General features: G+C 34.4%; 25 protein-coding genes, 4 long non-coding RNA genes, 1 other non-coding gene and 5 pseudogenes across 80 annotated transcripts; 20 read left to right on the top strand and 15 right to left on the bottom strand.

The window, feature by feature from the left end:
- The first annotated feature begins 13,350 nt into the window (after positions 1 to 13,350).
- On the top strand, positions 13,351 to 14,256 carry LOC106437471 (histone H2B.3). The gene has a single exon (XM_013878365.3). It carries the CDS (start codon positions 13,665 to 13,667, stop codon positions 14,118 to 14,120), a length of 456 nt encoding a protein of 151 aa, XP_013733819.1. The 5' UTR covers positions 13,351 to 13,664; the 3' UTR covers positions 14,121 to 14,256.
- Positions 14,257 to 14,482: 226 nt separating this feature from the next.
- On the top strand, positions 14,483 to 15,560 carry BNAC03G26420D. Its single transcript, XM_013878313.3, has one exon. The coding sequence runs from the start codon at positions 15,083 to 15,085 to the stop codon at positions 15,419 to 15,421; it is 339 nt and encodes a 112-aa protein (XP_013733767.1). The 5' UTR covers positions 14,483 to 15,082; the 3' UTR covers positions 15,422 to 15,560.
- Positions 15,561 to 15,703: 143 nt separating this feature from the next.
- On the top strand, positions 15,704 to 15,775 carry TRNAC-GCA. The gene has a single exon. It is a non-coding gene; the product is annotated as a tRNA-Cys (tRNA).
- Positions 15,776 to 16,349: 574 nt separating this feature from the next.
- LOC106437381 (histone H4) lies at positions 16,350 to 16,837 on the bottom strand. The gene has a single exon (XM_013878275.3). It carries the CDS (start codon positions 16,767 to 16,769, stop codon positions 16,458 to 16,460), a length of 312 nt encoding a protein of 103 aa, XP_013733729.1. The 5' UTR covers positions 16,770 to 16,837; the 3' UTR covers positions 16,350 to 16,457.
- Positions 16,838 to 30,510: 13,673 nt separating this feature from the next.
- LOC106437458 lies at positions 30,511 to 32,851 on the top strand (annotated as a pseudogene).
- A 19,687-nt stretch (positions 32,852 to 52,538) lies between these two features.
- Positions 52,539 to 53,048, top strand: LOC106448863. Its single transcript, XM_013890692.1, has one exon. The coding sequence runs from the start codon at positions 52,539 to 52,541 to the stop codon at positions 53,046 to 53,048; it is 510 nt and encodes a 169-aa protein (XP_013746146.1).
- A 1,273-nt stretch (positions 53,049 to 54,321) lies between these two features.
- Positions 54,322 to 59,196, top strand: LOC111204447. Its single transcript, XR_002656895.2, has 2 exons — positions 54,322 to 56,979; positions 58,286 to 59,196. It is a non-coding gene; the product is annotated as an uncharacterized LOC111204447 (long non-coding RNA).
- LOC106447286 lies at positions 58,910 to 61,246 on the bottom strand. 10 transcript variants are annotated; one of them, XR_007321328.1, is made up of 10 exons: positions 61,057 to 61,245; positions 60,804 to 60,965; positions 60,495 to 60,591; positions 60,322 to 60,384; positions 60,129 to 60,246; positions 59,871 to 60,009; positions 59,681 to 59,786; positions 59,379 to 59,471; positions 59,210 to 59,264; positions 58,910 to 59,113 (listed from the first exon to the last, which is right to left on the bottom strand). It is a non-coding gene; the product is annotated as an uncharacterized LOC106447286 (long non-coding RNA). The 10 variants fall into 10 exon arrangements; XR_007321324.1 differs by having other exon boundaries at positions 60,495 to 60,965; positions 61,057 to 61,246; XR_001288959.3 differs by adding an exon at positions 59,565 to 59,588 and having other exon boundaries at positions 59,379 to 59,468; positions 60,495 to 61,167.
- Positions 61,247 to 61,925: 679 nt separating this feature from the next.
- On the bottom strand, positions 61,926 to 65,133 carry LOC106447284. Of its 34 annotated transcripts, XM_022699188.2 has the most exons (8): positions 63,741 to 65,110; positions 63,471 to 63,563; positions 63,288 to 63,388; positions 62,756 to 62,859; positions 62,514 to 62,582; positions 62,415 to 62,427; positions 62,217 to 62,285; positions 61,926 to 62,122 (listed from the first exon to the last, which is right to left on the bottom strand). In XM_022699188.2, exons 1-7 carry the CDS (start codon positions 63,895 to 63,897, stop codon positions 62,250 to 62,252), a joined length of 573 nt encoding a protein of 190 aa, XP_022554909.1. In that variant the 5' UTR covers positions 63,898 to 65,110; the 3' UTR covers positions 61,926 to 62,122; positions 62,217 to 62,249. The 34 variants fall into 34 exon arrangements, 13 of the variants coding, with proteins under 13 accessions (XP_022554909.1, XP_013744634.1, XP_048608704.1 ...); XR_002656885.2 differs by lacking the exon at positions 62,217 to 62,285 and having other exon boundaries at positions 61,926 to 62,216; positions 62,290 to 62,427; positions 63,741 to 65,099; XR_007321310.1 differs by having other exon boundaries at positions 62,217 to 62,427; positions 63,471 to 63,560; positions 63,741 to 65,070.
- Positions 65,134 to 65,463: 330 nt separating this feature from the next.
- Positions 65,464 to 66,117, bottom strand: LOC106450186 (cyclin-dependent protein kinase inhibitor SMR10). The gene has a single exon (XM_013891838.3). The coding sequence runs from the start codon at positions 66,007 to 66,009 to the stop codon at positions 65,587 to 65,589; it is 423 nt and encodes a 140-aa protein (XP_013747292.1). The 5' UTR covers positions 66,010 to 66,117; the 3' UTR covers positions 65,464 to 65,586.
- An 11,874-nt stretch (positions 66,118 to 77,991) lies between these two features.
- LOC106448862 lies at positions 77,992 to 79,041 on the top strand. The gene has a single exon (XM_013890691.1). The coding sequence runs from the start codon at positions 77,992 to 77,994 to the stop codon at positions 79,039 to 79,041; it is 1,050 nt and encodes a 349-aa protein (XP_013746145.1).
- Positions 79,042 to 80,128: 1,087 nt separating this feature from the next.
- Positions 80,129 to 85,787, top strand: LOC106438346 (probable serine/threonine-protein kinase PBL10). Of its 2 annotated transcripts, XM_048752745.1 has the most exons (6): positions 80,129 to 83,561; positions 84,062 to 84,387; positions 84,495 to 84,630; positions 84,706 to 84,848; positions 84,933 to 85,056; positions 85,135 to 85,787. In XM_048752745.1, the coding sequence occupies exons 1-6, from the start codon at positions 83,510 to 83,512 to the stop codon at positions 85,566 to 85,568; spliced, it is 1,215 nt and encodes a 404-aa protein (XP_048608702.1). In that variant the 5' UTR covers positions 80,129 to 83,509; the 3' UTR covers positions 85,569 to 85,787. The 2 variants fall into 2 exon arrangements, with proteins under 2 accessions (XP_048608702.1, XP_013734920.2); XM_013879466.3 differs by lacking the exon at positions 80,129 to 83,561 and having other exon boundaries at positions 83,596 to 84,387.
- A 6,677-nt stretch (positions 85,788 to 92,464) lies between these two features.
- LOC106445166 (tropinone reductase homolog At2g29310-like) lies at positions 92,465 to 93,920 on the bottom strand. Of its 2 annotated transcripts, none has more exons than XM_013886683.3 (5): positions 93,691 to 93,920; positions 93,393 to 93,600; positions 93,106 to 93,322; positions 92,915 to 93,021; positions 92,465 to 92,813 (listed from the first exon to the last, which is right to left on the bottom strand). In XM_013886683.3, the coding sequence occupies exons 1-5, from the start codon at positions 93,753 to 93,755 to the stop codon at positions 92,622 to 92,624; spliced, it is 789 nt and encodes a 262-aa protein (XP_013742137.2). In that variant the 5' UTR covers positions 93,756 to 93,920; the 3' UTR covers positions 92,465 to 92,621. The 2 variants fall into 2 exon arrangements, with proteins under 2 accessions (XP_013742137.2, XP_013742138.2); XM_013886684.3 differs by having other exon boundaries at positions 93,393 to 93,635; positions 93,691 to 93,744.
- A 678-nt stretch (positions 93,921 to 94,598) lies between these two features.
- LOC106447282 (tropinone reductase homolog At2g29320-like) lies at positions 94,599 to 98,262 on the top strand. Of its 2 annotated transcripts, none has more exons than XM_013889172.3 (10): positions 94,599 to 94,841; positions 94,920 to 95,127; positions 95,192 to 95,238; positions 95,321 to 95,411; positions 95,499 to 95,605; positions 95,711 to 96,926; positions 97,031 to 97,238; positions 97,331 to 97,547; positions 97,641 to 97,747; positions 97,835 to 98,262. In XM_013889172.3, the coding sequence occupies exons 6-10, from the start codon at positions 96,862 to 96,864 to the stop codon at positions 98,024 to 98,026; spliced, it is 789 nt and encodes a 262-aa protein (XP_013744626.2). In that variant the 5' UTR covers positions 94,599 to 94,841; positions 94,920 to 95,127; positions 95,192 to 95,238; positions 95,321 to 95,411; positions 95,499 to 95,605; positions 95,711 to 96,861; the 3' UTR covers positions 98,027 to 98,262. The 2 variants fall into 2 exon arrangements, with proteins under 2 accessions (XP_013744626.2, XP_048608701.1); XM_048752744.1 differs by having other exon boundaries at positions 95,192 to 95,411; positions 95,711 to 95,840; positions 96,861 to 96,926.
- Positions 98,263 to 107,275: 9,013 nt separating this feature from the next.
- On the top strand, positions 107,276 to 108,979 carry LOC106447279 (tropinone reductase homolog At2g29370). The gene is made up of 5 exons (XM_013889169.3): positions 107,276 to 107,495; positions 107,641 to 107,848; positions 108,195 to 108,411; positions 108,483 to 108,589; positions 108,688 to 108,979. The coding sequence occupies exons 1-5, from the start codon at positions 107,404 to 107,406 to the stop codon at positions 108,865 to 108,867; spliced, it is 804 nt and encodes a 267-aa protein (XP_013744623.1). The 5' UTR covers positions 107,276 to 107,403; the 3' UTR covers positions 108,868 to 108,979.
- Positions 108,980 to 110,340: 1,361 nt separating this feature from the next.
- On the bottom strand, positions 110,341 to 112,846 carry LOC106447278 (serine/threonine-protein phosphatase PP1 isozyme 1). Its single transcript, XM_013889168.3, has 4 exons — positions 112,444 to 112,846; positions 111,158 to 111,717; positions 110,855 to 111,081; positions 110,341 to 110,610 (listed from the first exon to the last, which is right to left on the bottom strand). The coding sequence occupies exons 1-3, from the start codon at positions 112,667 to 112,669 to the stop codon at positions 110,905 to 110,907; spliced, it is 963 nt and encodes a 320-aa protein (XP_013744622.1). The 5' UTR covers positions 112,670 to 112,846; the 3' UTR covers positions 110,341 to 110,610; positions 110,855 to 110,904.
- A 5,280-nt stretch (positions 112,847 to 118,126) lies between these two features.
- Positions 118,127 to 119,145, bottom strand: LOC106447277 (glutathione S-transferase U5). Its single transcript, XM_013889167.3, has 2 exons — positions 118,682 to 119,145; positions 118,127 to 118,610 (listed from the first exon to the last, which is right to left on the bottom strand). Exons 1-2 carry the CDS (start codon positions 118,997 to 118,999, stop codon positions 118,254 to 118,256), a joined length of 675 nt encoding a protein of 224 aa, XP_013744621.1. The 5' UTR covers positions 119,000 to 119,145; the 3' UTR covers positions 118,127 to 118,253.
- A 1,039-nt stretch (positions 119,146 to 120,184) lies between these two features.
- LOC125584377 lies at positions 120,185 to 134,653 on the top strand (annotated as a pseudogene).
- A 23,400-nt stretch (positions 134,654 to 158,053) lies between these two features.
- On the top strand, positions 158,054 to 161,860 carry LOC106409146 (cell division control protein 6 homolog). Its single transcript, XM_013849824.3, has 16 exons — positions 158,054 to 158,459; positions 158,589 to 158,682; positions 158,746 to 158,966; positions 159,036 to 159,110; positions 159,186 to 159,295; positions 159,386 to 159,492; positions 159,597 to 159,656; positions 159,761 to 159,834; positions 160,152 to 160,202; positions 160,301 to 160,350; positions 160,496 to 160,577; positions 160,687 to 160,776; positions 161,053 to 161,115; positions 161,226 to 161,321; positions 161,456 to 161,545; positions 161,673 to 161,860. Exons 1-16 carry the CDS (start codon positions 158,154 to 158,156, stop codon positions 161,703 to 161,705), a joined length of 1,602 nt encoding a protein of 533 aa, XP_013705278.1. The 5' UTR covers positions 158,054 to 158,153; the 3' UTR covers positions 161,706 to 161,860.
- A 233-nt stretch (positions 161,861 to 162,093) lies between these two features.
- LOC106411289 (anthranilate synthase alpha subunit 2, chloroplastic) lies at positions 162,094 to 165,016 on the top strand. Of its 6 annotated transcripts, none has more exons than XM_013852029.2 (11): positions 162,096 to 162,413; positions 162,485 to 162,678; positions 162,764 to 162,953; positions 163,036 to 163,187; positions 163,281 to 163,396; positions 163,476 to 163,722; positions 163,810 to 163,866; positions 163,935 to 164,087; positions 164,171 to 164,251; positions 164,329 to 164,415; positions 164,481 to 165,016. In XM_013852029.2, the coding sequence occupies exons 1-11, from the start codon at positions 162,182 to 162,184 to the stop codon at positions 164,841 to 164,843; spliced, it is 1,872 nt and encodes a 623-aa protein (XP_013707483.1). In that variant the 5' UTR covers positions 162,096 to 162,181; the 3' UTR covers positions 164,844 to 165,016. The 6 variants fall into 6 exon arrangements, with proteins under 6 accessions (XP_013707481.1, XP_013707480.1, XP_013707479.1 ...); XM_048752743.1 differs by having other exon boundaries at positions 162,482 to 162,678; XM_013852028.2 differs by having other exon boundaries at positions 162,479 to 162,678.
- Positions 165,017 to 165,768: 752 nt separating this feature from the next.
- On the top strand, positions 165,769 to 166,428 carry LOC106410894 (pleckstrin homology domain-containing protein 1-like). The gene has a single exon (XM_013851522.3). The coding sequence runs from the start codon at positions 165,769 to 165,771 to the stop codon at positions 166,204 to 166,206; it is 438 nt and encodes a 145-aa protein (XP_013706976.1). The 3' UTR covers positions 166,207 to 166,428.
- A 611-nt stretch (positions 166,429 to 167,039) lies between these two features.
- Positions 167,040 to 168,610, top strand: LOC106410892 (UDP-glycosyltransferase 71D1). Its single transcript, XM_013851521.3, has one exon. It carries the CDS (start codon positions 167,040 to 167,042, stop codon positions 168,438 to 168,440), a length of 1,401 nt encoding a protein of 466 aa, XP_013706975.1. The 3' UTR covers positions 168,441 to 168,610.
- A 2,523-nt stretch (positions 168,611 to 171,133) lies between these two features.
- Positions 171,134 to 173,292, bottom strand: LOC106407627 (F-box/LRR-repeat protein At2g29930). The gene is made up of 3 exons (XM_013848501.3): positions 171,952 to 173,292; positions 171,716 to 171,856; positions 171,134 to 171,626 (listed from the first exon to the last, which is right to left on the bottom strand). The coding sequence occupies exons 1-3, from the start codon at positions 173,017 to 173,019 to the stop codon at positions 171,291 to 171,293; spliced, it is 1,545 nt and encodes a 514-aa protein (XP_013703955.1). The 5' UTR covers positions 173,020 to 173,292; the 3' UTR covers positions 171,134 to 171,290.
- Positions 173,293 to 181,828: 8,536 nt separating this feature from the next.
- LOC111207520 lies at positions 181,829 to 184,705 on the bottom strand (annotated as a pseudogene).
- A 2,747-nt stretch (positions 184,706 to 187,452) lies between these two features.
- On the bottom strand, positions 187,453 to 188,344 carry LOC125584376. Its single transcript, XR_007321309.1, has 2 exons — positions 188,218 to 188,344; positions 187,453 to 188,124 (listed from the first exon to the last, which is right to left on the bottom strand). It is a non-coding gene; the product is annotated as an uncharacterized LOC125584376 (long non-coding RNA).
- Positions 188,345 to 188,728: 384 nt separating this feature from the next.
- On the top strand, positions 188,729 to 195,592 carry LOC111197746 (ABC transporter G family member 31). The gene is made up of 20 exons (XM_022707186.2): positions 188,729 to 189,637; positions 189,711 to 189,831; positions 189,919 to 190,007; positions 190,100 to 190,184; positions 190,364 to 190,526; positions 190,617 to 190,693; positions 190,795 to 190,939; positions 191,025 to 191,326; positions 191,483 to 191,764; positions 191,851 to 192,167; positions 192,240 to 192,400; positions 192,473 to 192,576; positions 192,663 to 192,819; positions 192,900 to 193,060; positions 193,145 to 193,477; positions 193,552 to 193,842; positions 193,929 to 194,012; positions 194,119 to 194,252; positions 194,334 to 194,988; positions 195,078 to 195,592. The coding sequence occupies exons 1-20, from the start codon at positions 189,300 to 189,302 to the stop codon at positions 195,342 to 195,344; spliced, it is 4,266 nt and encodes a 1,421-aa protein (XP_022562907.1). The 5' UTR covers positions 188,729 to 189,299; the 3' UTR covers positions 195,345 to 195,592.
- A 211-nt stretch (positions 195,593 to 195,803) lies between these two features.
- On the top strand, positions 195,804 to 196,646 carry LOC111207604 (protein ELF4-LIKE 1). Its single transcript, XM_022705803.2, has one exon. It carries the CDS (start codon positions 195,964 to 195,966, stop codon positions 196,387 to 196,389), a length of 426 nt encoding a protein of 141 aa, XP_022561524.1. The 5' UTR covers positions 195,804 to 195,963; the 3' UTR covers positions 196,390 to 196,646.
- Positions 196,647 to 199,456: 2,810 nt separating this feature from the next.
- LOC111208248 lies at positions 199,457 to 200,224 on the bottom strand. The gene has a single exon (XM_022707184.2). The coding sequence runs from the start codon at positions 200,179 to 200,181 to the stop codon at positions 199,651 to 199,653; it is 531 nt and encodes a 176-aa protein (XP_022562905.1). The 5' UTR covers positions 200,182 to 200,224; the 3' UTR covers positions 199,457 to 199,650.
- A 1,005-nt stretch (positions 200,225 to 201,229) lies between these two features.
- LOC106443510 lies at positions 201,230 to 204,435 on the bottom strand (annotated as a pseudogene).
- A 4,626-nt stretch (positions 204,436 to 209,061) lies between these two features.
- On the bottom strand, positions 209,062 to 210,474 carry LOC125584375. The gene is made up of 3 exons (XR_007321308.1): positions 210,134 to 210,474; positions 209,948 to 210,045; positions 209,062 to 209,832 (listed from the first exon to the last, which is right to left on the bottom strand). It is a non-coding gene; the product is annotated as an uncharacterized LOC125584375 (long non-coding RNA).
- A 2,512-nt stretch (positions 210,475 to 212,986) lies between these two features.
- Positions 212,987 to 215,524, bottom strand: LOC106438365 (zinc finger CCCH domain-containing protein 32). The gene is made up of 8 exons (XM_013879494.3): positions 215,418 to 215,524; positions 215,187 to 215,329; positions 214,946 to 215,085; positions 214,658 to 214,720; positions 214,453 to 214,572; positions 214,070 to 214,372; positions 213,727 to 213,999; positions 212,987 to 213,635 (listed from the first exon to the last, which is right to left on the bottom strand). Exons 2-8 carry the CDS (start codon positions 215,251 to 215,253, stop codon positions 213,312 to 213,314), a joined length of 1,290 nt encoding a protein of 429 aa, XP_013734948.2. The 5' UTR covers positions 215,254 to 215,329; positions 215,418 to 215,524; the 3' UTR covers positions 212,987 to 213,311.
- Positions 215,525 to 226,633: 11,109 nt separating this feature from the next.
- LOC111207773 lies at positions 226,634 to 227,938 on the top strand (annotated as a pseudogene).
- Positions 226,710 to 231,058, top strand: LOC106438364 (metal tolerance protein C1). The gene is made up of 12 exons (XM_013879492.3): positions 226,710 to 228,610; positions 228,695 to 228,764; positions 228,837 to 228,934; positions 229,007 to 229,128; positions 229,214 to 229,329; positions 229,472 to 229,568; positions 229,689 to 229,773; positions 229,941 to 230,003; positions 230,096 to 230,201; positions 230,290 to 230,420; positions 230,518 to 230,609; positions 230,692 to 231,058. Exons 1-12 carry the CDS (start codon positions 228,308 to 228,310, stop codon positions 230,798 to 230,800), a joined length of 1,392 nt encoding a protein of 463 aa, XP_013734946.2. The 5' UTR covers positions 226,710 to 228,307; the 3' UTR covers positions 230,801 to 231,058.
- Positions 230,896 to 233,861, bottom strand: LOC106438363. The gene is made up of 2 exons (XM_013879491.3): positions 233,696 to 233,861; positions 230,896 to 233,204 (listed from the first exon to the last, which is right to left on the bottom strand). Exon 2 carries the CDS (start codon positions 233,202 to 233,204, stop codon positions 231,081 to 231,083), a length of 2,124 nt encoding a protein of 707 aa, XP_013734945.2. The 5' UTR covers positions 233,696 to 233,861; the 3' UTR covers positions 230,896 to 231,080.
- Positions 233,862 to 252,108: 18,247 nt separating this feature from the next.
- On the top strand, positions 252,109 to 257,421 carry LOC106443689 (nuclear transcription factor Y subunit B-5). The gene has a single exon (XM_048752741.1). It carries the CDS (start codon positions 252,390 to 252,392, stop codon positions 252,861 to 252,863), a length of 474 nt encoding a protein of 157 aa, XP_048608698.1. The 5' UTR covers positions 252,109 to 252,389; the 3' UTR covers positions 252,864 to 257,421.
- Positions 257,422 to 260,582: the final 3,161 nt, after the last annotated feature.

Genomic DNA, 260,582 nt, shown 5'->3' with positions numbered 1-260,582 from the left:
TCTATTGATTTGGTATCTTTTTTTTTATCAATTTTTTCTAACTATTAGACTCTACAGAGTTCTTATATACAATTTACAAGATGTGGTGTTATGTACTTTGCCGTATCACGACACACATGCATTAGTCTATATAGTTCAGTTGATTTCCACTCTGTGAGCAATAATTATTTCATTCTTTCGTTTTTGAATGCCCCTTGGTTTATTATCTAATGGTAAACTTTGCTCTCATTTGTTTTCCAGCAACACCAAATGGAGGTTTATGGATGGTGTCCTCCTAGATCGGTTGTCGTTCAGGAGGGTATACGTAATCTGCAGGTTTTGGAGCAACTAATGGCGTATCTTTATGGTGACCTCGCCATTACAAGAGCTCTTGGAGACTTTTCAGTGAGAAGGTACTCACCAGTTGGAGGATTTTGTCGCCTCTGATCTCAGATCCGGATATTTTGCAGCTGGTTCTAACTGAGGAAGATGAGTAATTGATTATGCAATGGGACGTGATGACAAGCCAGTATGCTGCTACATACACCATGCCAATGCTCAGGAGACACGGTGACCCAAGAAGATGTGTGATGGTACTTGGAAGGGAAGCATTAAGGCTTGAGTCGTCGAACAATGTTATAGTGGTGGTCATTCTGCTTTACGCTGTCATTACCAACTCCTCATAGGAGAAGAATTACAATTCCGTTTGTTATTAATATCGATCCTGGTTGGTTACAAGCGATTAGTTTTGTGTATGTGTTTGGTTGAGGTTCCATTGTTTATTTTGGTGGAGAGCTTTTCGTAAAGTTTGTACGATCTTATTTATAGTTGAATACAGACACTATTGGTTTCTGTCTTTTTGGTAAAACAGCTTCTCAGACGTGAGATCAATGTAGTTTTACTATATCCATGTTGTATTTTGGAGATTTCTTTTAGATAATTCACTATGGTTTTAAACTATATTTATATGTTATTTTTGAATCAGAAATAAGTAGCTGAAAGGTTTGAGGGAGCAAGGTATCTGGATCTGCATCCTACAAAACAATGGTTATTTTAAGCATTTCGTAGTTCTCTCATGCAGCTTAGTTGCAGTGACTGAAAGAAAAACTTTGACCACTTGGTATCCTTAATTGTGTGGAGTAGCACCATGTTCGTTGTTATATAGCTTTACCTTTATTTTCTGCTACTCAGGACTGGGAACTGATATCACATTATTTTGCAGGTTTCTAGCAAGTTTCTATTTTGGAATTTTGTGTATTTGGAACTACGGGACACCTGTGGATGAATAATTTTATTTTGTTTATCTGTTTTCATATGAACATGGTAACCAAACGTGCAATTGAAAGATTATTTTTTTGAGGTTTCACGGACTTCTCATAGGTTTGTAGGATGCTTTATGATTCATGGACCTTATTCTAATTTGAATCTAGCTTGATAATCCTCAGGTGATTGCTAAGTCTTTCGAGGTGACCGAATTATCAAGTATCTCATCTTTCTTTCTTTTGGTTTAGTAAAAATGTTTTAGTTTTATTTCTTTTCTGCTGTATGTTTTATTTTTTCATTGATATCACATGCCAAATAGAGTTTAATATGCAGAAGTAATGGCCACATTTTCAATTTTTGTAGGATTCTGATAAATAGTAAATTAATAAGGATAAGAGCTTTTGTTTTTTTTTTTTTTTTTTTTTTTCTTACAACAAAAGGCTATAACGAAACTAAGTAGATTCCTGATCCAAGAGCCACCTTGGAGGAATCGAATCAACATAAACCATAGCAGTAGGCTGATTTCTAGCACCTCGTGCCAGCTTGTCCGCCAATGTATTTTGTGCCCTCGGAATATGCTGAATAGTGAAGGGATGAAAAAATTCCTTACATCGTAGAAACTCTTCCATGTGTGTAGTGAACGCTGGCCATTCTGTTGGTGTAGACACCATCTTCACCAGTTGAGAGCAGTCAGTTGCAAACACCACTTCTGAGATTCGTAGGGTCTTCATGCACTCCATCGCCCATATCAAAGCTTCACATTCTGCATGTAAAGGTGATAGACTTTTGCGAATAGACATGGCACCCATCATAGTATCAGTAGATCCACCTGCTTCATAAAACCATCCTTGTCCTGTGCACAAATCTTGTGCCCTCCAAGCTCCATCGATATAACATCTACTTTTATCACCTATGATAAGATGATCCACATTTTGTAATGATCATGTATTTGGAGGATCTTTGGTTTGTGATTCTGCCCACATAACACTTTCAATTTGTGCGGTCCGGAGTAGATCGAAAAGATCCCATGTTTGATTTTTGAAAATTTTTCCATTCATATTTTTCCAAATAAACCATAGAATCCAGGGAAAATATCCCAAATCTGGTTCTTTTGGTAATCGCCAAAACAGATAGTCCATGTTTGTAAAAATAGATGAGGTCGGGAAAATTCCTGGAGAAGACGGTACATTAGATAGTGCCCAAATTTGAAGTGCGAAAGGACTTTCAAATAACACATGATTAATGGATTCTTCCTCAGCCCCACACATCTGACATTGCGTATCACATTTAATTCCACGTGAGTGGAGATTCTTATATACCGGTAAGCAACCAGAAATTATTTACCACACAAAATGTTTCAATTTTGGTGAACACTGCAATTTCCAAGAATGTGCCAGTAAAGGTTTAGTATTTGGCCCCATGTCCAAATTAGTTTGTCCCATATCAGGATATAATTTCTCAGTACGATATCCAGATTTAACTGTATATCTACCGTGATCCGTAAAATGCCAGCCATAAGTATCCGCCTTAGGGTTTCGACTAATTGCTAGACTCAATATGGTACTCACATCGTCCTGATGAACATATGCGTTGAGTAAATCCAGATTCCAAGACAGAGTTACTGGATTAATAAGATCCTCCACCTTAAGTAATGGATTCAAAAATTGATTCGAAAATTTTGGGGTTGCTGACCTCGGGCGAGGAGCGGGGATCCAAGGATCATTCCAGACTGAAATGCTTGAACCTGTTCCCACTCTTTTGATTAGCCCTTTATTAACCAGAGGTCTAGCGGATGTAATACTTCTCCATCCATAAGAGGGAGAGTATGATCTGATGGGATCCAAAGGATCTGATTTCCGATAATAGCGTCCTTTGAAGACTCTTGCAAACAGCGAATCCGGTTTATCGATTAAACGCCATAGCTGTTTTGCTAATAAAGCCGTGTTAAAATTCTGAATATCTCTAAAACTGATGCCCCCTTCAGCTTTATCCTTACATAACTTATCCCACGAAAATCAATGCATACCTTTTGAGTTTCCGCTACCACCCCACCAAAAATGAGCAACTGTACTCGTAAGTTTCTTAGTCACCGTTTTTGGTAGACGAAAACAAGACATCACATGAGTTGGCATGGGAGATGCCACTGATTTAATTAAAACCTCTTTGCCACCCTTCGTAATAAATCTAAGAGTCCAATGATTGACCTTGTTATTAACCCTTTCATTAAGAAAACCAAAAATCTGTGTTTTAGAGCCTCCTAGACTCTCTGGAATCCCCAGATAAGTTCTCATACCACCTAGTATAGTTATACCTAATATCTGCTGTACCTCCAATCGTGTTGACTCAGGTACCTTATGTCCAAATTGTATGGACGATTTCGAAAAATTAATCTGTTGTCCTGAGGCACCTTCATAATCTTTCAAAATCTGTAGAATGACCTCGCATTCTTGTTTATTAGCTTTGCAGAAAAAAAGGCTATCATCCGCAAATAATAGATGAGAAATTGCCGGACTTCCACGTGCAATTTTTTGTCCAGTTAATAATTTTTCCTCTTCTTTCTTCCTAATATTTGCTATTAATGCTTCAGTGCACATAATAAATAAATATGGTGACAAAGGGTCACCTTGTCGCAAGCCTCTATGCGGTATAATATGTCCCTTTGGGTGACCATTAATTAAAATCTTATATTGTACCGAAGAAATGCAGGACATTATCCGAGCAACCCATTGGTGTGCAAAACCCAGTTTTAATAAGATAGCCTCAACAAAAGGCCATTCAACTCTATCATATGCCTTGCTCATATCCGTTTTTATAGCCATAAATTTCTCTTTACATGAGTTATTTGTCCGTAAACCATGGAACATCTCCTGCGCTATTAAAATATTATCCGAAATCAGCCTCCCAGAAACAAAAGCAGATTGTGTTTCTGAAATCAGGTGAGGCAAAAACTTCTTTAACCGTTGACATAACACCTTCGAAATAATTTTATATCCAACATTACATAAACTGATGGGACGCAGCTCCGTCATTCTGCTTGGCCTCAATGTCTTTGGAATAAGACAAATATTGGTCATGTTTATTCTTTCATCCAAAGATCCCGTTCTGAAAAACTCGTTAACCATATCAGTAATATCTGTTTTAATAATCGACCAAGCTTGCTGGAAGAATAATGCCGTCATTCCGTCCGGCCCCGGTGCCTTCTCCGGATGCATCATAAATAAAGCCGATCTCACTTCCTCTTCTGATGCCCAAGAGGTTAAAGTCCTATTTTGATCCTCTGTTATCAAAGTAGGTACCGCATTTAAAAATTCATCATAATCTGTCGGTGATGTTGTGGAGAAGAGGTCATTAAAATAATCAACCGCAACTCCTTCAATCTCTGCTTCTGATGTAACCCAGTCACCCCCACTGTTATGTAAACCCACAATTTTATTCTGTATTCTCCTCTGTTTAGTCAGCGCATGATAAAACTTGGTGTTACGATCCCCTTTGGCATGCCAAGTTGCTCTACACTTCTGTTCCCAATAAAGTTCTTCATCTCTATAAGCCTCTTTTAATTTCCTGGACACCTCTAATACCTCCTCATATGTTTTAGTATTGTCACTCTGAATTTCTTCTAAAGCCTTCTGCAGCGAATTTATTTTTCCTTACCATATGGAGGATTGTTTTTCCTCCAAACCGATATTTCATGCCGACAGTTAACAATTTTATCAACAACACCCGAATTAAACCGTGTGTTTCCGTTAGACCACCCATGTGCAATGGAATCCATAAGCCCTTCCATACCAATCCAACGCTTATCAAACCGAAATTGATCCCTAGTTTTGATTAATTTCTCATCCAAACTTGTAACGATGGGCCTATGATCCGAACCTATCATACCTAGATATTCCACAAAAGATGACGGGAATAGATTATGCCATTCGACATTCCCTAAAGCTCGATCTAATCTACACCGGACCGTTTGTCCTTGTCTCTTCCCGCTCCATGACAAAGTATTTCCCTTAGAAGGAAATTCTAAGAGACCACAATTTTCAATCATATTATTAAATTGTAAAAAAGTTGATGCATGCCGAAGTGCTCCCCCATCTTTCTCATGGTTACCCGTTATCTCATTAAGATCGCCAATAACAAACCATGGTTCCACTCTACTTATACCAATTCGGGTAAGACGTTCCCAGACCTGATGACGAAGATCCTGAACCGGCTCCCCATATACAAAAGATATAAAAATCTTTTTCCCTTTATAACTTGTTTCGACATCTATAATTCGATTGCTCGAGTAAAGTATTGTAACCGGAGACTCATGACTATGGTACAAAGCCAATCCTCCACTTCTCCCAATAGGATCTACTGTGTGCAAATATTGGTATCCAAAATGAAATTGAAAATTTTGAACAAAGTTAAAACATTGTTTCGTTTCAGACAAAAAGAGAAACGCCGGTCTATGTTTGTGCCATATTTCTCTCAAGTAACTGATTGTATACTTACTTCCCATTCCCCGACAATTCCAACTTAGAATTTTCATATCAAAACTTTCTTTTTAGTTATATAAACTTCCTTTACTAAATCCGTGTGATATTTGACTCCCAACCAAATTATCACCTTAAATCCCGTCCGAAAAAAATTTGTCTTGGGAAAACCCCTTATCCACCATAACAAACCATCTCTTATAACAAGTCCCCACCTATTGTCTTGTCGGTCCTTACCATGATATTGAAAAACACATGTCGTTCGTATAGTTGTCTTTCCACAGAACACATCACCTCGATCCCCATATGGAAACATAAAGATTATAGCCACAAAAACATCAAAAATCAATGCAAAATGAATAGGACCTGATGTATATAAGACAAAAAACATGCAGTTACGTACATCTAATAAAACCATCCATACATACAAGCTGTCTGTGAGCACAATCTGATTACCCATTCCACACGCTCCCCATACCATAACAATAATGAACATAATACTCTCAACTAGACAGTCGTAAGACCACATCGTATTATCATGGCCGAAAACCATTCCCCATAATCTGAAAACTAGTTCAACAAAACTTGGAATATCTTTAATAACCACATGAACAAAAATAATACCACAACTATATGAACTATAAATACCGCAATATAGTCAGCCCCACTCCCAATCATAACACTCCAAAGAGCTGCAACCATAGCATATATCACAACTACATTCCAAAGAGCCCCAGTCCCAACCACAGCATATACCACAAGAGCCGCATAGACCACTCCACCTATTACACTTCGTACACCTCTTGTCATAAATCATGACTGCTCCATAAAATATACTTGTTGGACTAAAGTCTTCACAACCACACACCACAAGAGGAACCAGAGACATACCAGTAAACTCCAAAAACCTAGCCCGAACAAAAGACCAAGTTCTTTTCCTAAACATATACAAGAAGCATCTAATATTCCTACCATCCACTATACATTCCTCAATCCACTTAAAGCCTAGAGTCAAGGAGAACCTATATCCTCGCGATTCCAACAAAACACCACCGACATGACCATCCATCGTCAATACAATCAAACCACTAAAATCAACACAATAAACACTAGAACCAACTCTTTTATTCCATACCTCTGACATCCTCAGAGACAACATAAACCAAGGAAATAAAATAGGAGTAGAGATAGACTTTATATCAAAAGCCATACACTTATTCTTAATAATATTAAATTAAAGGAACCAGAGCAAATTCAAATGATCAGTCCTGGGCTGGTTTCGCCTTGACCAAAGCCTTCTTAGTAGGCAGCGGTCCCCTGTCCCCCGCCTTATGACCTTGCTTTGCCATAGCCTTCTTCCTTGGAGAGACCAAGCTCTGAACCAACCTCTTCTTCGCATTCCCTCCCATCGCAGCAGCCATGAGCTTTCCAGCCTTCTTCTTTGCAGCCTGATTGTCTTTCTCACCTGCCACCTCCATCATTTCATCAGTTGAGAAAGCCTCCTCAATCTCCATAGATTTCACCTCTGCTGAGACATCTTGAGCAAGCCCTGCCTCCTCCTCCCCATCCTCCATCATTTCCAACTCGAAGAGGCCATCTTCCTCATCTAGACCCGCCACCATCTCCCCGATCACCTCATCTTCCTTGCTCTCTATCTCCAATGTCTGCTTCCCACCATTCTCCACAGTTGAAAGCACCATCCCATTCTCTTCCTTCAGATCCTTATTTTCCACAGTGGCGGCAACTTCAGTTGTAGCCTGATCATCTCCTAACAGTTCCCGAGGACCTTCCTCTCCAATCTCATTGTCAAACAAAAGGGCCTTGCACGCCTTTGACCCTGAAGCCTCTCCACTTTCACCACTCTTGAAGGCCTCTAGCATCAGTTTCTGTTGCGGGTCCAGATGAGCTCCAAAATCCTGATTGCGCAGGCCATTAAGACCACCAGTGGCCATAGCATAGCTATCCCTTAGTTCTTGAGGTGGCAGATAACACGCATTCCTAATATATTTTGCCGTCGGTCTCCCTTGCTCCTTACTCCTCCTCCCTGGACCAAATTTACCACTGGTAACTTGTTTACCACCCTCATACACAACGCCTTTCCCTTTGACATCTTGCTTTCCAGAGACATGTTGGCTGTTCCTCCTAACATCCCCACTAGAGTTAGTCTCCAATGCTTTAGACTCCACTGCCCCTTTATAGGTCAAAGCTTTCCCTCCTTGATCCGGCTTTTCATCAGATGGGCCATCACCTTTTTCTTCCTTCACCTTTTCATCAGATGGGCCCCTTTGTGAGACTTCTTTTGTCTGAACCGACGACATGAAAATGGTTTCAAGAACAAAAAGAACCAATCAATCAAATACTCATAAAACAAAAGAAAACAGAGAAAGTGGATATTTGTTGCTACATTTTAGGAGATTTCCCAATCCCAAGTACACACCACAAAAGAATCATCCCCAAAAAAATTAGATGGAGACGGGATTTAGTCATCGGTGGTTCTAAGCGGTTGGGTAAGAAGAATTTGTATTGAGGTTAAGCTAAAGTGTTATTCGGCGCAAAATGATTTAAAATATCTAATATTCTTAAGAATTGTAGGTTCATATAAATCTAAATCACTTTCTTTTTATCCTCAGTTTCTATCTACAGATCATATCATTTTTATTTCTGCTATATTTGAAAATAAAAGTAAGAAGAAAGGTTACATACACTATAATCCCTACAAAGAATAATTTTTTTCTGTATGCTTCATTATGGTCTTTTAGAAAAAGCTATTTTCTTCAGTTTTGAATATGGTTCGCAATAATGTAATTAATTATCCTTTACATATATATATTGTCAGTTAAAATGTTGTATTCAAAATTTCAAATTCATTTTATATAATAATATGCGTGTAGTAATGGGGACCAGCCTCTTGGTTTACTTAAAAGAAACATATAAATGCACAAGGCTCAAGAAACACAACAAATGAGCGTAATGAAAAAGATAGATAATTGTAGTGATACCATTAACCAAAATGAGAATTCGTGAAATTACCAAATTTGAAAAATAAATTAAGTGTAGAATATTGATTTTGATATCATATATTATCTAACAATTGTACTTCACCTACATCGGTTTTACCTCTGGCTCTTACAAATTGCCGGTAACTTAAAGAAGCAGAGATGATGTCGACAAAATCAAATATGACCCATAATTACCGCAAACTGTTACCAGCTGAAGGAAGATAACACATTCACGTCACATACATAATAACCACAAATATTTCACTAGTTCTATTTCATATCGCCAAAATACTATAATATTAATTCTAACTCAACTCCTAAATTTAGATACTAAACTTTATCCCAACCTCACACTGACCCTTAAACACGAAACCCTAAACTCTAATCAATAAATCCTATACCCATGAACCATAAATCCAAATATAACTCAAATATAATGGATCAAAATAAATAACATAATATATACTGGTGAACATTTCACTGGTTCTATTCCATATCACCAAAATTGTATAAGATACCAATTATATCTCAACCTATAAATATTGATACTAAACCTTTGCCTAACCCCACTGTAACCTCTAAATACTAAATCCTAAACCCTAATCAGTAAACCCTAAACTCAAATATAAACCATAAACCTAAATATAAACCAAAACTTGAATGGAACAAAATAAATAGCTTAGTATATATTGGTGAAATTATGAAATGTCTATGATTACATGGAAGTAATTAATGCTGATCTCAATCATACTCCTCACCTTCTAAATACTAAACCCTAATCACTAAGCTTTAAATCCAAATATCAAAATCTTAGAAAATACATAACATTTACCACATAGTTACTCATATAGTATGCAACTTATGTTAGTGTAAAAAAGAATGTAAATTGTTTCATTTATCTCGCCACATCTATTGAAACTCTATTATTCACCGTAACCCTTAGCAATATTCACTAATAAAATGCAGCCTTTACATACATGTGTGAATATCAAGGGGTGTGACTAACGAAGAGACACATATAACTTTGCCACAATAATTATTATTAAAAACAAAAATTTGCTTGCAAGTTTTCCCGGTTATTCACGAGGACAATATGGCTATTTTTTTATTAAAAAAAACGGTATATCGGTGAATTAGGGCATTTAGATAGGCAGTGAATTATTAATTGTTTGAAGATTATAGAGTGCTATTTCCCTTAACCAAAAACTCTCTAGCTGTTCATATAGATAGAAAATTATTGGAAAAAATGTCAACTTTCAAATTTGGTAAAAATATCTACATTTTCGTAGTCGTCCCCCTTTAATCTGCTTTAGGTCTTCTTTTTCAAGGAAATATGCTTTGATTTTATGATATCAAATCCACAGAAGCAATGCTTTGAATTAAGATATCGGATCTAAAATTATATTATTCGTTTGTTATGTATGAGTTTTGAGCTTTCGTTGTGAAGAGTAAAAGTTTTATTGGGTAAGGAAGATGTCTAAGTTACAATAAGAAACCATGCATGTAAGATCAATCACTTGATCATTTTGTGATTCAATGATCAGAGAATACACCATCATCCACTAATATCCAAAATATGTAATACTGATCTAAAACAGAGTAATTGATACGCATGGGTTGGCTTAAAAATCAAGTGTGATATAGTCAAATAAATTGTTACTAGAGTTTGACAGCGCGGATATTGAATTTTTTTTATATAAATTATTTAAAGACATTTCTAAACGCACAAATTATTTGGATATTTGTAGGTTTTTACACATCAGAACCGAATTCATCAAGATTCGGAGAACCCGACTCAAACTCCGCTCAGAAATTTATAATATCCAAATTGAGCCGATTTCAAAACCTAAAAAAAAAAACTGATATCTGAGAGAACCGATATGTACCCGAATTGATACTTTAATATCCATGCATGACTAATTTGTAAAAAAAAAAAAAATTGTTAACCGGTTTGAATTATTTTCACGAATAAATCAATTTCATTTAAATCTGTGAAATTATTATGGCTAACACATAATAAATAATGTTAAATTACTATGGTAAAAATAATTAATGAAGTGGTTAGGAAGAGTAAAAAAAATGAAAAAGTAAAAAAACATTTTAAATAGGTAAGTTATGTTTTATATTCTTGTAATAAGTGTTATCAAATTATTTATAAAATATAATAAATAAAGTAGTTAAAATTAGTTTTAAAAGAAACGAAAATATGTAAAAAATAATTAAAAACTAGATTTTGACATGTGCTCGGAATTGATTTTTGGATAAAAAAATTTTTAGTTGGCATTAAATACTATTTGAATTTTTATTTATATTTATGTTATTAAAATAATTATATTTGTGTCTTTAGTTTTATTCAGTTTTTCATACTCGATCCAGATCTGCACTTAAACTGGTAAATTTAAAGATATGTACGAGAAAAAGAAGGTAGATCAGTCAAATATGAATGAGTGCTAATTTTTGGAAAAATATAATATATAATCAATACTATTAAAACAGAAGCAAAACTTTTGGAAATAACTTGTGTCTAGGTGAAACATTTTTAAAAACTATATAATATAATTAATATTCCTACAAAATTATCTTTAAGCCTAATGTATTTATATCTATAACAATACTACCATAAATTATCGCCTTATTTACGGTAAGAATTGATGTTAAAAATTTATGGGAAGATTTTAAATGAGATGATTATTAATATTTTTTTAATAAAATGATACTATTTATAGAAATAAACATTAATGTCGGCTGATCCTAACTTATTTGACCAAAAAATATTTTTAAAAATTAATTTGTTAAGATATCTTAATTCCCCTAAAAAATTTAAATTTATATATTCACAATAGTAATACTAAAAAATAGAAATATTTCTTATACGATCCAACATCTTTAAAACCATTCCTCAAACAACATAAATAACAAAAACAAAAAAATATTATCATATAAATAAATTTTGGTTTTCTCTTATATTTTTTTATATTTTTTTGAATAGTCAAAAATTCATCAAAGTACAAAAAGTTAAAAATTTAAAAGTTTTTTCAATTTTATGTACGATTTAAAATTATATAGAAATTTAATTTTAGAAATATTAATAGTTTTCTATGGGTTTTTAAATTGATCAACGAGGATTAGGTCACGGGTTAATGATTTTTTTATAGATTTTTAACAGGTTTTATCATATTTTTAATCAACAAAACTTTCATTAAATTTGAACCAGATTATATAAAGATCACCAAATTTACATCCGGGCGTGATATGAAAACAATGAATATTTGTTTTAACATAAATACATAGATCAATATTTTAAAAATAGTAGTAAATAGTAATATCAACTAACATTTTGCTCCAAAATCAAATCCGCTATTTGAAAACGTGGATCAAAATCTAGTCCAATATTGAAACAGTTGTATTGAAACGATATACATTTTTGGACTGGATATTTACCAAATGATGGATAGTATAAAGGATGGAATATTAATGTTTTATGAGGGAGGAGTATAATGCTGTATAAGGAAGGGTGTAGTTACTAAATAATCCATAGTATAAGGGCAGAAATATTAATTATTTCTGATGAGTTTTAATTTAGGGTCCCTTTAATTTATAATAGAATGATATATTTAATAAAGAAATAAATATTTAACGTTTTGTACTTCAACTTTAATAAAGTAAATGGTATTGGATCATATGGTTCACGACAAACGATCATATATGTCAAACCAACTAGAACAATTCGGTGATATGCTCGATTTGGTTTCAGTTTGGCAGAAACTGGAACAATTTGGATTTCGAAAGTCTTAAACGAAGATCAAATCTTAGTATGATAATCATGATTTAGAGTGTTAGTACACTTTGATCATCAACTCATCTCATTAGAGTGTTAATACACTTCTAACAGTTTGATTTTTTTTTTGTGAATAAAATTCCATTCAATCTTCAAAGTCAAAGGACTTGAACCAAAACCAGAGAGAAAGAAACAAAGCTGGGAAGCCAACTCCATAAAGAAACCGCGACAACAAGGATTTGAGATCCAGCATTGCTTGGTTCGTGATAGCAGGAGCTAACATTTATACTCGTCTCTTTCTTTCTTTTCTCAACCAACTTTCTTAATCTCTTTTCAATACTAAACTTGATGTTAATGTTATGTTTTTTTTTAAGAGCTCGATAATTATGCTATTACAACTATGAAAAATATTACAGACGATTCTACAGCCGACAATTCTACCTGCCGTATGAGAATTCACGTATGACTGCATCACATGAGCCGCCCTATCGGATCCACGCTTGACAGTATTCCTTGCGCCATGTTGTAGATCTCTTGTAAGCTTTTTCTCCTTTAATTCATATAATTCTGTCTTCTCCGGGAATTGAAACTCAGATCTCATGGTGTAAAACCATTAATGAACCCTTGGTTAAACCACTGGACCAAGGGGTTTCCACAAAATAAAAAAGGGTGCAACACGAAGACTTGCCGGGAGGTAACCCAACTTAGTACTACTCTAGTCCAAACACGCTTAAGCGCTGAGTTCTGATGGGATCCCATTAATGTTATGTTTTGTACGCTTAAGCGCTGAGTTCTGATGGGATCCCATTAATGTTATGTTTTGTTAGTGTTTTTCAATCAATTGGAAATATCTCAATAAATGTTTACTCGCGTTTATTTATTTTTCTTTATAATTACATCACACCTTACCAAAGACAAAAAGCGATGGTCCACGTCAGCGATCCGAAAAGAAAAAACACATATCTAACAACCGTTGATTTAGATATATAATCTCATCCATCCAACGGACATAGTCGTCTTACGTCAGCGATCCTCGTGAATAAATCTTATCCAATAGAATGTGTTTGTTCTTCCTTCTTAATATCTCCACACGCTTCAGAGTTCCTTCATCCCAAAACCTAAATCTCGTCTTCGTTTCCGAGAAAATCAAAGAAAAAGAGAGAGAGACTCACGATGGCACCAAAGGCAGGAAAGAAACCAGCAGAGAAGAAACCCGCCGCCGCAGAGAAGCCAGTGGAGGAAGAGAAGGTAGCGGAGAAAGCACCAGCTGAGAAGAAGCCCAAGGCCGGAAAGAAGCTACCTAAGGAAGCCATCGGCGCGACCGACAAGAAGAAGAAGCGCAGCAAGAAGAACATCGAGACGTACAAGATATACATCTTCAAGGTTCTTAAGCAAGTCCACCCAGACATCGGAATCTCGAGTAAGGCCATGGGGATCATGAACAGCTTCATCAACGACATCTTCGAGAAGCTTGCTCAGGAAGCGTCGAAACTCGCAAGGTACAACAAGAAGCCGACCATTACTTCTCGCGAGATCCAGACAGCTGTTAGACTTGTTCTTCCTGGTGAGCTTGCTAAGCACGCCGTGTCTGAAGGAACCAAGGCTGTGACTAAGTTTACTAGCTCTTGAATGAAATCACTTGTTAGGATTCTAGATCTGAGCGCTTTTGGGTTTGTCTTTTGGTATGGATTATGCTCATCTTAGCTTTATGATTTGGTGACTGTGTAAGAACATATGGAATGATTAATCGTCTCTTTCTGTTTAACTCTCATTCTTCGAATTAGTTTAACCTGAAATTAATCTCATTTAGCCTATTTTTAAACTAGATGTGATCTTCTAGGGAGAGACAGTTGCTAAACTTGTACTAAAATATCATTCAACCATAATCCAAACGCAAAAGCTAACGAGAGAGAGTTTGAATTGGATGTTCTTTATTGGTTCACTTGTAAGACTCATATTAGTATTTAATTAAACCTCACCTGACAACAAGAATATAAATAGTTAATGCATCACTAACTTGAGAGGTTAATCACCGACTTTTGTTAAATTATTGCCACATACTTGCGTTTTGATTAAGTCAAAGCCACAAACTTTACTGGAATTGAAAACTACCACCTGTTTGCTACACTCATCATCATTGTAAAATCTAATGACTCGACAATTCCCAACCATTCAGTGTCCTCTACACTATCATTACACAACACCTTCAAACTGAAACTAGTTTTGAGGTGGACATTTCTCGGTCGTTGGTTAGTTAGGTGATGATCATCAATAAAACCCACTCCCTACCATTTTATAATTTTAATTAAGCAACACCACAACCTTATAATAATTTCTGATTGTATTGATAAATTTCGTTACATATATTATTTTTGGACGAAGAGATGGCAAAACTGTAATTCAAAGAGGAGTTCACTAAACGTGCAAGCGTCCTCTCTCCCACTCTTCTTTGTCACACACGCAGAAATCGCATCCTTCTTTTGCTCCTCTTCCTTAAGGCAAATCTCATTCAGATCGTCTCATCTGCAAAGAAAAATAAATATTTAATTTGGTTAGTTTCTCGTCGAAATTTGGATGTGCTGTCGTTTCCAATGGAGCCAATTCTTAGGAAAATCTCAGCGTCGCCTTGGCCGGTTCTTGTACAAGCCGCCACGTGGACATTGCTCCTAATGCTGACGGTGGGTTTTGCGTCTTTCGCACCAGAGATGGCGTTTGTGTCTACATTGTCATCTTCCTCAAATCTCTGCGACGGAGGAAATGGGTTGGTGAGGATTCCAATTGATTTACCGGGAGAGATGGTGTGCGTGCCGTCTGAAACAGTTAAGCGATCAGCTTTCGACCTTTTCGTGCCGACGATATTCGCAGGAGTTATGGTCGTTGCATCAGTCTCTCTAATCCGATCGTGTTTTGGGATGGAAACCCACATATAACGTGACTCTTTTGAAAAAAAAAAAAAAAAAAAAAAAAAGTGACTCTTTTGAAAGCTCGTTTAAATTATTGCGTTTCTAGCTTAATCCAATGTAGAAACTAGTGTCTCGAGTCACTACCTTAATACACTTTTTTTTTTTTGACAACCTCTACCTAAATATTTTTTTCAACATACAATCTATAAATGTATGTTTTGGAATCGAAATACGTATGATTCTTGGATCATAATTTGTGCATCTTGCATATCTAGTAATATATTTCTATATCCAATCTACGAACAGCAAGGGTCCTTAGCTCAGTGGTAGAGCAATTGACTGCAGATCAATAGGTCACCGGTTCGAATCCGGTAGGGCCCTTCCTTTTTCCTTATTTTTCAAAGTTATATTGCCATTTGATTATCTGATTATGATCTAACGGTTTATGCATCGTTTGGAAGGTTTTATCCTGGATTGATGATGTGGCGTGCGGTCCTTAATTTGTGGTTTTTCTTAAAACATCTGAAATTTCAGACTCTCTAGAAGTTTGCCGCCGAACAAAACAACTTAAAATTTTAGCTTCGCGGTTCAATTTCACAGTACTGTAAAACGAAATTTTTGGATTTTTCTTTCTGTTAGAAGTTAGAAGAACTATGTTGCTGATAAACAAACTTCGACAATGCAATTCAATTCAAACACAACATCACAGTGATAATAATGCTAAGTAACTTGGGACAGGGAAGAGCGAAAATTAGTTTTATTTTACTAATTTTCACAAACCCTAGACAGTAAATTCCATATTTTCTCTTTATAAACTCAACAAAATTGATAAATTTAAGCAAAATAAATTTCTGGGCATCAGCAACAATTCCAATTCATGAAGATAGCCGTATCATCGTAATCAGGTTTATAAAGATTTAATAAAAACTTGAATTCTATCAGCGAAATAAAGAGATCTGATTAATCATATTTCCATTAACCGATAAAGAGAAGAACTTCGTTACAACACTTCTTGACCGCAAGACTTAATAGTAGCAACACAACACAACAAATCGAAAACGATTCAACCACCGAATCCGTAGAGAGTACGTCCTTGTCTCTTCAAAGCATAAACCACATCCATTGCCGTCACCGTCTTCCTCCTCGCGTGCTCGGTGTAAGTGACGGCGTCTCTGATCACATTCTCGAGAAAGATCTTCAGGACTCCTCTCGTTTCTTCGTAGATCAAACCGCTGATTCGCTTAACGCCTCCTCTGCGAGCAAGACGCCTGATCGCAGGCTTCGTAATTCCTTGGATGTTGTCTCTCAGAACCTTCCTGTGTCTCTTCGCTCCTCCTTTTCCCAATCCCTTTCCTCCCTTTCCTCTTCCTGACATTTTTCTTTGGAAACTTTCTCTAGAATATATAACTAAGTATTAGATTCAGATTGTGAATCGGAGGAAGCAGAGATGTAGATATTTATAAAAAGAGACTACTAAATCGTAGCCGTTCGATTATGTTTTCATTGTACGGCTGAGGATGGCGATCCGGGACTAATGAATCGACGGTTGGAAATTGCTTCTTAAGGTAAGACATGGATTGTGCTTTTCATTTGCTGGATTGTTCTGGTTTGGAGCATTTTATTGGACCAGTAAGTTAACCGGACCGGTTCTGAATGTGTTTATTGGGTTTGTTCGAACCGAAAACAAAACCTAGTCGTGAGCTCAGAGCAAAAAAAAACTTGTTTCTTTTATTTCTTTTTCCAACTTAAAAGACTCCATTGATTGATTATTTGACCAGAAAAAAATAATAAAAAATTTAGCAAAATTTCTTCTTGGTTATCCAATTCAATACCAACCTTGACAGTTTCAAAATATTAAAAATTTGCTAGCAAATGAATCTGTTTCCGCTCTCTACAATTTCATTGATACCTTGAAATGTATTACACCTTCACTTGACAAGTCGACGAACAACATACTGCTTCCCCTCCCATCTTTTTCTTCTCTTTAGGAATGGAAATGCATGCATCCCCGCATCTAGTTATATTTTTCACAATTCCCTATGAGCGAGCACAATGATATATTCATGTACAAAATATTATGGCAAAATAAAAAGTGCCAGTTGTTAATCGAATGAATCAATAAATTTTACTTTTTTGACTATAATGTTTCTAGGTTTGGAGAGCTGTTGAGATGAAATTGCACCACATGCCAGCCTTTTTCTTTATCACTCTCAAATTATATAGTAACGACAAAGATCAGCACAGGTTTACAGTAAAAGTGAAAAAAGTCCCGGAGACTATGATTTATATAGTTTATGTAATTAGAGTATTTTCGAGTAAACTTAGGTAGTTTTAATTTTAAAAAGCCCAACCAAATTATATATCTCTTCTGTTAAAAGAGAATTCATGACTTGGTTCATGTGTGATTTTTTAATTTGGACCATCCCTTAGAAAATTATTAAAATCAACTTTTATATAAATATTTAAATTATTTGAATTATTCTAAGACAAACAAATCAAATAGATATTCCTATATTTACTCTAAAATTATTTTTTAATAAAATCTTTTCATATTTTTTTATTTACAATATAAATATAAATAAATATATATATATATATTTAATTTTTTTATTAAAATAATTTTTTTAAATAATTAAATAATCTCGTGTTTATTTAACATAAATGTATATTCATTTTTCACTTAAACAAAACTTTTAAATATTTAGTTAATATCGTGTTTATTTTAAAATTAAATTTATATTTCATTTTAACTAAAACAAACTTTTAAAATATCGAATTAATTTTCTAACTATAACTAAATACATGTACAGTTTTGTATTAATCTGCGATATTAATTTAATATAATATTTTTCAATAAATCTTTGATCTTCACCAGTAAAAAATTTCAATTTGGAATTTTGTATCAAATGATTTAAAATATGAAAATTTAAAACAAATAAATTTAATTATTGTAAGTGAACTATAAAATTATTGTGTTTTAAAATGTTATATTAAACAATTAATAATATGGTAAATATTACAATTAATCATGTAAAACAAATAATTATGTGTGTAGAAATAAAATAATTACCCGCACGATTGTGCGGATCAAAATCTAATACCGTATATGATTATTTTCGATAAGTACCTAGTGCATACCATATCTAATGGGTGTTCGGGTAATTCTTGGTTTTTAAGAGACATGTCCAAACCGGTGTAAACCTAGTCAGAACTGAACGAAATCCAATAAAAAAAATACTGAATGAAGTATATAACATTAATACCAAAAATTTTAAAATCCAAAAAAATGTTTCGAATCTAAAAGAATGTCCAAATGCATATGCACATAGTCATGTGCCTCTATTTCCTCCAAACTTCGCCAAGTTTATTTTTTTGTTTCCTATCAACAACGAAAGATAAAGTAAACCACAGTTTTTTTAAAAGATACCCAAAAAAATTTGAATTCATAATTTTTAAACCAAGCATAAACAAACATTTAATAAATACGGTAACCTAATAAAATTTAGATTAAACTATATCTGTTTTCGTTCAGACTTAGGTTATGATTTTTTGCTTACTTCTGGTTTTCTTGATAAGAGTTGATAAAAAATATTTGATGTAGGAAACAGCCTACGCCATATGGTGGGCTTAAATATTTAGCTGGATTATATAGTGATGCACATAAGTATTTAGAATATTTCTAAATATTTTATTGTTTATTTTATTAATTAAATTAAATTTAGATAATTATTTTTATTATTTTAGAGTGTTATAGCTTTCTTATATATAGTTTTTTAATCTTAAGTTTGTGTTGAGTTTTTTAATTTGATTAAATTTTATTTTGTTCTTTGTTTTCGGTAGATCTATAGAGATCTCAGTAGATTTGAGAAAACATTAATCTTAAACCATGATTAATCCGGGGTTCTTAGGATAAGATTCTTACGGAAGTTAAGAAACTGTTTCTTAACTTCCGCTAAGAACCTTATCCTAAGGACTCCGGATTAATCATGCTCTTAGGTACTTAAATACTAAATAAGATTTTTGTATTGTCGTACCTTCCGTTACATCGATTAATATCAGAACTGGCACTTTGGTTTCTTAATCAAAGTTTGATTTTGTTTCTCTGATTACTATGTTGCTCAGACGTTATTATCCTACAGATGAATATCCGTGGAAGAAAGATTTGTACAAAAAGTACAAAAAAATTATTGGTCCTCCACTATATGATCAAATATGGTGAAGACATGATAATTATGAAACCAGACATTACATATTCGGCAAAGATCCGTTCAAAACAACAAAAACGCACAATGTCCCAATAAATTTAATATTTTGATTAGTTATATTAAATTTAGATAATTATCTTTATTGTTTTAATGTTTTATGTTTTTTATATATATTCTTTTACTCTTAAGTTTGTACTGATTTTTATCATTTGATCAATAAAAGTTAAAAATTTTCTATTTGTTTTTTGTTTTGGTAGATCTATAAGGATCTCAACGAATTTGAGAAAACATTGATTTTATGCATTCAGAGATTAAATAAGATTTTTATATTACTGTACTTTCCGCTGCATCATATAGTCTGCTTGATTTGTTCGCCGCTATTCTCACAACACATAGTACTTTTAACGCCTAATTACGTAACCTAATTAGTAGTCAGAAATGTCAGTTGATTGTCTACTCTTCTCATCTCCACCTAAAGACTATTTTCAGCCACCTAATCGCGTTTAAGCAAAACCCCATGAAAGCTACTTACCAATTAAAAATCTAATTAACTATCTTAAATTCTTAATCACATCTTAAATCTCTCTTTTTATTGGACAAACATTACGCATATCTACTTCTGACCACCATTTATTCATCTTAGGTTGAGACTATCTATATATTTTAGAATTGCATTTTCGGGAAGTCTTATTTAAAAATTCATCATAAGTGTTCAATTCCGACATTTCTTAAATAAAGTATTTGGATATTTGAAAAGTTATATGTGGCAGATTTCAAAATTTATTTATTTTCATGTAGATGCCCCTGCCTACGTACATAGAAAATATTCCTGATATAATCAAATGGATTCTTAATTTAAAGTATTTAGAAGAATCTTTCGGAATCTTATGTCACTTTTTAACATTTATGATATGTCATCTGTTATTAAGCCGTACAAGTTATAAAATCTAAGTGATATGATTCTCTGATACGCTCTTGGTTGTGCTAACAAGACAAGTATTTCTCTGCTACTCAACGAACAGGATGAGTTGTATACGTTTATAAAATTGCATGTTGTGTGAAAAGAAACATATACTTTATGAGCTTAGAACAAAATCATCGGACGAATATCATTTTCTTAAAATTCAAGTTATACAATATTAGTTTGCTGTGTTAATTTATTTCTGTGTATATTAAAGTTGAACACTATTTATTATCATCCTTTATACAAATTATCTAATAATTTTCAGATAAATACAATTATATAATGCTACTTCTCGGAAACTCATATATGTTGTAAGCTGAACTGTCGATTCTCCATGTATAATTGTCTAACATGTAAGTTTTCTGTTGAACGATGATGTATACAACAACAAAAAAGTCTACTCTTAGTTTGTAGTATTTAACGTATCCGATCAAATAGATTGTTTTATTATGAGACTTTTTGATTTGGTTTTACTAATTTGCGAATTTCAAAAACTGCAATATATATATGTGAGTCTGTTTTTTTTGTTGTTTTAAACATTAAACTCACCTCATATGACATCAAGATCCATCAAACAATTTTTTGGCAAAGAGACTTGATGTTTGTTTCCATATACTTAACTTCAGATCCCAGCAAATCTAAAACTGTTATATATTAACGTTTTATTTTCACAGTTTTTTTTCCACTGTTTTTAAAGTAAAGAATATCACTTACTTGATAAGTAAATAACTCGTTAATACCTTTCAGAATTTGTATGTGTTAATATAATGGAAGCGCCAAAAAGTAGTATTACTTCGCACAGACGTTATGAATCCACTTGTCTTAGTTTACTAATTTTGTTTATGAGATACGATATACTCTTTTGTACTATAAATTAACTTCTTGCAGCAGCTTAAAAATCTGACTTTATAATTACTACAGTGCCTTTTCTGGTTGTAACCTACGTTACGTTATAATCACTACAGTACATTCAGTCTAGTAGGTTTTTTTGTTATTCTAAACAAAACCCATTTCATACTTTGATTTCTTCAGTGTTGGAATATTAAAAGATATCTAAGGTTTATCAGAAGAGCGACTATTCGTAGGCTTTGCGAATTACCTTTGAGTTGATACTAATTAATAAACACTCGGTAAGAGAATATTATTATTTTTGGTAAAAAAAGTGTTAAATTGGCCATTGTAGAGATAGTCTAAGGTCCTTAAGAGAATATTATTATTTGTGACTTCTTGCAGTACCATGATCATGATATTTTAATTATGATTTTTCAGAGGAAATTAGGTTATTTTGCATGTTTTAGGAAATACAACTCTATAAATGTGTATATATTTGTAAGAAAAGAGTGATTATGTATCATTTTCGGATCGTCTCCAATCTAACAGTAAAACACCGTTTTAGTTTAGTTTCACGCTAATTTTTTCTAGTAAAGTTATAGTACTACATCAAAGTGCGATACATATTTACACCATTAAACATTATTCAGTTATTATATTAATAAAATATAAAATTAAATAAATATCTAAGATAAATACAATAAAAAAAAGTAAAATAAAATATATCTTATTATGATATACTTACATAATAATTATTTATTGAACATATTAAATTTTAATAGTAAATTTTAATTTTAAAATATAATGATAAAACTATTTTTAGTGTAAAAACTAGTGTCGTCTTTGTCAGAAAAAAAATCTAAGGCCATGGTTGAAAATGAAAATAATTTAACAGTTTGAATTATAATCAATAATCTGTTTTTACATATAGAATATGACTGGTTAGCATTGTAAGAGTAAATAAAAGAGGTGGAAATTATTACTTTTATTTGCTAATCAAGTAGAATTGTTTTCTCTCTAAATTACTCTAGTTACTATCTAGCAAAACTAATTTTTTTCTTTTTTCCTCTCTTTACCATTTTATGTTTCTCCCTCATTTTCACTTTTACTATACTTTTCTTTTACACTATAAATTACTGATCACAACCTTAGTGCTATGGATAGGAGATATCCAAATGAGTTAAAACGAAATCATCAAAGTGCCAACAAAATAGTTAAAAAAAAAAGTGCCACCAAATAGAAAAGAAAAAAAAAATCGTAGGAAAAATAAATAGACGAGACATGAAAGTAAAAATAATTGTCGGTGGAAATAAAAAGAAGAGCAAAAAACAAATTGTCGAGTCTGACAAAGCTTGCATGCCGATCAATTATTTATTATTCATATTTTGTAATATATAAACTTCTCCATCTATCGTACACTCTATTTATTTAGTTTCTTTTTCTAATTATATTAATATTTTCCCCAAACCATACATCACCGTTTTATATTTTATTTTTGAATGATTATTTGTTGGCTTATTTGTGTAATAAACATAAAAAGGAAATTAGTTTTGTAGATAAAAGGTAAAGATAGGACTTATTATTTGGATGAACCAATAGGATTGTGTTATTTCATATTCGATATCTTTTAAAAAAGAAAACAAAATATTGTCAAATTATATTATCTTTTTAAAATTAAAAGGTAAAAAGAAATAAATAAAAAATAGTAGTAATTACAAAAAAAAATATTTTTAACGTCGTCAGCAAAACATTAAACCCTATATCCTAATCCCTAAACCCTAAATCCTAAACCTTAAACCCTTGGGTAAACCTTAGACTCTAGGATAAATCTTAAACTCTAGGATAAATCTTAAACTTTAAATCAAAATCACTAAACACTAAAACACTCAGGGTTTAGGGTCTAAAACACTCAGGGTTTAGGGTTTAGGGTTTAGGGTTTAGGATTTAGGGTTTAGAGTTTTAAGGTTTAGTGTTTTTATTTAGAGTTTAGGATTTATCCAAGGGTTTAGGGTTTATCCAAGGGTTTAGAGTTTACCCAAGAGTTTAAGGTTTACCCAAGGGTTTAGGTTTATCCAAGGGTTTAGGGTTTAGGATTTAGGGTTTAGGGATTAGGATTTAGGGTTTAGTGTTTTGCTGACGACGTTAAAAAGATTTTTTTAATTCTTTTTTCTGTAGGTGCTATTTTTTTTAACTTTTTTAATTTTAAAAACATAATATAACTTGATAATATTTTGTTTCTTTTTTTAAAAGATATCGAAATTGAAATAATGAAATCTTATTGGCTGGTGAATCTAAAAGTTCACCCTGGGGGTGAATCCAAGAATAACTCTAAAATACTAAGAAAAAAAAGGAAATTTGACTTTTTTGGATATAATGCAACTTATGTTATCTGTTAACCCAAAATAATAACAGATGACCAAAAAAATAAATAGATAAACCACGTCACGATAGTCTAATGGTCTCCACTAGAGAAAAAATCGTCTCGTTGATCTAGACCAGGGATCGATTTTCTTCCAGTGCGAAATTATTAACTCCGCGTCTGGCTACAGTCAATTAATATGGGGTGAAATCGGCGATCTTTCGGGATATCTTTCGCGGATCAGGTGCTACTCAGATTCCATAAAATATCTCGATATCCGGATCATAAAAAAAGAATAATAATAATAATAATAATATTAATAATAATAATAATAAAAATAAATGTCACGATTCTTTTATTTGAGATACTTAACTACTAACATAGTGTTTCTATAGGGGTATCATCAGAATTTTTCAAGAGCAATATTTTTTTTGCAAAATAAGATCCTAACTAGATGATAATCCGCGCGCATGCGCAGAGTAAGTTCATATAATAATGTTTGCTAATTAAATAGTTTTAACATTTTGCAACACTACGGTCTTTAACGATTGTAAAATGCGAATACAAATGTGGGTCTCTTAAATTTATCATCATTGTTGAAGAGTTAATGTATTACAACTCATTTTAATTATTTTTAAGGCTTCATATGTACAAAAAGAAATTAAGTTTTTCGGTTGACATAAATCACCAAAACTAAATAGACAACATCGATTGTATAATGACGAAAGGGGATTAGGTTGTCTGCTCTCGATTACATTCCTAAACCATTGAGGTCACCTAAAGTGAAACTCGACAAATAAGACCAGAGCCGTTGGTGCCGTAAGCTTAGAATTCAGTGCATGACCAACTGCAACCTCACCGAGTGGTGTATATTCCACCTTAGGAAACACCAAATAGTCTGGAACTAAGGCATTGTAATCTTGCAAGGGAGCCGTAGAGCAGCTCAAAAGGACATGTGACCATAGGCTCCAGCGATCCGTTGAACTACCAAACATCCCTCTGAAAGTCGGGTTGAGGTTTTGGCATGAACACACGATTCAGCTCGCTCTCCAGGAGAAAACAAAGTGAAGCTACTTGATAACACTGTAATTTGGTACTGCAAATGCTTCACCATGAAACGTGACCACCACTGAGACTCAAATCCCCTCCTTAACCAAGCGAAAGAGCTTGAACCTCCTCACGACTGTCTATGAGAACCATAGAGCATTTTCTCCTAAGTGAAGCCTTCATGCAGTTACGAAGCTCCGTTTATCCAGAATGAAGCGCCATTGTTCCAATCTCCCGCAAGGCCATAGACGATCCTTTACAGCTATAGAAACCGCAGCAGCACGCGACTCGTGAGCCCATCCAGCTTACATACGTCCGCCTTTTGGATCTCCGGTTACTTCGTTGAGACAATGAGGCCTCAACGTTCACTTCGCGAGGTTAGGGATGTCAGAGCCTTCCAAAAGCGGTAAGCAAGCTCCACACGCCCAATCACGCGCCCCTCTCCTTTCAAATCCGAGACACCAAGGTCCATATCTACATAAAAGGGTGACACCAACGGAACCACCCACCTCCATCTCGTTGTTGAGAACCGACGAGTCAAGCTTGAAAACTACTGTTGGAGCCTACCAACAAACCCTAAAAGCCTACCTTTTCCAATGGTTCTTCTTCACACAGCTTGCCTAAGTTCCAGAGGTTCGCCTTCCTTCAACCAGTCTCGTCTCCGCTGCGGTCAGATTCAAGACAAGGGCCTCCGTCGAATTCCAGAAACACTGTGCATATCACCAGGAAGAGAGAGAACTACCATGAGAGCAAAAGAAAACATAGGAGTAGGGGAAAGGAAGCCTCCGGCTCCGGGAGTGGTCATCAGACACCGGGGGACGCCGCCAATCTAAGGTTTTCCATGCTTTTTTGTTGAGAGAGTTCTCGAGTTTTTTTTTTCTTTTTTGATTTTTAATTATATGGTTTCTACGGGGAGAAGTTAATTCTCTAAACTTCGTCTTTATTTTCTCTTCAACATATTTTTGATAATATCATAAATTACAATTTTATAATATTACGGCTAAAAAAATTAAAAAATGAAGATTTTTAAAAGATATATTGAGTTCTATAAAAATTACAATATATGCACGACTAATTTTTATATTGCCAACTAGATCTGATCTGGTTATTTAATTTGCATGTTTTGTAAATAAAGAAAAAATGCAAAATGTATCTCATCAATAAAAGAGCTTTTTTTTTTCATTCGAGAAAACTCTTTTTGTTAGTAGTGTAACTCTTTTTGTTAGTAGTGTGCATCAAATTGATTACTCTTTATGTCACCAAATTAATAGACAAAAGATTTTGCTCTTTTTTTCACCCGAAAACATTAATTGAACAAAAAAAGAAGTGAAAAAGCATTTGATATAGGAGTATGGTCAAGTCTACATCGGGAAACAAAAGTCATCTAGCGCCACTTGGACTCCGACGAGAAAAAAACTTTCAAAGTGGGGGGCCCTGTTGGCTTTTAGTATCATACTGACCACCCATTTATAAGCTTTTCGTTCGAAATAATTATGTGCCCAATCACCTAAGATCATTTCCAACTAGTCTCCCTATTATTAAAAGAGAACTACTCATTTAAAAATGTTCTTACTTCATTAATTTTTTTTTTTCGATTGTCTTTTTCAATTGCACTTAAATATCCTAAAATTAATAAAATTGTCTAATTTATTATTTGTCATTTCAGTTACATTAATAAAATATACTTAAATGAATTTAAACTTCCTATTTTATTGTTTGTCTTTTTCAGTTATCTTAACGAAATATCCTTAAAATAAATTTAGACATAATTTCATTTAATCAACCAAAAAAACTCATGAGTTATCCTTACGTGCATAATTTTAATAATGAAGATTTTTAAAAACGTGCATCATTAAAATGTTACCTAAAACATGCAACACTAATATATAACATGCATCAATAAAATTAGAATTTGACTCACACAATTGTACGGATATTATTTTTAGTTGATTAAATTTAAAAATAATTATTTATTCAAAAAATATTTAAGAATGATTATGTTTTTAAAAATTATATGGTATTATTTGCTCATAACTCATTTGTCATTTGATAAATTGTTAGAAAGAAAATTTTAGCATAATATAACTCAGTTGTCATTTGCTAAATTTATGGTTTTTATTTATATTTTTTATTATTTAATTATAATATTTTCATTTTATATTTGAAAGATAAATGAATTTTCTTTCAAACAATATTTTTGTAAATGTATTTTTTAAGAAATAATCAGTTAAAATTGTTATTATCATTGAATATAATTATTTTTGACATAATTTGAGTTTTCGTTTACATCAAAACTTATCATATTTTAGGATAATTTTAATTTAAAATGTAATTTTCATATTTTTCAAACAAATTCTAAAAATATTTTTTAAATATCTTGTTATAATTGTTAAAAAAATATTGAGTTGCATTTCAAATAAAAAGGTGAAGATATTAAAAATATTCTAATTAAAATATGTAAAATTTAATATAGTTTTAAGGAAATTGTCAAAATAAAAAAAATTACACATAAAATAATCATGATTTTTGTTAACTGGGCGGATCATTATTTATATGATATCACGAAAGAAAAATTTCTGTTTTTAAAATTATCTAATTAACTCTATACTCATTTTTTAAATATTTTTATATGATATCACACATTCGTAAAAAAATAGATAGTTTAAAATGCAAAAAAAAATATTTACTTAATGAATATAATATAAACGAATATTACAAATACATAATTTAATAAAATAAATAATTAAAAACTGAAAATTTATATTGGCGCGCGGATCAGAGTCTAGTTTTTTTCTAAGACACACTCTTAAATAAAGAAAGAAACTCAAAAAAGAAGAAGATAGTTCTCCAATCATGATCTTTAAATATTTCTTAAATTTTATAATATATTATATTTTTGTCCTCAATATTATCAGTAATTACTAAACTTTCAAAATCAATAAACATACTATTTGACAGATATTAAAATAAAATACTTTTAAAAAATATAATAATATGTAATCAAATATAACTATAAATAGTATAAAAATGTTAATAATATATTTTTAATCGAAATAGTTTTAAAAAAACATAACGATAAGTACTAAAATATAATATATAAAAAGTTATTCATGCAGTTTCAAGGCATATATAATTATATATACTAAAATAAAAGGTGGATAGTGTTTTAAAGGGATAGACAATGCTTTTTTAAATTTGATAGTATACTATTCACTCTTTAATATTTAAGAGGATAATAAACTGTTGGAAATGAAAATCCCTTAAAAAAATAAAGATATTGACTGTTAGAAATGCTCTAACTATGCAGACGTGTGTATGTGTGAAAGGAGGATTCACGAGTTTGTTTGTTAAAATATCTAAGGATTAACGTAAGGCCGGGCATAGGAGCGTAAAACATGGTCTCGGCCTCCAAATTTTTTATAGATATTTATATAGAGATAAACCCTTAAATTAAAAAAAGTTATATTAATTTTTTTTTTAAATGTTTATAGTCTTCAAAATTTCAGATCTAGGTTGATATATAAACATTTCATCATTTTGTCGTTTATATTCATGAATTTTAAACTTATTAATTTAGTGTTATTATTTACAGTATTTATAGATGTTTATTTAGCAAAGGTTTCAGGCAGGTTTCAGGCTGTTTTAGTGATTTGTAAATATGTTTTATTCTACTTTTTATCATTGTTAAATATTATCCATGTATTTTTTTTTATTATTGTATGATCTCATCTAAGGAAGTGTATTCAACCGAGAGTTTTAGGTGATATGTGTTAAAATGACAAATTCAACATGAATTTTAAAAACTCATTTAAAATCCAGTGTTATTGAACTTGACATTTTATAAAGAACTCTGAAATCCACTGTTATTGAAAATATTTTAAATTGTGGAATTTTAAAGTTTTCAGGTGATTTTAGAGTGTTTAGGTGGAGTTTCTTAGTTAAAAAAAATTAAAACTCAAATCCCATAGTTTTAGGTGATATTCTAGAGTGGTTTAACAAAAATCATTTTATTCTATGTAATTCGTTAAAATCATCTAAAACTTCATTAAAAATCAAATCACCTCAAATTTTTGATTGAATACACGCCCCCCTAAGATTATTCAGATTTACATGGTTCATGTTCAAAAAGATATCGAGTTTGATTTTAAAATTATTAAATCATTAATTTCTTTTTGTTTTGATAACCGTGGGGTTCAGGCGACCGAAGTCAAACGACTAGTTCCACGAGGTCCACGGTACTCCACGTATTCTTGCCATTTAAGATAGTTCCGATGGCCATCAAAAATAAAACCATGGTATCACCGTATTAGGTTTATTTTCTCTTAAACGCCACTGAGCTACCCCGCTCTTTATCATCATTAAAACTGAAACTCAATATCTTTGTATGTTTAGATTAGAGGTAACACAGAAAACATGAAAAACTTAAAATTTTACATAAAATAATAAACAGCTATAGAAGATATTTTTAAAAAAAAATGTTTTGCATTGTTGACAATCGTTTTGTCACAATAGTTTTGAAGTAGAAGAAAATTACTAGAAGAAAAAATTGGCCACTGCAAATTTTTTATTACTGAACTCTGTCTAAACTCTAAACCTGCAATTAGAATTAGAAAAGGAGATGAAGTGGTGTCTACCTATATGGCTATATGGAGATAAAAGAAAAAAATCGGAGAAATAATAGAAATAGTGTCTCATATTCGAAGAACGTAATACCATCGGTTCGGAATGTTCTGTTATCACCAAAGAAATTAGCAAAGAAATTAGTAAAGTAAATTTCTTTTTAATTTATTTGTTGTTTTTTGCTAAACATTTATTTCATAAATTATTATAACTTTATATTATACATTTTAATTTTTTTGGTCTTTACATTTTTGTGCCATACGTGCATTTCTTGTTTGTCTTCCCTAGTTTATCTTTATTAAAAATAAATAAAACTTACAATAAAAAATATTGGCAACACACGAAAAATTGTTTTGTAGATTAAAAATAGATAAATACCACATGATAACAATAAAAAAGCCGTTAAAAAAATAAAATATATTTTTTGTTTGTTTCAAAATAGCATATAAAGAAAAATATACAAAATATTATTCATTAAAAAAATATAAACACACATTACTCCTAAAATTAATTTTTTATGAATTAGGTTTAAATTCTAGGAGTGGGAGTTTATGGGCTATGGTTAAAAATTTAGGGTGTAAATTGGAATTTTTTATTTTTAATATTTATGTATTTCAAATTTATTATTTTTACTAGTATTATTTTTTTTATTTTTAATGAATGTTATTCTATGGTTGTTTTTTTTCATTTTGTGCTATTTTTATGATAATTATTTTGTGCTTTTTAGAAAAATTATCTTTAAAATTATTTAAAAAAATAAGCCGGTAGAAGCATGATTTTTCAGTATATGATATGTGCATTAACGTGTCTAATTTTCTTAATAACAAATCATTTGTGATTTGAACAGAATGCATTAAAAAATATTTGTCACTAAAAAAAGAGGATAGAAAATATATGACAAGCTGCCCGAGTAACTATAATCAAACTGACACGGGCAAACAAAAAATGCTGCCCGTTGGGCGATCCTCAAAGTTCCAACACCAATAGAGTCGTCGTCTCCGTCTCTCTCTCTCTTTTAATTTTTTTTTACAAAAAGGAATCACTTTCCAAAAGGAAAAAAAGATTTAAAAAATTAATATCTCAATGCCTATCAACTTGTACATAAATGGGAAACTTCCCTCTTCTTCTCCATTGCAATCCCAAGAAGCCCCAACCACCGTGGCGCTTTATTCTCTCGCCTGAGCGCTTCACCGGTGGCAGACGGTGTCGTGATTCCTATCCTCCTAACCTTCACATCATCTCTCTAGAGAAGCTGAGATGGGGCAGAGCATGAGCTGTGGAACGAGACCGGAGCACGGTATATTCGCCTCCGTGCAGTGCGGCGACATCGTCACTGTGCGTCGAGTGATGACTTCGGATCCGAGTCTGTTGCATCAGACCACTCCTTATGATCGTCACTCCGTTCTTCACGTCGCCGCTGCTAGTGGCCAGATCGAGGTTAGTTTTCTCCGAGATCTCACCGGAATATCGCATTTCTGATGTTTTCTGTTTTGCAGATTTTGACCTTGCTTTTGGAACGATTTGAGAATCCAGATGTGTTGAATCGTCACAAGCAGGTTTGAAATAACATCTGATTCGCATTTATGTTGCTGAAAACTTTTGACCTGATTGCGATTCTTGTAGACTCCGTTAATGTTGGCTGCTATGTATGGAAGGATCTCTTGCGTGAAGAAGCTCGCTGAAGTTGGAGCTAATGTAAGCTCACAACACGTCTCCTTTAATCTTCCACCTTCTTGAAAATTTGTTGTTGAGAGATCTTTCTTGGGAATCAATCTGCAGGTTTTGATGTTTGATTCTGTCAATAGAAGAACATGCTTGCACTACGCAGCTTACTATGGACACGCTGATTGTGTTCAAGCCATTCTCTCCGCTGCTCAATCCAGTCCCGTTGCTGTTCATTGGTGGGTCTCTTTCCAAATCTTGATCACTTTTCTTGATTCAAAAAGGTCACACTTGAGATTTGCATTTATTCAGGGGATATGCTTTTTTTTTTTTTTTTTTTGGTCAAACATTCAGGGGATATGCTAGATTTGTGAATATTAGAGATGACAAAGGAGCAACACCGTTGCATCTAGCTGCCAGGCAAAGACGGCCTGGATGTGTGAATGTTCTGTTGGATAGTGGTTCTCTTGTTTGTGCTAATACTAGCCTATATGGGTAATACAATCATTTCATTTGAAATCAAACATTTGTTAGAAGTTTCAGTGTTTTGGGACTAATCCTCCAAGCTTTGTTTAAACAGGTCTCCAGGGAGCACACCTCTTCATTTGGCAGCAAGAAGCGGATCTATCGATTGCGTCAGAAAATTGCTTGCTTGGGGTGCTGACCGTCTTCAAAGAGACACTTCTGGGTATATAAACATTCTCTTTTGCCACTTTCCTAAGCTTTATTTAAAGTCTTGTGGTATGATCATGCGAGCAGCCATTGAATCTTGAAATCATGTTTTCAGGCGGATACCCTATGTTGTTGCCATGAAACACAAGCACGGGGCATGTGGAGCGTTGCTTAACCCGTCTTCTGCAGAGCCACTGGTCTGGCCATCTCCTTTAAAGTTCATCAGCGAGCTTAATGACGAGGCAAAACTGCTCTTAGAACAGGCACTGATGGATGCTAACAGAGAGAGAGAGGAAACCATTCTCAAAGGAACTGCTTACTCACCATCTTTCTCTGACACCGCCTCAGGTGATAACATGTCTGAGGTACTGTCACACCCGCTTAGTTGACATAAGGCTTCTTCAATTGTCTGTTTGATAATATGTAAAATGTTCTAATAACGCGGTATAATACGTTGTTAACAGATGAGTGACTCGGAACTCTGTTGCATTTGCTTTGAGCAAGTATGCACTATTGAAGTCAAAGACTGTGGTCACCAAATGTGTGCGCAATGCACACTTGCACTGTGCTGTCACAACAAACCTAACCCAACGACCTCAACCGTGACACCACCGGTGTGCCCGTTCTGTAGAAGTGTCATCGTACGGTTAGTCGTCGCCCAGAACAACAACAACGACAAGAGCAAGAGCCAATATGAAGTTGTTGATCATGAGGCAGGTGATGTAAACTCCTCAAAACTCAGAAAGCATAGAAGATCGATAAACCTTGGCGAAGAAAGTAGCAGTTTCATGGGTCTTTCAAGCATTGGATCGTTCGGAAGGATAACCGGCCGTAGCTCGGGAAGGATCGCAGCCGACAACGAGCTGATGAACCCATTTTGTGAGGATCGGGTCCACATATCAGTAAGGGGTGAATGTTTAAAAGATAGATGAAATTTATTATGTAGATTGAAATAAGGAAAAATGACGTTGAATTATGTAATGCAATGATTTGTTGTTTCTTTGATAAGTTTGTCAAAAAAGGAATTTGTTTGTTGTTATTATTTGGTCACTTTTATTGTATGAAAGGTAATTTGATAAATCTTCTCTTTTGTCTCACTTGATTTTCTTTATAAAAATTTATATTTTACCAATTTTTATATATGGTAATGAACTAATGACTAATAATTTAATATTATAACTGAAGTAAAATTTCTGTTCAATATTTATTTTTGTCAAAGATTTTGAAATATGGTAAATGGTAATCTCTTATATACTAAAGCGCAAGTCGTCTGACGAATAAAAATCTGACTTGTGGCATATCATTTAAAATTTAAAGAAAAAATGTAATTTTTTTGTTAAGAGAAAACAGTTTCGTTTATTAAAATAACTGATATATATATATATATATATATATATATTTTTTTTTTTTTTTCAGTACAAAATTAAAATCTAGATAAAATAAAAATTTCTATTATTTCTCCCACTAACATCATGATCCCACAATCTTTAAAACCGTTAATTTTTTTCTATCTCACGATATTATGAATTCTTTTCTACCTGTAATTGCTCCATTGTCTCTCTCTCTCTCTATATATATATATATATGAGAGTTATATCAAATTTCAATTTCTAACAAGACAGATCGATGACTTCTAATGATCGTGTCAACATTGTCAAGTCAACAATTCTATATCTAGATCGGCATGGTTTTTGTGCCAAGGCACACCAATACTCTTTTTGCGCCAAAGAACATCTTTTCAAAGTTAGAAGATGAAGGTTAAAATTCAGTTTAGTGAGACTAAATACGTTAAACTCTTATTCAATACTCAAATCCTAATTTATGACATGTTGATTGTTTCATGAAACTTTTTTTCTTCTAACCTACTTTTTTTTCTTTTGCTCTGTAGATTTTGGCAAAGCGACATTCTTATATGCAGTCTGTGACTAAAAAAGGTAAACGTCATAAATTAGATTAATACCAATTTGGAAATTAACTAAACTAATTTTCGATTTGCTTGAAAATGTTTATTGGTTGTGGTGGTGATAATACGGGAAAGGAAAGTACGAAGCTCACCTTAAAAATTTACAAGACCTCCTAATAAACGAGAAGGACTCCCATCTCAGGTTGGTTTTCCTTAATTTTAGTATATGATTTTATAATTGTATAGAGATATTGTTCTTTGTTTATTTAGAGTAACATACACTATTTTATTTTTCTTATATAATGTCACCAAATTTCGTAGAGTAAATATAAACCTGAAAATGAAGAAAATAAATAACATGGCGAGGAACTAAAAACTATAGATATATTGACGTTAATTTATCTACAAAAATAATGTTAATGTTTTAATTGATTTTGTTCAAGTGATATGTTTTCCCTGAATTTCATATTGAATAATTTTTATTGGTTTTGGAAAAGAGAAATCAATTAAGTTATCACTAATAACCTTTAAGTAATATTTATTTAATTGTAAATTATATATATTCAAAAATATCTATGGACATAAAACAATGCCCGTGCTAAAAGCACAGGAGAGAATACTAGTAACTAATAACTCAAATGTCATTAATTTAAATATATGAGAAATTGTTTAAAATACACTAACTAGATGTTATTGGTTTATGTATTTATTGGCAGTTTTTTGTTTTTAACGGTTCTACATACAATACTCTCGAACTTCCGATAAGCTTGCCTCTTATAATCTGCAGGAAATTTCATAGTTTGAGATTCGAACCCAAACCTTGGTGTAGAAGTCTTTAAAATCCAAACTAAATCTAGTTTTATTGGTTATTTATTTTAAAATCCATATCAAAATCATCTGTTATTGGTTTCATAATTTATAAATTCTAAACCTAATTTAAATTAGGTGTTATTCAATCATAAAAATTTATTGATGAACTGAATTTCCTAATAGATTTGAATGGATTTGTATAAATTTCTTTATTAAAAATATAAAGATCCAAATCCAATGGAAAACCTCTAAATTTGTAAACTAAATAAATTTTGTAGGTTAGATTTGAAAATATGTATATTTTACTTGGATTTGCAAATACTAAATAGATTTCTAAATCATTTAAACTACATAAACCAATAACACCTCTTAAGTGATTTAGAAATCCATATAGTATTTACAAATAATTTTTTGTATAAATATATATATATATATATATATATATATATATATATATATATATGTATGATCAAAATTAAATTATAAATGCGCATTACATAACTAAAATAATATTAATCAAATAAAAAAGTGTCGGTAGTTAAATGACTAAATTGTTTAAAGTTTATCAGTTCATTAGGTTAATTAACAAACTAGATTTTAACATTTTAACGTATTATAAATAAAATAAAATAAAAAATGTATTAAATTTATATTAATATATATATATATATATATAAACATATTTAAAACTAGGGGATAAGAGAAATAGAAAAAAAACTTAGGTTCATCCCCTAGGTTAAATTTTTAAATTCATCCCTTTTTATAGGACCAATCAAAGTATCACGTAGGTCATTAAATAAAAAATATTAAATCAGAAAAAAATAGTTGAAAAAGAATGATGCCAATTTTACCGATGCTAACGCCGACAGCTAAACCCTAAGCCTTAAATTTTAAATCATAAACTCTAGATCCTAAGTTCAAGACCCAGACTCTAGATCCTAAAATCAAACCCTATACCCTAAACCCAAATCATATACCCTAAACCCAAACCATATACCCTAAACCCAAATCCTAGACCTAATCCCAAACCGTATACTCTAAATCCAAATTTTAAACCCTTAACCTAAATCCTAGACCCTAAACCCTATACTCTAAATCCAAATCCTAAACCCTAAACCCAAAGCGTAAACCTTAAACCCAAACCTTATAGCGTCTAGGTTTGGGTAATGTTTAGGGCTTACGGTTTGAGTTTAGGGTCTAGGGTTTAGGATATACGGGTTTGATTTAGGGTTTACGTTTTGGGTTTATGGTCTAGGATTTTGGTTTAAAATATACAATTTGGTTTCGAGGAACAAAGTTACTCGACTAATAGGTCTTCAAGCCTCTGGTGGCCTTACTTTGCTTTCAAAACATGGGTTTTGGATATGGGGTTTGAGTTTAGGGTCTATAGTTTGGGTTTAGGATTTAAGATCTAAATTTAGGATTTAAGATTTAGGGTTTAGCTGGTGGCGTTAGCGTCGTTAAATCATTTTTTTCAGTTATTTTTTTATTTAATAATTTATGTGGTATTTTGATTGGCATACAAGGTGACATGAATTTAAAGATTTATCCTAGAGGGAAACTTAAGTTTTGTTTAGAGAAATATATTCCCTAGAGAAGTCTATGCCTATTTTCACTTTATAATTAAAGTCGTCGAAATTAGATGGGAACAAATCACATGTGAATGGCTGGTAAGTTGCCAACGGAGAAAGAGATGGAAAGAGTCTTTGGGTGGTGTTTTGAGGATCGTTGACCCTACATGATCCATTCACTTTCTTTATCTCTCAACTTGTGTGTCTCCAACAAAAATATAATAATTTTGAAATATTTGGCTCTTATTAATTAAAATATCACTATTTTTTTAAGATTAGTCATATTGTTACAACTAGTACAAACTACATGATCACTTGTTGTTTTCTCGTTCGTGGACTGATTATTTTATACGTCAAGACTCGTTATAGAGTCGTAGTAGGCAAAGACTGATGTTGTCGGTAGGATATTTTTTGTTAGTCGACTTTAAGGAAAAGTAAACTAGTGATTATCATGATAGTATAAAATTAGACAAACGAAGAAAATTAGTGCTAGATTTCTTACTTTTCACTTTTATACCAAAAACGTGTTTGAGAAGGAAGCAAAAAAAAGTGAAAGATATATGGATAAAAATTGTAATTTAGACAAAACATAGTCAAAATAAAACAAAACATAAAATCAAATTTAGACAAAACATAGTCAAAATGAAATACTAAATAAGCACATGAAAGAGATATATTACCGTCCAATAAAATAGCTTGAAAAATATTATCTCTTCGTCCATCTAGATAACTTATCCTCATCTACTTCCACTTTTCCCTTTTCCTCTTCCTCTGATTCACTGGATATACCCTGACTATCAGATCCTAAAACAGCATAGACCATCATTTTTCTCTTACTTCCGGAATGTTTAACATTGCCAAAGTCATTCTTGAAATTTCTGAGGTTTTGAGAAATTTCAAGGCCGGATAAAATTCTTCCCCTTCTCCCTTGCTCAGCTTTTCCATCGAACCACTTATTCTTTCCGTGAAAACTATGAGTTGGTGGCAGATCTTTTATGTGGCACATGTACACATGTTTTCTGCTGTACTTTAGCCACATACTATCTATATTTTTCCCACATAAAGGACATCCCATTTTTCCCTTTACTTTGCATTCAACAAGATTTCCATAAGCTGGGAAATCACTGATCGTCCAAAAAAATATTGCCTTCAGTGTAAAAGTAGATCGAGTAAAAGCGTCGTAGACTAAACTCTCCACTGCTCCACAAATGGTTTAGATCCTCAATGAGAGGCTCTAAGTGGACCAGGAATCAACAATGAAAGAATGATGTTCTCATTCTTCATACATAAATCAGGTGGCAAGTTGTAGTTGACTAACAATACCGGCCAGCAACTGTACATAGTATTCTTCATATTGAATGGATTAATTGAAAGTCCATGCCTCATGTTCCTTTCACTACAAGAAAACAGGGGGATTCTGATGGCCGAAATCGTCGGTAATTCGTCGGAATCGGTCTATTCCGACGAATTTCCGACGAACCCGTCCGTCGGTATCGTTTCGTCGGAAAAAAAAAGTTCGTCGGAATTTCGTCAGAAATTCCGACGACTTTCTGACGAATACCAAGAAACGTCATTCTGACGAACTTCCGACGATATTACGATGCGGCTACACGAGACCGGAGTTCATCGGAAAACTACAATTCCGACGAACGTGGTTCCTCGGTTTATTCCGACGAACTGTAGGCGTCGGAATTTACCGACGGACATCGGTCGTCGGAATATACCGACGAACCACGTTCGTCGGTATATTCCGACGGAAAATTCCGACGGATATATGTCCGTCGGTATATTCCGACGACCGTTGTCCGTCGGTATATACCCTTTTTTTTTTACAAATTAATTTTGCATTTTTATATATTTTTTGATATTAATAAATTTAAAAAATTGGAAATTTAAAACTAATAATATTATAAAATTTAAATTCATAAAAACCGAAATAGGAAAAAAACATTCATAAAGTTTAAAATTCATACAAACCGAAATAGAAAAAAAAAACATTCCGAAAGTTTTATAAAGCCGAAATAAACTAAGAAGAACTCGAAGACATCAAACGATCTAGCTTCTGCATAATCTCGGTGTTGAACTTCTTCTGGGATGCCAACTCAGCAAGGATAGTGGCATTCTCCGAACGGATAGTGGCATTCTCCGAAAGGATAGTGGTGTTCTGCTCCTCCAATGCCCCAATCCGTTCATCTTTGTCATGTAGCTCCTCGAGAATCATGGGATCGGCATACGGAGCTTGCGAAGAAGATGCCGGATACGAAGAAGCACGACGGGCCAACCCAACTAAACGGCCTCCTTTCCTTTTAGGAACCGCCTACAAAAATATTTAAAGTAAGTAAATATGGACAAGTAAGTAATCGACATTATAAAAAAATATATTAATAAAAAAAATTACCTTTTCAACCATCTCATTTATTTGCAATAGAGACAGGTTGGTTGAAGCTCCCGTGGAGTCGCCGTCATCAGAGAGAGGCTGAGATTGAGAAACTATCTCAGCTTCCACCAAATCAACTACACCTCTGATCACGGGGTCCTGAATTTGACCCGTCGTCTTGTTAGTGTGAGCCACCTTAATGAGTTGGAGACGATCAACGGGATTACCGTCATTTGCTTCGATCTAAAAAAACCGCCATTATTAGCCAAAAAATATATAAAATATTTATTTAAAAAATATAAAGATAAATAATAATAAAAAACTTACAAGTTCATCCTCCTTAGTAGACATGGAGCAAGCGCCGAGGTTGTGCACATACATACCTTTCCCGCCACGATCGCTCTTCCGGTTCCTGGAGTTCCTAGAAGACGTCTCTGCAGTGTCTTCCCTCTCCCAATGAGCTATCAACTGCTCCCACACCCCCCCGTTGATGAACCGTGGCTTCTTGTTCTTCTGCCAAACTGTCTTCCACGCGTTTATCTGCTTTGTGTAAGAGTCCATGGCCTTTTCGTTGAATTTCTTACGGACTGTTTCCGTAAGATCGGAGTGCCAGTTGAACTCTTGCTACAAAACAAACACAATTTAATAAGTAAATATATGTAAAAAAATGTAAAAACTTAAAAAAAATGAAGGGTTACTATACCGCAAACTGACGAAACCACAACTCTCGTTCGTCGGAAGGGATCACACTCCACTTTGGATATCCAAAACGGAGCATGGAGTACATCATCTGGTTGATGCTCCGGCTAATGCCATTTTTCGACTTGGTGAACCTTTAAAAAAAAATACAAGTTAGCAAGTTAATTAAAGCAAAAAATATAACGGTACAAATAAAAAAAAATACTAACCAAGTGCTATGGCCTCGTCGTGGGTTGGGTTGGAGAAACGGGAGATGCTCTCGACCTGGTTGTTGAACCAATAGATGAACCGGCATGACCCCCGGATCCTGTTGAGCAGCAGCGTGAGGGGCAGCGTGAGGGGCAGAGGGAGCTGGAGCGGGAATATATGCGGGAACCGAGTCATGAGACGATACCGATGCACGGGAACCGCTCACCGAACTACGTCGAAGACGGGCTGCGGGGCGGGCTTCATCCTCGGCCCTAAAAAAAAAAAATTAACCCATCAAACATATTTTCATTTATATATTTACAAAAGGTTTTATAAACGTTTTAAAAAAAACTATTAAACCTTTATATATATATATATATATATATGTATACAAAATTATAAAAAATTTATAAATATAGAAAAATGTTGTTAAAAATTTATAAATGAAGAAAAATGTTGTTAAATATTTATATTTTAAAAAAAAAATGTTGTTAAATATTTATTAGTGGAAACTTAAAAAAAAATATAAAAAATTTTAAAATTTTAAAATTTTTACTATACATGATTTACATATATATATATATGTATACAAAATTATAAAAAATTTATAAATATAGAAAAATGTTGTTAAAATTTATAAATGAAGAAAAATGGTGTTAAATATTTATATTTTTTTCAAAAAAACGTTTTTAAAAATCAAAAAACGTTTTTAAAAATCAAAAAACGTTTTTAAAAATCAAAAAACGTTTTTAAAAATAAAAAAAAACGTTTTAAAAAATCAAAAAACGTTTTTAAAAATCAAAAAATGTTCCAAAAAACTAAAACAACAATCCTAACTTATAATCCTAAACTATCCATTCAATCCTAAAATGTTCAATCAAACAACCTAAAATCCGAGATCAACTTCCAAAACCCTAAACAATTGAAAAAAAAAGGTTTGGGATGATTCTTACATGATTTGGGGTTTGGGGAAGAGATAGGAGGGTGAGGAGAGGATTCGCCGGTGAAGAGAGGCCGGAATCGCCGGAGAGTCGCCGAAATCGCCGAAATCGCCGGAGAGTTTGAGAGAGGAGAGAGGCCGCGGAGATAACGAAGAAGAAAGGAGAAGGTTTTTTATTTCCGTGGATTCCGACGGACACGGGTTCGTCGGTATTCCGTCGGTATATTTAAAATATACCAAATGCCGATTCGCGAAAATTTTCAAGCGGTTTGGTTCTCCCGGGCTAATTGAAATTCCGACGGAACGTGTCCGTCAGTATTTTCCGACGGACACATTCCGTCGGTATTTCCGACGGAATTCCGACGACTTAGTGTTTAGGGTGTTCTTTTCAAGTTTCTAAATGCAAAATCCAAACCTTTGATAATATATATAGTATTTGCATAAAGATTTAACAATAAAAATGTTTTATAACACGATTTTACACAACAATATTTTTTGTAGTGTAAGCTTATATAAATATGATTGTATAAGTACATAATGTTAAGATGAGATGTTATGAAAACAATGATATGCATACATAAATATTTTAATGAGTTGTTATATTTGAACGGTTGCGATCTAATACTATACTAAACACTTATTATGTGTTATTTTCATAGTTTTGGCATCTAAATTTATAGATTTTTATGATTGAAACTTTATAGAAAAACATGTCGTCGGTATTTTCCGACGAAATACCGACGACCTTTCCAATTTTCAATGAAACCCGTTGTCGTCGCTATGTCGTCGGTATATTGCGAGGGATTTCCGACGGACCATTAAAAAAAAAAAAAAAAAAAAACTAATCAGAATCTTCTGAATCTTCATCAAACTCCCCAACCTCGGCTTCCGGCTCTGAATGTACGACAGCATCATGTCCAAACACAGTCAAATTCTCAACGAGTTGAACATTTTCCAAATCTTCAACTGCCTGGGCGTTGCTGGTAGACTCTGGTTGCAATGGTTCATCATCATCAGAAGTTCCATCCACTCGTCCTCTTGGGTTGATTTGCGTTACAGTAACCCATGGATCGTCTCTGTACGTCACCCGAGGGTAACTGATGTAGCACACCTATACATATCAATTATACAAAGTATTAGTTCAATATATAACATTAATTAATTATATTGGTAAAAAATTATGAATATATTGACATACCTGATCAGCTTGCGAACCAAGAATGAAGGGATCATAATATTGAAGTTTCCGCCGCGAATGAACTGATGTAACACCAAACGCATCAATCTTCACTCCTCTATCTGGGGTGGTGTCATACCAATCACAATAGAATACTACACAACGCAATCCAACCATTCCAGGAAATTGGATTTCCAATATTTCTTTTATGTTGCCGTAGTAGACATCGTCACCAGAAGAAGATGAAACACCAGCATCATATGTTGTCTTAGAATGACCTTTCCTTGTGAATGCATATCCTCGCGTACAAAATTTAGGATATGATTTGACCACATAGTTTGGTCCCTGCACAAATTCGCGTATCCAATCATCGAACACAAGACCTCTGGCCAAACCATCATTCACCTATAAAAAAAAACATATATGATTGCAAAATTAATTAGTTTATATATATTAAATTTAAACTAATCATTTGCATAGGGTAATAGGATATATGACTCACATAACTACGAAGCCACGCAGCAAATCCGTTATCTCTAAGTTGTCGAAGCTCATCTTCTGTTGCATGCCTGTGAGTCATACGCAACTCCGCCATATATACACTATATACAAAAATATTATCAATATGAAATAAATTTATTGAATATTAATCTAACAATAAATGAATAAATATTTTTACCTCTCATATTGTAGAACATCTTCACAGTTGGTGAGCAAATATGTTTGCAAATGAGCGTTCTCAGTGTCCGTAAGTCTCCGCTTCGTGAATTTTCCACTAAGTCGTCCTATTTCCTTGAACATGCTTGGGACAGTAACATGATATGTTGCTCTCTCCCCTCTATCATCATGCCGAGCAGGTCTTCGGTGTTTTGTTTGCACTTCTGGTGGAAAATAATTTTCAGCAAAGATTGCAGTTTCTTCATTGATCACCTGTGCCACTATAGATCCTTCCACCCTGCTTTGATTTTTGACCATCTTCTTCAGATGATGCATATAACGCTCAAAAATATACATCCATCTGTACTGCACAGGACCACCAAGTTCCAATTCTCTTGCGAGATGAATAGCAAGATGTTCCATTACATCAAAGAATGATGGAGGAAATATCTTCTCAAGGTTGCACATGCTGACTGGTGCGTTTGTCTTCAAATTATTAATACCCTCTTCAGTCAATACTCTGCTGCATAAGTCACGGAAAAAAACACTAATCCCTGCAATTGCTTCATGAACATTACGTGGCAATAATGCTGAAAAGGCAAACGGAAGGAGGCGCTGCATAATTACATGACAATCATGACTCTTCAAGCCAGTAAACTTTCCTTCGCTTCTATCAACGCAGTTCCCCAAATTTGATGCATATCCGTCAGGAAATTTCACTTTCTCTGTAATCCAATCAAAGAACTCTTCTTTTCTAGCACCATCTAGCCGATAAATGGGAAAAGGGGCCGTACCGTTCTCATCAACGTGAAGTTCAGAACGATCACAAATATCGACTAAATCCAACCTTGACTTCAAATTATCCTTCGTTTTACCTTGGATGTTAAGGACTGTGTTCATCAGATTATCGAAGAAGTTCTTCTCAATATGCATGACATCTAAATTATGCCGCAATAGATGACTCTCCCAATATGGTAGATCCCAGAAAATACTCTTTTTGTGCCAGTTATGTAGCTCTCCAACCGCATTGACTCGAATGTTTTCATGTCCACCTACATCTGGCGTCCTTTCTGCATCAAAATACCTAAACTGCTTCAACAAATCTTTCCCACTAACTTCCTCAGGTGGACCATCAAACACCTGCTTGTTCTTCGTAAACGAAGTCTTACTCCTGCGGTATGGATGATCAGGTGGTAGAAATCGTCTGTGACAGTCAAACCAACACGTTTTCCTTCCGTTCTTTAGTTGGAAAGCATCTGTGTCATCTTGACAATATGGACATGATAGCTTCCCATGTGTTGTCCATCCAGATAACATACCATATGCTGGAAAGTCACTTATTGTCCACATAAGTACTGCCCGCATCTGAAAGTTTTCTTTGCGCGAAACATCGTATGTCTCAAAACCATGCGCCCATAGTTGTTGCAACTCATATATTAGTGGTTGAAGAAACACATCTAGTGATCTTTTAGGATGATCTGGCCCGGGGACTAGAATTGAGAGAAACAAAAACTCTCGTCGCATGCACAAGCTCGGCCGTAAGTTGTACGGTGTCACAATAACTGGCCATAGAGAATACTGCCTTCCATGCTTTCCAAATGGGCTGAAACCATCAGTAGATAATCCAAGATAAACATTTCTTCTCTCTTCCGCAAATTCTGGATATGTTGACTGGAAATGTTTCCAAGCCTTTGCATCTGAAGGATGTCTAATCTCACCATTTGTGGAATGCTCTGCATGCCATCTCATTGCTTTTGCTGTGCGCTCACACTGATACAACCTCTTCAATCTTTCCGTCAAAGGCAAATACCACATTCTTTTGAATGGGATCGGAACTCTTCCCCTCGTCTCCTGATAACGAGGTTTCCCACAAAATTTGCATACATTCCGTGTCTCATCCGCTCTCCAGTAGATCATGCAGTTGTCAATACATACATCTATCACTTCATACGGTAGTTGAAGACCTGCAACAAGTTTCTGAACCTCGTAGTATGAACCCGGTGCAAGGTTATCCTCAGGTAGAATACCTTTGACAAAATCAGTAATCGCATCCATACATTCTTCAGCCAAATTATAGTCTGTCTTAATACCCATTAATCTAGTTGCAGATGATAAGACTGAATGACCATCTCTACAATTTTGATACAAAGGTTGTTTTCCTGCATCCAACATGTCAAAAAATCTCCTAGACTCGGGGTTTGGTTCTTCCCCTCTATAATGATCATGTACCATCTGCTCAGTACCTACACCATAATCTATATCCGTTCTAGATTCTTCTAACCTAATATCAGGCTGAGGTTCACTAACAGGCTGAGGTTCGCTAGTACTACCATATTCATAACCAGTTTCCCCATGAAGGTACCAAACTTTATAATTACGTGAAAACCCTTTCATATACAAATGAGTCCAAACATCAAATTCTTTTATAACCTTATTATTATTGCAAGAAGAGCAGGGACATCTTAACATACCACTTTTTGCATCCGGTTGCTGTTGAACAAGCCTCATGAATTCTCCAATCCCTTGAACGTATTCTTCCGTAAGCAAATTGGTGTTCGGATCCAAATGAGGTTTATCCATCCACGAACGATAATAAACTTCTGAAGACATGATTTTCACGGAATTGTTATGACTAAAGAGAATGAAGAGAGAATGAAGTGTGAATGAGTTGAATGAGGAGGGGTTGTATTTATAGGAAATTGCTTACGGACCTCCGACGACTTTCCGACGAAATTCCGACGGATGTAAAGAAGTCCGTCGGAATTCCGTCGGAATTGTCCAATCCCAAACGGCTACACAACGGTCATATGTATTTGTCGGCAACGGTCACATGGTTCGTCGGAATTCCATCGGAAAATACCGATGGAATTCCGACGACTTTGCTGTTAATCGGAATGTCGTCGGAATTTCGTCGGAATATACCGACGAACTTCCGACGACTACAACGGTTACATTTTTTTATCGGAATGTCGTCGAAAAGTCGTCGGAAAATTCCGACGGACCATATTTCGTCGGAATTCCGTCGGAAATGGCCGACGGAATTCCGACGACTTATTTTTTTTGGATTTGGTCGGAAATTTGTCAGTATTCCGTCACAAATGTCCGACGACCTTGGTGTCCGTCGGAACCTCCGTCGGAATTCGATGTGTTTTCTTGTAGTGTTTCTTCAGCGGCCAAGGTAGGGTATTTCGCAGTCATCTGATCCCATGTGACTGAATCAGCATGGTGACGAAGTTTTCCATCAGTGCTTTTGTTGCTAAAGTGCCACCTTAAATCGTTGGCCATTTCCTCAGACCGATAAATTTTATTCAATCTTGGGATTATTGGAAAGTAGTGTAATACTTTTTGTGGGATCTCACCAGTATGGATATTAGTCTCTCGTAACCCATATTAAATGATTTCAAAAATTTCTTAATCTCATACAGTGAAGTGTGTAGCACATTCTCCTCTGGTAACATCTCCGGCAACATCTCTAGAAGATCATTGAAACTCTTGTCTGACCATCCATTATGAGTCTTCAATCTAAATAATGACACTATTGCAGATAACTTGCTATAGTTTGCACAGGTCAGATACAAAGGTGTTTCAGCATCAGCTAGCTTTGCCAAAACTTCATCTTCTTTCTTGTCCTCTCCCTCTGCCATCTCAGAGAAATCCACTGTACCAACTAAAGCTTCATCAAAACACTCATCAGCTCTGTATAACCCAATGATCTCATCATTCCATTGACTTTCCCTGCTTTCATCTGCAACCCCTGAGCTCAATTCTCCATGTAGGTACCAATCAGACCGCTTCTAATAAGTCTCATCCATTCCCCTAGTAACAAGGTGATCAACTACCACACTTCCGCAGTGACAATCTATATTACGGCAGTCAATGCAAGGACACACAATCATATCAATTCCTCCCAAAGCTGCAGCCACTTCCCATACAAACTTAGAATCCCCTCTCTCATAAGCAGGATCAACTCTTCAGTGACATGAAAACAAAAACAAAAAAATAACAAGTTCAGTGTCTAAACACATAGTGAAACCTAACATATATGATTAAATTCATTACCTGCTCAGATGTACCCATGCTTTGTCCACCATTCTATGTTCTAAGACCTAAATTGAAACCTTTAGTAACATAAAGAACTATTTCATAGTAATACATAATATAATCACTCAAACTCAAAACAAGAAACACAAAAGATATCAGATGATAACTCAATATATATATATATATACTCGCTATTCAAGCTGAGACAAAATCAAAATCGATGCATAATCAAAATTAAACACAATATTCTCGCTATTCAAGCTGAGACAACCATAAAATATACATTATCTTATCGCTTGACTCTAAATCGAAAACAATAAAATGATGAATCAAGTATAATGTTGTTAAGAATAGAATAAATGAATCAAAGCAAAGCAAACAGGAACGCAAAGCAAACATGAAAGAAAACAAACAGGAAAGCAAAGCAACAAAACAACACTTCGATGTGAGCTAACAATCGACATAGATGTCGCAATTTGGACCTCCGATACCTTCACAATCGACAACAATGGATGTGGCAACCTTAATTTTGGAACATGATTAGCGGATTAGAGTTTTTCGAGATGGAGATAGTGGTAGAATGTTTTTTTAGGGTTACTAAGGAAAGAGGGAGAGTGAGAATGGAGAAAGGTCTTTCGCGAGTTTCGTGGAAAAGTAATAAGATTAGTGTTTTTTTTAGGTTCCCGTTTAGTGAAACTCTACCATAGCATTTAATTAACGCTATTATATAGTACGAAAATTCCAGACTCATCTACAATAGTAGTTCAGTAAAAGTGAACTTTTTTTGTAGTGATATCATCCGTTTGTATTACCAGGTAATTGTGATCAAACATATTTTATTCTTTTTTCACCGGTCGTCAGATTTCAGGAGATGAATTGTGGGCTTTCACAGAATTCATCTCTCGAGTAGTCCGAGAAATCCCCAGAACTTGTATTAACCGCATGGCAATATGATAGGCGTGATCAAGTTGCGCAAAGTTCTATGTTAAGAGTTGAAAGAGTTGAAGCACATGCCGTTGATGATGTTTCAGATTATGATATTGACCATGTGAATCTTCGTAGTGATTAATATATATCATAAGATCATAATGATTCTATTCTATCAAAATTGATTTAGACTAACTCAAAGAACATAAATGGACGATTTATCCTTAGCTAACAAAACTTATCTGCTAAAGCTAATCATGAACCACGAACATAAACATATTCTTAGGTTTCAAGATAAATTTATCAATCCACGAGGGTGGATTGATTCTAAGTCTGAGTTTGAAACTGGTATTATAACATTTCCTGAATAATTATTTGGTTTACGATCTCTAGGTTTATTCTAATTATCTTAAACCAAACGTTTCATTTAAATTTTTGTTTATTATTTTTTATGCTATATCAATTTACAAAACCAACTAGCTGTTTTGGTTTACTTTTAATTGAAGGCTAGATTTGGACCCGCACAACCGTGCGGATATTAATTTTCATGTTTATATATATTTTACATAATTAGAATATATTTTTTAAGTTACTTACATATTTAAATGTTTATATATAATTATTTTAAATATAATAATTTGATAGTTTTCATACTGTAAGTTAATTGATTATTTCAAATCATCACATATATTTGGTATTTTTTATTATATATATTTTAAAATTATTTTTTATTCGATTATTAAAATCCTGATCCGTAATTCAAAGCGCTAGATTTCATTTATCAATATTTTTTATGTTTATTCGTTTAAGATAATAACTATATATATATATATATATATAATTTTAAGATAAGTTAATTTTATACATGAATTATCTAATTTACTAATGTTAACCTGTTCTACCAATATATTATATTTCTAGCATAAATTTTTAATGTTTGTGAAAATAAAATATATTAATTTATCAGTTTAAAATAATTTTATCATATTTAGTTAAATACAATGTTTTATTTTAAAATGATAGATATAACTATAAAATAGTAAAATTAGTTAAATATAATGTTTATAAAAGATAACTGATTATATATATATATATATATATTAATGTATAATAACATTAATATCATTACTAATTACAAAATTAGTGAAAATATTTATATACAATTTTTGATAATTAAGATATTGTTATATTGTTAAAAAAATTAAATATATATATTTATATTTTAAATTAAAAGATATCAAATTATATTATGATTTAAGTAGTTAAAAGATTATATATTACCATTAAAGAAATACATTTAATAAAAAATTTAAATGATGATCCAAATAAAAATATCACACATGAATCAAGTTGAGTTTGTTAACCAATCCGGATTTTTAGGAGTCGATGTTATATTAGGAATGATATATTATTAATCCATATTATTAGTAATAAGTTAATGATAACTGATTTCTAGTGAGAGTCCATTTTTTTAAACATGAATCAAAGTTGTGACTTCTGTTTTAATATATAAGATACTTCCTCCGCTTCACAAAAAACGTTTCTTTAATTTGTTGATATAAATTAAAATGATTGAAATATATTTATGTTCTTATTAGTTACACCTATTTAACCAATAGCATTTGAAATAAACAATATTATTATAAGATTAATGTATTTTGCAATTAATATTAAGTTGAAAGTAAATATAAGTTACACTGAAATTCTAAAATAACACTTTGTAGGTAACAAAAAGGTCAAAATAACACTTTTTGTGAAAAGAGGGAATATATAATTGTAATGTGAGTCTTAGATCTTTCTGGAACTCAAATCATCGATTACTACATCTAACGATATGTTTTTTTCGATTTTAGGTTAAAAAACTATGTATCAGTTTTGAAAGTCATAAGAATGTCTTTAATTTGTCTATGTTATTAATATGATTACCATTGAAAAATGTATCCTTTCCATTTCAAAATATACATGTTTTAGAAAAAATGTTTTTAAAATATATACTTTTTTACATTTTCATTACATTTTTATAAGGTAATAATGATAAATTATAAACTTCGAAGAAATCTATCGTACTTATTGAATTTTGATTGGCTAAATATTTTGAGAAATAGTTAATCACAAAAAATAATGCATTTATAATTTAAACTTAATATTTTTTCTAATTAGTGTAAACACTTTAAAACATGAATCATTTTGAAATGATGGAATATATGTTAATACAATTGTTTTTAGGATGTTTAATTGTATAAAGGTGGAAATTTTTCTAGACTCCATATAATACAACCTCATAGTATATGCAATAGAAGATGTTACATATAAAGGGACTCTCCGGTGTTTTAAACACCGAGCCCGTGGTCGAACTGGTAAACTCGTGATCCATATATAATCCGATTCAGATTTAATAAAAAAATTATTAATTAAAAAACCTGATAAAACCTGGTAAAACCCAAAATCCTGCCATTAACCGGTGATCCAACACTAGTTGACTCGGTAAAAATCCAGAAAATTGATAGTACTTCTAAAATTTCTGATAAAACTTCTCATATAATTTTTGGTATTACATAAAACTAAATAAACTATTTGATTTGTGATTCTTTATACTATCTCATTCGAGAAAAATAGTAATATAAAACACAAAAATGTATTGATATGACCATATAAGTTCATTTCATTATAGATAATCTATTATAAATTTGTATTTATATTAATTTAGTTTTAAAATTAATTTTATAATAATGTTAAATTAGTTTATTATTATATTAGCTTTTTGAAAAAAATTCTAATTTGGTATTAAAAATTAGCCAAATAAGTTTTATTTAATTGTGAATTAAAATTAAAATTATAATAACATTTTTAAGTATTGAAATATTTTTATGTAAATAAAATATTGATATTATATTATATTTTTAATGTTTAATAAGATTATATTTGTATAATATATATATTACTTTTATCAATAATATTGACCCGCAGTTCGACCACGGCCGGTCTAGTGACTTGGTGATTCAGAAAGTAATCCGGTACCATGTCCAGTCGGATTTAAAAAACATTGGTTCTCTCTTAACAATTTAACATTGCTCAAGTAGTTATTAAAATGCATCATTACTGCAAATCGACCAATGCAAATAACTCTGGTCTGGGGGGTTTATTGAATTGATGATTTGATGGAGTTTCAGTTTTTTTCCAAATCCCCCCCTTATTGGATCTAGTATTTGTAAAAGTTTCTCTAAATCCTAGGTTATTGGACTAGTCATTTATATAAGTCCTATTAAATCCCCCTTATTGGAAAATTGAGATTTCATTAATTAGATTTTCAAAAAATTATTATGGATTATCAAAGAACTGATTTGTAGCTAAAATCCAACAGAAATAAATACCACTTAAAGAGATGGTATTTCAAAAACCAAAAATTGTCATAAATCATATTGTGGATGACCCATAACCATAGCATCTTCCAAGACCATACTCGGCCCATACACATAGGCGGCTAAATCTTTGAGATGTTTTTCCTTTCTCTTGTCTTAGTAGTTTTCCTAATCCTAGTTGGTTTAGGTTTTGGATACTTTCCATATTTCTATATCTTGTAATCCTTATATAAATGAACCATATGTTTTATTAATAAATATACAAACTATTCCCCTTAGTTTTATAACACGTTATCAGTACGATAGCCTCTAAAACCCTAAAGCTAAAACCAAAAATTGATAAACCCTAATCCTACCCGGTGAACACCCTAATCCCGATTGCATCCCGATCCTACGCGTTCCCGATCAGCAACCCCACGTTCCCGTCTCAGCTTCAGACGATCTCAGCTCAGATGAACTCAGCCTCAGCTCTTGATCCAGGACAGCTCGTGTTCCAGACATCAAGCGTCCCGTTCGCATCAGAGCCGCTCGCGATCCGACAGCAACAGCTCCCGTTCAACGATCAGCCGCTCGCGATCTCAGCTTCAATCTGTTCCAGGCCAGCTCGCATGCAGGCCAGCTCGCGTCCCGTTCCTTTCCAGCTCGAGGTTCATTCTTTGGTGGTCCGGTTTCATCAATCAACTAAGCTAAAGGTAATTCGAATTCTAAGAACATATGAATCAAATTGGGTTGATTGATAAATAATGAAACCATAAAACCAAATCTTTATGATAAAAGCCATAGGATAATAGATCAAACCCTAATGAGTAAATCGAAGCTCTAAATTTCGATCCCCAAACCCTAAATCGAGATTAATCTATTGATCAATTAAACTCAAAACCCTAATCGGTTTTGAATCTCAAAACCCTATGATCCAATGATCATATCGTGTGCTTAAATCTCCCTTGATCTATGATTAAATCAAAACCCAGAAAACGTAAACCCTAAAATTGCTAGAAATCGAATCGAAACCCTAAACCCTAATGTGAATCCGTTTTGATGATTGTTCTTGTTTGATTAAATCTTTTAATGTTTTGAGGTTTAGGTTCCTAGAATATTTTACCTTCTGATCTGTTTCTGTTTTCTGAAAACCCTAAATTCGTTTTACCCTAAATAGCATGTTATAAATCCGAATTGAAGCATGTTTGATTCTTATTTGTTTTGATTGATCTTGTTGATTGAGTGTTAGGTTGATAGTTTGATTGATCTCATAACCTGTTTTCTAAAAACCCTAATATCGAATATGAAACCTTAAATGCTTTGAAACCTTAAAATCGCATACTGCTAAATTTAATTGCTAGATTTCTAAATTAATTTGAAGTTTAGGATCAGTGGCTAGATTAATTGTTTTTAAACCCTAATCTGAAAGCCTAAACCCTAAGTTTACCAGACTTGTTTCTGAAACCCTAAATCCGCATAAACCCTAATTCCGATTCATTGCCTTTGATTGAAAGCTAAATTGCTATATAACCCTTAGTGAATTCGTATGCTAGTAATTGCACTGTGGCCGTGTGGCCTTGTTTGTATCTTGATAGTATGGCCGTGTGGCCTTAGTGCATAATAATCTTGCTGCATATAGATCATCTAAATCCTAAGTTTGCTATGCATCATATATCACCTAGGCCGTGTGGCCTCATTGCATATCATCCCCATAGCCGTGTGATACTCTCATCGAGGGGAATAAAGAGAATGACAAAAATTTATACATGGCAATAAGTATTATCCGCCATCATCTCACTGAGGGTCTAAAAGATCAGTATCTCACTATTGAGAATCCTCTAGAACTTTGGACCACTTTACAGCGGAGATATGATCACCAGATATGTTACTACCAAAGGCTACATATGATTGGAAACATCTGAGAATCCAGGATTTCAAAACCGTGGATGAATATAACTCAGCTCTATTCAAAATTGTCTCCAAGATGAGACTTTGTGGTGAGACTGTAACATAGAAGGATTTGTTGGAAAAGACTTTCTCCACATTCCATTTTAGCAACGTGTTGCTGCAACAGCAATACAGAAAGAAAGGTTTCACCACCTATACTGATCTGATCTCATGCCTATTATTAGCTGAGACTAATAATGAGTTGCTCATGAGGAACAGTGAGATGAGACCTCCTGGATCAACTCCATTACCTGAAGCCAATAAGGCTGTAGAGGAAAAGAAACAACCCACCAAAGAAAGTAACCACGTCCATCATGATAAACCACACGACTATGGAAATGGCTATGGTAGAGGAGGCCGTGGTGGATGGAGAGGACGTGGTGGGCGTGGCAATTATAGCTCACACGGCCGTGGGAAAGGGAACCACTATAACCGTGGTAGTGGTCCCAATGGTCCCAGCTATGGCCGTGGTCGAGGCATAAGCAGTGGTATCTCTAAACCACCACACTCGTCCAAATCAGTATGCCACAGGTGTGGAATGGATAACCATTGGGCAAAGAATTGTAGGACTCCCAGACATCTTTGTGACCTCTATCAAGAGAGCCAGAAAGGGAAGAATCAAGAAGCCCATTTGGTCCACCATGATGGGGAAAACGATTTTGATCATGACCAGGATGACCTTATGGATTATGAGACTTCAGATTGCCTAAGAGAATGAGATGATTTTGACATTCTGTTTTTGTGCTTTTGCTTTGATTTATGTTTGCTTTGCTTTGCTACTTACGTTTTTAATAATATGATTTCTTTGAGTTTACTTTATTTCTATTATCTTATCTGATTTTATTTAATAAGATGGATGATTTTATTATTGAAAATGCCAATATGAGTTTATAAATTGTGGGTATGGTACACATTAAGGGCTACGACCAGATATGTATAAGGGCAAGCATTTAGATGCTTTATATTCACCCAGAGAAACCCATTAAGATTATATAGAGATATAAGAATAGTTTCCACAATGATACAATGGGCAAAAGGAAACAAAAGTTCCTTCAGAGATATGAAAATCGCCCAAGACCATAGAAAAGTAGTCTAGACTATACCTGCATTCTCTATTGATCTAGACTATGCCAAGATCAGTAAGATAGAGGCAAAAGTCATGGTAACCAGAATGGTTTACCCACAAAATTATACACTTTATGGCATGACCGGATTGGCCATCCTGGTCCAAAACATGATGCGAAATTGATATTGGAAAGGGCACAAAGAGTTATCCCATAGAATCTCACGTGTGTAGCATGAAAACAAGGGAAACTCATTAGGCCATGATGTCCCAAGCACTTAAAGATTATAGTATGTCCATGAGGGGGCAGTGAGGACAAATCCGCACATGTCCATACTATATATAGCTTGGCCATTACCCATAGGTCCAAACTCTCAGTCCAAGGCTTGGGGACACACGAATTTACATGCATCTTAACTAATAAGCATCAGACCATTTAAGTGAGCATAGATATTTCCATCTCAAATTTATTACGGGTCATGAGCCAGACATATACCATCTTGAGATATTTGGATAAGCCACCACAAATATATGTGCCGTCTAAGATGGATCCTTAGAAGAGGATGAGGATGGGGATATATGTTGGATATGAATCTTCCACAAATAATGAAGTACCTTGAACCAAATATGGGTGATCTATTTAGTGGCCAAGAACACGGATTGCAAGAGTTAATAAATCCGACTATCCAACATCAGGGGGAGAAAAGTAATAAGCTGGTAAGATAAAAGAGTAAAATGATGGTAAATAAATAGAATGGAATAAATAAATAGAATGGAATAAACCATCATTGTCTTGGCAAGATCCTCGGACTAAAGTGAAATAAGTCGTCCAAAGATAAATACAAAGATTATACATTTACAAAAGCTAGCTAAACAAATGCCAGACACATTTGACCCGAAAAGAAAAGAAAAGAAAAGAATGATTAAGTTATAAACAAGCTTGTAAAGCACCAATGAAATTGATGTCCAAGAGAGACAAAATCAAGTTGCTACAGAGTCTATACAAGATAGACCAATAAGTTCCAAAAGATAAGAATCCTCGGAAACAAAAGAGAAAGGTGCATAGAATGACAAAACATATCCAAAGTCGAGGAAACTATCCCAGACATAGACAATGGCCGGCCAATCTAAGGTACCACCCAATCGAGTTTGGGACGCCAAACTCCATAGAACTAATGGTCATGAAGGTAATAAGGTTGCAACCAATTATGTTATGTCTGGAATGTAATGGAACATATAAAGAATGTCGACATAAGATGATATAAGGAAGCACATAAAAGGTAGCACTTGAACATATGAATATAAGCGAGGATCATCAATATAAGAGTGTACACTCATAGATCAGATTAGACTGAAATGGAAATGTGGGGTTAAATAATTTAAAGAAGAGAGGCGTATTTGGCCAATAAATAAAGACGCCCTATGATTAAACCAGTGGAATATAGATGAGTCTTGTGAGAAGTAAAATCGTGAGATAAAGAACATAATCACGTGGTCTAAGTTGTCCATGTTTCTACTTACAGCATTCAAGTATGGCTTGTTACACAAGGAATCTCACATAGACCAGGAATAGAGACTGTGGCGGATGCTACTACATATTTCGAAATTGATAAAGTCTGGACAAAAGAAAGAAATTAGATTAATGTATAAAGGATGTAGTAAGCAGCATATGATACATTGGATAAAGAAATATATTGAGTTCAAAGATGAGATAAGAAGTTCTCAAGAAAACAACATTGTATAAAGCTGAACAAAACTGCTTATGGACTGAAACAAAGCACCTGCATATAGTATGATAGACTAAGTAAATACTTAGTAAAAGAAGTTCTATAAGAACAATTCAAATCAGTCCATGTATCCTTATAAAGAAATTCGAATTCCTTGTGTTTATTTTATACTAACCAGTCCAAAGAGGGTTTATTTGGTTTTGTTGATTTGTTTTCAAACAGGTTATGCAATATCTTGGCAATCCATATCATTGCAGCAACAAAAGCACGTGGGACTGCAATACCTTTTAGTATCACGCGGAAAGCATAGCCATACAAGAGGCAAGCCGTGGGTGTGTGTGTCTTGAGATCCATGACTCAACATACCAGCCCGTCATTATTACACGAAGACATACCAGCTCGACCTAATCACCTTTGGAGCTCCCGGTTGGATTATAAGCATACATTACCAAGCTCGGCATATGTGGACTATGAGAGTGTTTTGGTCGAGGTCCGGTCAGAACATGGGATGATCGACGGCAAAGAAGCGTATCCTGCCCAAAGTTTCCTTCACCCACCCATTGCAAAGGCAGGAAAGGTACAAGTAATTCAAGTTCATTCAAGTAACAATTCAGAAGATCTATTCATTAAGTGAGGTTCAAATCAGGGAGAGTAATACGTGTTGTACTTTTTTTCTTTCACCATGGTTTTGTCCCAATTGGGTTTTCTGGTAAGGTTTTAATGAGGCAACATCCAAAGCGTATTACAAGTTCTAATGGTTATAGCATCCAAGGGGGAGTGTTATAAATCATATTGTGGATGGTCCATAACCATAGCATCTTCCAAGACCATACTCGGCCCATACACATAGGCGGCTAAGTTTTTGGGATGTTTTTCCTTTCTCTTGTCTTAGTAGTTTTCCTAATCCTAGTTGGTTTAGGTTTTGGATACTTTCCATATTTATATATCTTGTAATCTTTATATAAATGAACCATATGTTTTATGAATAAATATACAAACTATTCCCCTTAGTTTTATAACAAAAATTAATATTTCGTTCTTTTTGTTATAATTTTCAGATTTTTTTAAAAGTGATTAACCCAGTTAAAAATCGAAGAAAAGGTTCAATGAAACACCATTTTATTCCATGAATCCGGTCCGGTAGGTTGCGATGGTTCAGGGTTTACGTTACGTGACAGAGTTTTCTAAATGGATTACGTGCTTCTCATGGATACGGTTTCTCTTGTTATCAGATTTGTGTATTTTGGTGAATGAAATTGATTTGTTTGTGCTAGCTGAGTCTTGCAACATCGGCCGATGATGATGTTGACAGGGCCGGCCCCAGATTTAGGGGGCTGTAGGCGGTTTCTAAAAAGTTTCAGCTAAATTTTTTTTTTGGTAAATTTGGGGGCCTAAAAAAAAATTTTAGGGGCTTTTTTCTATGTAATTTTTTCAAAAATTTTTGGGGAACTAAGGCCAATGTTTCGTTAGGCTTTGCCCAAGACCGGCCCTGGATGTTGATGACACCAAAGGGAATTCTCACAGAGGAGATAGGAGAAAAAGAGTGGTCAAGGGTATCATCAATGTAGAAGAATTTGGTGAAGGAGCAAGCTCTCGTTGAACTTAATCAGAAAAGGTGCATGAAGCATGGATTCGATTTACAATGTGCTTTGGGAGTAATATGCAAGTTCTGAGGAGAGAAGAGAGAAAGCTGAAGATATCCCATGTAGAGATTTTAAGTTCTTTCATGGAGAAAAAATGGGAGATGTTGAAGAATGACAGTGACCATGTAATTGGGGTTGTGAGATATATGTTGAGCTTGGTGATGTGTCTTTATGGATGCAAACACTGAGACCATAGAAGTTCTGACTAATAAAAAGGTAATGAAAGCACTCATATACACCAACTATGTTGTGTGCTATTCTCTTTTTTGTAAATTATATGGCTTTCTTTTGCAAAATCTAAAAAAGTTTAGTCCAAATAGGCAAACAAGAAGAAACATTGCAGGTTAATGAAACTATTTGAGAAGAAGGTTTGAAGAAGGAAGACAATGATAAGCACGCTAATGATTCTCAATGTTAAAAACAAGTCAATTACCTTTAGATAGAACAAGCAATCCATGAGAATTTAAGCCTGAGAAAATTAACGCTTTCAATAAAGAAATAATGGTCGACGACACTGATGGTGATTTTACACTGAACCAAAAGAAAATATAATTTAATTTTTATATATATTTGTTTTCAAAACTCCTAAATTCTTGCTAATCACCCTCTAAAGTTTTGCTAAAATCCTAGATTTTAAAACTCCTAGGAATTTGTATATACTGAAACTAGGGTCGGCCCGCCCTACGGGCGGGATGTGTTACATTTATGTTTTTCATTACAAATATATAACTGTTAATAAGCAAATCCATGGTAGGGGTTGGTTTGCAACTGATCTTGTAGTTGGTTTGTTTGTGTCAAGTTTAAATCGATGGATGGACGATCAAAAATGAAAATCATGTTCTTTGAATTATTTTTGAGTTTTTGTAGTTGAGCTTTATTATTTTAAAAAATGTGGTTGTCTGCTGCACATAATAGAGTGTGATTTGGTTGAGCGAGTACATTGGTGGAAATAACATGAATGTTAGTTGGCTATGCAGACTCCATGTTTGATTGGGACATGATCTTCGTATTTGTACACTTGTAGGTTTAGAATGTAGGGTTCTCGTGTTTGTGGAACTATATGAATATTTTTAATGTATTATGTTAGTTTAGTTTTTTTTTACATTTCCATAAACTGATTACAGTTTACGTTTTGTTAGTTTAGTTTGAAAACCTAACTTCATATTTACCGTAGAAAAGAATTTGGTTGAATTTTATTAATTATGCTACTTTAAATAGAAAATGGAAACCATTATCTGCAATTCAATAATTTTGATGGTAAATGATGAAGATCATCTTAATAGAGAGAGAAAATATAAGTTTCGGGCAGAAGATAAATACTTTTTCAAAAAAGGGAAGAAGATAAGTTGTATGTTTTATATATTTTTGTAAACAGGAAAACCGTTTCACAAAAAACAAACCAACTAAAAGAATACTGAAAATATCCAAAGAAAACATTAGATAAAGCCATCATGTTGAATGTTGATTCCATATCTGAACTATCGCTGATTGCTTTTCTTAGATCATTCCTTATATTATCCAGGTTGATGAATTATAACATGAGAGATGGTCTGAGGCAGTTCTGAAATATGATCGCTGCTGGAAGGTGTAAAGCTTTTTTTTGTTTGAAAGCATTCTCAACTGGATAACTTGGGTGATAAGAAGAAAACTCAAGAACAGAGACAAAGGAGAAGCTGTAGATTTGATACATTGCTCCAGTCATACTTGGACATCTTGCTATATGAAAGACATGATTTAGATTAGAGAGACCTAGCCTTAAAAGGTCACAGGACCTTTTAAGCGTAGATTCACTATTTCATTGTATAAGAGAATCTTTACTGATAATATTTAATTGGTCTCTGATGATAAAAACACCGAAAGCTTCTCTTAATAGTAAACGCTGAGATTTCTTTGTTGAAAAGTCAAACGGGAGAAGGATCCCAAAGTTATGTTTCTCCTGTTTCATCTGTAGCAAACATGTAAGTTGCACGCATTGGTAAAACCGTAAAAGTAATCCAGGGACCAGCCTTGAGCGATATCACCATCATGATCCCTTCATGAACCAGAGTTAAACTCGTAGAAGTCGTCACTTTAATAACAATAAAATTTTGCATAATCTTAGCAACATACATAGTAGCCAACCAGAATATTAAATAAGGAACAAAGATGAGAGAAAATTACAGAGAGTTGCATTATTGATAACGGAAAAAAACCGCTGGAGATTACAATTAGCTTTGGTAATAAAAACACCACTGTCTCTTTTACAAAAAACAAAGAGGATTCAAAGTACTTGGAGATGACATTGCCATGGGAGATTACATTTTCATTCACTAAAATGGGTACATTGCTATATTATTCTTCCTTTTTACAACTGAAAAGATTCAAAAGTAGAACACAAAGAATTTCATGGACCAACTGAAGAAACCAAAAAAAAAATTGAAGAAACCAAGGAGGCAAGGAATCACACCTTTAATCATGTTTCCGCAGCCTCAGGGGCGTCATAAGAGCCTGTGTTACTTCCTCTGCTAGCCACAATCCGGGAAAAAGAGTTAGCAACCAGGAATGAAAATGTTAAGCAACAAAGCAAGCTATAACATTAATGGTGTTATAGAGGGAAAGAGAGAAGAGAACATTACATTCATTTGCTTCTGAACAGTTCTTGGTCTCTTCTTTGGTCTTCAAGGAGGTTTTTTTTTTCCCAGCGAAGGGTGTGAAATCTTCTTCGACTACTTCCCTCAACAAAGAAACAGATCGTTAGAGAAATAATTAGACAGCTTGAGATCACTTGTATTGTACATAGCACAATCAGAGTTGAGAACAACCTGTGACAAACACATTACTCAGACCTGCATGATAAATGAAAAACTGGTTCCAAAAATTGGAATTTCTATTCTCTGTTGACACAATGGTTTTGAATAGGGTTTCTCTTATGATTTACCTTAATTCATTGGAAGTTTGACCCTATTTTCGCAGCTCCATTGTGGTGGAGAAGTAGAACCATCATTAGAAGCCTTGCTTTCTGCTCATTCAGTGGAGCATCGATCCTGTAACGAATAAAAAGAACTGAGATTACAATTCACAGCAACCAAAAATATTAAAACCAAGAAAGATTATTTTTGTTTCCTTACTTGTACCATATGCGTTTGATTGACCAAGAAAGCTTTTCCATGCCGTCCGTATAAAGACCATTCAAAGATGATGCCAGCTAAGTCCTATCCAATTGAGTGTCTTGATAGCTGAAACCCTTGCTTCCGCAATTCAATTTAACTGTAGCATCCATAGTACATAAAATATTCAACCGGAGGAGACGAAAATATTGATGTTGAACGCTTTTGATCCAGCTAAATAAGCCATAAGAAGAGAAGCTAAAAGATTGAGTCACTAACCAAAATTACCAAAATCCTTGTGCTTCCACTTACAATCCACGACTTGATCTGCCTCAAAGTTCTTATAGATCAATGTTGTTGCCTGACTTCTCACACTGCACTGCTTTCTTGAATTTTTCTGTATATGTGCAAGAGTGTGAAAATTAGTTTGTGGTCACTGTATGATGCAAAAGACCCATAAAATCTTGCAAACCTTGTCGTATGCAGTCTTCATGTTAGCAAATCATCTTCACGTTACTTAAGGTCTGTGCGTCACCTATTAAAAAAATTAGATGAGAGTAGTGTAAATGCAAAAATTAGTGTTTCCAGTTACAGCTAACACAGTTTGAATTTAAATACAATACAAAAAGTATAAGAAATTCTTACTAAATTCATGACATGTAGAAGTGTGCGTCCAGACTGCGATAAAGATTTACTCAGGTGGGAGCTTCTTTGTGCTAACCGAGGCGCGGCGAGGCTTACCCTGCAGAAAGGAAATTGAAAATATTACATCAACCTTCTAGGCATTATGTAGGTCAAATCGCAAACCTGGATTCCTTTGTAGAAACCACAAAAGCACATAACGCAAGATCCTCTTATGACATTAGAATCAACGAATGGTTTCAAAATTTCTCATTCAAAAGATGTCAAACAAAATTCTGAATAGGAAAGCTTGATAATGAGGATTTAACACACCTGATTTTTTTTTTTTTAAATTATGAACGCAAGCTTTATACATAAACAACATGTGAATCCAGTAAGAGCATATATACTCCTATGAGTTCGTAGCCACCGGACGTTCCTAGCTTCCCATAACCGGAGCAACCGCACTTGAACGGTGCAGGAGAAGCGCCGGATCTTCAAATCAGAAAGGAAGATTGATGTGTTGGCTATTTCTCATAAAATAAGATTACTAAGTTGTTTTGACGGATTGAGGAGTCGATTTAACCTCTTTAATGGTGGAGAACAAAAGTGAGATAACCCTAAAATCAGATCAATCGACGCGACGCGTACGGAGACGCTCAGGGGTGCTCCCTATCAGGCTGGGTCCCTTGAGCAAAACATAAAGCCCATAAAAATATTAAAGCCCGTATCAATTGCAGACTCAATTCAATGAAACGCATAATTTAATGGGCGGGACACGTGTCGCATGCAACGACTTTCCTACGTGGATTCTCATGTGGAGGGCCTAGGGTCGGTCCGCGCTACGCACGGAATGTAATTTACATGTGATTATAACTAAATTATTGAATATTTTTTAATTATGTGTATTTTATAAATTTTATTATAAACCAAATAAAAATAACATTTGAATTCAATATTTTAAATCATAAATTAAAATATTTATCATTGTGAGTTATGAATTTTTTTAAAACTTAAATATCAAAATGTAATATTTTATTTATAATAGTTATAATGATTTTAAAATAAAAAATCAACAAAAATTTTTTTTTGTCATAAACAAATTAAAAATAAACACAATTTTATCCATCCTATCCTAATATGGTCCGGTTCACTGTTAGACCCGTCCGACTGTCAATTGGGTTTGAGTTTAGAATATTGGCAAATACGTTACTCAGCGTGGAAGTCGCGACTAATATGCACCACCTCATCAGACAGTAACTGCATAGCCCATACTTTAATTGTTGTTTAGATTATAAGATTTGTGTTATATTATACAGTGTTTGTTGTGTGATAATGTTATTTCAAAAAATCAAAACAATGACCAAAGAAAAAGATCATTTTGATCAGTTTTCTAACGTGGAATAATTGCTATTATCAAAGAAATGATTAAAATTGATTAGAAGAGGCCATATATGGATCGTAAACTTAATATTTTGAAACCAAGTCATATCAAGAGTCTCTAACAAAGTTTCCAAAGCATACTTGAAACCAGCATATTCTTTTGCGTTTCACAATCTGATTAACATTTCCTGAGTTGCATTGAATTTCTTTGTCAGAATTCTATGGCTGCTTGTTCAAGAGATAAATGTTAACGCTGCCTTTCCTTGACTCTGAAGCAAACCAAAGGAAAAACTTGAAGCAAAGAAGATGATGCAGAATCCTCCTCCTTCCACCAATGCATGTCATGGCGAAAAGAATTATTACCTGATAACTTCGTCAAAGTCGTTAGCAGTCTTCCTAAGTGACAAACGTTAGATTCTTGACTTCATTAGCCTACCTCCATCCGTTACAAATTAAAATCATTCAGAAGTGTGCCAAAAGAAGGAAGATGTCAGCCATCCAAATTAACTTATTTCCAAAATCTATCAAGTCATATACGTTCATGATCATACTTCAACTCACGTCTTTTAACTGCCTGGTTTGGAGAAAACATATGATCATGAGACTCAAACACAAATACTTAAATGATATATGATGACAATAAACATAAAAACAGATGACCTTTGAGCTCGGCGCTGCTGATGGACCGGCGCCACCCAGTGGCTGTGGGTCAAAGCCTTACATGTGAACCTGTGCGTGCAGTAGTGGAGTATATTCTTAGCACAAAAGAAAAGAAAATTTATTAAAGAACAAAACTTTGAGATCATGTTTAGAGGAAAAATTGCAAAGATCCAGTTGCAATATTTATTCCAAACTACTCAGAGTAAGAAATGAAACCTTCATTGTTTCTTTCATGAACATACATGTCTCTTTGAGTCCTGTGCATGACCTCCTTCGCAGAAGACTGCTTATTCCATTCAGTCAATTGAAACCCAGACAAAGCCATCTGAATGAGAAACATCAATTTCTGGAAACGAAGATACCAAAGATATAAACAGGATATGAAGTTTGAAGACCTAATACTTTAAGCAAATGAAAGTTTCCATCTCAGTCTAAGCTGGCGTATGGCATAAAACCGATGTCGTGAAATCGTAGTTTAATCGCGACCGCGAGGTAGCAACCAGCATCACAACTTCAAGTGCAAAGTAAAACGAATGCTACAACAAAACAATATCTACAAAATTTGTGTGGTTGATTTGTTTGATCTGATTAAAGTCTCCATTCTAGAATGAAAAATGTGTAAACAAAATATGAAGAACAGATGGTTGAAATCACAATAACCAAAAAAGATCTATGCTTCAAAGTTCTACTTATACTGCTTAGAGAGCAAAGTAACCTGTCCCACAAAGAGACATAAAATCCCAGACGCATATTATTCATGAAGTTTAGACTAACCTGTGATCCAATTCTTTCTTCTAGAAAGCTTGACTTCAAACTTATCAATTTCTCCTCCAGAATCTTCTTCCCCTTCCGCAAACACGTATTTTTTAAAGACCCTTCATATCCAGCGCTCAAACTCCCTTATTTACAGTTTTAATGATAAAATTAAGAGACAAATTAATCGCTGCAAATAAATACCTTGATTGAAAGAAGTGGAAGTCGTAAGTCTGAAATCCATAAGCGAGATTGATATCAATTCCTTAAAAACTTGAAGCCGTAGGAAAGACTCTGCTATTGTAATACAGCATGATATGATCAATTACACAACGAACACTCACATAACCAAAAAAGAGATCAGGCAAGAAGAATTGAAAACAAAAAACTGGAATCGTTGAATGCTCCATTATTAGGATTGTGAGAATGATGTTCACATGATGAAAGCTAAACTTTTTATAGCTGTAGATTCACCTCCTTGTACAAAGGGAAGATGCAATGAATGAGGAAACGTGTTTTGAGTGGCCGAATGAGTTAAGACGGTCATTAATGAAGATGAATCAAAGCATCCCGTAACGGTTTGTAGAAAAGAATGTCTAGGTGATTGAAGAGAAACACGGAGATCCTCCATTGTTGGTGTGGTGAGCGCATATGAACATCGTCGTTGTTGGAGATCGAAGAGGATTGCGAACCCTAAAATTTGGTTTGGAGACGATAAGCCTAACTTGCTACCGGGATCGAAGACTTGGATAAAACATGAAGCCCAACGAAGCCAATAAAATGACCAAACCAAATATACGCTTAACGATATATAAGCCCATCCGATTTCCAAGTAAAGTAAATGAAACGATGAGTTTCATATTTCTCGGACACGTGTCAGCACAAGGAAACTTGAGTTTCTGACCTGGAATTTGATGTGGAGCCCTCAGGAGAGTAAACTTACTCCGGATCACAGATCCAATAAGCCCCTAACATTTTTCAAGTAGGTTATGACAAAGCATTTGGCTTGGGCTTTCTTCAGCCCATATTGATATATCATAATTATGTGTAGACAAAAATAGTTCTTCCATTATAGTACATATCAGAAGTAAATTAATTTTGAATCATTAATTAACTGCACGACCTTGGATTGGTCATTCAGATACTTGGTAGCAGCAAAATACGCTCGCCTAGATTTCAGTGATCAAAGCATTAAAATTCTTTTCCATCAACCCATTCACCTAGATTCCGTTTACACTTTACATAACCAAAGTACTATTTCACCAACTCTACTCTGCTTTCCAATACTCATACGTCCTATAATTACCGATTATTTCCAATGTACAAATCAATATAAGAAACTGACGAGAAAAAAAAACTTTGCGCCTCTAAGACTATCTCCAAAAAGACTCTCTATTTTAAAATTTGTAAAATTCTAAATTTGAAGTTTCAAAATGCTCTTGTCCGAAAGCAAAACTTTAAACTTAAGTTCATAATTATTTGTATTTTATATTATGATCCTTATATTTATTGTAATTAATATAAATCTATTAAACTTTTATAAATAACTAGTACATACCTAAAAATATTAAGGTAATATTAATGAATAAAATCTTACACTAAATATATAAAATTATAAATAGAAATACATAACTAAATATTTAACTACAAGTATAATACAACATTTTCATAAAATTTAATTTGTAATGCTCCATCTTCTATTTTACAAAAAACAAATTTGGACAATGCTTTAGAGATTTTGGAGGTTCGAGAGAAAATTTACTAGACTATTAATGTTGTTGTAATATTTAAATTTGTGTAATAATTATTTTTTCATGTATCTTTTAAATTTTTTAATTAACTTTCTTTTATAATATTCTTGTTGTCTAATTCAGGTTTTAAAATATTATAAATCTTATTTTAAAAATTTTATTTAATTTTATATGTAAAATTTGAATTTATAAAAATAAACTTGAAATATATATGACATATAAGAATTTTAAGGATTAAAACGATAAATGAGAAAATACTTAAAAATCATAAATGTGTTGTGTAATTAATTATAAAGATCAAAATGGAAAAAAAAAAGATAAAACCTCAAATTTGAAGTTTGAAATTTATTTTTGTAGAGCAAAAAAACTCTATATTTGAAGTTATACAATTTCTTTTGGAGATGCTCCAAATACTTCACGGGCAAAAAAAAATAGAACTACCAACAGAAAAACAAGATTTTTAACAAATAAATAAAACTGAAATAGCATCTCACAACATTACATAACACGTAGTTTATTACCATTTGGTTAATTATATGTAGCTACGTTATGCATATACGTATGTAACATCAAATATGTCTGGCTTTCTTAATTTTGTTACCGAGAGATGCTGAATGAAACATACAATCAATCTCTCTAGAAACATTCAGAATGATCATTCTCCTGCTTTTATAAGAATCTCGAACCTTCAAGCTTCTTGACTGGATTCCCTTAGGCTTCCTCGGCGCCGGCGGACAAATATTTGGAATATTTGGGAGAATCTGGTCCAGGCGTGTTGGAGTCTTACATAATTCTTCTTCTTCCTCATTCTTTACTCCTTCATGTGAGCAATTAGTTAGTTCTCGGACTTTGGTTTCAAGATCTTGATCTGGACGGAATACCTGAACGCTTCGGTCTGAAAACCCTATAGAGGGTACACGAAGGAGCCCTATTTCGGTTTCGCCGAGATTCTTTTGATCGGAGAGACAAATTCCAGCGTCCGAGAAACCCATCTATCAGGAGAAAAACGTAAAAAGGGAAAGGGAGTTAAATAGTTCTGATGAGAGAGAGAGGAAGATTTATGGCTTTAGTGAATTTTTTTTTTTTGATCACTGGCTTTAGTGACTTAATTTGCTTTATATAATGGTAATACCGTGTGCGTGTCGTTTTAAATTGTGTATTTGAAATAATAATTTTTTGTGAACATTCGGGGTATTAGTAAATGTTTTAGGTATCCGATGCAACAAATATACTTACTTTATGTAAGCTTTGCTTTTTAAAAATATGGTATGGTTTTTGTCAATTTAGTTAATCTCTATACCAATCACACGTTTCGCTTTTCAAGGTCACATTTAGGATTTAGCTTTAAGGGGCATAAGATTATTTACCCATACCAAAATATTTAGTAGGTAAATAAAAAATTCAGGTTTGAATAATATATGAATACAAAACGTCATTTGTTTTAAGTTTTCCAATTAAAAACAGACAATTAAGATACATACTCATGCTATTGCATCTAAAACTATAATGTATTGTGTATCATTCTCATATTAGCTTAATTAGATTGAGTTTTACTCCAATAAATAAATTAAAAAGCAAATCATGTATAATAATTGTGTAAAAATAAAGAAAGGTTCAAGCATATATATTGACATGGAAACGAGAAAAGGCCAATTTTGTTGGTTGAAAAGATAAAGGTCAATTTACTTTCCTTTATTCATAAGCTAAAATAAATTATTGAATTTAGTGTCCCAAGTAAGATAGCCTGTCTCTTTCATCTTATTCAAATTAGTTAAAATCATTTTTCTATATTAGTTACTCTCTTATCCTAACTTTGATGCATGTGAACGTCGATCTCACATGCCTTCTATGTTATCACACTCACCTATATATCTACTCTATTTTTTTTTTGAACGACCACCTATACTTCCACTCATATTTCCAAGTATTACCATTAAATATGATCATACACAATGTACCCTTTGTGTGTATATCTAGTAAAGATCGATCTAACTGATAAAATTTAACGAAACGTTATATACTAGATTCTGGCGATTAAATGACGATCCAATGACATTAAACTACCAACCTAACTGACAAAAATCTTAAATGTTTATGATACAAAATTTAGATTCTATTGACCTATCCCAACATTTGTCAATGAAAAGCAAGAAAGGTAATTAAAGAAAGCCAGCACTAATAATAGATATTGTACATGCTTTCTCTTTGTTATGCATAAACGAATAACAAACAAAAAAAAGATGGCTAGAGATAATTGAATTGTCAGGAAATTTATTATATCGATATGTGTAATATTATTTTAATCTTGGCTCTTAACAAAACCTCAACCAACGCATGTATTTCCTTTTCGAAAACAAAAAAAATCGGAGAAAAGCTCACTTACTTACGAGTAGTATTACTCCTAAATGTGACCTTGAAAGGTTTGGAGTAGTGGCGACTATTTGTTATACTTTGTACAAAAGGTTTGTTTTTCTTTTTCAAGTTATTAAAAGCCTCTACTTCCAAAAAAGTAAATAGATTGTAAAACAAAATCACTTTTACATAACTCTGTAGTAAACAACCCAATCGGCTTAGTGCAGTGGTAAACAACCCAAGGGGTTGACTGGTTTTGTAGTAAACAAAATCATTTTTACATAACTTTGTAGTAAACAACCCAAGGGGTTGACTGGTTTTGTCTTAGAATCCGCAAACACTGCATTTATTAGCATTTTATAACAGTTACAAAAAATACTGAAAACCTCTGAGAATTCAAAGGTGGTTACAATAACGAGAGGTTGTTGTAAGATAAATAAAAATAATTATTTTAAAACTATATAAATATAAAAATAAATATTTTATTATTTTTTAAAATTGAATAAAATACTAGTATATATATATTTATTATATTTTAGTTTTATATTAAAATTTAAAACAAAAATATATGCTATAGTGTTTAGACATTAATATATATATACACAAATATATACACACACATTTAGAAATCCCCATAATTTAAAAAATTTAATACTATGATTTTATAAATATATTTTTATATTTATTTATAATAATATGATTTTTAATATTTTATAATTATATAAAGTGTTAATATTGTTAATTTATTATTTAACCGTTGTTTTATTCGATAGTTAACCAGTCATAAGTATATGCAAATATACCAATATTAAACTGTTGTATCAGTTATAGAAATCGGTTAACAAGGTTTAAAACCGTAACCACCAGACTGCTGCGTTTATGCCGAACCCTAAGTCGTTTTGTTTGCAGCATTAAACTTCGCATCATTGTATGCGCTTTATTACGTGCCTTTGCAAACGTAATTAGAAAATAATGTGGATGACAATGGTAATTGCCTAATTAATTGTATATCACATTTTTATCACAGTACCACCCGTTAATTTTATACCATCTTTTTCGAGTTGTGTTTATATTGCAGATAAGCTTCTTTTTTTTTGTCAATAAAGATAGAAGATAAGCTTGTTTAACTAAGTATCCCATTCTGTTACAAAAAAAAAACTAGGTAATCCATTCAGCAACTGAAGTTAAGCAGATAATTTAACTTCTTGTTCAGATAAAAGCTAAATACCAAATAATTTATTCGCTTTTACTAGTAAAAATGGATAATTAATAAAAAGGTATGCACACACCCTCATGGAGCATAGTTGAATTATATCTCATGCTCAATCATATTGTCTCCCATCTGCTACTTTGTCATTCTACCCATCTAGTTTCATCTTCTTTGATTTTAGTTTCAATTTCAGTGTAATTACAATCACTGACTCTTAATAATGTAGTTTGGCATATTCTTTTGTTTAGCAAAAAAAATAATGTAGTCTGGCGCAACATATGTCTCTATTGGACAACCAAAGATCATTACAAAATATTGTCTTGTTCACACATGATTTGTCCAAGAATTTTTTTATAATAATGCATTTCATATAGCACCAAGGAATTAACATATTTCACATCACAATGAATACAAATATTTTGATTGTTTTTTTTTTTGAAGAAAGGGTTTTCAAATATTTTGATTGTTATTCCTTAACTTTATTCATTTCAAGTAGTTCAACCCATGTAGTCATTCTTTATCAACGTTTAACAAATACGATCTTACTAATGATCTTACTAATTTTCACAGCTCACAGATCATTCATATCTCGCGGACGCAAAATAAAAAGGCGGATAGCCTAGCACGGGGTGCCAGGAGACAGCTGTCTTTCGTTGTCCATATGGATGCGGAGCAACCTTTTTAGTTTTCAGAGCCTACATGAGTCTATTTGTTGTTGTAAAAAAAAAAAGATGATAACTCACGCGCATGCGCGGAGTGAATTTTTATACTAATGTTTATTCATTAACTAGTTTTTTATACTAATGTTTGTTTATTAAATAGTTTTAAAATTTTGAAACACTACAATCTTAACTATATCATGGTCTAGGAGTTTGGGGCCCCGTCGGTGTCGGTTCGATCGATTAAGATTTTCAGATTTTCTATATTATGCTCATATGTCCCATTCGGGTTTTACTAATTATCAAGCTGGGTTCGGTTCGGTTCCTTCCGGATTTAGTTCGGATCAGATTGTAACCCGTATATGAAATCGTCCCAAAATATATATTTTAAAACCTCAACAATGACAAAAAATTTCAAATATTTAAATTATTCATAAATCTAATTTAAAATTAGTTAAACTATCTATACTAACTAAAAGATATTCAAAATAAAAAATAAAACAAAATTCAAAAATCTTTCGAATACTATAAAATATCTAAATTACCTTAACATATATTAAAAAAACATATAATACTAATTTTGGATATCTTCGGATTTTGGTTCGGTTCGGATTATAACCAAACCCCAAAGTACTAAGCTCATAAGTTCCGTTTTGATATTTTTGTATAACGGTTCGAATCCGGTTTTGGTTTTTCTGGTTCGGGTTTAGGTAGGTACTTCGGTCCAGGCCTAATGTATCACTCATTTAAATGATTTTTAAGACTTCATATGCAAAAAAAGAAATTAAGTTTTGCGGCTGACACAAATCACAAAAACCATATATGCAACATCGATTGTAAAATAACGAAATGAGATTAGGTTTTGTTTTCTCGATTTGTTTACTATTGACTTTCCATAAGTGATTTCATTTTCTACCTCTATAAAATTGTGCTTTCGTTCTCATTTTTGTTTCATTGATATGAGCTTTGTTTCTTTTTTAACTTCTTCTATAAATTTGGTGAATTACACAAGCGTCAATTTTAAAAAGATGGACATCTATAAATATTAGTTCCACTCCAGATACATATCTAAGAATCAAATTTATGAAAAAAATCACCGGCAAACTCTATTCATAGGTGGTCAAATGTAAATATTAAGCTGTTATAGAATACAAGTGCAAAATCGAAATATAAATGTATATCTAGTATATATTCACTAGTTCGGTCTAAAAATCATCTAAATCTAGAAAAAGAAAACATATTACTTATTTTATTAACCTACGCTTTTGAGGTTTAGTTACTTAAGAGTATACTAATAAAAAAATATAATACTTTACCAATCTAGTATATGTAAACTATATATAAATTAAGAACTGTTTGATTTATTAAATGATAAACCAGAAAATTATAATAAATAGTTGAAATCTCTTACAATTATAATAGCTAGATAAAGTATTATGGAGAAAAAATATTATATGAAATGATCAAATCTCTCATTCTTCAAACAAACTCAAAAGGAGATGATTCGAATCTTGTCATGATATTTCATTAAAAAAATTTTAGGAATAAATAGCAAGACTAAATTATTAAATCTGAATGAAATAATATATATAGTGCTTTCAATATTAAATATCACTTCGATTTGAAGACGTATATCTCTGAGATTGTCAGGATCAAATAACATATTAGAAACTACCAATTTAAAAATTAATTTGTATACATAAAATTTACAATCATGTTTTTGGTAAATAAATCAAAACAATCATTTTATTTATTTTATTTGGTATATAATTAAAATTTAGTGATATTGGCATATATATAAAATATATTTTAATATAAATATTTATTATTGACACTTCATACTAATATAATTTTATTAACATTTGTATATTTGTTGTAACAAAAATTTAAACCGTTAATCATAAAAATTTTAATATGAAATTTTTAAATACAAATTTAAAAATTAAAATATTAAGATTTCAATAATTTTTCACTGGAAATTTCGAAATTATCATATTTAAATATTTTATATAGTACATAATTAATTTAAATGATATTAATATATATATATATATATATTTATATAATATCTATTAATGAGACTTCATATTCATACGATTTATGAATATTTGTATCTTGCTTGAACAAAAAAAAGTTAAACCATTGGTCACAAATTTTTTAAAGCGAAAATTTTAGAATTTTTAATAATTTATAGTGATTTAAAAAAAATTCAAAGTATAACATAGAATACAAGATCTAATTTTTTTGATTATATACACAATGTGATTGTTTTATTTCTTTTACTAATATGAAAATAAACAAGAAAGAGAGAAGATACCAAAATTGTTATCAAATATGTATTATTCTTTTATCATTAATTGTTATATATATGTTAATCATATTAGGTAACTCCGTAGCTTTTATTTAAAGAAATAAAGAATATTATTTTGTATACTATTAATCAATTTGTTAGTTAATTTAATAAAAAATATAATATATATTTATATGGACCAACTTATTTTCTAAAGATTCTAAGAATCATCTTAGTGATGACACATGAGAAAACATGTTGTAATGCATCATGATTAATATATAGGGGATTTTCAACAAAATTAATTATAGACAAATGTACTTTCCATATTATAATGACTAGGGATCGTTACCCGCGCCAAGGCGTAGAATTTTTGCACTTTAATCTATTTTTGTCTCTTGCTTACTAATCTAGCATTTGACTTTTCAATGCATTTTATCTTCACCATCTCCTCTTGTCTTGTTTACATTTGTTTTCACGTTCTGTCGTTTGATTTGTCTTAGTTTTGACTTGTGTAATAACTTAACCCTGCTTATTCTTCTTTCATTCTTTATTGATTGATATTTTTATCTCGCTTAGCTCTGTGTTGCCACTAATTTGCTCGAATCATTTTTCATCATCTGCTTTGTATTCTTTCATATTCACTAACTATTGTCTCCAATCTCTTTAAATCCTAAAAATCCTACATGTTCTTTTGTTTATTAAATCACATATTAAATATTGTTGAAACTGTTTATTTATTCTAATAAATCCTTACGATTATAACTAAGATGATATGGATAAAAGACTGATTATAATTTAGTTGAAATTAAAGTCTAAAGTAGAAGTTATTAAACTTGCAATCCTTCTTTTTGTCATCCAAGATAGCTTTAGTCAAATCAATTATATTGATTTAGAAAACCCATAAGCTATTTCAATCCCAAACAACCAAAAAACAGGCGCATTTGTTATTGACGCTGCGGCGGGTTTTCTTTATTATAAACATAATTGCTTGTCACAACTGTTAATAAACCCAAATGTGTTTACAAAAGCTACCCATATAAGAGTTTCATACTCATTTCTCTTTCTCTAGTCATCTCCTATGTTAGTAGCTATCATAATACAATCATCAAACAAAGGACATATCTCGTGGTTCCATATAGAATATGCAAAAGGATTGTTTTCTGCAGACTACATGATCACTGAGTATTATAAATATCAAATTCTGTCTATGGTCTATTTATATGTTGAGGAAATGCCTCGAAATGTAGCTTCCAAATAATGATTTTCAGGTCAACACATTGCATGTTAACCTCCACAATGGGATCATCGGATCTGCAGATACCGCTACATGTCGAGTCGAACGCAGCTACACATATGTTACCTGCTTGTGCCTTTCATTCACAATCTGCAATTCTCCCAAGAACCAGAATCAATGTTAAATGAGGTAAAAGTTTTAGAGTAACAACAGACTTTGTATAGCCAAGCCCAATAAACCAAGCACCCAACGTAACATCCCCACTTGCCTATTTGTGCAGAAAATGACTTGATCATTATATAGTAGCAACGAGAAGTTAGATGGAGAATGAAGTATGAATGCAAAGTAGACAAAACAGTTAAAATCTTACTGATTATGAGAAATATAAGAAATAAATTCTCTTGAAATGGCGTATAACTGTCCAATAACATGACAGAAGTACTTGTTCATGTTCTCACCAAACTTCCAATTCTAAATGTATATACAAATCTATTAGAGTTATTGTCAGCGCTCTGTTGCGATATTTGTTAGCTAAAATAATCCATCCAACATAATAGAAAAAAGAAACCAACGAAATTGTAAAGCTAACCATCAGCTGAGATGCTTTTGCTGTCCTGACACATTGCAAGCTTAGTGATTTCACTGTCAAAAGCAACAAACTAAGCAGTCGTATACATCCAAGACATTTATTTACAAACGGTTCCTAGCACAAGAAAAAGCATATTATTATGTTATGGATGATAAGTTTGATGCATAAATACAATTTAGAATTTTTTTCAACTGAACATTTGTGCCTACTGAATTACTTTACAACACCCACTGCATTGTGATTTTGGCATGTTAAAGCTGAGAATCAACATTGGAGCTTGCGTTAGCATTTGGAACATGAAATATAGCACCATCAATTTTCAGTGTTAATTCCATTGACAATAACTGTGCAAAAGAACTCTGCTAGTAAGGTAATCTTGATTAGTAATTCTTTACATCTTAGTGTCGTACAACTTCAAAACGATAGACACTTACAATAGACGGCTCTCAAAGATGGACCGCAAACCATCTAATGATATGCTTACCTCGTCATATAAGTAATCCATGTCACTTCCCTCCCACAGGTAACATTGCTGGTGCAGATCAATTCCCTCCACCTCTTCCTCATCATTAGGATGCTCTGCAATATACCCTCTCTAAGGTTCAAATTTATGTCGATAGAATTATCAGAGAAAGAAATATAAAGTACCCTCCAAATCTTCAGGAGCATCGACATTTTCTTTATTTAATGATCTTCATTCAACCTAACAACCATCAAAAGAAAAAGAATGTGAGGCACATAATCTTCAAAATCTAAGTTTAATGAATGGAAAAAAAAACTCAGGAAAACAGAAAATGTCAAACACTCACTGGCTTCTTCTTCTTTTACTTCTTGGCTCCCGTAATGAACTGTCAAAGCCATCATTATTTGCAGGAAAAAAGATTAAACAAAGCAATTGATGAAAAGAAATAAATATGTTTCACAGCACATAAACTCTTCTTGAACAATCAGACAACAACTGGTATGTCTCCCGTGTGACTTAGTTGAGTCCTCGATGGCATCCTGAACGACAAATGTCTTCTTCTTCTTCTTGGTTAGATCAAAGGGTGCAAGCTAAGGATGACCAAAAAAAATAAAAACCACACAATCATGATTTATCAGGCAAAATAAAATAACTGATGATGAATTTATTAAATATTGGAAGATGTAGAGACTAAAGAAGAAAAACTGATTCATGAAACTCAAAGAGTCAATCTGTGTTTTTTAGATGACTCATGAACCGATGATTAAAAATTGAAAGCCCTAAACTTCCATTGAAGAGAACGCTTACAGACCAAAGAGGTTTATTGAACTTTTTTTTAACGAATCTCATTTCAAAACGTGAGTTATAAATTATTTATTAAATCATTAGATAAAATAAATAAGTGTGGGTCCCACAGAGAAAACCGAAGAAGCAAAAGTTTGCGACCTTCATAAATATATATTTGTTTCAGCCATCAATGTACAAAGAATTCTTTAGTTCAGTAGTATAAATGTTGTTGTTTAGATCTCAATAACCCGGGTTCGAGTCACAGACTTGACATTTTTTTCATACTTTTTAAAAATGGAACCCACATATCGCTGATGTGTCGCATCAGGAGTGATGCAACTGCCCTATTATAATGTAGATTTAAGCAGTAACTGCTGTGGTAGCAAACGAAAATCGAATGGAAATATTTTTCCTTTCTTTTTTGTAAACCTCAATTTTCTTTTGAAATGGGAACATGGTCCCATGAAACCTCTTACGATGTCCGCTCATGACCGAATTCGAATCCATGTAATGAGTCCTAGAAAGTCGTCTTGTCATCACTAACTATATAATTTTGTGTAAACTGATAACTTTTTTTTTTTCATTTTTTGAAAAAGGGCTATGTAAACTGATAACTTAGATGAACTTAAACCTAACAACAATTGGGTGGCTTTGATACTACGTTAAAGTTAGTTTATTATGTACTTATAATTTAAAACTAACTAGAGCTTGATTCATGCGGATGTTGGTTTTTAATTTGTTTTTTCATGTTAAGTGTTATATATTTTTAAGCTTTTATTCAAAAAAAAAAAGTGTTATATATTTTATAGGTGTCACCATAAAACTAACTGTTTATTAATATATTTACAAAACTTATTATATAACGTTCATACAATAATTTATTGTGTGTTTAAAATGGGCCTTTGTATCATATATTCATTATATCATATTTATTTTATTAGTTTTGCGATGGAAATTAAATTGGAAAATATATTATTAAGAACTAAGAATCCCTTTATGGATATGTTATGGTATCAGTAATTTATATATTAAGAATTTTGTTAGATTCGGGTTTAATTACGTGCTTCAAACTTAAAACCAATTGGTGTTAATCACGACCTTTTATATCAGGTCGGAAGGGTTAACTTTTAGTTTTTTTAATTTTAATTAGGAGTTTAGGGTATTTAGGATCTGAGCTCTGATACCATGTTCGATTCAAGTTTAATTATCGGCTTCTAACTTAAAACCAATTGGTGATTAGTACATTGATCCTAACCCTTTATATATTATTTAATGTCTCTTAGAATTCTCGGAACTTTAGTGGGTATAAAGGTTGTGTTAAACTCGCTCGACCGAGTATAAATGTCCTAAAGTTTCGAGATTTCTGGCCGATAAGAGCCATCATCTCGAAGAGGGGTATTTGAGATATATATCCCACATCGGGAATTCTAAGAGACATTAAGTAATATATAAAAAGTTAGAGCCAATCCACTAATCACCAATTGGTTTTAAGTCGGAAGCCCATAATTAAACCCGAATCTAACAAATTTTAGGACTTACATGTATAAATAAATAAAAACAAAACGTGATTTTATTTAGTGTTTGCAGAATTAATGATTTACTTGGGTGAAAACAATGTGATATTTATTAATGGCGTGGTAGAATATGAACAATGATATTTAGAACGAATTAGTTGAGCATATCGTATGCTTTGGCGTGGCCTTCACATACTGGAAAGTGTGTTAATGTTTATTGTTTGATTTGGCCAAAAACTTTAAGATCGAATTAGACTTATATGGTTTAGAATGATTTTAATTTCCTTGCTGAGGTAAATGTATGCCGTTTAATATGGTTTTAAATAGTATTTTATGTGAAAGTGTGTTAATTTATATGATTTGCCTTGGCAAATAAAATTTATAGTTGGCTCGGTACTTAGTATCGAAATAGACTTATATGGTTTAGTATGATTTTAATTTACTTCGACTGAGGTTTGAATATGTGGTATAGTATATTTTATTAAGTTAGATGAACTTCTAATTTAAAATTAATTAGCAATAAATAGATTGGTCTTTTCATTATATATATTAATTAATTATTTCTTTCATTACCCATGTAAACCTCGTTAATTTAACGTATGTGGATTTGGACACGTTTATGCTAAGAAGATTATATAAATCAAAATACTTGCATCTAATATTCTACAAGTCTACTTACATACTTTCTTTTTTTTAGTTACATACTTTTTTTTTTGTTTTTTTATACGGAGATTTTAAACTCCTCTGTAAGTTGTTGAAACCAAAGTTGAACTACCGTATGAATGTATTTCTTTTTTTTTAATGGTCACCAGAAATTAATTTTCAACCAACTGTCCAAATTGATTTCATGAAATTTTACGACTGTATCATGAACTCAATAAATGAATTTATAAAAAAAAATCTCAAAAATGAAACCCAGTATTAAATTTTTGAAAGCAAAAGACTTTAAAATTTTATTTTCAGAGACATTAGTCAAGTTGATAAATTGTGAAAATGATGGACTATAATAAATATGGGCATGGGCTTACATATTTAGGCAAAGCGTAAAAACCTTATTTTTGGAAACAACAATCAAATTACTATTTAACTATCTTTGTTTATTTATTTATATTTCCTCTAGATAAATTGCAAAGAAATATTTGAAAAACTGTTTAAAAGCTACAACATATAATCATTCTTAATAGTTGGTATAGCGTCCGCATTCCGAAAAATGAACAGAATCAGTTGAAGGACAAATTTGACTAGGCTATTCAGACAAGCCGGCCAGGGTTGGAAAATGCTGAGAAGAACTATCCAATGAAGGATAAACCAACACCGACGTAAGTGGAAGATGATATGGATCAATATCTATTAGGATCAGTCACTTGTGATTTGATTGAGGGTAAGATATGACTGTTTTAGAACCTGTCAAAGCTCGGTCATATCATGCTGGACCAATCAAATAAGTGAATTTTGGAAGTGTACATATAGTTATTCAAACAACGCGGTATTTCGGACATCAATGGTCGGATTTGGACAAGCGTGGTCAGATACATGACATTTGAGCTTGTCGAGTTAGGAAAATGTTGGTCGGATTCAGACAAGATGGTTGGGTTTATCGTCTTGATCAATTAATTCCACTGCATGGACTGACTGATAGGTGTTTTGGCAGAAACGATTATGGAAGCAGTTATTATGGTGGTTTCCGGAGTGTTTACCAGAGAAGTTATGAAGGGGTTATTGGAGCGACTATTGGATGACTTAACTGTTACTATTGGAGAGACCTCGTAGTCTCTGACCTCTTCTTACGAGGAACAACAACATGGAATGCTCGGAAAGTACATGAGCTTTTCCCAGTGCAGGCAACTGACATCCTCTGCATGAGACCTAGCTCCATGGGCGCTGCGGATAAACTGATCTGGACTCCAACAAAGTCAGGAGACTACTCTACGAAGTCTGGATACTACTCAGCTGTGGAGATGGATAGGTCTTTGAACCCAATCAATCCGGCTCACGCTTTTAACTGGATTAAAAATGTTTGGGCTACCAAAACGGCTCCAAAGATCCAAGTGTTTCTGTGGAAAGTAATGCAGGGAGCCCTACCGCTCGGAGCTACCTTACAAAGACGTGGGCTACTAGCTAGCTCAGTGGTTTGTACGAGGTGCGGGGAGGAGGAAACAGCTGCACATCTCTTTCTGCACTGTCAGTTTACGAGGAGAGTCTGGGAGACACTCCCACTTTCAGAGCCTATAGACCCTTCAAGATTCGACTCGTTTAGTATGGAAATCTCCAGCACCCCAGGTATATCCTGTCTCCCACCATCTGGAGTCACTATTGATCTATTCCCCTGGCTCTGCTGGTGCTTATGGACAGCTAGAAACTCGCGCATCTTCGAGAATGTTAACCTCTCAGCGATTGAAATTGGAAGCAAGGCTGTGCGTCTAGCAAGAGAATGGCAAATCGCCCAACCACTGAAACCAGAGCACCGTGCACTTCAACCTATCTCCCGTAGAAGTGCCACTAACAATGTGGACATGGTGATATGTCATTCAGATGCATCATGGTCCTCACATACCAAAGCAGCGGGATGTGGGTGGTGGTTCTCCGATACAGCAGGAACTAAACTCGGGCAGGGCTCCTCGACAGAACAGCACGTGTCATCACCCCTCATGGCGGAAGCGATCGCGGTTAGGGAAGCTCTCCTCCACGCAAAGACACTCCAGTTCGCCAAAATCTGCTTGAAGTCAGATAATCAAGTGCTTATCAACGCACTTTCCTCGAAGATACATCCGGTGGAGATCTATGGACTCAATTTGGATATCGAGGCTCTATCAGCTACCTTTTCTTTTCTGCATTTTTCCTTTATCCCTCGCCGTCTAAACTCTGTTGCGGATCTTATTGCTAAGTTTGCAACTTGTAACACGTACTCTGTCTTGCCGCTTTAGGCTTTAGCTCTTAATGAAGTATTTGGTTGTTCAAAAAAAAAAACTGTTACTGACAGTTAGTGGAATTCTAGAACTGTTACTAAGCGGTTATGGACAGTTGGCCGAAGTAGGATAGATCATTATTCGACTGCTTCTGGATGGGAAAGGTTATGGGAAGTTGGGGATGAGAAGAAACTGTCTAACTGTCTTTTAATACATATTTTCGTGGATAAAAAAGGGGTATCAAGACACAAATAATACAGAACCGGGAATGAAAATAAATCAGAGAGAAAGGCCAACAATGACTGAGCGTGAGACAAAGTTAGATGGTGTTAGTCAAATGATGGGGATTCCAACAGTGTTGCGTCGTTATTGCAAGTTATATGCGACAGGATCGTGTTGAAGAACTGATCAACCGGTGGTTACACTGATGAACAATGAGTGAAAGACGTGTATGTGAAGTCTTGGTATGGTCTGTGGCAACCAGAGTGTGTATGATTGCTAAGAGATGTGACCTCGTTCGATGGACTGATTCTCCTCAGTCAAGGCAATGATGATGGGAAGGTCAAAGACGGGTAATGAAGAGAGAAATTGAACAAGAGGTATCAAGATCAACCTTTTGAGAGTCACATCAATGATGTTTGACCAAGGCAGTCATGGCTGGGTGAGAGAAATCAATGATTGACTGTGAGATGATTCATGACTGAAAGGATCAAGTTCTGACGGTTACAGCCTTCCTCGTACGAGTCTATAATCACTAGGAGCCGTAAGACCGATATAGTGATCTGAGTTCATGTACGTTTACAGGTTCATATACGTTTTGGAGCATATTGGAGCTTTTGGAGCTGTTTGGAGCAACAAAGGAACTGAAACTGAAAATATCATCTTGAAACTGCACTTTTGAACAGGGTTTCGGTCGAAATTACACTGGTGTCGGTAGACATTACACTGGTGTCGGTGGACACCCTCTTGGTGTTGGTTGATACCCAACTCTGCAGAAATGCACAGATGCATCAAAAGTTTAGCAACAGATATAGGTCTTTCCACCTATGTATAAAACACATACTTTGACACAAGATAGAAAATTGAGTTAGCTTTCCAATACCACCTATTTGATGTCAATCCATTGTTGAAATAAAAATTTATGGGCGTTTTACTGAAGAGTAGTCCGTCCGTCGCACGAGAGGAAGTTGTCGAGGTTGTGTCTAGTGTCGAATGACACCAATGTGGGTGTCGAATGACACTCCTCCCAGTAAATGTCCGATGATTTTTATCAACTTTAAATAATTCAAAACTGGTTCAGAAGTTTCCTTACTTACAAAAGGACATCTGAACGTGTTTTAACCTATTTAGTTTATTTTCTAGCCACTTTTTAAGCTACTTTTAAGCTTTTTTTTAGATTGGGAGAGAAGAGAAGAATTCCTTCGGGAGTGTTTTGGAACTCATGTGGATTTATTTATGTTATCTATTTATTTTTTTATTTCTTTTTCACTAATCTTGTCTGAACAATCGCTCTGTCAGATTTAGGAATTCATGAGTTTAATGTCAAACTGATAATCATTAAGTGATAGGATTATTTACAGATTTCTACACTAGGTTGTTTTGTAATACTATGATCTAGATTAGTTAACTAGAACCTAGAATCATAGGACAACCGAGAGACACAAGAGTGTAATCGAAACATGAATCTTGTTGGACTAAATACCTATTCATAGCGAGAGTTAGTCTAGGATTTAGTTGAACACATTAATTTTTTTATCTAATGCATGCTTGTTTGATTCATCATATCTGCATCTGATAGTTTATCGCAGCGAGAGTTGAATAACTTACTATTGAAATTCTAGTTCTAGAATTGAACCTAATAAAACACTTGACATCTATTGATTTAGTGCAATTCTCTCAAATAGTCATTTTTAAGTTTTAAAAAAATAGCTTTTGATAAAGAAAACGACCAAAATAACTTCTTTTATTTTGAAAATTTTAATTTTAAATTTTTTAAAATTTGAAACCCTATCCTCAAAACTCCATCCCTTAACTCTAAAACCGAAGTCTAGATTAGTTAACTCTAGGGTATAAATGTATATTGACCTTTTAATAAAAAAAAATTTGGTCATTTTTCTTATTGAAAGCTATTTTTGTGACAAAAACTTAAAAGGAATATCTTACAGAATTTCTCATTGATTTATGTTTTGAATCATCTGTTTGATTTCTCTAGATCTAGTGCTTATCTATTTGTTTCACAACCTATGTATTTACTGTTTTGTTTTATTCTTTTCATCTTTTTGATTTAGCTTAGCTTGAAACCATAAGTCTATTGCGCGATCCCCAATCCTTGTGGATTCTATCCTAAGTACTACGATGACATTCTTATTTGAGAGAATTGCTTAAGGTTAATATGAGAATATCATAGAGTAAAAAGAATCATCAAAGAATTCATTTGCTTTCGTTAATGAGATTGGCTTGACCAGTATATAGATTTGTATTAAAGTAGAAAGGACCGACTCAAGAACAAAAAAGATCGAGAAAACGATTTTCATCTATAATTAAAAACCCCATGAATTGTCTTCGCAAAAGGGACAAGAAATCAGTTAGGCTTGTTTCCTAAATTTGTTCATATGTTAAAATACATAATAACCAACTGCGAAAGTTTTGGAATTTAATTTTTATATAGTAAAACATGTTAAATACTCATATGATTTTATTTTTTCATATTTTTCTGAGTTATATACTATTTTTATTTTTTTTATTTTCTTTAATACAGGGGTAATTATGTCCAAAATTAACAAATTAATGCAAAAGTATAAATAGACAATTATATTCTCAATATAGACTATTTGACCAATTTCCCCAAATATAAAATAGACATTGAAGTTGACAAAAAAAAATAGATTTTGAATTTTTTAACGTATTGAAAATAAAAAGATAAATTAAAGGCGGGACCGGTCCATCATCATTGCCACTCCCCAACGCCTCTCTTTCTCGCAGCTACTCGCAGAAAAATTGCTAAGTGTTGATGAAAGTTCTTTCTCTCTAACTTTTTTCTAGTTTATGTTAAGATTTTATGTTTAAGTTTTAAAATATTAGATTTAGTGCTGTGATTATGATTTGGGTTAAAAACTAGATTTTCAAAATTTACATTTAAGGTTTAGGGGTTTAAATTTATTTAGGGGTTAGAGTTTAAATATCAACAAAAATTTTGTGGCAAATTCGTTGCTGTTTCATAAATAGTCACGAAAAATACATGACTAAATCGTGACAACATGACTAAATAATCACGAAAAATACATAACTAAATCGTGGCAAATCTCCTAGTTGCTGCTAGGAGATGCACATGGAGAAGCATGTATGTGGGGTTGGGGAGTTGGATTAGGTGGTTGGCAAACCTCAAGTATTGCGACTCCTTTAGCTTCACACAAAGCAGTGAGTTGTTGGAACATCAAGTTAACAATTCCAGTCTGATTTATCACATCCCTCTCCAAACGAGTTTGACGAGGAAAAACCACAGTCGGTGGATTAATATGATCGTAATTCTCAACAATTAGTATATGTGAAAAATCTTAAACCAACATATGTGTCTAACCATTAGTTTTATTACACTACTAGTGTTATTTTTTAATATATGTGTATTAAAAAATTATCTTAAAACATAAATGGTATTTACATTGAAAAATTAATCGATAATCTAACATTCTATATATATATATATACACAAAATATTCTAATTTTTATTATTTTGATGATTTATACATAGTATTGTGTCAAAGCAAGGACATTAATGATATTTAGTAATAAAAACGATTGTAGCTAGTCGTTGCTAAATGGAACATTTATAACAACCAATTATCTCTAGATAATGGGTAACTATTTAGCTGTAGACCACCAACGGAATCCGTATCTATATAGATACGGATTGCTATAGTTAACCACATATTTAGCTACAAAATTAAAACGATGTGTTTTGTCACTATATGTGTAGTTAAAAAACCTGGCTACGAAAATGTCTTTGCCAATCCGTAACTAATTTAATGAATTCTTGTAGTGTCTTGGTTGTGGCGCCGGCCCTTAAACAAAGCCGATGCACCCGCTTGCGGCCGTTGGTTTTATTAATTAAATTCGGCCACACCTTACAAATAATTTCTTTAGTCTAGTGGTTAACAGGTATATCCACTCTTTGTTCAGATCAAGGGTTCCATGCATGGTCACAATTTCAACTTCTTATTTTCTTTATGTTCTTCTTTTCTTCAAAGACTTAAAGAGTGGCCACATTTTTTTTTTGGTTGCATCCAGCCTTTCAAATTCTAGGACTGGTCTGCTTGGTTGACAACGAAGTTTGGTGAGCAAAGTTTCCTTCTTATTAATTTAATGTTCGGTTTCTTTAATATGTACTTTCATCCAGCTTGAAAACATTTCAAAATCTCTTTGTCCTCACATTATGATATGTTTCTTTTTGAGATAGAAAAAAGGGTTTTGTTTGATCCGTCTCAAAATCATGGGTATTTGCATGAGTGTTCAGATTAAAGCTGAGAGTCCAAGTAACACAGGTACTACAAGGCTCAAGCTTTCAATTTTCATATATAGAATAACGACTACTCCTGCAAATGTTTATTATTTAATTTTGAGGTTTTAAGAGTTTGAATTTATTTTGGTTGGCAATAGAGTAGGGTCTAAACTTTAGGGTTTGTTGTTCATTTATTTTTTACGTATTTTTTTCAATTCGAGGTTAGGCTTTCCGGGACTTAAGTCACTTAACTTAAAAGTTTGGTTTCTAACGCTAAAAATAATTAGTTTTTTTTTTTATATTTCAAAAAACAAATTAATGATTAGGTTTTCGTAAACTGTCTTTTTGGGTGTTTGGCTAATTCACGGCTCATTTTAGTTGCCAGAGGAAAAGACAAGCAAGAAAATTCAGAATCTTTACATTTGTCTGATCTCTTAATTACAACAAAACCATTTGTACTAAATTTCGGATAAATGGGTTTTGTGAAAAAAGTGCAATCAAAAGTTTTTTTATATGTAAACTATTTGTTTGGTGTTTGCATAGGTGCGAGTCCGAAGTATATGAGCTCAGAGGCAAATGATACACAAAGCATGGGAAGCAAATGCTCTTCTGTGTCTGTCAGAACAAGCCCTCGAACCGAAGGAGAGATCTTGCAATCTCCAAACCTAAAATGTTTCAGCTTTGCTGAGCTCAAAGCAGCAACTAGGAATTTCAGACTAGACAGTGTTCTTGGTGAAGGTGGATTCGGTTGCGTCTTTAAAGGATGGATTGATGAGGAATCTCTCACTGCATCTAAACCGGGAACCGGAATGGTTATTGCTGTCAAAAGACTCAACAAAGAGGGTTGGCAAGGTCATCAAGAATGGCTGGTAGATTCGAAAAGCTAACTTCAATCTTTTGATCACTTATATTGAAGAAAAAAAAATTATATTGAAGATTGTTTGTTTATGATTTTCGTTGATTAATGCTGCTGCAGGCGGAAGTGAATTACTTGGGGAGGCTTTCTCATCCTAATCTTGTGAAACTCATCGGTTACTGCTTAGAGGATGAACATCATCTTCTTGTGTATGAGTTCATGCCTTGTGGAAGTTTAGAGAATCATTTATTCAGAAGTATTGTCTTGTCTTCTCTTGTTCATTCATCTGGTAACTCGCAATGTTATTCAATCTTGTTTCTTGCTGTTACAGGAGGTTCCTACTTCGAACCGTTATCTTGGAATCTTCGGTTGAAAATTGCTCTTGGTTGTGCGAAAGGTCTAGCTTTTCTTCACAGTGCCGAGACGCAAGTCATATACCGTGACTTCAAAACCTCTAATATACTTCTTGATTCGGTACTTCCATCTTTTGATATAATGAAAAATAGCTGTGATAATAAGATTTTATGTTTGAGAAAAATCTCATTGACATGATCACAGAACTACAATGCTAAGCTATCTGACTTCGGTTTGGCTAAAGACGGTCCAACAGGTGATAATAGCCATGTCTCTACAAGGGTCATAGGTACCTATGGATACGTAGACCCTGGTTACCTTTTGAACGGTTAGCCTCTCAAAAGTCTTTTTTTCTTTATGTGATTTGATTTACTTCTTTATGATAACCACTAACTCTTTCACTTAGGTCATTTAACAACCAAGAGTGATGTCTATAGCTACGGTGTTGTGCTTTTGGAGATGTTGTCTGGACGTAAAGTTGTGGACAGTAATCGTCCCCCGAGAGAGCAAAAACTAGTGGATTGGGCAAAACCATTACTTGCAAACAAGAAGAAGGTTTCACGAGTTATCGATAACCGTATCCGAGATCAAATCTCAGTGAAAGAAGCACATAAAGTAGCTACTCAAGTGTTCAGATGTCTCGACGTTGACAAAAACCAGAGGCCAAACATGACCGAGATTGTTTTTCACCTCGAAAACATCCAAGCTTCGCGTGAAGCAGGAGGAAATAAGACCGAGAAAAGAATGCGTAGGAGAAGAGACAGTTTTGCTCAACAAACCGGTGTGGGCGGGATAGCAACTGCTTATCCACGTCCGTCTGCTTCGCCTCTGTTTGTCTGAGAAGGAAACGATGATGTTCTGCTCTGTTTAGTTCAGATGTACAGTTTTGGTTCGGCTTATGCACCCAAGGGATTCAAGTTCATTGCTCGTCAGAGATTTGACAATTGATCTTTGGTGTGAGAGTTGTTTAACATAAAGTATAAATGATCTCTCATGTCTTCAACTTCAAGCTTTGTCATATTATGCACGACAAGGGGAACAAAGAAATACTTTCATATATATATTTACAAAGCAAAATGCACAACCAAGCAATTTCGGTAGTAACAAACAAAAGAATTTTTTGCGTTTCCTACTTTCAGTTCTTTGACTAAGAAGATTGTGGACAGTGAAACAAAACTCTGTGGATGTTAAAATGGGCTTTAACTTGACAAAGTTAACCATAACCCTGTATCAAAATCTTTAATCTTAATGTTGATTTTTGAGACATGACTAACATAGGGTTCAACTTAGTCCACGAATTTATAGGGTTAAGTTTTTAACTAATTGATTTTTCTCCACACCATTTTTATACAATATTTAAATTAAAATTAAAATTTAAAATTTGTTACAAAACTATCATTACCATTATAAACGCTCGTATATATGTCAAAAGAGAAGAAAAATATAATTTCGTCTTTGCAAAGATACCGCGTGGCCGTCGACGTCCATGTTTTATCTGAAGACTATTATAAATTTTCGATTAACTAATTTGAACATTCTAGGGTTTAGAAATTGAATAGCATATCGATTTTTGTGATTTGAGTTCGGGTAGTGGATGTCAGCTAAAGCAAAATCATGGAATGTGATCAGTGGCGGAGGGAGAAAAATCTTTTACAGGGGTCAAATAGATATAAAACATGTATTTTACCATGGTCAATAGGCTAAATTCTTCATATTTTCTGTAAGAAATGCATGTAAAATTTCTTTTTACAAAAAATCATAAGGGTCATTTAACCCACCTGAGACCATGCTATAATTAGATTGAGCTATAATTAGTAACAAACTTGAGCAATTATATTATTAAGTATATTCTAACAACTTTGATCATATTATGTGTTTACAACTTTTTGTCAAACTTTATACACTATATCTTATATGAATAATGTGAAAAAATAAAATCTATTTATATATTTATAAGAATAATTATTATTTATAAGGTAAAAACTAAAACTATAAGAAAGAGTTTCATTATTCTAGATCAATATTTATGTTTATAAGATCATATTAATTTCTAAATGATAATTTTAGAAATAATATCTTATAATAAATTTAATATAGTTTTTTAAAATAAATGTACTCATGTATATATAAATTAATTTTTCATTTTATGCTTTACATATTGATGTGAATTAAAATGTAATGCATCTTCATCCAATTGGTATATATAAAAACTATTAAACTAATAATTTGCATGTATATATTGTACATTAGATAAATCTTTTTGTACATACAAATTAATTTTTTGAAAATATCTCTATATATTTAATTTCTGTTTTAATATGTATGAATTAAAATATGACATATTTTCTACTTTCAATTAATATATATACAAATATATTATTTATTTACATGCATACGTTTTTGGTGCTTAAATTTTATATGCATATATTATAGGTAAAAACTATAAATATACCATAGATATAAAGCTTTTTAATTAAATATACTATATTTTATAATTATTATATATATTATATAAATACAATAAAAATTAGAACAAAAATTGAACTTACCTATGCCCGGCAAGCCGGTACACAAATATAGATTATCTATTCTGGTGAAAGAACGATACTGAAGATCCAGAGTTGGATAATAATTCATACCCTTGGATTATATAGTACATTTGGAAAGCGAGAAATGATAAACTATTTAGAGAGATAGACATGGATCATTTGAAAACTGTCTCATGTGCTGAGTCAGAATGCCAAATTTGGTTTGAAGCTAATCTTAGAGAGTAGGAACCGACAAACCTTCAACACCCAGAACAGGCCCTGACTTTTGAGAGATGCATGACCAATATTTATATAACACTTGTGTCGACCCTTCTTTTGCTAAATAACATTGTGTCAACTAGAATAAGTTTTGGCCAAAGTGTGTGAATGGTGTAGCAGTATGATGGCAGATAGCAGCGGCCCTGGGTACAAGCCATAGAAACATGTGTTTCCCGCCATTTTTATAATATGTGTTATTTTGGCTTTTAATTTCAACATCTCCCGTAGCCAAATTGGTTTAGGCATAGATTAAGAGTGTTCTTGGTGTCCTGTTTGAATCTCCTGAGCTGCATTCTTATATTTTCTTCTTTATTATTTTTGATTACTAAATAATAGGTCCAAATTATTTAATTTTGTTTTTAGCCCTTAAATTTTCCGGACCGGGTCTGATGGCAGACATACTGTACATGAGATTTTTGTGTATTTTATTGCCTTTTTGATGTTTCAAAAGTGATAAGAAGGAGAACTGTCTATTTTTTCCTACATGAAAATCTCACATAAATCATCAATTCTTGTGATCTGTAGTATAAACAATTGTTTGAATGATGGGCCCCAAAATTATCATAATATACGGGGGCATAATACAATTTCCCTTTTATTCTAATGGTAAGTACAACTCTGGTTACAGAACCGGTCCTAGTTTTTTTGAGGCTGCAAGCTTAACATGTAAGAAGTGGCCAAAAATAATTTTAGCACCTGGGATAATTCGAACCCTGCTCTTTTCAAAGTGACAAGTGCTGTTTCAACCACTAGACTACGAAGTGATTTAGATAATTATATGGCCTGTTGGATTATTATAATCTGGCGGCTAGAAGCACATGTTTCATCCGCTTATAGCCAGGGCCGGCTCTGTCTGGTTAACATCTCAATATCTTGCATCGGAAGTGAAATGTATGATAGTAAGATGAAATATGTGAACTATTGTGAACCACAAATGTCTATATATTTATGCGATTTGGTACAGAGAAACTATAGTGATTTGGTACAGAGAAACTATAGTGAAAAGACAATGTTTGAATCCCTGTTCTAAAAATCGGCCGCCTAGCCGCTACGCGTCACTCTTCCGCTCCGATTTATGCCAAATCGGTTTAAAAAATCGGATATTTTTCCGCCTAGACCGCTTAAATGAACGTCTAGCCGCCTAAATGATCGCCTAGCCGCCTAGGCGGCCGCCTGCCTAGTCTATTTTTTATTTTTATTTTTATTTTTATTTATTTTTATTTTTTTTATTTTATTTTTAATAATATTTTTATTTTTTATTTGATCTAAAATTTTATAAATATCATTTATATTCATAATTTTGATGAAAAATATACTATATTAAGTTTATATATTCTATTTGTGTGTTTTATACAGTCTTAAATATGAAAATGTATTAATGTTATACACAATTAAATATTAATATGTTTTATAACAGTAAACCATCTAAAAATTCTGCCCCGCATAATTTCCGATTAATCCCCGATTTTCTCTTTAAGCGCTAGGTCCAACCCGATCGCCCGACTAGCGACTAGCGCGTTCCCGAACAGGGGTTTGAATGAAACGACAAACAATTTGAGAAAAAAAAAATTATGTAGCGTTCGAGTTATTTTTGTATAAATATTATTGTAGATTAAGGTGTGACCGGCAACCAATAAAGTGATTAAGAGTAATAAATATAGAGTAAGTCAGAGTAAAATTTTTGGAGTAAATAACATACTAAAAGAAAGAAAAAAATAAAAGAACAGAAGCTAGCGCAACTCATTTACTCTCCAAAAACCATGAATGAAAAATAAAGCGTTTATACCTTCAGTTAAACAGTAATAGGAGTAAAATAATTAAAAAATATTAAAAAAAAATCACTTGATTGGTTACTTTATGATACATAAGAAGTAGATGACAGGGGCAGACGTTTAGAGGAGGAGGAAGTCGTTGGAAGGTTGTACAACGAGCTCGTGAAATGGCAAGTGTCATTTTTGATTGGACAAGTTCATCTTTCTATGATAAACAAAATATAAAACAGAGTCCTTGTAATCTTTTACGATTCATTCTAAATCATTTGTAAGACTTTCTCAATCTTGTGGAATTATAATATTAGTTCTTCATTTGGTTCATTGAAGTTTTAAGATCTTTCTTCTCTTTAGATATTTTACTCTTGAGCTGCGATTCTGTGCGTTTACGAACATTGGAACCGCAAAAGGACCCCAAATATCAAGATGAACCAAGTCAAAAGGTGACTTTGATAAGTGAAAGAAGGAAAAGAAAGGCGTTTTTGTTTTGCCAAAGGACAAATTGTACAGAGTTTATTATGATCTAATTTTGCAGAGGACACGTGAAGAAGTTTGGAGAGAGCTTGAATCTTGTTAGGAGAGGGATGACCAAGCCGCTGATGCCACACATCTGAAGAAATTTGAAAGATAGTTTGCGTTGAAGAAGAAGAATCATCAACAGGAGAAGATGAATTAGAAAGAGATGAATGTAGATCTAAGACGTAGAGATTATTGCAGAGATAATCCTTCCCAATCAGGTAATCCGGAGTAAGCGCCTAGTGAAGAAAAAAATTATGAGGAAAGATGAGACAAGAACAAAAAGAGAACAGAACAGAGATAGAACTGCTCCGTGTAAGAGCACTAATGCTTAAGAGACTGAACTTGAAATGAGGAATGTACAGAACATCAAATAGAAGATCTTTTGAGAGTTGAATGGTGCCAGACAAGGTTACATGAATATGTGTTCAATCAGGAAGTGTCACCAAGGTGGTAGTGATGGACTTAGTTTGGTGAAACAATCCTAAGTTCGAACTAACGTGACAGCTAGCTCCAGTGTCAATTATCCAAGCATGAGCAGTAAAACTAAGGCCATTATTTATTCCCGCAGAAACGAAATGAGAATTAATTGAAGCGATTAGTACTTGATGGAGGATGTTCCGGTGGAGTTTGAAGAATGATTTGAGGTTGTGGTTTAGACGTGGAGGCTGTTCCATCTGAAAGACTAATCGTACTGCCCGATATCTGAGAAATATTGCCAATCAGATTATTGTGATTCGCTCTCAAGACACTTAGAAGCTTGTTGACTTGATCTGATGTCACTGTCCCCATATGAGTATCATGTCGATCCAAAAGAGATATACCATCAGTATCCTGAAGAAGAACATTTGCAACATTTTCTTTACGAGGCCAAGTATGTTGATTCTTCTGACTCGGAGAAGAGGTTGCTAATGGTGCTACTTTGTTGTAGTTGTTATGTTGCTTGTATCCTTGAGGATACCAATGAAGCTTGTAACACCGATGAACTGTATGGCCCGAAAATCCACAATGTGAACATAGCTGCCTGATCTTCTGCTTGTTATAACCAGCAGTATAAGCAGCAACCACTTGCTCTTAAGATGATGTTTGAGAAATCTGAAATGCTACCACACTAGTAATCTTCATAGATCGCTGTCTCTCTGCTTGTGAAACAAGGTTGAAAACCTTTGATATGTTTGGCTTAGGATCCATCATAAGAATCTGACCTCGAGTAGCAGTGTATGTATCATTCAGTCCAGTGAGGAATTTCAAGATATGATATTGTTCTTCTATGATTGCTATCCGCTTGAGACTTGCACAATCATGACGAGCACATCAGCATGTATATGGACTTTCATGATTCTTTAACTCTTCTCATAGCTGTTTCAAACGAGTGTAGTACTCACTAACACTGTGTGATCCCTGAGTCTCAGCAAAAATTTGCTGTTTAATCTCCACAGTGCGTGGACTATCACTCTGCTTAAACTGATCATGGATGTCCAACCACATCTGAAGAGCTGTATCAAGATACATAATGTTCTTGGCAATGGACTTTTCAACCGCATTCACAATCCAAGTACAGACGATGTTCTTACATCTCGACCAAGAAACATGATCAGGATGAGTCAAGTTCCGGATAAGATCCATCACCAAAAACAACTTTATTTCGAGCTCCTAACACCATTAACATAGAGCTACACCATGTGTTAAAGTTCCCTAATCCAGCGAGTTTCTTAGAGACGAGAGATATACCAGCATGATCGGCACTGTGAACGTAGAGCGGATTGGAGTTCGGAGCGAGAAGAGACGTCGACGGTTGACAATTTTCAGAAGTCTCGGTTTGCGGATTAGCCATCGGATAATCAAGAACTTGATCGCGGAAGAAGGAAAAACGCAAATAAAAGGCCAATGATGGAAAGAAAAAAGAAAACATTATTGCAATCACCACTGATAGAAGATGATAAATTGCAAAAATCTCAAGAAAACACAGTTCGAAGAACACAGCAAAAAAAAATCGCGAAGCGATACACTCATCGATTGAGAAAGATGAATAGAATCGACAAGAACGAACTGATTTCCGAGAAAATTGAAGTAAGGAAGCAAAGATTTAAGATCTCTGATACCATATTAGAATCTTGAGATCAACGAAGAAGAAAGAGTTTATTGAGAAAATGAAATCGTATATTGCTCAAGTTACCTTCCACAACTGTACAATAGAGTGTATTTATACATATGGTTTAGTAAAGGGAAGCTAAGCTAAACCAAGTTAGTTAGGCAAAAGGAAACCTTTACCGATATCAATAATTCTAATAGGTTTCTTATTCGTCCCGTTTTACACGTTTAATTTTTTACCCACTAATGTATGACTTCAAAATCTCATATCCTTGTTTCATGCTTTCTAGTGGTTGTCAGTGTCCCATTCATTACGTATGTTTTCTACAGCTACAGCCCTAACGAACGTCAAAACTCTATTCTGTTAAGAGAGTCATGACTTTCAAATTTCACATAACTAAAAAATGATATAAGTAATAACCTAATGTGTATAAAATGATAGTTCGAAACTTTGAATGGTGGCACATTTGGTCTCTTGATATGGTTTAGTCGCTCATTTCTTTCCTAACGCGGATCAGGAACTCCAATTGAGTGGAGATCAAGGCGTTGGATATGTTGTGAGGCAAGATTACTTATTACCAGTACCGGTAACCAGTCAAGATTACTTATTCGAAATAGTAGGATATGATTTTGAGGCATTTGTATACATTGATAACCTCAAAGATTAAAGGGAAAACAAATCAGCAAGTAGAAAACAGAGCAATTCTGATTCAAGCATTTGGTTGATAGGAGAAGCCATTAACAGTGAAACCTTCATCAACACAAATGGTTTGACCAGTGATATAAGAAGCTGCAGGTAGACACAAGAATACCACTAGTGATGCAACGTCATTGGGCTCTGCAGCGCGACCCAGTGGAGTTCTATTGAACAGTCCTTCTTTGTATCTAACGTTGTCAAGATACTTTAAGAAACACAAATTGACTGATGATTAGAGAAACTGAGATAATTAAATTCACAAAAAAAAAACAAATATGTAAAACCAATTGTCTTTCTTTTACTTACAGTTTGGGACAGAGGAGTCCTTATAACATTAGGCGAAACAGCGTTGGATCTTATACCATCTTTGGCCCATTCACACGCCAAATTTCTAGTTAGCTGATTCAAAGCTCCTGTAAAATAAATAACCAAAACATTCAAAAAACTCTTTGTTGATTAGCCAGTCTTGAACTGCATCTAGTAGTACCTCTAGTTACCTTTTGTTAGACCGTAAATGGATCCACAGTCAACCGATACAATTCCTGCAACCGAGGAAATGAAGATGATGCTTCCGTAGCCTGAAGCCTTTAAAAGAGGATGTGAAAGCTGAGAAAAATGGAAAGCAGGTTCTAAGTTTGTTGAGATGTGGAAAGTGAAATCCTCTGCAACATATTCTGTTGTTGGCTTCCCACGAAGTACGCCCACATTGTTCACCTACGTTGAAAAACAAGACGATTTTCTCCAAGTTTTCTTAGTTGTTTCTATTATAAGATCATTTACTTACAAGAATGTTGAGTTTGCCATCGAATAGCGCGGACACTTTTTGTATTAACGTTTCTCTCTGAGGACGAGAGGTTACATCACAGATTGAGCCACTCACTAGAAACCCTTTCTTTTCCCATTCGCTTAAACTTTGATTGAGAAATGTTTCAGAGATGTCGCATACGTGGATTCTAGCTCCAAAACTAGCTAACTCTTCTACTATGGCATACCTAAACTTTCCACAAACATATTGTTTTCTTGAAATCTTGACCATCCATGACGTTAAATAGAAGTACAAAATACAAAAATAAAAGACGAACCCGACTCCGCTGGCTCCACCGGTCACAAGAGCAGTCATACCTTGAAGACTCCATCTTTTATCCATTTTTGTTTGCCTGTGGGTAGCAAGAGATGGCCACAAGTGAATTAGACTGACTTTTTAAATCAATATTGACAAGAAGTACTCGAAAAACAAGAATAATGGTAAATTGGTAGTTGAGTATGGGCCAATGACTATCGCACGTGGATTTTGTGACGGAAACGTAGCGAATTATTGGTATTTTATACAAGTCATTTTTAAGTTTTTTTTTTTTTTTTTTTTTTTTTTTTTAACAGGAGGTTCAATCGGCGACCCGTAATCCGCAAGTGGTTTCCGATTGCCCGAAGGCCCGTAATCCGCACCTGGTTTCCGATTGCCAACCGTCTAATCCCCCTGGCCCGGAACCAGCCGGCACTAATACCCATTACCCAAGGACCTGGCACCAACGCCGCGATAACTTTAAACTTGGAGAGGGCGTAAAGCATTCTGTGGCCACAGGGGGTATTCAAACTCGGGTCAGTATCGGTGTTATAACTACCTCAAGACCACTAGCCCACCACCCCGTAGTCATTTTTAAGTTTACAAATCAGTATATCGTAACTCAAATGTTTAAGCAATTTCTCTTATTTTAACCTAAACAGACACTTGTACCCTAAAAATAATTATTAAACTTAAAACCAAAGCATTAAAATATTTTTGATTGAGTGTATTTTTGAAAATTGTATTTTAAGAAATTTTTCAATGTTATACACTAAACAATAATCACTAAATTTTATCTGCAAATGATAAAATATTTTTGATTGAATATATTTAAAAAATAATAATAGTTAACTTATGATATTTCAAGCATTTTCTCCAATTTTAGTATATGCTTATAGTATACGACTACATTGCATTTCCACCACACATACAAACTCCTTTTTCTTGTGTCGGCATACATACTCAATCATTCATTTCAGACTTATCTTATCTTTTTAATATAATTAATTCACACTTAGTGATCTTCATTTTATAATATATATATATATATATATATATATAATCTATGGCATTTCTAGTCATTGCAAATAACATGCAAAAGGTAAAGATGGATAAAAGGTGGAGTCTTCAAGGTATGACTGCTCTTGTAACCGGTGGAGCGGGAGGAATCGGGTTTGTTTTTCTTCCTATTGATATCGTCTTCAATGGTCAAGATTTTAAGTAATATTTTTTTGTGGAACGCCCGCTTAGGCATGCCATCGTAGATGAATTATCTGCTTTTGGAGCTAGAATCCATGTATGCGACATATCTGAAACACTGCTCAGTCAAAGCTTAAGTGAATGGGAAAAGAAAGGGTTTCAAGTGAGTGGCTCAGTCTGTGATGTAACCTCGCGTCCCGAGAGAGAAACATTAATACAAACTGTCTCCTCATTGTTCGATGGCAAACTCAACATTCTTGTAAGTAAAGCATACACGTTGAAACATTTTATTTTTAGAGAAATCATCTTTTGGTTCAACGTAGGTAAACAATGTGGGCGGACTTCGTGAAAAACCAACAACAGAATATGGGTCAGACGATTTCACTTTCCATATCTTAATAAATGTGGAAGCTGCTTTCCATTTTTGTCAGCTTTCACTTCCTCTCCTATAGGCTTATGGATTTGGAAGCATTGTCTTCACTTCATCTGTTGCTGGGGTTGTATCATTTTCTTGTGGATATCCCTTTATGGTCTAGCACAAAGGTAACCAAAGTACTACTAGAGGCAAGATTAACAAATCAACAAGGATGCTCTTTTCTTTTGTTGATTCATAATACAAGTCTTGTACAGGAGCTCGGAACCAGTTAGCAAGAAATTTGGCATGTGAATGGGCAAAAGACGGCATAAGAGCCAACGCTGTTGCCCCTAATTCTATCAGGACTCCTTTGTCTCAACAAGTAAACAATAAATCAACTTAAAAAAAATATCCTTAACAATTAACAACCTCAAGTCCTATAATCATTCTCTCAAATTTTGTTTCTTGAATTTCTTGATGACTTCAGTTTTAAGGAGGCATTTTTCAGTAGAACTCCACTTGGTCGCATTGGAGAACCAAATGAGGTTGCTTCACTAGTGGCATTCTTGTGTCTACCTGCAGCTTCCTATATTACTGGTCAACCCATTTGTGTTGAGGTTTCTCCTATCAACCATATGCTTGAGAATGGCCTTGCCGCTTGTTATAAAACCGTTTTAAGAAACGGAAAAAAAAAAAACTGTCTTTAAAAGTGTCCGTTATCTAATAAAAATTCTCACGCTGTGAGTTTATGCACAAAAATATAAACGAGTTTGCTTTGCCATTGTGGAGATGCTAATCTTGTGGTATAATAGTGAGAATCTTAGCGACCACGCACGGCTCTTTCAATTTTGTGGTAATAGTGGTAATACAATCGTAAAAATCTTTGAAACAATTAAATTTAAGCTCAGAACTAAGCCTTTACATGTTCAACTCATCACGTGCGAATGAAGTTAGTTTTGAAAGAGACAAATGCCTGTCTCTTTTGGTAGAAGATTTTGATTTAAAAGCCAATTTGGCCTTGGACACTAGCTTAGATATTTTAGTCATATTCTCTCTTACGCATGACATTTCCACCACACAAACAAACGTAATCATTAATTATGGTTTACTACTTATCTCAGCCAACATTTATCGTATGCAGAGCCGGACCTGAGATTTTCGGGACCCTATTCGAAAAAACAAATAAATTTTGATTTTATCTAAGAATCAAAAGAAAAATTCTCTGGTGTTCTTATGAACTTGCGTTTACAAAGAAGAAGCTTTTTTTCTGATGAGTTAAATTTTTTTTATTATAATATGTATAAATCATTTAAATGAAAAATAAAATAGAGAAAGTTGAATAGCTTACGTGCTATTGTTACAGACCCACATAATATTTTATTCTGTACACCACAAACCAAAACTTTGATTTTCAATTTGCCTTGCGCACATAAGATTATATATATTAATATTAATTAACATTATATAAGCAAAAATTAATTGGAAGTGGGGGACCCATTAGTTGGGGGCCCCATACGAATGTTTTGTGAGCCTTGGTACAAGCCCGGCTCTGATCGTATGTATATTATATAGACCTACAAGTAATGTATATTATCTTTGGCATTTCTGGTCATTCTAATCACAAAACAAAAACAAAGAATGGATAAAAGATGGAGTCTTCAAGGTATGTCTGCTCTTGTAACCGGTGGAGCCAGCGGAATCGGGTACCTTTTTCTTCTCTGTTTGATGTGTATCACCTCTTTTAACCTTTCTTCTAATTCTATTTAATATACAAACTTAAGGGACTTAAAGTTTGAGGAATGTCTAGGTATGCCATAGTAGAGGAATTAGCTAATTTTGGAGCGAAAATCCACGTACGTGACATATCTGAAACTCTGCTCAATCAAAGTTTAAATGAGTGGGAAAAGAAAGGGTTTCAAGTCAAAGGCTCTGTCTGTGATGTAACCTCACGTTCTGAGAGAGAAACATTGATACAAAATGTCTCCTCCCTGTTCGATGGTAAACTCAACATTCTTGTAAGTAAATGATCTTAATAAGCAAATAAGCAACTAAAGCATAGTCGTGAACGGAACTTTTCTAAAGAGAAATCTTCCTTTTGTTCAAATAGGTAAATAACGTGGGAGTACTTCGAGGAAAGCCAACAATAGAATATGTGGCAGAAGATTTTGCTTACCATAGCTCAACAAACTTGGAAGCTGCTTTCCATTTTTGCCAGCTTTCACATCCACTCTTAAAGGCTTCAGGTTATGGAAGCATCGTCTTCTTGTCTTCTGTTGCAGGAGTTGTATCATTTGAGTATGGATCCATTTATGGTGTAACCAAAGGTAATAATAGTTACTACTAGATGCAGTTTGCATGACTGACTAATCAACAACTTTTTCTTCATTTTTTATATTTTGTTGAACTTATTTTATTAGGATCTCTGAACCAGCTAGCGAGAAATTTGGCATGTGAATGGGCAAAAGACGGCATAAGAGCCAATGCCGTTGCACCTAATGTTGTCAAGACTCGACAGTCTCAATCTGTAATAACAATATATAATTTACAAATCTTGTTTTGTGAATTTAGCAACTGACTTCCTCTAATCCTAACTCAATTTTGTTTCTTAAAGTATCTTGAGGACGTCAGTTTCAAGGAAGAATTGTTCTGTAGAACTCCACTTGGTCGTGCTGGAGAGCCGAATGAAGTTGCATCGCTAGTGGTCTTCTTGTGTCTACCTGCAGCTTCCTACATCACTGGTCAAACCATTTGTGTTGATGGAGGCCTCACAGTTAACGGTTTCTCCTATCAGTCACGGGCTTGAGAATGGCCTTTTAAACTTGAATAAAAATCTCACGATGTGAGTGTGTATACGAAAACATAAACTTTTTCGCAGTTCCATTAGTTTATTTTCTTCAAAAAATAGAGAAGCATGCTTAATTACTGATCCTTTTAATGATTTTCAAATTTATTCAACCAAAAAACAGTTTTGTACAATAAATTCTTCTTAGTTTTCTTTAAGCTATGGCTTTATATAAGTAAATAAACATTCTTCTTGTATTAGGAACTTAATTTAGCTAAAGGTGTGGTTCTTCAAGTTTTCTTTATCTCCATCAAGTTGCTAGCCATTTTTGCATCGCATCATCATATTGAACTTTAGGGTACAAAATCCCAAATCTGAAGTTAAAAGGAATAAGGGATATTATTAGTCCCACATCATGTGAGATGATGGTCTTTGGGTAATATATATGTGATGATGGTTTTGGGTCATTACTAGTATGGTATCAGAGCCCATCATAAAAGCCAGCAGATGATTTCCCACATAAACAGTTTTCTAACTATATAGCCGGTAAAAGTAGCTTATTTTGTTGCGGTATGTCTGACATGTTGGGTTTTGGCTTTTTCCATTGAACTGTTTTCCATTCACATCCCGAGAGGGGCTATTAGAGTCTCACATCGTGTGGGATGATGGTCTTTTGGGCAATATATATGTGATGTGGCAATCCTTCACTCTTGAGATAGCTTTTGGGTATAAGTTAGGTCCATTACTAATAGATATCCCCATCATCGCATCACCATATTGAACTTTTAGTACACATTTTTTTCTAAAACAGAGAATCTATTTATTATACTTTGTCAATCATATTGGCGAGATATTGATGAGCTAGTGAACGCTCGCTGTGTCCATTTCTCTCTCTCCAGAGAATAAATCACAACGGAGAAGATACAGCCGAGTCTTGTCCATCCGCATTGTAAGTGACCAACTCAATGAGATGGTTCTAATTAGAAGTGTAAGTTGATTCGAGCATATGGTCACTAGTAGTTTCCATATCTCTTCTGGATAGGTACAGCTGAAGAATAAGTGATTTCTTGTTTTGATGGATCTCGACATAAGATACACGATATGTTGAAGAAAAACACACTTGCAGCGGAATATACTTATTGTGTTCCCCGTACACAGTGTGAACATGTGAGAAAAATAATTCGACAATAGTATGATATACAATAAATAATAACTAAATGAGACAAGTATTTTTTACGTAGAAAATATCTTCAATGTGCGAAGGAAAAATCTATTGGACCATATTCTACTCAAAATCCATTATATAAATGCGTATGATTACAACTACTACCTCCTTGTTCACACACGAAAACAGATCCAGAGACTCTAGCTACAAAGATGTATCTCCAAAACAAGATACCACAACAACAAGAGAGAAACACAAAAGCTTCGAAACAAGCAGCTATTAAATGACCTAGCTCACTAGGATTACTGCAACCAGAAACTAATTGCACCATGCAAATCCAAGATGAACAAGTCAACAACAATTCTGACAAGTTTCAGCTCAATCAGAAAAGATCTTATCTTGATTTACTAAAAACTCAAGACAACACTAAAAACATGTAGTTTTAATAATTTATGCTACGGTTAAATTGGTCAAATGAGATACATAATCAGTCATTTTCCGTGAGCGGCATTAGAGCATCAGCAACAATAGGAATTCTCAACAATCATCTCTTACTTTATTATATTGATATTTTAACAAAATGAATTAACAAAATGAATATCAAGTTTTATTTTTTCAAAATATTACACCACTAAAAACATGACACGTGTAGAAATTGTTTCTTTCACTATGTGAAAGTTTCTTCCATAAGAGACGTTGTTTCTTTCTTTTTTTATATTATATTTTCTATTTCTTTCTTAATTGTTGTGAAACAAGAGAATATAATCTGTATGTTTATGAATAAGTTTATGTATTATTCATAAACATAAGGAGCCCTTTATATATAGAGAATTACACCGTCATAAAATAATGGAAAGACTAAAGAAAAGAAATATAAATATGGAAAGAGTACAAATCATAATCTAATAAGGAAAATGCAAGATGTCGATTCTCTCTCTCTCTCTCCTCACGGTCGACTCTCTCTCTCTCTAGCATTGGGCCGGTTATGAACCGGACCGGTTATGGACATCCACAATATGATTTATAACATTCCCCCTTGGATGTCATAACCATACAGAGTTTGTAATACGCTTTAGATGTTGCTTCATTAAAACCTTATCAGGAAAACCCAGTGGGACAAAACCATGGTGAAGGAAAAAGAGTACAACACGTATTACTCCCCTTGTTCTGAACATCACTGAAGGTCTTTCAGTCTACGCATCCCAATCTTATGCGTGAGCTTCCTGAACGTGCATGTAGGAAGTGATTTGGTGAACAGGTCGGCTGAGTTGTCATTGGAATGCACTTGGACGACTTGAACCTCGCCGGCTTTCTGAAGCTCGTGAGTGAAGAAGAACTTAGGCAGTATTTGCTTCGTCCGGTCTCCTTTGATGTAGTCATCCTTAAGCTGAGCAATGCAAGCTGCATTGTCCTCATACATCACGGTTGGTGCATCCTTGCCTTCGGTCATCCCACAATCAACTCAGATATGGTTGGTCATGGACCGTAACCACACAGACTCGCGGCTGGCTTCGTGAATAGCCAAGATTTCCGAATGGTTTGATGAAGTGGCCGCGATTCTCTGCTTCATGGAACGCCATGAGATGGTCGTACCACCATGAGTAAAGACGTAGTTGGTCTGTGATCGAGCATTGTGAGGATCCGAGAGATAACTTGCATCAGCAAAGCCAACTAATCCTTCTTTGTTATGGTTAGTATAAAATAAACCCAAGTCTTTTGTTCCTTGCAGGTAACGAAGAATATGTTTAATCATGTCCCAGTGCCTTTGGGTTGGACAAGAGCTAAATCTAGACAATAGATTCACGGCAAAACATATATCTGGTCGTGTGTGACTAGCCAGATACATCAAAGCTCCTATGACACTGAGATATGGCACTTCGGGACCAAGGACATCTTCATCGTCCATCTTAGGACGGAATGGATCAGTGTCCAGGCCGAGAGACCTCACGACCATGTGGATAGATAAGGGGTGAGACTCGGCCATGTTAAATCTCTTGAGTACTTTTTTTGTATATGCCATTTGATGCACAAGGATTCCATCTCTTATGTACTCAAGTTGTAACCCCAAACATAATTTCATTTTTCCTAGATCTTTCATCTCGAATTCTTTCTTAAGATATTCAACTGTTTGGGAAATCTATCCAAAAGTTCCTAGGATATTCAAATCATCAACATACACTGCTATGATTACAAAGCCCTGGCCGAATTTCTTTATAAAGATACAAGGGCTGATCGGATCGTTCTTATATCCTTCTTTCACTAAGTACTCACTTAGTCTATTGTACCACTTTCGGCTTGATTGTTTCAATCCATAAAGTGATTTATTCAACTTTATACAGTGTTGTTCTCGAGTACTCGATTTGTTTTTCAACTTTATACCCTCTAGTACTTTCATATAAATCTCATTAACCAGTGGCCCATATAAGTATGCAGTTACAACATCCATTAACCGCAAGTCTAATTTTTCTCTTATAGCCAGACTTATCAGGAATCTAAAAGTAGTAACATCCACCACAGGGGAGTATGTCTCCTCATAATCTATTCCTGGTCTCTGTGAGAATCCTTGTGCAACAAGTCGTGCTTTGTATCTAACGACATTACCATGTTCGTTTCTCTTTCTCACAAAGACCCACTTATAGCCAACTGGTTTAATATCATATGGTGTCCGGACTATTGGTCCAAAGACATCTCTCTTCTTTAAAGAGTTTAACTCCACGTTGATGGTTTCTTTCCATTTGATCCAATCTGATCGTTGAGTGCACTCATAAATAGACGTGGGTTCATGAGCCTCATTATCATCCATGATTTCAAGTGCTACATTGCATGCAAATATATCATCAATGTCGACATTCTTTCTGTTCCATTGTATCCCAGATAAGACATAGTTTATTGAGATCTCATTATTATCAAGACCTTCAGTACCTTGAATCTTGGCGTCCCAAGAATCAGGATTAGATACATCAGGGCCAGCCGCATCTAAGCATTCATGATCGGCCGCGATCGCTATTAGGGTTTTGGGATCGGCCGCAGCTAAGTCCTGGGATTTAGGAACGGCCACGGTCGTGTCTAGGGTTTCAACAACCTCGGTTTCATTCTCTGCACCTTTCTTAGTTTTCTGAGGGTTCTTATCTTTGGAACCTATTGGTCTACCACGTTTCAAACGTTGTCTAGACTCTGTAGCAACTTGATTGTGTCCCTCTTGAACATCAATTCTTATTGGTGCATTAGCAGCTGGTATATATGACTTAGTCACTCTTTTCGGGTCAGCAAAGGAATCTAGCAATTGATTAGCTAGCTTTTTTAAATGTATTATCTTTTGGACTTCTAAATCACATTCCTGAGTCCGAGGATCTTGCCAAGATAAGGATGCTTGATTCTATATAATTTCTTTTACCAGCTTATTGCTATCTCCCCCTAATGTTGGATGTTCGGATTCATCAAAATGACAATCCGCATACCTGGCCTTAAATAAATCACCCGTAGTTGGCTCAAGGTATTTTATAATCGTGGGAGAATCATATCTAACGTATATCTCCATCCTCCTTTGAGGTCCCATCTTTGTTCTCTGTGGTGGTGCAATTGGCATATAGACGACACAACCAAATGTCTTAAGATGTGATATGTCTGGCTCATGACCCGTAATCAATTGTAATGGGGAATATCTATGTTCACTAGACGGTCTTATACGAATCAGTTCGGCCGCGTGCAAGACCGCGTGTCCCCAAGCTGTGGCTGGAAGCTTAGACCTCATAAGCAATGGTCTAGCTATTAGCTGAATTCGTTTTATGAATGATTCGGCCAAGCCGTTCTGTGTATGTACATGTGCCACAGAGTGTTCCACACTTACCCCCATGGAATTACAGTAATCATTAAACGCTTGGGACGTGAACTCACCAGCCCAACACTTTCTCTTCCAAAGTATGGCCGTTTGTATTTAAAATCAACTTTCACATCATGGTCGAACCGGGATGACCAAGCTGGTCATGCCCGAGAGTAAAATTCTTGGTGGCCACACGGTTTAATATGGCATTGGCTTCTATCATACCGACCTTAGCATAGTACATGCCAGTAGAGAGCGCATGTATAGTCTCTAAGACTTTTTTATGGCCTTGGCTGATCTCAATGATCTGAAGGAACTCTTTGTTTCCTTCGCCCTTAGTCTCAATATGAAAGTCATTCATTCGAATGTCTTTAAAGCTCAATAGGCTTCTCTTAGAATGATACTTTAGAGACTTCTTTTATAAAAACTTTCATCCATTAATATTTAAAACAAGTTCAAAGCAATCAAAACATAGAAAACACAAAGCAAAGAACACAAAGAACATAGATGGCCGAAATCAACTTTGATCTTTTAAACAATCAGACGTTTCATACTCCATGAGTTCGTCTTGTTCATGATTGAAATCATCTTCACCATCTTGATAAGTCATATGAGCTTCAGGATTCTTCCCTTTCAAACTCTCTTGGTAAAGGTCAACAAGATGTTTGAGAGTCCTACATGTCTTAGCCCAATGATTATCCATACCACATCTATGACACACGGATTTGGTCGAGTTTTGTGGCTTGAAAGATGTGCCACGGCCTCGGCCATGTCCACGGCCTCCATAGAAGTTTCCCTGGCCACGGCCATATGAGTTGCCTCGGCCTCGACCAAACGAGTTTCGGCCTCGACCAAACGAGTTTCGGCCTCGACCACCACGTCCATGCCATTTTCCACGACCACGACCGTGTTGGCTATCACTCAGGACATGGTTCGACTCTTTCTTAGCCTCTACGGTCGCATGTGCCTCAGGTAATGGGTTTTTTCCAGAAGGTCTCAATTCACTGTTCCTCATCAACAGCTCATTGTTTTGCTCAGCGAGCAAGAGACAAGAGATCAGATTAGCATAAGTAGTGAAACCCTTCTCACGGTACTATTGTTGTAACAACACATTGCTTGGTGTGGAAGGTGGAAAAGGTTTTCTCAAGCATATCCTTATCCGCTCACCACACAGTTTCAACTTTGAAACTATCTTAAACAGGGCCGAGTTATACTCGTCCATGAACTTAAAGTCCTGGATTCTGAGATTCCTCCAATCATATGTAGCCTTTGGTAATAACACCGTTCTCTGGTGATCATATCTCGATTTCAACTATGTCCAAAGGTCTAGAAGATTCTCAATAGTCAAGTACTGATCTTTGAGACTCTTAATAAGATGATGGCGTATAATTAATATCGCACTGTATCTATCTTTCTCACTTGCATTATTGCCCTTAGTGATACATTCACCGAGTCCCTTGGATTTTAAGATGATCTTAGCATCAAGTGTCCATTGCAAGTAATTATCTCCAGAGAGACTTAGGGCAACAAAATCCAAGTTGTTGATTTTCGACATCTGAAATCATATGTTTCATAATTTAGATTTAAAAGTGTTCAAGCGAATGCAATCAATATGCTCAAGCAATCCGGATTCTAGGTATGATGCAAATAGGTCATTTTTATATGATGCATACATGTTCAATCTTAGCATTCAGATTCTATATGCAATCAGTTCGTACTATTATGCATGCATGATGCAAACAAGCCGCATGGCTACAATCTTAGCAAACGGTTTCAATGCAATCAATACAATGGTTATTCATTTTCAATCTTAGCAAACGGTTTTCTAAGAGTTCAATGTGTAATTTCAATCAAACAGTCAAGCAATGCAACAATTAGGGTTCATTCGAGAATGTATAAAAACTATCAATACTTGCCGGATCATTATCAAGACGAGAATGTATAAATCATTTAACCTAGCAAGCGATTTCTATTTCAATTCAAGCATTCGGTTTTAATCAATCAAACAAAATAGTACTCGATTTTAATTTCAAGACATTAGGGTTTCGATCAAACAATCAATACGACTTCAATTTGAAAATCATTCAATTGGTTTTATCAATTCAAACAACCAAATTCAAGAATGAGATTATCAATCCTAGCAATCGATTTCTATGTGATCAAATTCAATACGGTTTTAATTAATCAAGGCTAGCATACTATATCCAAACATACAATCATTCAAACAATCAATTTCGATTCAAAGCATTAGATTAGGTTTCGATTGTAATTCATTCAATTAATCAATTTGATTTCGAATTAGGGTTTATAAAATCGAATGTGTTTTAGTATTAGGGTTTTAAAAAATCGATTTCATGCATTCATGCAATAAGCATGTATGCGGCTAGCATCATGGATATTAGGGTTTCGATTTTGATCTTAGATCATTGGGGTTTTGAGATTCAAAACCATAAAGGTTTCAATTTTAATTGATCAAACAATCAATCTCGATCAGGGTTTGGGGTATCGAACTTATGATTATGAGCTTCGATTTACTCATTGGGGTTTTGATCTATTACCCTATGGTTTTGATTTCAACATTAGATCATACTATTAGGGTTTGTAGTTTTTATGGTTTCGATTCTTATCAAACAATCAAATTCGATTATGGGTTCTCTTTAAGGTTTCAAATTACCTTAACCTCAAGTAGGGTTGAATGAACCACCAAAGAGATGAACCGCGAGCTGGAACTGATCGGAACGCGAACTGATGTTGTCGCGAGCTGTCTGATTGCTGAGATCGGGAACGCGAGCTGTCCAACGTGCTGATCGGGTCGCGAGCTGTCCGCGAGCTGTCTGAGATCGTCTTGTTTGCGAGCTGAGGTTGAACAAGCCGAGATCGTCTGAGCTAGGATCAGGAACGCCTTGAGCTGAAGCTGATCGGGAACAGATTGCAAACAAGGATCGGGATGTAAGGTTTCACGATCAGGATTAGGATGGTTCGCCGGTAAGGATGTTCGCCGATTAGGGTTAGGGTTTTAGGCGGTTTGTTTTAGCTTAGGGATTTAGATTTTATCGTGCTGATAACGTGTATTGAAACAAGGGAATATAATCTGTATGTTTCTGTATTATTCATAAACATAAGAAGCCCTTTATATATAGGGAATTACACCGTCATAGAATAATGGAAAGACTAAAGAAAAGAAATACAAATATGGAAATAGTACAAATCATAATCTAATAAGAAAAATGCAAGATGTCGATTCTCTCTCTCTCTCTTTCTCCTCACGGTCGACTCTCTCTCTCTCTCTAGCATTGAGCCGGTTATGGACATCCACAATATGATTTATAACATTAATTACATTTTTAATATTTTTTAGTGATAAAAAATGGTGTGAGTTACCTTCACTGCTGATGCTTTTATTTAATATAAAGTAAAAAAATAAAAGTTAGCATCCTAAGATTTTGGTTTCCTCTGTATCTATTCTAATTTTCTTGTAGATCTAAGCGATTCGGAAAAAGTTTGCAAAATAATATCTATTTTTAAACCATAATAAATTTTGATTTTAGATACAAATATGTTGATCAAAAATGCTATGTATAATATATATTACAGTTATTTAGACAACCATGCTAATTTAGAAGATTTTGCAACAAATATAATATATAAATGATCCAATTGAAGAATATTAAATTATCTATCTTATTAATATATCAAACAACAATAAAACATGAACAAAATCAAACATATACAAACCGAAAACAATTATAAATGTTATATATTACTAATTAAAATAATATCCTAACGAAATTTTTTATGTTAAATGATTCAGATTATTAGGCGACTTTTGAATGAACTGAAAGGTTACAAGGTTACGTTGTTGGGATTGTGAAATCCCGTGTTCAACTCTATATTGTCTGATTAGTACGATATTGTCCATTTTGGGCCTTAGGCAAGCCCGCATGGATTTACTTTTGGTTTCCTTACCAAAAGGCCTCGTACAAATCAGAGTTGGACATCTCTTTATATATTAAACATTCTTTATTTAATTTTCCAATATGAGACTTAGTTTGTTATATCACATTTTCCCCCTCAAACTAAGGATCACATTCATCTCGTGTCCCACAACTGACTTGCAGAATCTTTTGACTTGATCTCTGCCACACACACCTCCCAATCCTAACTCGATGGATCTCGTTCCTACTCGAAGGGTATTTTGGTCTTCTTGCAGATTTCTCGTCAACCGCTCTGATACCAATTGTTGGGATTGTGAAATCTCGTGTCCAACTCTATATTGTCGGATCTCGGATCGAATCCGGATCTCGGATAAAAGTTTGAGGCCTAATAGGTACATCACTACAAAGATATATTATTATGACTTTTCTAGACTGAGTGTTTTCAATCTCCACGAAAGAATCCGACTGATAATCAGAAATGGCTAAGACAATGGAAAGCCTGGGAGACAAACCTAGATGGAACCTTGGAGGAAGGACCGCTCTTGTCACTGGTGGTACCAAAGGCCTCGGGTCAGTTCCAATCCTTAGTAGTTCAGTTTTGAATCTGGGGGCTTATTTCGATGTATACTAGTTCAATTTAGTCAAGAAAATAAAACCACTCGTGAAAAAAAGGCTCTATGATATATAACTCAAATTTCCTGAGTGATATGAACAGGGAAGCTGTGGTGAAGGAACTAGCCATGTTGGGGGCCAGAATCCATACGTGTGCCAGAGACGAAACTCAGCTTCAAGAAAGCTTACATGAATGGCAAGCAAAGGGGTTTCAGGTCACCACTTCTGTTTGCGACGTTTCTTCTCCTGACCAACGAGAAAAACTCATGGAAACCGTTTCATCTGTCTTCCAAGGAAAACTCAACATCTTTGTAAGTTTATGTATAAGCTCCTTCCCGTCCAGCTTGGATCCATAAGGGCAGAGCTGGCACTGAGTTTTACCATCATTTTTTTGGGTCCTTTTACACAATTGAAAAAAATTATGTGAAAAAAATTTTCAACCCCGGGTCAGCTTTTACCAGAAAATGATATATTCATAGAGAAAAAATATGTGCCAGCAAACTATGACAGTTGATCTAACAACAAACAAGAAATTTTGGCCCTAAAATAACTTACAAATTTACAGACCCCAAGCTAATGCTTTATCAGCTTGTAGTGAGAACCGATTCTCAATAAGTGCCAAATCATGTTGTGTTTGGTTTGTTTGGGTGTATATAGGTAAGCAATGTGGGAACGGGTGTTGTAAAGCCGACCATAGAGTGTACATCAGAAGAATTCTCGTTTATCATGGCTACAAATCTGGAGTCAGCATTTCATCTAGCACAGCTCGCGCACCCGTTGTTGAAAGCCTCTGGTTCAGGGAACATTGTGCTCATGTCCTCCATTGCTGGGGTTGTAAATTTGAGTCGTACATCCATCTATGGAGCAACCAAAGGCATACATATGCGCATACTCAAAAGTTAATGATCATATGCTTCTATAATAACATTAATTTTTGCATTCCAGGAGCCCTGAATCAGCTAGGGAGAAACTTGGCGTGCGAGTGGGCGAGTGATAACATAAGGGTTAACTCTGTTTGTCCATGGTTCATCACAACTCCTGCAACTAAAGATGTATATGACATAGAACAAAACAAAAACCTCACCAAAACTAGGGAAAATAATGATTATAACTATTTTGATGAATTTTAATTTATGTGAAAATGTTTCAGTTTCTCTGTGGTGAAGTAAAAGAAAAGGTGGAAAGTGTGACACCAATGGGGCGTGTTGGAGAGGCAAATGAAGTTTCATCGCTTGTGGCATTTCTATGTCTTCCTGCTGCTTCTTATATTACTGGTCAAACCATCTGCGTTGATGGAGGTTTCACTATCAACGGCTTCTCATTCCCTTAAATACATATATGTATAATTGCCAAGTTGTAGGATAATGTTTACATATATGATTCTCCTCTGTTGCTCGTGTTTACATTCAAATATTCAATATATGTTTCAAATTTTAGCGGAATGATGTGGAGTTTAATAGTATAATTCAAAGGGTTGTTGATAGTTTATAGGAGGTGTGCTTTGTTTGTGCTGCAAGGCAAAGACATGCGATTGGATCCTATGTGCCAAAGGCAATTAGGAGCAGTAGCTGTGACAAAAAAAATTGAGACAACCGGTAAGCTAGATTCAAACATCAGTTGGCTAAGATGATCAGACCAGCAGATTTAACTGTGCAAGCCAAAGTGCTGCAAATATTGATGTTCTTATGAATAAAGTTCTAAGTGTTTATGAGAGGCAAAACAGAAGAAAAGGAGAGTTTTTGAGAGTGAGACATCTCTCTTGAATAAACCAAGTCTCACATTTTGCTTATTAATTGTCAGGTTTCTTTAAGGGCCTTGAGTTTTCTGTAACCCTCCAAATATCCTGAAGCAACACAAATAAACCAATGATGGTAGCAAAACCAAGAAACAGAATCTCAGCTGGATGAGCATATTCTGATGTCAGTCAAAAACAAAAAGGTGTGGGCATATCATGAGATCATTTATGGGGCCGGGCTTGTATTGTTGAGTACATAAAAAAAAAAAAAGATGGATAGTATTGAAACTTTACTCATGATGCATTGTACAGCCATTTTGTAGGCAAGATCGTGTGGCCCCAATAGAATACAAAATCTTCAATGATGAAGTAGAAAAAGATTTTCGCACACACCACTTTCCTGCAAGAGTAATCACCAAAGATGATTTCATACATCAGATCAAAACGTAACTCAGCAAAACCTGTCCTTTCGAGGAATATGCAAGGATAAAACTGCCGATGCAAGCCAGTTGAAAGTCGGTAAAATGTGTAACATCCCATCTAAGAGACAAAGATGACTGACAAAGCAAGAAAAAACCAAAATAATACAGATCAGAAAGAGAAAAATGTGATCAGTTCCACTAAATGATGGCAAAATGTATAATATTGACACACTTCTCATTCATTAACAGTCGCTCAATAATCAAGGAAGAAGTACTGACTGATCAGCACGCATCACAGCAACAAAGAACTCAGAAAAGAAACGTCGAAGGAAGAACTACTCTGATCTATCTGCAGGAGTTACAGTCACAAATAACTTAGTAATCATATGATTAGGCGGCTTGGCTTAACTCAATAAATAATGTGTTTTGATGTCGTTTCTGGTTCCAACTTTCTCTCAATCACACGTGCACACATTAATTTTCATTGTTAATGCTCAATTTACACATAATTTTTTTCCTTTAAGCACCGCATGTTCTTACATTTGACAATTCACACCACCTGATTAATTTTAATAGTCAAAACGGATATAATTTAATGTTATTGTAATCCCATAAGAATCTGCGAGCTGTGGTGAAGAGAACTAGGGACTCTAGAAAAGTTTTGGCCTTGGAGCTTCATAAACAAATAAGAGGGTACAAATGAGAGAATCTAAAGATTATTCAGAAAGAAGACAAAACATACACGTTTTAGACAAACATGGAGATAGAAGCTAAAATTACAGTAGAGACCTGAGTTCTTTACTCTGTTGGAGACCGTCTCTGTGTTTTTTGCTTAAATGTTCTATCATCAGGAGAACCACCAAGGTAACAGTTGAGTAGTTTCTGCCACTAGATCCTCTCTTTCTAGTGTACACAGCTGCACCAAAATGTCAAATACCAAAAAGATAATCAAAAGCTGAGCCACAAAGAAAACACTCCGCATGCATATAAAGCTCTCTGTCCTTGATGACTAATTATAAGCAACATGAGCTATTTTATGTGATAACACACATGTGATGATGAACTATCTACACCTCAAAGCAAGAAATGTAGAGACAAGTGTTACACTGACACACATGTGGTGTCAACTCAACTATAACAAGAACAAAAGTTTTTTTTACCTTTTGGAGTGTTGTTAATATGAAGCATGGAGGTAACTAGATGATTGCTGTCATAGAAATGGTGATGATCTCTTATCCGACGGCTTAAGTATTTGGAACGAGCACATTAAGCTCTCATCAATGCTCATCATTGCGCCAGCATTGTCAAACTCTCCACAATAGTTGGGAGCTGAAAACACAGTAACAAGCTGTCTGTCTGCAAAGAACTCATACCCATCTTCAACAACCTAAAATACACAAGAGTTATAAAACACTCAGATAGTTTTTCCAACAAACTTGAGTTGAAACAATAAAAGAATAAACCTGGTGGGCACGGCAGATAAGGTCCATGTCATTTTTTTGCAAGAACTCTGCAACTGTGTCAGCTCCAAAAGTGTATGAAACACCACGATCATTCACTCCCCATCCTTTGACGTCTCCACTAGGATCCGACCAAAGCAAATCACACACCAGACCTGATTCAGGAATATCCATCGGGCGTGAAATGTTCCTGATCTGGTCCAAGCTCGTCAACTCTGGGGAGATCCCACCATGCATACATAGTATCCTGTCATCGACCAAAGCCGCCACAGGAAGACAGTTAAAGCAATCGGTGAATATTTTCCAGAGCCTGACGTTGAACCTGCGTTTGCACTCGTCATAGAACCCGTAAATACGATTGATGGAAGCAGATTCATGGTTCCCTCTAAGCAAGAAGAAGTTCTCAGGGTACTTGATTTTGTAAGCTAAGAGAAGGCATATTGTTTCCAAGCTTTGCTTGCCACGGTCGACGTAATCACCTAAGAACAAATAATTGGCTTCCGGAGGGAAGCCTCCATACTCAAATAGCCTCAATAGATCTGAATACTGCCCATGAATATCACCTGTGAAAGTATAAAACGAGAAAAAAAAAAAAAAAAAAAACTAAGAAAAAATGAACCATTAAATCTAAGAAACAACCAGAAGAAAACATGGGATATCAAGGAGCAACCAATCAATCAAACCATAACTTAATGAGTCAACCAACTCAACTAACAATTCACGCCAGATAAATCTTAAAAATGACAATTTACTCTTTGTGTTGCATCATTCAACCTCCATAAAAGATTGGTGAATGAACAGCATTGAACTTGGTCAAAAAATTTGCAGGAAATGTTTCATGAGAACCAATCAATCAAACCATAACTTAATGAGTCATCATATTAAAGAATCAAACCTCAAGAACATGTCAAAACACTTAACACTACTCAAGTCTTGCACTATAAAAGAGTTCCAATAAACCCATAACTTATTAGTACTATTATAAACGAATCTGAAATTCATAAGAACCTCTCCAAACTCTTAATCATATTTAAGACTTGTAGTATAAAGATTCCACCTTTTACCACCGATTCACTTGATTTAATAGGTTACTAACTCAAAATATAATTTTTTTGAGCCACTCAAAGGTCCTAAAAACATTTATGCTCGAACCGACAGCCTAATTACTACCAACTGTTACCTACTTACAGCTTGCAAAGAGCTAACAGATTCTCTTTTTCAAGATAATAAGTGAAACGGAAGAAGAAAAAAAAGAAACACTATTTGAGCAGAGGGAGAAAGAATCTGACCGCAGATCTTGATGGGAGCTTCGAGTTCGAGGAGATTAGGTTGTTGAAGAAAGATTTCTTTGGAGACAGCACAGAGCTGACGGATTTCACCTTCGCTGAGGTGAACTTGCTTCCCGGATCCAGGCCTCGTGTTCCGAAACTCAACCAAACGGCGGATGATATCGTCAAGAACCGCCGGTTCCATTGCTGGCTTCTGCTCCTGCTCCTGCGCCGGCTTATCCGCCATCTCTGATTACTGAGGAGAGGCTCTGTAAAGGTATGGTAACGAACGGAGGAGATTAAGCTCCTTTGCCTTTGGCGTTCGAGCCGCCAGAAAGAGAGGAGACAAGAAGAGACGACCGGCGCTGTCAGATGATTCAGTTTGATTGGTTCACTTTTTTTTTAACTTCTTATTTATCACTCTTCGTTATTACCTAACCAGAACTGATTTGTGTTTTGAATCGACCTAATGGGCCTTCTATACGTTATATTGGGCTTAATATGTAAGCTTTTATCCCCAAGATTCTGATGAACCATAAACATCCCATAGGAAAATAAGACAGAACCAGAGTTGAAAAAGAAAGTTATGATGTGATGTCAGTGAAAACACATGCATTGACTAAATAGCTACACCACACGGTTTGTATTATGCATAAAAACCTCTGCATTGTTAAAGAATTTAAACAGAATGTTTTGTGTTAATGTTGTGGATTGATTTATGGTATTACTTTGTGATAAGAATTGGACGAAGTAGGTTATTAGATGAATATAATGAACCGTTTAATGAAAATTATGGTCGTTTAACATGAGACATGAGACTATGTGATGATTGTGATTCGTAAGGGTCCGGAGGGTAGTGGAGATGTGATGGCCCGTTTAGGTATAATTGACTGGGGAGACTGTGGACGGATTGGCTGGTTGAGCCAAAAGGGACGTATGCGGGTAATCACAGTAGAGCATCGACCGGTGCATTAATTTCACTGATTGGGGGTGTGGTTGCACACGTCGAGTCACATTTGTGATGATACGTGTTTGGTGATGTTGTGAACTGAATGTAGTAATGTAATTGTGTTAACTTTGTTGAATTGTTGTCTGCTGCTAGTCAGTATTCGTTTTGCATTGAATCATATAATAGTTTTTGTAGAAAGACTAGTTTAGAAGTTGTTTCATTGAGTAAGTCATTTACTCATTCTCGCTGGCATTGATTAACCCACTAATCCAGTAGTTATATTGTTGTTTTTAAGCTCAACTATTTAAGCTTTAGGAAAAAAGATTGGACAATTCTCTTAAATATCTATTTTTAAGTTTTTGTCACAAAATAGCCCTAAAATAAAATGACCAAAATAATCTTTCTTTTATTTTGAAAATTTTAATTATAATTTTTTATTTTTTAAAATTTGAAACCTTATCCCAAAATTTCACCCCTCAACTCTAAACCGTAAGTCTAAAATCATATGAAGTATTAGAATGCGTCTCCAACGACATCAACTCCGTCAAATATATCCAAGTCACAAGAAGGGGTCTAATTAGATCTAATGAAAACTACTTGGGGCCAATTCAAATTTCTGAAAAATTTAACCGGCACAAACAAAAATCTAAATCCAACTGTTAAGATCGAATCAAACCATTCTCCTACCAGATTAAATTGGGGAAGGCAGTGTTAGGGTTCAAATCCGCCAAAGATGAAATTCGATGATTTCATCGAACTGAAACCATAACGGGGAAATCAAAGAAAGAAGAAAGATTGTAAGAGTGTTTGAATGGATTAGAGTTCAAATCATGAGGTATGTACTTCGTGTTCCTCCCTTTCTTCTTTCCTTTCTTACTGTTGTTTAGTAAGAAACGAAAAATAATTTGAGAACTCTAAAAATCGGCTTAGAATTGTTTATATATGTCTTAATACACAGATTATCCTTCCTTTGGTTGCAATTTTTATAAGTTTGAGTTCCATTTAACAAATTGGGCAAAATGCCTCAATGAAGGTTTTTGCTCTATTTTTGTTGAGTTTCAGAGAGATTACAGTGACAATAAATTGTTACCATTTGGGCAAATTCAAAACCGAGGATTGAAGTTAATTTATGCATATGAAAAAGTTTAAGAATTAGAAGTATATGAATTGACAATCTTTGAAGATGTGGCGTTTCAAATGGTGCACAAAACAGAGTTGGGGAATATGTGGTATAAGTTAACATATATATTGAGGTTTATAACATTGACGAAAACATTTTGGATAGCTAATGAACACATGTTGCAAATTGGCAAAACACACACACACTGAAATTTGCAAAAATGTAAAGCCAAATTTTTTTGATAAAAAAAATGTAAAGCCAAATTTTAATCAAAATTAAACTCAAAATTTCTTTAGGCTAGAGACCACAAATAAAATTAACTAATTAATTTTGGTTAAACCTACTTGACTCTTCTGTCCTATAAAAGTGTGCTTTAAAATACTATTAAAATCAAATCAAATTCAACGGAACTTAAATAATTATATATATAGAGAAACAAATTATGTTATGCATTTACACATTTCACCCCTTGGATTTTAATGAAAATATATATTCTATATGTAAAAAGAATACATATTTTTGGAATTTGGAAAATGACTTTGTAATAATTAAAAATAATATACATTCATATCTTTTACTTTTGCTTTGCTAGTGTTTATATAAAAAAATATTGAAACAACATTTAAATATCAAGAATGTGTGTGATTGTAAGAATTATATCACTAAACTAAAATGTAAAATTTGAAGTTGACCCTAGGCCTGAGACTTATTTTTCGGGATCTGATTTGGTTCTGCTCTGAAAATAGGATATTCGAGATGCCCGGATCCAAATCCATATAGTATAATATTAGATCTGTCAAAACCAAATTCGGTTTCCGAGTATCTTAATTTTTAAGTCCAAATATTTGGAACCGGATCTGTATTTTTTAAAAAATATTATATTTAAAAAAAAATTATTAATATTTATACATAAATTAATCTTATAATATTATATTTTAACTTTTCTAATATTATACATATTTAATTATATATATATATTTAAATATCTTGTATAAATATTTAATTTATGTATTATTTTTTAGAATTTTAGTATTTTCTAAAAATAATTTTTAGTTTATTTTTACAGATCCGGATCCAAATATCTATGTGTATTATACTACATTGAAAGATATTCGGAAACCACAGATCCAAATCTGGATATTAAATTTACGGATCCGAATACCCTAAATTTTTATGATATGCGGAGCCGTTGTTGGCCTAGTTGACCCTAATCCAAAACATTTATAGCACAAATGAGTTTACTCCGAAAAATCTAATTTTATATTTATAAAGGGGATAAATATATTAATATAGTTCACATAGTCAAAGCTTCTACCACCAACCGAACACAGTCTCATACAAATTCATGAAAATTTATACCAATCTAAAAAGTTATGATCGGATTTTATAAATCAATGTACATATATTCCACGTAACTTTTAAAATCTTTCCACTCTTAAAATTCAAGTCTACGTAAATTCATTTCTCAGTGGCCCTCTAAGCAGGGACGGACCCAGCATTAATTTTCATTGGGTTCAATATATTGTTTAAGTAAAAATAATAATGTCAAAAGGGGTCAATAGAGATTCAAACCCGAGTATTTGGGGGTTCATTGGGCTAAACTTACCATCTGAACTATAGTACAGATATTATACATTTTATAAGCTAAAATATTTTTTTTATAAGATTTTTGTGGTGTCATGTGACACCCCTCTTCTCTTACTGGGTCCGCCCCTGCCTCTAAGCCAAGTCCAATAAATTATACAGCTGAGCTGGCTCTGACTCAATACTTTCACCCTAGTTAGGCCTGACCCTAGTTGCACGTCTAGATTTTTTACCCGATTTGGATCCTACCAGGAAATCTGAGAGCGATGAAGTTTCTCATCAGATATTCAAAAATAAAAAACAACGAAGAAGTTAGTTGATCTCGATCCTCGTTATGTCTCGGTCAATGCACAAGTACATTGCTTACATATTGATTTAGAGAATCAGCAGAAAATCTCTTATTTAATGTAAGCCATAAAATATATGCAGCTCCATTAAATAATTATCTTGTCCTACACCTTACGCATGACAGCACATACTTACAGCTCGTTGATCTTTTTTTTTCTACTTTTTTGTTGAAGTTAACGGTAATCCTCGAATGCTCCTAAATCTAATCGAGATTGGGCTATGGCAGATAATCTTGGTGAATCCGCAATTAGATTCCTGTTGGCCACCAAAAAATTTATAAATATCGATATTTCTTAAACACATAGATTAGTCGGTTGACTTCGATCGCCGCCGTGGACACTGTGGTTAATTCTAAAACAAATCTCTATTGCTCCATCAAAATATCCATTTTGTCTACACCTTACACATAAACTATGTAATTTGTTCATTTTTTTCTAATACCTTAACTTTCACTTTCATCATTGGCATTATCTTCTTTTTTTTCCATATACTACTTAATATACAATCATTATTTTATACTTTATAATGAAAAAAACAATACCTTATCAATATATTTTTATTTCATATTTTCTATTTTGATTTTATAACTAAATATTAAAATTTAAAAGATAAAAAATTTAAAAATACAATAATTATAAAATTAAATATATATTTAAAGTTGAAATATTATGATATATAAACAAAATCAGATTGAAAATACCTAAAACTCATGATAAAATATTTTTTTTTGTTTGAATCCAAATCATATAAAATAATAAAACTAATCTCTATTTGTAGATCATAAAAATTGATATAAATCAATAAAAAATAAATTATTGTGAAATAAATTATTTTAAATAATTAAGGTGAATATAAATCTAATAATATCAACAATCAATAAAAACAACAAAATTGTTGTTGATCCTAGTTTTTTTTTCAACTTGTTGAATAAATTCAACACCAACAATGCACGTTAGTTTTTTTTTCTTTTCAGCATGTCTATTATAAGCATTCAATAGTTTAATTTTATATTTTTGGCTGTAAAATTTAAGCTGCAAATTTAGTTGTTGTAAATTCTTTTGATGTAACTTTGTAAAGTATATTTTTGGTTCCAAAAATAAAATTCTTGACTTAATTTTTTAAAAAATATTTTGGCCGTAGAACTTTTAAAGAAACGAACGCTTTGATTGGATTTGATTTTATATTTTTGGCTGTAAAATTTAAGTTGCAAATTTAGTTGTTGTAAATTCTTTTGATGTAACTTTGTAAAGTATATTTTTGGTTCCAAAAATAAAATTCTTGACTTAATTTTTTTAAAAATATTTTGGCCGTAGAACTTTTAAAGAAACGAACGCTTTGATTGGATTTGTTTGTCTAGAACTACACCTACAATCACCCCCTTAAAGTCAGAGAGCAAGAGCTATTTTAGTCTTTCAAGTTTCACCTTCCAACAGAGCAGCTAAATACCAAAAGTTGTTTAGCTATATACCAAAAGTTGTTTAACTTTGTAAAGTATGTTTTTTGTTCCAAAAATAAAATTTTTGACTTAAATTTTTAAAAAATATTTTGGCTGTAAAACTTTTAAAGAAACGAACGCTTTGATTAGATTTGATTGTCTTAAAATATTTTAAGCTATTTTAGTCTTTCAAGTTTCACCTTCCGACAGAGCAGCTAAATACCAAAAGTTGTTTAGCTATATACAACTTAAATCACTCATATTTGTATAAGATAACTTTGTTTATTAGAAAGAAAAAAAAAAGACAAGCTTTTTTGAGAAACATAACAGATAACAAGGTTCAAACATTACAGCAACTTAAAACATTGAAACACCGAACCAAATATGACTTTCGTCTAAGCGGATCTGATTCTTTCCCCCATATAATTCATGTGTTCAACATGTTTCTCTCTTGGAGGAATACAATCTTTCACAGCCTCAACCTTCTCCAAGTTCTTCACCCATCTGCTGTATTCTGGAAACTTCTCCTCTGTAATCACTTTCAATCCAATTCCTTCCCAACCTCTCTCCAAACAAAACGGAATCATACTTCCGGCGACCAAATCCAAAAACCCGACACTCTTACCACCGAAGAAATCTTTTCCGACAAGTTCCTTCTCCAGATTCATAATCAGTTCTCTTGTCTGCTCGGCCAAAGCCTCTCTTCCTTTCTCGTCTGCTCTTGCCATTGATACAAAACCCGCAGTGATGATCTACAGTACAGATAAAGATCAAAAACAATTAGTAAGAATACATATACATAAATATATATATATATACGTACCTGTTCATCGACGAGTTTGCCTAAGAATCGAGCCTTGGATCTCTCGTAAGGATCCTGAGGGAGAATTGGATTCTGTTTCCAAGTCTCATCGATGTATTCAAGAATCACTTGAGACTCGAGAATGGTTTTGCCATTGTGGACAAGAACAGGGACCTTCTTGTGGATAGGGTTGAGTGCAAGAAGCAAAGGGCTTTTGTGCTCCAATATTTCTTCAACGTAATCGTACGGTATCCCTTTGAGTTTGAGAGCCATCTCGATCCGACGGCTGAAAGGGCTCGCCCATATCCCCAGAAGCTTCACTTCTTCTTTCTCCGCCATTGCTTAATTTTTCTTTTTTTGGTTTTTATCTGTCTCTTAGAAATGTGTGTGTTGCTGTGAGTGACTTTAAGTCTGATTTATAGCCTTAGGGTTTTGATTATCTTATGGCCCAAACGACGATGCACGTTGCCGTTTGCAGGCAATAATGTAAATGCTGAGAAAGATCTAGAAGGGCATCGATGTTGACTTTTGATAGGATTTTGCAGCTCATTTTGGATTTTGTTTGTATTTTTATTATTATTTGTTCCTAATTGGAAAGAGTACAATATTTTATTTCCGGAATCAGCAAGTGTTAATACTACATCTCTTAACAGAAATCAAATTATGAACACAATAGACCAACTTCTAAGAACTAAACAAAAAGAAAAATGTCAGTGAGAACACTTCTTTTACTTGATTACATATTTTTGTGGCTTTATAACTTTGGATACTTTTTAAGAAACCATAATCATTTTGTGGCAGAAATTATGTTGTTTTTCTAAAGAGCGAAATGATGTTGTTGAACACTTGAACTGCTGAGTTAAGCAAAAAAAAAAAGCACTTAAACTATACGTCAAACAAATCATCAGCTTGCTTTGTCCCTGAATAACTCGCATTTTTTTTATATGACTCAGATTAGTAGGGTGAGTTTAGGCCTGGGCATTTCGGGTATCGGTTCGGTTCGGTTCGGGTATTTCGGGTTTCGGGTAGTTCGGATAGGGGCTAGAGGATCCATTTAGTACTCGACCTATTTTCGGTTCGGTTCGGTTCGGATAGTTTCGGGTTCGGTTCGGTTCGGATAGTAAATGTAGGAACCGGAAAATATCCATAAAAAGTTCGGTTCTCATTTGGATCCGGTTCGGGTTCGGATAGTTCGGGTAGTTTGGATAATTTGGATAAATTATTGGTTATTTAAGGTAAAATATCAAATAATTAGGATGATTTAGATAAAAAATTTGGATATTTCGGATAAAAATATCCGGATAGTTTCGGATACTTTCGGGTAGTTTGGATACTTTATAATAATTTAGTTATCCTCAACTATTTTCAAATATTTTTAATAGAATTTTAAATTAAAAATATATATTTAGTGATGTTATATGTATATATAATTAATATTTTTATATATTCGGGTACCCGTTCGGTTCTCGGTTCGGTTCCGGTTCGGTTCGGTTATTTTGGATATAAAAATATAGGAACCGTTCGGGTATTTGAGGGTATTGGTCCGGTTCCGGTTTCGGGTATTTCGGTTCGGTTCCGGTTCGGTTCTTCGGTTCCGGTTATTTTGCCCAGGCCTAGGTGAGTTATCAGATTTGAAGTCGAACTAAACCGCTTAACTAGTCGGTGTGATCACTGAGAAAAGCCGTATCTAATATGTGAGAAGTACATTTGCACCAAAAACTCTGAAAATTAACAAAATCGATGTATTTTAAAGTCCAAAATATTTAAAACAAAATTTACATGATCCAAATTTTAAATATTACGTAGGGACCATAGTTTTTTTTGATCTTTTGAGCCGGTAAAACGAGATATTCATAATATGGTCTTTAGAAACAAAAAAACTATATTCATAATATGGTCATATGTTAGGCAATGGGTTTAAAAGATAAATATATAAGAAAAATTATAAATATATTTATATTAAATATTAAAAGAATGTAATTAGTTGATATACATTATGAAAATATTACATAAAATATCTATTTTATTTAACTGAATATTTATTTTTGGACATAATAGTTTCAACCTTATATAGAACATACAAAACTTAAGTAAAACAAATTATAAAATAAAAAGTAAACGATATTATAAAATAATTAGAAAATTATTTATGAAAAAAGGAGGAGCTCATTGTAAGAGCTAAAGAGCAAAGAAAAGCCACATAAACAATTATAAAATTTGGGAATACACTACAAGAAAACAAGTAAAAGTATTTATGGAAACCAGAAAAGAGAACTTGTTTTTTAAAGAAATTGCTGAGAGGCTTGTCTCAAATTAATAGAGACAAAACTAATTTTTCAAAAAGTTCAAAGCTAAACTATAGCTAATGTAGTTTATGGTATTGCTTTAGTATTTTTTATTTTTTTTTTGGTATTGCTTTAGCATGGTCCGTATGGAACACGTAACACTTACGTTGGTCCACTCCCCATATTGGCCGGTGAATATTTCTATGGTCACAAGACTCGCACCTCACACCACTTCTCAAGATATTTCATATATTATATAATTTGTAAAAAATATTGTGTCTGAGTTGGTTTTAATTTCTGAACAATTTTTTTGCGTGCCGAAATAAATGTTCACATTAGCTCTGCATCACGGGCGGCGTAAACCAAGGAAGCAAACTCTAATCAATTTGGTTGAAGATGCGGCAAGGCAAACGATGAAGCTTCCAATGTTGATTTGATCAATCATACATCAATTAAATGAAAACATACGATCAATCATCCACTAAAACCTAAATCAAATGGAAGATGCCACTGCCACATACATCTATTAGATAAGGTTTCCAAAACAAGTTCACACACCTCAGTTCAACATCTAATCATACATTTTTTAATAAACATAGCACAAGATTTTCCAACCCAAGATATTTTTAATAAGTAGTTTGTCCGGAATCAAGATCAAATATTATATGAAATCCAAAAATTCCATAAATTAAATCAATTCATATAATATTAAGTTTCACTTGTAACCAAAAGATACATATATATATATATATATATATATATATATTTAATTGGAAACTCAGCGCTCAAAACATTACTATACATACTAAACATCTACTTGTATTTCAAAAAGACACAACTCTACATCAGTTTAGCATAAGCTCACCCAGTTTGAGTGGACATCTAATGATTACCTACAAAACAAACAAAGTAATGAGCAACTAATTTTATTTGTAAGTTGGGTTTTCAATATCCACATAATCAATTCCCCGCAAACCTAAAATAACAATCATCATAAAAAGCGTCAATATCATATAACAATATACACTATAAAATATAAATTTAAAAATACAATATAATATAACATAAATTTAACTGATAATTTAATTTATAATTAATTTTTAATATATATATATATGATATAATTTTATATATATTGTGCCCTATGTTAAATTATTTTCTGGGTCGCCCGGACTTTGTTGTTCAAACTAAAAAAAGAACGCTAATCAAATTCTTGTTATTAAAGGTCCGATCTGATGTTTACGATTTGTTGTGGTTAATCTCCCCCCCCCCCCCAATTGACTCAGTGCAAGTTAGAACATGGTAGTTTCTGATTCACGGCCAATGAGACTCCACTTGCGAGCTGAACTCTTTTTGGCATCATTCGCTCATTCGCAGTGAGAGAAGAGAGCATACGCAGTGAAGAAGAGGGTGGAGCTTATATTTCAAAGTATATTAAAGGTATTCTAAAATCAAGATTATCCCGACGTGAACAGTCACATTGGAATATAATAGATGATATAACTTCTATGGCTTTTTTGAAGAATTTTCGTCTCTTAATCCAGTTTTTCATACTTTCTTATTTTACGGGAGGCTACACTCTCCTTTTAGTCGAGTAAGAAATACTTCTCCTCATCTCTCTATCCATAAAAAAACCATTCCTAGAGGAGAGCGAAAGCTTCAGGATGAGTATGCCTTGGATTTTCAGATTCATTCTTGTCCTGATACACTCTGGAATTTCTTTTTTATTTATTTTTAGTTGGCAAAATAGACAAATTAAAGTAAATCATATTTAATTATGTTAGATTCACTATATATATTTTTGTTATTTTATAAATATTTTATATTTTTGCTAGTTTATATATATATGCCGTATCCGTACCCATAATTTTAAAATTTTGCCGCTTCCGTCCTTGTATTGTCCTTGTATTTGTCCCCATATACGTCCTGGTGCAGCATAGGAATCGATTCTGGATTTTTGAAGCTTATCATCACTCTCTGACACTTGCCACTACAGTGAATGTTTTTGTCTGCGAAGAAACGTTTGTCTTGTCGTGTTTAATGTTAAATGAAACTCATCCATCTTGTGTGTATCACAGTACTCGGTAGTCACTCCTCAAGTTTCGGTTTCTTTTGGGTAAAGTGGGAAGCTTTAAGAGGAACATCGTGAAAAATGTGGTTGCATGTTTTGTATTACATACTTTTAGATTTTACTTGTAGAGATTCTTGTCAGATCTTAAATTTTGAAGATTTGCTATGGGACTTTATTACCTTCTGTGTGTGTGTGTGTCTGTGGATAATATTTACTTTTATTTCTGGTATCTACAGGAAACCCTCCATGTTATTTTCGACTGGGAGACTAAGTAATGGTCTGAGTGAAACGTCAGTGCTTCTCAAAACAGATGGAGTGTCGTCTAGAGCTGAAGAAAGGTTCAACTGATACACCTACTTTTGTGGCTGCTTAGAAGAAGGTGTTCAATAAGACCATCTCCAAAAGATACTCTATAACTTCAAATATGAAGTTTTTTGCTCTCCAAAAAGGAACTTCAAAATTTGAAGTTTTGAGGAGTGAAACTCTATATTTGAAGTTTCACTTATCAAAACTTCATATTTTTATTTGTATTTTGGTCCCTACAATTACACATCACATTTATAATTCATAAATATTTCCTTGTTTATTATTTTAATCCTTATAAAAATTATGTCTCATAAATATTTTAAGTTTTGTTTACAAAATTTTATTTAAGTTTACACATTAAATTAAATAAAATTTTAAAAGAAGATTTAAAATATTTAAAACTAGATTTAGATAACAAAAATATAAATGAAGACATATCTATTACACAAATTTAAATATTACAACAACACTAATAGTCAGGTAAGTTTGATCCGGAACCTTCAAAATTTCCAAATATTGTCCAATTTTTTGTGTGTAATTGAAGATGGTTGTTGTTGTTGTTGTTGATGATGTATTTTCGTACAATTCTTTCTTGTTCATATTGAATATATTCACGAGTATTAATATCATCGATAAAAATTAGTCTTTTAGCAATATTTTATGTTTCTCTTTTATTTTTTTGTTCTGATCTAATGTATTTACAAGTATTAATATTTTCCGATTTAATATTTTTTTTATCTCTAATCTACAAATTAAAAATGAGGAGAGCTACTTTTACTTCGAAATGCACTAGTAGATCATATATGCATTACGAAAATCACTTTATGGAATAATATGGTATTTTGCTTGAAGTTTAATATTAATTAAGTTATTTTGTTTAAAATTTTATTTTTTAATATAATATTTTATTAATTAATACTGTCGTAATATGTTTTTATATGTACTAGTTATTTACAAAAGTTGTATGAATTCAAATTAGTTATGACAAATATAAGAACTATATTATAAAATACAATTAGTTTTGAAGTTATGTTTGAAGTTTTGCTTTTGGAGAAGAAAACATTTAAACTTCAAATATAGAGTTTTTGAAACTTCAAAATAGAGTTCTTTTTTGGAGATGCTCTAAGGAAACCCAAAACTCATATATACTGGATAAGTTCAGAGACTTTAAACGCGGTTTGTCTTATTCCGATTTCCACAGCGAGATCACCAGAAATGTAGAAGACATGTGTCCCAAACGCTTGGAGAATCGACTCAAGTGAAGGATAGGCAGAAGTACCGCATCAGGAGAAAGAGACCACGTGAAGTACAAATCCTATATATGTGCCGAGTTATGTAAACAAGTGTGATAAGGTTGAAGTGAGAGACCTCAAAGCTGGTGGCATTGGTTCAGATGCTAAACAGATCGATGATAAGCATACATGGTCTTCATTATCCAACACAAGCACATCTTCATCAATCTGGACTGATGAATCACCCTCCACTGCAGTATTATCTTATGTCATCTAAGCCAGGAGATTGTCCTCAAGATAATGGTGATACATCCCAAAGAGATGTGCAGTTTGATCAAAGCCCTCATGGAACTGCATTCCTACGGAGGGAGAAGAGAGATTCTGAGTTTAGGATTGTCCCAAAGACTCGAACGTTCTTGAGTCCATCAAAGCCTGAGAGGATAATATCAAGGAAAACCTTGTGTTCATGATCTGTTCGGTAAAGAAAAGCCTGCTGCTGTGTTTGTAGCAGGGATTGTTTCCCAGAAACAGATGTCAAAGTTCTCTGAATCAAAAATGTTAGCTGAGCAAATGGCAGATAGTAACAGAAAAGGGTTCCCAGAGAGGTTAGCTTATGTGCAAGGCGCTGCTGATGGAAGTAAACCGTTCTTGAAGCGTATCAACTTCTTGAGTGCAGAGAAGAACAGATCATGTTCAGCTCCACGGTCTATAAAGCCGGAATCTAGTTCCTCCAAGAGCAAGATTCTAGACAGAAGGTCAACAGAAACTGTCATGTCCCCGATTCTGGATAGGATCGTCCGGACGGACTGCGGTGCGTGGAAATGCACTAGTATGGTCATATGGCCCAAAGACAAGCGTGTCATAGCCTTGAATTAAGGTTAAGGGCATCAGGAAGCTAAGGCATAGCTAATCCAAGAAGGAGACAAGCTCAAAGGAGCTGGACAAGCGAGCTGGTAGCTGGACAAGATCCAGGTGAAGCTCGATGAAGTGAGTGATCAGAATGGATCATGGGAAAACTAAGTCTAGGTCTGGAAATTGACCGAGGGACTTAGAAGGATTGAAGAAGATAAAGGAAACAAGCTGGACACAGTGTATAACAGCTGGGCGATGCAGTAAGCAAGCTCGACCAGCTAGGTGAAGTGTAGTGCAGCTCAGTGTAGCTCACTAAAGAGTGTGTCAGCTCCCTGAGCTAGATGGACTAGCTCACTCAGCTGGGACAGCTGGGGATCAGCTCAACTCAGCTGGACTGAGTGTTCAAGTCATGGGCAGTTGGGCCGGGTCTGGACAGTGGCCGGGCCATGTGGGTGACCCGTGTGTGCCGATGGGCTGGTGGGCTCTTGGGATTGAGCCAGGGGTGTGGGCAATCAGTCTGGGCCTTGTTTGGCCTTGTCCAGGAGTGGATTGGCAGTTCCAGGGTGTGTGGTAACTGCCAGAGGCGAAAGGGTGTGATCTGGACCATTGATTAAATCAATGGCCAGGATTGAAACCGAAGGGATGCAATGGTTAAAAAGTAACCACCAAAAAGTAACCACCCCTTCTTCTATAAAAGGCAGGCAAGTCCGTGCCTTTGCAGGCACACCAGAGCTTCCTTCTACACCCTGAAACACAAAGAAAACCAGAGAAAAAGAGAGAGAGAGTCGGATTATTCCATCCAAGATCAAGAGTGGTGTGAAGGCAGCAAAGAGGCAGTTTTGTGGGCAATCACAAGGGGAGTTGAGAACGACCCTTTGATGGTGATTGATCATGGATGATCATGTCCTAGGCTTCCTCTGTGCCCTGGGAACACACTCAAATGGTCAGGAGGGAAGGGAGAAGGCCGGACTCCACTCTCAATGGCATGAACAGCCTTAAGGGCAGATGTGTGTAGAAAGGCAGTTTCATGGGCACTGAAGGGGGAAGTGATGGTCGACCCTGTGATGATGTTTGATCATGGATGATCACATCATGGGCTTCCTCTGTGTCTTGGGAACACACACATTTAACCAGGAGAGAAGGGAGAAGGCCAGACTCCACTCTTACAGGCCAAGACAGCCTTGAAAGTAGATGCAGTGTAGAAAGTGGTTTCATGGAAGTTCCATGGAATGACTGATGGGTGCGACCCATGAATGGAACTTATCAATACTGGAAGTATATGATAAGGATTGATAGAGGCGTGCACTGGAGGAGCATGGCCGAACATAATAAGGAGTGACACATGATCTAATCAGATCATGTATAAGGTAACCGGTTTTATGATTACCTTTTGAATTCCAATTCTGTTGACTGAGGAATTGATCATGGCCAAGTATGGCACGTCCTTGAGGAATATATATATTATGAATGATTATGGTGTAGTCTGTTGGATCAGACTTGATGACACTAAACCATGGCCTTGGCCGGTTAGGAGAAATCCTCCATGGCCTTGGTTTGGAAGGTATGATCGGATCTCATAGTTCCTGAAGGACTTGAGGGGATCTGATGATTGATTCTTCTTAGTGGGTATTTATAATGAATTATCATGATTTTTATTGGGTTTTATCGAATTGATTTAGAGATGGTCAGTTTGGCCGGTTTGGCTGTTCGTGGCCGAGATCTCTAGGATCGAGACCAGTTCTGCAAATTCTGATTATGGCATTCTCTTAGTTGGGAATTATCATGAATTTACATGAATTTTATTTAGTTTTTGGCTCACATTTGAAATCGGCCAGATTTGGGTTTAATGAGAAAATGATCGATTAGTTATGGAACCAGCCATGCAATGATAGATCCTTGTGTTAGGTTATCGGATCATATGCTTGTGTATTGTGAAATGTTTGTCACTTATGATTATTGATCATAAGAAATGTTAGTTATCAACCTTGGGTTGGTAAGCTATGTGCAAAGCATTGGCTATGTTTTTGGAGCAGATTTGCTTGCGGTCGAAATTGCACCTGAGGGCATATTGGGGTCATATCCTTGTGTTAGGATATCTGATCATATGTTTGTGTGCTGGAACATATTGTCACTTATGATATTGATCATAAGGAATTGCTGGTTATCAACCTTGGTGTTGGTAAGGCAGGCCGTGTGTGATCTGATCATGGGCAAGGATGGACGACCTGATCCTTGGATGATGGATCAAGGTGTTTGATCTGATTGATCGAAGGATGCACCGGTGGTAAGAGCGACACTAATCAGGTTCAGTGGGACATGGTTCCATGACTGATTAGGAAGTATGAAGACTCATCAGTTCTGAGTCATGTGGGGTGGTTGGTTGATTGACTCAGGATCTGATGGGCATTGTTAGTGCATGAGCTGGACTTGGTATCATAAGTTGATAAGGTAAAAAGGATGTGGGACAGTGCATGAGCCGGTAAGGGCCAGATGCATGTCCTTAGTTGTTTGAAGACTTCTCAAGGGTTACTTATGTCTGTGGGGATGGTTGGCTGAACGACTAAGTACCCAAGGGAAGAGTTTATGCAGGTGTAAAGGAGCTGGACGCAGTATATGGCAGCTGGCCATAGCTCGGTCCTAGCTCAGTTCGAGTGTGACAGCTCGATCAGCTGGTTTATGAGTTCATTCAGCTAGAGTAGCTGGGCCGATGAGCTAACAAGCTCCGTGGATGTGACAAAGGTATGATCTAGCAATGTTGCATAAATCTAGATAGAATGGTTAGGGGAATGGAACCTCAGATTTGTATGCCTTGATTTGGGTTCGGGATCGACCTTGGAGCTAGCTGGCAGTTGTGTTTACTGACCAGTAGCTGAGGTGATCTGACCAGACAAGTGTTAGATTGGATTTAGTCCAATGGATGATAGATGTTATTCCGCTGTGCATAAGTTGAAAGGATCTAGCTAGGGAATGACTAAGGTAGTCTTGAGCTAGGATCTGAGTTAGCCCTCGCCAATGGGCGATATTTTAAATAAAGGGCAAAATTTTTAGAGGTTCGGTCCGGGTATGGACTGAGCGACGTGAGGCATCGACCGCGGCCTAGTCGGCCGGGATCGGGTCTTACAAGTTGGTATCAGAGCATGCTTGATCCTGTTACGGACAGTGCTCAAAGATGTTGAGTTCCAAACCGAAATTATTTCTGAAAACTGAGATGACTTGGAACCTTAGTTGTGGTGAGCCAAGTGAGAGTTGAGGTAAGTTTGGGTTTCATGCTTGTGAACGGGGAAGTTCCAAGATGAGCCGCCTTAGCCAAGATACACTCTTCCACGGCAAGACCCTGAAAACATAAAGGTTAGTTTATCTAGTTATTTGGGAATAATGGACGGATTGGATGATGGACGCAATGCAAGATCTTTGTATGGACGACCTGGACAAGGGAAGTAACATGGACCAGAGAGTGGCTTAGGTTGAAAGAAACGTGCAGCACTCTCTTGGAGGTAAATGTTATTCCTTTGTGGCCTTTCAAAACAAGTGAGCATATGCAATGTTCATGTTAGTCTAAGGGAGACGCTACATGGCTAGTACATGAGTGGGCTTGTGATCAGATGGATCAGCTTGGACTCAGTGTAAGTCAAGGTAGGATTCCTTAAGATTGAATGAATGGAATGGATCAATTCCAAGAGGAATTGGAAACACGATGTTAAGTATCTTAGTATGATGAGGATTGAGGTATACTATAAACACTTTTGTGAATGGTATGGGACGTTCACAAATGTGTGATGCTTTGGAGAATGGTATGGGACATTTTCCAAATGTGTGATCAAACCGAGATCCTACTCATCTAAGTACTTAATGATCGGTGGTGATCTTGGATAGGCCGATGCCTATAGATCTGATTGTGGTGATCTTGGATAGGCCGATGCCTATAGATCTGATTGTGGTGATCTTGGATAGGCCGATGCCTATAGATCTGATTGTGGTCCCCCTCAAGCATCATGAAGAGATCTTGGGCATGGACTGGTTGGGAAAGTATCGGGCAACTCTAGATTGTCACCTGGGAAGGGTGCAACTTGAGAACGAGTTTGGACCCCGATTAAGTACCAAGGAATCAAGCCAACCTCTTGTAGTTTGGTGGTTTCAGCAGTCCAATAGAACGGATGCTTGGAAATGGTTGTGAGGCCTTTTGGCTACCATTTACACTGATGAGGTTGTAGGGGCCTGTGACCCAGAGGGTATACCGTTGGTTCGGGAATTTCAGGATGTGTTTGGGGCACTACAGGGCATTCCCCCTGATAGGGCTGGCCCATTCATCATTGAATTGGAACCTGGAATGGCCCCATTATCTAAAAGTCCATATAAAATGGCACCAGCTCAGATGGCAGAGCTGAAGAAGCAACTTGAGGAGTTGCTTGAGAAGGGGTTCATATGCCCTAGTGTATTGCCTTGGGGAGCACCAGTTCTTTTTGTGAAACAGAAAGATGGTAGCTTCAGGCTGTGTATTGATTGAGACGGTTGAGTCCCTGAGTGGACCAGAACCGTAATATGATCAAGTCCGGTAAGGGACGAGGATCAGGACACGACCTACTCGGAGATGGACCTATGGTCGGAATGTACGGTCGAGTCCTTGAGTGGACCAGGACCGGAATATGATCACGTCCTAAATGGACCAGGATCGAAATATGACAAAGTCCGGTGATGGACAGAAGTAAAGTTAAGGCGGTTTAGTCTAGTAGGGACTAAGATCGCAATATGGCCAAGCTGGAAAAGGCTGTGGTCGGTTAAGGGATGATCCAGTACGATTAGGCTGGGATCATGAACCCTTGGTGTCTGTAACGACATAAGGAAACAAAAAAATCTGTTAGGACTTGTGGTACAACAAGCGGCCTAAAGATTGGAACGAGTTCATTAAGACTTGACTGATACATTGAGTGGCTTGGAGATTGGGTAAATCTACTAAGACTCGGGTATGCAGTAAGTTCTTAGGGACTGAAGATGATCTAGTCATGGACTAGGGTCAGAGAGTAAGAGACTTGGTGTCTACTAGGACCGCAACCCGGAGAGTTGGGTCTGAGACACAAGTCAGGTATTTGTATGGGTGCTTGATGGACCACTTGATAAGATTTTGGGTTAAATATCTATCAAGTGGGGGAGACTTGTTGTGTATATGATGACCAGGACGTGGTCAGTGAGAAGGAACAAGGTGGGAGATGCAACGAATTGGTTAGAAAGAACCAATCGAGCATGCTCCATGCTCCGGGTACAAAGGAGTTCGGATGGAACCTTTGTCATGAGACAAGAGGTTAACACCACTGGATTCGAGGACGAATCCTTCGTAAGTGGGGGAGACTTGTCATGTCCCCGATTCTGGATAGGATCGTCCGGACGGACTGCGGTGCGTGGAAATGCACCAGTATGGTCATATGGCCCAAAGACAAGCGTGTCATAGCCTTGAAGTAAGGTTAAGGGCATCAGGAAGCTAAGGCATAGCTAATCCAAGAAGGAGACAAGCTCAAAGGAGCTGGACAAGCGAGCTGGTAGCTGGACAAGATCCAGGTGAAGCTCGATGAAGTGAGTGATCAGAATGAATCATGGGAAAACTAAGTCTAGGTCTGGAAATTGACCAAGGGACTTAGAAGGATTGAAGAAGATAAAGGAAACAAGCTGGACACAGTGTATAACAGCTGGGCGATGCAGTAAGCAAGCTCGACCAGCTAGGTGAAGTGTAGTGTAGCTCAATGTAGCTCACTGAAGAGTGTGTCAGCTCCCTGAGCTAGATGGACTAGCTCACTCAGCTGGGACAGCTGGGGATCAGCTCAACTCAGCTGGACTGAGTGTTCAAGTCATGGGCAGTTGGGCCGGGTCTGGACAGTGGCCGGGCCATGTGGGTGACCCGTGTGTGCCGATGGGCTGGTGGGCTCTTGGGATTGAGCCAGGGGCATGGGCAATCAGTCTGGGCCTTATTTGGCCTTGTCCAGGAGTGGATTGGCAGTTCCAGGGTGTGTGGTAACTGCCAGAGGCGAAAGGGTGTGATCTGGACCATTGATTAAATCAATGGCCAGGATTGAAACCAAAGGGATGCAATGGTTAAAAAGTAACCACCAAAAAGTAACCACCCCTTCTTCTATAAAAGGCAGGCAAGTCCGTGCCTTTGCAGGCACACCAGGGCTTCCTTCTACACCCTGAAACACAAAGAAAACCAGAGAAAAAGAGAGAGAAAAGTCGGATTACTCCATCCAAGATCAAGAGTGGTGTGAAGGCAGGAAAGAGGCAGTTTTGTGGGCAATCACAAGGGGAGTTGAGAACGACCCTTTGATGGTGATTGATCATGGATGATCATGTCCTAGGCTTCCTTTGTGCCCTGGGAACACACTCAAATGGTCAGGAAGGAAGGGAAAAAGGCCGGACTCCACTCTCAATGGCATGAACAGCCTTAAGGGCAGATGTGTGTAGAAAGGCAGTTTCATGGGCACTGAAGGGGGAAGTGATGGTCGACCCTGTGATGATGTTTGATCATGGATTATCACATCTGGGTTTCCTCTGTGTCTTGGGAACACACGCATTTAACCAGGAGAGAAGGGAGAAGGTCAGACTCCACTCTTACAGGCCAAGACAGCCTTGAAGGTAGATGCAGTGTAGAAAGTTGTTTCATGGAAGTTCCATGGAATGACTGATGGGTGCGACCCATGAATGGAACTTATCAATACTGGAAGTATATGATAAGGATTGATAGAGGCGTGCACTGGAGGAGCATGGCCGAACATAATAAGGAGTGACACATGATCTAATCAGATCATGTATAAGGTAACCAGTTTTATGATTACCTTTTGAATTCCAATTCTGTTGACTGAGGAATTGATCATGGCCAAGTATGGCACATCCTTGAGGAATATATATATTATGAATGATTATGGTGTAGTCTGTTGGATCAGACTTGATGACACTAAACCATGGCCTTGGCCGGTTAGGAGAAATCCTCCATGGCCTTGGTTTGGAAGGTATGATCGGATCTCATAGTTCCTGAAGGACTTGAGGGGATCTGATGATTGATTCTTCTTAGTGGGTATTTATAATGAATTATCATGATTTTTATTGGGTTTTATCGAATTGATTTAGAGATGGTCAGTTTAGCCGGTTTGGCTGTTCGTGGCCGAGATCTCTAGGATCGAGGCCGGTTCTGCAAATTCTGATTATGGCATTCTCTTAGTTGGGAATTATCATGAATTTACATGAATTTTATTTAGTTTTTGGATCACATTTGAAATCGGCCAGATTTGGGTTTAATGAGAAAATGATCGATTAGTTATGGAACCAGCCATGCAATGATAGATCCTTGTGTTAGGTTATCGGATCATATGCTTGTGTATTGTGAAATGTTTGTCACTTATGATTATTGATCATAAGGAATGTTAGTTATCAATCTTGGGTTGGTAAGCTATGTGCAAAGCATTGGCTATGTTTTTGGAGCAGGTTTGCTTGCGGTCGAAATTGCACCTGAGGGCATATTGGGGTCAGATCCTTGTGTTAGGATATCTGATCATATGTTTGTGTGCTGGAACATATTGTCACTTATGATATTGATCATAAGGAATTGCTGGTTATCAACCTTGGTGTTGGTAAGGCAGGTCGTGTGTGATCTGATCATGGGCAAGGATGGACGACCTGATCCTTGGATGATGGATCAAGGTGTCTGATCTGATTGATCGAAGGATGCACCGGTGGTAAGAGCGACACTAATCAGGTTCAGTGGGACATGGTTCCATGACTGATTAGGAAGTATGAAGACTCATCAGTTCTGAATCATGTGGGGTGGTTGGTTGATTGACTCAGGATCTGATGGGCATTGTTAGTGCATGAGCTGGACTTGGTATCATAAGTTGATAAGGTAAAAAGGATGTGGGACAGTGCATGAGCCGGTAAGGGCCAGATGCATGTCCTTAGTTGTTTGAAGACTTCTCAAGGGTTACTTATGTCTGTGGGGATGGTTGGCTGAATGACTAAGTACCCAAGGGAAGAGTTTATGCAGGTGTAAAGGAGCTGGACGCAGTATATGGCAGCTGGCCATAGCTCGGTCCTAGCTTAGTTCGAGTGTGACAGCTCGATCAGCTGGTTTATGAGTTCATTCAGCTAGAGTAACTGGGCCGATGAGCTAACAAGCTCTGTGGATGTGGCAAAGGTATGATCTAGCAATGTTGCATAGATCTAGATAGAATGGTTAGGGGAATGGAACCTCAGATTTGTATGCCTTGATTTGGGTTCGGGATCGACCTTGGAGCTAGCTGGCAGTTGTGTTTACTGACCGGTAGATGAGGTGATCTGACCAGACAAGTGTTAGATTGGATTTAGTGCAATGGATGATAGATGTTATTCCGCTGTGCATAAGTTGAAAGGATCTAGCTAGGGAATGACTAAGGTAGTCTTGACCTAGGATCTGAGTTAGCCCTCGCCAATGGGCGATATTTTAAATAAAGGGCAAAATTTTTAGAGGTTCGGTCCGGGTATGGACTGAGCGACGTGAGGCATCGACCGCGGCCTAGTCGGCCGGGATCGGGTCTTACAGAAACACTGCCCAAGCAGTCAGTTCAGAGACCAGTTAAAGCTGTATCGGAAAGAGCAAGGAGCATTTCACCATTTCGCAGACTCAACTTCAGCATTGGGAAGTCAAACAAAAACTCCAGCGCCGAAGACGCTCAGACTCCTCCTCACTTGAGCACAACACTTGTCCCATTGCGAGCTGGTTTAGACAATCGATCTAGATCTTATTTCAGTGAAAGCTCTTCTTTAGATAATACCAGTACTACAGCAACCAGAGGCAGGTCTAGTCCGTTGAGGAGGTTACTCGACCCGCTGATTAGACCAAAATCAAGCCATGTATGTAGATCTCCTGAGCCATCACTAAAGGGTGCACACCAGAAACATATATTCTCTCTGATGGTCAACCATCTTCTTCAACCCTTCTATCAAGAAATGGTAAATCTTTACACGTTCAAGCTCTTTTCTGTGTGACGTGTAAGAATGACCAACCACTGTTTACTTTTGTTCATGTGACTGTGGAGGTTGGGAAATGGGCTGCTACCTTAGAATCCTCACCAATCAGTCTAACAAACCCAGGGACATCTCTGCCTCCACTTCAGGAGCCTTCAAGCTTTTCGTTCAGATTTATAGAAACATGTCTAGCTAGCTTTTCCTTTTGGCACCAATTATGAAACTCATTACAATTTCTTTGACAGGATAATAACAAGCAACAACCATTCTTGAGTTTCACTCCATACAGAGAAGGTGTATACACGGTTGAGTACAATACATCACTCTCACTCTTGCAAGCATTCTCCATTTGTATAGCGGTTAATGTTAGATTCGGGTTTAATTATGGGCTTCCAACTTAAAATCAATTGGTGATCAGTGGATTGACCCTAACCCTTTATATATTACTTAATGTCCATTAGAATTCCTGATGTGGGATATATATCCCTAATACCCCTCCTCGAGATGATGACTCTTATCGGCCATAAATCTCGGAACTTTACGACATTTATACTCGGTCGAGCGAGTTTAACACAACTTTTATACCCGGTCGGAAGGGTTAATTTTAATTTTAATTTAAATTAGGAGTTTAGGGTATTTAGGATCTGGGCTCTGATACCATGTTAGATTCGGGTTTAATTATGGGCTTCTAACTTAAAACCAATTGGTGATCAGTGGATTGACCCTAACCCTTTATATATTACTTAATGTCCCTTAGAATTCCTGATGTGGGATATATATCCCTAATAGTTAACTAGGGACGCACGGAACCAAACACTTGTCGTGTAGACAACAAAGCTTACATAGAGGTGTCGTCGATGGTTCAAAACGAGAGGTTGAAGTCATTTTCAGGTCTTATTGAAGCTGAGGCTACGGCTAAGTGTCTCTCACAGCCACCTTTGTCTCCTGTGGGGAGGATTTAATTAATTAGTTACTTCTTCAAATAATCTGATACTAGCTGATAACCCGCGCACATGTGTTAACGATTGTTGCATATTAACTTTGTTCTCTCTAAAACAATTACATCGTGTCATAAATTCAAAAAGTGTTACCTCTTGTACACATATACTATAATGATGATGCGTATCGGGCCAAGGCGTTGATATACTCGTTTCGTAAAGCCTAATTAATTAAACATTGGGGCTGAAAAAAACATAAGAAAAATTCATCTATGGTCCACTCTGTTACTAGATATAGAAAGGACAAACATTGAAAGTGCTGACTTGCAATCGAAAAAGGAATTAACTTTTTGGTTGATCTCAGACTTCTTTTGACTTTCCACAGGTGATTTCTTATTTAAATCTACAATATTTGTGCTTACGTTAGCGTTTCTGTTAACTCACATTTGTTTTGTCTTTGTTTTAATTTCACGCAAGCTTTCTCACAAAACATGAGGTTTAATCGATTGAGAGGAAATTCCTACGGTAATACATCAACCGAGATCCTCGCATTCCATAGAATGGACATTATGTATACCAAATATTTTTACATATTATTATATAAATTTATGTTCATTTACGTATTATCAAAAATAAACATATTGAATAATTGAGAAGCGAGTAAAATTTATATATATAATTAAACTAGAATAAACACATAAATTGTAGTAAATAAATCAAAGCAATCATTTTATTTATTTACAGGGTATATAATTAAATTTAAAGGATATTGACATAGATATATAATATATTTTAATATGAATATTTAATTCAAGCTTCTTAGTTCCTACTAATATGATTTTATTAACATTTTTATATTTTATGTAAAAAAAATTAAACCATTAATCACAAAATTTTCAGTGTGAGATTTTTATTGTCTTAGGAATTTATAATCGTTTTTAAAAATTTAATGCAAATTTCAAAAATAAAATATTCAGGTCGCAATACCTTTTCAGTGAAATTTTGAAATTAAACATATATGTATTTTTATATGTTATATGTTATATGTTATATAGTTTAATTTAAGTGATATTAAAGTATATATATTTAATTTGAATATCTATGAAATGATATTTCATATTTTATGAGCATTTGTATTTTTTTATAACAAAAATAAATAAAACCATTGTTTACAAAATTTTCATTGTAAGATTTTTAACAGTTTTAGTAATTTATAGTCGTTTTAAAAAATAAAAATATAATATACAAGAAAAAAATCTAGATTTTTTATTATATGGTTAATGTGATTGTTTAATTTTTTAATAATATAAATTAAACAAAATGATGAAGGATACAAAAACTATTATCAAATCTTTATTATTCAAATCATTAATTGTCATATATGTTAATCATATCAGGTAATTTCGAAGCTTTTATTTAAGGAAAAGATAGAAAATTTTCTTTTATGCACTAATCAATTTAATAATTAGTATAGTAAAAATATAATATATATTTAAATGGGCTAACATATTTTTCCAAGGATTCTCAGAATCATCATAGTGATGATACGTGGTTACACTTAAAAGGCGTAATGCTTCAAAATTAATATATAGAGGATATACCCCCTAGACATTATTTGCAAAGTGAGTTTGGCACATGTACACTCTACGATCATTTTCACTACAAAAATATGACATGACATACTAGAATTGATGACATAGTTTATGGCTAAATGTGACATGAACAATTACATTTAATGCTTATTTATGTTTTTGGTAAACTTTTTAGAATATGGTAGTAAATTATGCATCATGATAAAAGTAAGTATATTAAAAGATGACATTAAATAACATAATAATAAAATATAATAATATCTTACAAATTTTGAAGTATTATTTATTTGTATTTTTTTATAGTTATACAATTTTATAACTAAAAATATTTTTAATTTTTTGAAATTTTTTGAAAAAAAAAATTGTTAATCTTAATATTATTAGTTTTTTAATATATCTACAAATTTTGTAAATAATGTTTAGTTGTAATTTTTGATAATTATATAACTTCTATATCAAATTTTTTAATTAATTTTATAAAAGTTGATTTAATATATTTTATTCCAAAGAAATAGATAAAATCTATCTAAGATTATAATTTTAAATATATACATATCTATTTTTAAAATATAATTTTAAATAAACCAAATTTTTTTATTTTATCTTAATTTTATGTTTAATTAAATAAAAATTTATATTAAAAATTGAAAAAAATAAAAAAAAAATATAAAGAATAATAAAAAATTTTAAATTTAAATTAAAAAAATAAAAAAAAAAATTATTATTGCATGTGGTGCATAGTGTAGGAAAATACCTAGTAATATATTAATATTTTAGTCTATGATGGGTTCGTGTTTTCTATGTAATTAGGGTTTGTGAGTAGATAACGTTATACAGATATTTTGTGAAACTTATTTTAATCGAATATTCGAATATATCCAACCGATTTTGACATTTAATCAAATTTTGCGTAGGTATGTCTATCAAAACCCTAGATTTGGAGCTCTATTTATTCTAGCTTTTGTTTCATTTTCATTCCAGCAGTTTAGAGGTTTTATAAAATAGAGTTTTTCTCAAAAAAAGCTACCATGGAACCTCGAGAGGAGGAGGACTACGTCCATGTCCGGCCACAAGAAGAATCTGATAATGAAAAAAACGATAATCTGTTAGCATGGGAGAAAGGGTTCAAATTTGACATCCCGGAGTTTCATGGCAGACAAACGACCGTGGAACTCCTAGAGTGGATCGTCACGGTCGAGGAGACTCTTGAGTTCAAACGAGTCCCTTTGGACCGTTGTGTTCCCCTAATCGCAATGCGATTCCGCGGAAGAGCAGCAGCCTGGTGGACACGTCTAAAGACTTCGAGAGCACGTTTGGGCAGACCTAAGATCTCGTCGTGGGATAAGTTGAAGAAGAAGATGCTAAAGACGTACCTACCATTCAACTATAATCGAGTGATGTCGCAACGCTTGTACATGCTACGACAAGGAGAGGGATCAGTAGACGAATATGTTAACGAGTTTAATTCGCTCTTGACACTTGTTGATTACCGTTTCATTCGTGGTTTGAGGGAAAAGATCAGAGAGCCTGTTAAATTGTTGAAACCTCTCACTATTGCTGAAGCATATCAACAAGCCCTCAATGTTGAAGCTCAAACTAAGGATGATTTTTGGACGGATGTTGTAGACGGGTTTATTGGATGCAGTACCAACTTTACATTACAAATATGTTCGTTGGTATTCCTCGTATCGAGTTTGAGTCTTTTGCTAGTTTGACCTTGATTGTTCAAGTTGTTTTAGTTTTCGCTTTGGTTCTTCTAAAACTTAATTGTTGGTTTTTTTTTTTTTTTTGAGTAGCCTTTAAAATCTATCAAATAAAAACAAAACTTTTCTTCAAGAGCTTTAATTGAATTGTATAATCTCCTTAAACTCTTTGTTCAAAAAAAAACTCCATAAACTCAGATATATTATTCATAGCAGTTGTTAATCTCTTTCTTTTGTTTTCTCTATTCTATCAACATATATATACTCATCCTTGTTAGTCTGTGATATTCCGTGTTTTTAACGGTTTTAAACTCGTTTTGGAGCAATTAAATGGTCGGTTTTAATTAATGTTTTGGTCTATTTGATGCGTTTTGGTGTTCTTAAGTGTAATATGCAGGTTACTAGATAGCTTGAAAGAAAAGAACGCATTCGGGATTTATTCAGAAGCAAGATGGACCGAACAATGGACCGAATGAAGTATTGATCGCACAGAGCACGAGATCGACCGATCCGGGCTACCTGGATCGACCGATCCCAGGCTTTCATACACGAGATCGACCGATCCGAGCCATGTGGATCGACCGATCTCAGGCGCTACGGGCTCCACACGCACAAACGAGCTTTTCACTCCTTTTTACCCACTCCCCTCAATAAAAAGAGAAGAACTCGACCTTTGAGACTCAGAAAAGACCAGGGGCGACCAAGGAGGAGATTTACAAGTTCTAGAGAGAAGATTTGAGTGTTTTGTACTTGTTTTGGTGTGATTTGTGAAGATTTGTAAAGGAGTTCATCTCAAAACCATTTGGAGAAGATCTTCTGAACCTTTACTCTGTTTTAATACAATCTTATCATGTTTTCTTCATCAAAATCGTTTTGTTCTTGCTTAGTTATGTGTGAGTAGTCATCTAGTTGGGTTTAGGGGTTCTCATAGGGGATTTCTTGATGTTTTGATCCATAAAACGTGTGTAGACTAAGGGATTACGTTTTGGTTCTTCATCTAATGGATTTCTTACTGCTTGAACTGAATTGATCACTTAGTTCATGATTTCAGATTGTTTGATGCACCGAAAGTGATTGTTTGAACTTCCGAAAATACTTTAGATGAGCAAAGTGTCCTTAACCCTCGGAAGTTGATGTTATTGCGCTTTGTGAACATATTGAACCTGTTCTTAATGCTTGTTTAGAAATTGAAACTCAGCGGAAGTTAGTGTGGAGATTTCTATAACATAGAGAATTAGCGCTACGGAAGTAGGTTAATTCTAATATCGTGTTTGAGTTCTAGACGGTTCTTAATATATCCCTGTGTCTTCCATTAATTGTATCTTGATTAAAAAGAAATTCCTGAGAATTCCCAATGTCCAACGTTTGTTTTAAAATAGTTTTCAAATCGTTTAAATCATCTTTTTATATGCTTGTTTATGCTTTGTGACACTAGAGAAAATTAAATAAAAACCATCAAAAATATATTTTGATTCGCTGTAGCTATTAACTTGTCTGCAACTCTACGTGTGATCATCGGTCCCTGTGGATTCGATCCCGTATTACTACTGCGTACTTTACTGTGCACTTGCAGTTAGATAATCGGGTTAAAACTCGAGACATCAGTCTGTACTCCATAATTCTAAAGAATGGACGACAGAAATTGTTGTTGTAAAATGTCTGATTTCTTAGATAAATGTGTGCATAAGTGCATTGGATGATGTTGATCCCGGATCGTTGATCTCTCCTGCGCTGAACAAAATACCAAACACTGGAAAGAGGCCATCCTACCAGTTTCCTTTAGTTACAATACATACATAAAAGGGGTTTTTGCCAAAACTAACCCACAACTTGATTTTAATCCCAAACCTATACTCAAACTTGAATCAAATACAAAACTAACCTAAAAGCCTAGTGAAATTACAGCTCAACCCCTTGTGACCAAACAAAAAAACAGAAGCCATTTTTACGAATATAGCCCCAGTAAATCGTCTGAATCGTCTGAGATGTTGGAAGTCGTCTGGACGACTGAAGTGTAAGTCGTCTGGTACCAGTTTATTTTAAAAATAATTTATAAATCTTGTAAAAAAATATTTTGATGCGTGAAAAATAAAAATCAAGTAATTATAAACAGTTTTAAGTGATATAAATTAAGATATGATAAAATTGATTTATTTTGAAGATAGATGAGTGGAAGTAGTGAATCATGAAATACTTTAGTTTAGGAGTTTGACAAACATATGTTGTAGTATTGTATGTATTGTTAGGGTTAGATTTTGGAAAACTAAAATGTTTTTTTCAAAAATTAGTTTTCACCTATATGTGTTTATTTCTGTGTATAGTAAACACTTTTCAAGTTTGATTTGGTTTTATGAAGTGTTTAATTAGATAATTAAGTTTAGGGGTTATGTTTAAGGTGTGGACGACTTATATTTCAGTCGTCTGTTGAATAATTTACCCGGACGACGTATATTTCAGTCGTCCACATCGTACCGAACCTTTATATACAGACGACTTATAATTCAGTCGTCCACGAGACGACTGAAATGTAAGTCGTCCAGGATTTACGAGGTTTGACCAGAAAATCGGAAAAAAATCCTCGACGACTTACAAGTAAGTCGTCTGGTGGACGACTGAATTATAAGTCGTCTATGTATAATTAAATCTTGAAGTTTTTTTTTTCAATTGCAAAACTAACCTATGACTACTTAATTGTAAGTCGTTTACTTTTAAAAAAATATTATTATTTTAATTTTCGACAGACGACTGAAATGTAAGTCGTCTGGGGAAGTCAAACTTCTGTAATTATCCAGTCAAATGCAAAACTAACCTATGACGACTGAAATGTAAGTCGTCTAGGTTCTTTGGAATTTTTTTTGAAACCAAACAATAGTAGACGACTTAACTTTTAGTCGTCTCAGGTTACAGATTTCAAAGTCAATTGCAAAAATAACCTTTGCGTTGACCAGACGACTTCCAGGTAAGTCGTCTACAGCCAGACGACTTCCCAAGTAAGTCGTCTGACGAACAGATCTGGAAAAAAACTCGATGTCATACCTTAAATTGGTGAGATAAGTTCCTTAGCATACATAAGGCTTCTCCAAGCACACAGAATCACAAACGAAAGTCATCCACCCAGAATCGTTAGCTTCTATGACTCTATGAACCATAAAAATTTTAGAATCAAAATCTTGGGTTTTTTTAGCTCATTGTGGAGAGAAAGTGAGAGATATGTTGTGTTTAGTTCACAAGAATGGAAAAAGAAGAAGGGTAAATCGATTTTGGGAGCATTAAGAGCTTCAAATTGGTTGTTCATGGTGGTTGTGGTATTGATGACAATGACAATCTTGTAATTACTTGAAGATGATGAGGGTGAGAGAGTAAAGATGTCATTTTCGAAAAAAAAAAAAAATTGATGGTATTTTCGTAAATTAGATGAACTTGTGGGGTGAATAGGGCAAAACCAATTTTCAAAAAAAAAAGGAGGTTAGTTTTGTGTTTGACTTTAAGTTGTAGGTCAATTTTGCAAAAAGCCCTACATAAAATGCGAAATAAAAATACGAAAATTTTTTAGAGAGAAACAATCAAGATAATGTAAGCAAAGTTAATCCTCCAAAGATTAATTGGTTTGTAGATTTTTGATTAATTTTTAAGGTAGATAGAATGTATTTGCTTTTATGTTACTTCAAGCGACATATTAACACATCTTCATTTGCTCTTTGGAGGATTAATGAATGGAAAGTAACACAACTGGATTCAGATTAACAACTGCTATGTGAATGGAAATACCAGTACTGAATTGGTATAAAACTAATATGGTGCTGCCCAGGATCGAACAAGAGACCTTTTGCGTGTAAAGGCAAACGTGATAACTACTATACCACAGCCAGGGCCGGCTCAAACCTTTTACGGACCCTGGGGCAAAAAAAAAAGTGACCCTTAACCGATGAAATTAAAATTTTGGTATTGTAGCTACAAGGTAAAATAAAATCGTTTTCGTTTGAAAAGGTAAGCACAATCATAAAAATAAAACAGTCTTGCTTTTTTTATAGCTTTTTTTTTTGAGAATAAAATCATTTGCTTCTACAAAAACCTTAAAAATATAACATTTTTAGTTGGCTATACTTCAAAGTCAAGTTAATTTCTAAAAGTTAAGTAAAAAGAAAAGTACGTCTGGATTTAAGAATCATAAAAATGAATTGATGAAGTTAAAAGTGAAATGGATACCTTAAACAAGAAAACAAAAAAATCCTTAGACGTTTTAGAAACGAAAAAAATATTTTGCTCTACCAAAAAAATCAGTGATCTCTAAACAAAAAACATGATAGTAAAAAAAATATTAAAGATCACTTACATAAACTAATCAACAATGTAAGAATCCTCGAAGAATCAACGATTTTGAGATTTTTAAAATAGTATTGTCACTGAAGACGTCTTGATGAAATATACCCATGCCTAAAAAACTCACATTAGGTAACTACTTTTAATGTTGATTATAATATTTTAATATTAATTATAATTTGGTAAAAAAATTTAAAATTTAAAATAAATAAGATATTGTTTCCATAAAGTTATATTTATAAATTTTTTATTTATTAATTTTGTTTTTCTAAAAAAATATATGTATTGTTTACAAAAAATTAAATTGCACTTCTACATAAAAAAAAAAAAAAATTATGGGCGCCCTCCAACAATGGACCCTGGACGGGTGCACTGCTGGCCCCTGGTCATCAGCCGGCCCTGACCACAGCACCTGGCGTACAATAATCTAATTAAAGTTTATATTCAATTAAGTAAAACTGTTCTAATGTATCAGTTTTGTATTTGTTTTCGTTGACTCACCGTAACGGTTTAATGGCTTTTCTAACGAAGCGGTTTGCCTTCTAATGAGATCTCAGGATGCTGCTCTGGAAAAATGGGATAATCTTTTGCAGAAACAAATCAAAAGACTCAAGTTTTTCAAAGGCAGTATATCGAATGGTGACACAAGAAACTGCGGAAAGGCTCCTTGATACTCCTAGGCAATAGATCGGATATGACACACCAAACTAGAGCCCTTAGTCTTTGGATATTATACACCAGAAGTTGGATATTACACACCAACACTCAATCAACTCGACAAGCAAGAAGAAAAGAGAAAACAAAGGTTTTGAAAAAAAAGAGTGGATACCTCTTAGTAGATTCCGACCAGGTTTATAAAGGGAGAGACTTGTACATGCACAAGTTATCGAAAATGCAAGAGAAGTAAAGACATAGGCTCCTCTCGAATATACAACAAAGACCAAAGACTAGAGTTTTCGAAAATGAAAAAAACATAGCACAAACTTAGAAATAAAAAACAACATAAGATAGATAATGATATTCTTGGACCAAGATCAACAACCAAGTGATGCGAATTAACTTGTGGTCTTGTTAAAAACTTTCATTTGGAAAAACTACTGGGACAAAACCAAAGGTTAGGAAAAGAGCACACACAAGCTACTTTTTTTTTATAGATATTTACGATTTTATTGATAATCCAGAAACCGGCATTACAGTGTCAATTACAAGCTCGAATCAACCAAAATTTTCTAAATCAAACCTCACAAGACTAGCTTCGCTCGCTCACTAAACCGACGCCATCCGCTAGAACGTTTGGGAATCCTTAGAATATCAGTCTCCGTTCTCAACCGTTAATAGGAGCCACGAGAATGTGAGGTTTACCACGTTTCCGCGGATGCCGGTTTTCCCGTGCTATTACCGGAGTAGCTGGTTTCGATGATCTCTTCAAGCTCGTAATTTAGACTGTCCATGAAGCTCTTGACGCTAACAGTAAAAGAGGATATATAGCAAACCTAGAGGGAAGCATCGGAGCCTCTGAAACCGCCGGGACTAGGAAAGCTAAGAACCGCCAAGGACCTGAGACAGACCCTACGACTCAACGCCTTCGGACAAGACGGGCTGCAGTGAAGGTGAATCCAGAAACAAATGCTTCAGTTCCTGCAAAAGATGAAAGAGGTAAACTTGCCAAGGGGACCTATCAGTCGCCTAAGCACTGGGATAGCTCATCTCAACCCAGGTCTCCTCGCCAAAACGAGCTCTGAATGACTCAATCAGGAGCACACATGACGCCCTGGTCCACATTAGAGAACCTAATGCGATCATCCAAGCTCTGCGCAGCTTCACCCCGCTGGAGACACGGAGAAGAAACTGAAACAGAGAAACTGAAGGATACATCCCGCGCGAGATGTCAAACACTTGCCCAAAACATGTGCGAAAACCAACAAAAGTGAGCACTCTTGAGCGACAGAGAGGACCAAGCCATAGATGACAAAGCTTCTCAAACCACTCCAGAATTGCAGACGCCAAACCCCACGGAACCAACCACCACACGACAGTCGGAATCATGGGTACGAACCGACGGAACAACCGCCGCCACTCTTGAGCCAAAGCAAATCCCACCACCGTCACAAGACCCCAAGCGACAGTGATAAAGAAACCTTTAGACACCACCCATCGTCGAGGATACAACCTCGAGATACAGATCCAAAACAAAACAGAGGAAAGAGTGGTCCTCTAGCCTCCACGCACCTTCACCGCCGAAGCACTCCGAGAGATCTACAAGACAAAACGTAGACCATCGGAGCCAACACCCTAAAAACCGACTCCGTCTACCTCCAATTCGCACCGCCTCGCTGAAGCTCCAGGAAGACGATGCTCAATCACGGATTTGGGTTTCTCTGGACAAAACCAAGAAGTAACCGTGACGGAGCCTCTCCCACAACCCCACGCATCTCGACGGCAAGAGGGAAGAAGGACAAAACGGAGCAAAGACAAAATAGGAGATGGAGAAGAGACCGCCTCCGGTGACCACGCGCGGCACCGGCGGCCACCGGAGCAAAGAACGCCGCTGCTAAAAGAGGTTACTTTTTAGAAAGAGGTTAGAGGTTTTCACACACACACAAGCTACTTGCTTAGTTGTTGATCAGCTTGAACTTGGAATGTCTTGGTGGTTTTCCGAATAAATATGATAATGATCGATCATGTGTTTTGTGAAATTATAAAACACAGAATTATGAATATTTGATGAAGGAAGATGGTTTCCCAAAAAAACCAATGCCGAAGCATTGGAAAAGAGAAAAAAATATTTATTATACTGGATTTCGAGGAAGGGGATCGCCGGAGCCGTTCAAGATGCTATGAAAGAACCAAATATTGAAGACCTCAAGAGAAAATGTAGGCAACGGTGTGTCGGTTTTCATTTTGTTTATGTCCGAATCTTGAATGTTTTGCGTTTAGTTGATGATACATTAACCTATGAATATCCCATGTCACATGTCTTTCTTTAGCAAAAACAGAAATAACAAAACCATGTTTTCAGATGTTTTGAGTGTGGATGAAGCGATATCATTGATGGCATATATTCATATATTATAAGATGATTACTATATCGTTCATAAAAGAACGTTTGATTAAAATATATGTGGATTATTGTTTGGTAAAAACATAAGTTTATATGTAGATGTCTTGCCCATATATTATAATTAAGATGATTAATATATCGTTCGTAAAAGAACGTTTCGTAACGTCCCGATTTTTGGCCCAAAAATTCTATAAGAGAATGGGGTTTTTCTACAGCCCACTAGGGTAAAATACCTAGAGTTCCTAGGTAGATAGTAAAGTTTAGAACTGTGATTACTTGAAAATGTTGATAGAACGTTCTAGAATGCATTTGGCTTGATTGTAGTGGGTAGCCAGCCCTGGTTCCCGCATAGAGTAGTGTAGAGTGTCATGCACGCAAGCTGGTCTATAGTCACTTCACTGAGTAACCCGTTGCTCATTCCCTCTCTTTCCATTTCCCTGTGCGCAGGACTGTAAGTAGAAGCATATGGATACGAGTGTGACAGTATTTCACAGAAGGTTATGCGTCCGTCGACTCTTAGGACCAGTAACGGGAGAAGTAGGGTTGTCTAAACGAGTAGACACGTGTCCATAACGCCCTTTCAATAAATCCGGTCGGACGCCGGGGAATCAGGCCGTTACAAATGGTATCAGAGCGGGGGTTAAGATCCCTTAGTACTATCCTAAGGGATCGGCACTTCCAACGTTTTTAAAAAGCTTGTTTTCATTAAAAGAAAAGAGTTTATGAAAGTTTTGATTCTTCTAAAAGTTGTGAAACGATTTCAAAACCACCCACTATATTTATACTTCTCTTATGGTTCTTATCAGATGTCTACTCGAAGGATGTCTTCGACAGTCAATGATGACCAGAGTGACAGTTACGGGTATCGTGGACCTGCATGGTGGAACTCGATCTACACTCTGACTCAGCGCACCATAAGGGGAAAGGTGGTACCCCGTCGGTGACACCCATTGACGAAGTTTCATCGCCAGACACATGAGTTTGAGTGGATGGAGGAAACGCCAGAGATGGAAACCCAACTTATGTAACTACTGAGAGTGTGAAGGTTGTGGCAGATATCATGGGTTTAGAGGAATATTAGAGGTGCAATAAGACAAGTTGAAGTCATATGTCAATGAAGGTATTTCCCGAGGAAGGACATATATCTAATGGAGGGCCAGTTCCAGGGTATCCGTCAGGGAGACATGAATGTAAGGGAATACAACAAGGATGTAATCTCATGAGGAGATTTTTCGGGCACTGTCTAAGGGGCGAGAACTGATTCACCGCTTCATGAAGGAAATGAGGACCGAACTTAAGAATAGTTGTAACGTGCAAGATTACTGGGATCATGAGCTGATCTAGAAGGCTGCAGAGCTATAGTTTGGGTTGTAAGAAGATCATAGGCTAACCAAGCATCACATACTCAAAGCCCAATGAGAACCGGCGATGACACAAGGCGGTTTTGCTGCGACAAGAGTGGAGTGCGAGAAGAACCACACTAGGATATAGGGGATGGAAGCGCACTACCAGTACAACCAGCATGGCTATTATAGGAGGTTCGTTCATCAAGGAAGACATGGTCAGACCGAGGGACTCCGGGGACGAGGATATGTTCGGTGTTGAGTACCTAAACACCAGGCCGGGGCTGCTGGACTTAACTAGTAGGATCTGCGGTTGAAATTTTATCCTAACTACCGGTCCCGGCAAGGAGGTCAGAGAAAAGATTGAGGGTTTTCGTCATGGGTGACCATGAGGGAGCAAAAATAATTTTTGGATCTGTTGAGATCAGAGGAGTGGCAGCGTACACTCTCTTTGACACTGGTGCGACACCCGTTGGTAGAATTTTAAGGGCAACTTCAATCGGGGCTACCTGGGTTGGGACCGAGGGAGTATAGAGAATGATGACCATGGGAGTGTATGTGGTAGTGTTAATATCTCTCGTCGGTGTGAACCTGCATGGAGACCTGATGGGTTGGACTTTGGAATGATATGAAGTGACAGAATTTTGGAATGCGTATTTAGAGGTGTACTAGTGTTCGGGGATGTTGCAATGTGTTAGTGATAGCATCGGGGCTTAGCGAGAATCTATATGGAAGTTAGAAATTAATGACTATGAGGAGATCCAGGAAAACATACCGGAGACCAAGCACGTGGAGTTAATGTATTGTATTGGCATGTACTCATAACCCTCGATAGGAGAGGAGACTAGTCCTTAATGGAATAAGGATTAGGATATGGATATAAGCTATCTTGGTGTTGAAGGCTGAAGAGTTTGGTGGAAAGGGGAATGATTGTATTTGGAAGTGGAAGCTCTAAGTATTGGATACCATTCCAGTAGTAGTCGAGTATGCAGACGCTTTTGAGCATTTTTAAAGACCCACTGAACTGAGATAGTGCATACACCATAGAGCAGAAATACAAAACATCGTCTAGTCAAAGGAATCATATCGGTTAGCACCATATAGTTCGTTGAGTTTTTGGAACCTACAGCAAGTAGCTTTGGAGTTCACTAAGAGCGATTTGACATTACAGTATTGTCGGATTCTAATATCAAAGAAAAATATTCGAAAGACAACATTACGAGCTGGTAATGGACATTATCAGTTGTAGAAGTGTGTCTCTGGATCAACTGATGCATTACATGTTCATGTGAAGTGGATGTACGATGCTTCAAGAGTATTAAGATAAGCACGCGGTAGTGATGATCGAAGACACAATATTCTATTCCACAAGAGGAGTGTGATGGTACTTGGGAGTAGCTTGTTAAGTTTTGTGAGATGAAGTGTTCGCTAAGTTAATCAACGGAGATGTGGTTGGGTACCACGCAACGGTAAAGGAAGAGATCATGGGACAAGTTTATTGGTTGCAATGGTCATTATAGTGGGCAACAAACAGATTTATCAGAATTCAAAGAGGAACTGCCATGGGTAAGGATAAATATGGTTTTTAATGGAGTTTCGCAGTTGAGACTTGTTAGATGAGAACAGTGGGATGTGAGTCCGTATATGATTGATGCAAGAGTTGTATGTGTCAAAATAGAAATGGAATATGATAACAATAGATTTTTGTTGTTGGGGCGCCAAAGACATGGCAATCAACCTATGTGGTGTACATGTGTGTTGAGCTTAGAGAGGAAGTTGGTTAATGGATCTGATATTAGTTGAATCCATGCAAGACATTAACTACGACTTGAGCAAATGGATATACCCTATGAGAATTGTATGAGCAACCATGTTGGACTCCATATGTTGGACCAAAGTGGGGGAGATCAGAATCTAGAGCCTGAGATGATCCAGGAAACCGCTTAGCAGATATAATTGTTGATGATGAGCTTCTTTATGAAAGGATAAAAGAGGTGCATGACCATCAGAGAATTACACCGACAAGAGTGGTTGTATTATGAAAATGCATATGAGATGAAAAGAATCTGGGGATGAAAACGCTTTTGGAGAATCGATTTGGGATTTAAGAGGACGTTGGATCTCCGTGAGGAATGGGGAACTGGGTCTGTTGCATGTACCATTAGATTTCAAATGACGAGTTGTTTACCCATTTGGGTTCGGGATGTTTAGAGTTGGAGTATCGTCACACGGAATTCGGGGACGAATTCCATTAAGTGGGGGAGAATTGTAACATCCCGATTCCTGGTCCAAAAATTCTATAAGAGAATGGGCTTCTCTACAATCCATTAGGGTAAAAGACCTAGGGTTCCTTCTCTTTTCTTATAAATAGGCAGCCCCCTCTATCTTTTCTCATATTCTGAGATCTAAAACGGAGCTCTGCAGAGATTTAGAGAGACTAAGAAACCCTAGCAGTCAAGCTTCTCTTATCTTCTCTCTCTCTCTGTCAGATCTCTTTCTCCCTATTTGCCGCGAGTCGCATTGGGAGCAAGCCGAGCCGCCGGTGGTCGTGTGTGGTGGTTGTCTGAGTAGTGGTGGTAGCCGTGTGGTGTGGTGGTGACCAGATCTCATCTCCCTAGCCTCTTGTTTCCAGATCCAGATCTAGACTAAGGTGAGGTGATTCGAACCCATCTTGCTCCCATGTATTGTATACTCCTTTATGTTGGAGTTAGGTCTGATTAGACCCTGTTTGAGAGTTAGGTTGGTAGATCAAGATGAATGCTGGGATGCTAGATGAATGGATCATGCAGCATAAGAACTCTCATCTTGTTTAAAGGACTTAATGAACTGCCTTGTGTTGATGTGGATGATTGTCTATGATGAGTGCTTGTGTGATTGGTTGTCGTGATCCCTATGAGGATCCTTGAATGAGATCTAGGTTGCTAGAAAGAAGTGAATGCTTAAGATGATAAACACGTCATTGGTAACTAATGTGAATGCATGATGTACATGAATGAGATGTCCTTTGTTATCAGTTGTATGATTGAGAAGGTGATGTGTATTGTGTGAGACACCGATAACGGGTGACGTCTAGTGAACGAGTATGAGTATGAGTCTAAGTGTAAATGAATGAGAATGAGAATGAGAAAGTGAATGAGAATGAGAATGTGAACGTGTCAATAAAATGCGTGATGTCTTGTTTGGACCACCGAGAACGGGTGGGCGTCTAGAGTCTAGGATGTGTGAACCTGCGGGACAGTAGCCTAACACGAGGTACCCGCAGGAGCCCACGGGACAGTAGCCTAACATGAGGTACCCTTGGGAGTGACCCGTGGGACAGTAGCCTAACATGAGGTACCCACGGGAAGTGATGAGTTAAGCCTACTGCGAGATGCGGGATAGAAAATGTGCAAGGCGCCTTAAGATCGAGTCAATGCCAAGTCGTGGCATAATTATGGCTATTACAACCGGGGTGGTGGACAGTGCCAGGATGGGCCAACGTGCTGCAACTCGGATAGCCATGTAGGAAGCTGGAGGGGGACGTATGCTCAAAAGAAGCGCCCTTCCAGGGCAGGCCGGAACGCGTAGGGACATCCGTAAACGTCTATAGGTCCATACGTCTAGGATGAATGGAGTCGAGTCGGTTGTGTATGTCGAGTCGGTCGAGTCTATTGAATTATGTGTAGCAATGACTGAGATCATTGTTTGGGTTGATCGCTAGGTTGATCGCTAGGTTGATAGTAAAGTTTAGAACTGTGATTACTTGAAAATGATGATATAACGTTCTAGAATGCATTTGGCTTGATTGTAGTGGCTAGTCAGCCATGGTTCCCGCATAGAGTAGTGTAGATTGTCATGTGGGCAGGCTGGTCTAGAGTCACTTCACTGAGTAACCCGTTGCTCATTCCCTCTCTTTCCATTTTCCTGTGCGCAAGACTGTAAGTAGAAGTATATGGATACGGGTGTGACAGTATTTCACAGAAGGTTATGCGTCTGTCGACTCTTGGGACTAGTAACGAAACATGTAGGGTTGTCTAAACGAGTAGACACGTGTCCATAACGCCCTTTCGATAAGCCCGGTCGGACGCCGGAGAATCTGGCCGTTACACGTTTGATCAAGATATGTGGATTATTGTTTTGTATCATCGCAAAAACATGTTTATATGTTGATGTTTGCCGGTTGGAAATACAAGCATGGCGGTGACCACTAAAATAAATTAAAAACATTGCTTCTTCGTGGATTGAAAAGTACATAAGAAGCGTGATGAAGAGTCCAACTTTGATCAAACCGAATTGAACTGATCGAGCCTTTTTCGTGTCCCCTCGACGATCCTGGCCTTAGCACCGGAAAATGCTAGAATTTTATCAAGCCCGTCCTTAAAAATATGATATTTGTTATAAAAAGAACTGGAATTTATTTGTATCGCAGGAATTTAAATAAGGGCGAAATTTTATACCCGTAGAAAGAAATAACACTGATACAGAGAGAGAATAGAAGAGAAGTGTTTTTAGGTGTGCATTATAAACGAACGCAAACGTTCGTATATATAGAAGAAAATTTACTGTGCAAATAGTGCAGCGGGACCCACATCTTTAATTATTTCAAACATTACGGTGGCCGCTTTTGTTTACTTTCGTAACACTCCCCCTTGGGGGCCGGTGTCACTATCCGCTCTCGCTTAACGTCTTTGTTGCCTCGTTAAAAACCTTTCCAGGAAAACCCAATGGGAAAAACCATAGTAAGGTAAAAAGAGTACAACCACGTAAGCTCCCCCTCGAATGAACAGTCATAGATCCTTCTGATGGCGCATCCCAATGTTGTGGATGTGTTTTCTGAATACCGAGGTAGGGAGTGATTTTGTGAAGAGGTCGGCTGTATTGTCGCATGATCGAACATATCTTACTTCAATCTCTTTATTCTTCTCGAGCTCTTGAGTGTATGAGAAGAACTTCGGAGGTATATGTTTGGTTCTATCGCTTTTGATATATCCTTCCTTCGTTTGAGCAACACATGCCGCGTTATCTTCATATAGAATAGTTGGCTCCGTATTTTCGTCAATCCCACTGCTTGAACAGATGTGTCGGCTTATTGATCTTAGCCATACACATTCTCTACTTGCTTCATGGAGTGCAATGATCTCAGCGTGATTTGAAGAAGTAGCAACAAGTGTCTGCTTCTGAGAACGCCAAGATATGGCGGTGCCTCCAATTGTAAAAACATATCCTGTCTGGGATCGAGCTTTGTGTGGATCTGACAAATAACCTGCATCTGCAAAACCAATCATTTGACCTTTTGAACTTTTAGGATAAAACAAGCCTAAATCAGTTGTTCCTTGAAGGTAACGAAAGACATGTTTAATTCCATTCCAATGTCTTCGCGTAGGAGACGAACTGAATCTCGCTAAAAGATTAATGGCAAAAGATATGTCAGGTCGAGTACAATTTGCAAGATACATAAGAGCTCCAATTGCACTTAAGTATGGAGTTTCAGGACCAAGTATTTCTTCATTTTCCTCAGATGGTCGAAACGGATCATTTTCAACATTAAGTGATCTAACGACCATCGGGGTGCTAAGAGGAGTTGCTTTATCCATGTTAAAGCGTTTCAATACTCGTTTGGTATATGTAGACTGGTGTACAAATATACCCTTTTGAGAATGCTCAATTTGTAATCCTAGACAATATTTTGTCTGCCCGAGATCTTTCATCTCAAATTCTCCTTTCAGATAGTTTGATGCCTTTTGGATTTCGTTTTGAGTTCCAATAATATTAAGATCATCAACGTACACCGCGATTATCACAAATCCGGATGTTGTTTTCTTTATGAAAACACAAGGGCATATAGGATCATTCGTGTATCCTTCTTTTGTTAAGTGTTCGCTGAGACGATTATACCACATTCGTCCAGATTGTTTTAACCCATATAATGATCTTTGCAATTTTATTGCACATAACTCTTTAGGTTTGGAACTTAACATTTCTGGCATTTTAAATCCATCTGGGATTCTCATATAGATATCAGTATCTAATGATCCATATAAATATGCCGTAACGACATCCATGAGACGCATTTCTAAATTTTCATTGGCCGCTAGGCTCATCAGGAATCTAAATGTGATTGCGTCCATAACAGGAGAATAAGTTTCCTCATAATCAATTCCTGGCCTTTGAGAGAAACCTTGGGCTACGAGACGAGCTTTGTATCTTGTAATCTCGTTTTTCTCATTTCTTTTTCGGACAAACACCCATTTGTACCCAACTGGTTTTACATCTTTGGGTGTGAGCACAATAGGTCCGAATACATTTCGTTTGTTAAGCGAATCTAATTCGACTTGAATTGCATCTTTCCATTTTATCCAGTCATGTCTCTTTTGACATTCATATACAGACTTTGGTTCTGGATCTTCGTTTTCTTCATTTATTTCCTTTGCTAAAAGGTATGAGAAAACGTCATCAATATCATCCATCTCATTTCGTTTCCATATCTTTCCATTATGGATGTAATTGATAGAAATCTCGTGATTTCCTTCAGATTCATGATGCTCTATATTGTCGTTCGATTCACAATTCGCTTCTTCCAAAATATTTTCCGCTATTTTGGGAGTATCATGCTTTTCACATTCCTTACGTTTTCTAGGAAGTTTATCCTTTGAACCAATAGGTCTACCGCGCTTTAAACGTGTTCCTGATTCACGTGTATCAACTGCCGTTCCACCATTTTGTGGTATTTCAATACGAGCAGGAGTATTTGCAGCGGGTATATGTGATTTAGTTACCATTTTGGTATCAGCAAATGCATCAGGTAGCTGATTTGCTATATTTTGTAAATGCATGATACGTCGAACTTCTAGTTCTGACTGTTTCGTAGGAGGATCAAGGTGTAATAACGATGGTACACTCCATTTGATCTCTTTTCCTACTTGTTTATTGTCTCCCCCTAGAGTTGGGAATTCTTTCTCATTGAAATGACAATCGGCAAATCGTGCCGTAAACACATCACCAGTTTGTGGTTCTAGGTATCTTATTATTGATGGAGAATCATAGCCAATATATATTCCCAACCGTCTTTGCGGTCCCATCTTTGTACGTTGCGGTGGTGCTATTGGAATATAAACCGCACAACCAAAGATTTTTAGATGAGAGATATTTGGTTCTTTTCCAAATGCTAACTGTAATGGGGAATATCTATGGTATGCACTTGGTCTTATCCGAATTAGTGCTTCTGCATGCAAAATAGCATGTCCCCATACAGAGGTTGGGAGTTTTGATCTCATGATCAATGGCCTTGCAATTAGTTGCAGCCGTTTAATTAATGATTCTGCCAAACCATTTTGTGTATGAACATGAGCAACAGAATGCTCTACTTCAATCCCTGATACCATACAATAATCATTAAAAGCTTGGGATGTGAATTCACCAGCGTTATCTAATCTAACTCTTTTAATTGGATAATCTGAGAACTGTGCTCTTAATTTGATTATCTGAGTTAGAAATCTCGCAAATGCCATATTTCGAGATGATAACAAACAAACATGTGACCATCTACTCGATGCATCGATTAATACCATAAAGTAGTAGAATGGTCCACACGGTGGATGTATTGGTCCACAAATATCACCTTGGATTCTTTCCAAAAACTTTGGTGATTCTTTGTCAATTTTGGTTGGTGATGGTCTTATGATTAATTTCCCAAGAGCACACGCATCACATGTCATTTTATTACTTTGGTATATATCTTGGGTTTTTATTGAATGACCATGTGAGCTTTCAATGATTTTTCGCATCATTGTAGTGCCTGGATGACCAAGGCGATCATGCCATAATGTAACATCTTCTGGATTTCTTTTTATCACAAGATGTGATTCTATAGCATCAATATAAGTGTGATGCAATCCAGAAGGAAGTTCTGGAAATTTTTCCAGTACAAGGCCTTTGCCTGATTTTTCAGAAGTTATATACAAATACTTCTTTCCATTCTCAGTTGCAGACTGAGTGTTATACCCTTGACGGTATATATCTTTGAAACTCAACAAATTTCTCTTAGAATTTGGAGAATATAAGGCATTATCTATGGAAAACTTTGTTCCATTAGGCAACATAAAGTTCGCCTTGCCAATTCCTTCGATCAGGTCTGTAGGACCTGATATTGTGTTTATAGTCATTTTTACTGACTTTAAAGTAGAGAAATATCTCTTATCCTTCAGTATAGTGTGCGTTGTGCCACTATCTGGTATGCAAACTTCTCTACCAATTTGTTTAGTTGTTGTTCCATTTGCTTTCTTATCCATTTCTGTAACACACAGTTAATATCAATAAAGAAAAAAACTTTCATAAGTAAACATATTATGCATCAATAACAAGTACACAATAATTATACATTAGATATTTTGAAATACAACATTATTTTGAAAGTGAAATACATAATATTTTATGGCATCACTAGGCATTATTAAGCTTGATCAGTACAAGCACTTCAATTATTTTGATGAGTGGCCTCGTCGAAATCTCCCATAAAGTCAGAGGATTCGAGGTATGTCGATGTTGTACCCACAAGGTGTTCATTGAGATTTACTTCCTTTGCCTTGCCTTTAATAGATTCTTGGTACAATTGGCATAGATGCCGAGGAGTTCGACATACTTGAGACCAGTGTCCCTTCGATCCACATCTGTAACAGACGTTCTCATTTTTATGAGTAGGGTTTTCTTGGGTTTCTTTTCCTTTTACCCGATCAGATCGATTCCATGTGTTGGATCCCCTTCCTCTTGGGTTGTTACTCCTTTCATGGTTGCGGTTAAATCGATAACCACGACCACGACCAAAACCACGATTGTGACCACGGCCACGACCACGCCCACGATAGGAATAATTTCCTTTTTCCGGATTTTTTATATCCGTTGCATTTACCTCAGGAAATGCTTTGGTTCCCGTGGGTCGGGCATTGTGGTTTTTAATGAGGAGTTCATTATTTCTCTCCGCTATTATAAGCGCCACAGCGAGTTCAGAGAACCTCGTATACCCACAATTTCTATATTGTTCTTGTAGAACATAATGATTTTTGTGGAACGTTTGATAAGTTTTCTCGAGCATTTCTGCTTCTGAGACAGGCTTACCGCAATAATCTAATTGCGCCGCTATTCTCAATATAGCGGAATTGTACGTTTCCACTTTTTCAAAATCTTGAAATCGTAGATTTTTCCACTCATCGAGTGCATGGGGGAGAGTAATTTTCTTTTGGTTATCAAACCTCTCCTTCAGAGCTTTCCAAAGATCTAAGGGATCTTTGGTTCTCGCATAATCATGCGTAAGATTTTCATCTAGATGCCTTCTCAGAAATATCACGGCCTTAGCCTTTTCATGAGAGGTTGATATATTGCCTTCTCTTATTGTTTCGAGTATTTTCTCGGAATCTAGATGAAGCTCCATGTTTGTGATCCATGCCGTGTAGTTTGTGCCAGTTACTTCCAATGCCGGAAACTGAAGTTTCTCGATTTTTGCCATTTGAATTTCTAAAGCACATAAATAAAAATAATTAGAATATTATTGATATTAAAAGGAACCGTTTACATTAATCATGCAAGCAATTACAAGGAGAAGCGATGTAAAGAAAAGTAAACCGATATTCATCCTAAATTCTCTTGGAGTAAATTCTCCAACAGATAAACCATAAATAGAAATACAAATAAAAATGGCACATAAAAACAAAAGTGCGCGAATCATCTTTCTTGAAATGAAAAATCGGAGGAGAGCGATTTGAAATTTTTGAGAGAAGATAAAATATTTTGGATGAGAAAATGGAGTGAAAATGAGTTGTATTTATAGATGAAAATTACTGTTCATGACCGTTGGAGAAAGGGGAAATTTTGAAAAAAAATTCTTTGTGACCGTTGGGGTTAAATCGAGTGCACTAAAAATCAGTCTGAAAATATCGTATTAAACGGTCAATCAAATCTATAAAATTTCATAAAAGTAAAAATTATGGCAATGAAATATTTATGTTATGACAACAAATCATGCGACGGCTCAGCCGATCAATGCAGAGTAATAAATAAATTATACGGCGGCTCGGCCGACCAATTAATAATAAACAGAATATAAGGCGGCTCAGCCGACCAATTAATAATAAACAGGATATAAGGCGACTCGGCCGACCATTAAATTAATTAAATAATATAGGCGGTATTCCGGCCATTATAACATGATATAAATAATAGTAGAGGCGGTATACCGACCATTATAACAGGGTATAAATGATACAAATAAATTTTACCGAATCGCAGAGTGATCGTGCTGATAACGTGTTATAAAAAGAACTGGAATTTATTTGTATCGCAGGAATTTAAATAAGGGCGAAATTTTATATCCGTAGAAAGAAATAACACTGATACAGAGAGAGAATAGAAGAGAAGTGTTTTTAGGTGTGCATTATAAACGAACGCAAACGTTCGTATATATAAGAAAATTTACTGTGCAAATAGTGCAGCAGGACCCACATCTTTAATTATTTCAAACATTAAAGTGGCCGCTTTTGTTTACTTTCGTAACAATATTGAAAAAAGAATCGATGGTAATTTGGTATTTTACGTAATGACATAAAGGAAATAGTGTAGTTTAATAGATGGGCCCTTAATGGACTCAATTATTCCAAACGTTATATAGCCCAATAAAATTGCCGCGAAGGCGATGGTTCAAAAACGGCAACCGAATAAAATCGAGCGGCGAAACTGTCTGCATGTACCGTTTTCCCGCTACTCCCATTTTCCCTCTTTGTTTTTTTTTTTCCCTTTTTCATTATTATTTTCTGCCATTTCCTCTTAATAAACCAGCATCGTCCATGAGATTTGTTCTCCACTTCGATTCGATCTCAATCTCAATCTCAATCTCGATCTCGCTCCTTTTTTATTCTACGATGCCTACCATCGCCGGTCCCAGTTCGTCTCCTCACAAGCACATCGTCGCCGCCAGATCGGAGAATACCGGAGTTCCTGAAGTCAACACACCTCGGAAACGCAAGCTGAGATCAGATTCCGCCGACGAGGTTGCATCGACGGCGATCGTAACTGAGAGTTCGTTTGCTACGCCGATGAAATGGAAATCTCCTCGACGGTGTGCTGTTTCAAGCCCCAAAACACTTAAGAAGGTAATCCAGTGAGCTCATAGTTCATATCCCTTAGATCTGCGTCTAGAGATTAGGATTTGATTAATTGTGAAAAAGATCGATTCAATTGCTTCTGCTTGTTTGCATCATCAGACCGATTGATTTTTGCAGGAAGATTCTAAAGGCAAGCTGGACAGTCCAGTGATGTCAGCCGTGAAGGATCGATTTGATTGTTTAGATGTTAAATCAAAGTGGAATCCTAGAGGTATACATGATCTCCTTCTGATTCTCAAGTATCAGTTTGTTGATGTACAATTTTAATGCACAGAGGATGATCAGATGAAAGCTGTGAAGGAGGCATTGCATGTGTCTAAGGCACCATCCACTGTTGTTTGCCGCGAGGATGAGCAAAGACGTGTTTTAGAGTTTGTTAAAGGTTGTATGGAGCAGAAGAAGGCTGGGAGTTTGTATATATGTGGCTGTCCTGGTACTGGGAAGTCATTGTCGATGGAGAAAATAAGACAACAGGCTGAAGACTGGGCACAACAGGTAATCAGTCTTGTGTTGTGTGTGTCTTCAGGACTTGGTGATATTCATTTCATTCATGGGTTCTTTCAGGAAGGCTTGCCTTGTCTGGAGACTGTGTCTGTTAATTGCACATCGCTGACAAAAACAACAGATATCTTCTCCAAGGTAAGACCATACCTGGTTTTTGAAGTTGTTGATCTCATTTCGATATAGTTGTTTATTGGGTTATTTTGGTTTCAGATACTTGGTGAGAGTGAGACCGGGAAGAAAGTTAATGGCCCCTCTTCACCTCTACAACGACTTCAGGTTTTGTTTTCTCAAAAGCAGCAATCATCCAGCACAAAGATGATGTAGGTTCCTTGTTTGGTTTCACTGTGATTTGATGACCTGCTAAGATTTTAAATTAGTAATGCTGTTTCTCATTCAAATTTTATATGCAGGCTGATAATTGCTGATGAGATGGATTACTTGATAACAAGAGATCGAGGTGTCCTTCATGAACTTTTTATGCTCACAACTTTGCCATTTTCAAGATGTATACTTATAGGTACCGTTCTTTGCGATCATAGTTATAGTTTAAAGTTCATTTTATGTGCCAGTTTCCTCTGCTCATACCAAATTATAAGTTTATATATCGTTTTTGTTCTCCAGGTGTAGCAAATGCAATAGACCTTGCAGATCGTTTCCTTCCAAAATTGAAGTCTCTTAATTGTAAGTATTTGTCCATCATTGTTTACAGTTGGAACATTCTTTAGCTTTGATAAAGAGCAACAACTGAGGTTAGTCCTTGAACTTATTTTTTTCTATTAATCCAGGCAAACCTTTGGTTGTCACTTTCCGTGCCTATTCTATGGAGCAGATCCTAAGGATACTACAAGAGAGGCTTGTGGTAAGTCTGCCTTTAATTTTTAGTATATGATGCCTTCTACAGAGAGAGACGCCTGATTAAGTGACTAGTAATTCTAGTGAAAATATTATGCAAGGAATTAGGATAAATCTATGGCCAACCGCCAATGTCAGGTTTCTGCTTCAAAACAGTTGGTATTCAAAAAACTATCAGGAAAAATATGAATAGCAGATTCAGAAACTTGTAAATAAGAAAATTTTGACCAATTTAAAACGTAAGAACTAGGATAAATGGTTAATATCTAAACTCGTACTAAATACCATTTTTCGTAAATTCTTATTTTTCAACTCTTATTACAGGAACTTCCATATGTTGCATTTCAATCAAAAGCCTTGGAGCTTTGTGCAAGAGTAAGAATACATATGCCAATTTTCTCTCCCAGTCTAGTCAACCTCCCTTTTCCTTATAACATTGTATATTGATGTTCAATATTTTTGTGTTGTGTCAGAAAGTATCAGCTGCATCAGGAGACATGAGAAAGGCTCTATCTGTCTGCAGGTGAATACTCTATTGAAAGTTTTGTCGTTGAAGTTGCATAAGATGAATGAGATAGAACTATCCTTTATATATTTTAATTTACTCTTCATATCAGCACACTGAAGTTGACAATCCCTGTTTTTTTTCATATTGAAATGATATACAGGAGTGCCTTAGAAATCTTAGAAACAGAAGTTAAAGGATCAACAGAACAAGAACCACAAAGTCCAGTTACAGAGGATCAAGTGGTTAGTATTTTCACTATCTACTTAACTCAGTTCACAACTGACAATGTAAGTAAGGATTCAAAGAACCTGTGGTCATAAATCATAATTGTTATCATCAATAACTATACAGGTCAAGATGGATCATATGGTAGCTGCATTGTCCAAGACATTTAAATCTCCAGTAGTTGACACCATTCAGTCTCTCCCTCAACACCAGCAAGTAAGTTATAGATCGACACTTGGTATCTTAAGTAAAACGATAGGAAAGGATAATACTTACAACATCTTTGTGCAAATCTTTAGTTTTGTTTTACAGTGTGATCTATCAGAAGTATAGTTAATATATGTTGAACAGATATACTAATAATAAGTTTTCGGGAACAAACACTAAGTCACAAATAAACTTAAGACCCATGCTGATGCTTATTTGGTTATGACTAAGTGACCTATTAGCTAGTGGACTGAATTCATATTTGCTTCAACTGAAAACTTGCAGATCATAGTCTGTTCTGCTGCAAAAGCATTTAGAGGAAGCAAAAAGGACAGAAGCATTGCAGAGGTAATGATATTTTATTGAATGAAGAATACATAAACACATATAACTAAAATCTTAAACGACAATTGTACATAACGTTTTCTATCCCTGTTTTTGACAACACTTGGATGCAGTTAAATAAGTTATACACGGAAATATGTAAATCTTCAATGATCACTCCAGCTGGAATAACAGAGTTCACTAATATGTGTACAGTGCTAAACGACCAGGTACATAACTTCGATCTATGTAGAATCTTTTTCAAGTTTATAGTTAGAATGACTCTCATGTTGTGTGTTTGGTTTTTTATATAATCAAAAGATAAAACAGAACCTTGAAAGAGTCTTATATTAAATTGGAACAGGGGATATTAAAACTGAGCAATGCTCGGGACGATAAGCTAAAGAGAGTGAGCCTAAGAGTAGACGAAGCAGACATCACATTTGCTCTTAAGGTATACACATACATACAACCCTTCTGACTTCTGTCTTGTTTCAAAATAGTTACATTACATTACATACTTTTTTCCACTAATTGCTGTTTTCTAACTCCTTAATTTTTTTGTTTTAATTGCACAACAGGAAATTCGATTCTTCCGCAACTGTCTTCTGTGATAAAGTGGTTTCTTCAATTCTTCTATAGCATACAAAAGAAGACTAAAAACTCAATACGAACTCACAGAAATTGTTATGTAAAAGGAACACGAACAAAATGTACTTTCTATTTATTTAATTACATTTTACTAATAAGAGCCACATTTACAATTTTATCATGTATTGGATTCGTGTGACAAAAAAAAATCATGTATTGATTCTACTTGTTATACATCACTGCGAAACACACAAATTAATTTTTGTTTCGGCTAAAGACAAAACAGTTTGAATTTTTCAAAATGAACTCAAATCATCAATCAAATAAATTAAATCCCCTAGTTTCTGCTCATTATGACGTCATTTATTGTAATTTTCTTAGAAAGCTTAGGGAAAACTGGTTTATTAAATTTAGTTGCGTCTGATACGAAATCACTCGTCAGTCTCTTTAAAGATTAAACTCTTTGGAGAATATAATTGAATAAAAGCCATCACTGGAGATGTCTGCCGTTTCAATCTCCTCCGTCAAATCTAACCTTTCGGCCGTTAAGGCCATAGCCGTTACACATCATCGACCGCCACCTTCCTTCCGGTGCCCGTCGTCGCTCGCTTCCCTCTCAACTACTACTTCTCTTCACTGCAATGATGTATCATCTATCTCCAGATCAAAACTCCTCCCACCCTCGCGTCTTCATCCTATCAAATCCTCTCCTTCACCAACCCCATCTCTAGGTACACACTATTAAAACTCTCCCCGGCCCCACCAAAATATTCTCATCGAGTTTTAACTTCTCCAGCAGCAGATTCATCAGTGAACCAGCTGACAAAGTTCAAGGAAGCAGCGGAGAAAGGAAACTTAGTTCCTCTATACCGATGCGTGTTCTCGGATCATCTCACACCTATACTTGCGTACAGATGTTTGGTTAAAGAAGACGATAGAGACGCTCCCAGCTTCTTGTTTGAGTCAGTGGAGCCTGGTCTTCAAGCTTCCAACATCGTTAGCCTTTTCTTTTTTTTTGAGTTCTTTTTTTTTCTTTTGAATTTCATGAATTGAAGATTTTGAGATATCATCTCTCTCTTAGGGGAGGTATAGTGTAGTTGGAGCTCAACCCACGATTGAGATTGTAGCCAAGGGGAATGTTGTCACTGTCATGGACCATGGAGCTGTTCGTAGGACGGTGGAGGAAGTGGATGATCCAATGATGGTTCCTCAGAAGATCATGGAGGAATGGGAACCTCAACGGATTGATGAGTTGCCTGAAGCTTTCTGCGGTAAGAGGAAGGAATCTATTAAAGCTATGATTTTGTTATTCGTAGTTAGGATTATTTATCTGATGAAGGGTTTTCTCCTTAGGTGGTTGGGTTGGATACTTCTCGTATGACACTGTGCGTTTTGTTGAGAAGAAGAAGCTTCCTTTTTCTAATGCTCCTGAGGATGATAGGAGTCTTCCTGATGTTCATTTGGGTCTTTATGATGATGTAATCGTCTTTGATCATGTTGAGAAGGTACACTCTTGTTCCATCTATGCTGCGTTATTATGGATATAAGAGTTTATCTAGCTAGACACGTAGTTGATTCATTGTGATACTATCCCACAGAAAGCGTATGTGATCCATTGGGTGCGGATAGATAAGGATCGTTCTGTTGAAGATAATTATACTGATGGAATGTACCAGTTGGAATCTCTAGTCTCTAGAATCCAAGACCAGAAACCGTGAGTGGATCATTCTAATACCAGTCTTATGGATTATAGTTTTCTCTTTTCTAACTGTAGATGTTTCTTTTGACTGCAGCCCCAAGATGCCTACTGGTTTCATAAAACTACGCACTGAGCAGTTCGGTCCTAAGTTGGAGAAATCTACTATGACGAGTGAGGCATACAAGGAGGCAGTGTTGGAAGCCAAAGAACACATCTTGGCTGGGGACATCTTTCAGATAGTTCTTAGTCAGAGGTTTGAAAGGCGGACATTTGCGGACCCTTTTGAGATATATAGAGCTCTTAGAATTGTTAATCCAAGCCCTTACATGGCTTATTTACAGGTATACATACACATACACCTTTGGTCCTTGTTTCCTTCCATATTTCTGAAGATTGATATCACTAATCTGTGGATTTTAACTTTACAGGCTAGGGGATGCATATTAGTTGCTTCAAGTCCAGAAATATTGTTACGCTCGAAAAATGTAAGTGTTTCCTCAGTACCTTCTTTGTTTACAAGTAAAATGAATGGCTCAATGTGTGTCCGCTACAGAGGAAGATTACCAATCGCCCCCTTGCTGGAACTGTAAGACGAGGAAAGACACCCAAAGAAGATCTAATGCTGGAGAAAGAGCTCTTGAGCGATGAGAAACAGTGCGCAGAGCATATCATGCTTGTTGATTTGGGAAGGAACGATGTCGGCAAGGTTAATAACCTTTTCTTTCCGTAAACCAAATAGCAGTTTTTGAGATGTAATCTATAACTTGTTGGAGTTGCTTGTGAACTCAGGTCTCAAAGCCTGGTTCTGTGGAGGTTGAGAAGCTCATGAATATAGAACGGTATTCACATGTAATGCACATAAGCTCCACGGTATGTCCCTATTGCAATTTGAGAAAAAAACTATGGTTTCTGCTTTGTCACTCAACAACATATCTCCTTTGTTGCAGGTAAAAGGCGAATTACTCGATGATCTGACAAGCTGGGACGCTCTTAGAGCTGCACTTCCCGTTGGAACAGTCAGTGGAGCCCCAAAGGTAAAACCATAAACACATTTTTACACATTCACCGTACTAAAAAAAAAGAAACTCACTTGATACAGGTAAAAGCAATGGAGCTAATTGATAAACTAGAAGTAACGAGACGCGGTCCTTACAGTGGAGGCTTTGGAGGCATTTCGTTTAATGGAGACATGGACATTGCCTTGGCTCTCAGAACAATGGTCTTCCCAACAAATACACGATACGACACATTGTACTCTTACAAGCATTCTCAGAGACGTCGAGAGTGGATTGCCCATATCCAGGCTGGGGCTGGAGTGGTGGCAGACAGTAACCCTGAGGATGAACAGAGGGAGTGTGAGAACAAAGCAGCGGCTTTAGCAAGAGCCATTGATCTTGCTGAGTCTTCTTTTCTTGAGACACCTGTGGTTACTAGGCCCCGCATCAACAACGTTTTAGAATAAGCATGGATTTTGCTTTTGCCAGTATTATCACACTCGAGCTGTTTGATTCGTGAGATTTTTCATTTTTGTGTTAGAATTTTTGGACTAGTGTCCTCAGTCTGTTCTGTCGGGCAAATAGTTTTATACTCTATTTCTACGGGGATAAAAACAAAAAAAACTCGGTATCCTCCTAATACATTTTATATACTTTCATTAAATCAAAATGAAACTATTAGTTAAGAAAATAACATTTTATTCCTATCTAATTTCTATTAACTACTAATGGGTTATGTAAACTTTTAGTCTGTCTTTAGAAAATTAATGAATAAAATGTTAAGAGATGCGTATTTATTTTGAAAATTGTATTTGATGAATGAAATTGGTAAGAATCAACAAAAAATCAAAATTTTGAATAACAATAGATTTTGAATCAAAATTTAAAAATTACCAAACCAATACAGCAAAATTTTATAATATTACAATATATCAATCAGTAACATAAGTTTGTTAAGAATTTAAAAATAGATAAACCAATAACAATAGTTTTCAACTCTTGAAAATCGTTAAACAAGTTACAATAAATTTTTAAAAAATGTTTAAAATTTATAAACCAATAACGTGAGTTCTTTTAAGAATAGTAGTAAATTTAAAATTTAAATAAATTTAAAGACCTTTTATGTTCTCGTCACATATATTTATTTATATTTAATGTAAAAAAAGTTTAGTGCGGAGAGTCTAATAATCAACAAAAGTCCAACTTCCACAAATAAATTAAAATTTCCAACAGTTATTGCGTGTCCCCATCATACGCAGAGAGGCAGCGTGAGCAGGGTCGAATTATTGAAAGAGTAGTCAATACGCTGCGTTTTCATAGAATCAATTGATAGGAAAGAAAAGAAATAATAAAAGGACAGTTGAGATTTTAGGAGAGAGAGAGGGAGAGAGGATGGAGAATCTCTGGCGAATCGCTACAGGCCAGGACCCGAACCGGCAAGATTACGAAGGAATAGAGTTCTGGTCGAACCCGGAGCGATCGGGGTGGCTCACAAAGCAAGGCGATTACATCAAGACCTGGCGCAGACGGTGGTTCGTGCTCAAGCGAGGGAAGCTCCTGTGGTTCAAGGATCAATCCTCCGCCTTAACCCGCGGATCTATCCCTCGTGGGGTGATCTCGGTGGGAGATTGTCTCACCGTGAAAGGAGCTGAGGACGTGGTGAACAAGCCTTTCGCCTTCGAGATTTCGAGCGGGAACATCACCATGTTCTTCATAGCTGATAACGAGAAGGAGAAGGAAGAGTGGATCAACTCTATTGGAAGGTCCATCGTGCAGCACTCGAGATCGGTTACTGATTCTGAAGTCCTTGATTATGATCAAAGGCGGTGACTTCTTATTTTTAGCTCTATGCTATGTTTGATTCCGTTTACTGTACCGTGTATGTATGTATGCCTCTCAAGTTCTTGATCCGACTCTCTGTCTCTTGTGTTATGGTTTTGTTCTGTATCTGATTCTATTCCACTTTTGTCTTTCCAGCTTCTATATTTGCTTTTTCAACAAGTTGTTAGACTATATGATTGATGTTTTCGTTAAGAAGAATGAATTGGTATCTATCATCTGTGATTAGTTTATCAGAACGATTTAGTGACTGTGAGTTTTTCCTCTTTATCTTCCCTTTTGTCTTCTTCAGCTTCTATTTTTGCTCAACTCTTAACAGATTCAATGAATTCTTGAACACTATGTGGTTGCTGTATTCTGGTTTTGTTGACCGACTTAAAAAGTTATAAAGGCTGTGTAGAGTTTCTGAAGATTAATCTGGTGGTCTCAAGCTCCTGCGACGAGTTAGATCAGTAACATAAAGGTTTTCAGAACAAGAACAAGCTTCCAGGATTCTCATTGATATATCATCTGTGGAGAGAAGAGATGCAATCATCAGTTTCTTTTGGTTTGCTTGTAGATGGAAAGAAAGTAGCTTTCTTTTTGGTTGTGGATCCCACTCTTTTTGATGTAGTCGGCCAATATTTTAACTTTCTTAGTTATCTTCCTCTCTTGAAACAGCCAAGGGCCAACAGCTCAACATTAGGTAGACCGAACGCATTAGCAATCATCCATCATCATGTCTGATTATGACAAAAGTCAAATGTAATTAATTTTCTCTTCTACAATTTGTAGATTGATGCTCTTTTGTCAACACAAGAACAAAAGCTTATCTGTTGTTAGAGATGGGGATTACAGAGCTCATCTTCATCCCAACACCGACTGTTGGTCATCTTGTTCCTTTCCTTGAGTTTGCTAGGCGTCTCATTGACCAGGATGATAGGATCCGTGTCACCGTCATCCTGATGAAGCTACAAGGTCAGTCTCATCTGGATTCCTATGTTAAGTCAATTGGCTCGTCTCAGCCCTTTGTTAGATTCATTGATGTCCCTGAGTTGGTAGATAAACCATCATTTGGTAGTTTTCAGTCTGTGGAAGCCTTTGTGTACGATTTCATTGACAGAAACATCCCTCTTGTGAGAGATATAGTCATGGGTATCTTATCTTCTCCTGGAGTCTCGGTGAAAGGGATTGTTGCTGATTTCTTCTGTCTCCCCATGATTGACGTTACAAAAGATGCAACTCTTCCTTTTTATGTCTTCTTGACTACAAACTCCGGGTTCCTAGCTATGATGCAGTATCTAGCAGATCGACATAGTAAAGACACATCGGTTTTCGTAAGAGATTCTGGAGAAATGTTGTCGATTCCTGGGTTTGTAAACCCTGTCCCAGCCAACGTTCTACCCTCAGCTCTGTTTATTGAAGATGGTTATGATGCCTATGTTAAGCTTGCAATCTTGTTTAGCAAGGCCAAGGGGATCCTAGTGAATAGCTCCTTTGATCTTGAGCCTACCTCTGTGAACCATTTTCTTAATGAACAGGACTACCCTTCTGTTTATGCCGTTGGCCCCATATTTAACCCCAAGGCCCAGCCTCATCCAGATCAGGACATGGCCCGTCGTGACGAGTTGATGAAATGGCTTGATGGCCAGCCCGAGGGGTCAGTTGTGTTTCTTTGTTTTGGGAGTATGGGCAGGCTAAGAGGTGATCAAGTGAAGGAGATAGCAGGTGGACTTGAGCTTTGTCAGTGCAGATTCCTCTGGTCACTCCGCACTGAAGAGGTGGAAAATGAAGATCCTTTGCCCGAGGGATTCCTTGACCGTGTCAGGGGACGAGGAGTGATATGTGGTTGGTCTCCTCAGGTGGAATTACTAGCCCACAAGGCAGTGGGAAGTTTTGTTTCTCACTGTGGATGGAACTCAATAGTAGAGAGTTTATGGTTTGGTGTGCCAACTGTGACATGGCCCATGTATGCAGAGCAACAGCTCAATGCGTTTATGATGGTGAAGGAGCTGAAGCTCGCGGTGGAGATGAAGCTTGATTACAGGGTACTTGTTGATGAGCTTGTAAGTGCAAACGAGATAGAGAGAGCGATTCGGTGTGTGATGATGAACAAGGATGATAATTTGGTGAGGAAGAGAGTGATAGATGTCTCTCAGATGGTGCGGAAAGCTACCTTGAATGGTGGATCTTCGTATACGGCTACTGCCAAATTTATACAGGACGTGGCAGGAATCAAGCCTTAGCCTTTTTCTTTGTCCAGAAGACGCAACCTTTTCCTAACTGCAACCATTTCTTTCGTGCATTTTCTTTCACGAATTCTATAAAGATGTGTATTCTTTCGTGAATTGAATATAATTTTTTTAAACTATATGAACTTTTGATATTGTGCTTAAATGTATATTAATTGACTGTATATGTAACGTAGTGTCATCGTTTAAAACGCCATTTAGCTAATTTTATCTCTAATTAAATTTTGTTCATTTATGAGAATATAAAATATCTAAACTACTCAGCCGAAGAAATTAATTCATATTAGTAGTGCCAAAACAAGATATATATATATATATATATATATATATATATATATATATAATATAGTTTTTGTCTTTAATTCGTTTCAAGTGAAAGTTAAACCCAAACAAATAAACTTAGTCTATAATAACTTAAATCACTTGGTTATAATACAATTTGAACATTAATTTAATGTATTATATAGTTTTTTGTCAATTAAATAGAGAAAATTGTCTATTATGCCTCATTTTAAAAAGACATTATTGAATCCGCACACGTAAACAAAATCCGTAGAAATAGTTTAATTATTTCAAAATATCAGTGCTACGGGCTACTTTACGAATTAGCAAGCTAACAGCAATGACGTGAAACAACAATTTAATAACACATTAGATTAAGATCTGCGCCTTGCGCGGAATAAACATTATATATATAAATTATTTTATGTATTATATGTTCTTACATATTATGAAATAATAAATATATATTGAATAATTAAAAGTTAGTAACTATTACATATATAATTAAATTGGTGCGACCGTATAAATCAATTTTATTAATCCAAATATTTTTTAAAATATTTTTTGATAGGATATGTAATTAAATTTAAATAATATTAACATACAGAGTATATTTTTAATATTAATGTCTATTTTATTTTTTTATTTTTTAAAAAATGATGTTTTCTACTTATATGTTTTTTTTTATCATATGTATTTTTAATAGCAAAAACTTTAAATTACTGATAACAAAATTTTCATTGTGAGATCAATAATTTTAGTAATTGATAATTTAAAAAAATTTATCAATGTTAGTTCAAAACTTTTATCAAAAAAAAATTTTCAAAGTAAATTTTGAAACAAAAATATTTATTTATTCAATATGGTTTATAGTTTAATTTAGAATGATATATATACATATATATTTTAAATCTTAATGATTAATTAAATTAGACTTTTACTTATATGATTTTGTAATCATTTGTATTTTGTCATAACAAAAATTTTAAACCATGGATCGCAAAATTTGAATGTGAGACTTTTAACAGTTTTAGTAATTTATAGTCATTTTTTAAAATTCAAAATATAAAATATACAGAAAACTAAATTTTTATAATATGGTTATTGCGTTTTTTTAAAAATTATTTTAATAGTTTTAAATTAAACAAATTTGATAGAAGATACATTTCAGATCTTTATTATTCAAAATCATAAATTGTCATATATACTTTACCCACATTAGGCAATTCTGTAATCTTTATTTAAGGAAATAATAAATGACATTAATAATGAATTTATGGTTAGTTGAATAAAAAGCTTATTATATAATTAGATAGATCAACCTATTTCTCTAATAATTCTAAGAATCATCCTAGCGATGACACGTGGGTACAAAAAGAAGTTGTAATGTTTCATAAATACAAATAATATATAGGGGATTTCAAATAGCAAATTAACGGGAATGATACATAACTTTTCTTTAATGAGAAGACTTATTTTTCAGATTAATGTTTGCTCCCAATACGATATTTCTTTGTTTAATTACTCTTTGTTGCTCTCTTCAGCATTGTCTATGTCATGTGCAATAATCGTTCAAGTTCATATAGTATTATCTTAATTTAAAATTCTTGTTCTTCTTTCTCTGTCTCATATAACGTATGTTGTCTAGTGTTGTGTGTACTTTAGATTATCCATGAGTAGTCGCATGTAACAATTAATGTCTTCTAAAATAATATCAAGTGTAGCAAGTTAGATCAATCAAAAACGATGAACATGAATAACATTTATAGTCCAGGCTAAAGCTCATTGGTTATTACATGTTTTCATTTAGTAGTTAATGAGTTTAATCCATCTATTGGGCCCTAGTCACATTTTGTTTGGATGACAAATGAATTATCATTAAGTGGGTTATTTTTCCCATATTTAAAACGCGGATTATCAAAAAAGGTAGAAACATTAAGGGTAAACATATGGATTCCCTTCTTTTCTGCTAATTTTGGTGTATGTTTGCTAATTTCTTCGTTTATTATTGTCATGTTTAAGAAGAATAATTGTACAAAAATGGTGTAATTGCATATATACTTCTTTTTGGCAACTCAAGCCTCGTCATCTACAATACTAGTAAGTTAGTAAGTGTACCAAGTTAGGTAAATGTCAAAAACGATGACAATAACAAGCAAAATGAAGAAAATAACAAGCTGCACGTGGGCGAAAATCTTACGGAGATCTGGGAAAGTGTGTTAGGAAACTTCCTCCCCAAGATCGGGGAAAGTGAGTTACGAAAATCTTGGCAAGAAAAGTTTTGATGCTCCATCAAATTGGTCAAGTGAATTGTAGATGATAAAGTATGTTGTTAGGCATTGTGAACTATTTTCTTGAAAGATATGCAATTACTCTGATATTTTCCTTAAAACTGGAAACTGAAATCAAACTGAATGAAACCTTAAAAGAGCCGCTTGGTTTCAAAGATCACTAAAAAGAGCCGCTTGGTTTCAAAGATCACAAATAAGTCTACTAGAAAAGTAAAGTTTGTCATCTAAAAGATCATTAAGCCTCAAAATGATTTTCTTTGTAAGAAAGAAATCAGAAGAAATAAACTTGACAGTTTGATGAAGAAGCTATGGGAAGCTTAGTAAGAGCACTGGTGATTCTCTGGTAGTTATTGTTAAAATTGTCGTCTTCTTCGTGATTCTTAGCTTTGACACCAACCTTGACGGTTACAAGACTTTTCAAATTTCCCAAGAAATGCCTCATCTGTTTCAGCTCTCTACGAGTTCCTCCATACCCTGAAATGTTTAGAACCTTAACTTGACATGCTGATAAACAGCATATTTCCTCCTCCTCCATCTTCTTCATCCTTTTCTTAGCAATGCAAACACAAGCGTCCCCGCATCTATCTGTGACTTTGTGCACAAGACCCTGAAAGCATAGACACAGCAAAATTAATGTAGAATAATATATAGCAATGAAGGGGTGTCTGTAATAAACGAAGTAGATATTTACCCTACCTTGATGGCTAAGGTTTCCAGGTTTGGAGAGTTGTTGAGGAGAAGTGGCAACACTTGCCAGCCTCTTTCTTTGTCACTCTCAAATGATAAGGTAACGAGGTTTTGAAAAACCGGCATTGATTTGCAGTATAAGTGAAACACCTGGAGATTTATTTATAAACAAAACATATCTAAGAACAGAAACTTTGCACTTCAAACTGAAACAATAAAAAATAAGAAGAAGCAGCAATAGTGACCTCAAGAGAATCCGAAGACAAGCGAAGGGTTTTAACATTGCTTATCCCTGCAACCAGATCCGTAACATCAGGAACATCATCATCATCATCCTCACCACTACCACTATCATTGTCATCCTCATCTGAAACTTGCTCATCAGATGATTCAAGATCCAGTATAGCTTCAATATCCTCTATATCATCATCATCTTCACCAAAAGCACTACCATCATCATTATTATATTCTATAACATCAACCTCACCATCCTCCTTGACAACTACAACTGGCTCCTCTCGGCATGATCTAAGATCCAGCCTAGCTTCAACAAGCGAGCTAAAATCAACACGATACTGTCTCGTGGCGTAACCAGAATAGTCAAGGTAGACAAGACTGGGTGTCCGAAACAATTCAACATCGGGAGAAAGAAAATGGTAAGAGACGGTAAGCCTCTTAAGGGAAGGATTGGAGACACCAATGGAAGAACTCAAGCCCAGCCCATCAGAAGCACCATAATGTAGCAACAGTACATCAAGCAAGGGGCAGCCAGAGATGAGAAACTCAAACATATTATCATCCCAAAACCAAACAGAAACGAGATTAAGTGTTTTGAGGTTTGGGAAGAAGACGCCACCCCGAGGAGGAGTGAGAGTGCCATCGAAACAAAACCCACCGTATAAAGTAAGCTGGACGAGTGTGTTACTCGTGAAGAGCTGAGATTCTATACTCTGCATAGATACGATTTTCAAGTGAAGTTCCAAGAAGCCGCTCTCGAGGACGGTGCGGATCCAACTGTCCACTCGAGAATTTTCATGTTTACAGCTCAGAGAGAATGATTTTACGATTGAGTGAGAGTTGCTTAGGAGAGCAAGTGTTGTGTCCACAAAACCAGAGAAGCCTTCAGGGTTACCAATCTCGTCACTGAAATCAAGGGTGTCTACAAGAGAAAGCAGGTTCCTCCACCTTTTGGACAGAACCGCTGTGGAAGCAGCAAGTCTTGTCGGAAGCAACGACAGGATTTTGCCGAGAACCTCATCTGGCATACTGCTGATTAAATCTCTTGAACGCATAGAGACCTTTTGAGCAGACATAAGATTAGGGTTGGTTTTTGACTGAAGAGGGAAGATCGACGAACTCGAAGCGGCTTGATTTGGAATTGGCGAGGGTAAATGGCCAGAACGCAGCGGTTTATTGATTATGACATGTCATTAAATTTCCCAATTATCCCTTATATACTAAACCGCAAATCACATCATCAATCTATATAGCTGACACGTGGAAAATCTATTTAAAAAAATTGAAAAATACAAAAAAGTAAAACACATTATCAAAACAAAATATGGAAGTTTAAAAGAAAAACAAATAACCAACCTTTTACGATTATTGGTAAAGCAATTTTTATGAATTTTTCTTTGCATCTCTTATTTTTATGGAGTCTAAATATAAACTAACAATTTTCTTATTTTTCTCATCCATTATACAGTAAAGCACAAATCACATGGCCAATAAAATTCTGACACATGGTATATATTTAAAATTTTGAATTAAAAATACAAATTCACAAAAAGCTTTTTGTAACAGAACCGTTATTTATTAAAATAATTGATTTCTATTATTTTTACATATAAATCAAGATAAAATAAAAATCAATAATATTTCTCTCACTACTTCATGATCTCAAAATTTGAAACCGTTAAGACTTTTTCTTTACAAGATTTGACTCATGATGCTATCAATTCTTCTCAATCTGCAATTGTTCCACTGACTTTTTCTATAATTTCAATGTCTAACAAGACAGATCGATGACTTCTAATTATTGTATCAACATTGACATCAGGACTACAATTCTATGTCCAGGTCGACATGTCTTCGGCCAAACAGTGGCAGCAATACTCTTTTTTTTTTTGATCAAAACAGTGGCAGCAATACTCTTAAAAAAACATCTTGGGAAGTTGGCAGATGAAGTTAAAATTCAGGTTAGTGAAACTAATTACATACGGTCAAACTTTTCAATACTTAGATCATAATTTATGTCATGTTGATTTTTTTCATGAACCTTTTTTCTTTTATAACCTACTAATGATTTTTTTTTCTTTCTTTTTTCTCTTTTGGATATTGGTAAAAGCTACAGATTTTTTATGCAGATATCATGATAAAAAAGGTAAACTACACAAATTAGGTCACTGCCGTTTTTTAAATTGACTAAATTAATTCTCGATATGCTTGAAATTTTTTATTTGTTGTGATGGTGATGATTTCAGAGAGGAAAGTAACAAGCTCACTAATAAACTTGAGAAGCACCACAAGATGAAGAAAAGAAAAATGTGGTGATAACTAGAAGCAAAAACAAACTGGGCTTAAGAAACTCAAAGTGGTAGAGGAAACAAAAAAGAATCTCATGTCTGCTTTCTAGATCAAGGCCTAATCTCAGGTTGGTTTTCCTTATTTTATACATGTTTTTATAATTGTATAGATATAATATTTTTGTTTACTTTAGGAATTAGGAGTAATATACACATTTGATTTTATTTTTTCTTATATAGTGTTACCTAATTCTGTAGAGTCCCGTAAATATACAACTTGCAATGACACATCGAGAAGAACTAAAAAACTACAAGAGATAACGTCAATATTCTACAAAAATATTGTTTATATCTAACTATTTTTTACGAGAGCTATGGTTTTCCTGAATTTTATCTCTCATACTAATATTTTGTTGGTTTTGAAAAAGTTAAATCAATCTTTTATCTTGATATGTTGGGTCTATATTTAAGTGCTGTAAAATATAAACAATAGACTATTTATTTCTTTAACTTTATCAATAATAACCCTTATAATAATAACCATGTTTCTATTAATAAAGTTTCTTTAGAGTTAAAAAAAATAAAATAATACATATTGTAGGAACTTTTACATATTTATTAAAAAATATATGTTTACAAATAATAATGCATGTGCGTAGCACGGGAGAGAATACTAGTATACTAATAATAAGTCAACCAGGTAGTAATCGTGAAACATCTTATAGTTTTTTTATATTTCTAATTATGTATATCATAATTTTGTTTTATGCAATTAAGATTTTTTATGGTACAATTAGTTAGGTTAAATTGACTGACATTTGATGAACAAATACAAATTTCTAATGTCACAATTTACTTAAAAAAATTTATCAGCTATTTTTATGTTGTCAAAATTATGTAGAATATAGTTTAAGTTTTAGGATTACATGTTTTAAGTTAAATTAAGTTGGGGTTAAAATAAGAGTTCGATGAAATAATGCAACTACATATTCAAATGAATGGTTTAAGCTGATGACACTTCAGCATATTTCGCTGGTGATTACCATCTTAACTAATCTCAACTTTAAGCAATTGCAGTAATTAAGTTAATTAATAGTTTGAACTTTATAGCGAAGATAATTAAATAGTTTGAAATTCATGATACACAATAATCAGATTAACCTTCTAGCTCAATCAAGTCATGGGGGGAATTTGTGAACCAATATTTTACTTTATTTTGATCATATTTTTCTTTTTATGTCTTTTTTCTGAAAGTTTTTTCTTCTGTTGTCTTGCATAGATAAATAGCTAAATCTGAAAAATTGATATGTTACTTCGTTTAGATTTGAAACTTAGTTTTGGTTGTTGTAGTGACTATCATTTTCATGTTCCTCTCTTCTTTTCAACTTGATCACTTTCTCATACAATATATTTTAAAAAATGCATGAATGAAGAACCAATTAGTGAAGATAAAAACCGAAAATAAACCAAAGAACAAACCGTACCACAATCTATAAACTATTGACCTATCTATTCATGTAAGAAATCAATTATCTAAGATAAATACAACAGCAACAATCTAACTGTCGACATTAATATTCTTCTCAAAACTGATCTAGAACCGTGATCATCACAGCAGCACCGGAGTTGCCACTCCCAGTGTCTCCTCGTTGTTGAGTGGACGGTGTTGGAGTTCTAGAGCCGTTGAAGTTAGGATTTGGACCATACATGAACTCCTTCTACATCATTGGTCGTCAAATCAACCTTACGTCTCCCAGTCGTGATGGTTGGAAACAATGATAAGAGTTGAACCGAGAATGACTTAACCCTATAAGATGTCCTATCTCATGAACAGCCATTGATTCAAGATCAAATCCGCTCTCTCCGATGGAAATCCGTCGCCACAAATCAACTGGAGACTATCCAGTTCTCGGTGCTGTCTAGGTGGAAATGTCCATTTGGGGCGAGAACGCATGCGCTAACGTTCCCATATAATCATCAAACGGTTCACCATTTCCATGATCTCCAGTATAGAATCCGAAGCTGATATCGGAGGTCGAGAAACTTTCAACGTGTCTGAAAACGCTCATATACCAAAACCCTTTATGTTCACGTGAGATGCAAATTTGGAAACATATTTTGTTAATTATGCGATTTTGGTTTGAGAAGCTCTGTGCAAGCGACACATCACCCTTCTAAAATTGGAATGCTTGTGAGGATGACATGTGTCAATTACTATGTGAATACATTTATTACAAATGTTTCTCCTTTAATATATAAGGGATAAATAGTATTACTCCGTGCTACGCACGGCTCAGTTCCACTTGCATTTAAATATTTTTTTCAAAAATAATTTTATTTTATTGTGTTTTATCAAAATTGATTTTATTTTAGTCACATCTTTTGGACGTGGTTATCATTTAGAAATAATATATTTTTATTTTTATTATATTTAATTAAGTTCCTTAAAATAAATTTCCTTAGAATGAACATAATAAAACTAAAATTATTCATTTTGTAAAATAGTCAATTTTATATAATACTTACAAAAATTAGTAAGATAATGAAAAATGATTTTTTTATAAAAACAAAAATTTTGTGTAGTTAAAAACAGATTTTTGAAATGATTAAACTATATCAAACAAATTTGTGAATACTTAAATTTGGTGATAATAATTGTTGACATTATTTTTACTCGGCAGCCGTGGCATCACATTATTTTATTCTTGGTCATAGATATTATTTCTTCAAAACTAAAAAAAAAAATATATAAAAAAGTTAAACAGTAGCATATGAGAAAAGAATCAAAGAAGAACTAATAAATATACCACTTGGTTTCAGATTACTTACGGTTATGCTCTTGTTCTTAGTTTGTTGCAGAGAAAGTTCGTTTGTTTGTTTTCTTGATCTTTTGCCTTCTTCGCTCTATGTTTCTGTATTTATTGGATGCAAAAGCAAGGGAAGTAGTTTCATAGAGATAAGCCATAGAAAAAACATATTATAAATATTCATTTTCCAGATAAGAGTTGGATATATATGTTTATAGTTACATTTTTGTTCCTAAAACTTTGATTTTTCATTCTTCTACTGGAAAATTAAGCTTTTGAACAAAGTACACTCAAGTGACATTTTAAACTGAAATGAATAATTTAGAGATTATTAAATGAGAATAAGAGGAAACTGTATATAAATCAAGAATAATCATAAATTTGTATGGAATGGTTTTTGATCAGTGAAGATCTCAACATTAAAAAAATGAAGCTATGGAGAAGATGAAAGAGAGACGAAGAAGAAGATAGAGAGATCAAACATAGAGTAAGATACATAGGTCAAATGTATAGAAGATAAACAGTTTTAATTTTCAAATTGTATTCGAACGTTGTGGTGATCATGTGAGAAATTTTAGGAATTTTGGTATTTGAAAAAATCAGGATCAAAAACATTTTTTATCTACATTATTTATTTTTAATAAGTTATGCCACGTGTCAGGATTTAATTAGTTATATGACTTGTGATTTAGTATATAACAGATTTCTCTAGAATTAAATAATAAAATTTGATTACTAAAAAGTAAAATTGGCATAGTTATATATTGTTATTGAATTGTTTGTTGTGGAGCATCTCCAACCAACATAAATATTTAAAAAAAATCTATAAATAGAAATAAGATTCATTCCATAATATTTATCAAAAATCAATGAATATTTTTTTTAATTTATAAAAAAAATTCCTTTATAAATAATTTAGTGGAATAACTAGTATTTATTTAAATAAAATGTATTGAGTAAAATGCTCTTTTATTATTAGTATTAAGGTTAAACTCATCTTACTAATGTGTGAGTAAGTAAAAAGGTAAGAAATAATATTTTTAAAATTAATAAACATTTGAAAATATTTAGTTTACTATTTTTTATTGTTCTCGTTAGAAACCACATATTTTATCATTATTTAAAATATTTTCTTGTAAATTTAATTATTTTACAATTTTACAAGTTTTAGGTTTGTTCTTCTTTTATTATAATAGTAAATTAAATAAAATTTCTCAAAATTATGGATGAAATAACATGGATTAATTTTCCATCTGATGCATCTGTGTTTAATCATTTGTACCTTTTTCTTTTATACATTAAAAAGAACATATTTGTTACTATTGGGAGAACTGAATAATTGATTTAGTGTAAAGGCTTCTTTTTCTAATTAGCTAAACATTATAAAGAAAATATTAATCAAAACAGTTTAAAAAATAAACCACCTGGAGATGATTTAGTGTTAGGTAGACTTTTATAGAGATTCGGATTGAAATCAATCACACAACACTAAATTCGTGTGATTATGCAGACATGAAACTAGGATCTGAACCTTATTTAAATATCTCGAAAAATTGTTCAGTTGTTCTTAGTCTAAGCATTTTTATAGGTTTGAGATACTTTTGGGTTAATAAAAATTATTTAAAATATAAAATTAAATTAAATCTTTATATGCAACTAAAACAAAAATAAATCATGTCTTCCAAATAAATAATTAGAAGTTTCAAAACAAATATTATTTTTTGGAGTATTATTAGTAATTATTTTATTCCTTTTGCATTGTAATTAATATAGTATATTTACAATTTTACTATAATCTTTTATTATTAAAAACTATTTTTGCTTATTTTTTAATCAGATATTCTAATTTATTTGAAATAATTTATATGTATCATGTTTAAATGTGTACTATAATTTCAGTTTAAATAATATCTGTTCACCAAATCTCTCTCTTATATATAAAATGTAAAATTTGAAAATGTAAAATTTGAAAATGTAATATGTCGAATATATTAGCACGATAAAAAAATTGAAGTAAAATATGTTAAAACACTATTTTGTTAATAAATATAAAAATAAAAGTAACCTCCTATATTATTTTTACATTTTGTATATATGTCTTTTGTCATCACATTATGAATATATGTCTAACTTTGTAAAGATATAAATGACCTTCTTATTCATTTGAAACATATTTTATGTATATTTAAATTAAAACCTATTAAATGATGTGATATAAATATAAGTGATGAATCATCATCAATAAAAAGAAAAACATATATATATATATCACACACACACGCACACACACGCACATATTAGTATAATGCAATTTAATAATTGTCTTTAGCCTTTTCTTGTTCTATAAGAAAAATATCCTTTGGTTAGCTAGTCCTTTTCATTTGCTTACCTTCGAACCTACCTTGTTAGTTGTTCCTTTCTATGATGTTATAAGGTTGTAAGCCTATAGGTTCAAATATCATATTGGACGAATAATCTAGAACCTGGTTAACATCCGCGCCTTACACGGATCAATATTATATATATAAATTATTTTATGTATTAAATATTTTTACATATTATGAAATAATAAATATATATTAAATAATTAAAAGTCAGTAACTATTAAATATATAATTAAATTAGTGCGGACATATAAATCAATTTTATTAATCCAAAAAATATATTTTTTAATATTTGATAGGATATGTTATTAAATTTAAATGATACTAACATAGATAATATATTTTAGTATATTTTTAATATTAATGTCTATTAAATGATGATTTCTACTCATATAGTTTTTTTGATCATTTGTATCTTTTATAGAAAAAAATTTAAATTACTGATAACAAAATTTTCATCGTGGGATTAATAGTTTTATTAATTTATAATTTAAAAAAAATAAGTTGTCAATGATCGTTCAAAAATTTTATCAAAAAAATTGTTCAAAGTAAATTTTGAAACTAAAATATTGTATTTTATATGGTTTATAGTTTAATTTAAAACGATATATATATTAATCTTAATAATTAATTAAATTAGACTTTTTACTTATATAATTTTTGTAATCATTTGTATTTTGTCATAACAAAAATTTTAAACCATGGATCATAAAATTTGAATGTGAGATTTTTAACAGTTTTAGTAATTTATAGTCGTTTGTAAAAATTCAAAATATAACTTATACATAAAAATCTAAATTTTTATTATATGGTTATTGTGGTTGTTTAATTTATTTAATAGTTTAAAATTAAACAAATATGATAGAAGATACACTATTTTTTATCAAATCTTTATTATTCAAAATCATTAATTGTCATATATACTTTAGCCACATTAGCAATTCCGTAAATTTTATTTAAGAAAATAATAAAGTACATTAATGATGAATTTATTGTTAGTTTAATAAAAAAATTATTATATAATTAGATGGACCAACATATTTCTCTAATGATTCTAAAAAATTAAAAATCATTACAGTGATGACATGTGTCTACAAAAAAAAGTTGTAATTCTTCTCAAATAATATATAGGGGATTTAAACCGCCAAGTCAATTCGTGTTAATTAGTTTCTTAACAATTGTCAACGCGTCAAGTTACACATTCTGATGATGAATATTGATTGATTCCTTACTTTGTATGTCATTGGTCTTGTTTTGCCAAGAAATTTTTGATGTTACATGAGTTGGGCACTGTGAACTATTTTCTTGAAAGATACCGAACAGGGAAATTTTTTGATATTTTCGTTAAACTTAACCGAAAACTGAAAATAAACCTTAAAAGAGCCTCTTGGAAACTTGGAGGTTGATTGTTTGTGGTTTTTGCTTTAGTTTTTAGTTTTTGCTTTTGTAAAAACCATTTTTCATCCAATCAAGTTTTTGGTTTTAGTTTTTTGTTTTTATAAAAACCATTTAAGTTGCCAATCAAGATTTTCAATAAATAGATTCCCTAAAATTTAGGGAAACTAGTTTTTGAAAAATTTAACCAATTTATGAAGAAAAACCAAAAACTAACTTTTGTGAGCTTTTATGAAGAAAAACGAATTTTGATTTTTTTTGTAGAAACTACTACATTATAATTAATTAATAATTAATAAATAATATTTTCATAAAAATTAAAATTATCATAAAATATTTTGTACTTTTAATTTGTGTTTCAAATCTGTAAATAAATTTATATATTTTATAAATAATATTATTTAATTTTAAAACTTAGTTATTAGTTTCTATAAATAAAACAATTGAATTATTTTAATAATTATTAGTCACATTAAAAATAACAAAAAATTATAAAAACATAATATGTTTTATTAATAAAATATATTGTATAATCCTGAATTATAAAAATTGCCATTCAACTTTAAGAAAATTTAAATAATTTATATAAGAAAATTTATAATTAGTTTCAAAATTTTATGTATTTTTATTTTTGTATCATTTATAATATTTATATAAGAAAAACTATTTCTATTCAAGTTTTAAAAATTAAAAATAATTTATATAAGAAAAATTTCTAAGTAGTTTCAAAATTTAATATTTTTATTTTTGTGTAATTTTATATATATTTTATGATTTATATTTTACTATAATATATTTTTTATAAAAATATAATAATTAAAATATGTTATTGTATTTTATTTTAAAATAATAATCATAGTATTTTGATAAATTTCAATATAAATATTTATTTATATTTTATTATATTATTTTAAAGTAATGTATTAGTTAATTTTTGAAATTTTTAAAAAAATACAGCAAATCCAAAAACTAAAATCTAAATCTAAAAACCAAAAACCAAAAACCAAAAGCTGAAAACCAAAAACCAAAAACTAAAACTAAAAACTACCGAAACAATCATCAACTTGGTTTCAAGGGTCACAAATAAGCCTACTAGAATAGTAAAGTTTCGTCATCTAAAAGATCATTAAGCCTCTAAATGACTTCCTTTGTAAGAAAGAGATACAGAAAAAATGAATTTGACAATTTGATGAAGCTCTGGGAAGCGTAGTAGGAGCATTGGTGATTCTCGGGTAGTTATTGTTAACATTGTTGTCTTCTCGGTGATTCTCAGCTTTGACACCAACCTTGACGGTTTCAAGACATTTCAAATTTCCCAAGAAAAGCCTCATCTGTCTCAGCTCTCTACGAGTTCCTCCGTACTTTGAAATGTTTAGAACCTTCACTTGACATGTAGATAAACAGCATACTTGTTCCTCCATCTTCTACTTTTTTTTCTTAGCAATGCAAACACAGGCATCCCCGCATCTATCTGTAACTTTGTGCAAAAGCCCCTGAAAGCATAGACACAAGCAAAACGCATGTACAATAATGAAAGGAGTGTGTGCATCAAAAGAAGTTGATATTTACCTTGATGACTAAGGTTTCTAGGTTTGGAGAGTTGTTGAGGAGAAGTGGCAACACCTGCCAGCCTTTTTCTTTGTCACTCTCAAATGATAAGGTAAGGAGGCTGTGAAAAACCGGCACTGATTTGCAGTATAAGTGAAACATCTGGAGATTTATTTATTATCACAACAAAAAAAAACAAACATATATAAGAACAGAAACTTTGCACTTCAAACTGAGACAATCAAACATAAGAAGAAGTAGCAATGGTGACCTCAAGAGAATCCGAAGACAAGTGAAGTGTTTTAACATTGCTTATCCCTGCAACCAGATCCGTAACATCAGGCAAAATATCATTTGGATCATCCTCACCATAAATACTATCATTAGATCATCATCATCATCCTCATCAACAACAACTTCTATATCATTATATTCACCATAACCACTATCATTGTCATCCTCTGTATCATTATTCTCATCCCCATCTAAAACTTCCTCCGCTGATTCAATATCCAGTATAGATTCACTATCATCTTCATTATCTATATCACTATCCTCATCATCATCATCATCATATCCATCATCCTCAACCACATCAAAACAATCCTCCTCGACAACTAAAACTCGCCCCTCTTTTGATCTAATATCAAGTCTAGCTTCAACAAGCGAGCCCAAATCAACAGTATACTTTCTCGCGACAGCCCCTCTTTTGATCTTAATGGCAGGATTCGAAACCTGGATGGAAGGAATAAACCCAAACCCGTTACAAGCAGAGGGATGACCATAACTTAATAACAATTCATCAAGCAGTGGGCAGCCAGAGATGAGATACCCATACGTCTCGTATTATCCCAAAACCCAACCGAAACGAGAGAAAGTGATTTGAGGTTTGGGAAGAACACGCCACCTAGTGGACCAAGACCAACAAGAAAAAACTCGTTGGTTAGCGTGAGCTTGACCAGTGTGTTGCTCGTGAATAACTCGGATTCTATATGATGAAAACAATTACTATCCAAATGAAGTTCCAAGAAGCCGCCCTCCAGGACAGTGGGTTGAACCCATTTGTCCACTCGAGAACTTTCACAATGACGACGTACTAGAGAACGTTTAAAAGTAAGAGAGAATGTTTTGATGATTGAAGAGTTGCTTAAGAGAGCAAGTGTTGTGTCCACAAAATCAAAGACGCCATGAGGGTTACCAATTTCGTCACTGAAATCAAGGGTGAAAGCAGGTTCCTCCACCTTTTGGACAGAACCGCTGTGGAAGCAGCAAGTCTTGTCGGAAGCAACGACAGGATTTTGCCGAGAACCTCATCTGGCACACTGCTGATAAAATCTCTACAACGCATAGAGACCTTTTGAGCAGACATAAGATTAGGGTTTTTCACTGAACAGATATCGATCGAAGAAGACGAAACGGCTTTGATTTGGTTAAGAGGAGGGGGATTTGACGAGAGATTTCGAGAGTGAAAGAGCCAGAACGCAGCGTTTTATCAATTATGACGTAGCATTAAATTTTCCAGTTATTTTCTACATCTTCAGGTTTCTACAAAAATAATAATAATAATAATAATTAAGCGTGATTACTAAAAAAAAAATAACAAAGGACCCACTATTAACCAGTGTAGGTTTTTTTTTGTGGCTAAGACCGGACAAAATATCCGGAACCAAAGAACCGATCCGAAACCGATCCGAAAATCAGGATTTCGAACCCGATCGGATCCAGAGTAAATAACCGAATTGGTCCTAAATTGATGTATCCGAAGAATGGTACCTAACCCGATCCAAATCGAGAACCGAATGAGTATCCGAAAATATCCAAAATGTAAATATATATTTACAAATATTATTTATAATTATATGTATAATTATTTTAATAATTTAAATTAAAATTATAAATTAAATATATTAGTTATTTTCAATACTTTTATGTATTTTCGGATAATATATGATAATTTGAATAGAAATACTTAAATAAAACCGTATCCACTGAGTATTTTTGGTTATTTCTTTGTATATTTGAGTAGTTTGGATATAAAATACCAGAACCGAATCGAGTAATATGGTTACTTTGGATACTATTATCCGAACTTATTTCAGATACATTGGTTATTTGGTCATTTTCAGGTTCTTTTTCTTTTACATCAGAACCGAATCCATCCAGACCCAGAAAGACCCGACTTGAACCCGACCCGAAATTTATAATACCCGAACATAGTCTAATTTCCAAACCCAAAAAATCCAATACCCGAAAAAACCGATCTGTATCCGAACAGGTACTCGAATGTACAGTTCTAGCTGTGGCTAAGACGCCAAGCTTGTTTAGAAGTTTAAGAAAGTTCATTGAAGTAAGAAATCATTGCAAATTTTGTGGTTTCTTTTCCAATATCATTCTATTTTGTTTATTTGAAAACTTAATAACTTAGATAAGTTCAAACCCCTCAATCTTAACCCGTAAATATAGCAAACAGATAGAGTGGGTAGGTTTGATGATCCATGAATTTGACTTCGCATTGATATCTTTAATTATAGTGTTTATCTTGTTACTGGTTATAGGCAAGTAGAAAACGATTTGAAGATGAACAAAGAAAAATGCTAGTGTTTTTTTTTTTTTTGACTAGCATTTTTCTTTGGCGGCAAACCAAAAGGGAAAGTAATTATCCCTTTTCTTATGCGTTATAAAAATATTAAATTATAAATTTGGTATATATGCCGAAACTATTTATGTTGGTTCGTATACGGTTACGAATATGCAATATTACTAATCAGATGTTGTATTTTAATTAGAGTAAAATTATATTTTCACTCTTTTTATTTTAACACTAAATAATTATCTATAAACTATAAAACTACAATTCTATTTGTCTTATAAAAATTCAAATCTGTTGCATCACTTAACTGTTATAGAAATACAATATTCCTTGTTTATGCCATATATTTTGTAAAAAAAATTTCTAATTAATTTGTATAGTTTCATTTTTTTTAGTTGTATTACAAATCTCATAACGTAAAATCATTAATGAATCTTTAGTTAAATTATTAGACTAGACTCGCTAGATAGATTTCCACAAACCCTATTACATTTTCTTTATAATAACAGTGAAAATTACATGAAAATATGAAAGGCTACTGCACATTTTCTTATGTGGTATAAAAATATTAAATTATAAATTTGGTATATATGCCGAAACTATTTATGTTGGTTCATATACGGTTACATATAAATACTTTTTATCGGTATATTCCACTAAACACTAAAATATTGAAGATATTAAATATTTAAGATATCATTGTCCGTTTAGAATTTCAAAGTTAAGCGTGTTCGACCTGGAATATCGGAAGAATAGATGACTTATCGGAAAGTGATTCGCGATATCGTGCAAGTGAATCCAAAACACGGAGAAAAGTCACGTGGTGAACGGGTGGATAGTTTGGTAGGCGGTCGGGCCGTTACATCTACCACGTCCTGTAACACAGGTGCAGCCTCTGTGAACAAAAATGCTGGTTCCATACGGACAGGTGCAGCCAGTGGTATGGACGGGCAGGGCCGGGTCTGAATAGAAGTCCATCGAGCATGTGTTTGGAGCCTGACGAATATATAGATATTTTGGGGCCAATTATGTTTCATACAGAACATGCAGCTCTATTGGCTTGGGGTCCAACGAAAATATAGATGGACCTCTGTTCGCTTCTCCGCAATCGCATCTTATATTATTATCACTATTTTTTAGAAACAAGGGTCAAAAATATTTTTTTTGCCTGTGGGCCAATATTTATCAGGCGGGATGGTTTGGTAAGTACGAATTATCTACTGATTTATCCCTATCTCTATGTAATTATTGTTCAAGTTGTTTCCATATCCGAATGTAATCTTATTGCATCGGCAATCCTTCTTCCTTTTCTATTATTTTTTTGCTGTAAAAAATGGTGGTTGCTTCCCTGTAATCTTGTAAAATTAATTATAATCTTTTTTTGGTGTAATAATTATAATCTTTTATAAGAAAGTACACTGATTTATTTATAAACTAGGGTCGGCCCGCCCTACGGGCGGGATATTAGTTAATTTGTTTAATTTTATTGTGAATCTTTGATTATATACCATTGTTTATATAGTAAAATCTTAGACTTGCTAATTGAGTTGACTAATTTTTTTTTTCTAATTTAGTACTCTCATGAGTGTGGCACTAATTATGGATGAATGAGATTATGTGTGATGGGGAAAGTGGCTCTTTGAAGTTGAGATATGATGTTTAATAACCTAAAGTTGTATTGTTCATATTATCAGATATCAATCAATTGGTTGATGTGTAGATTTTGATTTTAATATTAATAGAAGTATACTAATAATATATTTTATTAGTTATGTACGTTAACATATGTTGTAACTAAATGATTGAAGATAATAAATAACTGGTTGAAATTTGATCCAAAAATAATAATTAACTGGTTGAATTTCATAGGAAGCATAGGTGCATCTTTCGTTTATGTTGTTTGGGTGTCATGTTATTCTCGCCTTTGGAGTTTGTATAGTTGAAATGTAACATAGGAGTTTTTCATCTGTGAAGGTCTAAACGATTCATCCTTCCAGCATGGTCACCTGCGAGGAGCTTAAGTACTGCGTACATGTAATTACCTTTTGCATAGTTTCTTGTTGCTGAAATTTTGAGGTGCATCATTCCTTTAGGATGATAAAGATTACAATAGGTATTATTTTGTATAATTTAAGATTTATGCATAAGTATCCAAGTACTTATGACTTGTGTCTCAAGACAAACAATACTGACATTAGGACTACTAATAACTCATACAAAATAAAATAGATGACCTAACTAAAATATTCATTGGATAGGTTACAACCTCATTGAGTTTGCTAACCAAAGTCTTCGACTGACATCGAATGATATAAGATATTCTAGATTTTGGCTGATAAAATAAATTTATTTTACAGACATTGGACTTTTGCGAATGATAAGAATTGTCATTTTAAATAAGGCATACGCGTCAATATATCATATTTACATAAACAGCATACCATTTTTTTTTTTAAAAGACAATCCCGGTTAATCAGGAATTAAATTTATACGATAATTACGCCTCAAATCACACCCTCCGCATAAATCATTATAATTACATAATCGAGGTTAGTGAATTATTACTCGGTATATTCAAACACATATCAAAACGAATCCGCATTTAAAACAAAAAAATGTAAAGCAAACCCGTCCTTCAGATGCATAAATATATATTATTCCGGTGACGTTTCCATTGGTGATTGGTGTTCCACCGAGATCCAGTTTTGTCATCGTACCGTCGGCGCTTCAAGCAAACCCGTCCTTCAGCTCTAACTACTCTTGATTCACCATGCTCCAGCCGCCGCCGTTGAGCCAAGCAAGAATCTACCATCTTCACTGCCGCCATTGTTGAGCCAAGCAAGAGTCACTGAAACCGGGAGATGCTCGGTACATCTGTCTGATGGAGTCAGATCTGATGGAGTCCATGGTTATGGCTCCCAGCCTTGTATCCTGTAAATCAGCATAGTTAAAACGATTTAACATGTAGAAAGAGATGGAGGGAGATATCGTGTGATAAGTAGATGCAAAAGACTTTGAGTTTCATCCACATAAGAGGGCCATTATATATATAGCAACTTAGCTTGAAAGTGAAGCCAAATAATCCAACTTTAATGGGGTGAATTCACTGAAATGCGTTACCGACAGCAGTTACTCGGCCAAGTTAAGGCGGTGGAAGGAGAGACGACAGCTGTTATGAGGAGTTGATTAACAAAGTCGGCTTCCCTTTTATCTTAGGTAACACAAAGCCCAAATAAAACATAAGCCCAAAAAGATTACATACACGTTTAATGAAACACAGCGGATCGACTCTTATGCCACGTGTCACGTTTACATGAGACTACTTATCTAGCTGGAATCTGATGTGGCATCACCAGGAGGGAGGCAAACATTTTTATATATATATAGATTCGCTTATTTTTTTTATTTTTTTTTGTTTAACCTGGGGTATCTCAGGTTCTTAGGGCCCAGACTAATCCTCAAGGAGAGGTGCAGCCCACAGATAAGCTTTCTCTCCGGATATTCAAATGGGTCCGAAAGCATAGGTTCATATCCGTGTGGGTGACAGGATGGGCAGTTCGCCACCGCCTGGCGTCGAACCCGTGAGCATGACAATTGGCCCCCAAGGTCCTTCTCCAAACGGGCTACCTCATCCCGTCAATTCGCTTATTTATTTCACAACAACAAACAAAGAATGTGGATTAAAGTTCTAAGATGAAACCTACACACTAACACCATCCTATATTTGGAAGTTTCAGGCTAAGACAAACTGGCTTCCTTTTATAGTAAAACCATTAATAGAATCGATTCACCGCTTTGATTTCTTCTCGGTATTAATTTGTAGAAGCAATTTCAAAAATAAATAGAAATATAAATTAGCTTCCAAAATTAAAATTAAATTAGTAATGGAAGGTATATTCACCGCTTTGATTTCTTATTATTAATTTCCCTAAACTAATTAATAGAAAACAAATAAATTTATTTTACAAAAAGAAAAAAAAAAATTCACATTTCCGATATACATAAACCCTTGGAGAAGAAAAAGGCAAAACGTCAGACACGTGTCAAATACAGAGTGAGAACAGGAGACACAAAGTTGGACTGGGTTCTACATATCAAACTCCTTTATACCCTCGACTAACAAGCACACAACAACTTGAACAAGTAAGGGTAACATAGTCCTTTTAAGTAGCTTCAAATATGCCCGGGGATTATGGACGGACGCTTTATATGCAGCTTCGACACCTAATAATCTAACTGAATCACAAACCGAGTCCCCAAAACAAAAACAAAATATCTCTCAGAGATCGCAGAAGAAGAAAACACAATCTTGATCGACCTCGGAGAAGAAGAAGAGAATAATCAATGGCGGCTGCTTCCAATGGGAGTGAGTATTTCGACATCGACGTCGAGACGGGAAGAAAATCGTTCGCGCGGCCGTCGAACGCTGAGACAGTGGAACAGGACGAAGAAGATCTGAGATGGGCGGCGATCGGACGGTTACCGTCGCAGAGACAAGGGAGCCATTTAGCGACTCTGCGTCGGTCGCAAACTTCTGGTTACGCAGACGGGAACGTCGTGCAGACGATTGACGTAAGGAAGCTCGATCGTTCGGATCGTGAGATGGTTGTTCGTCAAGCTCTCGCCACTAGCGATCAGGATAATTACAAGCTTCTCTCCGCTATCAAGGAACGGCTCGATAGGTATCATTTTGATTCTCTGTTTCTATTTTTAGGTTTTCTTTTTTATTAATGTTAATAAAAATATTCATTGTAGAGTTGGTATGGAAGTTCCCAAGATTGAAGTCCGGTTCGAGAATTTGAAAGTTGAAGCTGATGTTCAAGCCGGTACAAGAGCTTTACCGACTTTGGTTAACGTTTCTCGTGATTTCATCGAGGTTGTTCTTTTTTTCTCATGACTATATTTTCCACACGTAGCCTTTTTACGTGATTGTTTCTTATTTTGTATCTCTTCTGTGTTGCAGCGTGTTTTAAGCAGTTTGAGAATAATGAAGACTAGAAAACACAAGCTAACCATATTGAAAGATATCAGTGGTATTATCAAACCAGGAAGGTCAATAAAAATAATACTGTTAAGATTATTATAACCAAGCGAGTATGTATAAAGGGACTAACAGTTTTTCTTATATGTTTCTGTTCTTGAAGGATGACTTTGCTATTAGGACCACCTGGTTCCGGAAAATCGACTTTACTTCTTGCTCTCGCAGGAAAACTTGATCAAACTTTAAAGGTTGATCATTAATCCGTGATGCTATCTACTTTGCTTATTCATATATTATATCACATGCATCTTATGTTTTGACATCTCTATTTTAGTTTGTTGCTTACATGTGTCTTGGATTTTTTTTTCTTTTTCTTAGATTTTCTCTGTTTTGGTATTAATGATAAAGTTATGTTTTGGTTTTACAGAAAACGGGTAACATCACTTACAATGGAGAGAGTTTTAATGAGTTTCATGTTAAAAGGACTTCAGCATATATTAGTCAAACAGATAATCACATTGCTGAACTTACTGTTCGTGAAACTCTTGATTTTGCTGCAAGATGTCAGGGCGCAAACGAAGGCTTTGCAGGTTTTTTCATTTGTTTTTTTTTTACCACTTTGCAATGAAAACTTATTCAAGTTTCAAATGTTCTCAAATGTTTCCTTTTTACACATATAGGTATCATGAAAGATCTAACCCGATTAGAGAAAGAAAGGAGTGTACGTCCTTCTTCTGAGATTGATGTTTTCATGAAGGTATGCTTCTTATATATTAGCACCTAACTTCCTTTGAATAATTCTATTTTGTAATAATTAACTAGTTACAATAACCAACACTTTTTTTGCTTTTATTATAGGCTGCTTCTGTGAGTGGTAGTAAGCATAGTGTTTCCACGGACTATGTGCTTAGGGTGCTTGGTCTTGATGTATGTTCGGATACAATGGTTGGTAATGATATGATGAGAGGTGTTTCAGGAGGTCAGAGGAAAAGAGTAACAACAGGTCTATTTCACTCTTTTTAACTCATCTATTCTCACTTTATTTACTTAACACATAATAATAACTTAAAAAGCTTGGAACAACGTAGGAGAGATGACCGTGGGGCCAAGAAAAACATTGTTTATGGATGAAATATCTACTGGTCTGGATAGCTCAACGACTTTCCAGATTGTGAAATGTGTCAGAAACTTTGTCCATTTAATGGATGGAACCGTTCTTATGGCACTTCTTCAGCCTGCACCAGAAACATTTGATCTGTTTGACGATTTAATTCTTCTATCAGAAGGTTACATGGTATACCAAGGTCCTCGACAAGATGTGATCGGATTTTTTGAGTCTCTAGGATTCCGTCTCCCACCACGCAAAGGTGTTGCAGATTTTCTCCAAGAGGTATTTATTATACACATCCTAACTCAACACTTTCTTTGGTTTTTTTATAAGCTAAAACATCAATAGGTATGATATAGGAGTACATTGTCACATTGTGTAGCCCAAACATCTATTCTCTAACTAATAAAGAATATGTTTTATAATGTTGGTATACAGGTGACGTCCAAAAAGGATCAAGCTCAGTATTGGGCAGATCCTTCTAAGCCTTATCAATTCATTCCTGTCTCAGACATAGCGGCTGCATTCCGCAGCTCGAAGTACGGGCATGCTGCAGATTCAAAGCTTGCAACACCATTTGATAAGTCATCCGCGGATCCTTCAGCTTTATGCAGAACACAATTTGCCATATCAGGATGGGAAAACCTCAAAGTTTGCTTTAGACGAGAAATGCTACTGATCAACCGACACAGGTTTCTTTACACTTTTAGGACATGCCAGGTATTGAATAAGTCTACCTATTTTTCATTACCTCTTGTTTGTTTCATCCGTATGTTTCTGACCCGAAACATTTTTTTCCCATAAAGGTTGCATTTGTGGGATTTGTCACAGCCACAATGTTCTTGAGAACAAGATTACATTCAACAAACGAAGCATATGGCAACGAATATCTATCTTGCCTTTTCTACGGCCTAGTGCACATGATGTTCAATGGTTTCTCTGAACTGCCTCTCATGATATCGCGTCTCCCAGTTTTTTACAAGCAAAGGGATAACTCGTTTCATCCCGCTTGGTCCTGGTCTATTGCCAGCTGGTTGTTGCGTGTGCCTTACTCTGTCCTTGAATCTGTTGTCTGGACTTGTGTGGTATACTACAGTGTGGGACTTGCTCCCTCACCAGGAAGGTTAGTTAACATTTCTCTAGACTGGTTTATAAGTTTTGCAGTGTTAAATGATCTCTTTTTTCATTTCCTCAGATTTTTCCGATACATGTTACTCCTCTTCTCGGTGCATCAAATGGCCCTCGGTTTGTTTCGTATGATGGCTTCTCTAGCAAGGGATATGGTCATTGCCAACACATTCGGATCAGCTGCAATCTTAGCAGTGTTCTTGCTTGGTGGATTCGTTATTCCAAAAGGTTTATTATTACTAGTTGCATTACAGAAACTAATACAAGTTGCTATACTAAAAACCATATCATTTTTGACAGATGATATTAAACCGTGGTGGACTTGGGGCTTTTGGGTTTCGCCGTTATCCTATGGGCAACGTGCCATTGCGGTCAATGAATTCACAGCCACACGGTGGATGGAGGTGTGTTCTATATTTTTCACTATTAAGTGAATAATACTTTGTTAGAATATACAATGCTTAGCCACAAACTTTTACACATCAAGCAGCCATCCGCTATCTCGAATACTTCAGTTGGATTCAACTTTCTCAGGCTACGCAGTTTTCCAACAGAGGACAACTGGTACTGGATTGGAGTCGGGGTCCTCATTGCTTATGCACTTCTCTTCAACAACATTGTCACTGTCGCCTTGGCTTATCTTAACCGTGAGAGTCTCTCTATTAACACTCATGATCCTTTCTTATATATCTCTGTGGCAATATTGTGAATCTTCTCTCTCTTGCAGCTCTAAGAAAAGCTAGAGCAGTTGTTTTAGACGATCCGAATGAAGAAACTCAAACTGCTTCAGCAAAACAAGGAAGAAGTGAGAAAAAAGGAATGATTCTTCCATTCAAACCATTAACAATGACTTTCCACAATATCAACTATTATGTTGATATGCCAAAGGTTAAATTTTACTTCTCTGTTTCACTTCGGTCGTATCAATACTTATCTATTGTAGCATAACGTTTTTAGTATTTGAAATATCAGGAAATGCGTTCTCAAGGTGTACCAGAGACAAGACTACAACTGTTATCGAACGTGAGTGGAGTCTTCTCCCCTGGTGTTCTCACAGCTTTAGTTGGATCAAGCGGTGCAGGAAAAACTACATTGATGGATGTTCTTGCCGGTCGAAAGACCGGTGGCTACATCGAGGGAGATATCAAAATCTCCGGTTACCAAAAAGAACAACAAACGTTTGCTAGAATATCCGGATACGTTGAGCAGAACGATATACATTCTCCTCAAGTAACCGTTGAGGAGTCCCTTTGGTTTTCAGCTAGCCTTCGCCTTCCTCAAGCGATAACCAAAGATCAGAAAAAGGTAAGTATGAATGATTCTGGTTCCCATTTGGATTTAGTTTCACTAATGATATTCTCTCTTGTGTGTGTTGTTAGGAATTTGTGGAAGAAGTTATGAGACTAGTAGAGCTTGATAGTCTCAGATATGCGCTAGTTGGTTTACCTGGTACGACCGGACTTTCTACAGAACAGAGGAAACGTCTAACAATTGCGGTTGAGTTAGTGGCAAACCCATCGATTATTTTCATGGATGAACCAACATCTGGGCTTGATGCAAGAGCAGCCGCCATCGTGATGAGAACTGTTAGGAACACTGTTGACACTGGAAGAACAGTGGTTTGCACCATTCACCAACCCAGCATTGACATTTTTGAGGCTTTTGACGAGGTTTGCCCTACGTTTTGCTTGGACTACAAGAAATTATCATCAACCTAACGTGTTTGCTATTTTTTCTTAACCTTAAAAATGTACAGCTGCTTCTAATGAAACGTGGAGGACAAGTTATATATGGTGGAAAATTGGGTCAACACTCTCAGGTTATGGTAGACTACTTTCAGGTACTTGTTCTTAGCCTTCTCTTCTGTTGTGATACTGAAACTAAGATGCTTGCTGCCCAAGAAAACTATTATGGCAAACCCTAAACCCTAAATAAACCATCTATAGGGGGTTGAAGGAGTCCCTGCAATCTCAAGTGGTTACAATCCAGCAACTTGGATGCTTGAAGTAACTACCCCCGCTTTGGAGGAGAAATTTAACATGGACTTTGCAGATTTATACAAGAAATCTCAACAGTTTAGGTAACTTCACAACTCATCTTTAGCTTTTAACAGTCGCTATCAAACATTTTATCTCTAACCATACTGTGTAAACCACACCAGAGAAGTGGAGGAGAACATCAAACAGCTCAGTGTTCCACCAGAGGGCTCAAAGGCAATAACGTTCGCTTCAAGATACTCACAAAGCCAATTATCTCAGTTTCGACTCTGCCTCTGGAAACAGAACCTTGTCTACTGGAGAAGTCCAGCGTACAACCTCGTGAGATTGCTCTTTACAACTGTCGCTGCGATTATACTCGGCACTGTGTTCTGGGACGTTGGTTCCAAGAGGACTTCCACACAAGATCTGGTCACCGTTATGGGAGCTCTCTACTCGGCTTGTCTCTTTCTTGGAGTCAGCAACGCTTCGTCAGTACAACCAATCGTTTCGATCGAAAGAACAGTTTTCTACAGAGAGAAATCCGCAGGAATGTATTCTCCAATTCCGTATGCAGCAGCTCAAGGCCTTGTGGAGATACCTTACATTTTCACCCAAACCATTCTGTATGGTGTCATCACTTACTTCACCATTGGTTTCGAAAGAACGTTCAGTAAGTTTATATTCTACTTGGTGTTCATGTTCCTCACTTTCACCTACTTCACCTTCTACGGCATGATGGCGGTTGGTCTCACCCCGAATCAGCACTTAGCCGCTGTGATCTCCTCTGCGTTTTACTCTCTCTGGAATCTCCTCTCTGGTTTCCTCGTCCAAAAACCTGTAAGTACTCCAGTCTATCAAGTGAATATCTAGTTAGACGCTATTGCCCTTTTAGAACTATCTTTTAAATACCTTTTATTTTTGTTCAGTTGATTCCAGTGTGGTGGATATGGTTCTATTACATATGTCCAGTGGCGTGGACACTTCAAGGAGTGATACTCTCACAGCTTGGCGACGTGGAGAGCATCATTAACGAGCCAATGTTCCATGGGACAGTCAAGCAGTTTATTGAACAGGACTTCGGGTTTAAGCCAGGCATGATTGGTGTCTCTGTTGCTGTTCTTGTCGGATTTTGCGCTCTCTTCTTCTCTGGATTCGCACTTTCAGTCAAGTTCCTCAATTTCCAGAGAAGATAAAGAACAAAGGATGATGACTACTCTTTCTTTATGTTTTCACGTGACAAACTTTTGATCTTTTTTTTTTTGGCTCTTTGTTACATGTAGTTAGGTTTCTTTGGGTCTTTCTAGTATACTGTTCAATTGCAATTTGTTCAATTTGTTTTATTTCTTGTTCGTGATTACTAAATGAAAATGTATCATTTATAGACAAAAAGCGTTTTTTTTATTTTAACGGAAGATATGGAAAAGGTCAGATGTTTTTGGTCCGAGGTTTTCACTTTTTATTTATTTTTAATTTAATAGTCCTCTGCTCGATATATATTAATATTATTATCCGGAAAAATATAGTTGACGATTCTTGTTCATTTTCTTGAGCTACCGTTACTTTTGTACGACACCATCCAATCAGATTCGTCCAACAGGCCCCCCTTTACAACACGCATTGGTCCTTCACAGAATACTGTCACGGTCATCTTCATGACCAGAACAAACTACAATACGAGTAGGCTCTTCCAGAAGGCAAATAGTGTAATAAGAAATTACAAACAATGGTTCGTCGCGTCAACGGTGAATGAACTCTGATGTATCTCTAGATTGATCAGCCGGTGAGGCTTTGATTTTCTGATTTTCAGAACTAATGGAAGCACCAAGACGTCGATCGATCGTCGGAAATAACCGGAAGAGCAGCAAACGAGCTCTGACGGAGATGAACAGAGACGACGACCATGTTACGGCGGCGGAGGATGAGGAGTTCAGCGACGTGGAGGTGTGGAATACGCTGAGTAATGGCTTCAAGCGTGCGCAACTCGTTCTAGACCAGAATCGTGACTTGATCCAACGCGTCAACGACAATCATCTGTCCCGAATCCCAGAGAACGTCTCCAGGAACGTTGGCTTGATTAACGAAATCAACGGTAATATCTCGAGAGTTATGGAGATTTACACCGATTTAGCTGTCGATTTCGCAAAAGGAATCGAGGAGGCCAAGAGTGGCGACACCGACACTACTACGGCAACCACCTCCGGTTCCTACGGCTGTGGACAGAGCTCTTACCGTTCTTGAGCTCTGTTTTTAGCTCATGTGCCTTTACGTCATGTCGCAAGTTTAGTCTCCAAATAATTGCCCGAATTAGCATGGTGGATTAGAATCTTGATATGGCCTTGCATTGTATCCTATGATTTTGACCCTTCTAAGGTATTCATGTTTCTGTAATCAGCTTTGTCCTCTCTTCTGTGAAGGTTGTTGCATGTGTGTCATTAGTACAGCTATCGCTACTTCCATTGATTGATAATGATACAATTCGATGGTTTGGTTGTTTGTTTTGAGGATTGAAATAACTCTTAGAAGAAAAAGATGGCTGCAGGTTCCTAGCTGATCATGAGTTCCTAGACAGATACTATTTGATTCGACTAATTGTGGAATAAACGTTTTTTAGTTAATCAACGTTAACTTTATGCCAATTATAAAACAAAAATGTAAAATAACTGGATTTTAGATATGGTTAAACGTTGGGTTTACTAAATTTTTTTTTTAATTTAGTTCCAGTCGATGAAAAATTACATAGCCAAAAACATAATTTAAAGACATGTTTTGTGAAGAAAATAATAATTTAAATCAAAATAATAAAAATATATTATATTTATTGTCACTTAATTTTTTACTCCATATAATTATTTTATTAAATAATTTTTTTTCTATTTTACTTAATTTAGCCAAATACATAGATTGAGTCGTTTTTATTAGTTTATAAAATCAGTTAGACATGAACATTTGGCTATCCATTTAGGTACGGATTGTTCTTTTCAAGTATCATTTTTTTAAATTAGGCACCGCTTGAATATTATAAATTTTTGTGTGGTTTTTGAGTTGAGTTCTTCTGGATCCGGATGAATTCGGTTATGATGTATAGAAAGTTAAAAATATCTAAATAACAAATGTATCTGAAATGAACTTGGATATTTAAACTAAAAATAACCGTATTATCCGATTCGGTCAAAATCTTTTGAATACAATTAATTATATTACGATCCATCTAAAATATATAACATTAATTATGAAAAACAAATATCATGTATAAAATATAATAACCAATATCATAACCAATATCCGCGCCAATCTCTAGTATTCATTGAACATGAAACTTTTGGACAAATTAAGTGCCAGAAAAAAGGGTCCGGATCAAAGTGAGGAATTGTTAGTCTCCACCCGATGCATTCCTAAGTGCCTAAGTGGACAATTACGTATTATTTCATAAGAAATCAAAGTTAGTTTCCTAGTTTATTTTTCTTTTTAGTAGATTAAATTGTATAGTACAGTCTAATCAGTGGCGAGTATTGTGTTTCATTTACAGTCATGCGCGAAAAAGAAGCATTTGGTCCACTTTAGTACAAAACTATTATATTCCAAAACACCTTTATTATATGGTTCTTTATGAATTTCCTCCACTTTTAATATTCCCTTATTTCACTTCTTTTTTTCATAACTAAGGCTGGATTCTTTCAACTCGACGATTAACTGAATTAATTAGGAGTGTTCAATCCGGATATCGGTTCGGTTTAAGTTCGGTTTTTTCGATTTTCGGTATTTCGGTTAGTAAAATATAACTACCATTCTAAATCCATATTTACTTCGGTTCGGTTTATATACCGTCGGTTTTCGGTTTATTCGGTTTTATACCAAAAAACATAATTATTTAGTTTGAGATCATATAAAATGAATTTTAGAGTCATATTGTCAACACAGTCATTTTTAAAAAATATATTACATGTTCAAATAAATGAACAAAAACGTAAAAATGCTTCTACCATCAAATAAAATCATCAAATCTATAATTAAAATCAGAGCCTGAAATTTTGAAAATAAAAATATGAAACAAAACAGAAACATGAAAGAAAAGTTTTTCCACTCTTCCATATTTAGTGTTCATTAAAATCATGCTTTTTCGATTGAACACGAAACTCTGTTTGTTTATAGATAAGAAAAAAGTTGTGAAAATTTTCCATTAATTATTTTCCATCAAATTTATCATCTTCATATTAATTTAGTGAATACTAAAATAAAGCAAAAAGATTTTAAAAAAACTTAGAAAATAAGATGTCTGAATTGCGATGTATTCAAGTGTTTTACAAATTATATAAGGTTCTTTATTACTATAACATTATGGTAATAGTTATTAACACAAATTTAACTTATATAACAAATAGATTTTCATGAATTGTTATAAAATAGATACATATTTACATGTTTCTACTTTTAATCGGTTTTGTTCGGTTTATTCGGTTTAATCGGTTATATACCAAACCATATCCAAATCCTACGGTTTTTATAAAATTATATCCATTCGGTTTATATGGTATATACAAAAACCAAACCATATTGTCTATTTCGGTTCGATTCGGTTCGGTACGGTTCGGTTTTACCATATTGAACAGCCCTAGAATTAATAGAATAACCCAGCTCATAACTAGTAGATTGGACTAACATCAAAAGATCATCATAAGCTTAACTTTCCATGTGTGGAAAAGTGGTCACTAGACTATAAAGATTCTTGTTGTTGAGTCCAATATAAATATATGATACACCAGTAATTAAAAAGCATCTAAAAGTATACACTATACAACTATCAAATCAATTATCGGCTTTTTCAAAAAATCAAATCAATTATCGGTCAAAAAAGATGAAGCTGATCACATATACATAGTAAAACCACCAAACTGTTCTTTTATTTGTTCTTGCTCTTTAGCTTTGCTAGCTATGGAATCTTTATGTTTTATTTTATTTAGAGAATCGATGTTTATTTAAAACAAGAAAATTGGTTTCCAACTGAAACTATCAAATTATTGGGTGAGCAATTAGCATTGAGTAATTTAGTAAAGCACCCTTGATGAAGAAACCACTTGTACACTATTATACTGCCTACTTGTTACAACAACAAACAAATACTGCCTACTTGTTTCTCCTTTTTCAAATTTAATACAGTCCCCCTCTGGTATATATGTATACTTGTAGTTGTAGATATATAAATCATAACCCTTTTTTTTCGTTTCTTAGTGTTTAATTAGATGTTGAAGGGTTTGTAACTGGATACATGTGAAAACATAAATTTACTATTATTAACAAGAGAACTTGATTAGATTGATGTTGATACTTTTGTTATTTGATGAAGAAATCTGTGGACATAATTGATGGGTAGATGTGATTCTTGGACACCTCTGCAAGCAAAAATCCCAAAAAAAAAAAAAAAAAAAAAAAAGATAGACATGTATTAGACCTAGTTAGCTTAGACAAGAAGACGGTGTTCGTTTTGCCTCTCAGTGAGACAGATCAGGAAGCGAGACAAGCTTCCCAGAACATTCGATTTTTATCCATCTCACTCACCACCGCACTAGAATCAACAGTCAGATTTTCACGTTGACTTCTCATATATCTTATGATGTAGCTGTTCACCTCTCCTTCTCCGTCCTCATCTTCTTCCTCCCCTGCTGTGAGAATTATTTCTTCTTTCACCGTATCCTCCGCGTCGAAAATCGGTCTCCAGGTCGTCACACAAGACGTCTCGTATGGATTGGCAGTACAAGACTCATCAGTATCATCTCGATCCGCGTAATCGTTATTGTTAACGTTGGGTTCGCCGTCGTGGGCACCCTCTATCTGATCGGCGCCTCCGCCCTGGCGATAGGAATCAGAATCTGCAGATGATTCTAATAGCAAGAACGGTGACACATCCAACACCTTCTTGGTTGTGTTCATATTCTTTTTTGTTTCTCTTTGTCTTAACAGAGGATTATGACAAGCTAAGCGACACCAGCAGGTGCGTATCGATGTAATATATATGCACAAGCAGAATGTGGCCATTATTATTGACGACTCACGATGTTTTATACTATTTAAATTTTATTTTATGAGCACTTTTGTAGTCGTGGGTCATTTTGTTTCGGAATACGGGAGTTCGTATGCAAAATTAATGACGTGCGAGTATTGGGGGGTCGGCTTCTAGAAGGACGGTGTCTAATAGAAATAAAGTAAATAGCAACGTGCTTTCTCTAACAAAACTTATAATAATATACACTGACTACTTTTTCAGAAAAACACACATAAAACAAAGGCAATTGCCAAATTTGAAAAATCGAGCGTATATTATATCTTTGCTTTTTCTCCCTGGCTTCAATTCTTCTAGAAAGACCATTCAGACACAATTCGGACTGTCAAAGCTATTAGGATTTTGTTGTCTCACGCGCAATACAATTTACTCAACATAGATTCATGCATCAAAATTATTTCGTCTAGTTTTCGAAAAAAGAAATATATATATATTTCGTCTACATATACTCTATCAGATCTTAGATCAAAATTACAATCGCATATTTATATTATGGTGAGCCATCTTTTGATTATACAGTGTGTAAATACTTACGTGTATTAATGTATAAAGGAATAATAGAAGAACAAATTTGTAAATGAAAATTAGACACATCAACTGTGACAAAAAATAATAATCGCATCACCTGCTACAAAAGACAACAAGAAATACCCTTGATTAGCACCCAAATACCTTAGAGCACGATTATCCCTAGCACCTCTAATAGGGTGCTTAATCATTTTTTTAGTACAAATATGTGTTAAGCACATTCTTTAAGAAACTTATATTTTTTTTCCTCCAATGCAAGTTGCTTATTTTGAAGTGTTTAAAAAAAACATTATTTTATGTAAGATAATTTTTTTTACACAGGAACTTAAGCAACAAGTAAAAACAACACCATAAACTTCATGACAATAACTTAAAGCAACAACATAAACAACTTAAAGCTGGAACATATGACAAACCGAAACTTAAACTAGTCAGATATCAACTCATTAATGAGTTTCTTCTTCAAAGCTTCTTCATAATCAAGTAGTGGTCGTTGTTTAGCATTCATTAATGTGATCCATGTTCTTCAAAGCTTCATTTACGGATAGCATTCAACTAACAACAGATTGAGAGGACTTGACATGTATCTACCTTATATTAATTACCATTTCACAACAATAACCAAAGACAAAGCAAGTCATTTACTATCGATAATTCAATTCCTTATCAAACACAAAGCAATTCATTTAACTCTCTTCCTCAACCGTAACCAATACATTTAATTCAATTCGTTATCAAACTTTCATTGACTTTAAAATAAACAAGACATTTACAAATTCAATTAATTTTCAAAAACAAATCAACTCATTCAATTGCCTAACTCAACCACACACAAACATCAATGCCAACTCACCAATAACTACCAAACTCAACCATAACACTTCAATGAACGATTAAAAGATGAAGTCATTTACATGTATGGCTCCACTAAATGCAATCTGGTGTTGTGACGAACCTTCCTCAACGTCCTTGATCCATGCAACTCAACAGACAAAGAACACACATGAAAAAAACAAGTATGAGGAACATAACCATTCATCACCCTCAATTCAGTTTAGTTATGGATCAATTGGTCTACATAACAAGTATGAGTAACAGACAGACATAAATCACATGATCATAAACAATTTATTCAAGTTAGAGAAGAACGACAATCAATTAATTTGAGATCAAACTCGTAAACACTATCAATCAATATCATAAACGACCACATAAAAAAACACAAAGCTTTTTTAAAAATGTTCATGAAAGAAGGCAAGACATTCATGTCTATTGATCCATCGTTGGTAAGCATGCAAGACAGAGGAACTAACCGAAACTAACCGAAACAACAAACAAATCAAATAACATATAATGATTCAGACAAGGAAAAGGTCATACGTTTACCTTCCGATTTGGTTTCCTCGCAGACGGCCACCGAGAGAGAGGTACAAGTTTGTCACCGTCGAGGTTTCGCGAGAACGAGGCGGAGTCGTCGAAGTTTCGTGATAGAAACGGGGATTCGTCGAGGAAGAGAAAGAGAGATCCGGAGTCAATCGAGGTATCACGAGGAATCGCAGAGTCGTCGAGGTTTGAATCGAGAACCACGGAATCGCCGAAGGAGAGAAGGAAAGAAGCGGAGTCGTCGAGGGAGAGAAAGAGAGAAGACGACTCCTCCTTTCTGAGATAGACGCGTCTTATGACACGTGTGCACCAAGCACCGACGCTTCTTCCGCTTAATTAAGCACCATCGCTTAAGGTAATACACATTTTTCTTTTTTTCTTTTTTAATTCCAAAATCACCTAAGCACCTCCCTAAGCATCCGCGTTAATCCTGCTCTTATTGTTTTAAAATTAAAAAATAACAAAAGTAATATCAATCAGAAGTTTAAAAAATTATATTTGAATTTCAATTTAATGTTTTTGGGCATCAGTTTGGATTTTAGTGATTAGAGTTGGTGTTTCAACAAAAAAAAGTAATTTAGAGGGTGAAGTTAGAATAAGAGTTGAAGGTTCGATTTGAACCCAAAAAAAAAAGATTTGAAGGCTCGAAATAATTTAGTCATTACTTTTAATTTGTACTAACTCGGTTATTTATTTATTTGTGTGTTAATTTTATCATGATATTTTTATGTTATTTAAGTTATTTGCCAAACAAAAAAAAAGATAATATGCTAAACACATAAATAACCATCGTCACAAAGCGTAGGTCACACCCTAAACGAGTGAGCAAGGCGTGGATTAAACCAGAATTGTACCCCCAACAAAATGTTGATTTGATTGTTTGTTGACTTTGATCAACATCGTCCTTTAATCAAAAAGCAGCAGACAAAGGTTAGATGAAAAATGAAGGATTCATTAAATGAAATCTGATCTTATCTTTTGTCAGACAAACAATTAATCAATAGCTTATCCCGTTACGCAATTAAACACACTGATCATTCAAAATGGAACACCTAATTAACAAGTAGACCCACATGAACAAGTTTCCAGGTTAATAAAATCTCTGTGTGCCTTGATTGAGTTTCTTAAATGGCCGGCTAAAAGATAATAGCAGGCCTTAAAACAAACCAGACCCATTAATGTTAAAACGTCCATTATGATCCAGTTTTTTCTAAATACCAGAATACTACGTGCTTCTCCCTTCTTAATGCCATGCCTCAGTTTTTTTTTTTTTTTTTTTTGTGTGCAACTGCCATGCCTCAGTTAAACTCCAATCTTCCGTCTCTTCGCTGTGTTACCTACATCAACATACAGTAGATGATTAGCTAGACGACGAAAGAAACTAAACAATAGAAGACACATGCATATCAGAACAAGACCTCGCCTGATGAAAAAACAACTAGGTAGTAGCTAGTGCGTATCGAGGTCACACTATAGCTATAAGGATTTTTATTGTCAGTTCAGCTGATAGTATTAATAGCGTTAACTTTTTGGTGAAAAAGGTTTTTACTCTCAGTTCAGCTGATAATTCACCAGTCAAGTGAAAATAGATTTTATCATTTTTACTCTACGTACTGTTTGAATAAAGGTAAACATACCACTTGGTTGTCTCAGTGGAAATACAGGTAAGACTGACTTTAATTTTGTTTCTTATTTTATTCACACACTTTTTCTCTCAGTTACGCTGATATATTTCCTCTTGTTTCTTTCAATTAATTTACTCTCAGTTCTTCTGGTATTTACCAATCAGAACCTAAGATTTATCATATGGAGGATTTCGATGGAGCTAGTTAGCTAGTAAAGGAGGGACTGATAGGGTTTGATCAAGGGGACGAGAGAGCCACTAAGGTGAAGGGACATGACTTCACTGGTGGAACCAACGAGCTTGCCACCTATGAAGACAGCTGGGAAGGCGGTGGAGCAGCCGATACGGAGAAGGGCCTTCTCGATCTCACGGCAGTCTGGGTCGGTGTCGATTTCGTGAATCGTTGGTTGAACCCTAAGTTACGGAACAGAATTTGAACGGCGTAGCAGAGACAACATGAGCTCTTCGTGAAGATCGCCACTCCTTTCTCGGACGACATTCTCATCACCTTGTCCATGAGATCTGAGGCCTAGCTAGCTAGGGTTTAGTTAAGCTTATAGAGATATTCTCATATCTCCGATTATGTCAACTACATATTCTCGTATATATTGTAATCAATGTCTTAGGGTTTACTCTACTCCGTATATATACACCTATTGTACTTCACGTTTTTTATCAATTCAATATAACATTCTTTTCTATATGGTATCAGAGCTCTCTTTCTAAGGGATCTCAAATTTTTCCTGAACTTTTTATTTTTTTTTTCTCTTTCTTCACCATCACGCCATGGCTCAACATAATGGTCCCGCCGAAGTTATCAATACCGGCAATCAATCCAAAATCCTCTCGGTTAACATGATAAACGTGACAAAGCTCTCAGCGACCAACTACATCACTTGGAGCGCTCAGATCAAGTCCCTTCTACGGGGCTACGATCTCCTTCAATTCATAGATCCGACAGCCATTCCGCCACCGATGACCAATACCGGCAGCGATGAACCCAATCCCGCTTACATCAAGTGGCAAAGGCAAGACAGCTTAATCTACAGCTCACTCATGGGATCCATTGAAGTCAGCAATCAACCCATGATCGCCACCGCCACAACAGCACTTGAAGCTTGGACACTCCTTGCATCAACTTACGCTAAACCTACAAGGGGCCACATCAAGCAGCTCCGCAATCAACTCAAACAAAGCGTCAAAGGAACCAAAACCATCGATGAGTACATGCAGCAGATCAAGGTCAAAGCTGATGCGCTTGCCTTACTAGGAGATCCAATGCATCAAGAGGATCTCACTGATGCAGTCCTTGATGGCCTCTCTGATGATTACAAACCTACGATCGAAGCTGTCCAGGCACGAGATACTCCTACCTCATTCACGGAACTTCATGAGAAACTCATCACCCGTGAACTCGTTCTCACCACAACGGCTCGTCCTCTCCAACAACAGCTTCCGATCACAGCAAATCATGCTCAAACTCGATCCAACAACTGGCGCGGTAACAATAACAGAGGAGGTAACAATCACATAGGTGGTTACAACAACAACGGAAACAGAGGAGGTTCTCGTCCCTATCTAGGGCGATGTCAGGCTTGTGGCACTCAAGGTCACAGTGCGAAGAACTGTCTGATATTCCGCATCGTCTCTCAATCGTCAAACTCTTCCTCCTCGCATCAATCTCAAGGGTACAACAACTACCCTCAACAGACTCCAAGAGCCTACAACGCAATGCTCTACAAGCACGAGACTCCTTCATGGCTGCTTGACTCCGGTGCCTCTCATCACCTCACCTCTGACTTAGCCAATCTCTCTCTTCATACTCCTTATAATGGCGGTGAGGAGGTTCAGATTGGCAATAGCATGGGTTTTGAGATAGCAAATACGGGTTCCTCTATTCTTCCTTCTAATACACGCAATCTCCAACTAAATAATGTTCTTCATGTTCCAACCATTGCAAAGAACCTACTCTCGGTTCACAAACTTTGCAATGATAACAATGTCTCAGTGGAGTTTTTCCCTAATGTGTTTCAGGTCAAGGATCTCAAGTCGGGAGTTCAAATGATCAAGGGAAAGACTGAAGGTGGCGGTTATGTTTGGCCAAATAGAGACTCGCTTCAACCCTCAGCCCATTCCATCTCTCTCAAATGTCCACTCTCTATCTGGCACTCAAGACTATGACACCCATCTATTCCTATTTTAAAAGCTGTTGTCTCTTCTTCTATGATTTCAGATTCAAACTCTTTCAAAACTTTTCATTGTGATGATTGCTCAATAAACAAAAGCCATAAACTTCCCTTTGCTTCAGACTCTTCTCTCACAACTACTAAACCACTTGAGTTAGTCTACTCTGATGTCTGGACCTCTCCCATTTTATCCATAGATGGATTCAAATATTATGTCATTTTTGTGGATCATTTCACTCACTACATATGATTCTATCCTCTGCGGAACAAATCAGACGTCAAACACATCTTTATACGCTGGAAATCACTGGTTGAGACATGGTTTCAACTAAAGCTCCAGACGCTCTACTCAGACAATGGCGGTGAGTACATCGCTCTCGCTGACTTCTTAGCCACATCTGGAGTCTCTCATCTTACCACACCACCACACACTCCAGAGCATAATGGCTTCTCTGAAAGACGCCATCGTCATATAGTAGAAACCGTCCTTTCCTTGCTCTCTCATGCTAAAATGCCACCATCTTACTGGACTTATGCTCTAGCAACATCGGTTTATCTCATTAACAGACAGCCAACTCCAACACTTTCTCTCACCTCTGCCTTTCAAAAGCTCTTCGGCTCAGTCCCAAACTACTCAAAACTGCGTTCCTTTGGCTGTCTCTGTTATCCTTGGATCAAGCCTTATAATCACCATAAGCTTGAACCAAAATCCACACCGTGTATCTTCATCGGTTACTCGCTTCATCAAAGCGCATTTCTGTGTCTTGACCCCTCTTCATCTCGTGTGTATGTCTCTCGACATGTACACTTTGTCGAAACACAATATCCTTTCCAAACACTTTCTCAGCCACCAGCCAAAATCAAGCCAGCCTTTCCCTCTTGGTGCCCGCCAGTCACCAAAGTCTCTGTTTCGCCAAACGTGCCTCCATCATCAGTTCCGACCCCAGGTTAAACTCCTTTGACTAATGAAACACCTCTTATGGTACCTCCTATTGTTGTTGCATCTGAGATATTGCAGGAGCAAAGAGCAGAAATGGCGTCTACGTCAGCACCAACAACAAATCCAGCTCCACCGAGCACTGAAACTGCTGCAGCACCTGCTCAGTCCCAGAACAACACTCACAAGATGGTCACAAGAGGGAAGAACCAGATCTTCAAACCAGCAAAGAAATTTGCTTTTGTTGTCAACAAGAAAACGTTGCTGCCTTCAGAAAATGAACCTTCCACTCTACGTCAGGCTCTAAAAGATGAAAAATGGAGAGGCTCAATGAGTGAAGAGTTCAACTCACAACAGAAGCATCGAACTTGGACTCTAGTTCCCTACAACTCCAAGTACAACATCGTTGGATGCCGATGGGTTTACAGAATAAAGAGAAGACCAGATGGCACTATAGACAGACGCAAATCAAGATTGGTTGCTAAGGGTTATCATCAAAGACCAGCCGTCAACTTTCAAGAAACATATAGTCCGGTCATCAAGCAACCAACAGTTCTGACTGTCCTCAATCTTGCTGTCTCTAACAACTGGCCACTGCGTCAACTCGATGTGAACAATGCCTTTCTTGAAGGACACCTACATGATGATGTCTACATGGAATAACCACCTGGTTTCATTGACAAAGACAATCCCACTCATGTATGCAAGCTTCACAAGGCTATCTATGGTCTCAAACAAGCACCCCGGGTCTGGTACATGGAGCTTCGAACATTCTTGTTACAAGCCGGTTTCAAACAATCACTTGTTGATGCTTCACTATTCATACTATTGGCTGCTCCCACTACTCTCTACGTCTTAATCTACGTCGATGACATCATTGTGACTGGTAATTCTCCAGACAAGGTTCAACACTTCATCTCAACTCTCGCTCAGAAATTCTCCTTAAAAGACTTGGGTGCTCTGTCGTACTTCTTGGGCATTGAGGCACAACGAACTCAAGCTGGCCTTCTCCTTACCCAACGAAAATACATCAACGATCTACCGGGTCGTGTCATGATGACAGAAGCCAATCCAGCCTCTTCTCCAATGGTTCCGTCTGATCGCTTACAACTCACTTCAGGCACTCCTCTTACTGATGGTTCTGAATTTCGAATGGTAGTGGGGAGTCTTCAGTATCTCCACTTCACACGTCCTGATATTGCTTTTGCAGTAAACAAGCTGTCTCAATTCATGCATCGTCCAACTGATCTCCACTGGAATGCAGTAAAACGTGTTCTTCGCTACCTAGCAGGGACACGAGATCGTGGAATCTTTCTTCGCAGCAACAACAATCTTTCTCTCCACGCCTTCTCTTATGCGGATTGGGCAGGCAACCGTGACGACTACACTTCCACAAGCGCCTACATTGTCTATCTTGGCTCTAACCCGATCGTATGGTCCTCTAAAAAGCAGCAGACCGTTGCTCGCTCTTCCACAGAAGCTGAGTATAGATGTGTGGCAGATACTGCTGCAGAACTCCATTGGATTGTCAGCTTACTGAGGGAACTTGGTGTACGATCAAGCTCGCAACCGGTCATTTATTGTGACAATGTGGGTGCAACGTACTTATGCGCAAACCCGGTTTTTCATTCACGCATGAAACATGTTGCACTTGCCTACCACTTCATTCGCGAGATGGTACAGTCTGGTTTCCTCCGTGTTTCCCATGTCTCCTCCAAAGACCAGCTCGCTGATGCTCTGACAAAACCGGTCTCACGCAGCACACTGGCTATCAACTCGTCCAAGATGGGACTCTCTACTGGTCGTTCATCTTGAGGGGGCGTATAAAGATATTCTTATATCTCTGACTATGTCAACTACATATTCTCGTATATATTGGAATCAATGTCTAAGGGTTTACTCTACTTCGTATATATACAGCTCTTGTACTTCACGTTCTTTATCAATTCAATATAACATTCTTCTCTATAAAGCTTTGCTCGGTAAATGTTTTGTTTGGTTTGAGTTTTGTAAAATGTTTGAAATCTGCTTCGCTTTTTATAGCAAGTTTATGAGTGAATCTTTGGACTTTATCGTCATTTAACAGTTGATAATTAGTTGTTCTCGAATACGATCCGAAACATTATTATTAACTAGGTGCATAGTCCCCGCGCAAGCGCGGGGTCGACTATATTATAGGTGTATTGTATAGTTTTGTTTACTGTATTGTATAGTTTTGTTTACTGTATTGTATAGTTTTGTTTACGAGATTTTATTGTTTTTTTGTCTATAATGTGATTGATGGGACTTTGGATATTACATAGGTTGATGAGTTTGATATAAGAATGAACGACGAAGTCATATGTTGAAATTTTTATATCTTATATGTTCAAAGTTGAGGGTGATGGAACTTGTTAGTGTTTACTTAGGTAGTTGTTTGTATATAAATCAAATAATACATGGAAAAATATAATAAAATTGGATTTAAAATGTTAGGGTTTCAAAATAACTAGGCCTTGAATCTGTGGTTTAGTCTAATACTGAAAAAACTGTTAGGACTTCAACTCATTTTTTCTCTATGTCGGGAATGTGGGCACTAATTTCCCGATTCATGTAGGTAAAATTGTTTCTTAGTTTGTGAGATTGAAAAGCGTAGATTGATTTTAAGCATGATTGATGAGAGGTTTACTTGCATCAGCTTCTTCTGCCGTGGGTGTTGAGTTTCGTCGGCGCCAGATGTTAGACATGCAAGAGAGAAGATCTGAATATGTTAATTTCGTGTTTTGTTTTTTCTTCTCTCGTGTTTTGTGGGTTCCACTCTCTGCTCAGGCTGTACAAAAGATGAAGTCTGGCTAGGCTGTCTCACTTCTCTGAAGTATTCCCTTGATTAACCTCTCCCACCAACATCTATCTTCTGATTCTGTCTTGAAGTCGAGGAGCTTCCAGAAAAATTAGCTTCCATCTGCTGTTCCGCTTGGAATGGAGAGTTCTGAAATGCCGCATAAAAAACATATTGACAAATAACTAATGATTGTCAACAACTATCACTATACTAAATAGAAAATAAATCAAGGTTTTTTGTTCTGCACAAACTAAAATCTTACAACAGGGTTGTCACGGTCTTTTTTCAGGAGCAAGATCTTTTTCTTCCCAGAAACCATAGTCAATGCAATTCTTGGGAGAGAGCTATCCATGACAGAGGCTAAAGTTGCGTAGATGAAAAAATAGATCAGAAACACAGTAGATTTTTTCAGATAAGGAAAATATGGGATAAGTTGTTGACTAATTACCAGTTTCAGTTGTTGGTATGTCATTCCACTTGAATTTGCCTGATTGTAATCTTGCTTGGAGCTGCCAAATATGCTATGTTTACCAATTTCTAGGTTTGTGTTCGCAATCACTTGGAGCACCTAGCAACCTCAAAACGATCGACTTTCACAATGAAATCAGCTTTCAAAGATGGCATGTAATGATTAGCACGTCCGACGGGAGTAAACCCATGAATCACGGAATCTGCAAATAGTATTATCCAACAATGAATCAGGAAATAAATTAAAACAATTATGTTAAATAAGTGTGATAGATCGAAGATTAACTTACCTTTTCATCGAGGAAAAAAACCGTGATTCCCACAAACTCTCTGTCTTTCTTGAAGTTCAGGGAATCCCAGAAGCGGAGGAAGCCATAAGCTATGCTCTGACTACTAAGTCCAAGACGGAGAGACTCGAAGGTTGAGTGACGGACGCCAGGACGCCGGTTTGACGAACTGGAGAGGCAGAGAGAAACATTTTCTAGAAGATGGTTAAAGCTAAGAGGAATCAATGAGTTTTGTGGAGATGCAGATTGAGTTCATCAAAAGATGAGAATCATATATATATAGTTTACAGAGGGGCTACAAATCAGAAACATTTATGATCAAGCGATTTAAGATGGAGACATGAAGAGTTCACCGGTGAAAAAATAGATTACGAACATACACACGGCGCAACTCTGTAACTCAGACTTGTTTGAGACAACGATGAAAAGAACTCATATTAAACTACAACAGTTTACAATATAGGAAAACCATAATTGTTGCAAACTTAAGTTTTTTTTCATATAACGTGATGAATCCCATTTAAAAAAGAAATCCATAACACACTTGTAGGACCGACCCACAGAGGAAGCCGAAGAAGCAAGGGCTTCCGATCTTCATAAATATATATTAGGTTCGGCCATCAATGTACAAAGGTATCAGTTAGCTTAGTGGTATAAATGTTGGTGTTTATATCTCAATAACCCGGGTTTGAACCATGAGCTTGACACTTTTTTACACTTTTTAAAAATGGGGTTCACAAAACGATGACGTGGCGCGCTGAGGAGTGAGCAAAAACTGATTTATTATAATATTAATTTCACCTTTTTGTCGGTTTAATACTTTAATGTTTAATCGGTGAAAATACTGACGCACTCTCACCCCAAATATCCTTTTTGTGGGTTTTATACTTTTATATATGCGTGTGCGTGTGTTTCTTGATGGCAATGCCCGCGTTAAGGTTAATAATCAAGTTTTGGTTACAATGATTGCATTGTCTTTTTTTTTTGTTTAAAGATTGCATTGTCATAATACAATATATATATATGGTCAGTATTCCTTTTTTTTTTTTTTTTTTTTGGGACAACATATGGTCAAGTATTCCATAAACGTTAAAACTAACCAAATCAGATAACAGCAAAAATGATGGGAAAATCAAACAAGTTGTTATAGTTTTAGCAAAAAGAAAGAAGGAAGAACCTGTCAATTTGTAATCCAATATGACTCTTGTTGATGATTGAAATATTTGGTGCGATCAAAAAGAGTAAAGATTCAGAGCTTTCGGTGAGAAGAAAACATAGGACTACATGTTGATTCCCCCCATTACCAACTTGCCAAAGATAAATATTCGCTCTTTTTTATTTAAAGAAACAATTTTCTTGTTATCCTCTTCACCATTTTTCTACATTCAGTTTCTTGCATGTGAGCTTTTTATCTTTGGGTTGGGTTAGGCTATTTTATATATTTTGGGCTCTACTAAATTTATGGCGCCACGCTTAAAGATTAGTGTTAACTAAACTTAACATAGGTTCTTTATCCTCACCCTAAACATCATCTAATGTGCACTAACAGTAACAAATGAACAACACACATGGATTCAGCTACAAATATAGAATTAGGCATGCATGTTTCGGGTTGTTCGGTTCGACTAAAATTTTGCTGTATTGAACCGTAAAAAAGTTTGGTTCGGTTCGGTTTGATTCTTAAGTAGTTTGGTTTTAAAAAATTACTGAAATTAACCGAAATTTTTGGTTTCGATTGTATTTCGGTTAAAATTTTGGATAAAGTCGGTTAAATCTGGATAATTTCGGCTAGTCTAGTTAATTCAGGTCAAAATTTTGGTTCATTCGGTTAGTTCAGTTCAAAATTTTAGGTAATTTCGGTTGAAAATTTGGCTAATTCGGTTAATTTTGTTTGAAATTTAGTTAACGGTTTTTAAAAAAAAAACAGAACTAACCGATTATCGAACAGAACCTAAAACCGAAGTTTTTTTATAGCCGAATCGAACCAAACTTCTCACCGAACTAACCGAATTTCTGTTCGGTTAAAAATTCCAGCACTTATAGAACACATGAAAGGTCACCAATTCTCAATTTAAAATAAGAAGAGTATTTAAGGTTTTTTTTCTAAGTTTTTATGTTTCCCAGCGGCGCAGTTGAGTCCGACTGAAGCAGAAGTACAGACAAGAAAGAATTCTCGTCCGTGTCTATACAATCATTATACACAAAAAAAGAAGCATTTTCCAGGTTTTTTTTGTCTCAATTTTCTGGCCGTTTTTCTTGGTTTGACTATTTTCTATTTTCATTCTGAACATTAGACATTATGGCGCCAAGCTTCAAGATTAATGTTAAATAAACTTAACATAGGTTCTTTTTACTCACCCTAAACATAATCTAATGTGTGGAGCAGTAACAAATGAACAACACACATGGATTCACGTTCAACTACAAATGTGTAACACATGAAAGGTCACCAATTCTCAGTCTAAAAGAAGAATAGAATTTGAGCTCTCTTTTTTAGAAAAAGTTTTTATGTTTCCATTTCTCAGCCGCGCAGATGGGGGTCTGACTGATGCAGAGTAGACAAGACAAAGAATCCTCGTCCGTATTATACACACAAATAAAAATGCCTTTTCCTCTTTTTTTTTTTTGTCTTTGTTTTGAAATGTGCACATATATACACACACTTCCTCTTATATATGCGATTCTCACTCAGTTCTTATACTCAAATAGGCGAGTTTGTTACGTCCGGACATTATATATATATATATATATATAAAAATTAACACCACATGCTTCTATATAAACAATAATAATAATGATATAGATTAAGAATTGCAAAAGAGGATCCAGAGTCCTGCGTCTGCGTACCCTTTTTCTCTGGAGGTGATCAATTCAAAAGGATCGACGGATTTCTCGGCCATGTCTTGTGATTCTGCTACCAGTTAGAGGAAGAGAGGTCTGGCTCGAGAGTTGTAGGTCAGAGAAGGGAATTGAGCCGCCGCTCTGGGAGAAAATCAAACCTGCCGAGATGTTAGATGTGCTTCTTGTAGCCCCAGATAAGAGCCCAGTCGAGGAAGGAGCACCCAAGAGAGTGCTCACCGGTGCATCAGGGAGTGAGGACGAAGAAGCATTGTATCCCGTTGGATGATCAAATTTACATGTTGATCCAAACTTGCAGAAACCGTTTTGTATGTAGAAAGTGCAGCCTTGCACACCCTGTTAGAGAAGAAACACAAGTGTTACTACTATATATAATGAACAAAGCCCAAAGATTGCAAGAGTCAACAGTGTGGAAAGAGGATATTACCGGGCGTAGAGGAAGACCAATGGGGCTGAGGTTACAGTTAGCACTTGGTGGAACCCGATGTCGAGGATGGTGGAACTTGCAAGATGTTCCAAATTTACAATCACCTGTTTTCAGATAGTACTGGCACTCTAACTCACCGGGTCTCTCTGGAAAGCTATGTGTAGGAGAAGGAAGAGATGGATAAACCCCGGGAAGGGAAGGAGTGGTGGAAGAGAGCTGTGGAACTCCGTACAAAGAAGTTGCCCCAGGAGATAGAGCGGGGCTCACAGGTGCCTGGATGGAAATCAAAATTAAGAGAGAGAAAGGAAGAAAAATAAGAAAGAAAGAAATGAAGGGTGGATACCGAGTAAGGACTCCAGCCCTGCATAGGAAGGACTCCTGGGGATAATAGCATAGGACCATAGGCGCCTTGCATATAAGAACCAGGAAGAAGAGTTCTGGCAACTCTCAAGCTAGAGGATGGAGCTCCGGGCATAAGTGACTGCTGCTGCTGCTGCTGCTGCAACGATGGATAAAACTGAGGTGCAGATGCTGGTGGCGGTGGTGTTGCAGCAACAGGAGCAGGCTGAGGATGATGAAATTTACAGGTTATTCCAAATTTGCACTGCCCCGTTTTCAAATAGTAGGAGCATTCTTTCTCACCACCCTAGAAAAGAACAGAGCAACCGTCCCTTGATTAGATATTATACATACATGTATTGAAAAAGAAGGGAAACAAAAGCTTACCTCTCGTACAGGGTATCCATAGATATTGAGAGGAACATGGCTCATGGATCCACCAGCATTCCTTGGATGGTTGAATTTGCATGACGCCCCATATTTACACGTTCCAGTTTTCAAATAAAACTGCAATAACAAAAAAAAGAAACTTTACAGTGGATAATCACTAAAATAGAGAATCTTCGAACACTGGGAATGACTAAAGGGTTACCTGACATGGGGGTTCACCAATGCGTTCTGGATACTGCCCTGTAGCTCTAACAGCTGCTTCAACCTACAAAAGATAGAGATGCAACAGAGATTGTAAACTGTAATTACAAGCTGATTTTACCATAGCATAAAACTACATTGTCGGTCAGCAGTAGTATGAAGAAAAAGAAGTTGTTGGAAGATGAATAAGACAATAGCCCACGGAAGCCTATCACTCACATTACAGGGGATTAAAGAAAAAAGGAGATGCACTTTTGAGAATTTCTAGAAGGGTTGGAAGAGTTTTTACCGTGGCACGATCGGGAGGATGATTGTAACGGCATCGAGAACCGTAACCACAGACACCAGTACGCATGTAGTAGGGACAGTCAGGGGCAGCTGGTCTCTCTGGGTACGTCTCACTACCCAACCCTAATCGCCACATCGATTCTGCACATAAATGATAAAAATTTAACTTCAAAAGAAAATAAGAAAGCTGAGAATCCATCAAAGAGGGATGTGAATCAAAAAAAGAAGGAAGAGAGAGAGACCTTCGAGTCCGGTGTCAGCATTTCCATGTGCAGATTGGGAGGGCGGAGTGCGTCCATACATGTCCATGTGAAGCACCTTCTTCTTTTTTTTAGGGATTTGGTGTACAGTACAGTTTTAAAACTCTCTCACCTAACCAACCTTTCTACACACAGAGAGAGACAAGAAAAGAGAGTAACGAAAAAATGTCAAAAGGTCGTCACCGTCGGGGGTTCGATGGAGATTTCATTTACCGGAGAACGAGAGCTGAGATGCTTCGACACTGATTGCTTCTTCTTCTCCTCTCTCTCTCTCCCCTCTTTAGCCCGTACTGTTGTATCTTTTTCTGCTTTCAATTTTGTTTCTCTAATATTATTGATTTTTCACATTATATTTTATTTTTGGCATTTCACTAACAATGGGAATACTCGGTTCAATCAGGTTATCAAGTGGAACGAGTCTATACTGATAGGAAAAAACCACCAGAATTTAATGATCCTACAGTGGATATACTAAAAGCTTTCTGCTGGAAAGTGCTCTGTCCCCCGAAGATACAACATTTCTTATGGCAAATCCTTTCATGATGTATAGCGGTAATGAAAAATCTACAAACGAGGGGAATACAAGGAGATATATGTTGTGCTCGATGTAGAGACCCGGAGGAATCAATAAACCATGTGTTTTTTGAATGTCCTCCAACACGTCAAGTATGAGCTTTATCTAAGATACCATCGAATCTTAATATTTTTCCTATTAGTTCTTTTTTCGCCAACATGGATCATCTATTTTGGAGAGTCAATCCAAGGATGGATGACCACCAATTTGCATGGATATTATGGTATATATGGAAAGGTCGAAATAATAAAGTGTTTAGTAATTCGGATATTGATCTAACGGACACACTGAAAAAAACAGAATTGGAATCAACACTTTGGGCTGAGGCACAAATAGTAAAGGATCAAACGAGGGAGCATCATGCACATAACAGACCCACAATATCGACTTCTGGACGATGGTGCTTCATAGATGGTTCTTGGAAAGACAAAGACTTATTTTCAGGGCAGGACTGGTATAGCACTTTACAGGGTTTTGATGGTTTACTAGGGGCAAGGAATGTAAGGGCATGTCATTCACCTCTACATTCGGAGGTAGATGTATTAATTTGGGCAATGGAATGTATGAAAAATTTAAAACAGTTTCAGGTTATGTTTGCAACGGATTGTTCTCAATTGGTGAAGATGGTTTCGGAACCAGAAGAATGGCCAGCATTTGGAAGTTACCTGGAAGACATTAAGCTTTTAAAAAAAGTTTCCTCAACTCAGACATCGTTCATTTATCCCAGATAGAGAACCTACAGGCGGATAGCTTAGCACGCAGTGTTAGGAAACAATCGTCTTTCGTCGTTCACATGGATGCGAAGTTACCAATTTGGTTTACAGAGTCAACATGAGTCTGTAAATGTTTGTTGCCAAAAAAGAAAAAAATAGTTTTGGCCTAGCTTGGTCTTTGGGTCGCCAAGTAAAGGCATCCCAGAAAGAAAAATATTTCCAAAGAGACATAAATTAGTCTCTCTCTCAACCTTTTCTTCCTTTTAATTACGACTATAGATTTTTGGTTTTTGATCATTTATTTTACTAAATGATGTATTTGTAATATTTGATCGTATTATAATTATCAGGTAAATAATTTTTTTGGCATCTTAAACCATCTATTTTATGAAGAATATTCGATATCATATAAACAAATTGAACATATATACATAGTTAGAGAATTATATATGATATATACAAACAATGGATATGAATGTAAAATGTGAAAAATATTATATTATGACTTAATATGGTATAAAAGATTATAATTTAGTTATACATGTTTAAAGAAAATACAATGATTTTAAATTTTTTTTGAAAATTTAACATACCCAAAACGGCCGATGAAATGATCATAAAATTGTAAATAATTTCATAATTTTATTAATAATAAATTATTTATGATATTTGTTTTGTGCCAAAATAATTATTAAATGTCCATAATATTAATATGTTAAAAGCCCATATTATGAAAGCCTTTTAGTAACAAAAAAAAAGTCTTTTAACTTTGTCCACAATATACCCAAATATAGACAATTGATTAGAATCTATATATTTTATGTTCTTATAAATTTTGAATTTATTGTTTCTTCTTCTGCAAGCAAATCAATCACCGAAGTAATAGATGAATCAAATATATTATTATAATTAGCGTAATTATGGTTTTTATATTTAATAGTTACATTAAAGATACGACATTGAAGATATTTTGTTTTGATCAATAGAAGATATTTGATTTTAAGTTTGTATTTATTGATTTGTTTTTTATAAAGCTTAGAAAATCGATAGGATGATTGGTTGGTTGATACAGCCTATAAAGAAAACGAAAACTATAGATGGTTTGAATATTGTACATCGATGCATGATCAAAGTTGACTATATAAAATTTGAACATGATCGTTTCAAACTAAAGTATAGGTAAGTTATATGCTAATATGCATTTGTTATATTGTAGTTAATATATTTTAAATATTACATACGTCAAGTGATTCACGTTTCGTAAAAATAAAATTTAAGTTCATTATTGGACTGTCCTCGTACGTAGTAATCTACATTAAATATGATGTATTTTTAGGTTGATACAATGACATTAAGTTTAAATTTTATTAAGGAAAACTCATTAATCTAACTAGAAAAGACAAGCATAAAAATATGTAATTTAATTTAATTTTTAGTGGTATAGAAGTGTAAATAAGTTAGAAAACTTAGAGGTATTTTTAAAGGGTATTTCACTTTTAATAATATAACTAGGTGGTTGCCCGCGAATTCGCGGATATAAATAATTTTTATAGTTTGATACATATAATACTAATTATGTTTTTGACATATTATAATATATATATATTTTTCAAATTTGAATATGAATTGTATTTGATATATAATCCCTAAATAAACAGTTTATATCTTTTGGTATTTTACTTTAAAAATGTATAAATATGACTTTTGTAATATTTTATTATATTTTTTATCAATAACTATAGTAAAATAGTTAATGTATACTGCAATTTAATTTATCTACGGTCTTATTATATATTATGTACTTTGATTTCCAAATGTCATTAATTTAATATTAACTTAATTTTATTCATCCCAATAATATTTGCTAAAAATAATATATAAGATAACACAAATAATATTTTTTTTTAAATGATATGTAGACGACAATAATTGCTGAGATCACAAAATAATTTGATTGGCTAATATGGCTTGAAATAATTCACCATGTTGATTATTTAGTGTTAAATATGCAAGAATTTGATACAAATAACCAAACAGTTCTGGTTAGCGGAAAGTTCAGAGAATTTATAAACAATAGTCAATGAAATAATTTAGATAAATTAAAACAGTTTGATGTATATGAAATAAACAGTAAATCTGCAGCAAATAGTGATTTTTCAGTAAATAAACATTATATTTACAACCTCAAATCTCTTAAACAACTTTTTATAAAAGGTATGAAATAATTTAGCAGTTTTCGCAGTAAATAGTAATTTTATAGATTTGTTTTTTATAGAGAAAGAGCTTTTTGATTTTTATAGATTTGTTGATGGGAAAGGTTTAATATGTTTCTTATATAATGTTACTTTTACATTTTACTTTATATTATATTATATGTATATTATTATCTATATAATATATAAGTAATAATAATTACTAACCACTAAATTTTCTTTTGTTTTTATTATCTATATAATATGCAAGGGAATTTTTTAAAAATCCCTACTACACAAATAAAATATATGTTGATACAAATTATGTTTCAATATTTATTCTAAAATTAATTATTATATGTAATATTATTTGGAAATTTTTAATCTAATTCTTTTTATACTTTACTATAAACTTACAATAATAATTAGATATAACTGGAAACATTAAAATAGAGAAAAACCGAGCATTGTTGACACGAATTTCTTAAATACACAATTTTGTAGCCATTATTGTTAAGTATGATATGTTTTGCTATTGGTGTAAGTTTGTATTTGAATTTAGATTTTTAAAATGAATTAAATAAATCAAAATTAAAAAAACATTAACCAATCAAATTTATTTTTAAATATATGTTACACTATCGGATATAAATTTGGATATTTTAATTTAAAATTTTAGTAATATAAACTAAACACAATCCAAATCTTTAATCGAAATATTATTCACTATAAATGTACAGTGTAATATCTCTTTATTTTTTATAACTTGCCAAAGTTCCAATGCTAATTAGATAAAATTGGAAACATTAAAATATAGGAAAACCGAGCATTGATGACATAGTTTCCTTAAATACATATTTGTGAAAACCATTATTGTTAAGTATGATTTGTTTGGCTATTGATGTAAGATTGTTTTTGATTTAGTTTTTTTTTAGAACTGAATTAATAAATCAAAAAAAAAAATTATCAACCAATCAAATTAAAACAATTAAATGGAGAGCTCTTGTATGAATGACACATAAACAAGAATCATTAAAGTAACTTCTCAATTTAATTAGACTTCTCAATTAAATTAATACTAGTTTTTGATCCGCGCGTCTGCGCGGATGTTATATCAATATTTTTTATAGCTTTTGATAGTATGTATTTTTGACATTTATTGGTATTAAATATCAGAATTTCGTTTTTCTTATCTGGAGTAATTTTATTTATTGTGTCAAGCGAACAATTGGATTAATTGCTTATATATACTCTCTCCGTTTCAGTATAAATGTCGTTATAACATAACATTTTTATTTCAAAATAAATGTCATCTAAAAATTTTAATGCAAAACTTATTAATAAGATTTTCATGTTTATTTTTTTATTGGTTGAAATATGGTTAAGTTTATAGTTAATTGTGTTTTTTTTTTATTTTGGAAATATATAAAATCACTTGTTTTCTTAATAGGTATGCATAAATCTAGAACGACAATTAAAATGAAACGGATGAAATATTTGTCTTATTTAATTTACATTGGCATATAGTTATATAAAATTACATGAACTAACATATGTAAGCAGCCTTTTTTATTTAATATATAATTTTATAAAATTGACTCTTTGCATGGGATTGTAAAGTTATAGTTATTAAATAACAAATAATGAGGAGTAGACTATAATATCATACATAATATTTTGATGATCAATTATCTCCATTTGCTAAAACAGGGAAAATATCCGAAAATAAAACTTTTTATATAATATAAGGATTTATATAATATCATAAAATAAAATAACTCACGAGTATATGTATACAAAGTTATTTTCATTTCCTATTTTTAGAATATACAAAGTATAAGGTTTAGAAAGTATATAATATACAAAGGGAAAATTTAATGGTTACCATTTTCATGGTATCAATTTTCATCTTTATTACCACTAAATGGACATTTTCAAAAAACTTTCTTCATTAATTGACAAAATACTCATATACTCTTGTTCTTTATATATATATAATAAATCATTTTAAATAAAAAATAGAAAAATAAAATAATATAATATATTTTTTTATGTTTTCGAATTATACTTTTTCAAATTAGATTTTTTTATAATTTTTTTTGAATTTTTTTTTTGCAAAATTTCTTTTTGAATATAAAAATTTATGTTTCAAACAATGTTTTTCAATATTTTTTTAAGTATTTATTTATATATTTATTAGAATCTTAAATTTCGCATTTCAAAAATCATACCCCACCCCTCAACTCTAACCTCTAAGTTTATATTAGTTAATCATAGAGCTATAATTGTTTTTTACCCTTCATTTAAAATGAAGGTAAAAGTGGTTAGTGTAAATATGAAAAGTGGTACTATGAATGTGGTATTTGCGAGAATTTCTCATATACAAACTTTTTCTATAACGTTTAGAAAAGGGGTCCAAGTTATTTTAATTTCCTATTGTCGATTATATTATTAATTAATATATATCATAGCGTTTTTAAATATTGTTTCTATTAGTTTTGGAATATTTTGATTTTTAATATAATATTAGATTTTCTTGTGGTAAGTAAGCGATTGTAATCTCTTACGTTTAAGGTATAGCTAGATTTTAGGAATTTGATAGTTATACATTAATCATGTCATAAATAGTAGGAACAATTTTAGGAAGTAAATAATATTGTTAGTGATCTAATCGTAGAAAAAATAAACCATTTTGATCTATTGTGTTCGTACCTAAACTATATAATATTAAACTTCTTCATATTCAACGTATGTTTAACTCTGAGTACAATGATCAATTTGTGATGAATTAGAGTTAGTTTTCTGATAAGTTGAGTTTAGGTTTACATACGTTATTTCTTTGGTAAACTAATTTAATTGACCAAACAATTGAATCGGAGGAGAAAGAACAAACGAAGTAGTGGAGGAGTATTTAAAAAAATAATCGGTTACTTTTATCAGAATATATATAATAAATTATTGGACTGTGTAAAATGTATCGATTTAATTAAGGTATGCGATTGTCAAAGGGAAGTAATTAGATTGTCTACCGGACAGGTTAGTTTAGCGATTTTATTAGTCAGCAAAATTAATGGGTTAAAGAATGTGTAAAACTACTGTGTTTTGGTCAGTGGCATACCATTGTAATTATTGAAGAAAACTTTCAAATTTGTATTTCACTTTTAATAAATTAGATATATGTGGATAATCTATACTATATAAAAGTTGAGGCTATAAGCCAACGAGAGCGTCCACATATGATTTAAACGACCAATCGTAGTATGACAAATTATTATTTAAGTTTACTATTTTTTAAAATGTTAATATTACCAAAAAAATGTTTATTTCAAACTAAAATATAAATCAATATCGAATAAGGTAAATTTACAAAAATATAAATACTATATTAACTTAACATAATGTTTAATATTTTTCGAAAATTAAAAATAAATAACGAAAAGAATAATTAATTTAAAAATACAAGACTTTCAAATAAGTATAACTATATAAATTTAAATTTAAACTCATGATTTTCAAAGTTTAGGTTATATACTATTGAAAATATTCAAACTAACATATACTATATATAAGTTGATATTATAAATCATTGAGAATGTTCACATATTATTTTAAAGCACCAAAAATATACCAAATCGTTTTTCAATTTGGTATTTCCAAAAATGTTAATATTACGAAATTTTTTATTTCAAAATAAAATATAAATAATTATCAAATAAGTTAAACTTACAAAGTTAAAAACATCATGTACAAATCTATACTATATAAAATAAAGTTTCGAAAATTAACATAAAAATAACAAACAAATATAATAGTTAATTTAAAAATGCAATACTTTCAAACAATTATAACTATATAAATCTAAAACACATGATTTACAAAATTTAGGTTATATACTGCTGAAAATATTCAACAAAAATATGTACTATAAGTAATTTTATGCAATAAATCATTGAGAATATCCACATATTATTTTAAAGCACCAAAATATGTCAAATTACCATTTTAATTATTATTTTAAAAATTTCAAGATTTTCAAAAAATGTTTATTTAAAAATAAAAAGGAAACTACTATTCAATTTAGTGAAAATGCAAAATTATTAAAGGAATCAATTTGATTTATAAAGTAAACCTTTGAAAGACCAACATAAAATCAACTAACAAAAAAAATCTTAAAGAATACAAGATTTTAAAATAATAAAAACAATATGAATCTAAAGCACTTTTCATTACATATGAATCTAACAAAATATGATTTCAAAATGGAAGCTATTTCTTTCAAAAAAATATCAATAATAAATTTTGTAAGCAAAATTGCCAAATAACTAAAAGAATCAGTTTATTATAAGAAATAAATGTTTGGAAGATCAACATAAAATTAAGTAACAAAAATAATCTTAAAAATATAAGGATTTCAAATAATAAAGACAATGTAAATCTAAATCACTTTTTCATTACATATGAATCTAAATAACATATGATTTCAAAATTGAGGATATATATTATTTAAGTGTTCACATAGAATTTAAAAATATCATTATAATAATATAAAAGTCAGCATCTTAATTTGATAAAGTAAATAAAAATATTATTAAAGATAATTAACTTGATATATAAAATAATTATATATTTGAAATTAAACAAAAAATTAACAAAAATAAAAATATTCAAAAAGAAACAAAGTTTTTAAAAACTTATTTATAAATAATCACGTATGTAAAAATAAATAAAAATCAGCACAAAACTATAAAAAGATAAATTAAAATTTGCAAAACTTATCTTTAAAGTTAGATTGATATTTGTAGCTAATTATTGAAAACTTAATATAATAAGAGATTGTTCACGTACCTTATAGGAATTGGTATTGATCGCATATTATTACTAAAAATATAATTATGTATGTAACCTTTAATATGATATGGACTATATGCTTTAAAAAACAGAAATAACTGAAAATATTCACAAATAACATATACTATATATAATTTGATGCCGTAAATTATTGAGAATATCCATATATTATCTTGAAGCACCAAGAAAAATATGTTAATCACCATTTTATATATTACTTATAGAACTTTCAAAAATTGTTTCTTTCATAATCAATGTAAAATTTAGAAAAAGCCAAAATCATTAAAGGAATCATGTTGATATATAAACTAAATATTTGGAAGAATAACATAAATTTTACGTACAAAATATAATATTAAAAAATAAAAGAATTTGAAATAATAGAGAAAATATGAATCTAAAGCACATATGATTTTAAAATTGAGGCTATATGTTATTTAAAGTGGTCACATAGAAGCTAAAATTATTATTAATAATATGTATTCTCAAAATGTTAATTTGATATTTTTAAATATTAAATTTCAGATATTTTATTTCTCTCAAAATAAAATTAAATAAGTTTAATTTTTTTTACCAGAAATAATTAACTTTATTTTTAAACTAAATATTTGAAAATTAAAAATAAAATTTTATCGAACAAAAATAACATTTTAAAAAAGAAATCAACATAAAAAAATGTTATAATAATCATGTATGTGAAAAGCCCTGTTCGGCACAGTGTCGCTGCGATCACCACCAGCGATCAAAAATTATACTTGAAACCAGGCAATAAAAATGGTGGGGAATAATTAAGTTGTCGCTGCGTTTAGTTTTCACAAAGTTTGCGTGCATCGCCACTAACGCTGTTAAAAATAGCGACCATTAAATGATAGTTGCGACTGCTTTTAAACGGAGAAGGTACCGCTTCCGGCTTAGTCTCCACATTCTTGCGCATGAAGATAGCTATAATATTGATCGCTGATCGCTGACGCAGCGACCGTAAAAAGAACAGGGCTAAAGTAAAATAAAAATAAATACAAAATTACAAAAATGATAAATTAACTAATGTATTAATTATCTTAAAAATTAGATTGGTAATTATACTAAATTCTTGAAAACTTAACATAAAAAGAGTTTAACAAGAAAAAAACAAATTATTTCCACAGCCAATATTACGATAAGGGCTATATACTATTAAAAATATTCATATATAAATAAAAATACGAAAAATATTCCAAATCAGTATCATTGTTTAATATTTTTATAAATCTTAATATTTCTAAAGTAAATCTATAAATTAATTTCAAAATATGAACCAAAATTAACTAACTTGATATATATGCTAACTATCTTAAAACATAACACTAAAATTTATTTAAAAAATTCATAAAGTATGTCAAAACATAAAATAGCATATACATAGAAATAAAATATATAATTAATATTGGTGTTGGTTACAAAATCATCTAATTTTATAATAGTTATAAAATGTTCTTAAAAACATTGGTCAATTTTCGTTTCTTTCTTACCGGGCCAATTCAGTTTTGGCTTATAATAAGCTTAGAAAGTTCTATTAAAAATAAAATGTGGTAAGAATAATCCACAATTAATACACATATTGTTGATTAAACAGTTTGTTTATATGCTTTTGAATTGCCTTTTATCAATTAAATAAATTAACATAGTTATTTACTCATCAACAATTAGATTTTAATAAATTTTGAGACAATTGTTTTTAAAAAGTTATAATCCAAATATTCATTTAACTAACCAAACATGTTTTTATGAAACATACCTAAATTTTTTTATTATCTAAAATATTTTTTTTTAAATTAGGTCACTAATAATAATAAATCGAAGTACATGGTAACCCTTTTCCGAGAAAAGTAACTTCTCAATCGGGGAAAACATTTTGTGAACCGCTTAAACATCATAATCCCACCACTAATTTATATTGTAACTATATCAAGTAGGAGATATATTTAATTTTTTAGATATTTATTTTTTATTTTAATAAATAAAATATTACTTAATATTAGCATAAATTATATATATATATATATATATATATATATATATATATATATTCTCCTTTTCTTATATCTAACAAACAGATAGTTACTATTATTTAAATTTCATCAAAATATTTATTATGATTTAGACCTAAATATACATATAAAACTATTAGATATGCATTTAAAAGAATTAAATAAGAGTATTTTAAATACAAATATGCATAAAATAAGTATATAATAATACATTCATTCTAAAAATTTGGTAAATACAAAAAAGTTAGATATATTGCATAAGGATTAATCTTTTATGTCATTCAAATAGAAATATATATAAAATTATAATAAAATATTTATAACAGTGTTGTATTAGTTAATAACCATGAAACAATCTATATGACGCTTTTAATTTTTTTATTAAGAAACAATATACACATGTTTATAAATACATTTATACATTTACGTATACAAACAAACTGATATCTAAATATTAGTTATTTAAATGGTAAAATTGTATAAAAACTTAACTATGAAAAATAATAAAGCACACTTTAAATAAATTTCATAGAAAAATGTATATAAAACAATTTTCTATTATATTATCTTAATATTATTAAAAAATAAAACTAATTATTAATAAAGTATTCATAGTAGTGTATAGCATAGTATAGTAGTGTATATGTGTTATTAAAATTATGTGATATTAAAATTATGTACTTATAAGAAACTATAAATACTTTAGTAACAGTAATTTTACTTTTATAATACAAACAAATAAATAGCTAAGTTCAAAAATAACAAATTTATAAAAACAATGTAAATAGGAAATTAAATAATATTTTAATAATATTAATAAAAATATTTTTTACGAAATTCATTTTTTTCTTAAAAAATATTATAAAATTAAATTAAATTATTAAAGCAGACTGGCCTAGTAATATTAAAAAGATTCATTGTCTAAGAAGAAAAAGACGGTAAGCCCCGCCCCTTGGGCGGCGAGGATGGCTCGAGAGTGGGCGGGCAACATGTGAGAAAGGGGCGGCCAGCAGTTAATGTTCACGACTCAATCAACAATCTCTTGAACCCATTAAGATGATATAAAAGCCCATTTATGGCCCAAAATAGGCACCCGGAGGAGGAAGGAAGAAGATTGGAGATGGAGCCAGCAACCCAGTGTCTCACACACACACACATGGCCGTTGCGGCTCAAGGCAGTTCGCTCTTTCTCACGAAACCATCGTTTCCCATTACAACAACAACAAACTTGTCCCTACACCATACGAATCGGAGACCGCTCTTCGTCTTGTCTCCTCCCCGAGCTCAGTTTTCTTGTCCCAAGAAAAACCCTAAAGAAGAACACCAGAGACTCTCCTTCACCATTTCTTATCTTGTCGAGTCCTGTGGATTATCTCCCGATCACGCCAACACGGTTCTTAACCTTCTCCGTGACCATTGTTTCTCCACCTCCCAGATCTCCAGCCTCGTCAAGAAACGCCCCGTTTTGCTGCTAGCCAATGCCGAATCGGTGCTCCTCCCTAAGCTCCGATTCTTCCTCTCCATCGGCGTCTCCAAATCCTTGCTCGCTCGAACGCTTGCCTCTGATCCCACCATTTTGACCAGAAGCCTCGTCAACCAGCTCATCCCTTCCTACAACTTCCTCAAGAGCGTTCTCGACGCCGACGACAAGATCGTGGCCGCCCTTCGCAGGACGACATGGATTTTCCTCGAGGACCACACCAAGAACCTCGTCCCCAACATCAACCACATGTCGGAGACGGGGGTCCCTGGGAAATGCATACAGCTGCTCCCGAAGCCGTGATGCAGAAGAACCACGAGTTCCGGGAAATCACCAAGCAAGCTAAGGAGATGGGATTCAATCCCCAGAAGACAACCTTCGTGCTGGCGATCCACGCTCTCTCAGGGAAAGGCAACAGATCGATATGGGACAAGTGTTTCGAGGTGTACCAGAGGTGGGGGTTGTCGGAAGAGGACATCATGTGCGCGTTCAAGAAGCACCCGCACTGTATGATGCTGTCGGAGAGGAAGATAAACAGGACGATGGAGTTTCTTGTCAAGGAGATGAATATGGCGCCAAGATCGATGGCAGGGTGCCCCGTGGTGCTCTTTTTCAGCCTGGATAAGAGGATTATCCCAAGATGCTCGGTGGTAAAGATGTTGGCATCCAAGGGGATGGTGAAGGAGGACTGGAGCTTGACGTCCTTGTTGGTTCCAGTGGAGAAAGTGTTCTTGGAGAAGCTGGTGATCAAGTACGAGGGGGAGTTGCCTGAGTTGATGGATGTGTATAGAGGATACACCACCAAACTCTGAGCTTTTGTTTTTCTTTTCATCTCATATAATATGCTGAGGGCGGCGTGTGTAATCAAATTTTGGTAATAAAGGGGAAATTTTGTAAGTTTTTTTTGGTTCAAAAATTAGCGTCAAAGTAAAACATCAAACAGCAAGATTGATCATCAAAGAAATAAGGGTAGAGGCTAGAAGAAGAATGATTTGATGAGGAGGTTGGGAGTAATCCAGTGATACATTACAGCAAAGAAACAAAGTTGATGACCGTTTCTTCCTTCTGTTGCGATGAGAAATTGGTTGATTCGAGAGCATTTTCTTTTGCTTCAATTATATATATAGAGAGAATCTAACTTAAATGAATAAAATAAAATAAAAAGTTTCATTTTTCCTCTTCCAATTAAGTCTCCTCTGATGAAGAAGAAGGAGATGGAGTAATTTCAAAATATGATGATTGGTTCATCTCTGATAAGCCCCAGCTGAAATGAATCCGATCTGTAGATCATCCCTTTCTCGATTATACCTCCACCGTCTTCACTCACCTCTCCGGCGGCAGTCTTCTCCGCTTGAAACCACCCCCAGGTTCAATTTCTCCAAAAGGTGGCATTTTGGCCACACTGGATCTGATCACCAAGATCAAAGGCCCGCCGGAGCAGAAGAAGGGGAAAGGATTTTCCGGCTTGGTCTCACCGCTGATATCGGTTTGTCTGTCGGCAAAGCTCTCACCGGTTATCTCTGCGGCAGCACCGCCATCATCGCCGACGCTGCTCATTCCGTTTCAGATGTGGTATGCTTATCCTTCATTTATTTGATAAAAAAAAAACACAAATCAAATCAAATCAAATCATCCTTCCTTCCTTGCTTGTTTCAGGTCCTAAGCGGTGTTGCTCTATTCTCTTACAGAGCTGCCAATGTTCCCAAAGACAAAGAACATCCATATGGTTGGTTGCTTTCAATTACTTACCTTCCTTTACTACTACGGTTTTCATGTTGTTAGCGTTTCCTTTGCTCAGGTCATGGTAAATTTGAAACTCTTGGAGCCCTTGGAATCTCTACCATGCTTTTGGCTACTGGCTGTGGCATTGCTTGGCATGCCGCTGACCTCCTACTTGTATGAACCGCTTAAAATAGTTTTGAGGTTTGGTATACTATAGTGTGAACATCTTCTTCTCTCATTCCGCAGAGTGCACTGTCCGCAGCCCCTGAGGTGAATCATACTCATGGTGGACATCATCACGGAATTGATATGACTCACCCCACTCTCGCTTTGACTGTTACTATTGCTTCCATTTCCATCAAAGAAGGGTGCCTACTTTATTTTCACTTTCCATTTCTCTTGTGCTTCAATCAATATCTACTAATTCCCTTATTATTTTCACCTGCTTTTCAGGCTTTACTGGATCACAAAACGAGCAGGAGAGAAACAAGGGAGTGGCTTGATGATGGCAAATGCTTGGCATCACCGTTCAGATGCTATTTCTTCTCTAGTTGCACTTGTTGGCGTTGGTAACCATTTTACTCAACTATCTCCATTATTCCACACCTAGTTAAAAATGAGTCAGTCTCTAGAATAGCCTTCAAAGAGAACAACCATTGTGAAACAATAAAATAAAAATCATGAAAGTTTTTTTTTTTTACTTATGTGCAGGAGGTTCTATTCTAGGAGTTAATTTCTTAGATCCCCTAGCTGCTCTTGTTGTCTCGGCAATGATTTTCAAAGCTGGACTGGAAACAGGACACCAAAGGTATTCCCCCCGTCTGTGTAAATATCAATTCTCTCTATACAAAGGTTGCATTAGCTTGAACATGAAATAATTGTTCTGTCTTTTGGTTCCAACACCATGTCCACTGGTTTCTTTGTTTAGTGTATTGGAACTGGTAGATGCTGCTATACCAGCTCAACAATTAGAGCCAATAAGACAGACCATATTACAGGTTGAAGGAGTCAAGGTATGAGACTATGGATCCTCCTTGTACATTTCATGATGATAGGCATTCGAATAATTTTTAAAAAAAACATTGGTATATGGTATTTAGATACAGTGTATCTGTAAATCAGAAAGCATGCCTTTATGTTTTCCTCTGTTATGGACTTCCTTGAAATTGTCTAAACATAGGGATGTCATCGGCTAAGGGGAAGGAGAGCTGGTTCATCGTTGTATCTTGATGTACACATTGTGGTGAGTGCTGCTTCCTTTCTTCTCTATCTATCCGTGTAGGAAGGAAGAATTATCCCCACTAAAAACCACAAATCATCACCGTTTCCTTACAGGTAGATCCGTTTTCCAGTGTGAGTGTTGCGCATGAGGTAGGAGAATATGTACGGGGGCAGATCAATAAAAACCATCCTCAAGTGTCTGAAGTTTTCATTCATATAGGTATTGCTGCATATGGTGAAGAATATACTACATGTTCTCACTGCTTGTTTGTTGGTCTCTTAGCTATCATCTCAACTTGTCCTTGCAGATCCGGCTTTCTTACAGTTTTCTAGTAGCATGATGGATCACGATAGTATACAAAAGGAAAGTAACATATGCAAAGAGATTAAACTTGTCGAAGCCACCGTCTGGGAACTTTTTTCATCACAGTTCTCTGAGGTATTCTGTTTCTTTCTCTTCTATAATCCAGACCAAAAATAACGTCTGAGTTACTTAGGTTAATCCGTTAAATGGAATTTTTTTCACATATATGCAGAAAATGATGATAAAACGAGTGACACCCCACTTGTTGCATAGCAAGATCTGGCTCCAAATCGAAGTTGCTATGCCATCAACCATGACAATTCAGTAAAAATCTTCACTTGTAGGCCATTTGGTTTACTCTTGCAAACCATCTGATCTGGCAATTATTTACTTGGGTACTCTGCAGGGACGCCATGAGAGCCGCTGAAGATGCAGAGAAGGAGATTATGAAGGCAGTCTCAAATGTGGCTCGTGTCAGCATTCAGCTTAGTCTCAAGAACTCCCTGCCTCAGTAATTACCTCTGGTGTTTTGGATTAAAAAAAAAAAATACAAAGAGCCAATTCTCTGTTTATAACCGTGCATGTCGGCGTTTTGTTTATATTACTGGTGTTTTGTTTAGTCTCAAAAGTTCTGGACCTTGATGAGTGAGGAAAGTTTTGGGAGTGTACAATTGATGAGCTGTGGATAAGGTGAAAGTAAAAAATAAGACCATAGCTTTCTTTCAGCCCTGACAATGATCAATAAGAAACAAAAGGCAAAACATTTTTTGTAACTCTGTATGGTCTCTCTAACTGCTAGATTCCTCCTGGTTTACGGATGCGCTTTGTGTACTTTGTTTGTCTTGGCTCCTCCGAAGACTTTCTCTTCTTTTCCGAGTTACCAAGGTATCCAAAAGCAAAAGCTTCCAGTGCTTTTGCAGTCAGCGGTCGGGTCCTTGTACTCTGCCTCCGCCCAGGACCGTTTACCTGCACCACATCTCGAGGCATTTCCTCATCCATTTGAATAGATGACTGCTGTGCTGCACAAGAGCTCTCACTGTTACGCACCCCCTCAGCTTCTAGTGAGATTTGTGAAACGTTCAAGTCAAAATCTTCTCTGATTTCTGGTGATATTTGGCGGCCTTCATTTCTTCCACAAGAGCTATCTTCTGCAGATGAACCAGTTGAGGAGAGTTTCAGAGGCTGACCTTGATCGATATGCTCCTCTCTCATCAACACCCCATTTTGATCAGCTTCTGATGGGTTTGGTCTCATCTGTGTCCCCTTCTTCACTGGTTTCTGAGAACAATCTGCCAAACTACTCCTGTTGGGTAGATTTCTTGGTCTCCCTCGTTTCCTGTTCTTCTGCACTCTCTCATTGTCCATGTTTACAGAGCTGTTCTTACCAGAACTAGTACTGACTGTTGCCTTGTTTTTAGATTCTTCAGACAGCTGGTAATCCTCAGATTCACTCAAATAACTTGTTGTATTGCCTGTCTCAATAGGCAAAGATTTTAGCTCTTTCAATCTACATCTTTCTTCCACACCACTTGTATCCACAATCGTAAACATGGTCACCTCCTCACTTTTACTTGCTTTGATGCGTGGTTCTAGGTACCTTTTCTTCTTCTTCTTCTTGCTCTTGTTTTGTGAAGAATCATCATCATCATCAAACTCCTCTATATCCATCGCCGGGTCATTCTTGATTTCCTCCTCTTTTTTGCTGCTCCCAATATTCTCCTCATCAGTATTGAGGTCAAGAAGCGTGGGATCTAAAGCAACCTTGTTCAAGACATCAGTGAGAGAATCGAAGTAGTGACTCCCCTTTGACATGTTCCTCCTGGAAAACTTATTAGCTTCCGGTACCAGAAAAACAAGAGAGTTCTTCGGACCGTCTTTCGGCTGCTCCGAGTGCCACCCTCTCGCCAACAAACGTGGCCAAACGGCTTCCCAGAAGAGGTCACTGGACCGTGTCTTGCTCATCCTATACTCTCCGGTTAAAAACTTGACAATATCCGCAACGGGAAGATCATTCCGTATTCGAACTTTGGAGGCTCCTCCTCCAGGATTATTCAACTTGGTCGCCTCTAACGTCAAATCTTTCTTGCCTTTACCTATACCAATCGCTTCCGTAAGCTTATTGACACCAATCATATCCTTTAAACTGAACACATACTCCTCCAGTTCAATCCTATCTTCTCTAAATGCTTTATATACCTGAAGGAGCATACTCTTGCATTCCTCGGATACATGAGAGGAGACCCGAGAGAGCAATTCTTGTTGCCTCCAGCCTGTTAATAGCTTGTGGCCTTGAACAGACTGTTTGCTTCTCCCGGACTTGCGTCCATCTACCCATCTCTTGTATTCATTAGACCTGTAAAAGCTGCCGTAATAGTATGAGAGCATGTCTCCCATCTTCTTACTCCCAACGAATCTATGCAGCAAGACAAGGTTTTTCCCAATCAAGTAGAGGCCAAGAAGAAACTTCTCTCGCTCGGAGTCTGCCCAAGGTTCGCCTAAAGTCCCAGGGAACGGATAGAGGCACTTACCGAGCCACTCGAACTTTAACTTTGAGTTTTTTTGGCATGGCAACGCAAGAACAATACCCCTCGGTTTCGTTCTAGCAGCTGGTTGGCAAGAAGGTTTCCTTTTTTCTTCTTCAATCTCGGCTGCTTCACGGAAACCTTTGAATTTCTCACTTCTTGTCCACATAAGTGGGATAGGCAAGCCAAATGTGACCAGGTGGGGATCTAATCCAAAGCATCCAATGAGCTTTGAGCGATCATGCTCTGGGACTAGATGAGGGATCTCTGCCTGGTACTCATCTCCAACACGAGGAAGCACCTGGGGCTCTCCATTAATTCCATTTAGATATGGGGACGAAGATTCATTCACAAGACCTTCCATGGCATCATCATCATCTGAATGATTTGGCTCCATCTAAGCAAATCACCACATCCACATCATAAACAAACAGAAAAAAAAAACACGCAAACTTGTCAACTAGTTCCAAATACATGATTCATTTCGCTATTATTGACCAAAGTAGGCAACAAAAGAAACCATTTTTAACGCACACTACACTAGACCCTCGTAAACATACACCAAAGAAGGAAGGAAAAAAAAAAGGAACTTTGGTTGCGAACCTCCATTGAAAAAGAAGTCCAACATTAAGAAGAAAAAGGTAACGTCGAGTAATAAAAAGGATTGTGAATCTAAAGCTAACATGTCAACTTGGCGTGTAAACCCAAAGAGCTAACGATACGAACAACAAACGGCGAAACAGACAGAACAATGAAGAAGAAAAAAAAGAGCTGTATATATTATATATATTTATATATATTTAGAAAAGACAAGTCGCGTGAAAAGACGGAGACGAAGAGGAAGAAGAAGAAGACATGGTCGGAAGGAAGAAAAGATGTCGGATTTACCTCAAACACAGCTCAGCTTTGGCATCCACACCCGAAAACTTACGAGTTCTCTTTCTCTCTCGCAGACTTTTCTGAACAACCAAAAATAAATATTTATGCAAATGAAATTGCAAAAATACATCTCTATAAATATAATGGATCTTACGCTTTGCTTTAGAATTTTATTTATGAGCGTGAGACCACGCGTTGCGCTCTTCTACTAAGATGGGCTTCTCTCTAATTAATTAGAATGAAACTACCACACTGCCCTTGTCCTGACGACCGTCTCTTCGTGTTCCTTTGACCTCTTTCCGTAATTCACAATGCTTCTGTCTTCCCTTTCGTGGCAAGTGAACTTCTTTCCAATTCTTTCCATCTTCGAATTTTTACTCCCTCTCTTTTAAATTGTAAGTAATTTTAGTTAAAATCACTAATAATGAAAAATCATTATTTATTAAAAAGTATCATTTAAAATATAACTTTAACTAATTATAAAAGAGCTACGTAATTTAATCGGTCACACAATATTCAATAAATATAAAAGTTGTACTGAAATATTAAAATTACTTGCGAAACAATTTTTTTTTTGTTAAACCTACTTATAATATGCAACAGAGAGAATATTTTGTTTGTCTCTGTGTTTAATTACTACACTCTTGTAAAACGGTCAAGAAAAACCTCCTACTAGAACATTAGTAACGGTTTCTAAGTTAATAGCATCGTAGGTGATTGGTTGTGATTTTATCACTTTTTAGTTTTATTTTTTTAAATGATAAAATATTATTAATCATGATTTAACTTCGGTTTTAAAATTAAAGCCTGCATCAATAATTCTATTCATTACGATTCGTGATTTACCTTTATTTTTCAAGATATACCAAAAAAACTCACTCTTTTTTTCCGGCCCAAAAAAAAACTTTCTTCTTATGTAAATTAGAAAAAAAAATCATATTGTTTTTGTTATTTAGGCTGTAACATCTGTAAAATGAGCAAATTATGTATAGTATAAAATAAATTAAATAAGTATAAGTAAACTTTTTAATATTTAAATATTAAATTTTACATATTTTATTTACTTTAAAATAATTTTATAAAACATAAATTTTTAAATAACATAAATGTCATTTATATATTAGTATATTAAGCTAAGCAATATGAATTTTTTTTATATTTTAGGTTTTTCTTATTAATATAAAACATTTACATCACATATCTCACGTGTGTTATTTAAAAAAATTATAGCCAAAAACATATAACCACACTAATATAACCACAATAAAATTTTCTGCAAAAAAAATCTATATCAATAAATTTACGGTTACAACCAAATCATGTATAGCATAAATTTTACAGTTACATTTTCTATAAATACTGTACAACCAATCATCCACATTGTATTTGTCTTCTTCTTAACTCGAGTTTATGGAAGACAAATTTTAGATACTTCTTTTTTCTCAGAGGCTAAAACCCATGTTCTAAAACGTGGCGGCTTGACCCGAGAACGCGGCGATAAGCGTTAGCCTATTGTAAACCGTGGCGAAGAGTAATTTGCCTGTTTACAGGGCCAGCTTATGAGGGAGGGCACCTCGGCCCGCTTCAAATCAAATTATATTAAAGGCTTTGATTTTTTTTAGCATGTTTGGTTTAGATTTGGATAGTATTAACATAATATTACAGATTTTTAAACTAAAAGTCAAATAGAAATACTTACTTCGATGTTATGCATGAGTTGAAAAAAATTAAGAAAAAATATATTCCTTCCATTTTATTTAATTGTCTTTTAGATTTGGACACACAAATTTTAAAAAATATTTAATTTTGTATATATACTAAATAAAAACATCATTATCAATACATCTAAGCACATTTCAACCAATAGTCTAACAAATTGAAATATAAAATCAATAAATTTTGCATTGAAATTATAAAATGATACTTATTTTAAAACGAAAAAATATATTCTACAACAACAATTAAACTGAAACAGAGAGAATATTATTTTAACAACTAACTAGTTATGGACCCCAATTTTTTATTTGTCCAAGAACCTCCGGTAATGTAAAGTCGGCCCTGCTTGTTTAGGCATCAATATATATATATATATATAAAGGCATCAATATATATATAATAAAATTCGACGACTATGAGATTCTATTCAAATTAGTTCTTAAGCTTTTTATGTTAGGATCTTGATATCTTCCAAATAATTTGCAAAAGCTGCTTATTCCTCTGGTTCCGAAACCATCTTCACCAATTGAGAACAATCTATTGCAAACGTAACCTGAAATTGACGTAAATTCCTCATGTATTCCATTGCCAGAGTAGCGCTTCCATCTCCGCATGAAAAGGCGAGAGACTAGCCCTAACATTCCTCGCCCCCAACAATCCATCAAAAACTTCCAAAGTACTGAGTCAACCTTGTCCTGAGAAACTAACACCTTCTTTCCACGAGCCATCTGTAAAACACCATCTTCCTGGGATCGACGGCAATATCGCATCTACTGGTGGCGTCCTCTGGTCATTCACTACTTGTGCCTCAGCCCACAATGTTGATTAAGTTTCAGCCAATTTAAGCGTATCCATAAGATCCATATCCAAATTACTGAAAACTTTATTATTCCTAGCTTTCCAGATGTACCATGGTATCCATGCAAACTGATGATCCTCCATCTGCGGGAAAACTCTCCAGAATAGATGATCCATGTTTGTGAAGAGCGAACTTGTTGGAAAAATAGCTGGATTTGATGGTATCTTCGAAAGAGCCAAAACCTGAAGAGCTGGAGGACATTCAAAAAACACATGATTTATCGATTCCTCAGGAGCTCCACATCTTACATAACAAATATCCCCTTGAATCCTCCTCGCTTGTAAATTATTCCGCACTTCTATACACCCTGTCACTAATTGCCATAGAAAATGATTTAACTTTGGTGGGTACCGTATTTTCCAGCAGTAAGCCTTCAAAACATCAACTGTGGGACCAATCAGTAATGGTGGTCTTTCTCTATCTGGATAAATCCGCTCTACCTGATATCCTGATTTGATCGTATATTTTCTATTTTTTGTAAAGTGCCATTCATCTCTGTCTATCAGCTGAGTCCTACTCAGTGGTATGCTTTCTATAAGTTTCGCGTCCTGAGGATCCACCAAAGCCCGAATTATCTCTAAATTCCAAGTACGCGAGGTAGAGTCAATGAGGGACTCTATTGTAAGGTCCGAGTATAAATTGTGTTGATTTTTAATAGATGGTCTCGGGCAAGTGGTTGGGAGCCAATGATCATTATATACAGATATAAAAGACCCTGATCCCACCCTTTTGATTAGTCATTTGCTAACCAGAGATCTAGCAGAAACAATGCTCCGCCATCTTAGAATTGTAACTAGTCCTGAGTTTTTTAAGCTATAGAAAAAGTATTCTTTTGTATATTTTCATCATAATCTTTTCTTTTAACCTAGAAAACATTATAAACACTACCAGTTTATCATAAACACTACCAGTTTCTTTTAATCTTTTGATTAGTCATTTGCTAACCAGAGATCTAGCAGAAACAATGCTCCGCCATCTTAGAATTGTAACTAGTCCTGAGTTTTTTAAGCTATAGAAAAAGTATTCTTTTGTATATTTTCATCATAATCTTTTCTTTTAACCTAGAAAACATTATAAACACTACCAGTTTATCATAAAATTCATTGTTATTTTCGTTTCGGAAAATTTACATATATAAAATACAACAGCTTTAAATTTTAATAAAATAGCTTTTTTATTTGTTTTATATAGAATATTGATTTGAAGAAACCTAAGCATATAATATATATATATATATATACTGAAGGTTTTTCTGCGCTAAGCGCTGGATATATATTGATTGTGTAACATAATGATTGGTATTTCTTGACAAAAAATGATTGATATCTCTTTGAATATTCTATTGTTTATATTTCAAATTAACATTTGTCTGCCATTTTTGGAAAATGTTGTTTATGGTTTTTCAATGGTAGCGTGATGATAGTTTATAGATTTGAGTATAGGAAAATGGTAAAACGTTGATGAATAGATAATTTTTCAATCATTTGGACCACTTATTTGTTCGCCAGGAAATGTTTTTTACGTGATTACTGAGAGCATTGTATTTTTTTAGAGATATGGTAAATGTTTTGTTTCTAAATGTAAATTAAGTGGTTAAAACTTGCACCATTAAATATAAGAAATTGGTTGATGACAAAAAAAAATTGGAAGAAAAAATTTGATGAAATACACAATTGTTTTTTTTACGTTTAGAAATAATAATAACATAAGTTAATCTATTTTTTATTGTTGAGATGACATTTGACACATAATTGTAGTCGTTTGTTCTTGTAATGGTTGTTTGAGTAACTTTCAATGGTCTTTGAAAATAGTCGCATCAGCTTAACCGTAATCCTTAGCGGATATCGGATGGTTAAGATCTTCGGAAAGCTTACCGGAGATGGAGGCGCTTCAGAAGCAGAGAAGTTAAGGGTTTCAACTTTCAACTTTCAACTCGATTTAGGGTTTCAAGGGGGAGCTGGGAGATCAGAGGAAAAGCGTCATGTGGAGAGGAGGGATAATCTGAATGGTTTATGCGTGTCATGTGACATGGCATTTAATCTTCTGTAACTAAACACGTGTAAACTTAAGTCGGTGTTGTAATCCTTTTCAGGAGTGTTCAATCTGGATATCGGTTCGGTTTTTTCGGTTTTACGGTATTTCAGTTAGAAAATATAACTATCATTCTAAATCCATATTTACTTCGGTTCGGTTCGGTTTATATACCATCGGTTTTCGGTTTATTCGGTTTTATACCAAAACAAAATTATTTAGTTTGAGATCATATTATATAAATTTTAGAGTCATATTGTCATCGCCGTCATTTATTTAAAAAATAAAAACGGTTATACCTTCAGATGAAATAATCAAATCTAGAATTAAAATCAAAGCTCGAAATTTTGAAAAAAAAAAAGAGAAAAGTATGAAAAAAAAAGTTTTTCCACTCTTCCATATTTAGTGTTCATCAAGGTCATGCTTCTTCGAGTGAAACTCTGTTCGTTTATAAATAAGAAAAAAAGTTATGAGATTTTTTTTCTAGTTATTATCCATCAAATTTATAACCTTCACTTCAATTTAATCAATGCTAAAACAAAGCAAAATGATTAAAAGAAGAAGTCTAAGAAATAAGAAGCCTCAGTTGCGATGAATTGTTATTTAATTATATTTTAAGTGTTTTTCAAATTAGGATTATTTATTACTATAAAAAAATATGGTAGTAATTATTAACAAAAGAATAACTTATATAACAAATAAATGTTCATGTGACGTTATAAAATATGTAAATGTTTACATGTTTCTACTTTTGATCGGTTTTGTTCAGTTTATTCGGTTTATTCGGTTATGAACCAAGCCATATCCAAATCCTACAGTTTTTATAAAATCATATCCATTCGGTTTATATGGTATATACCTAAACCACACCATATTGTCTATTTCGGTTCGGTTTTACCGTATTGGACATGCTTACTTTATAGGCTTCATGTTTTTCATTTCTGATCCATCTTTGTAAGTTCAAAAGACTCTTTCATTTCAGTGAAATGAAACGTTGACAAAAAGGAAAAGAAAAAAATAGGAACTTCAATGGTCGAGCTCTCAAATAAGTTTATATATATATAATATTTTAATTTATTTTATTTAAATAACTAAAATCAAATGCCTAAATCATTAATTTATTGACAGACGTGAGGAAGAGTTTTAGAGAATTTCTTCCAAGTACTATTTGAGGATCGATTGTTGTCTGTTTCTTAACTTTTTCTTCTTCTTTTTTCTTTTCTTGTAGTGAGTAGATAGATACCCAACGACAAACCTTCGTTGGACATCTTATTAGGTAACACAGAAGCTTTTTTATCCATACTCGGTATAAATGTTTTTATTTGATTCCTACAGTGACCTTAGCCTGAGAAGCAATTCAGTATTCCATACCTTGATGAAACTGACAGTTATACATTTCAGATATGTAGTATGGCTGAGTAAAATGTAATCATGCATCATAGATTATCTAGCTAATAAAACTTAATAATTATTCTTTTGCAATTCAGTATTCCATACCTTAATGATTTTTTTTCCTTTCCAAAAACTTATTTCATTAACCAATAACCTTTTCCTGTCCCTAAAACTCGTGTCCGAGTTAGATGATTATAACGACAAAGAGAAAGGACGAAGAAAAAGATCGATTCGCGATTAACCATGAGCTCTTTAACGGAAACACCAAAATCAACCTCCTACTCTAAACCCTACTCGACCGCCTCAAAATCCATCCCCGTAATTCCCCTTTCCTCTCTCAATCCCTAGACGACCTCCTTTTCAAATCTGACGACAGCTACAACGATGAAGATGGCGATTGTCAAACCAACCTCGATCGAGAAGAAGCCAGGCTAGAGAAAGAGCTAATTTGTGTCATTGTCTCTGGTCAAATCGATTGTCTTAAGATGAATTTGTACCAGGCTGTGACGGTATATCTTCGTCAGAGTTACTCGTTCTTCAAGGAAGCGCATGGCCATTCACATGCTCCTCTCAGAACCTAAGCAGTCGCGCCTCGACCATCTTAGCAAAATGATCGACTTTCAAATCGGAGAGTAATATGTAAGAGGGTGCCATCGATGGAATCTGGTCTTGAAAAAGAATGTAAGTAATGATTTGGTGGAACCGATGAGTTTCAATCGTAGACTGCAACATTATTTATAGGAGAAGGGTTCCTCTGTTTCCAAAGAGGTGTAGGAGGGTTATTGAATTTAAAGGGAGTGGTTGAAGTAATGTTAATGCGGTCATTAATGGGGTGTTATATTAATCAACAGTGACATCGGCTCTTTTTCCGTCGATAAAGAAGATTAGAAGATAGACGCACAGATCTTGTAATCTTTGGGCTTTTTTGATACGTGTCACACTAAGGAGTATCAACTGCTGAGGTGACATCATGAGAACTGAGACAATCCAAATTTATTGTTATATATATATACATATAGTAAAAATTGTAAGGGTTCAAATAGATTTGAACATAAATATAGTGTAAATTGTTGATATAAGAAGCAACGAATAAAATCGTTTAATGTGAAACCCAATGTGAAGCCCATTATGAAAACTTTGGAAAGTGAAAAGAGGCCCGAAACAGAGGCAATGGATTTCCAAGACGGATGAACCAATCGGCTTTTCAGTTGATCATCAACTGGCTCACATCTGATTTAGATCTTTAATACATTTCCGAGGGCTCAAGTCAACATATTTCCGAGGGCTCAAGTCAACATATTTCAGATATGCATGTTTATGTATAAACAATCTCGCCAGTTGAGGCGTTTTACATATTTGGGTTCTTATGTGGAAATGGAATAACGAGAAAATAAGGAAAAAGTTTGAAATAGAAAAGAATCTAATAGTAAAACAAGGCTAACTTTTTTTTTTTAACAAGGCTAGCTTTGTATTTAACATACTGAAATAAATCAATAATGTTAGTGCATATGGACCACACACACTAAACTCGATCTAATTAACAACTGGGACATTAAAATTTTACTTACGGGCTGGTGCAGTTAAGTAATTTAGACGATGCCTTTTTTGTTCGACATGACTATAATATAATGTAACTTTGCGATATTTATTTCTTATTAGATATTGGAGGATCGACGATATATTCCTAATCACATGATTCACATCAGTCGTATTTGCTTTTTTATCAAGCCATTTGAAAGAATATCTTTCGAAGGTATATTTTTAGTGACCAACTTTAGAATTTAATATTGTAAAACATGTACTATTTTGCCGTAAAAACTCTACTATATTTGTATGTACATGTGTTTATGGGTCACTAACTAATGGCTAATGCCATATACCTTTGACAAAAGAAAAATGCTTTATATGTTTTTTTTTTGCTATATATGTTTTCTCCATATTTTTGTTACTTTCGTTTATAATTAATTTAGGGGTATTGTTATCCTCGATCTAACCTAACTATTGTGGAACATATGGTCATGTGAAGCACAAATATGACATACAAGTAAAAGCGATACATTGTTTGTTCGAACAAAAAAAATATCTGAAACACATGCTTCTTTTTTTCCTCGATATAGTTAAAGACTTAAACGTTAAAACCAACTAACGAGCAAGTAAAACTCTATTTTGAACTACTTAAAAATATATAAATGCTTTAAGCGTCATCATTCAATTTTTAATCGATTATATAACTAAAGACGTACATTATTTGTTTAACCGTTATAAGGGTGGCCCGATCCACTATCGGCCGACACTTGTCCTCAGTTCCATAATTGTTTAACATATATAGCTGTAAATACTGACTGAACCACCTGACTTAGGTTTTTGGGGAAAACAAATAAAATTAATTAATACCAAAAATATCATACTTCTAGAACTTCATGCTCATAAAAAAAATGTAAAATCACTTTTTTCTCATTTTTTAAATCACTTATTTGTTTTCTGTAGTCCAAAATAACACGATCGTTAGGAAACTTATTTCCTGTGCATTATTTTTAGATTCCTATGACACAATGTGCATCCAATAACGTTAAAATGGGAATGTTTTATTACAAACTCAAAATACTCGGTTCAAAAAAAAAAACTCAAAATACTCGTCCACATGAAGGCGACAAAGATCAATGTTTTATTTAAATTCTCATGAACAATGAGAGAGGAGTGACAAATTAATATCCATTTTATCCTTTTAAGAGAAGTAAAACTACCTAATTACGGCTCTTCAATTTTGGCAAGCAGACTGCTAATTATAGACCACAAGACGTGCTCTTATATGGTCCACAAGTTAGATATTGTTGCTTATTAAATTAACCCTATTTATTTAGCTATTGATAGGTGGGTTCTGGACCTTCTGGTTATAGATACGTACTGTTATATAATTGCATCTCTATCTTAGTATATTTAACTCGTTATGCAATTAGTACCAAACTTAAATCATTTCCAATTGAACTCTATTTCTATCTCTACAGTTTCTTATAAAATAGAAAACCTATATTATAGTAGAAGTAAGTTTAATCCAGTGTGTTCTTATAATAGAATTCTTATATGTTAAGATAAAATAGAATGCTACTTTATTTCTATATACAGAAATATAAATTACATTTCTATATACAGAAATATAAATTACATTTCTATATTTTACATAAAAATAATAAAATGATTTCAAATGCATACATTAAAACAAATTCACTTCTATAATTTTATTTATTTTAGAAAAGTATAAAATAAAAATAAAATGGAGCTGAAAATGCTCTTACGTACGATTTATTAAATAATATTAGAAAACACTTATGATAAGCCAATTATATATTTTTAACAATAACACAATAACTTATTATTATTATTATTAATAAAAGATATATGATATGATGGATAAAAAAGAACATATTATGAAAAAAACAAAAAATAAAATACTAATATAATATTATCGTAATCATCACTACTACAATCATTCCATCCAAAAAAATATTCTAAAAAATATAATTTTGTATAACACTATATTAGTTAAATGTGAATATGTTCAAATGTATACTATATTAAATAACAAGAAAATCAGTATAAATTGTTAAAAATATATTTTCAAATTCAGAGATGATAAATAAAAGTAAATATATAGAAAATTAGAAAATTTCTAAGATATTAATTATGATGCTATTTAAAATAAATTAATCCTTTTATCTATTTTGACATTATATATTAATTATCTTATTCCAGCTTCATAAATGAACTTGGACTTGAAACATACATCTTTAAAGTCTCTTTAGCCATACAATGTGTCACTGTATTCTCTAGAGATGAATCGAGAGAATACAATCAATAGAGTTAACTTGTTTTTCACTTTTTCTATAACTAATATGGATAACTATTAGATTAGTTATTAGATGATATGTATTTTGCATAGAAAGTGGTTTTCTAACGTAAATAAAAAGTATCTTGCAAAGCATGCTTTCAAAGAGAAACCAAATCAGAGCATCTCCACCTTCATCTCTATTTTCTATTCTAAACTCTATTATAAAGTAAAAAAAAAAATTTCATTCCTACTATATGTCTCAGTTCACTCTAAAATAAGGTAATAAATAATATTACTCAATATTTTTAGTAATTTATAAAATTTTATGTTATTTAACTATATACAAACAACACATAATTACGTGCAACACAATATATATACATATGTGTGTGTAAGTGAAGGCTGCTATCATTTTTTCATAGCGTTTATAAGGCATATAATTTATTTATCAAATTTAAAGTACAAATTTTTTATTTACAACACTCGAAAAATATATAATTTTATTTACAAACTAAACGCTAGAAAAAAAACAAGAACTGAAACTGAAAATAATCAAGATAACATAAAATTAAAATCATAGATAGTGAATACTAAATATTCCGGTAAATTACTTTTAGATCCACCAAAATTATTAAAATATATTTTAAATATGGCAGATAAAGAGAAGTTTCTTGATCATGTTGTTGACCACATCGTTTTTGTAAAATTTGTGTTCGTTCCATTTGAAAATATGCACAAACATTTAGATTATGCAATAAATTTAGATCATAAAATAAATATTTGTTTGATCTTCTTTCAACTCATTCAAAGCATAATTTTTTTTTGAATTTTCAAATGATATTCTTGTTATGCGCTTGTCTTTTAATATAATATTCCATTTGTTTCAAAATAATACATATTTTAGACTTTTCACACATATTAATAAAATATATCAAATCTCAATTATATATGCATGATTTTTTTTGTGATTATAGATTTTTCTATAATTCTAAACCATTAAGAATCTAAAAATTGCAATTAAATTTTTGAAATCTGCAAATAAGTAACTGATAAAACATGCATTGAAAATACAAAAAGATCATTTTGAAGCAATTTTTTTTTCTAAAACATGTAACTTTATAAAACCGAAGGAATATAATATAATTTTTGATATAATATATATTTAATAAAAAAATATCATAATTTATGAAAATTTTAAAAATAAAATATTAATCATAAAATAGAAAGAAATTATATTTAAAATTATTATTTTGGAGTAAAATATAGAGTAAACCATTAAATATAAATTATATTTCCATCTTAGAGTAAAATACTCTAATTAGAAGAAACCATTTGAGATAGTCTTACAAATAAAAACCAATCAAACATTCTAAATGTAGAAGTTTAAGATAGTTAATTAGTTTGATAAAATATAGTACAATTAAACAAGAAAAATGAGAAATTTTCGAAAATTTTTAAATGATAAATTTAACATAAATTTATATTTTTGAAATATTTCTATATCAACTGTTAATGTTATTTTATATCTAAGAGAAACTCATCTTCTTTGATAATAATGGCCTTAGAACATCTCCAACCCCTAGCTATTTTCACCACTATATACTATAATAGAGATAAAAGTGTTTCTTCTCATCTTTATTTTCACTTATAAAATAGAGATTGCTATTTTTTTCTCTATAAATAGAGGAAAAAATAGCATTCCTCTATTATAAAGTCATACTTTTTTATTTTCAAAATAGTCTTTTAACTTTCAAATTTTTATATTTGTAACCAAAATAATTATATTTACAGAAAATACAGCTTTTGTAGGAGTATAATAACATTTTTTATTTGCATAATAGTCTCTTAACAAAACTTTAGTTTAAAAAAATTCATAGGTTTATGAAAATATTTTAAAAGTTAAAAATAAATAGGGTTAGTTATCAACTTTTATAAACAAAAAGTATCTTTTGTAAAATTAAAATAGAATCTTTTGAGAATATTCCTTTATAGAGGCAAAAATGAAGAAATACATTAGAGAAAAATTCATCTCTATTTTAAAAATACTCTATTTTAAAGATAAAAATAGGGGAATACATTGGAGATTGTCTTAGTGACCTAGGCTCTCTCATTTGATTGTATGACACGTCATCGACTCGAAGACCAAAGCACTCCTTGTTGAGCTCTCCGTTAATTGTCTACTTGTATAAAGCTATAATTGTTATGAAAAGAACTGGAATTTTATTATATCGCAGGAATTTAAATAAAGTAAAATTTTATACCCGTAGATAGGAGATAACACTGATAACAATAGAGAATTTGTTATTAAGAAGGAGAAGAGATGGTGTAATCGTGTTTTTCAAATGATCGAAAAACTTCGTATTTATAGAAGAAAAATCACTGTGCAAATAGTGACAGTGGGACCCACATCTTTTATTATTTCAACATATGTGTGCGCCTCTTTGTTTGAAATTAAGTTTTCGTAACACTCCCCCTTGGGGACCAGTGTCACTCTCCGCTCTCGCTTAACGTCTTTGTTGCCTCGTTAAAAACCTTTCCAGGAAAAACCCAATGGGAAAAACCATAGTAAGGTAAAAAGAGTACAACTACGTAAGCTCCCCCTCGAATGAACAGTCATAGATCCTTTTGATGGCGCATCCCAATGTTATGGATGTGTTTTCTGAATACCGAGGTAGGGAGTGATTTTGTGAAGAGGTCGGCTGCATTGTCGCATGATCGAACATATCTTACTTCAATCTCTTTATTCTTCTCGAGCTCTTGAGTGTATGAGAAGAACTTCGGAGGTATATGTTTGGTTCTATCACTTTTGATATATCCTTCCTTCGTTTGAGCAACACATGCCGCGTTATCTTCATATAGAATATTTGGCTCCGTATTTTCGCCAATCCCGCTGCTTGAACAGATGTGTCGGCTCATTGATCTCAGCCATACACATTCTCTACTTGTTTCATGGAGTGCAATGATCTCAGCATGATTTGAAGAAGTAGCCACAAGCGTTTGTTTCTGAGAACGCCAAGATATAGCAGTGCCTCCGATCGTAAAAACGTATCCTGTTTGCGATCGGGCTTTGTGTGGATCTGAAAGATATCCTGCATCTGAAAAACCAACCATTTGACCTTTTGAACTTTTAGGATAAAACAAGCCTAAATCAATGGTCCCTTGGAGGTAACAAAAAACATGTTTAATCCCATTCCAATGTCTTCGAGTTGGAGATGAGCTGAATCTTGCCAAAAGATTCACAGCAAATGATATATCAGGCCGTGTATAATTTGCAAGGTACATCAGCGCTCCAATTGCACTTAGATATGGTACTTCCGGACCAAGTATCTCTTCTTTCTCCTCAGGTGGTCGAAATGGATCACTTTCAATATTAAGTGACCTAACAACCATCGGGGTGCTAAGAGGAGTTGATTTATCCATGTTAAATCGTTTCAACACTCTTTTAGTGTATGTGGATTGATGCACAAATATACCATTTTGTGAATGTTCTATTTGTAGGCCAAGACAATACTGTGTCCGTCCTAGATCTTTCATCTCAAATTCTCCTTTGAGATAGTCTGATGCCTTTTGTATTTCCTTTTGAGTTCCGATAATGTTAAGATCATCAACATATACCGCGATTATTACAAATCCAGATATTGTTTTCTTGATGAAAACACATGGGCATATAGGATCATTCACATATCTTTCTTTTATTAAATGATCACTGAGACGATTATACCACATACGTCCAGATTGCTTTAACCCATATAATGATCTTTGCAATTTTATTGCACATAACTCTTTAGGTTTGGAACTTAATGCTTCTGGCATTTTAAATCCATCAGGAACTTTCATGTAGATATCAATATCTAATGATCCATACAGATAAGCTGTAACAACATCCATGAGACGCATCTCTAGATTTTTATCAGCTGCTAGACTCATCAGGAATCTAAATGTAATGGCATCCATAACTGGAGAATACGTTTCTTCATAATCGATTCCAGGTCTTTGAGAAAAACCTTGAGCCACTAGACGAGCTTTGTATCTCGTAATCTCATTTTTCTCATTTCGCTTTCGAACGAAAACCCATTTGTACCCAACTGGTCTCACTTCTGCAGGTGTGAGCACAATAGATCCAAATATTTTTCGTTTATTAAGCGAATCAAGTTCAGTTTGTATTGCATTTTTCCATTGTTCCCAATCATGTCTCTTTTGGCATTCATAGACAGATTTTGGTTCTGGATCATCGATTTCTTCATTTATTTCACTTGACACAATATATGAGAAAGCATCATCAAGGTCATTTTGTTCATTTCTATTCCATATCCTTTTATTATGGATGTAATTAATAGAAATCTCATGATTATCTTTCGATTCATGATGCTCTGATTCATGATGCTCTGATTCATCAGAATCCTTATCATTTATTTCCTCCAAAATATTTTCTGCTATTTTGGGTGCATCATATATTTCAGCTTTCTTCTGTTTCCTAGGATTCTTATCCTTAGAACCAACATGTCTACCACGCTTCAGGCGTGTTTTTGGCTCTCGTGTGTCATCCTCCTTTTCTTGTTCATTTGGCATTTTGATACGAGCAGGAGCATTTGCAGCTGGTATATGAGATTTAGTTACCGTCTTGGTATCTACAAATGCATCAGGTAGCTGGTTAGCTATACTCTGTAAATGCATAATTCGTCGAACTTCTAGTTCTGACTCTTTAGTGGGAGGATCAAGATATAACAATGATGGTACACTCCATTTTATATCACTTCCAACATTTTTGTTTTCTCCCCCTAGAACTGGGAATACATTTTCGTCAAAATGACAATCAGCAAAACGTGCTGTAAAGACGTCACCAGTCTGTGGTTCTAGGTATCTTATAATTGATGGGGAATCAAAACCAACATATATTCCCAATCTTCTTTGTGGTCCCATCTTTGTACGTTGTGGTGGTGCTACAGGCACATATACCGCACAACCAAAGATTCTAAAGTGGGAAATGTTTGGTTCTCGACCAAACGCTAACTGTAGTGGGGAATACTTATGGTATGCACTCGGTCTGATCCGAATGAGTGCTTCTGCATGCAAAATAGCATGTCCCCATACATAGGTTGGAAGTTTTGATCTCATGATCAATGGTCTTGCAATCAATTGCAGACGCTTAATTAAAGATTCAGCCAAACCATTTTGCGTATGAACATGAGCAACCGAATGTTCAACTTCAATTCCCATTACCATACAATAGTCATTGAATGCTTGGGATGTGAATTCACCAGCGTTGTCTAGTCTAACTCTTTTAATAGTATAATCAGGAAACTGTGTTCGCAGTTTGATTATCTGAGTTAGAAATCTCGCAAATGCCACATTTCGAGATGATAATAGACAAACGTGTGACCATCTACTGGATGCGTCAATTAATACCATAAAATAGTGGAATGGTCCACAAGGTGGGTGTATAGGTCCACATATATCGCCTTGAATTCTTTCAAAGAACTTTGGTGATTCTTTATCGATTTTGGTTGGCGATGGCCTTACGATCAATTTTCCTAGAGAACATGCAACACATGTCATTTTATTCCCTTGAGAAATCTCCTGGATTTTCAGTGGATGACCATGTGAACTTTCTATGATTTTACGCATCATTGTAGTGCCTGGATGGCCAAGGCGATCATGCCATAATGTGAACTCTTCTGGGTTCTGTTTTACTAAAAGATTTGATTCGATCTCATCGATATAAGTATGATGTAGTCCCGAAGGAAGTTCTGGAAACTTTTCTAATATGTGTTTTCTGCCACATTTCTCAGAAGTTACATACATGTATTTCTTTCCATCCTCAGTTGCAGACTGAGTATCATATCCATGAAGATATATGTCTTTAAAACTCAACAAATTCCTTTTAGAACTTGGAGAATATAGAGCATTATTTATGGAAAATTTTGTTCCATTCGGTAAAGTAAAGTTTGCTTTACCAGTTCCTTCAATCACGTCTGCAGGACCTGATATTGTATTGACGACAATTTTTGTCGGTTTTATATTAGAGAAATATCTCTTTTGTCTCAGAATAGTGTGCGTTGTTCCACTATCTGGTATGCATATTTCATGAATCCGTTTCTTGGATTTTGCTCCATTAGCATTATGATCCATTTCTGAAATTGTCATAAATATAAAAGAAACATAAAATTCATTCAAAAAGACACAATAATTATACAATAAGATGACGTTAAAAACATCATTATTTGTTTAAAACATGAAATATAATAATTATACATGGTAATACTGAAAACTATTCAATACTCTTATCATAGGCATTTCGATTCTCTTCAGGAGTAATCTAGTCCAGCTCATTAGCGAAGTCGGAGGATTCAAGGTATGAGGTCCCTTCAACATTTTCCGTGAGGTTCAGCTCTTTAGCCTTTCCTTTCGTGGACTCTTGATATAACTTACAGAGATGTGAAGGAGTACGACAGGTACGGGACCAATGTCCTTTACAACCACATCTGTAACACACTGTCCCACGCTTCTGGGTGGTATCCTCTTGAGTTTTTTTACCCTTGGAAACTTGCCCGGGTCTAACCCACTTATTAGATCCCCTCCATTTGGGATTGTAAGTTTTTCCACGTTTGTTGTTGAAACGGCGGCCATGACCTCGATTGGCATGGTTTCTTCTTTCCGAATTTTCTATCGCCGTAGCATTCACTTCAGGGAATGCTTTGGCTCCCGTAGGCCGGGAATTGTGGTTTTTGATTAAGAGCTCATTGTTCTTTTCAGCTAACATGAGCGCAACCATCAATTCAGAAAATCTCGTGTACCCGCATTTTCTGTAAATTTCGGGTAAGAAGTGAAGCTGTTTGTGGAAAGTGATGTATGTTTTATTCATCATTTCTGCCTCAGAGACAGGATTACCACAATACTTCAGGAGTGCAACTATCCGCAGGACAGCGGAATTGTAATCCTCAACCTTTTGAAAATCTTGGAACCTCAGATTTTTCCACTCTTCTAGAGCGTGAGGAAGGTTGATTTGTCTCTGGTTATCGAACCTTTCTTTTAAAGTTTGCCACAGTTCAGCTGGGTCCTCGACGTTTGCATAGTCGTGCGTTAGACTTTCATCTAAATGCTTCTTCAGGAAGATTATCGCTTCGGCTATATGTTCGGGTGGTGATTTGTTACCGATTACAATTGTTTCGGTTATCTTTTTCATCACCAGATATGGTTTCACGTTTGTGACCCACCCGACGTAATTTTCGCCAGTTATTTTTCAGGGCCGGGAACTGGAGTTTCTCGATGTTTGCCATTTGTAATTCTAAAACACAAAATAATAATTTTATTAGAACTTCATAATTTAAAACCGTTTACATTAATCATACAAGCAATTACAAGGAGAAGCGATGTAAAGAAAATTAAACCGATATTCATCTTAAATTAAACCGATATTCCGGCCATTATCACATGATATAAATAATAGTAGAGGCGGTATACCGACCATTATAACAGGGTATAAATGATACAAATAAATTTTACCGAATCGCAGAGTGATCGTGCTGATAACGTGTTATGAAAAGAACTGGAATTTTATTATATCGCAGGAATTTAAATAAAGCAAAATTTTATACCCGTAGATAGGAGATAACACTGATAACAATAGAGAATTTGTTATTAAGAAGGAGAAGAGATGGTGTAATCGTGTTTTTCAAATGATCGAAAAACTTCGTATTTATAGAAGAAAAATCACTGTGCAAATAGTGACAGTGGGACCCACATCTTTTATTATTTCAACATATGTGTGCGCCTCTTTGTTTGAAATTAAGTTTTCGTAACAATAATATATATTTTGTTGGGCAAAAACATAAAGCTACTTATATAAAACTCACTAGATCTCGATCCGCGCAAACACGCGAGTTTTTATTTTCATTTATTTTTATATAAATATTTTGTTTTCAATTTTAAATTGGTATATATTATAATATATATGTGTCTATCAATTTTTAAAACATAATAAGTTTACTGTATATTTTTTTCATTGAATAGATTGTTTCAAACTTTCACATGTATTTGTATCTTTTTCTATATATATATTTTTATGGATTATTATTTCATTATTAAAATTGTAACTATATATATAAAGATTAGTAAAATATTATTTTATTGTCATATTGAAAGATATTGTAACATTTCACAAATTTAGAAAGTTTTTAAAAAATTAAACTTTTCGCTTCTTAGATTTATATTTTCGAGTAAATAATTAAACATTTAGTTTTTCTTTAATTTTTAAATAAACTATATAGTTTAAAAATTGTTTTCATTGGTTTAAAGTAGTAAATATTAATCATTGTTAGATAATATGATTTTTGTTATTTTAAAAAAAAAATCTTTATAATTTTAAAAGTTAACATCGACAAATATTTAAATATTTAGCATATAGAGGTATAGTATTACAACATTAAATTATATCTATTTAATTTATAGTATCTATAAATCCAATGGATCATCTATTGTTTAAATACAGTTAATGATAGCCCAATAAAAATTTCTGATAGGCCCAAAATTTAAATCATAACATTAGATATTAAATGTAATATGCTTTTCTAGGAATAGGTCTATTAGGTCAATTTTAAAAAAAAAAAATCACACATGAATCAAAGTTGTGACTTCTGTTTTAATATATAAGATTTTTATTAATCAGCTCCATTATAAAGCTAATCTAACTACATAAATATCTTTTAAAAACCGACTATTTTCAGATTCATACATTCAAAGATAAAGACCTTTACTCTCCTTCTGTATTCTTTCTTTTATGCCATATTAGTGGGCGGATTATATAATTTTGTTTCAAATTTTCAGTGTCAGTAGTTGTTGTTATAATTTGTAACGATTTATCATCCGTTTTATAAGATTTGATGGCTGGGAACTATCCTTCGTTCGAAAATCCAATCCCTAGATTCAAAAATTACAACTTTGGGAGCAGCTCATCTCATCATCAAAATCATGATGGTTTAGCGGTGGAGGATCAACAACAAGAAGAAAACATGATGATAAAAGAACAAGACAGGCTACTTCCGATAGCAAACGTAGGAAGGATCATGAAAAACATTCTCCCACCAAACGCAAAGATCTCTAAAGAAGCAAAAGAGACTATACAAGAATGTGTGTCCGAGTTCATAAGCTTCGTCACTGGAGAAGCCTCCGATAAATGCCACAAAGAGAAGAGAAAGACCGTCAATGGAGACGATATCTGTTGGGCTATGGCAAATCTAGGGTTTGATGATTACGCCGAGCAACTCAAGAAGTACTTAAATCGTTACCGAGTTATTGAAGGTGAGAGAGCCAATCGTCATGGCAGGGGAGCTAAATTATCCTCACCGGATAATTAATTGGTCCGTGGCTGATTGTTTGATTTCCTTTTTATGTGATCTTGTTTAGTTCTTTGACAAGCATCTTCTACCATTATATATATGGCGATCTATTATATATCATATATAGTTCTACGGATATATAAATAAACATATATGATTATATATATAAGATGCATCTATGGTTTGAGGCTGTGAAGAAATATGTGTAGTTCTTCCTGATTTTGTTAATTTTCACAGTAAGCGTGCTTTTAAATTTTCTTTTGATTTTTTTTTGTCATCTTAAATTTTCTTTTGATAATCCATATATATGATCATATAATATTTTATCAATTCGGGTAAATTAATTGTGGATTATGGTCTCTGAATTCAGAAAATAAAGATCGGTGGTGTTGTCTATAATATATGCAGATGAAGGAATACATCTCTCTCTCTCTCTCTCTCTCTCTCTCTCTCTCTCTCTCTCTCTCTCTCTCTCTTTCTCTCTCTTTTGCTTCAGTTGTTGTAGCAAATGACTTAGATTTAATTAGTTTTTGTTTGATATAAAATAAGTCTTAGCAGAACACCATACTGCGCAGTCTTGCCAGAACCCACCTAACGACTTTTACTGTGTGCTATCTTAGTATTTATATATACCGTCAATCATGAATGGAGAATTATAATGCAAAATCAAGTATGTAAGGTTCTTCTTCTGGACAGTGAAAATATATAGCATGTGGTTGTGCTCTAGAGGAATCACACCATTTTTTTTGGGCAAACCATTCATTAGAATAAACTTGGAACGAAGTCATTACCATGGAGGAATCATACAATAAGATCAAAATTACGTATTAGAGAAATTTTCAAAATATAATGTTTTGACTGTGTAGAATTTGTATTTTTTTTTTTTTAACACCACTCTGTAGAATTTGTATATATGCATATATATCAATCAATTTTGTCGATGAAAAAAACATTCGTCTTGTTCAGTGTTTGTATATATAAAGTCATCATTATCAGCATTTGCATACAGATTTTCACATTTAACTAATCAACACTAAAATTCCATTCCGTACAGATATCGAAGTAGATTTAAATTTACTACTTCAGTATTGTTTTTTTAAACTAATAACTATTTAAACTTTTATAGATATGAACTTACTATAATTGTACCTCACTGTGTAAACAGTAAACAGTACAATAAATAATAATTAAAAATTGGTTAAATTGGATTATAAAGCGAGTGGTCCATAAATCTCGAACAATTCTCACTGGTTCTTCTTTTGATTTTTATAAGCCCTAGACTCCTAGAGCATCCAAATAAAGAAAGTTATATATATATACTAGTGGTATTCCGGCGCGTACATATGTTTTTTCTTAAATGAATTTACAATTCATTTTATGGTCTTAGTAAAGAAAATATGTTCAAAAATATGAATATGAAAATATGTTGAAAGTGAATGATATCCAGCGACCGTAATGTATTACTTTGTTTTGAAGTTGATTAGTTCAAGGTGCAATATCATAAGTGGTTATGACTAATCGATTCGATAAAAATAGAATAAAAAACCGATAGTCGTAACAAAGTTAATTTAATTGGAATTTAAACATAAAGTAAAGTTGATGTTTTATTTAGAGAACATACTTATACTCTTTAGTACCATGTTGACAATATATGGAAGGAACGACATTTGAAGTTCTATTTTAGAGACTAATTTGAATTAAAACGTGTGTAATAAGCATAGGTGTTACCAGCGGGAAAGAACTGTTGTCAAAATGTTGATGTTTATATTTTTGTACGCCCGTTTGATTTGAGCTCGTTTGATTTGAGCGGCCTTGACTAAAATTTTTGATGATTTCGTAATATTATAGATGTTGCCCCTCGAATATTGGCTAGCACATGCGATGATATTTTCTTTGATTTTAAGAAATTTTTTTAATGATTGATAGTTGATGATTTGAATTCATTTTTTGAATTTTAACGAAGATAGCGATATTGAATTGGTATTACCAGTGACTAATTATGCTAAAAAATTATAAGTAAAGTCTGAATTTCTAAATTTTATTATTTGTTAAGGTGGACCCATTAAGTCTAAAAATGATATTTTTCCAACTCAACTCATTAGGGTAGAATGTGTAAAGTCTTAAACATTCTTAAAAATTTTCTTAAAAAATTCATTTATACATTGAGACAAAAAGAAGATAAATAATGTTATTCTAAAAGTTATTGTGTAACTCTTATGAAAACTGCATCATGCTGTAATTTTCCTTACTTGTAATTGATATAATTTTGCTAAGTCATAAATTTATCTGATATATTAGTTAAGGGAATCTTTTATAATAATTCTGAAATGACAAAGACGAAAATTATCAATCAAATTATTAAATTATATTATTTTTATTCAGCTGATTAGACCATTATAATAACACAAAATTAATTTTTATTTCTTAGTACTATAGAAATAAATTGATTACATATTCATATATAATCATTTGTTTTATAGTTTATCTCCAACTGTAATACATATAATAATGTTCATTTCCCTAATGCGTTGGAATTTTACACATAAGTCTTAAAATCAATATTTAAATTTTCTTAATAATTAAAATTAATCTATACATTTTAATTTAACTGGGAGGAGACAGAGCCAACACCAATATACATCACATTTCCCCTTGATTGTATAATTCCTAATACTTCCTAGAACTTGTACTCAGACCGGGGTGACTTGGTAGGATGACTCCACCTTTCACGGCCATCTCCTTTGTATTCGCCACCTTTCAGGAGTAGTAGCGTCAAGAATTTGCATGGACAAAGCCATCTCAGGCGATTAGTCATGTATGCTAAGTGCTAACCAGCTGATATACTATTTTATATTGAAAAATGTGAATAATATTGGAACAAATTACTTCTTTTTGTATGTGTGTGTCCTGTAACCAATAGCTTTCAGAATTTGGAGTTCGTATCATAAGAAATGAAGTGAAGATAATAGAAGATCCATGAGACCATCCCAGACATTTGGGATGAATTGATCACCAAGTTAAGTGTCTGGCACTGTGTGTTAAACTAGCAAGTGATGGTTGCTCCACTGGTGTTGCATGATTATGGTTAAACTCTTATTCAAATGTATATTTCTTTTATTTTTGTTTCTTTAAACCTTGAGGCCTTTCCTCTAGTTCAGTACGTTTGGGTTACCTAAATAGTTAGTAACGTAAACTAACATTGATGCACTTGGATTTTACATTTAATTCCCACATAACTTTTGGATCCATTTGTAAGGCTCATTAAGACTGTCCAATTGACAAGCAGCCACAAAGTTTTGTAACCACAAAATCGTGTGTTACATAAAATGCTCAGGCAGTCCCAAAATCCTTAGAACATCAAAGTCGCACTAACACAAAAACTTAATCGGCATCTACGTCTATAGTATCTGAAGACTAATTTGAGTTTTTAAGTGTTTCTCCTGCTCTCTGTAAAAGTAGAGGAACTCAGCGGGTGCTCATAAACTCACCAGGTTCAACACCAGAAAGAAAAAAAACAGGTCGAGAAGGTAGCCTTGATTTACATCATTATCATTCAACAGTACTGGAATCAGTTCTCATCTCTTTAGTTCACCTTATACTTTCCAGTTTGACATTAGGAAACTACAGACTCACAAATCCAAATGTACAGCTGAAACATTTAATCACACTGTCAACTCTCTTAAGAGATTGTCTACCAAGGATTCCCAAAAACTCTTTATGTAAATGTTGTGGAGTACCCTGCTACATATGTAAGAGGTGAAGGTATGGTTTCAGTTTCTGTATCATAAATATAAAAAAAACTTGATGAACTGTCTGCATCCATCTGTTGCAAATGAAAAGAATTTTGAGTCAAAAAGCTTTGTCTTCCAAGATAATTTGAAAACCATTTTCTCTTTTCTTTCATCAAACGCAGAGCCAGACCATTCCGCATCGACACACCTTTTGCCACAGAACTCGGTTTAGACAATATAATCTTTAACAGACTCATACCAGGAGCTCTTACCACTGCAAAATGAAAGAATCAAAACAACAATTCAAGTCTCGTCTCGGACAAAAGTTTATGTAATTACTAACATAATATATTTATACCCAAACATTAGTCTTTTGGCTCCCAAATCCCAATCTTTCAAGATGGAGTGGTAAGAGAAAGAGGAATTAGGAAGATGGTTGAGTGTATGAGATTAGTCCACGTAAACAATATTTGTAAAACACACAGAAACAAACCATTCTTTTTGTCTGACTGTGGTTGTATGATTAAGGAGGACGTCGATGGACTGGTGCCGGAAAATAAACCGTAAACGTAGATCCACCGTACTGCTCTGTTTTCAGTCTCTTTTACACGACCTCGATAGATGTTGCTTCTGTTCCGGTCTTCTCCTCCGTTTTCCAATCTCTTCCTCCACCTTCAGTTTTCCAATCTCTTCCTCCACCTTCAGTTTATGTCGTCGCGAGAGCTTGTCTGAATCTAGCATGTCCAGTTTTAGATCTACCGAGAAGAGATATAACCTTGACGACGTCAGTGACCGCCGTTATCTAAGAGGCTGAGCTTTATATAGAAGACCTTCCACCAGTTAGATATGAAGAGGTTGAGCTGGAATTAATGCTACAGAGTGGGGCGAGTGAGATGAAGCATGTTAATGGTCGGATTAAAGAAGTAAATAAATGGAAACGGAAGGCGTTACAGAAAGTGAATCGGCGTCTGTTTCGTCGGAATGAAAAGAGCTCAGACCAAATAACCTACACTAAGTTTTGTGCTTAGAGACAAAAAAAACAATTGGGTCTGAACAAAATAACCTAATATAAGCCCAAATAGAAATTAATTTTGGAATAAACTATACAAAACTCATAATGGTTGCGGAAGGATTATTGAGAATGGAAAAAAAATTGGTTTGTCGTTTTTTTGAAGTGTCAGGTGTCCAAAAACCTCTCTAGGTGATTGATGAGGTGGATGCCTAAGAAGTCAGATAGTTTAACTTTATTATTAAAGATATCTAATCTATTAAAACTGAAGTACAATTGGAAATTAATCCTTAATTCACTACTTTAATTACATCTCGTGCCATCGTCATTAAGTGTAATTCTTTACTAAATAATTTGGCTTTCAAGTTTTTTACCAACCGGGCTTTACCATCCCAACTCGAAGTCCACTATAATTAATCATTTCTTTGAACCTCAGACCAGGCTACAGCTCGGTTGAGTTTACCACCCTACTGCATTTTTTTCATTCCTGTGATATTTTAACATTATAAAATACATTCTGTAACTTAAAACACAAAATCATTAACAAACCTATGTGTAATTAACATTAAGTACATTTAGCATAAAAATGCATATTATATATGTGACTCAGTTTACATCCAGTTGTGAAATTTAGTTTCGGTTTAGTGTTAAGTTATAAAAATACGAACTTGCATGGAGTTTTATTTTACTAAGTGTACTGCATGTAATATCTTTGTAGTTACAAAATATTCCTCAAATCAATCAACTACCTTTTAACTTAACTTAACAAGAATCTAATTTTCAGCTACCACATTATCCACAAATATATCACGAATATTTATTTTCCATATAGTATCACATAGATAGAAAATAAATAATGAATTATATATGTGACTCAGTTTACATCCAGTTGTGAAATTTAGTTTCGGTTTAGTGTTAAGTTATAAAAATACGAACTTGCATGGAGTTTTATTTTACTAAGTGTACTGCATGTAATATCTTTGTAGTTACAAAATATTCCTCAAATCAATCAACTACCTTTTAACTTAACTTAACAAGAATCTAATTTTCAGCTACCACATTATCCACAAATATATCACGAATATTTATTTTCCATATAGTATCACATAGATAGAAAATAAATAATGAATAATTCAAAGAGTTATGTTCGCTTTTTATGATATTATTCTCCATTAAAAGAGAAGTACAATTTTATATACCATAAAAAATCATACTAGATCTCTTTCATAAATATATTTTTCATATTATAATTTACTTAAATACTTTTATTTTAAATAAATAAATTAATTATAATAAATATATACATTAATATAAATAACATATAATTTGATAAAATCTATTCTATTAAAAATGAAGTACAAAATAATAGTTGCTTAATTTTAAGTGATTTCTTACATATTTTCATTCCTTTTAGACTAATTCTAACTATTTTAATTTATTATATTTTCTAATTAATTCGATTTATTACAGAATTGCAAAATATAACTATTATATCTTTTACATTTCTTTTTTTCACTTTTCCAAACTACTTTATTAATTTCATTTACTATAATTTGACATAATTTATTTTATATATCAACCATAATAATTTCATAGATTTGAATGAAGTTATTCCATTTTGTGACAAAAATTCAAACCGGTTAACAAATAATTTTTTTATGTGTTTACATAATTAGTTAGGCAAGAATATTCAGAGTACATATCAGTTTTTGAGTATTGATTTTAGATTTTAAAATAAAACTCTGTTTAGATATAATAAAGTTTTCAGACGAGGTTCAAATCAGATTCTTACAGGTCCTTGTAGGTTCATAGGAACCTAATATTAGACAAATAATCCATATGTTTAAAAATTCACTAAACAATTTATAAAAATAAAAACTAACTTCCGTGCGTGCACGCGGTTCAAGCTCTAGTATATAATTAACTAGGGGAAGCCCGCCCTCCGGGCAGGATATGATATTTTGTCAATAATATTTTTGTAACTTTATTTCTAAATTTAAGGGATTGTGTTCATCTTTGATTCATACCAGTTTTTCATTTGATTCTTTTACTATTGGTGTAATTGAGAGCCAAGGAAAAGAACAATCAGCTAAATCAAATTTGTGCAGCATCAAAAGAGAAAAATATCCACGTTCATTTCTAATTAGCTGACACAAAATCAAGCAGAAATTACAAACCATATAATAATTTGTGAAAAAAAATCAAAGAAATATGTAGTCTACATGAAATTAAGAGTCACGCTAAGATACGTATATTGTCAACATAAAGTACATGTTTAAAGTATTTTTTTCATGCTATGGAAATTGATCCAAGGTGATGCATAGTCCATAAAAACAGAGCAACAGTGTTTAATATTTGATTAATGAAACTTTTTTCTGAAAAAATTTATTAATGAACACATAGTGGAAATTTAAATTCTAGTTCATTTTTATTAATTTTTTATATTCACATTATAAATTTAATTAATATTGATTTTGTTATATTTTTATTATATGTTCTAATTCATAACTTGTTACAAACACATTTCCATACTTTTTAATTTTTCTTTTGATATTTTATATGTGAAATAAAGACAATTTTTAAATATTTTACTATATTTTTTACAATATGAATTGTTCTAGTATTTTCAGTAGTTATATATAATCATATAGTAAAAATAATTAAATATTGACGCATCTGGTCGAATCGTTGACCCGGTAATCCAGAAAATAGTCCAGTTCAATGTTCAATTGGGAATTAAAAACATTGCATAGAAGTTTTACTATCTCCATTATTCTGATTTTTTCGAACCCAACGTGATCGTAAACAACTAAACATAAGCATAGTAGTTAATCACATTTGTTTGATTGTGTTTTATTACTTAGTTAGATGTAACTTAGATCACATGCTAACGGTAGAGTACTCATAATGTTTCACCACTTATAAAGAAAAAAAATACATTTTCTAAAAAATAGGAAAATGAGTTGTTTTTTTATTTTTCTGATTTAGCCATTTTCC

The sequence above is a fragment of the Brassica napus genome, chromosome C3, assembly GCF_020379485.1.
Source record: "Brassica napus cultivar Da-Ae chromosome C3, Da-Ae, whole genome shotgun sequence".
In the NCBI taxonomy this organism is placed as follows: Eukaryota; Viridiplantae; Streptophyta; class Magnoliopsida; order Brassicales; family Brassicaceae; genus Brassica; species Brassica napus.
The sequence above is the reverse complement of the archived record's forward strand: the minus strand, read 5'-3'. Positions and strand labels throughout refer to the sequence as shown.

Coding starts and splice junctions, on each gene's coding strand:
- LOC106443689 (XM_048752741.1), top strand. CDS start 252,390: ATGGCTGGGAACTATCCTTCGTTCGAAAATCCAATCCCTAGATTCAAA.
- LOC111208248 (XM_022707184.2), bottom strand. CDS start 200,181: ATGGCCACATTCTGCTTGTGCATATATATTACATCGATACGCACCTGC.
- LOC106407627 (XM_013848501.3), bottom strand. CDS start 173,019: ATGTCTGCTCAAAAGGTCTCTATGCGTTCAAGAGATTTAATCAGCAGT. Junction 171,857..171,951: donor TGTCTTCGGATTCTCTTGAG/GTCACTATTGCT, acceptor ATAAATCTCCAG/GTGTTTCACTTATACTGCAA. Junction 171,627..171,715: donor TGGAAACCTTAGCCATCAAG/GTAGGGTAAATA, acceptor CTATGCTTTCAG/GGTCTTGTGCACAAAGTCAC.
- LOC106410894 (XM_013851522.3), top strand. CDS start 165,769: ATGGAGAATCTCTGGCGAATCGCTACAGGCCAGGACCCGAACCGGCAA.
- LOC106438363 (XM_013879491.3), bottom strand. CDS start 233,204: ATGGAGCCAAATCATTCAGATGATGATGATGCCATGGAAGGTCTTGTG.
- LOC106447277 (XM_013889167.3), bottom strand. CDS start 118,999: ATGGCGGAGAAAGAAGAAGTGAAGCTTCTGGGGATATGGGCGAGCCCT. Junction 118,611..118,681: donor GCAAACTCGTCGATGAACAG/GTACGTATATAT, acceptor TCTGTACTGTAG/ATCATCACTGCGGGTTTTGT.
- LOC106438365 (XM_013879494.3), bottom strand. CDS start 215,253: ATGGACATGTATGGACGCACTCCGCCCTCCCAATCTGCACATGGAAAT. Junction 214,573..214,657: donor TTGGTGAACCCCCATGTCAG/GTAACCCTTTAG, acceptor TTGTTATTGCAG/TTTTATTTGAAAACTGGAAC. Junction 214,000..214,069: donor AGGGCTGGAGTCCTTACTCG/GTATCCACCCTT, acceptor ATTTCCATCCAG/GCACCTGTGAGCCCCGCTCT.
- LOC106438346 (XM_013879466.3), top strand. CDS start 83,992: ATGGGTTTTGTGAAAAAAGTGCAATCAAAAGTTTTTTTATATGTAAAC. Junction 84,388..84,494: donor AAGGTCATCAAGAATGGCTG/GTAGATTCGAAA, acceptor ATGCTGCTGCAG/GCGGAAGTGAATTACTTGGG. Junction 84,631..84,705: donor AGAGAATCATTTATTCAGAA/GTATTGTCTTGT, acceptor TTGCTGTTACAG/GAGGTTCCTACTTCGAACCG.
- LOC106437381 (XM_013878275.3), bottom strand. CDS start 16,769: ATGTCAGGAAGAGGAAAGGGAGGAAAGGGATTGGGAAAAGGAGGAGCG.
- LOC106448863 (XM_013890692.1), top strand. CDS start 52,539: ATGAGGAACAGTGAGATGAGACCTCCTGGATCAACTCCATTACCTGAA.
- LOC111207604 (XM_022705803.2), top strand. CDS start 195,964: ATGGAAGCACCAAGACGTCGATCGATCGTCGGAAATAACCGGAAGAGC.
- LOC106411289 (XM_013852025.3), top strand. CDS start 162,182: ATGTCTGCCGTTTCAATCTCCTCCGTCAAATCTAACCTTTCGGCCGTT. Junction 162,954..163,035: donor GTTGCCTGAAGCTTTCTGCG/GTAAGAGGAAGG, acceptor TTTTCTCCTTAG/GTGGTTGGGTTGGATACTTC. Junction 163,188..163,280: donor TCTTTGATCATGTTGAGAAG/GTACACTCTTGT, acceptor ACTATCCCACAG/AAAGCGTATGTGATCCATTG.
- LOC106450186 (XM_013891838.3), bottom strand. CDS start 66,009: ATGGGTTTCTCGGACGCTGGAATTTGTCTCTCCGATCAAAAGAATCTC.
- LOC106410892 (XM_013851521.3), top strand. CDS start 167,040: ATGGGGATTACAGAGCTCATCTTCATCCCAACACCGACTGTTGGTCAT.
- LOC106437471 (XM_013878365.3), top strand. CDS start 13,665: ATGGCACCAAAGGCAGGAAAGAAACCAGCAGAGAAGAAACCCGCCGCC.
- LOC106447282 (XM_013889172.3), top strand. CDS start 96,862: ATGGATAAAAGATGGAGTCTTCAAGGTATGTCTGCTCTTGTAACCGGT. Junction 97,239..97,330: donor ATGGTAAACTCAACATTCTT/GTAAGTAAATGA, acceptor TTGTTCAAATAG/GTAAATAACGTGGGAGTACT. Junction 97,548..97,640: donor CATTTATGGTGTAACCAAAG/GTAATAATAGTT, acceptor TTATTTTATTAG/GATCTCTGAACCAGCTAGCG.
- LOC106447284 (XM_013889175.3), bottom strand. CDS start 63,897: ATGGAGGATCTCCGTGTTTCTCTTCAATCACCTAGACATTCTTTTCTA. Junction 63,389..63,470: donor TTCCACTTCTTTCAATCAAG/GTATTTATTTGC, acceptor CTGGATATGAAG/GGTCTTTAAAAAATACGTGT. Junction 62,860..63,287: donor AAGAAAGAATTGGATCACAG/GTTAGTCTAAAC, acceptor CTTCGTTTCCAG/AAATTGATGTTTCTCATTCA.
- BNAC03G26420D (XM_013878313.3), top strand. CDS start 15,083: ATGGAGCCAATTCTTAGGAAAATCTCAGCGTCGCCTTGGCCGGTTCTT.
- LOC106447279 (XM_013889169.3), top strand. CDS start 107,404: ATGGCTAAGACAATGGAAAGCCTGGGAGACAAACCTAGATGGAACCTT. Junction 107,849..108,194: donor AAGGAAAACTCAACATCTTT/GTAAGTTTATGT, acceptor GGGTGTATATAG/GTAAGCAATGTGGGAACGGG. Junction 108,590..108,687: donor CAACTCCTGCAACTAAAGAT/GTATATGACATA, acceptor AAAATGTTTCAG/TTTCTCTGTGGTGAAGTAAA.
- LOC106409146 (XM_013849824.3), top strand. CDS start 158,154: ATGAGATTTGTTCTCCACTTCGATTCGATCTCAATCTCAATCTCAATC. Junction 158,683..158,745: donor ATCAAAGTGGAATCCTAGAG/GTATACATGATC, acceptor TTTAATGCACAG/AGGATGATCAGATGAAAGCT. Junction 159,657..159,760: donor AAAATTGAAGTCTCTTAATT/GTAAGTATTTGT, acceptor CTATTAATCCAG/GCAAACCTTTGGTTGTCACT.
- LOC111197746 (XM_022707186.2), top strand. CDS start 189,300: ATGGCGGCTGCTTCCAATGGGAGTGAGTATTTCGACATCGACGTCGAG. Junction 190,008..190,099: donor GGTATTATCAAACCAGGAAG/GTCAATAAAAAT, acceptor CTGTTCTTGAAG/GATGACTTTGCTATTAGGAC. Junction 191,765..191,850: donor ACACTTTTAGGACATGCCAG/GTATTGAATAAG, acceptor TTTCCCATAAAG/GTTGCATTTGTGGGATTTGT.
- LOC106447278 (XM_013889168.3), bottom strand. CDS start 112,669: ATGGCGGATAAGCCGGCGCAGGAGCAGGAGCAGAAGCCAGCAATGGAA. Junction 111,718..112,443: donor AGCTCCCATCAAGATCTGCG/GTCAGATTCTTT, acceptor ATACTTTCACAG/GTGATATTCATGGGCAGTAT. Junction 111,082..111,157: donor TTATCTGCCGTGCCCACCAG/GTTTATTCTTTT, acceptor TGTGTATTTTAG/GTTGTTGAAGATGGGTATGA.
- LOC106438364 (XM_013879492.3), top strand. CDS start 228,308: ATGAATCCGATCTGTAGATCATCCCTTTCTCGATTATACCTCCACCGT. Junction 228,611..228,694: donor CTCATTCCGTTTCAGATGTG/GTATGCTTATCC, acceptor TGCTTGTTTCAG/GTCCTAAGCGGTGTTGCTCT. Junction 229,569..229,688: donor CTGGAAACAGGACACCAAAG/GTATTCCCCCCG, acceptor TTCTTTGTTTAG/TGTATTGGAACTGGTAGATG.
- LOC106445166 (XM_013886684.3), bottom strand. CDS start 93,744: ATGGAGTCTTCAAGGTATGACTGCTCTTGTGACCGGTGGAGCCAGCGG. Junction 93,636..93,690: donor GGTGGAGCCAGCGGAGTCGG/GTTCGTCTTTTA, acceptor TGGATGGTCAAG/ATTTCAAGAAAACAATATGT. Junction 92,814..92,914: donor GGACTCCTCTGTCCCAAACT/GTAAGTAAAAGA, acceptor TGTTTCTTAAAG/TATCTTGACAACGTTAGATA.
- LOC106448862 (XM_013890691.1), top strand. CDS start 77,992: ATGGGCGCTGCGGATAAACTGATCTGGACTCCAACAAAGTCAGGAGAC.